The sequence below is a fragment of the Macrotis lagotis genome, chromosome X (genome assembly GCF_037893015.1).
Source record: "Macrotis lagotis isolate mMagLag1 chromosome X, bilby.v1.9.chrom.fasta, whole genome shotgun sequence".
Lineage (NCBI taxonomy): Eukaryota > Metazoa > Chordata > Mammalia > Peramelemorphia > Peramelidae > Macrotis > Macrotis lagotis.
This window is the reverse complement of record NC_133666.1, coordinates 628,751,097-629,039,356: the sequence shown is the minus strand read 5'-3', so window position 1 is coordinate 629,039,356 and position 288,260 is coordinate 628,751,097. Positions and strand designations below refer to the sequence as shown.

The 288,260-nt window shown below is 37.6% G+C and overlaps 4 protein-coding genes and 2 pseudogenes across 7 annotated transcripts; 5 read left to right on the top strand and 1 right to left on the bottom strand.

The window, feature by feature from the left end:
* The first annotated feature begins 28,260 nt into the window (after nt 1–28,260).
* LOC141500465 (adhesion G protein-coupled receptor E3-like) lies at nt 28,261–118,203 on the top strand. Its single transcript, XM_074203643.1, has 18 exons — nt 28,261–28,491; nt 37,274–37,324; nt 42,172–42,327; nt 48,164–48,319; nt 50,390–50,524; nt 63,620–63,775; nt 84,825–84,850; nt 85,460–85,616; nt 86,804–86,920; nt 93,531–93,721; nt 102,773–103,003; nt 106,833–107,030; nt 107,316–107,551; nt 113,500–113,566; nt 113,888–113,979; nt 115,516–115,684; nt 115,765–115,869; nt 116,778–118,203. The coding sequence occupies exons 1-18, from the start codon at nt 28,461–28,463 to the stop codon at nt 116,805–116,807; spliced, it is 2,304 nt and encodes a 767-aa protein (XP_074059744.1). The 5' UTR covers nt 28,261–28,460; the 3' UTR covers nt 116,808–118,203.
* LOC141500469 (mitochondrial fission process protein 1 pseudogene) lies at nt 62,083–62,977 on the top strand (annotated as a pseudogene).
* Nucleotides 91,692–92,460, top strand: LOC141500471 (HIG1 domain family member 1A, mitochondrial pseudogene; annotated as a pseudogene).
* A 34,110-nt stretch (nt 118,204–152,313) lies between the features above and the next one.
* Nucleotides 152,314–152,721, top strand: LOC141500470 (large ribosomal subunit protein eL27-like). Its single transcript, XM_074203651.1, has one exon. It carries the CDS (start codon nt 152,314–152,316, stop codon nt 152,635–152,637), a length of 324 nt encoding a protein of 107 aa, XP_074059752.1. The 3' UTR covers nt 152,638–152,721.
* Nucleotides 152,722–164,728: 12,007 nt separating this feature from the next.
* LOC141500466 (adhesion G protein-coupled receptor E3-like) lies at nt 164,729–244,366 on the top strand. 3 transcript variants are annotated; one of them, XM_074203644.1, is made up of 17 exons: nt 164,729–165,085; nt 181,038–181,088; nt 184,550–184,696; nt 190,144–190,299; nt 199,075–199,233; nt 212,782–212,822; nt 213,610–213,775; nt 215,012–215,128; nt 218,733–218,923; nt 230,042–230,212; nt 234,175–234,372; nt 234,686–234,921; nt 239,152–239,218; nt 239,522–239,613; nt 242,032–242,200; nt 242,281–242,391; nt 243,437–244,366. In XM_074203644.1, exons 1-17 carry the CDS (start codon nt 165,055–165,057, stop codon nt 243,464–243,466), a joined length of 2,133 nt encoding a protein of 710 aa, XP_074059745.1. In that variant the 5' UTR covers nt 164,729–165,054; the 3' UTR covers nt 243,467–244,366. The 3 variants fall into 3 exon arrangements, with proteins under 3 accessions (XP_074059745.1, XP_074059746.1, XP_074059747.1); XM_074203645.1 differs by lacking the exon at nt 181,038–181,088; XM_074203646.1 differs by lacking the exon at nt 199,075–199,233.
* An 8,247-nt stretch (nt 244,367–252,613) lies between these two features.
* Nucleotides 252,614–285,984, bottom strand: CLEC17A (C-type lectin domain containing 17A). Of its 2 annotated transcripts, XM_074203638.1 has the most exons (11): nt 285,842–285,984; nt 285,394–285,516; nt 284,382–284,414; nt 283,523–283,573; nt 283,397–283,441; nt 282,978–283,019; nt 281,504–281,761; nt 270,205–270,300; nt 269,133–269,284; nt 262,866–262,975; nt 252,614–254,649 (listed from the first exon to the last, which is right to left on the bottom strand). In XM_074203638.1, the coding sequence occupies exons 1-11, from the start codon at nt 285,888–285,890 to the stop codon at nt 254,517–254,519; spliced, it is 1,092 nt and encodes a 363-aa protein (XP_074059739.1). In that variant the 5' UTR covers nt 285,891–285,984; the 3' UTR covers nt 252,614–254,516. The 2 variants fall into 2 exon arrangements, with proteins under 2 accessions (XP_074059739.1, XP_074059740.1); XM_074203639.1 differs by lacking the exon at nt 262,866–262,975 and having other exon boundaries at nt 254,533–254,649.
* Between the last annotated feature and the right edge of the window lie 2,276 nt (nt 285,985–288,260).

Sequence of the window (288,260 nt, the reverse complement as noted above, 5' to 3'; positions counted from 1 at the left end):
ATGATGGAAAGTGGTGAGAAAAAGCAAGCAAATAAATTTTACAAGGACAAAATTGTAAAGAAAATCAACTTTGAAAAAATGATTAATATTTATAATTAAGAATCATGATCGATACAATATCCAGTCCTGTTTTTCCTGACAGAGAGAAGTGATGAACTCAAGGTTCAGAAAGAGACAGTTATTTTTCTTGGACTAGTTACTCTGGTAAATTCATTTTGCTTTACCGTAAGTTTTTGTTATAAGGATTTTTTAATCTCTTTTAGTTTATTTAATTGAGGAAGTAGAAAGTTGGTAGAATAAGTAATATTGTTTCTAAAACAAAGAAGTAATGGTGGATTTTTTAATTATAAAAGTGAGCAGAAGGATATTCAGGAAGACTCAGAGAAGCAGGATAATTTTAAAAGTAATATGTGGAATTTCTTACATATTTTTAAAAATAATCAATATAAAAATAGCAGGAAAAAACTCAATAAAATTGAACATTCAATATAAAAACCAACAGAAATCATATTATTATCTCAATAGAGACAATGGTGATATACAGCATTCATTCCTATTAAAAATATGAGAGTATAGGAATAAACTGAATTTTTCTTATAATTATAAGCAATATCTATTTAAAGCCATCCACAAATATTATATGTCATTGGATTAGGAGCATTTCTGATAAGATCAGAGGCGCCCATTATCACCACTATTATTCAATACAGTATTAGAAATGTTAGCTTTAGCAGTAGAAGTCAAAGAAACTGAGGGAATTAGAATATGCAATGAGAAAGCAAAACTTTCACTCTTTGCAGATGATATGAAGGTATACTTAGAGAACTCTAGAATATCATCTAAAAAATTAATTGAAACAATGAGCAACTTCAGCAAAGTAGCAAGAAATAAAATAAACACACACAAATCATCAACATTTCTATATATGAACAACAAAGTCTAAGGATGAAATAGAAAGAGAAATTTCATTTAAAGTAGCTGCAGACAGCATAAAGTACTTGGGAATCTACCTCCCAAGAAAATCTCAGAAACTATATGAACACAATTGCAAAACACTTTTCATACAAATAAAATCATATCTGAATAATTGGAAAAATGTCAATTGCTCATGGTTAGGCCAAGCTAATATAATAAAAATGACAATTCTACCCAAATTAAATTACAGAGCTAGAAAAATAATAACAAAACTGATCTAGAACAACAAAAGTTGAAGAATATTGAGGGAACTGATGAAAAAAATGTAAAGGAAAGTGACCCAGCTCTACCATATCTAAAACTATTCTATATAGCAGCAATCATCAAAACTACCTGGTTCTGGTTAAGAAATAAGTAATGGACCAGTGAATTAGGATAGGTAGAAAAGAAACAGTAGTAAATAATGATAACAATCTATTGTTTGACAAATCCAATGATACTAGTTAGCTTCTGGGATAAGAATTCACTATTCAACAACAGCTACTGGGGAAAAAATGAAAATAGCATAGCAAAAACTAAGCATAGACTCACATCTCACATATGCCAAAATAAGGTTAAAATGGATACAGGATTTAGAAATAAAAGAAGATACCATAGAACAATTAGCAGATCAAGAAATATTTCATATGTCTGATCTATGAAAAGGGGAGAAATTTATAACCAAACAAGAAATAGAGTACAATATAAATTTCAAAATCAATGATTTTGACTATATTAAATTTAAAAGATTTTGCAATAATATAGTCAAGATTAGAAGGAAAACAGAAAGCTCAGAAACAATTTTCTCACCTTTAAGTTCTGTTAAAGGTCTCATTCCTAAAATTCATCGAGAATTGAATCAAATTTATAAGGTCAAAAGTCATGATAAATGAGCAGTTTTCTTTTTTCCAATTGATATTGTATTCTATTTTTCCAGTTGCCTGTTATGAAAGTTTTTCAATATTCACCTACATGCATGTTCAAATTTTTAAGTTATATAATTTCTTTCCACCCTCTCTTCCCATCCCCCTTCCATAAGAGGTGAACAATCTGGTTAATATTGTACAAGCATTTATATGTTTAATATATTCACAGATTAGTCATTTTCTGAATGAGGAATTAGGATTAAGGGAAAAGAAATAAAATTATGAGATAGGAAAGAAAAACATAAGAGAAATTTTTAGAAACTGAACTTAGTGTTCATTCAGATTCTGTAGGGTTTTTTTGGTTTGGTTTGGTTTGGTTTTTCTTCTTCTGAATGTGGATAGTATTGTCGATAGAAGGTCTCCTATGGTTGTCCTAGCTCTCTGAACTGCTGAGAGGAGCTATATCTCTCAAGATTGATCAACTCACTATATTGTTGTTAATGTGTACAGTATTCTCTTGATTCTTCTCCCTTCATTCAGCATCAGTTCCTGTAATTTGACCCATGCTTCTCTAGAGTCTAACCATCCATGGTCTCTTATAGAACAATAGTACTCCATAACATTCATATACTATGTTCAGCCAGTCCCCAATTGATGGGAATTCCCTCAATTTCCAATTCTTTGGCACTAAAAAAAAGAGCTGCTATGAATATTTTAGAACATGTGGAACTTTTCATATTTTTGTGATTTCTTCTGGATACAGACCTAATATTGGTATTGCTGGGCCAAAGGATATGATCAATTTTATTGCTTTTGGGGCATAGTTCCATATTGTTCTGCAAAATGGTTGGATCAGTTCATAACTCCACAAACAATACATTAATTTCCCAATCCTCCATAATCTCTCCAACACTGAATGTTTTCCCTTTTTGTCATTTTAGCCAATTTGATAGGTGTGAGCTGGCACCTCAAAGTTCTTTTAATTGGCATTTCTCTGATCAGTAATGATTTGGAGCATATTTTCCATTAATTATATATAACTTAATATATTAAATATAAATAATATATAGTATATTATACTATATTATAATACATTTTATATAGAGAATATATATCATATATTAATTATATTATATACATATTAAAGCTATATATGTAATCAAAGGAAAATATGCTCCAAATAATTACCAATTAGATGAATGCAAATTTAAAAATTTTTTAAGTGCCAGCTCACACCTATCAGATTGGCTAAAATGACAAAAAGGGAAAACATTCAATGTTGGAGAGAGGTTGTGGGTGTGTTAGTGCTATGAACATATCCAATCATTTTGGAGAGCAATATGGATCTATAACCAAAGAAAAATAAAACTGATCATGCACTTTGACCCAGCAATACCAATACTATGCCTATATCCAGAAGAAATCATAAATACTGGGGAAAATCCCACATGTTAAAAAATATTTGTAGTAGTTCTTTTTGTAGTGTCAAAGAACTGGAAATTGAGTAAATGTTCATCAGTTAGGGAATGGTTGAACAAGTTATGGTATATGAATGTTATGGAGTACTATTGTTCTATAAGAAGCTATAAATGGTTGGACACTAGAGGAGCTTGGAAAGAATTCCATGAACTGATGTTGAGTGATGGGAGCAGAACCAAGAACCATTAACAACATTGAGGGTTGATAGATAACTATAATAACTATGATAGATGAAACTCCTCTCAGAAGTTCAGAGAATTAGGATTATCCTAGGAGACCTGTTATGGACAACATCTACATCCACACCAAGCCCCCCTCCCAAAAAACACAGAATCTAAATGAATGCTATGTTCACTTTCTCTTTAATGTTTTTCCTTTCTATTTCCTTTCTATCCCATGTTTTTTTCCTTTACCTCAGTACTAAGTCCTCATAGACAAAATAACAAATATGTAAACATGTTAAATGCAAATGCACATGTACTGCATTCACTTGAGTGTTTGCCACTTAAAGGAGGTAGCAAGGGAAAAGAGGGTGGAAGAAAATTGTGGAAAAATATGCAAGTGGATGAATGATGAATGATGAAATTTTTTCAAAATATTATTGGAGAAATAAAAATATAAAAAGAAATAATTACAAGTATCATATTTAGCATGATTATACATCGAGAGAGAGAGAGAGAGAGAGAGAGAGAGAGAGAGAGAGAGAGAGAGAGAGCCTGTATTAGATTGCTTCCTGTCAGGGGGAAGGGGGAGGTAAGGAAGGGAAGGAGAATAATGTAAAACTGAAAACTTTGCAAAAATTGATTATTGACTTCCAGCCAAGATGGCAAAGAGAAGACAGGCACTGTGCTAAGGTCTCTTGATCCTCCCTCACATATAACATGAAACAAATCTCTCAACAGAAATTCTATCAACAAAACCCAGAAAAAAGAAGCTAGGAGAACATCTATGAACAAAATCTGTCTTTAGGGATTGTTGGTGAGCCAGGGGCAGAAAGCAGAGAGCCAGCAGGGCAGGGTGGGAACCAGAATGACCTAAGATTAGCTGCAGAGGTTTTGACTGTGGAAGCCATGGTTCTCTTCTAATGCTATCTGTTTTTGCAACTGCTTTGTCTGAGATAAGGATTGCTACTCCTGCTTTTTTCACCTCAGTTGAAGCAAAATATATTTTGCTCTGGCCTTTTACCTCTATTCTATATTTATTTCTCTGCTTCAAATGAGTTTCTTGCAAGCAGCATATTGTAGGATTCTGGTTTTTAATCTACTCTGCTATTCATTTATCTTTTAAGGGAGAGTTCATCCCATTCACATTCAAAGTTATAATTACTAACTCTTTATTATCCCACATGCTATCTTCCTTCTGATTGTATCTTCCCACTTTTTTCACATTATCCATATTCCCCAGTATTTTTTTTCTGAATACCACCCCCCTTCAGTTTATTTGCCCTCCTACATCCACCACCCCTTTCTTTCCCCTTTCCCCTTTTCCCTTTTTCCTTCCCTTCCTTCTGTTAGTTCCCCCTTTTGCCCCCTCCCTGTCTCTGTCCCCCTTCCTTTTTCCCCTTTTAATACTTGAAAGGTTAAATGTTTCTTAAGTTAACTGAGTGTGTATGTAAATTTAACTTTAAGCCATGTCTGATGAGAAGAAGATTCTGGTGTTTTTCATGTCCTCCCTTCTTCCCCTCTATTACAATAGGTCTTTTGTACCTCTTTATGCAATGAGATTTACCCCCATTCAATCCCCTCCCTCCTCCCATCTCCTTCCTGTCCCCCTTTTTTTAAGGAGATAGTATTTTTAAATCATTCTACCTAAGTCACAGAAATTCATGAGTATCCATCACTTCTGGCTAAGTATATTCTCTCTAATAGAGTTACAATTCTTGAGAGTTATTAGAGTCTTTCTCCCAAATAGGGATATAGCCAGTTTCTTCCCATTCTATCCCAATGGATAGCAGTATCATGAATAAGTCTTGAGTGTCCATCACTTCTGGCTAAATATATTCTCTCTGATAGAGTTACAATTCTAAAGAGTTATGAGAATCTTTTTCCCATGCTGGGATAAAGCCAGTTTCATCTTATTGTATAGCAGATTTTTTTTCTCTTTACCCCCCCCCCTTTTTCTAACCTTTTCATATGTCTCTTGAACCCCCTCTTTGATGTCCAAATTTTCTATTTAGCTCTGGTCTTTTCATCAAGAATTGTTGGAAGTCTCCTATTTCATTAAATGACCATATTTTCCCCTGGAAGAGAAGGCTCAGTTTTGCCAGACAGTGGATTCTTGACTGCATTCCAAGCTCCCTTGATCTTCAGAATATCTCATTTCAGGACCTTCAATCCCTTAATGTTGATGCAGACAGGTCCTGTATAATCCTTCCTGTGGCTCCTTGGTATTTAAATTGTTTCTTTCTGGCTGCTTGCAGGATTTTCTTTTATCTGATATTTCTGGAATTTGACCACAACATTCCTAGGTGTTTTTATTTTAGGATCTCTTTCCAGAGGGAATTGATGTATTCTTTCAATAACTATTTTGCCCTCTGGTTCCATGATATCAGGGCAATTTTCCATCACTAAATCCTGTAGTATCAAGTCCAGACTTTTTTTCACTTTAATGTCTTTAGGAAGGCCTATAATTCTCAGGCTGTCCCTTCTCAATCTATTCTCAAGGTCAGTGGTTTTGCTGATGAGGTATTTTGTATTTTCTTTTCTTTTTTTTTTATTTTTGTTTTTGTTTAACAGACTTGCTATCTCATGAAGACATTAGTTTTGACAGACTCCATTCTTTTTTTAAGAGAAGAATTTTCTTCATTTACCTTTTGCAACTCCTCTTCCAATTGGTCAATTCCATTTTTGTTAGAGTTTTCCATTTGACCAATTAAGGTTTTGAGAGAATTGTTTTCTTGTTGCATAGTCCAATAATTCTTAAATTATCTCTCTTGGATCTATTTTCTAGGTCATTTGTTTTTCAATGATACATTTCACAGTTTCTTCTATATTTTTCATGCTTTTGATTTTGTTTGATTGATTATGTCTCATGGAGTCACTAACTCCTACCTGTACAATTTAAATTCTTAAGAACATATTTTCTTCAGTTTGTTATTTTTATCTTCTTTTTCATTTGGACAATTCTACTTTTGAGGGAGTTGTTTTCTTCAATAAAATTTATATATCTTTTAATCCATTTGTTGTGTTTCCTTTACCAAACTGTTGACTTTTTTCCTGATTATCTTGCTCATTCTCATTTCTTTTCCCAATTTTTCTTCTACTTTTCTTATTTGATTTTTTTAAACTTCTTTTTAAACTCTTCTAGGACTATTTTTTGAACTTGAAGCAATTTCAAATTTTTCTTTACAGTTTTCATAAAGGTGTCTTGATGTTGTGGTTCTCTTTTGAATTTGTGTCTTGTTTTTCTCTGTCATCATAATAATTTCCTGGTCATGTGCTTTACTTGTTTGTTTGTTTTCTGATCAGCATTTCCAGCTTTTTTCATTGCAGTTAAATTTGAAGTTTGCTTCTGAAGTTGAAGAGATACTGTCCCAACTTTCTTGTGTTGGGAGCCAGGTCCTCACTATTTGTCTGCTACTGCCCTGGTCATCCCATGAGGTCATCAAGAGACCCTTCTGCTGTGCTGGAAGTATGGGGGTATGACAGTTCACCTGGTATTACTGTGAGGTGGTGGTGCAGATTGACTGGTGCTACCTTTGTCCCTTAAGTATTTAGGAACCCACCTGGAATGGTACTGAGCATCAGAGGAGACCTGGTATTGGCCTCTATCATTTTTATGATGCTATACTAAAGCACATGACAAGGGAGGAAGGGGCTGATGCTGGCATCCACTTGTTCTTCTATGGCTGTGATGGGGATGGAATGAAAAATGAGGTTGACTGGTGCTACACCTACCACAGAGATCTGATTGTCAGGTGAATTGGTGTTGTGTTGAGGCAGGTGAGGTGTCAGGAGGTGTGGGAATGGTTCTGCACTAGGACTTCATGTGAGGGAAGTTAGTGGCTCACCAGTTCCTAAAAGGGGACTGTGTGACCTTGGTCACTGACCTGTTCTGGGGCTCAGGGCCTCCCATTGTCTATCTGAGGGAAGGCTTACTGCTGGTTCTGCTTTTCCAGAATTCATTTGAGAGAATTATTTTATAGTTGTCTGGAGGTAAATATGAGAGAGTTAGGTGATTTCCCACTTATTCTACCATCTTGACTCCAGGAAATTCTAAAATTTGTTTCAAAGATACAAATTTCTTACTGTATCTTTTGCTATATCTTCAAAAGTTTAGCATGTTGTTTTAACTTTGTTTTCTTTCATATAATCATTCAATGTATTTTTAATGTCATCCCTTCATATTCATTATTCAAAATGTAATTATTTAGTTTTCATCTATTGCTTACCCCTGTATTACTCTTTTTAATGAATTATTGCATGCAATATCATGAAAGGGGAAATACAGAGAACAGACCACTGAGTTAGGCTAAATTCTTGATTCTACTGGCTATATGAATATGAGGAAGTTGCAGAAGTGAAAAGAACCAAGAAAATAAATTTTACAAGGATAAAATTATAAAGAAAATCAACTTTAAATGAATAAAGATCAATATTTATAATGAAGAATCATAAGCAATACAAAGTCCAGTCATGATTTCCTGACAGAGAGGTCATGGACACAAGATTCAGAAAGAGACATACATGTATTATAATAATTTTTATAAGAATATTTGTATCTCTTTCGGATTGTTTAATTGAGGAAGTAGAGAGTTGGTGGATAGAATAAGCAATATTGATTTCAAAACAAACAAGGACCACTGAAATTTTTTAATGCATAGATGAGAGCAAAAGAATGTTCAAAAGGAATTACAGACAAGCAGGATAATTTCAAAAATAATTTGTGTAATTCAATATATATATATATATATATATATATATATATATATATATATGTTTAAAAGTAAGCAATATAAAATAAAGGTTCATTTTCCTTACACAATCCTCTTGCTAGATTCTTCTGGAATTGGTTCCCGCCCCCCAAATATGGCTATTACTACTTTGTACATTCTTTACTACTTTGGAGGATTCTAGGATTAACTCCATGGATGACTATCTTCTACAACATGAGTTTATGAGTTCCTCTCTTGATAATCAACCTGTAGACATGTCTTTTGCAAATAGCAAATTTTAGATTCAAAATGTTAAAAGCAAAAGTAAAACAGAGGACCTGCATTGGTTATGTTGTAATAAATTTAAGAAGGAAAGAAAAGGAATAATAAAAGGAAATGAAGAAGGAAGCAGTGAAATTTGTAATTTCTCATAATTAGAGAATATGAGAAAAAAGTATCCAAACAAAAAGGAATTGGTGAGAGGATGAATATCAGATGAACCTCACTCTTATCTGATATAAACAAGAGGATCCACTGAATTTTCATGTACACAAAGGTTTTGTAGAAAGATAGCAACTCAATATAAAAACAGAGATGTGGATAGGGGGTTTAGTGGAGTCATAATTCCTAACAAAACTAGATTCCATGGAACAGAAAGGAAAGAAAGGAAAATCTATAGGAATATATTTAGGAAATGCTTTAATAAATTGTTATATATGGAAATTATAGAATATTTAATCACAAAAAATTATAAAAGATAATAGTAGAGCTGGATAGTGTGAATTGATGGAACATAAAATAATCAGAAGCAAGTAAATAAATTATATAAAAACAAAATTGTAAAGAAAATAGACTTTGAATGAATTATAATCAGTATTTAGAACCAAGAATCATGATTAATACAATATCTAGCAATGTTTCTAGAGGACAGAAGACAAATTTATCCCACAAAGACAAATTTGCTGTCTCATTCTTTCATTCTTTATTCTTTTTTTGTTTTTTGGGTTTTGTTTTTTAGGTTTTTGCAAGGCAAATGGGGTTAAGTAGCTTGCCCAAGGCCACACAGCTAGGTAATTATTAAGTGTCTGAGACCAGACTTGAACCCAGGTACTCCTGACTCCAGGGCCGGTGCTTTATCCACTATACTACCTAGCCGCCCCCATTCTTTATTCTTTAACTGTTCTTCTGTGATAAGAAATATCCCTTCTTAAATTCCTGTGAAACATAAAGGGGAAACACTTATAGTAAATAACAAAGATAAGTGGGGATGCAAAGAAGTTTGTCAGCTCACCCAATCCAATTAGTAAGCAAGGTTCAAGGCAACTCATAGGTAGGCTCTGAATAAGAGCTGATTATGGTATCATATGTTTCTCCTTAAATCTAGCCTAAATCTAGCATGTTCCAGCAGATTTCCCTTCCTCCTGCCATGGTGTCTCAGTCCTACTCAAGATCCCCTAAAGGATCATAATTTAAAGTCATATTGCTTTATTTTTGTTATGTCCTTCAGTACTCACTTGTCCCACTTACTGTCATTGATTGATTGGTCCCCCCCCCCAAAAAAAAAAAGATGACTATTACTACTTTGTACTTTCTTTACTACTTTGCAGGATTCTAGGGTTAAATCCATGGATGACTGTCTTCTACAACATGAGCCTATGAAACCCTACCATTCTGTCTTGATAATCAATCTGTAGACATGTCTTTAGTAAATACACTTATTCAGGTGGAAAAGCAAGAACAGTCATAACAAATCATTCTCTCTTTCTCCAATACAGGGGGCATAGTTTACTAAAAATTTACGCTGAGTGCAGGAAGGGGAAAAGAGTAGGCAGAAACCTAAAGTGTAATGGTTGTGAGAAACACATATAGGACATGCCTGTAACTGAGTCAACATACATATCTGGGACCTGTAGACCCAATGTCTTTGCTCCAAGGTTTTTCATGAAGTTTATTCCGCTATTCATGAAGTTTACTACTTGATTCATCTAGGTTGACTACTTTCAGAGCATGATGTCTCTGGTGACTCTGCTGAATCAATCAGCTACTGGGCTGGGCTGAGTTGGGCAGATTATTCAATAGTTGTACTGTCTCCTCACCAGATTCTGAGGCTCCTGTAGTGGGCCAGGCAAGATATTGTGCCAAAAGGTAGTTACCGCTAGATTGGACCATGCAGGTCTCTGGAATCTTCTCAGTATGCATTTCCTGTCAATCCATCAGTTTTAGTCTCCAATGAATGACTACAGTCTCTTTCTACCTTCAGTCACTGATTTGGCTAAGGGTCACTGGGTTCTTTCCAGCTGGAGGTCTACAAAGCTCAATTAGAGCAATGACCCTTAACTTAGGATCAACTGAAGCTTCTTAGCTTTGACTCCCTTTGTCACTTTTCTTTTGAGTAGTTAATTACCTTCTGGCACAAGATGGGAGAATATTTGCCCCTTCTTTTTGATAAATACTTCCAGCTTCAAAAGTTCCTTTCTTCTCTCAAAAATATCATCTCCTATTAAAGTGATCTGTATTTTCTTTCTCCTCCTCTATGTCTTCAGAAATTTGTAGTAGATGAATATCAAGGAACATCTGTGTGAATGTAGTTTGCATTTGCAGGCATATTTATTGTCTTGTACGCCTCTTTATAGGCAGTTAAGGAATTCAAGACTTTTATTATTTCTAGGTCAGAGATTGTCTATTTTGTAGCTAAATGCTTTCCCCTTTTACATACAAAGTCCCTATCTTTAACTTCTAAAGACTTCAATTTTTGGTGTAATCCTTACAATGAATGCATTGTAATTTCTCCATGTATAAGAAGGAATTGGCATCCTCCATTCTACCCTGGATAGTCTATTTATGATACAATGTCCCATTGAAAGGGACCACAAAAATTATCTGAGAGTCAACCTTCTCATTTTATAGATAAGGAAACAGAGAGTGGGGAAGTATAGATAACTTTCACTAGTTCATACAGATGGTTTATACCAAAGGACAGATTTGAAGAGAAGTTATCTAAATTTAGAATCATTGATTTTTCACCCATATCCTCCTTCTTCCCTCTTGCTTGACCTCTTAATTTCCATAAGGTCATGGAAGATAGAAAAAGGGTAGACCTATGTAGATGAGTACCCCAGGATATAAATAAATTCACAAAAGAAGAAAAGCAAGCAAACAGAGCCAATGTGATGGGAAAAGAAATGCAAGAAAAGTAAAAAGTGAAAGGAGAGAGAAAAGTAAAAATGGGGAAGATATAATGGAGGGTGGTACAGACTTAGTAATCATAATTGTGAATGTGAATGGGATAAACTCTTCCATTAAATGGAAGCAGAAAGCAGAGTTGATTAAAAGTCAGAATCTTACAATATGTTATTTGCAAGAAACACATTTGAAGCAGAGAAATATATACACAGAATAATGATAAAAAGCTAGATAGATTATATTATGATGCAACAGAAGTAAAAAAAAAGCAAGGGTGGCAATCCTTATCTCAGACAAAGCAAAAGAAAAATAGAACTCATTACAAGGGCTAAGGAGGGAAACTATACCTTTCTAAAAGTTACCATAGACAATGAAGTAATATCAATACTAAATATAGATATATCTTAGAGGAGAAGCTAAATGAGTTACAGGAAGACATAGACAACAAAACTGTACTAGTGAGGGACCTCAACCTCACTTTATCAGAATTAGATAATCACAAAATAAACAAGAAGGAAGTTAAGGACATGAATATTTTTTTTAAATTTGATATGAGAATCCTCTGGAGAAAATTAAATGGGGATACAAAGGAAAATTTTTTTCTTATGCTATATGGCACCAACAAAAAAATTCACTGTGTATTAGGGGATAAAATTTTCTCAATAAATCCAGAAAGGCAGAAATATTAAATACATCCTTTTCAGATTATGATACTATAAAAAATTACTTATGATTCAGTAATATTCCAGTACATTCATGTACCATAAGTTTTTTAATTTTTTTATTTTATTTAAGGCAATGGAGTTAAGTGACTTGTCCAAAGTCACACAGCTTGGCAATTACTAATGTCTAAAGTCACATTTGAACTCAGGTCCCATGTACCATAATTTATTCAACCAGTGATATTTCCTTTGTTTCTATATCTTTACTACTTAGAAAAGAGTGGTTATTAAATATTTTTACAAATATGGGTCCTGTACCTCTACTTTTTTTTTCATTTTGGGGTATGAACTTTATGGTAAGGTATCATTCCATATTGCTTCCAGAATGGTTAGACCAATTCAAAGCTTCATCAATAGTGCATTTATTGTGCCAGTTTTCTTTCGGTCCCTTCAACATTTGTCACTTTCCTTTTTGTTTTGTTTTCCTTTGCCTTGTTTTGATCAATTATGACATTTTGAGGAATATGAAGTGCAGTTGCTCTAATTTGAAGTGCTTTAATTTATACCATTAGTGAGTTGGAACATCCTTTTCATGTTTGTGACAGTTTGAATTCCTTCCTTTGAAAACTGTTTTTTCCTATCCTTAGTTCATGTAATAACTGGGAAGAAACATAGTCTTATAAATTTGAATTGATTGCCTTAAAAAAGTGGGAAATAAGATCTTTCTCAGAGAAACTTACTTACCTGTTTCCTTTCTATTTTTAGTTACATTTGTTTCATTTGTGCAACATCTTTTAAATTCTATACAATTAAAGTTGTCTGTTGTATGTTCTGTGATTCTCTTTCTCCTTGTTCAGTTACATTTGGTTATTCTTCCTCTATCCATGCAGTTGTATTGTCAACAGTTCTGCTAGGCACTAACTCAGGAGCAAATCAGGAATGTGAGGAATAATCTGATTGCTTTCTGTAAAATTTAGTGATTTATCAAAATTCTAAGAAAATGAAATTTTACTACTTCCTATGAAGACATTATCTCATTATCTATATCAAAGAACTTTGACTTTTTCAGCCTCAGATACTGACTAGACAAAGACCCTGAACAGTCACTTAACCTCCCTTAGACTCAGTCTCCTACTCTGTAATATGAGGACAATAATAGAATCTACCTGTCAGGATCATTATGAGGAAAAAATGAAATAGTATCAGTAAAGTACTTTGCAAACCTTAAAGGGTTATACATACATTAGTTCTATTTTTGTTTTTATAAAGATTTTTTTTATTTTTTTTAAAGTTTTTTCAAGGCAATGGGGGTTAAGTGACTTGCCCAGGGTCACACAGCTAGGTAATTATTAAGTGTATGAGGCTGGATTTGAACTCAGGTCCTCCTGACTCCAGGGCCAGTACTCTTCACTGCACCACCTAGCTGCTCCTGTACATTAGTTTTTATTTATTATTATTGTTATTGTTCTGAAGAGATTTATAAAGTCATGAAGTATTTGTTGTTGCTTAGTCATTTCAACTGTGTCTAACTCTTAGTGATCCCATTTAGGGTTTTCTTGGCAAAGATACTGAATCAGTTTGCCATTTCCTTCTCCAACTTATTTTACAGATGAAGAAATTAAGCAAATAGGGTTAAGTGACTTGTCCAGGATCAGACAGCTAGTAAGTGGCTAAGATTGTATTTGAATTCAGTTCTACCTGACTCTAGATCCAGCACTCTATCCACTGCACCAGCTTGCTGCCCCAAGAAGTATTTATCAAGTGCTTATTCTGTGCCAAGCATCATACTAAGCACTGGAGGTACAAAGAAAAGGCAAAAATACTCTCTACCCTAAAGGAGCTTCCATTCTAAAGTGGAAACGCCACTTTTGAGAATGGTATTTCTATCAGGACAGATAAAAAGAGTATATTTTGACCAAGGGGCTATATTGTAAAACAATAAAGACATACACAGAAGAACTATACTTGGAGAAGATGAGGCGCTAGTGGATAAATAACACAAAGACCTATTATAACAGAAGGAAAATAGGTAAGGTATGAACACTGAGTAATTCCTACTCTCAAAAGATTTGACCAGAGAGGGATTAATGTACATTTGCAATTTGTTTTAAAATTTTATCTAACCCAACAAGGAAACAGGGGGAGGGGGAGGGGGAGGGAAAGAAAGGGGAAGAAGAGATTGACAAAAGGGAAGGCAAAAGTAAAAGTTAAAGTTAAAATTTAAAACAAAAGTTAAAAAGGAAAAGGAGCAAAACATTGGTGAGGGGGAATAAGAGAAAAAGGAAAGAAAAAAAGAACAAATGGGGATAGTATGGAGGGAAATACAAAATAAATCATCTTAACTGTAAATGTGAATGGAATGGCCTCTCCTACAAGATGGAAACAGATAGCAGAATGGATCAAAAACCAGAATTCTACAATATGTTGTTCAAAAGAAATACATCTGAAGCAGAGAGATATACACAGGGTAATGGTAAAGGCTAGAGCAAAATATATTACGCTGCAGTGGAAGTAAAAAATCAGAGTTGTTGTACAACAACTCAGACAAAGCAAAATCAAAAATAGATCTCATTAAAAGGAATAAGAAAGGAAACTACATATTCTTAAAAGGCAACATAGACAATGAAGTTATATGATTATTAAACACATATGCATGGCAGAATGTCCAAATTCTTAGAGAGAAGCTAAAAGAATTACAAGGAGATATAGACAATAAAACTATAAAAGTGGAAGATCCTAACCTCCCTCACTCATAAATAAATCTAATAACAAAATAAACAAGAAAGAAGTTAAGAAGCTGAATAAAATCTTAGAAAATTTAGATATGTTAGATCTCTGGAGAAAACTAAATGGAGAAGGAAAAAAATTTACTTTTTTCTCTACAGTATATGATACCTATATCAAAATTGAGCTTGTACTAGGGCATAAAAATCTTACTGTGAAATGCTGAAAGGCAGGAATAATAAATGCATATGTTTCTGATCATTATGCAAAAAATTACATGTAATAGAAGGCCATGGAAAGATAAACCAAAAATAAATTAGAAATAACCATTTCATCCAGGAAAATGACAACAATGATACATCATACCAAAATTTGTGGAATGCAGTAGTCAAAGTAGATTTTAGGGAAATTTTTGTATCTCTAAATTATTATATGAATAAAATAGAGAAAAATAGATCAATGCAAGGTAATCATAGTTAAGTGAGTTGCACAGGGTCACTTATCAATTGTCTAAGGTTGGATTTAATTTTCTTAGAAAGTTTCTTGAAGTATAATGTCCAGGTCCTTTTTTCTATCGGCTTTCAGATAGTCCAAGATTCTTAAATGATCTCTCTTGGATCCATTTTCCAGGTCAAATATTTTTCCAATGATACATTTACCATTTTCTTCTATTATTTTACATGCTTTTGATTTTGTTTGATTCTTTATATCTCATGGAGTCACTTTCTTCCATTTGTTCAATTTAAATTGTTAAAAACATTTTCTTCAGTAAGGTATTTTTACCTTCTTTTTTCATTTGGGCAAGTCTACTTTTTAGGAAGTGCTTTTCTTTAGTAAAATTTGTACACCTTTTTCACTTCTTGTGTTTTGTTTACCAAGTTGTTAACTTTTTTCATGATTCTCTTCCATCATTCTCATTTCTTTTTTTTTTTTTAATAAATCTTTCTGAGCTCTTTTAGGAGTTCTTTTTGAATTTGAAACTATTTCACATTTTTCTTTAGGTTTTGCATATAGGTGTCTTGACACTGTGATTCTTTTCTGAGTTTGTGTCTTGATCTCTGTCATCATAATAACTTTCTGTGGTCGAGTATTTTTTGTTTGATTGGTTTTGGTTATATTTCCGGCCTCTTTCATTATGTTTAAAGTTGAAATTTGCTTCTGGAGTAGAAGAGATAGTGTCCCAAGCTTCTTGTGATAGGAACTAGAGCCTGGCTCTCTGCTACTGCCCTGGTCTTCCCATGAGGCTGACAGGAGAGCCTCCTACTTTGCTGGAGGTGTGGGAATTTGACAGCTCACCTGAAGCTACTCTGAGGTGGGGTGGAGAATGGCTGGGGCTGCCTTGGTACCTCAAGTATCTGGGAACTCACCTGGTATTATACTGAGTACCGCCGGGGTCCTCATATTGACCTCTGCTTTTTGCCTGTTGCTGTGCTGAGGCAAATGGCATTGGGGGAAGGGAAGGGGCTGGTGCTGGCATCTATTTGTTCTCCTAGTGCTATGAAAAAAAGTGGGAGTGAAAAGGCGGGGGGGTGGCTGGTGCTGCACATTGCCACAGGGTTCTGATTGTCAGCTCAGCTGGTTTTATGCTGAGGGTTAATATGGCCGAAGGGGTGGGAATGGTTCTGTAATAGGACTTCATGGGAGGGGAATTAGTGACTCGTTAGCTGAGGGGCTGGGGAGCTTTGGTCACTGACCTGCTCTGGGGCTCAGGGTCTCCCACTGCTTTGCTGAGACACAGTCTACTGCTAGCCCCTTTTACCAGGGAGAGATGGACCTTTCCTGTTGACCTTATCCTTTCTTTTGGTTCTATTATTCCAGAATTCATTTGGGGACACTATTCTGTAGTTGTCTGGGAGTAAATATGAAAGAATCCAGGCAACTTCTTGCTTATTCCACAGTCTTGGCCTCAGGAAATCCTAAAATTTATTTTCTAAGATACAAATTTCTTAATGAGAATTGCTTTTTCTGTATCTCCAAAAGTTTAGCAAGTTGTCTTAACATTTTCCTTTCATATAGTTGTTCATTCTATTTCTGATGTATTCTCTTCTTATTTGTTATTCAAAATATCATTTTTGGTTTTTATCTGTCCCTACTCCTGTATTCCTGTTTTTAATGAATTCTTGCATATAATATCATAAAGGGGAAAAATAGAGAACTGACCTCTGAGTCAGGTGAATATGAGCAAACTGCACAAGTGAGAATCAAAAAATTAAATTTTATGAGGACAAAGTTGTAAAGAAAATCAACTTTGAATGAATTATGATCAATATTCATAATTAAGAGCCATTATAGCCATGAATTCCTGACAAAGAAGTCTTGGACTCAAGGTTCAGAAAGAGACATATAATTTTTTTGGACTAATCACCATGTAAATTCATTTTGCTTTACTATTAATATTTATTATAAGAATTTTTTATTGCTTTCAGGTTGTTTTATTTGAGGAAATAGAGATGAAATAAGTAATATTGATTCCAAAACAAACAAATACCATTGATATTTTTATGCACATAAAACAGGAGAAGGATGTTCAAAAGTAAACATAGACATATAGAATAATTTTTAAAATAGTATGTAGAATTTCTTGCATATTTTTAAAATGAGCAATTTGAAATAGTGGTTTGTGTTCCATACACAATCCTCTTGTTACAATCTTCTGTGTACATGGAAATGGAATTTTTGTGTGTATTTAGTTTACAGTTCAAGATCAGTGTCAAAAGTAAAATAATGTCTTCAGAAGATGCTAAGGGAGTAACATAAGAAAAACAGAGACCTGAATTGGTTATGCAGTAATAGTTTTAAGAGGTGAAAGAAAAAGGTAATAAAAGTAAAGAAAAGAGGAAAGACAGTGAAACTTGAAATTTCTCATTAGGAAATGTGAGAAAAAAGTATAGACATAAAGGAAGTGTTAGGAGGTTGAATATCAGATGAACCTCACTCTTGTAGACAAAAGAGGAACCACCATATTTACATGTATACAAAGGTTTTATAGAAAGATAGTAAATGTAGAAACAGTGATGTGGGGAGGGGTTTAAGTACAGATAAAATGCAAAAGAGGGAGTGATGTAGTCACAATAAGGTTATGCAGGGGAAGAGAAGGAAAGGGAAATCAGCAGGGTTCTCTCTATGAATCTGGGAGTGCCTTAATAAATTTCTCTTGAAAATGAAGGCTCACTCATTCCCCCTCACCTTCCCCCTTTCCACTCCATTGTAAAAGCTTTTTCTTGACTCTTTTATGTAAAATATCTTAGCCCATTCTGCCTCTCCTTTCCCTTCCTGCCAACACTTTCCAATCACCCATTGACTCCATCTTTATACTATATTATACCATTATATTCAATTCCCTCCTATGCCTTATATATGCTCCTTCTAACTGCTCTTATAAATTAAAAGGCTCATATGACTTACCAGTATCTTTTTTCCATGCAGGAATACAGGAGTTCAACATCATTAAGTTCCTCATAATTAGTCCTTCTTATTCACCACCTCATTCACCCATTCATCCTGAGTCCTGTACTTGGAGACCAAATTTTCTGTTCAACTCTGGTCATTTCAATAGGAACGTTTGAAAGTTCATCTTTTCCCCTGAAAGAGGATGTTCAGTTTTGATTCTTGGTTGTAAACCAAGATTTTTTGCCTTTGGGAATATCATATTTCAAATCCTACAAGCCCTTAATGTAGATGCTGATGAATCCTGTGTAATACTGACTATAGCACCACAATAGTTGAATTGTTTCTTTCTCGAAGCTTTTAGTATTTTCTCTTTGACTTGGGAGATTTGGAATTTGGCTATAATAATCCTGGGAGTTTTTCTTTGGGGATCTTTTTCAGGATATGATCAGTGAATTACCTCAATTTCTATTTTACCCTCTGCTTCTAGGATCTCAGGGCAATTTTGCTGCATTATTTCTTGAAAAAATGAAGTCTAGCCTCTTTTCCTGGTCATGACTTTCAGGTAGCCCAATAATTTTTAATTTCTCTCTCCTGAATCTGTTTTCAAAGTCAGTTGTTTTTCCCAAAGAGGTATTTCACATTTTCTTCTAATGTTTGGTACTTTTGGTATTGTTTTATTGTTTCTTGATTTCTTGCAAAGTCATCAGCTTCCTTTAGTTCCATTCTACATTTGAAGGAGTTATTTTCTTCAAGAACTTTTTTATCTCCTTTTCCAGTTGGCCAATTCTGCTTTTTAAAGCTTTCTTCTCCACATTTGCCTTTTGGATTGTTTTTTCCCTAATTGGCCTAAACTACTTTTTAACATGTTGTTTTCTTCATTATTTTTTTGTATTTCTTTCACCAAGCTGCTGACTTGGTTTTCATGATTTATCTGTAATGCTCTCATTTCTCTTCCCAATTTTTCTTTTACCTCCCCTAATTGTTTTCCAAAGTCTTTTTTGAGCTCTTCTATTGCCTGAGCCCATTTCCTATTTCTCTTGGAGGCTTTGGATACAGAAACTTTGACTTTGTCATCCTCTTAGTGTATATTTTGATTCTCCATGGGACCAAAGTAATTTTTCTATGGGCAGATTCTTCTTTTTCTGTTGTTCGATCATTTCCTCAGCCTATGACTGATTTATCACACTTCCAAGGCTTTGGGGGGTTTGGAGACAGCCCACAGGGACTTTAATTCCTCCAAGGTCTTATAAGAGGCTCCAACTGCTTTCTTGCCTGCTCTCTAGTATATGGATGATCACAGGCCCTCCCCTCTGCTCTGGAGATGTGAGGAGGGTCCCTGCTACACTTTGGTAGTATGGGGGGCCTAGATTGCAACCTGGATCTGAGTGTGGGCAAATAACAGTCCTGCCTCAGAGAGAACAGAGAGACCTCTTCAGTCTTACCCAACCCACTTACCCTCTGTGGACTGAGCACCCTGGAAGTGCTGGGTAGCTCCGCTGATTCCTGTTACAGGGTCTCACCACAGGGCTACTCTGAGGCTGGTACTCCTTGCTCATTCTGATGCTGCAGAGTTCCCTCACTGTCTCTTCAAACTGACCCCAGTGATCCCTAGGCCAAGAGGTCTGGAAACCACCCCCCTCTGTCACAGACCCAGGCACCCCCAGGGACTCAGACACCCTACAGGCTGTTATTGGAAGACTGGATCTGATTTGCTCCAACCCAGCTGCACAATGGCTCTTTCCACCCCACCCCCCACCCCCAGTCCCTGTGAAATAGAACTTTTCTGTGGAACTTCTAAGTTGTCTTAGACTGGGAAATTGTATCACTCTGTCTTTCTGTAGGGTCTGCCCCCCTCTAAATTCTGACTAGAGTCATAATTAGACAGCTTTTGAGGTTTTGGGGGAACAAGTTTCTGAGAATTCCTGCCTTTATGCCACCATCTTGGCTCTGCCCCTCATCTCCAGTTATATTTTTCTTGACAGAGAAGTAATGGACCCAAGGTTCAGAAAAAGACATACACTTTTTTTGGACCAGTCACTGTATAAATTAATTTAGCTTTATTATAATTATTTGTTATAAGAATTTTCTTTCTTTCAAGTTATTTAATTAAGGAAAGATGAGAATAAGTGGATGGTATAAGCAATATTTATTCCAAAACAAATACCCTTGAATATTTGTTCATTCATATAAGAGAGAAAAATATTCAGAAGGAATCAGATTAAAAAGGATAATTTTAAAAGTAATATGTGAAATTTCTCTGCTTATGAAAATGTAATTTTTTGTGTTTAAATTCAAAATGTCAAAAGTAAACATTTAAATACCTCATATTTATAAAAGGACCTTATTCAAATAATTTTAAAGATTTTTCACAAAAAATAATTTTTTGTATTATCATAGGGTTTTCTTCATCTATAAATATGATTGTGTGACTTTGGATGCTTAAGGTACTAATATAATTGTGTTCAAACTTTTGTAATCCAGTGTTGAATCTTGTATTCCTCCTGATATAAATCCACATAGATCATACTGAATATTTATATGGATATATTTCTGTTATCTTTTCTGGAGGAGAAGAGATACTGTACCAAGCTTCTAGTGACGGAAGCCAGGTCCTGGCTCTTTGTCTACTATCCTGGTTCTACCAGGAGGCTGGCAGGAGACTTTCCTACTATGCTTAAAGTGAGGAAATCTGACAACTCACCTTCTGAGGTGGGAGTAGGAGATGGCTGGTGCTGCCATGTACCAATCTCAAGTATGTGGGAGCTCACCTAGTATTGTACTGCAATACAGGGGACCTGGTATTGGCCTCTGCCTTTTCTCTGGTGTTATGATGAGGTATATGGCAAGGAAGAAGAGACTGGTACAGACATCTACTTGTTCTCCTAGTGCCATGATGAGGGAGTGAAAGTGGGGTGTCTGGTTGTCAGCTCAACTGGTGGTATGCTGAGGCAGGTGAAGTGGCAGGAGGGGTGGAAATAGTTCTACACTGGGACTTCATGGGATGGGAGTTAGTGGCTCATCAACTGATGCAAGGGGGTTGTGGGGCCTTGGTCACTTAGTTGCTCTAGGACTCAGAGCCTCCCACTGGCTTGCTGAGGCAAGGTCTATAGCTGACTTGTCAACTCTACCTGCCCCTTTTACCTGAGAGAGAAAATTCTTTCCTGCTGACCTTACCCTTTTTGTTGGTACTGAGAATTTAAGTGATTTTCTGCTTCTTGACTCCAGAAAATCCTAAAATTTGTTTACAAAGTTAAAATCTTATTTAAAAAGCTCTATCTTCAAAAGTTTAATATGTTGTTTTAATGTTGTTCTCTTTCATATAGCTGTTCATTCTCTTTTTGACATACTCTCTTCTTATTCATTATTCAAAATGTCATTATTTAGTTTCCAACTATCTCATCCCATTAATACTGTCATTGACTGATTGGTTCCCCCCACAGAGATGGCCGTTACTACTTTCTCCTTTCTTTACTACTTTGTAGGATTCTAGGGTGAACTCCGCAAATGGCTGTCTTCAACAACATTAGCTCATGAGCCCCTGCCTCTTGACAATCAATTAGTAGACATATCTTTAGCAATTGCATTTGTCCAAGTGGGAAAACAATAACAAATCGTTTTTCTTTTCTCCAAAACTAGAGGCAGAGTTTACTCAAAATATACTCTGGGTGCGGGAAAGGGAAAATCAGAGGAAGAAATCCAAAGTTCAATGGTAGTGAGAAACACATACAGGACATGCATGTAGCCAAGTTGATGTACATCTCTGGGATCTATAGACCCAATTTCTTTATTCTTCCATGGTTTGTCATCAAGTTTATTCTACTATTTAGTAAGTTTACTACTTGATTCATCTAGACTGGCTACTTTCAGGGCATGGTATCTCTGGTGATCAATCAGCTGCTGGGCTGGGCTGAACTGGGCAAATTATTCAATGGTTCTCCTATCTCCTTACCAGGTTCTGAGTCTACTGGAGTGGACTAGGCAAGACGTAGCTAGTTCTAGAGTGGGTCATCCAGGTCTCTGCCAGTCAGCTCTTCTCAGTGTACAGATCCTTTCTTGTCAGTCCATCAGTTTCAATTTCCATTGGGTGACTGCAGTCTCTTTTTACCTTCAGTCACTGACTGGACTAAGGGGCACTAGGTTCTTTCCAACTGGAGGGCTACAAGTTTAATTAGAGCAATGACCCTTAGCTTAATATCAACTAAAGCTTCTTGGATTTGACTCCCTTTGACACTTTTCTTTGGGGAGTTAATCATTTCCTAGCCCAAGATGGGGGAATATTTGCCTCTCCTTTTTGACAAATATTTCCTGCTTCAAAAGCGCCTCTCTTCTCTCAAAAATACCATTGTCCCTTAAAGTGGTCATACTTCTTTCTCCTCCTCTGGGTTTTCAGGAATCTGCAGTAGATGAATATCTAGAAATGTCTGTGTGAATGTAATTTGTGTTCACAGGCATAATTATTGCCTTGTAGCCCTCTTTATAGGCAATTAAGGAATTCAAGATTTGTACTATTTTTGGTTGGAGATTGTCTATTTTGTTTCTAAATGCTTTCCCCTTTACCATTCAAACTCCCTCTCTTTAATTTCTACAAATGTCAACTTTTGGTATAATCCTCACAGTGAAAGCATTGTAATTTTTCCATTCTACCCTGGATGATCCTTTTATGATCCAGTGCCCCATGGTCTTATCTGTCTTAGGATAATAGATCAAGAGTTGAAAGGTACCACAAACATTATCTGAAGGTCAGCCTTCTCATTTTATAGAAAGAAAACCATAACTGAGGAAATATGAATAACTTTCCCAAGTTCACACAGTTTGCACGAAAGGACAGACAGAGGTTATCTGAGTTTAGAATCTGTGGTTTCTCACTGATATCCTTCCTTCCCTTTCGTGACCTCTGAATCGCTATAAACTCGTGGGAGATTGAAAGAGAGCAGACCAAATATTGCAAGAATACCACAGGATCTATATAACAATCAAGAAACAAGAAAACAACCAGGCAGAGCCAAAGAGATGAAGAGAAGCTAGGAACTTCCCTAAGCTACCCTGAGCTTCCCTCAGAAAGAATGTTAAGAAAACCTCTAAACAGATTCTGGAGTGACAGAACCCACAAAAAAGACAGAGTAAAGCATTTCCAGCTTAAGAAAACTATGAAATTAAGAAAAGATCTATCTTACTCGAGTGGAGGGAAAGTGGGGCAAGCCAAGGGACAAGAGACCAGTGCAGGCAGGGTGCCAAGGAAGCCAGCTAAAGACTCTCAGCCACAGCAAAGATCAGCAACCTAGGTCCCTGGACCCTGGCTCAGCAGATCAATAGCACAGCAGGTCAGCTATGAAGGCTCCAATACTGGTAAAATCCACAAATTGAGAGCCTCAGAACCCCTGAAATACATGGCACCTTTATCAAAATTGACCTTGTACTGGGGCACAAAAATGTTACAATCAAATGCAGAAAGGCAGAAAGAATAAATGCATACTTTTCAGACCATGACGCAATAAAAATAATATGTAATAATGGGCTATGGAAACATAAACAAAAAATTATTTGGAAACTAAATAGGCTAATTTTAAAGAATAAGTAAATGAAATAACAAATCATAGAAATAATCAACCATTTCATCCAAGAAAATGACAACAATAAGACATCCTACCAAAATTTGTTGGATATATCCAAAACAGTTTTATTTTATCTAAATCCTTATATCAATAAACTAAAGAGAGAGGAGATCAATGAATCGGGCATACAACTTAAAAAGTAAGAAAAACGGGCGGCTAGGTGGCACAGTGGATACAGCAATGACCCTAGAGTCAGGAGTACCTGAGTTCAAATCCAGCCTCAGACACTTAATAATTACCTAGCTGTGTGGCCTTGGGTAAGCCACTTAACTCCATTGCCTTGCAAAAAAAAAACTAAAAAAAATAAAGTTAGAAAAACAAGTTAAAGATTCCCAGATAAATACCAAATTACACATTCTGAAAAATCAAAGGAGAGATTAATAAAATTGAAAGCAAGAAAATCACGAATCTAATAATAAAACTAAGAGTTAGTTTTATGAAAAAAGCAATAAAATAGATAAACATTTGGTTAACCTGCCTTTAAAAAAAGAAGAATATCAAATTACCAGTATCAAAAAATTAAAAGGGTGAAACTCACCACCAATGAGGAGGAAATTAAAAAAGATAATTCAGAGATATTTTTACCCATCTATTTGCCAATAAATTCGACAACCTGAGTGAAATGGATGAATATTTACAAAAATACAAACTATCTAGATTAACAAAAGAGGAAATAAAATACTAATATAATCCCATTTCAGAAAAAGAAACTGAAAAAAACTATCAATAAACTCTCTAAGAAAAAAATCTCTTGGTCTAGATGGATTTAAAAGTGAATTTTACCAAACATTTAAGGAACAACCCATTCGAATTCTACATAAACTATTTTTAAAAATAGGAGTAGAATGAGTCCTGCCAAATTCCTTTTATGAATTTAGATATCTTTTTTGTTGATACTTTAAACAAAGTCAAAACAAAGGAAATTATAAACTAATCTCCCTAATGAACAGTCATGCTAAAATCTTAAATAAAATTTTAGCAAAGAGATTACAACAAGTTATTATTGTGATAATATACCAGGATCAGATAGGATTTATACCAGGTAGGCAGGGATGGTTCAATATTAGGAAAACACTCAACATAATTGCAATATTAATAACAATCATCAGAATCATAGGATTAGCTCAATAAAAACTGAAAAGGCCTTTTACAAAATGCAACATCCATTCTTATTAAACACACTAGAAAACATAGAAATAAATGGAGTTTTCCTTAAAATGATAAGCAGTATCTACCTAAAACCATCAACAAATATCATATATAATGAGGATAATTTAGGAACATTTCCAATAATCTCAGGGGTGAAACAAGAATATTCACTGTAAACATTACTATTCAAATTACTATTAGAAATTTTAGCTATAGCAATAAGAAAAGAAATTGAAGAAATTAGAATTGGCGATGAAGAAGTAAACCTTTCACTCTTTTGCAGATGATATGACAGTTTATTTAGAGAACCCTGCAATATCAAATAAAAACTACTTAAACAATTTACAATTTCAAAAAGTAGCAGGATATAAAATAAACACACACACAAATCATCAGCATTTTTATATATGAACAAAGTCCAAGGACAAGAGATAGAAAGAGAAATTTAATTTAAAGTAACTGTATACAAATGAAGGACTTCAGAATCTACTTCCCAAGACAAACCCAGAAATTATATGAACACACTTACTAAGCACTTTTCTCACAAATTACGTCAGTTACAAACAATTAGAAAAATGCTAATTTTTCATGATTAGAACAAGTTAATATAATAAAAATGACAATCCTACCCAAATTAAATTATTTATTCAGTGGCATACCAATCAAATTAGTAAATAACTATTTTTAGAGAGCTAGGAAAAATGGTAACAAAATTCATCTGGAACAACAAAAGGTCAAGAATATCAAGAGAACTGACAAAAAACAGTTTAAAAAAAATAGCCTAGCTGTACCAGACATAAAATTATACTTTAAAGTGGTAGTCATTAAAACTGCCTGATACTGCTTAAGAAACAGAATAATGGACTAGTGGATTAGAATAGGCACAAAAGAAACAATTATAAATGACTATAGTAATCAATTGTTTGACAGTAGTTTCTGGGATAAGAAGTCACCATTTAGCAAAAACTGCTGGGAAAACCGGATAATAATGGCAAAAATTAGTCATAGACCCACATCACATGCCATATATCAAAATAAGGTAAAAATGGGTAGAGATTTAGACATAAAAGAAGATACCATAGACCAATAGAAAATCAAGAAATATGCTATCTGTCAGATCCATGGAAAGGGGAATATAAACAAACAAGAAATAGAGTACATTATAAATTGCAAAATGGATGGGTTTTGACTATATAAAATTAAAAAGTGTTTGCACTAATAACACCAATACAGTCAAGATTACAAGGGAAAAAATTTCCACAGCTAGGAATTCTCATTTCTAAAATAAAGAGAGAATTGAATCAAATTTATACGGTTACAGGTCATTCGCTAATTGATAAATGGTCAAAGTATATGAATATGCAGCTTTCAAATGAAGAAATTAAAACTATATATAATCATATGAAAAAATACTACAAATAATTATTGATTAGAAAGATGTAAATTAAAACAACTATGAGGTTCCATCTCACACCTATCAGATTAGCTAAGATGACAAAAAGGGAAACAATCAATTTTGGGAGGATTGAAACATGAATACATTTTTGGTAGAGTTGTGAACTAATCCAAACATTCGGGAACTATGTCCAAGGAGCAATAAAATTGATCATACTCTTCGACTCAGCAGTACTAATAATAAACATTTATTCAGAATAAATCAGAAAAAAATGGGAAAAGTCCCACATGTCCAAAAATATTCATAGCAGCTCTTTTTGTAGCATCAAAGAATTGGAAATTAAAGGGATCTCTATCAGTTGGGGAATGGCTGAACAACTTATGATATATGAATGCTGTGGGGTATTGTTGTTCTATAAGAAATCATGAATGGTCAGATTCTAGAGAAGCTGATGCTGAGTGAAGGAAGCAAAACCAAGAGAACATTGTGTATATTAACAACAATACTGATCAACCATGATGAATGAAGCTCCTCTCAGCAGTTCAGAGATTTAGCATAACTCTGTAAGACCCATTATGGATAACTCCATCCATATCCAGAGAGAAAAAATTAAAAAAAATAAAAAATACTACAAATTTTGAATGCTCACTTTTTAAAAATTTATTTTATGTTTTCCCTTTCTATTCCCTTAACCATACTTCATCACACACACAAAATGACTAATATGTAAACATGTTGAACACATGTATAATATTTTCTAGAGTGTTTGCAGCTGGGAGAGGGGGTAGAAAAGGGGGTGAAAGAAAATTGTGCAACATAAATATGCAAGTGTATGAATGTTGAAAAACTTTCATAATATGTAATTGGAGAAAATAAAATAAAATATCAATCAAAAAAATCCTTCCAGTGAAAACAAATTTTGCTTGTTTCAATAAATATCTCAGCAAAGTAAAGAAGACATTGAAAAGTACTTCTTTTGGGAGTGGCTAGGTGGCACAGTGGATAGAGCACCAGCCCTGGAGTCAGGAGGAGTACCTTAGTTCAAATCTAGCCTCAGACACTTAACAATTACCTAGCTGTATGGCCTTGGGCAAGCCACTTAACCTCATTTGCCTTGTAAAAAAACCTAAAAAAAAAGAAGTACTTCTTTGGCTTCTGTTTTTTAAGAACAGAAAGGCAGTTGTCAACCACAACCCTCAAGATAATTATTTTCAACTGTAAAAAAAAAAAAAAAGAGGAGATAAGTTTCCATTTGCCTTAACATTTCTGCCTTTAAGAAACGCTCAGGTCTAGAATTTTATAAAAGAAGATGCTTTGTTTGTTTTAGTTTGGTTTGGTTTTAGAGTAAATAAGTCCACAACTAGGAAAAAAAAAAAACAAGTGAACTGGAGAATAGTTTCTTACTTATTCACTCAAAGTGGAGTTTCATATCCTTGAATAGCAAACCTTAGCCCTTCTAGAGGGTTGAAAATTTAGTGCCAAATTACACCTAGATTGATGTGATGGTTCCTCTTAATAGTGAAATTTGTATTAATTTGAAAGATCAGCAGAAAAGTTTTTTTCTTTTTTAAAATTTTATTTAGTTTCATTTTCTATTCCATAATCACTCCTGCTTTCCACAGTTATTGAAAAGGCAAAAAATAATAATTTTATTATTAATATGTATGGACAAGTAAAACATATTTCAACATTATCTATTTTGGCAGACAATTTTTTTTAAAAACCCAGAAAAGGTCAATTACCAACTTACATATCTTGCTTTTTTGGATCAAAAATAGAGAGAGCTCTATCTTCCCTCTAGTATTATTTAAGGTATCCTCCCTAGTCAGGGGACACAGGACTACCGGGATTTCCTTGAAGGAACTAAAAAGAACTATTCATTTCCTCATTTTGAACTTCAAAAAGATATTGTTTCATTTATCAGCAATATGAAAGAAGTCACCTCCCAGGAAATATCAACCAAAATGTGAGATAATAACAGTGATGGCAAAACTACTTAGTTGAAAAGGGGAAGAGAGAAATTAATCCATCCAACTATATTTCTTGCTCAGTTTTTCTAAAGCAGTAGGCTCAGAAGGTATCAAATTCTGTGAAATTTAAAAGGCCTGAAATAAAGCACAGGACACAGGCTTTTCAAGTGGCTAGTCAACTGTATGTGACTACTTGAGCATCATGGGAAGCAGATGGGCATTATGTCTTCTAGGTAAGTAAAAGGGGGGAAATGACTATCACAATCAATATTTAACTTGGAGGAGAGGGAGTAACTAGTTTGAGAATTCTCTCTGTCTTTGCCAGTTCACATTGAGTCAAGTCCCTTATTTGTGGTTATTTCTCTGCTTAAGCTGTTTTGGCAAAATGAGAGGAAGGGTAAGGAGGAAAGATAAAAATTACATCAGTTTGTGTTGTATGTTTTAGTAGCACACAAATACAAACACACATGCATGTACAGATATTTGATAGAAGAGAGAGTTGAAGCTGTTAAATAAAATGTAGGTTTGGACTTTTTTAGAGATTACAGTATTCCATTAAAGAAATCTCTTCTTTTCCATCATATTAGATAGAAACTTGATTGTTATGGAACAGGAGTCTAGGGATTTCTGAAATACCAAATTTAAGTTAAATGGAAATCAAAAACTCCTACATTTTATAGCTGGAAAATTGGATTTAGAATAAATGAAACTGAATTCTTATTCTCCATTGCTAATTAATCCCTGTGCCACTTTAGTTGGCAGTATCTTCATTTATAAAATTAGGTGCATTCCTCCATGGTATCAAATGTCCTTCTCAATCTAAGTCCATTATCACATGAAGCAAATTTTAAAATCATAGGATTTTTTAGCTTTAAGTGATCACAAAGACAATCTACTCTAATTCCTTCATTTTATACAGGAGACTGAAGCTCAGAAAGGTAACTTAACCAAGGGACCACAGTGTAAGGGGCAGAGGCAAAATTCTAACTCAGGTTTTCTTTATCCTTGACCAATCCTTCAGTGGAATAGTATGACTGTTCTTTCACTTATATTCCCTGATTCATTGATCATGGTGGGAGGAGTTGAAGTGGTCTTTGCTCCACACTGCAATTTTCAGACTCTCCCTCATTTCATCATCATTTAACAATCTCTCCTCATTTAAGGTTCATAAAATCCAAATTTATCACTCAATCCATATTCTGGTAGCTGTTATTTATTGAGCCTTAGGGAATTCTTTCTCAATAAGCTAAATGACTGGTTCACAGAATTCTTATTCACCCCAATTCTCACTCTTTTTCTAAGGAATTTCAAAATATGTGTTGTTGTTCTCTCAAATATCCTAACTTTTGAATTCCTTAATCTATTCAGTTCCAATGACTTTACTCATCTGCTGCACTTCAGCTACACATAACAATGTAATTTACCATCACCCTGAAGTATTCCATTTCCAGTTTCAAGGACTCCAAACTTCCTTTTAACCAATCATACTATTTTAGTTTTCCCCTCCCACTTATGCCTTATTTCTCCTAATTCTACTCTTTAGTCTCACTATGACATCCATTCTATCCATCTCTCAATACTGTCCCTAGTCTTCATTCCTACTTTCTTTATACTCTGCTTCTTTCCCATTATCAATTTCTTGGTGAACCAGTTCAACTCTCCATTATTCTTGTTTCATTTTCTTTTTTGCAGATCATTCTTTGCCAAATCCAAACCCTGGATTTTTCTATCTGACTTCATGCCCATTTAAATAACAATGGTGGTAATAATAATATAAAAAACTAGCATTTATACAGCATTATAAAGTTTACAAAGAACTTTATGAAAATTATCTCATTACATTCTCACCACTCTGGAAGGTTGGTGCTACTATTTTCATCTCTATTTTATACATCAGAAAACTGAGGCTGAGTGATGCGAAGCGAGTAACCCACCTAATAATTGAACTGTATATGAACTTGTCTTCCTGACTTCAGACCCAGTGCTCTTTCCACTACACCATTTGACTGCTCCACATTGATGATTGATTGATTGATTGATTAATATGCTGCACATATTATTAAACTGAAATTGCAAAAATCATAAAATCAGCCAAACAGAATCCACTACACATTTGTGCTTGTTAATTTCAATTTAGGATTACTTCCTCACTTAGAAGTCAATTCTGCCACTTCCTTCTAAGTAGTCCCTTATTCCATCCACCACTGAAGTTACTCTAAACCTTCTCTCTTCAAACTGTCCATATCATGCTTTCCTTGAGGTTCTCAGTGGAGGACTTTTTCTCAAATTTCTTCTACTCAAAAACTGAGCACTTCACTGAGAGTTCCCCTTTCTTCATCTCTCATCTCTTGAATAGGTACAGAAAGGTTTATGGGTCAAATTGCTATTTCCCCAGTTTAGTCCAGCCTTCTTAGAACCAAACAGCCCTGTGATTTGAGCTTAGAGGTCCTTGATTCAAAATGACTTGCTACTTTCTAGCCATTTGACCTTAGGAAAGTTCTTTCCCCTCTCTGGCCTCAGTTTCTTCCTTTATAAAATGAGGGGAAACTGTGCCTAGAGAATCTCTTTATGACTTTGTCCATCTCTAAATCTCAGTCATGGTGGAACTCCATCTCTGAAGGTAAAGTGATAGAGAGAAAAGAACCCTTGATAAAATGAGAGGAAACTGGTCTCAGATTCTGGCTCTTCCATGAAGTTGCTGTGTCTCTCAGCAAGTCACCACCTCTCTGAGTTTCACTTTCTTCATGTGTAAGATGGGGAAAAAAATGTAAGTCCTGCCTACACTGCAATCTTATGTTAAGTAAAATGCTTTGTCAAAGACCCTAGAAACCAGAGAATTTAGACTGTGATTTACACAGGTCATTGACCTTCATTACATTGTGGCTTCTTGACTTTCCCCTCCTTTATCCCCAGAGTCCCACTCCACAAGATATGTATTGTGGGTAAGCCCTGATTCTCTAGGAAAAGAGAAAGTAAAGTGAGTGAAAGAAAAGTAGCTAGGTGGCAGATAGAATTGGGTTCAAGCACCTCCTCTCTCTCCCCATACCTGTGGCTCTTGGGTTCTTGTCTCAGTTTTCCTTGGTAGATGACAGCTAATCCAAGAATCCAAGTCAGAGGCTCCAGGTTCAAATCCCTCTCTAGGTCTCTGTTTTTCATTCTTGACACTTACTAGCTATGGGACTGGTCTAGTCACAGTCCTGATTGCTTCACACACAGGGCCAACTCCAAGTGCCCTGATTCATATCTGGTAACTGGATCTAGATGGCTCTGGAGGAGAAAGTAAGGTTGGTGATTTGGCACAGCTTCCCCCTCACTCAAATACAATTCACTTGTTTGTCATGGCCTCACCTCCCTGATTTCATGAATCAAGAATAAAGGTCAAACAAGATGGGATCTCTAATGATCCTTCCACCTCACACCTTCTATGAGATAAAAAGGTAGTTCAGTGGATAGAGTACTAGACCCATACTCAGGATAAGATCTGAGTTCAAAGCCAAACTAAAATGTTTACTAGCTATGTGACCCTGAATATGTCACTTAACCACTTTTTGGCTCCATTTCTCCATCTATAAAAAGGAGACAATAATGCCACCTACCTCCCAGTGTTGTTGTGAGGATTAAATTAAATAATATTTGTCAAGCAATTTGCAAACCTCAATGTCCTACAGAAATACTGACTATTGTTATCATTTTGATCTCTTTGTGTCTAAGGTAAGGAGCATTTGGTACATGTGACTGGAAGCTCAGGATGCTTTCTCTCTTATATTCATAGTCTGCTGGAGTTGGATGAGTCTTCCAAACCCTACTGTCTACATTTTACAAATGGGAAAAGTGCTTATATGCATTATTCATTTTAGCCTTCAATAGTCAGGTCAAGTAAATAGAATAAGTAGTCTTAGCCCCATTTTGCAGAGAAGGAAACTGACACCTGGAAAGAGTGAATTGATGCTGCTGGCATCAGTTAGAATATTTCTTCCTTCTTTTCTTCTTTCCTTCAATCCTTCCTTTCTTCTGAAGCCAAAAACAGGTAAATTATTTGCTGTTGGCATCAGCTGAAAAGTTTTCTTCCTTCTTTCCTTTCTTTTTCTTTCTCCTTTTTCTTCCTTTCCTTTCTTTCCTTCCCTTTCTTCCTTCTTTCCTTCTTTATTCTCTCTTTCTTTCTTTCTTTCTTTCCTTCTCTCTTGTCTCTATCTTGTCCAGGTTAGAAGTATAGAGACCACACACAGATTAATTTCAATACTGATTGGTACAAAAACTTCAATTACTTATTTTTTCTGACCGGGAGATTCACCCTCCCCACCCCAGACAAGCCTATGGTCTGTCAAATTTGCACCACTTATGTGAATACTAGACCAGCTTTAACTGTACTATATAAGGACTTCTGAATTTGAGCTGTGGTGACCTACCAGCATTAACCTCCATCAATAGCAGGTTTACAAGTACACAGATGAGTTGACTTCTGCAATCCCTTACCACCTCAGAACTTCTTCAATGCAGAAATGAGAATCAGGTTCCACAAATAGATAGGAATAGAGATGTATCTAGAGCACAGATTGCCCAGCTTCTATTTTATTGTCTCCATCACACCATGTTGCTTTCATTGTAAAAGATCTGAATTTATATAGTGTTTTAAGACCCTCACAAGAAAGATAAGAGAAAGAATGAGAGAAAGAGAGAAGAGGGGAAGGAGGGAGATGAAGAAATAAAGAGAAAAAGATAAAGAGAGAGAGAAGAGGAGAGTGATATAAGGAGAGTGAAAGAGCAAGAAAGTTTAGAGATAAAGTGAGAAAAAAGGAGATAATTATGTCGTCACTGGCTACTTTGGTTCAGTTCTGCCTATGAAAAATCATTATTCAGACTTGGGAAAGCTTGGGTGGAAATAAAAAAATTTATTTAAAAGGTTATAAGACATAGGAAGGGAGAGAGAGAGAGAGAGAGAGAGAGAGAGAGAGAGAGAGAGAGAGAGAGAGAAAGAGAGAGAGAGAAAAGAATAGCCAAGCAGTGTTGACTGGGTCATGGTCAGAGAAGATTGCCACCTCTTAACCAGAGGGCAAAAGGTGAACTTCCTCCCCCTATACTGGAATTAGGTAGAGGGTAAAGACTAAGGAGATCAGGATACAAATAATTCTCTATTTCAAGTCAATTTACATCCCAAGAGTCAATTTACATCTCCACCCAAATTCTTCCCTACATCAATGAGAGCTAAAGAAGAGATGGGGGGTGGGGGTGGAAAGAGAGATATAAAGAAGTTTTATCAATAAGTCTTCCAAAGGATGCCAGGAACCCATATGTGTACCTGGTCTTGGAGGTAGAGTTGAGGATGCGGGCAGAGTGAGTGATGAGACATTAGTGGGTCCAGGATATAGCTCCAACCCCAGATAGCCAGGCAGAGGGTTGGGGGAGGGAAGTAGCTGATTTTTTCCACCTACCCAGAGAAAAAAGTGTACTGAATAAGATGTGGGCTGGAGGGAGACTGAGTGCCAGGGATTGATTCCTATCCCATTTTCTGTTTGTAGAGTTTCCAACTCCTTTTCCAGATGGAGGCTAGAGGGCCATTCAAATTTAAAGTGAGGGTTGAGGGCTTAGAATCTGAGGTAAACTAGCTTCCATCCTTCCTTTCCCATCTCTTCCCTGTTCCTCCAAGGTCTTGCCTCTGCCTCCTCCCTTACTCTCCCCACCAAACAGAGAAAGAGAGAAGTCCAGGTTGGGGTCTCCACCAGATGTGCCAGAACTGCCAAGAATGAGGGGTGAGGATGGTGGACAACAGAAGGAGGGGTGAATGATTTCATTCATTTGGTGATCCCCAGGAACAAGACTGGACACAGGAAGTTCCAAGACTGACAGGATTACACTATAGGGGAAGTTTGCTTTGTGGTGGTAGTGTTTGGAGTCAAATCTAAAAGTCCACCCAGCTTCATCCCAGGCACTACTAGTAATATGGATAGTATACAAGGTCACTCTTACCAAGAAAGACCAGAACTGGAAGAGTCCATAGTGATCATTGAAGCCAATGTTCTCACCTTAGAAAGAATACTAAGACCTAGAAAGAGAACTAACTTGCCCAAGGTCACATAATTAGTATGTGGCCAGACTGACATTCAAACTTAGGTTCTTTGTCTTTAAAGCTAATGCTTGTCACACCATATTACCCTGCCCCAGGTCTCCCTCTGCCTTCCAGCTCTGTGGTAGTCCTTCTGGCTCTGAAATTCCAGCTCCAGAATTCCCTCTCTAGCCTGAAATCCATCAGAGGATCCAGTTGTAAGCATCTGCAGTGTGACTCAGCCCTTATATTCTGCCCAGGAAATGACTCAATGCCCTTTCACCATTCTGCTATTTCTCCATGATCCCCTCCCCCCAGGCCAATCCCTCAGACTGGTTCTTTCTCTCCTTCCCTATGAATGACAGTTGGGACTCTCCCCAGACCATAGATTCATCCTGATTTTTAGACCAGCCCTCCCTTGGACAATTCACAGAATCTCAGAGCCCTGAATCAGCCAGAGAATCCCAGATTCAACCAAGTCTAGATGAGAATCCTCTGTAGAGAATCCATAACTAGGAGTCATCTGATCCCTTGGTTAAAAATTGTCCCCAATGGTGGGGAGCCCACAATCCCTGGAAGAAGTTCATTCAACTTTTGGAAAGAATACTCTCCCTAGATCAGAGAATTTCAACTGTCTATCCACCACATTTTCATGCTCCTTCCTCCTCTTCTGCTTCCAGGCCAAGGATTTAGGTAGTAATGGGACTCAAGAATAAAATAACAGGAGACTCAGGAGCTAGAAAATTCCATTATCTGGTTTAAAAAAAACCCTATTTTACAGATGAGGAAACAGAAAATCATCGAACTTTGGTTAGATGGCTTGCCCAAGATTACAAGGGTATTGTTTAGTTGTGTACAACTCTTCATGACCCCATTTGAGGTCCCCATCTTTCATAGGAAAGATACTTGACTGCTTTGCCATTTCCTACTTCAGCTCTTTTTATAGATAAGGACACTGAGGCCCTTAGAGAGGAATTGACTTCCCCAAGGTTCCACAGGTAACTAGAGGGGGTAAAACACCAAGGAGGGATACTAAGAGTAGTATCTTTGAAAAGAAGTAGGAGGGAAGGTGGAGAAAGAAAAATGAGCAATCCAGCTTTGTCTCCCTCTTCCCATACAACCAATTCTTTCCTTACCCAATATTTTTCCTTCATCCAGATTCAGTTTCCTCTCTACCTGCAATTACATTAAGTCTACAGTGAGTATTTGTTTCAACAGTGGCCCTAGTGGGGAAGCAAGTGACCCAATGGATAGAGTGCAGGGCCTGGAATCAGGCAGACCTGAGTTTAAGTCCAGCCTCAGGCACTCCTTTTTTGCCTCAATTTCTACACCTGTAAAATGAGTAGAAGAAGGAAATGGCAAACCACTCCAGTATCTCTGCCAAGAAAATCCCAAATGGATTTGTAGAGAAATGAACATGACTCAACAACAATCCTTGGAGAAAAGTATAGTCATATGCCCTAGGTCATGGAAAACCAAAGAAAACTGTTAAAGCATCAGCTCTATAGTTTTTGTTGATTGCTCACTGAATAGCACAGTGCCTATCACACACAGTGAGCACTTAATAAAGGACTATTGAGGGGCAGCTAGGTGGCTCAGTGGATAGTGCACTAGCCCTGGAGTCAAGAGGACCTGAGTTTAAATCCAGCCTCAGACACTTAATAATTACCTAGCTGTGTGATCTTGAGCAAATCACTTAACCCCATTGCTTTGCAAAAACTAAAATAAATAAATAAAGGACTATTGAGATCAACATTTGGTGGAACAAAGTAAATTAGTCAACCCCAAGGACTCTGGCAACAAGGAAGTTGTGGTGCAGACTTGGGGTGGATACTTTTGCTCAGGTCAATCCATCTGGGACCCACCTGTGAACCTTTGGGCAAGAACATAAAAGTCATATTAAGGAGAGGGACAGAAGACTCCTGAGGTGTCTGGGAAGCCCCTTGCTGGGACTTACTTGCTTTTTCTTCAGGAATTATCTTTCTTTTTATTATATAGATTGTTTCTTTGACACTTTGGCTCTGAGTGATCTGTCTTCCCAGATGGGGAAGCATGATTTGTATACTACCCATTTCCCAGAAGGGACAACCGATGTCCAAAGCAGAGAAATGAACTATCCCAGGTCACCCAGCTAGTAAGTTTTGGAGATAGGACTCAAACTCGGTACTCTGTCTTTTTTTACTTAGTATACTATCTAGAATGCTTTCTCTCCCCTTCAGTTTCTCCTTATTTCAAACTCAGGTCTCCTGTCCAGGCATCTTTCCAATAGAATTTAGCAGCTGGTTTTTCACATTAGATTTTAAGTTCCTTGAGAGCGGGGATTGTCTTTTGTCTCTTTTTGTATCTGTAGAGTCTAGAACAATGTTGAGCACATAGTAGGTGCTTAATAAATGTGTATTAAATGGTTGATTAGACTTGTAAACCTTTAAGGAGACAGTGAGCTCTAAGGTAAAGAAATCTAGGAGACCTAGGTTTAAATTCTGGTTCAGCCACCTATTCTCTATGTGACCTAGAGCAAGTCATTTCCTTTCCCTCTGGTTTTCAGGTATCCAGACTATTAAAAGCAAAGTTTCAACTAGATGATCTCCAAGATCCTTCAAACTATAATCCCTACAATGACTCCCAAGCTCCCACAGGTCAGGAGATGACCAGTCATAAATCATGCTGGTTTAGACTATACAATTGATCTCGCCCAGCCCCTTCTTTCTACAGATGGGGAGAGTGAGTTCTTGAAGGAGGAAACAATCTTGTACAAGCCTAGGGAAGGCCAGGATCCTCACCATCCCTAGCCTTCAAAACCTGGGTCTTTAAACCTTTATTTCCTTGGAGTCACAGGACCTGGGTGAAAATCCTATATAACTAAGTAATTGCATGACCAAGTACATCATGAGATTTCCTGGGTTTCCTTATCTGTAACACAAAGAGATTAGATCAGATGGTCACTAAGGTCTCCTAATGCTCTCTCTCTATTTCAGGACTCTGTGTCTTCGTCCTTTTGGAAACTACTATGGCCCAAACCCCTAAAGGTGAGTGTATTTGGAGCCCACCCCATGCACAACTAGAGACTGAGGGAACCCCAAGCAGGAAAAAGAGAGGTTGAATCTGGGGATTTGGCATAGAGAGAAGTTGCCTCTATAACTCACCAGACCCCACTCCTCTTGATCTCTATCCCCACCTCCAATGCCTGCCTGCCTAAATTGTGACTGAAGAGACTTGAGAATGTTATTGGCTCATTGTATGGTCCTGAGCGAGTCAGAGGCTCAGTTTCCTGATCTGTGAAAGAGATGTGTCAATTACTGTGGAGTAGATCTCACAGAGTTGTAAGGAAAGCACTTGACAAACTTTAAGGTGTGGACAAATTGTTTTAAAAATTATTGTTAGTCGGGGCAGCTAGGTGGTGCAGTGGATAGAGCACTGGCCCTGGAGTCAGGAGTACCTGAGTTCAAATCCAGCCTCAGACACTTAATAATGACCTAGCTGTGTGGCCTTGGGCAAGCCACTTAACCCCACTGCCTTGCAAAAAAGCTAAAAAAAAAAATTAATTATTATTAGTCTTACTAATTACTTTGCACCCCAATTAAATAATGAGAAAAAAACAAGCTATTGTTGATCTCCTTCCCATTATCTACCAGGTTCACAGGTTAGCCAGTTACCTGCTTTCCTGAGTTATGGACTCCCCAGTCCCTCCACTCCCAACCAAGTATAGATAAGAAGCTAACATAACAAGGGCTATTTCAATAGGAGCATTAGCTGTCAGATTCCTCACCTGTAAAATGGGGGAGGGGTAAGAATCACTATGCTTCACATTCTACAGGAATGTTGTGACAAATAAATTTTATAAGTCTTAAAGCATTATAGAAACCAGTTGTGTCTATCAGTTTTCTCAATGTCCCCAAAATGCTACTCATATCAACATGACCCACTGCACCTATAATAGCGGCTTTGCTTCTGTGAGTGGGAAGAAATACTCCAATGACTCTCTCTGGAGATGTGTAATGGTAAAGAGGCCATACCCACAATGGTCTAAGAGTTGGGAAAAAGAAAGAGGGATCAGTTGAGTGAAAGAAGGTGAGGTGCAGGGAACCCCACCAAGTGGCTGCTTTTTGAAAAGAGGAAAAGTAAAGGAAGCAAGAGAGATAGGGAGGAGGAAAGAGAGAAAGAGAGGAAACAGCAGTAGAAGCTTGGCCTGGTGGTGATAGGGTTAGGATGCTGGTGGACCTCAGTGGCAGCTAGTAACCCATAAGAACCCAGGATCTCAGACCGCTGTCCCATTCACTTGCTCTGGTCATCTCAGTTTCTCCATTTAGCAAATGTGGAAAAAAAACTGATTAAAGAGATTTTGCTGATTAAAGAGATAAGTCCAACAGATCTATTATGACATCAGTTTGGATATTCCCTTCAATAAAGCAGCTCATAACCCTTCCAAGTATACCACCCCTAGAGGAATCTCTTGTGAGTTTTAACACAAACAAATTCATGGTTCTTCCCAAGTTGCTTAAGACCTTCCTCACTTGTCCTACAAAGGAGACTCATGGAGCATTCTGGTTGTTCACCAGTCATCGCAAATACTATGGGACCTTGAATAAAACATTTAATTTCTGCCCCTCTCTGTTTCAAAAACTGTAAAATGGATATAATAACAATATCTACTCCCAGGTTGTTGTGAGGATCAAGTGAGATAATATTTATGAAGCACTTTGTAAATCCTCCAAAGGCAGGTAGTAAGTAGCTGTTGAAGAAAGTCATATTATCCCTGGGAGGTCAAGGTGGGACAATGGAAATAGCTTTGACTCTAGAGTCAGATGAGGGAGAATCAAAGACCACCATTAATATACACTGACTGTGTGAACCTGGACCAGTCATTTACCATTATGAACTTGTCTTATTTAAAAGGAGGAGGGTTTTCCTTATTAGACAATAATTTTTTTTTATCTCTCACTTTTTCCCCATCTTTTTTCTTCATTCCATCTTCTTTCTTTTTTATCTTTCTTTTCCTTTTTTCTCCCTTCTTCATTCCCTTCTTTCATTTCTTCTTTAATATTTCTTACTCTTCATTTTTCCTTCTTTTTCTTTTTTCCTTTTCTTTTCTTTCTTCCTTTTTCTTCCTTTCTTCTTTTCTCAGACTCCCAATATCACCAGTCTGGAAGTCATTCAATTCTACTATTGATTTCTTAGCAAGGGAGTATTCTCCTATTCCATTTATAACATGGATTAGTTTTCCCATCCTTAGACATCCTGCTAGCCTCCCCCTCCTAGGACCTCACTTTATTGTACCAGACTTATTGTGGACATTTCAATGACTTTAACCCTACTAACCTCAAGGGACTAACCTCAGCTCCTGTCTCAGGTGGCAAGGATGCCAGGGCATGCTACCTGGCTAATCCTTTAAGTTGTCCACAATTTCATCTCTATAATATTACTAAAACTTCTAAGCCTCTAATGTGATCATTCCTAACCTTGTATTGTCTTCAAAAAACCCTCATGGCCACGACCTCTGACTCCTTGTGTCTGAGTAGATGCCCTGACCTCCTACTCTACTGAGAAGATCCAAACTGCCCTTCCCAGAGGTCCCTCACTTCTGAGCATCATGCGTCGAATCCCAGACACATCCTCTTCTATTCTTCTGTTTCTTGCCAAGGTCAGGCATATCATATCCCCCCTCATTTCTCCAGGAGTTGGTCCTGAAGACCATGACTTGACCCTCCCCCTCCCAATTGTCAGCCTTCTTCAGTCATTGGGTCCTTCTCTACTGCCTACAAACACCCAGATCTCACCAATCCTTAGAAATTCCTTTTTTGACCTCTTCAAATTACCATCCTAGATTTTTTCTCTTCTTTATTACCAGGGTCCCGAAAAAAAGTTATTTATACTTCTATTCTAGCAAGAATCTCCCAGATAGAAATCAGAGATAAGGCTTGATACTGTCCCTGAACTCATTCCCTTCCATTACCTTATGAATCTTTTCTTCACTCTTCTTTTTTTCCCCAATCAATAAGCATTTCTCTCCTCTTCCTTCCACCCACTTGAAAAGAAAAGAAAAAGAAAGTTCCTGTAACATATAGCACACTGTATTCAGAATAAATAAATTCCCAGGCTCAGGCCCCCTCAGGAAATGTCATCCAATTACTTTAACCAAAGCTTGACTCAGGATGGGAGGTTCAAATCCTTTGTGATTGCCTCACATCCAGGACCATCTCCAGTCAAGTTGATTCATATTTGGTCACTAGATCCAGATGGCTCTAGAGAAAGGAAGTAAGATTTGTCTTAGCACCCCCTCATTCAAATCCAATTCATGTGCTTATCATGGCATCACCTCCCTAATATTATGGTATTCTTCAAAAATGAAGGGCAAACATCATCATCATACATCATCCAGGAAAAGGAATTGAGGTCACAGGACTCTGACCTTCCTGACCATGCTGTCTCCTGGACCCAAGATTTAGGAGACAGAGGGAGAAGGGATATTTTGGAGGCACTAGACACTGATTTAATTCTCCCAGTGTCTCACTATTTGTAGTCTTAGAGAGAGGGATCTGAGGTACTGAGAGACCTTGGAGGCTCATTGAGCCAGGGTGGATCTGCAGGAAAATGAACCTGGATTGTCTGAACTCTGAGCCTGTCTCTTTCTCCACTCAAACACAATCCCTCTCTTATTCAGTAACCTTGACCTCTCCCTGCCCCCATAACATGGCCCATTTCATTTTTCCCCCATCCACATCTGCTCCATCCTGAGTAGGCCTCCCTCTTGGTTCAACTTTACAGGGACCAACAGAGGCACTCCAATCTGGGGGAGGAGGCTGTATCAGAATTAAGAGCAGGATTTCCACAGTACTTAAGACTGATAAAGGCCTCCCTTCTCTCTGATTTTATCTTCCCTATACATCCCGGAGCCTTTGGTTCCTGAGGACTCTATCTGGGAACCCTAGGTACAGGACTCTAGGGTCTGAGTCACGTGGATAAGTCACTTACCACGTCATAGCCTCAGGTTGCTCATTTCTAGAGCATCCATCCCTCTGCACAGGGATCAGTGAAGGGAAGGGAGAAGGAAACTAATTATTTATATAGGCATGATGCTAAGGATTTTATAAATATAATCTCATAACAATCCTTGGTATCCTGGTGGCACAGTGGGCAACTGGCTATCTGGGTGACCCTGCACAAGTCACCTCACCCTGTTTGCCTCAGTTTTATCATCTGTCAAATGATCTGGAGAAGGAAATGGCATATCATTCCAATATTTCTGCCAAGAAAACCCCAAATGGAGTCACAGACAATAGAACAAAGCTAAAACAACTGAACCAATGCTTAGAGGCAGGGGACAACAGGATGAGATGGATGAACAGCATTTTCCAACCATGGCTCATATCAGAATGATTCTTCTGTTCTATACAATTTGTATTCCCAAATTTTATAAATTAAAAAAATCATCCTCTTCCTATTCCTCCCAGGAGCTGACCCTGAAGCCCATGACCTTCCCCTGGCCAATCATCAGTCTCCTCTTAACTATTGGCTTCTCAGATCTTCCCCAGCTTAGCAATCCTTCTCTTGACCTCCTCGAGGTAACATTCTAGATCTTTTCTCCCTTTTACTGTCAGACTTCTAAAAAGAATTTTCTGTACTTCCATGCAAGGAAGAATCTCCCAGTTAGAAATCAGAAAGGAGGCTTGACACTGTCCTTGAACTCACTCCCTTCCATTACCTTACTGATCTTTTTTTTTCAATCAACAAGCTTTTCTTTCCCCTTCCCCTTAAAAAAACAAAAGCAAAAACAAAAGAAAGTCCCTGTAACAAACAGCATACAGATGAAACAAATTCCCACATTGACCATGAACAAACATGCATGTTTCATTTTTTTTCTCTTCTTATGTTGCAGATGTTAATGAATGTGCAGGGCCCAATGGTATCTCCTGTGGTCAGAATGCAGATTGTGTTAATACAGAGGGAAGTTACCACTGCACTTGCATCTCTGGATATACCCTTCCTTCTGGGGAGAAGACATTCCCAAATAAGACTATGAACAACTGTCAAGGTAAACCCCTCTCTGGCATTCTCTGACTAGGCAGGGCACCAATGCAGGGCTCTTTCTGCTGAGGCTAAGAGCAGACAAGTCCCTCCCTGGATGGGCCCCTCTGTCCACCATCCTTCACCTCCTCACTTGGTCCACCTCCAACCTTCCCCAGGCGATTCCCTGACTCTGCCTCCCTCTCTTCAGGACCCCTTGGCTCCCCACTACACAGGTAACTTCTACATGCTGGGAACTCTCTTTTCCCATTCCCCTTTCTGTCCATCCCAGCTCAAGCCTCCTCAGGAAACCTCATATGAAGGACTTTGGTCAGACCTTGACTCAGGGCTGGAAGATTCAAATCCCTTTCCAAGTTTCTACTCAAAAGAGGAACTGAGGTCCCCATGGCCTGCCTGACCATGCTGCCTCAAAGAACCCAAGATTTAGGAGACACAGAGAGGAGAGCTATTTTGGAGGGGATTAGACAGTGAGTTCTCTCTACCAATGGCCTACTATTTGTAGTCTTAGAGAGAAGATCTGAGGCACTGAGAGGCCTTGGAGACCCATTGAGCCAGGATAAGCCAAGGGGAAATTTGAACCTAGATCTTCTGAACTCTACGTGTGTGTCTTTCTCTTCGTTCTGCCACAACCCCTCTCTTATCCAATAGCCTTCACCTCTCCCTGACCACTATGACATGGCCCATTTCACTTTTTTCTTGTGTCCTTTCCTCCCATCCTTACCTGCTCCATCCTGGGTAGGACTGCCTTTTGGCTCAGTCTCACAGTGGGGGGTTCTAACCCTGGGGGAGGAGGCCTTATCAGAATTAAGAGATGGATTTCCACAGCACTTAAGGTTGACAAAATCCTCCCTTCTCTCTGATTTTACCTCCCATTTACACCATATGTATCTTGTCTGGACACAGTGGTTGCTTTTTGTCTCCCCATATGACTGTAAGCAAGTCTTCCCATGCAAAGACTAGCTTTTCTCTTTCTTTGTATCTCCAGTGTGCCTAGGCCAGAGCTTGACACAGAAAGAGCTCTATAAATACCTGTGGACTGAATGACTGAGGGAAATCCTATAGCTAATTTGGATCCTCTGATGAAGAGACTGAGGTTCCAGGAGGTCCAGAAGCCTGCCTCTATGGGCCCCTCCCTCCCTGTGTGCCAGGGCCCCACCCATGCCAAGCCTCCATTCTCCAGCAACTCCTGAGCAGACCAACCCTCTCCTTCTGGTTTCCATCTGCCATATTTCTCTCTACTAGAAATATAGATGGGAGATGAAATTAGTCCATGGCTTGGAGGAAATGTAGTGGAAGCTGACTCTGGAAAGGAGCTGTGAAGGTTTTATGCAGGACTTTACCTAAACAATAGCCCTGGGGGGAGATCCTAAAGAAACTAGAAAGTCAAGCTTGGATGGAAGCAGAGGCCTTAGCCGTCATTTAATCCAATGTCTTCCCTTCTATTATTGATACATGCTTTGGGGGATCAGCTTAAGGATCAGGTGGTATATTATGATCTGGCAGCAATCTCTGGGCCACATTTTGATGCAGCAGCCCAGCTGCTCATTGATCCCACTCCCCAGGGAGGTGGGGCTGAGAAGGTCCCTGGAGGGCCTTGTTCCTCCTGTTCCCAACAGTGCACCCCCTGCCCTCCCACTAATCTAGGAGCTAGCTTTCTTGAAAGACAGACCTTCATTGTCTCCCCTAGGTCTGGGAGTTTTGACCTTTCCTAGTTTGTTTGGATAATTAGGATCTGTCCAAGCCAAAGAGGATGGTTTCAGCCAATGGGGCAGAGATTGGGTCAATGGCCAGATACAAGATGGGACCTCGCTCCTTCCCAGATGGATGAGCCCATCTAAAACCAGCCAGAGCCAGGTTTCACCACATCAAGAGGGCATAACATCTAGATGCCTGGCAACACGAAAGAGAAAGAATTATTGTGCATCCAGAAATTTCCTACATGTTTGTAATGCAAATATAAATACAAAAAATGAGAGACTGACCCTTGGTATCAAGAAGCTATTTTTAAACAAGAGAGGGAAGAGTCATCTGGGGCTTTGAACCTCATATTCAATGATCACTAACTAGCTTTATGATTTTGTTCACTTAATATCCTCTGGGCTTCAACTTTCTCATTTTGGGTATAGGACGAAATGGTCTTAAGATTTATTACCAACTCTATGTCTTTAGTCATTTGTCTTCTGCCTGACTCTCCCTAACCCCATTTGGGGTTTTCTTGGCAGAGATACTGGAGTGATTTATAATTTCCTTTACTAGCTCATTTTACAGATGAAGGACTGAGGCAAACAGGGCAAAGTGACTTGTCCAGGGTCACATAGCTAATAAGTGTCTGGGGCAAGATTTGAACTCTTGAAGATGAGGTTTCCTGACTCCAGGCCTGGCACTCTGTCCACTGTGCCACCACTGCCCAGCTCTGGGGACCCATACTAAAAGGGAGGTCAACTTCCTGGGTTAATTTCACCCAAAGAGGGGAAAAGAGGAAATGAGTGTCTCCAAAATTGTTGTGTCAGAAATCCCAGGCCAAGGAGGGAAGGAGAGACCTAAGGGAAAACTCTAGAGGTTCCAAGGCTGGGATGGTTCTTTCCAGGACATTTCCATCCTCTTCAGGAGCTGGATCATAGCAAGAGATGCCAGAGTGTCTGGAAGCCCCATCCAGGCCTCTCTAATGCCCACAATAGGGTTATTTTTATCCCCTTTCCCTTCTTCTTTTAGATTTGGATGAATGTCAGCTCAATAGTTCACTCTGTGAACCTCATGGAGTCTATGCAAATACACCCAGAAGCTATATTTGTATGTGCAAACTGAGCTTTGCCAAAAGCAACAAGAACCCACTTATGACTTGCATGGGTAAGCCCCTGGGGAAGAACCCCAGGGACTCCCAGGTGAAAAAACTGAGGCATTCAGAGAGTCTATGCTTCCTAGGTGATCCTTCCATGGATCAGGACCAAGGCAAGAAGTACTTTATCTGGTAAGGGGGGGATACTGTCCCCATAAGTCAAAGCCAAGAGAGCTAGGACAGAGTCACCCAAGAGGAGTTTGTGCTGCTGTCCAGAGCCAATGGCAAGGAGTCAGCTACAAAGAACTAAACCAGGAGCCTCAGAGTTGGGAGAGGAAGTTTGGGCTCAAGCACTGTGGGCAATACCCACCAGACACCCTGGAGCCTCTGGTTCCTGAGTACTCTATCCAGGGACTCTAAGTACAGGATTCTAGGCTCTGAGTCATGTGGATAAGTCACTTACCATGTCATAGCCTCAGGTCACTCATCTCTAGAACATCCATCCCTCTGCACAGGGATCAGTGAAGGAAAGGAAGAAGGAAAAGAAGCATTTATATAGGCACGATGCTAAGGGCTTTATAAATATAATCTCATGGCACAGTGGACAAGAGGCTACCTGGGTGACTCTGGACAAGTCACTTCACCCTATTTGCCTCAGTTTTTTCATCTGTCAAATGAGCTGGAAAAGGAAATGGCATATCATTCCAATATTTCTGCCAAGAAAACCCCAAATGGAGTCACAAAAAATAGGACACAGCTAAAACAACTGAAAGAATGCTTAGGGGCAGGAAACAATGGAATGAGATGGAGGAGCAGGGTTTTCCAACCATGGCTCATATCAGAATGATTTTTCTGCTCTATACAATTTGTATTCCTAAATTCAATAAATTTTTAACAATCTACCTATTCCTTCTGGTCCCAATTGCCTGGCTTCACCCCTCTCCCCCATCCTGAGCTAAGCATAGAAGCTGAGTAGAGTGGAAGAGGTCATTTAGAATGGATCTTAGAAGTTGATCTTGAATTTAGGAAGACCTAAGATACTTGCTAGCTTGGTAAAATGAGGATAATAGCACCTACCTTTGAGGGTTATTTTGAGGATCAAATGAAATAATGTTTGTAGAGTGCTTAGTTCAGTCCCTCATGAGTAGTAGGTGTCATGGAAATGTTAGTCATTATTAGAAGGCACTTGAGCCCGAAGACATGTGAGATGGAGACTCTCATCAGGAGCCCAGGCCTAGCATAGCTTAGTTATCTGCCAGTGCAGAATATAGTAAATAAATGTGTGAATGTAGGTAGAGAGATATTTTCTCTCCTTCCCACCTGTTACATCGAAATATATGCTCATGACCCTTCAGATAAAAATGCCTGGTTTAGAATAGTCTCATAGCTCCAGTCTAGAAGGGAATAGAAGACATCTAATACAATCCATGCATTTGACAGAAAAGGAAGCTGAAGCCCACATTGCATCACTTTGTTTTCCTTGGCTGTATATATTTGTCACAAAGCAAAGATGTGGCCTGGGGGTGGGGAGCTGGGAATGGCATCCTTGGGAGGTGGCAGTGGTATTTTGTTTTTTGATATTTTTTAAGAAAGAGCATCAAAAAATTAAAAAACAAAGATACTGAATCCCAAAGAGCTTGTGCCTTAGTCAATTTTAGGTTAGGATGTAATTATTTTAACTGGGTCTTCCCTGATTGTAATCTTTTTAGTCTCTTTTCTTTCTTTATTTCTTCATCTTCATCTTCTTCATCATCATCTTCTTCTTCTTCTTCTTCTTCTTCTTCTTCTTCTTCTTCTTCTTCTCTCTCTCTCTCTCTCTCTCTCTCTCTCTCTCTCTCTCTCTCTCTCTCTCTCTCTCTCTCTCTCTCCTCCCTCCCTCCCTCCCTTTTTCTTCCTCAGTTTCAATCTCACTAGGTTGGAAATGCAACAGCTACTCATGGTTCTGATCCCACTATTGATTTATTGATTTATTGTTCCATTTCCAACTTGGGTTACTTTTCCCATCCCTAGGCAGCCTGGTAGCCCTCTCCTCCTATATTGGATCTAACCCTCCTGTAGCTCTGGCTCAAGGGATTCACCTCAGCCTCCCTTTCAGATGGCAGGGATTACAGGGCATCCCACCTGGTTAATCCTTTATTTGTCCATAATTTCATTTTTGTAATACTTATAAAGCTTTTCACCTTCTAAAACCTTGTCCTGCCTCCTTAAAATCATCATGGTCATGACTCCCTGCCCCCTTGAGTCTTAGCAAAACCCCCTGACCTCCTACTCTCTTGAGATTGCCCAGGCTGCCCTTCCAGAGCCCCTCACTTCCTTGGCATCCAGCCTTAACTATGAGACACAGCTTCTATTACTGCTTCTCTATTTCTGGGGAAGAGATATGCCTTTTCCTTTCCAAGGGCAATCATTTTACTTGTTTCCTCCATCTTAACCCCTCTCATCTGTCCAGGAGCTGACTCTAAAGATCAAGACCTTACCCTCCTCTCCTAATCATCAGCATTTCCTTAGCTGATGCCTACAAACACCCAACCTTAGCAATCCTTCTATTCCTTTTCTAAAAATTTTTCAATGGAATTTAGTGGCTCGCCCAAGGCCACACAGCTAGGCAATTATTAAGTGTCTGAGTCAGAATTTGAACTCAGGTCCTTCTGACTTCAGGACTGGTGCTCCATCCACTGCTTCACCAGCTTCCCCTGCAGTCCTTCTTTTGACCTCCACAAGTTACCATCCTAGATCTTTTCTCCCTTTGATTGCCAGTCCTCAAAATAGTTGTCTGTGCTTCCATGCCAAGAGGAATCTCCCAGACAGAATTCAGAGATGAGGCTTGACACTATCCCTGAACCCACCCCCTTCCATTATCTTAGTGATCTTTTCTTTCTTCCCTTTTCCTTTCTTTTTTTTAATCAATAAGCATTTCCTTCCTCTTCCTTCCCCCCCCCCACTTTGGAAAAAGAAAGCCCCTGGAACAAATAGAATACTGTAGTCAGATGAAACAAATTCCCATGTGCCTATGTGCAAACATGCAGGTTTCATTTCTTTTACTTTCTATTCTTTTCTTATGTTGCAGATGCTGATGAATGTTCAGGACCCAAGGCTATCTCTTGTGGTCTGAATGCACTCTGTGTTAATACACCTGGAAGTTACTACTGCAAATGCAGCCCTGGATATGCCCTTCCTTCTGGGGAGAAGACATTCACAAATGAGACTATGAATAAATGTCAAGGTAAACCCCTCTCTGGCATTCTCTGGCTAGCCTGGGTACCAGTTCAGACTCTTTCTGCTGAGGCTTACAGCAGAGCTTAGTCCCTCCCTGCATGCCCCCCCCCCAAGTGTCCTTCACCTCCTCTCAAGGGCCACCTTCCCCAGGCCCCTCCCTGATTCTGACTCTCTTCAGGGCACACTTGGTTCCTCACTATCCTACTCCTCACCTCTACATCCTAGGATCTCTCCCCTCTTCCCTCTTCTGTCCATCCCCAGCTCAGACCCCTCTCAGGAAACCTCATTCAAAATTCCTTGGCTCAGGGCTGGGAGGTTCAAATCCCTTTCCAAGTTATTCCCCAAAAGAGGGAAACTGAGGCCACCAGGAGTCTGACCTGCCCAATCATGTTGCCTTGTGGGACCCAATACTTAGGAGACAGAGGGAGAAGGGAGATTTTTGGAGAGGACTAGACAGTGATTTCTCTCTACCAATGTCCTACTATGTATAGGCTATGCCAAGCTTCCATTCTCCAGCAACTCCTGAGAAGACCAAGCCCCCTCCCGCTGATTTCCATCTCCCATATTTCTCTCTCCCAGTAATACAGACACTTAGAGATGGGACATTAAATTAGTTCATTTCTTGGAGAAAATATAGTGGAAGTTGACTCTTGAAAGGAGCTGTGCAGGTTTTATGCAGGACTTTGTCCTGACAACAGCCTTTGTAGAAAGTAGGAAGTTAAACTCAGGTGAAAGCTAGTTCAATTTCTGCTCTTGTATGGATCAGGAAACTGATGACTTTCGATTATTAGCTAAAGCTTTTGGAGATTAGCAAAAGACCAGGTGATTTACTAAGGTGTTACAGGAAACTCTGGGCCATATTTTGATACAGCATCCCAGAAAGATGCTCACAGGTCCCATTCCCCCAGGGAATTGGGATGCCCAGTCCCTCCTGCTCCTAGAAGTACACTCCCTGCTTCTCACACCAAGTGAGAGCTGGCTTCCCTGAAAGACAGCCCTTCAACCTCTCTTCTGTATCTGGGGGCTCTGACCCATCCTAGTTTGTATGGATAATTGGCAACTGCCTAAAACGAAGGGAATGGTCTCAAACAATGGAGCAAAAATTGAGGAAATGGCTAGATACAAGATGGGGTCTTATTTTTCCCCAGATGCATGAATCTGGCTAAGGCCACCCAGAATCAACCTTGACCACATCAAGAAGGTCAATAGGAAGAAAAATGTCCGGGGGACTCCTAAACTCTTCAACTTTCTCAATGAAAGAGAAGTCATTTATGAATTTTTTATTCTACTCCCAGAAATTCACTAAATGGCGGTGACATAAAAATCAATACAAGAAACGAGATACCATTCTCAAGACCAGCTTTTTTAAATTTGAGATGAAAGAAAAGTCTGGGGTCTTGAGCCCCACATTAAATGATCACTCTCCAGCTTTATGACTTTAGGTCTCCTTATATCTCTGCCCTCAGGTTCCACATTTGAATATCAGACAAAATGTCTGTAGGTTCATTACCAACTCTTTGTTATTAATCACATTATTTAGTCACATTTGTTTCTCTGTGATCCCATTTGAGGTTTTCATGGCAGAGATACTGGGGTAGTTTACCATTTTCTTCTCCAACCAATTTGGTAGATGAGGAAACTGAAGGAAACAGGGTGAAGTGACTTGACCAGAGACACGCAGTTAGTAAGTGTCTGAGGCCAGATTTGAACCCTGAAAGATGAGACTTCCTGATTCCAGACCTGGCACTCTATACACTGTGCCACCCCACTGCCCAGCTCTAGGGACATAAACAAAAAAGAAGGTTGGCATCCTGGGTTAATTTCACCTAAAGAAGGGAAAAGAATTAATGAGTGTCACTAAGATCATTGTGTCAGGAAACCCAAGCCAAGAAGGGAAAGAGACTTAAAGGAAAACTCTGGAGGCTGTAAGGGCTGGGATGGTTCTGTCCAAGCCAATTCCATCTTCTTCAGGAGCTGGATAGTGCCAAAAGAGGCCAGGGTGTCTGGGAGTCCCACCCAGATCTCTATTATGTCCACACTGGGGTTCTTCTTCATCCCTTTTCCCTTTCTCTTACAGTTGTGGATACATGTCTGCACAATAGCTCACTCTGTGCTCCCCATGGGGTCTGTAAAAATCAGATCACAGGCTATACATGCGAGTGCAAACCAGGCTTTAACCTCTTCAACATATATGGTGGCTATGACTGCAAAGGTAAGCCCCTGTGGGAGGAGCCCAAGGCCTCCCAAGGGATAAAATGAGGCACTCAGAGTGTCTATGAGAAGGCCCTTAAGTGAGCCATCTAAAAATCAGGGTCAAGGGAAGAAGTACCTTGTCTGGGAAAGGGATGCTTAGGAGTTAGGACAAAGTCACCCAAGGGAAGTTTGAGCTGCTGTCTCTAGCCGAGGGTAAGGAGTTAGTTACAAGAAAATAAACCAAAAGCCTCTGAGCTGGGAGATGAAGTTTGGGTCAAAGTACTGTAGGAAATACTAACCAGACACCCTAGAGACTGTGGGCATTGAGGCAGCAGCAGTGGCCTTAGGGACAGCACTCTCACATCAGATCCATTAGCACTCCCTGCTGTGGGATCCTGGGCAAGTCACTTACCATTCTGGAGTCTTGGGTTGCTCATTTATAGAAAATTCCTTCCTCTGCACAGGGATTGGGAGGCTGAGGGGAGGGGGGGGGTGAAAGGAGAAAGAAGAAAAGAGTATATATACATATATATATATATATATATATATACATATATATATATATATACACACACACACACACAATAGGCTAAAGGTCCTATCTAGTCTGATCTGGGAAAGATGACCTAGTTCAGGGGTGGCTCACCTTCCAGAAGTCTGAGCAAGTCTAGGTCAGATTCACTTCCCTTCATGGTTCATGAATATGTTGCAGGAGAAATTGACATCACCAATAAATAATGAGTGCTCTTGTGAAAGTGAAGAATCACAACTAGTCCTGGAACTGAAATAGCTCAGGATTTTTATTTCACAAGTCTGCAAAGTTCACAGATTAAAAATCTTTTTACCAAAGATACAACAAGCTACTTTGTTATTCACACCTTGACAGAGTGAATAGCCAAAGTCCAGTTGAGGTGGCTCGAGGAAAAGAGAGAAAGGAAAGCAGCCAGAAGATCTGGCTGAGTTGAACCTGGAGTGAGGTCCACCATGGAGCAAAAATCTTAAGCTTGAGGACAGACTGAAAAACAAAACTATAAGCCAGACTGCCTTAGGGTAAGGGAGAAAGAAACAAAGATCATAGTTCTCCAGCAGAGGGAAAATAAAACTCTAGCTTAGAGAAAGAAGGAGGCTAATCCTACAAAGGAGAAGAAAGGAGGAAGAACATCAGTTTTACTTTTCAGTTGATTTCCTTTTCTATTAGGCCAATTATATGCTTAAAGGTATTGTTTTCTTCAATCAATTTTTCATAATTCTGCATAATTCACATTTCTTTTCTCAATTTTTCTTTTTCTTCCCTTTTTTATTTTTAAAATCCTTTTTCTTCTCTTCTAAGAGGTCTTTTTGGATTTGAGGCTACTTAAAAACCCCTTTAAGGCTTCACATGTAGGTATTTTGTCATTACTTTACTCTTCTGAGATGGCACTTTTATCATTCTTATCAGAATAGTAACTTTCTATGGTTACTGTTCTCTTCATTTTTATGCTCATTTTGATCATTGATCTATGCTCCTTGGGCACATAGGATGCAGTCCCAAAGTTTTTGTGATGTGGGGCAAGGGTCTGGTCATTGACTTTCTGTTCCAGCATTTCTGGGACTCATGGTTTGTTCCCTGCATTAGGGTAGACCAACCCAGTACGACCTGCTGTACCAGCATTCCCAGATTCAAACATTTCTTTCCCATTTGGAGTTGGGACTCTCATTCCGGTCTACTCCACTATTGGTCAGCTGATCCAAGACTTGAACTGCACTATAGTAAGAGTCTCTCACTGACTTCCCAGCTCTCCCACCTACACTGGGCTATATACTCCACTTTCACTCATGTGAGACAGACTGTTTCTTAAATCCTCAATGATATTTTCAGTTGAGAACCTATTTCACTCTGGATTTTTGTGGGTTCTGTCACTTTAGAGTCTGTTTCAGGGCTTCATTTAAAGTTGTCTCTGGGAGCCAAGATGGCAGCGTGAAGGCAGCATTTCCCAGAAACTCCTCCCAAAAAAACTCCAAAAGTCATCGGATTATGACACTAGCCAAAATTTAGAGGGGCAGAACCCACAGAAATACTGGTTGATATAATTTCTCAGTCCAAGATAACTTAGAAGTTCTACGGGAAAGCTTCACCAGGACCAGGGGTTGGAAAAAGCCCAGCCATAATGCTGTGCAACCCAGGGATCACTGGGAACAGTTTGAAGGGGTGGTGAGAGAACTCTGCTGTACCAGAGTGAGTGTGGGGTGAGAAGCACAGTCCTCAGAACAGCCCTGTGGTGAGAACTTGCAGTAGGAATCGGGGAAGCCAGCCTGCATCTCCAGAGCACAGCCCAGAGATGGTAAGGGGCGGGGGGGGGGGGGTTCAGGGGAGACTGCAGAAATCTCTCTGCTCTCCCTGGGCTGTTTGCCCACACTCAGATCCAGGTTGCAATTTGGGCTTCCATATTAAGATAACCAAGCAGGGTTCCTCCTCACAGCTCCAGGGTAGAGGGGAGTGCCTGTGGTCATCTACATATCAGAGTACAGGCAAGAGAGCATAAGACCTTGGAAGAATAAAGGTCCTAGTGGGGTGTCCCAGAATACCCTTAAAGCCTGTGATAAATTAGTCTTAGGGTGAGGAAATGAACAAACAAAAGTAAAAGAAGAATCTGATTATAGAAAATTACTTTGGTCCCATGGAAGATTCCGAAGAGGACAAATTTGAAGCTTTTGCATTCAAAGCCTCTAAGAGAAATAGAAAATGGGCTCAGGCTATGGATGAACACAAAAAATACTTTGAAAAGCAATTAAGGGAAGTGGAAGGAAAATTGGGAGGACAAATGAGAGCAATGAAGATAAATCATGAAAACAAATCAGCAGCTTGGTGAAAGAAATACAAAAAAACTGAAGAAAATAACATGTTAAAAGCAGCTTAGGCCAAATGGGGAAAAAAGAAAAAACAAAAGGCAAAAGAGGAGAAGAATGCCTTAAAAAGCAGAATTGGCCAGCTGGAAAAGGAGATAAAAAAGCTCTCTGAAGAAACTAACTCCTTCAAATGCTGAATGGAACTAAAGGAAGCTGATGACTTTGCAAGAAATCAGTAAGAAATAAAACTCTTTCAAAAAAGCCAAAAATTAAAAGAAAATGTGTAATATCTCATTGGAAAAACAACCAACCTCGAAAACAGATTTAGGAGAAATAATTTCAAAATTATTTAGCTATCTGAAAGTTATGACCAAGAAAAGAGGCTGGACTTCATTTTTCAAGAAATAATATAACAAATTGCCCTGAGATCCTAGAAGCAGTGGGTAAAATAGAAATTAAGGGAATTCACCAATCACCTCCTGAAAGAGATCCCCCAAAAAACTTCCAGAAATATTATAGCCAAATTCCAAAACTCCTGAGTCAAAGAGAAAATACTAAAAGCTGCCAGAAACAAACAATTCAACTACCATGGCTCTATAGTCAGGATTACACAGGATCTGGCAGCATCTACATTAAGGGATTGGAATATGATATTCCAGAAGTCAAAAGATCTTGGTTTACAATGAAGAATCAACTACTCAGCAAAACTGAACGTCCTCTTTCAGGGGAAAAGATGGACTTTCAATGAAACAGGTGACTTTCAAACTTTCCTATTGAAACAACCAGAGATGAACAGAAAGTTTGATCTTCAAGCAAAGGACTCTGGTGAACTATAGAGCAGATGGAGGAGAAGGACTAACTATGAGGAACTTAATGATTTTGAACAGTCTGCATGGAAAGAAGATATTGATAAGTTATATGAACTGTCTCATTTATAAGAGCTGCTAGACAGACCATATATAGACAGGGCACAGGAAGAGTGGAATATAATGGTATAATATAGTAAAAAGATGGAGTCAATGGGTGATAAAGGAAAGTACTGGAAGAGAAAAGAGAGCAAGAAGGGGCTAAGATATTTCACGTAAGAGTCAAGAAAAAGCTTTTTTAATGGAGTGGAATGGGGGGAAGGCAAGGGGGAATGAGTGAATCTTCATTCTCATAAGAAATAGTTCAGAGAGGTAATAACATACACACTTAATAGGGTATAGAAATCTATCTTATCCTAGAGAAAAAATGAGAAGAAAGGAATGGGATAAGGGGGAATGGGAGGAGGGAAGGGGGAGTAGTTGATAGAAGAGAGGGAAGATTGTGGGAGAGGGTACTCAGATACAACACACTTTTGGACAATACAACACACTTTTGGACAGGGACAGGATGAAAGGAGTGAGACAATAGAATAAAAGAGAGTGGGGAGGAATAGAGTGGAGGGGAATACAGCTAGTAATAGTAACTTTGGGGAAAATATTGAAGCAACTTCTCTGGTGGACTTATGATAAAGAAGGCAACTCACCCCAGAGACAGAGTCATTGGAATCTGAACACACACTTAAGTACATTTTTTTCCTCTCTCACTATTCTTGAGGTTTCTCATATTCTTGGTGGGAGGGGGTTTTATGTTTACTCTTATAACAAGATTATTGTAATAATATAAAATAAATAAACCAAAAAATCTTTAAAATTTTTTTAAAATGAGGTTGTCTCTGTAAGCATCCCTCCCCTGAAGATTCATAGCTACACATTACCATCCTGGTGCCATCTATATTATCATTTCAAAGTTCTTACTGAGCTCTAATCTGTTCATCAAAATTTCTGAATGTCTTCTATTCCAAAGGAAAAAATCCATTTTTCTTCCTGTAGGATTATACTAAGTTTTGAAGGCTAAGTTTATTCTCGAACATAAGCATATAACTTACACCATTTAGAATACTTTGTTGCAAGACTTCGTCTTGTTTGTGGTAGAAACCATCATGTTTGTGTGATTCTGACCAGTCTCTTGGTGCTTAAACTTTTATCTGGCTGTTTGCAGAAGTTTTTCTTTGACACAGAATCATTGAATTTTGGCTAAAAAATTTCTGACAAGATATTTCATTCACGAGATCAATGGGTTCTTTCTTTTTTCACCTTGAACTCTGATTCTAATGGATACAGTTTTGCCATAATTTTTTAAAATATGGTGTCTAGGCTCTTTTGTTCATAAATTTTGCAGGAAATCTGACAATTCTTGAATTATTGCTCCTTTCTCTCTTCCAGGATAATTTTATTCTAATAGAAGATTCTATTCTATTCTCCTATTTTAGTATTTCAACATAAATCTATATGCATATATAAATTTTTAAGATGCATAATTTCCTTTCACCCTCCCTTACCAAACCCCCTTCCCTCAATGGCAATCAGGTGACTATCATACATACACATTTGTGTCAAACACATTTATAGGTTAATCATTTTCAGTATGAAGAATTAGGATTAAGGGAAAGAAATACATGAGAAAATTTTTTTAAAAGTGAATGTAGTCGTCATCACATTCTGTTTTGCTTTGTTTGGCCTTGTTTTGTTTTGTTTTGTTTTGCTTTTCTTCCTCTGGATGGGGATAGTATTGTCTATAACCAATCTAATAGGGTTGTCCTAGTTCTCTGAACTGCTGAGAGGAGCTGCATCCATCATGGTTGATCAACATACAATGTTGTTCTTAATATGTACAATGTTCTCTTGATTCTGCTACCTTTGCTCAGTATCAATTCCTATAATTCTTTCCATGCTTCTCTAGAATCTGACCATTCATGGTTTCTTATACAACAATAGTAATCTATAATATCCATATACCATAACTTGTGCAGTCATTCCCCAATTGATGAGCATCCCTTGAATTTCCAATTCTTTGTTACTAGAAAAAGAACAGCTATGAGTACTTTGAAACATGTGGGACTTTTCCCATTTTTTATGATTTCTTCTGGGATATAGGTCTAGTATTGGTATTGCTGGGTCAAAGGGTATGATCACTTTTATTGCTCTTTGGTTATAGTTCCATATTGCTCTCCAGAATAGTTGGATCAGTTCCCAACTCCCCCAAGAATGTATTAATGTTTCAATCCTCCCACCTCTCCAACATTGATCATTTCCCCTTTTTGTCATCTTAACCAACCTGATAGGAATGAAGTGGAGCCTCATAGTTATTTTAATTTGCATTTCTCTAATCAGGAATGATTTGGAACATTTTTTCATATGTTTATATATAGCTTTAATTTCTTCATTTGAAAATTGTCGATTCATGTCCTTTGGCCATTTATCAATTGGTGAATGACCTGTAACCTTATAAATGTCATGCAATTCCCTACAGGTTTTAGAAATGAGACCTTTATCAAAACCCCTAGCTGTGAAAATTGTTTCCCAGCTTTCTGCTTTCCTTCTAATTTTGACAGCATTGATTTTATTAGTACAAAACCTTTTTAATTTAATATAGTTTTTTATTTTATAATATACTCTATTTCTTGCTTGGTCATAAATTTCTCCCCTTTCCATATGCCTGACAGAATATTTCTTGATCTATTAATTTATCTATGATGTCACACTTTATGTCTAAAATCTCGTACCCATTTTGCCCTTATTTTAGGATAGGGTGTGAGATGCAGGTCTATGACTAGTCTTTGTCATACAATTTTCCAGTTTTTCCAAAAATTTTTATCAAATAGTGAGTTCTTCTACCAGAAACTAATATCTTTGGGTTTGTCAAACAGTAGGTTATTGTAAATCATTTATTACTGTTTCTTTTGAACTTATCCTAATCCACTGACCCATTAGTCTTTTTCTTAACCAGTACCAGGCAGCTTTGATGACTGCTACTTCACAGAATAGTTTTAGATCTAGTAGAGTTAGGTCACTTACCTTTACATTTTTTTAATCTGTTCCCATGATATTCTTGACCTTTTGTTGCCCCAGATGAATTTTGTTACTATTTATTCTAGTTTATTAAAATATTTATTTTTGTAACTTGATTGGTATGGCCCATTTGGGTAGAATTGTCATTTTTATTATATTGGCTTGACCTAGCCATAAGCAATTGACATTTTTCCAATTGTTTAAATGTGACTTTATTTGGATGAGAAGTGCTTTGTAATTGTATTAATACTGTTTCTGAATTTGCCTTAGGAGGTAGATTCCCAAGTATGTTATGCCTTTAAATTTCTCTTTCTGACTCTTGCTCTTGGGCTTTGTTATTCATATACAGAAATGCTGATGATTTATGTGGGTTTATTTCATATCCTGCTACTTTGCTAAATTTATTGTTTCAAATAGTTTTTTAGATAATTTTCTTGGATCTTCTAAGTATATCATCATATCATCTGTAAAGAGTGAAAGTTTTCCTTTCTCAATGCCAATTCTGATTACTTTAATTTCTTTTCCTTCTCTTATTGCTAAAGCTAACATTTCTAATAATATATTGAATAGTAATAGTGATAATGGGCATTCTTGTTGCACTCCTGGTCTTATTGGAAATGCACATTGTTTATCCCCATTATGTATAATATTTGTTGATAGTTTTAGATAGATACTGCTTATTATTTTAAGGAAAACTCCATTTATTCCTATGCTTTCTACTGTTTTGAATAGGAATGGATTTTGTCTTTTATCAAAGGCTTTTTCAGCATTGATTGAATTAATTAAATGATTTCTGTTGGTTTTGCTATTGATATATTCAATTATACCAAGTGTTTTCCTAATATTGCACTATCCCTGTCTACCTGGTATAAACCCTACGTGATTGTGGTGTGTGTAACAACTTGCTGTAGTCTCATTGATAAAATTTCATTTAAAATTTTTGCATCAATGTTCATTAGGGAGATTGGTCTATAACTTTCTTTGTGTGATTTGGTTCTTTCTGGTTTAGGTATCAGCACCATATTGGTGTCATAAAAGGAATTTGGCAGAACTCCTTCTTCTACTTTTTAAAGTAGTTTATGTAGAATAGGAATTAATTGTTTCTTAAATGTTTGGTAGAATTCATTTGTATATCTATCTGGACTTGGAGACTTTTTCTTAGGGAGTTTATTGATTGTTTCTTCAATTTCTTTTTTTTTTTGAAATGGGGTTATTTAAATATTTTGTTTCCTCATCTGTTAATCTGGGAGGTTGGTATTCTTATAAATATTCATCCATTTCACTCAGGTTATCTAATTTATTGACATAGAGTTCAGCAAAGTAACTCCAAATTATCTCTTTAATTACCTCCTCATTAGTGGTTAATTCACCCTTTTCATTTTTGATACTGATAATTTGGTTATTTTCGTTCTTTTTTTAATCAGATTGACCAAAAGTTTATCTATTTTATTGGATTTTTTCCATAAAACCAACTCCAAGTCTTATTTATTAGATCAATGGTTTGCTTGCTTTCAATTTTATTAATCTCTCCCTTGATTTTCAAAATTTCTAATTTGGTATTTAATTGGAGCTCTTTAATTTGTTCTTTTTCTAGCTTTTTTTAGTTGCATACCCAATTCATTGAACTCCTCTTTCTCTATTTTATTCATATAAGCATTAAGAAATATAAAATTTCCCCTCAAAACTGCCATGACTGCATCACTTAAATTTTGGTATGATGTCTCATTGCTATGATTTTTCTTAGATATAATAACTGATTAATTCTATGGTTTACTGTTTGATCCATGCATTTAAAATTAAGTTATTTAATTTCCAATTAATTTTTGGTTTATCTTTCCATGAAGCCTTATTACATCTGATTTTATTGCCTTACTATAAGAGAAGTATGCATTCATTATTTCTACCTTTCTACATTTTATTAGAAGGTTCTTATGCTGTAGTACATGGTCAGTTTTGGTATAGGTGCCATGTACTGCAGAGAAAAAAGGCATATTCTTTTCTGTCCCTATTAAGTTTTCTCTAGAGGTCTATCATATCTAAGTTTTCTAAGATTTTATGCACCGTCTTAATTTCCTAATTGTTTATTTTTTTGGTTAGATTTATCTAGTTCTGAGATGGAGAGAGAGAGAGAGAGAGAGAGAGAGAGAGAGAGAGAGAGAGAGAGAAAGGTTGAAGATCCCCATTATTAAAGTCTTACTGTCTATGTCTCCTTGTAATTCACTCAGTTTTTCCTCTACTAATTTGGATGCTACACCACCAGGTGTATACATGTTTAATAATGATATAGCTTTATTACCTATGGTGCCTTTTAAGATGTAGCTTCCTTCCTTATTCCTTTTAATGAGATCAATTTTAGCTTGTGTTTTATCTGAGATCAAGATCACTACCCCTGATTTTTTACTTCATCTGAAGCATAATATATTTTATTCCAGTCTTTTAACTTTACCCTGTATCTATCTCTCTGCTTCAAATGTCTTTCTGGTAAACAACATACTGAGGATTGCTCTCCACTTCCACTTTTGGAGAGTTCATCCCATTCATATTTACAGTTAAGATGACTAAATCTGTATTTCCCTCCATGCTATCTTTCTTTGTTTATATTTTTTCTCTTTCCTTTCCTTTCCTCTTGTTCCTCCTCAGCAAAATTTTGCTCCCCTTCCACTTTAACTTTTCTTTTAAAATTTAACTTAGTATATTTTCACTTATACTTGTGCTTTCTCTTTTTTTCCCTCCCCCCCCCACCTCCCTGTAGATTGGGATAGTTGTTAAACTCAAATGGGGAATGTAGCATATTCCCTCTCTGAGCCAAATCTATTGAATAGAATTTACTCATTATTCACAGCCTCCTTTCTTTCCCTATAAAATTATAGATCTTTGTGCCTCTCCATTTGGTGTTATTTATCAATCATGTACTATTAATCAGGTACCATCAATCAAAGTTTGATTAATTGATTACTTGATTGGTAAGCTCAAAGTACTATCAAAGTACAATCAGAGATTGATTGACTGATTGTTTCATAAGCAGCATTGTCTCAAAGTCACTAAGTACCCTTCCCTCTTCTGTCTCATTGGAAATACACTTCTCAAGAGTCATGATTTACATCTAGTTATCATAATTTTTGACTTTACCCCCTTTTTCAAGAACCCTCCAAGGACATACAATCCTCCAGAACCAAAGTATAATCCAAAGCCAAATCATTCCATGAGCCATTTGTACCCCTCACCCTAAGCATACTTTTTCCCACATCCCCCCCCTTTAGCTTCCCAACCAGGATACTTAAACCTTTGTTAACTAAAGTTGGATTAAGTGTAACCCTTCACTTTGGTTCTCACCCTCTGCTGCTAAAGTCACTTTTGAGTCTCAAAATTCTGTAAGTATTGAGACACTCTGAAGATCTCTCTTAAAAACTTTACAATTAATTGTAGATATGGGAGACACTGACTAAGGACCACCTAGCATATGATACCCTCATCAGGGAAAGTGCTAAACTTTGTGAACAAAGCAGAATTATAGTAGGTCAAAGAAAACAGACACAAGTTTAGAACAAATACTCCTGCTTTTCATTAGAACTTTTTGTCTCAAACATAATTATGTAATCTTGGTCCTCTTCAATGTAGAGACAAGAGCCAGCCATACCCATATCCTCTAAAACAAATCTCTTCAATTATATTCAATCCTTTAACTATCATAAAAGAAATTATATTCTTAAGAGTTATAAGTGTTATATCTTCCATTATATGGTTGTATACAATTTGATGATCTTGAGTGAAATTTGTTGTGTTTTGTTTTTGTTTTATCCTTCCCCTTTTCATTTACCTTTTTATGCATCTCTTGAGTCATGTATTTACTAATTGTGTGACCTTTGGCAAGTCTGGAAAACAGTAGGCACTGTATAAAATGTTTATGCCCTCTCTTCCTCCAACAAGCTGTCCCTCCTCCTCCTCCTGCTTACTTCTAAGCCCAATTAATTTTTCTTTTCTAGTATCTTCCAATATATTCACACAGATGGACAAAATCTATTGGTTGTCCATGTAACCACAGGAAATAATCTGAGCAAAAAACATGCTTCATCCATTTGAATTTTCCTGTATGGAAGGTCAGACCAGTCTTTTGAATGGCTGTGGATTGGGGAGAAACAGTGAAGAAGAAAGCCAAAGACAAAAATACCATGACAGCAAGGAGTTTCTAGTCAACTCGAAAGGATATGACATATATAAGAATACAGAGTAGACTTTCTTAGGACTCCTCCCTCTCCAAAAGACAAAAACTATGTATGAACAAATTTTTCCAGGAAGAGAGATTCCTTTGAACTGAGGCAAGAAAGGAGAGCAGGGAGGAAGCCATTAGAATAGATGCTCTTTGCAGACAGGGGGACTGCTCTAATTTTGACCTTAGCATCAGACACACATTAGGCATTCAATTAGTGTTTGTTGAATAAAACTTAACAAAAGAAAATCATGATAGAGAGAGATGAGGAAAAAATGTTCTCCAGGCAAGCACAGAGGCAGGGGATGAAAGAATGAAAACTCTTCTCCTGTTCCTCTGTTGTGGGGGAAGAGATGGGTCTTTTCCTTCCCAAGGGAAGGTCAGTCATTTTACTGATGTCCTCCATCTTATCCCTCCTCAACTCTCCAGGAGCTAGACCTGGAGACCATGACATGTCTCTCCACATTCCAAATCATCAGCCTCTTCTTCATAAATACTTCCTCAACACTAGTGTGTCTATGGCTGTGTCTGTGTAAGTGTGAGTGTGTGTGTGTGTGTGTGTGTGTGTGTGTGATTTGCAGACAGTCCCTGGCGGACCAGCTGGAGAGAACGTCCTTCAGGACTGGCTTCCAATGGCCAGCACCGTGGCCACAGTTCCCAGAACATGTCATGCCAGAGCCTGGCCAGGATGCCCAGTGCAACCTCTACTGCAACACATGGTTGTAATACCTGGGTTATGCCAATGAAGTGGGAGAGGCCTTCAGAGCAATTGTATCCACTTCCATGGTGTAACTGAGTTACAGGGTGGCCAGCTCCTATGTGGTAGCTGACACTGTGGACAAGGGCAAGAAGAGTGGAGTTGCTCCAAGCCCAGAGTCAGGCAGGACCACCAAGATGGCGGTGGCTGTAGTAGATACATTCATCTGGCAAGCACTGGATTCTGTGGCCATCCCAGGCTTTAACATCTACCGTCTGTGTGTTGCTTCTCTCTACATCCTCAGCAGAGCCATATGGTGGCTCCTGGCTGCCCACAAGTGGATGACCAAGGCCCTGGGGCTGATGGCCATACCTATCATCATTCACTCCATTGACAGGTCAGTGGATTTCTTGATGGACTCTAGTCTCTGGAAAATCTACCCTTCTTAGGAGAAATTCAGCTCTGCCTGATGCCCCCAGGCCTGTCTGGGGCCCAACTCTGCCTGCATGCTAACTGACATCCTATCCTCCTGGGGGATGCTGCCACCTGGACATCTCCAAAGTGGAGATCTGGGGACTGAAGTCATAGAATGTTTGAGCTCCACAGACACCAGAGATCATCCTAGCCAGTCCCTTCCTCCCATGGCTAGGGAAGAAGGAAGACCATGCCCCTGGGTTATACAGGGAAGTTAGTGGGAACACCAGTTCTTGGGGCTGCTGAGCTGGCATTTCTCTGGCTCCCTCCTCCCCCAAACTGACACTGTGGAAGAAGCATCAGCATCCCTCCACCCCCAATCCTGACATAGTGCCATTGTTGTCAGCCCCATTTGATGAATGAAGAAACTGAGGCTCAGAGAAAGAAAATGATTTGCCCCAAAATTGCTCAGGGAGAATTATAGGAGTGTGCAATGGCAGCCAGATCACTCTCTCTGGAAGCAGAGAGGGAGGAAAGGCCAGGATACTGTGACCTAATCATGAAGAGCCAGGAAGGCCTCTCTGCCCATGTTTCTGTCCTGGTGAAGGCCTCCCCAAGTGGAGCAGGACAAATGGTCCTGGCAGGTCTCTGCCTGGCTGTAGCTTCTCGAGGTGCTCAATAAACAAATCATGTCCAAAAAAAACCCCTCCTTAGATCTTCCTCATCCTTAGAAATCTCTCTCTTCCCCTCTTCAAGTGACCATCCTAAAACTTTTTTCCCTTTAACTATCAGAATTCTAAAAAACTTTATCTGTACTTCTATGCCAGCAAGAATGTCCCAGATAGAATTCAGAGATGAGGCTTGACACTATCCTTGAACCTACTGCCTTCCATTACTTTACTTATATTTTCTTTTCTTCCCTTTTCTTTTTTTAATCAACAATCATTTCTTACCTCTTCCTTCCAAATAGCCTTCAAAAATAAAAAAAAATGAAGCCTTTGAAACAAATAGCACACTGTAGCCAGATGAAATATATTACCACATTGGCCATGTGCAAACATGCATGTTTAATTTCTTTTTTTTTTAACATTGCAGATGTTAATGAATGTGCAGGGTCCAATGGTGTCTCCTGTGGCCAGAATGCAACCTGTGTTAATACAAAAGGAAGTTACTACTGCGAATGCATTTTTGGATATACCCTTCCTTCTGGGGAAAAGACATTCCCAAATGTTACTATGAACAAATGTCAAGGTAAACTCCTCTCTGTCTTTCTTTGACTAACCAAGGGAAACAATGCAGAGCTCTTTCTGTTGAGGCTGAAAGCAGAACAGTCCCTCCTTGCATGGGCCCCAACTGTATAATGACACCTTCTTCACTTGGGCCAACTCCACCCTTCCCCAGGCCCTTCCCCGATTCTGATTCTCTCTTTTCAGGATACTTCAGTTCTTCTCTATGGGCCACTTCTACATCCTAGAAACTCTCCCATTTTCTCTATTCTGTCCAACCCATCTAAAAGCCCCCCTTAGGAAACAAACCATTATTCAGAAAAAAACAAATGAGACCATAGTCTTTCCTGGGACTCAATATGTAGGAGACAGAGGAAGGAGAGATATTTTGGAGAGTACTAAAAAGGGAATTCTCTCTACCAATGCCCTAGTATTTTCAGTCTTAGAGAGAGGTCTGAGGTACTGAGGGAATGGGACCTTGGAAATTCATTGAGCCAGGATGGGTCTGAGGGGAAACTTGAACCAACATCTTCTGAACTCTGAACTAGTTGTTCAACTGCCACATTTACTCTTTTATCAAATAACTTTTAATTAAGTTACTTTAAAGTTTCTTAATGGTTTCTATAGGAGTACACAAATGGATTATCCAAATTTCTGGGACAAAACTCCTGTCATTCCAATTAAGTTACTACACCTTTTCTGTTTTTGTGTTTGTAGGTGTACAATATAGTTTAGGTACAATATAAAGTTAACTACATGTACCAAAGCCTATCCTAACCAGATTAGTTCCCTCTTCTATAATGTGGAGATGAAAATAGTTATGTTTCCTACTTCATAAGACTTTGAAATAAATATGCTTGGCAAACCATAAGCCATAGGAGTTGTGACTATCAGTTTTATTCTTTTGACCAGATTCTCAATGTCATCCTTAGTGTTCCCAGTATTTCACTTAAAACAGTGGGATTCATTGTATTTTTGTTAATGGATTTACTTCTTTGTGGAGGAATACTTCAATAGCCCTCTGGAAATTTGTGATGCCAAACATCTCTTCTGCATCACTTAGAGTGAGGGGGAAGTTTCAAAGAGCACAAGGAAGAGAGAAAGTTTATTACACACCCCTATTATCCAGGATTGTCTACAGTCATATAGTCAGGGGCTCTCAGGTGTTAAGAACAAAATTTCTATTCTGATTGAGATGTCTGTTGTCATACAGGAAGGTAGAGAAAGGTTTCTCCTCTGCGGGGTTCCATGTAGAGTCTCTTCCACATACACATACACACACACTTTTTTGGTACTTAAAAATTTTATTTATTTTGAGTTTTACAAATTTTCCCCCACTCTTACTTTCCTCCCCCCAAACCCCCATGGAAAGCAATATGTCAGGCTTTACTTTGTTTCCATATTGTACAATGATCTAAATTGAATGTGATAAGAGAGAAATCATATCCTTAAGGAAGAAACAAAAAGTCTAAGAGATAACAAGATCAGACAATAAGATATCTGGTTTTTTTCTAAAGTAAAGGGAATAGTCCTTGAACTTTGTTCAAACTCCACGTCTCTTAATCTGGATACAGATGGTTTTCTCCATTGCAAAAAGCCCAAAATTGTCCCTGATTGTTGCACTGATGGAACAAGCGAGTCCATCAAAGTTGTACATCACCTCCATGTTGCTGTTAGAGTGTACAGTGTTTTTCTGGTTCTGCTCATCTCATTCAGCATCAGTTCATGCAAATCCCTCCAGGCTTTCCTGAATTCCCATTCCCTCCTGGTTTCTGATAGAACAATAGTGTTCCATGACATACATATACCACAGTTTGTTAAGCCATTCCCCAGCTGAAGGATATTTATTTCATTTCCAATTCTTCGCCACCACAAACAGAGCTGCTATGGATATTTTTGTACAAGTTATGTTTTTCACCTTTTTCCTCATCTCTTCAGGGTATAGACCAAGTAGTGGTATTGCTGGATCAAAGGGTATTCTCATTTTTGTTGCCCTTTGGGAGTAGTTTGAAATTTCTCTCCAGAAAGGTTGGATGAGTTCACAGCTCCACCAACAGTGTAATAGTGTCCCAGATTTCCCACAACCCTTCCAACAATGATCATTATCCTTTCTGTTCATATTGGCCAGTCTGAGAGGTGTGAGGTGGTACCTCAGAGAAGCTTTAATTTACATTTCTCTAATAATTAATGATTTAGAGCAATTTTTCATGTGGCTTTGGATTCCTTTGATCTCTTCATCTGTAAATTGTCTTTGCATATCCTTTGGCCATTTGTCAACTGAGGAATAGCTTTTTGTTTTAAAATATGACTCAGGGGGGTGGCTAGGTGGCATAGTGGATAAAGCACCACCAGCCTTGGAGTCAGGAGTACCTAGGTTCAAATCTGGTCTCAGACAATTACCTAGCTGTGTGGCCTTGGGCAAGCCACATAACCCCATTTGCCTTGGGAAAAAACCTTAAAAAAAATAAAAATATGACTCAGTTCTTTGTATATTTTAGAAGTGAGTCTTTTGTCAGAATTATTAGTTGAAAAGATTGTTTCCCAATTTACTACATTTCTTTGGATCTTGGTTGCAGTGGTTTTATCTGTGCAAAAGCTTTTTAATTTAATGTAACCAAAATCATCTAGTTTGTTATTAGTGATGTTCTCCATCTCTTCTTTAGTCATAAACTGCTCCCCTTTCCACAGATCTGACAGGTAAACTAGTCCTTGACCTTCTAATTTGCTTACAGTATTATTTTTTATGTCTAAATCCTGTAACTATTTGGATCTTATCTTGGTAAAGGGTGTGAGATTTTGGTCTAAATTAAGTTTCTTCCAATTTTCCCAGCAGTTTTTATCAAAGAGAGAGTTTTTATCCCAATAGCTGGACTCTTTGGATTCATCAAACAACAGATTACTATAATCATTTACTCCTAATGTGCCTAGTCTATTCCACTGGTCCACCACTCTATTTCTTAGCCAATACCAAACAGTTTTGATGACTGATGCTTTATAATTTTAGAACAGGTAGAGCTAAACCCCCTTCTTTTGCACTTTTTTTTCATTAAATTTCTGGAAATTCTTGACTTTTTATTTCTCCATATGAATTTACTTACAACTTTTTCTAACTCATTAAAGTAATTTGGGGGGGGAATTTTGATTAGTAGGGCACTTAAACAGGAAGCTTAGTTTTGGTAGAAATGTCATTTTTATTATATTATCTCTACCTATCCATGAGCAGTTGACATTTGCCCAGTTATTTAAATCTGATTTAATTTGTGTGAGAAGTGTTTTATAATTGTTTTCAAAAAGTTTCTGAGTCTGCCTTGGCAAATAGACTCCCAGGTATTTTATATTGTCTGAGTTACTTTGAATGGGATTTCTCTTTCTAGCTCTTCCTGCTGTATCTTGCTAGACATATATAGAAAAGTTGAGGATTTATGAGGGTTTATTTTATAACCTGCAACTTTGCTAAAATTGCTAATTGTTTCCAATAGTTTTTTGGATGATTTCTTGGGATTTGCTAGGTAAACCATCATGTCATCTACAAAGAGTGAGAGTTTTGGCTCTTCCTTCCCAATTCTAATTCCTTCAATTTCTTTGTTTTCTCTTATTGCTGAAGCTAACATTTCTAGTATTGATATTGAATAGTAGTGGTGATAACGGGCATCCTTGTTTCACCCCTGATCTTATTGGGAATGCCTCTAGCCTCTCCCCATTGAATATAATTCTTGTTGATGGTTTCAAATAGATACTGCTAATTATTTTAAGGAACAGTCCATTTATTCCTACACTCTCTTGTGTTTTTAGTAGGAATGGGTGCTGTATTTTGTCAAAAGTTTTTTCAGCATCTATTGATATGATCATGTAATTTCTGATAGCCTTGTTGTTGATATAATTGAGTATACTAACAGTTTTCCTAAGAGTGAACCAATCCTGCATTCCTGGGATAAATACTACTTGATCATAATGTATTATCCCAGTGATGACTTGTAATCATTTTGCTAAGATTTTATTTAAGAATTTTGTGTCTATATTAATTAGGGAGCTAGGTCTATAATTTTCTTTCTCTGTTTTAACTCTTCCTGGTTTAGGTATCAGTACCATATTGGTTACATGGAAAGAGTTAGGCAGAGTTCCATCTTTCCCTATTTTTCCAAAGAGTTTATATAGAATTGGAACCAAATGTTCCTTAAATCTTTGGTAGAATTCATGTGTGAATCCATCAGGACCTGGAGATTTTTTCTTAGGGAGTTCAATGATGGCTTGTTGAATTTCTTTTTCTGAGATAGGGTTGTTTAGGTATTTAATCTTCTCTTCATTTAACCTGGGCAACTTATTTTGTAAATATTCATCCATTTCACGTAGATTATCAAATTTATTGGCATAGAGCTGGGCAAAATAATTTCAAATTATTACTTTAATTTCCTCCTCATTGGTGGTGAGCTCACCTTTTTCATTTATGATACTAGCAATTTGGTTTTCTTCTTTCTTTTTTTAAATCAAATTGACCAGAGGTTTATCAATTTTATTGGTTTTTTCATAAAACCAACTTTGGGTTTTATTTATTAATTCAATAGTTTTTTTGCTTCTGATTTTATTCATTTCTCCTTTAATTTTTAGAATTTCTAATTTGATATTTAATTGGGGATATTTAATTTGTTCTTTCTCTAAATTTTTTAGTTGCATATTTAGTTCATTGATTTTCTCTTTCTCTAATTTATTAATGTAAGCATTTAAAGATATAATATGTCCCCTGAGAGCCACTTTGAGTGAATCCCATGGGTTTTGATATGTTGTTTCATTATTGTCATTATCTAGGATAAAATGATTAATTTTTTCTATAATTTGTTTTTTGGTCCACTCATTCTTTAAAATGAGGTTATTCAGTTTCCAATTAGTTCGGGGTCTATATCTCCTTGGCCCAATATTGCATATGACTTTTATTGCATTGTGATCTGAGAAAGATGTAATCACTATTTCTGCCTTTCTGCAGTTGATCATTGGGTTTTTATGTCCTAGTACATGGTCAATTTTTGTATAAGTTCCATGTACTACAGAGAAAAAGGTATATTCCTTTCTATCCCCATTCAATTTCCTCCATAAGTCTACCATATCTAGTTTTTCTAACAATCTGTTTACCTCCTTAAATTCTTTCCTGTTTATTTTATGAATCTATTTATCTAGCTCTGAGAGCAGGAGGTTGAGGTCTACCACTAGTAGAGTTTTGCTGTCTATGTCTTCCTGTAGTTCTTTCAGCTTCTCCTCTAAAAGTTTGGATGCTATCCCATTGGGTGCATATTTATTTATTTATATATTCAATATTGAAATAACTTTACTGTCTATGGTACCTTTTAGGAGGATAAAGTTTCCTTCCTTATATCTCTTAGTACTATCTATTTTTGCAGCTGCTTTGTCTGAGATAAGGATTGCTACTCCTTTTTTCACTTCAGCTGAAGCAAAATATATTTTGCTCCAACTTTTTACCTTTACTCTGTATATATCTCTCTGCTTCAGATGAGTTTCTTGTAAGCAGCATATTGTAGGATTCTGGTTTTTAATCCACTCTGCTATTCGCTTACATTTTAAGGGAGAGTTCATCCCATTCACATTCAAAGTTATGATTACTAATTTTTTATTGCCCTCCATGCTATCTTCCCTCTGTTTGTATTTTCCCCCTTTCCCCCCCTTATCCATATTCCCCGGTACTTTGTTTCTGAATACCACCCCCTTCAGTGTGTTTGCCCTCCGATAACACCCCCTCCCCTTTCTTTCCCCTTTCCCTTTTTCCCTTCCCTTCCTTTTGTTAGTTCCCCTTTTCCCCCCTCCCCTCCTTTTCTCTATCCTTGCTTCCCTTTTCCCCTTTTAATACTTGAAAGGGTAAATGTTTTTTAAGTTAACTGAGTATGTGTCATACACACACACTCTTGAGTTGCAGATATTAATGAGTATGGAGCACCAATTCATGTTTATTATGGTGTGAAAGCTGAATGTCCCATAGTATCTGCATCCCTGGATATGAATTTCTTTTTTATATTTTATTTTTATATTATATTTTATTTCTTATTTATATTATATTTTATTTATTTATTTGTTCTCATATTATTACAATAACCTTGCTATAAAAGCAGACATAAACCCACCTCCCCCCAAAAAAAGATAGAGAAATCTCAAAAGATATGAAGTGAGGAAAAAAGTGTACTTCAGACTGTGTTCAGATCCCATTGGCTCTGTCTCTGAGATGAGTTGTCTTCTTTATTACTCCATCAGAAAAGTTGCTTCAGCATGTTTTCCCACAGTTGCTACTGTTAGATGTATTTTCCTCCATCCTAATTCCTCCCCATTCCCATTTATCCTATTGCCTCTCTCCTTTCACATTGTCTCTCCTCAGAAGTGTGTTGTGTCTGATTACCCATGCCCACAATCTTCCTTCTGTTCTGTCACCTAATCTCCTCCTCCCCTTTTCCTGTCCACCTTATCCCATCCCTTTCCTCTCATTTTTTCCTCTAGGATAAGAGATTCCTATATCATATTGATTGTGTACATTATTTTTTCTCTGAGCCATTTCTGATGAGAATAAGACTCGCTCATTGCCTCTCACCTTCCCCCCTTCCACTCCATTGCAAAATCTTTTTCTTCACTCTTTTATGTGAAATATTTTAGCCTGTTCTACCTCTTCTTTCCCTTTCTCCCATCCATTAACACTATCTTTATCCTATATTATACCATTATATTCAACTCCCTCCTTTGCCTTGTCTAAATATGCTCCTTCTAACTGCTTTTATAAATGAGAAGGTTCATGTGAGTTATCAGTATCATCTTTCCATTAAGGAATGCATGCAATTCAACATCATTAAATTCCTCATAATTAGTCCTTCCCATGTACCCTTTCTATGCTTTACCTAAATCCTGTACTTGGAGATCAAATTTTCTGTTCAGCTCTAGTCTTTCCAACAGGAAAGTTTGAAAGTCCCCTGTTACACTGAAAGTTCATCTTTTCCCCTGAAAGAGGATGTTCAGTTTTGCTGATTCTCAGTTGTAATCCAAGCTCTTTTGAATTCCAGACTATCATATTCCAAACCCTACAAGCCCTTAATGTAGATGCTGCCAGATCCTGGGTAATCCTTACTGCAGCACCACCATCATTGAATTGTTTCTTTCTGGCAGCTTGTATTATTTTCTCTTTAACTTGGGAGTTTTGAAATTTGGCTATAATATTTCAGGGAGGTTTTTTTTAAGATGTCTTTCAGGAACTGATTGGTAGATTCCCTCCTTTTCTATTTTATCCCCTTTTACTAGGAGTTCAGGACAATTTTACTGGATTATTTATTGAAAAATTAAGTCTAGGTTTTTTTTCCTGGTTATGATTTTCAGGTAGTCCAATAATTATCCCTTCTGGATCTGTTTTACAGGTCAATTGTTTTTCCAGTGAGACATTACACATTTTCTTCTTGTTTTTCATTTTTTGGATTTGCTTTATTTTTTTCTTGATTTCTTGCAAAATCATCAGATTCCTTTAATCTATTCTACATTTGAAGAGCTATTTTCTTCAGAGTTTTTAATCTCCTTTTCCAACTGGCCAATTCTGCTTTTTTAAGGCATTCTTTTCCTCATTTGCCTTTTGGGCTACTTTTTCTATTTGACTTAAACTGGTTTTTAACATGCTATTTTTTTCGATGTTTCTTGTACTACCTTCACCAAGTTGCTTACTTGGTTTCCATAATTAACCTGCATAGCTCTCATTTCTCTTCCTAATTTTTCCTCAACCTCCCTTATTTGCTTTTCAAATTCTTTTTTGAGTTCTTCCATAGCCTGAGCCCTTATTTTTCTGGAGTCCTTGGACACAGAAGCTTTGATTTTTGTCACCTTCTGAGTGTACATTTTGATCCTTCATGGGATCAAAATGATTTTATATGGCTAGATTCTTCTTTTTCTCTTGTTTGCTCATTTTCTCAGTCCATGACTGATTTACTTCATTTCCAAAGCTTTTGGGGGTTTGGGGGATATCCCCTTGAGACCCCAATTCATTCAAGGTCTTATGAGAGGCTCTTACTATTCTCCTGGACTGTACTCTAGTCTGTGTATGATCACATGCTCTCCCCTCTGCCCTGGAGCTGTGAGGGGAGTCCTTGTTCTGCTGTGGCAGTATGGGGACCCAGACCAGACCCTGGATCTGAATATGGGCATAGCAGCAGAGTCCTACCTCAGGGTTAGCAAAGAGACCTCTGCAGTCTCTCCCCATCCCCTTACCGTCTGTGGGCTGAGTGCTCTAGAAGTTGTTGCTATGTAGCTCCACAGATTTCCACTGGAGGTCTGCTCTGAGGCCAGCACTGTTCTGGGCTCCATGCTGCAGTGTTCCCTCACTAACCCTTAAAGCTGTGATCTCTGGACCAAGAGGTATGGAAACCACCCCTAGGACCTCGGTTGCCATGGTCCTAGGTGCCTTCAGGGACCCAGGGGGTCCATGGGCTGTCCCTGGAAGACTGGAGCTGATTTGGTACAGTGGTGTAGTTGCTGCACAGCTGCACTATAATTCTTTCCAACTCCTGGTCCCAATGAAACAGAACTTTCCCATGTGTCTTCTAAGTTGTCTTGAGCTGAGAAATTATATCACTCAGTCTTTCCGTGGGTTCTACCCCTCTAAATTTTGGCTAGTCATAATTCTACAGGTATTGGAATTTGGGGGGACAGGTTTCTGGGAATTCCTGCCCTTATGCCACCAATTTGGCTCTGCCCATGAATTTCTTTCTGGAGAGAAGAAGTTCCTAACTGCCAGTAGGAACACCTGTCTTGGTAAAACTTTCCATCCTGCTGTTTCCATCTTTGGAGATCATTAAGGGTCATTTCTGGTGGCCTCATCAGTGCAAAATTGCCTTCCATTATGCAAGGCACTTTACCCCATGCCTTTGCCTCTACCCCACTTCCCATTCTACTATAATTCAAGTTATATCAAGTTTGCATTATTCAGTTCAAATCAAATCAATCATTTATAATGCACCTTCTGCACATGGACTATTGGGCTTGGTATTGGGGAGATCCAAAGCTAAATAAAACAAAACCTCAATCTTTTTGTTGTCAAGTATAGAGAATTTGAGAGATACAAGATATTAGTGAGGGTAAACCAAAGTGCTGACGTCTAAGGGGATAGGCCAATATAAAAAAGAAGTGTTCAGGGAAGGTTTCTTTGAAGGGATGACATTTGAAATGACCTTTAAAGGAAGGGTAAAAATTCAACAAGCACATATTGTTGGAGTTCAGAGAGATTGCAGGTCAGGGAAACTGGAGTGTAAGGAAGTGAAGAATCCATTTCAATTTTATTAAAACAGTGAGTATGAGAAAGGAAGCAATGAGAGAAAAAATGTAGCTCTAGTTCTGAATCCATTCTCCAAACTAGCAGAATCAGTCCCCCAAATGGGTTATTTTCCTCCCCAAAAGCTTCTATGATACCAAGAGATGTGGGGTGTTTTTTCTAAATTATGATGCTGACAGAAAATTTCAAACCTTCTGAACTTTTCAAGACATGTCTGTCTATGTTACATTGGGGCAAGGAGGCATGGAGGCAAAGGATCTTGACTAGACAAAATAAAAGAACTGAATGAAAAATCCATTCCTTTTATAAGTAAAGTCCATGAAAATAGATCAAAGGATAATTCTCAACTTATGTACCCAGACTTTTTCTTTGCTTCCCTACTAACCTCTTTTATTGGTTCATCCCACTCTCAAAAACCAAAAGACTTACAGTTACAAATTCCACTATAGTTCTAATGGCCTAGGCTATAAAATCAGATAAACAGAAAACAAAAATAAGAAACTTAGGACAAATAAAAAATAAGCAAAAAACTCCAAGGGAAATAATAGTGAAAACCAATGAAAACTTCCTGCTTGATTTCTTTTAATTTTTAATGAATAAATCAAAAACAAAACAAAACAAACAAGATCATTTTCATAGAAAGAAAATAGAATGCAAAAATTTTTTTCTTTAAGAACTATGAATCTCTATTGTACACCTACTTGCCTTTTTTCTTGTTCTTTTCAGTTTTTAAATTTTTAAATATCTCTTCTCTTTTTCTTTCCTACCTTTCCACATCACCATCTATACCCACCTTTCCTCTAAATATCCCATTTAACCATTTAAGAATTAAACTAACACATAATAACTCTAAAGTTTGTCCTAATAAGAAACAAGCAGAATTAGACTAACGTATTAGTCTCCAACGTTTGCACTTAATAAAGAGCAAACAGAACTAGATAAACATATCAGAATCTGATAAAGATGCTCCTGTACTTGTTCATCAAGAGAGTGGCCCTCAACTCAAAATGTGCTTCATGTTGGTTCATTAGGGGTGGAGTTCTATCAATTTTTTCCATCAGATAAGGAGTGTCCCCTCCTGACTCAGGATTTTTGGGTCTTATCAGTTATGCTAAAGACTTCCCCAAAACATGAGAATCATTCCCTTTCAGGATGTTGGTGCAATCTTGTGGCTGTTGATAGAATGGGGAGATTTATATTTATTAAAAGCAAAAGAATTAATCTTTCTTTTTAAACAATATTGTCTTCTCTTAATTAAAAATGTGGGGGTATAGCCAAAATGGCAGCATGAGGGCAAGAATTCCCAGAAACTTGTCCCTAAAAAAACTACAAAAGCCATCAAATTATGACTGTAGCTAAAATTTAAAAGGGGCAGAACCCAGAGAAAAACTGAGCGATACAATTTCACAGTCCAAAACATCTTAGAAGATCCACAGAAAAGGTCTGTTTCACCTGGACCAGGGTTGGAAAGAGCCACAGCACAGCCAAGTCAGAGCAAACCAGCTGCAACCTTCCAGGAACAGCCTATGGGGCACCTGGGTCCCTAGGGGTGGCTGGATCTGTGACAGAGAGGGTGGTTTGCAGATCTTTTGACCCAGGCTTGAAGGAGTGATGAGAGAACTCTGCCATACCACAGTGAGCATGGATCCCCAGCCAGCACCAGCCTCAGAACAGCCCTGTGGTGGGAACCTGTAGTAGGAATCTGCAGAGCCACCCAGGATTTCCAGAGTGCTCAACCCACAGAAGATAAAGGGGTTGGAAAGACTGCAGAGGTCTCTCTCTGCTGTTCCTGTCTCTTCTGCTGTTTGCCCACACTCAGATCCAGGTCACAGCCTGGGTCCCCCACTACTATAGAGGAGCAAAGACTTTCCTCTCAACTCCAGGACAGAAGAGAGTGGTTGTGGTCATCAACAGACCAGGACACAGACAAGAGAGCAATCAGAGCCTCCTTAGAGGAATTAAGGTCCCTTTAGGTATCCCAAAACCCCCTAAAGCCTTGGAAGGGTAGTAAATTACTTTAGTCCCATGAAGGATCAAAATACACATTCAAAAGATGACAAAGGCAAAGCTTCTGCATCTAAAGCCTCCAAGAGAAATAGGAAATGGACTCAGGCTATGGATGAGCTCAGAAAAGACTTTGAAAAGCAAGTAAGGGAGGTAAAGGAAAAACAGGGAAGAGAAAAAAGAGCAATGTGGGCAATCATGAAAAACAAGTCAGCAGCTTGGTGAAAGAGGTACAAAAAACATTGAAGAAAATAACATGTTAAAAACCAGTTCAGGCCAATCGGAAAAAGCAACCCAAAAGGCAAATGAGGAGAAGACTGCCTTAAAAACCAGAATTGGCCAGCTAGAAGAGATAAAAACGGTTTCTAAAAAAAAATAATTCCTGGGGGTTCTAGGTGGCGCAGCGGATAAAGCACCAGTCCTGGAGTCAGGAGTACCTGGGTTCAAATCCAGTCTCAGACACTTAATAATTAGCTAGCTGTATGGCCTTGGGCAAGCCACTTAACCCCATCTGCCTTGCAAAAACCTAAAAAATTCCTTCAAATGTAGAATGGAACTAAAGGAAGATGATGACTTTGCAAAAAATCAAAAAACAATAAAACAATACCAAAAGAATGAAAAATTAGAAGAAAATGTTAAATATCTCACTGGAAAATGAGATCCAAAATCTGGAAAACAGATCCAGGAAAGATAATTTTAAAATTATTGGATTAATCTGTATTCAGAGAAAGAACTGTGGAGTTTGAACAAAGATCAAGGACTATTAGCTTTAATTTAGGGAAAAAAACTGCTATCTTATTGTCTGATCTTGCTATCTCTTATACTTTATGTTTCTTCCTTAAGGATATGATTTCTCTCTCATCATATTCAATTTGGATCAATGTATGTCATGGAAATAATGTAAAGACTGGCAAATTGCCTTCTGTGGCGGGGGGGAATAAAATTAGGGGAGAAATTGTAAAACTCAAAATAAATAAAATCTTTAAAAAAAAGTATTGGGCTACCTGAAAATCATAACCAGGAAAAGAGCCTGGACTATATCTTTCAAGAAATAATACAGCAAAAATGCCCTGAGATTCTAGAAGCAGAGGGTAAAATAGAAATTGAGGGGATCCACAAATCACCTCCTGAAAGAGAACCCAAAAGAAAAATTCTAAGGAATCTTATAGCCAAATTTCAAAACTCCCAAGTCAAAGAGAAAATACCACAAGCTTCCAGAAAGAAACAATTCAACTACTGTGGTGCTACAATCAACAGCATCTACAGTAATGGCTAGCAGGGCTTGGAATATGCTATTCCAGAAGGCAAAGGGGCTTAGTTTACAACCAAGAATCAACTACCCAGCAAAACAGAATTTCCTCCTTCAGGGGAAAAGATGGACTTTCAATGACACAGGGGACTGAGCTGAACAGAAAGTTTGATCCCCAACAGGACTCAGGTGAAGCATAGAGAAGGTAGATGGGAAGGACTAATTATGAGGAATTTAATGATGTTGAGCTGCATGTATTCCTGCATGGAAAGATGATACTGATAACTCATATGAAACTTCTCATTTATAAAAGCAATTAGAAGAAGCACATTTAGACAAGGCACAGGAGGGAGTTGAATATAATGGTATAATATAATATAAAGATGGTGTTGATGGATGATAAAAGAAAGTACAAGGAGAAATGGAAAGGAAAGGTAGAATGGGGTAAGATATTTCACATAAAAGAGTCAAGAAATAGTTTTTGCAATGGAGTGGAAGGGGGTAGGTGAGGGGCAATGAGTGAGTCTTCATTCTCATCATAAAAGACTCTGAGAAAAAAAAATAACATACACACTCAATAGGTTATAGAAATCTCTTATCCTAGAGGGAAAAAATGAGAGGAAAGGGATGGGATGGGGGCAAGGGAGGGGAGGGGAAAAATAGGTGGTAGAAAAGAGGGAAGATTGTGGGAGCTAGTAATCAGAAACAACACACTTCCAAGGAGGAACAATGTGAAAGGAGAGAGACAATAGAATAAATGGGAAGGGGAGGAACAGGATGGAGGGAAATACAGCTAACAATAGCAACTGTGAGAAAAGATATTGAAGCAACTTGTCTGATGGATTTATGATAAAGAAGGCAACTCATCCCAGAGACAGAGCTAATGGAATCTGAGCATAGACTGAAGTACCCTTCTTTTTCTCTCACTTCATTTCTCTTGAGATTTCTCTGTCTTTTGTGGGAGGGGCAGAAGAGTTTATGTTTACTTTCACAACAGGATGATTATAATATGAAAATAAAAAACCATAGAACACAAAAAAATGTGAAGGAAATGAGAACCCTATAACAACTTACATGGCATAAATAGCATAGTTGAGCAAAACAAAACTACCTAATGGTTATCATCAAAAATGCATATTTACTACAACTGGAATGCAAGGGACTGTTGTGGGTGGGAGTACTTTAAACTTTCATCACCTGGTGTCCTCAAGCACCAGAGCACTATTTTGGTTGATTGAAGAGTGTCACAGAAGTGGGAGTAGACCAGGGACTGGGGAGGATATTTTAGCACTTGTATTCTGGTAAATAAATGGAGATCTTGGAGATCTTGGAGATCTTGGAGAACTAGGAGAACTTGTCATCCTTGTCTCCCTTGTCTCCTGCCCCTTCAACATTTGCCTGGGTAGGGATAAGTCAGCTGGCAGGAACCTAACACTTCCTGAGCAGCTAGTCTAACTGGAACTTAACAGGAGTCCATCACCTTCTATAAGCAAGTAGGCAACATACTTGATTATAGATCTTTCTGGGGACAGGGTTGTCACTGCATGGTTTAGAGTTCTTAAGACTTACCAAACTGTTTTTCTTTACAACTGTTCTCATAGTATATACTATTCTCCTACTTTCTCTCTTTTTTCTGCATTAGTTCATATTTCCCAGGATTCTCTGAAGTTGCCCCTTTCATTGTTTATTTTGGCATAAAAATATTCCATCAGACAACTTGTTCAGTCATTTTCCAAATGATATATAACCTATTGGTTTTTAGTTCTCTGGGTTTTTTTTACTTTCAATATCCCCTTAAGATCAGGAAGTTGTTTAGTTTATGACTGTTCTCTCTATGATACTACTCTATGATATTACTGATTTTTTTTTACTTTCAATATCCCCTTAAGATCAGGAAATTGTTTAGTTTATGACTGTTCTCTCTATGATACTACCCTCCCTCATAACCAGACTCCCTTTCCTATGCCTATCTGTTTCTTCATTGAGTTTCATTCATACACACACTATGTTTGTGTGTATTCAAAACTCCTTTATTTGATTCACCTGTTTCCCACTCTTCTCAGCATTTCCTCCATATTGTATATTCTTCTCACAAACCAGTTTTGAGAATCAATAGTTTCACCTTCTTTTCCCCTTTCTACAAAAACGCATTCCTTCTATGTTCCTTTTGCTTCCCCCACTTAAAGTACTCAGAATCCAATGAAGCTACAGCTAGTAAGTTAATTAGTATATACTAAGAGCTAAGACATTTGAGACTCAGTGCTAATTGAAAGGGCAATTAGGTGGCACAGTAGACAGACCACTAGCTTTGGAATCAGGAGAACAAAAGTTTGAATCCAGCCTCAGACACTTGACACTATCTGTGTGACCCTGGGTAAGTCATTTAACCCAAATTGCCTTGCATCCAGAGCCATTTTCAATTGTCCTGATTCATATCGGACCACTGAACCCAGATGACTCCAGAAGAGAAAGTGAGACTTGTGACTTAGCATTGCACCCTCTCACTCAAATCCAATTCCTGTGCTTGTCACTCTGATGTCATGGTCTTCTTTGAGAATGAAGGACAAACATCTTCAGTAATTAAGTCATAGGAATTAAAAAATATGAGCAAAAAATAGGACAGGTCCTGCCCTCAGGGAGCTTAGAATATTGGAAGGGAAGGAAAAAGATACAGCAAATGAAAGATGTGCTAAAAAGAGATGAGAAAAAGGGGCAGCTAGGTGGCATAGTGGATAAAGCACCAGCCCTGGAGTCAGGAGTACCTGGGTTCAAATCCAGTCTCAGACACTTAATAATTACCTAGCCATGTGGCCTTGGGCAAGCCACTTAACCCTGTTTGCCTTGCTAAAAAAAGAGAGAGAGATGAGAAAAGAATGTACTTAGGTGGGGGTTGAGTAACTATCTTAGAAAAATGGGAGATGGCTGGATTATAAATCCTTCTTCCAAATGGAGAATCTAGGAAGAACTCATTAATAAGAGAAGAGACTCACAGGAATAGAATCAGGAGGAATTGTGACTAAATAAAGACATTGAAGGATGTCTGCTCTGGGACCCTTTCTCCCTCCCCCAAAATGGGAGTATTGGAAAAAAATTATCAGTGGGAGAACAGGCAACCAAAAGCAAAAAAAAAAAAAAAAAAGAGGTAGCTGAGGCAAAGTGGAATACTCCACAGAATATGGGAGGGTTGGTCTGAAATCCTTCTCCTAAATGGAGGTTCAGGAATACATCTTCAGATCCTCTCTTTTCTTATATACCTCCTTTAATATCCTTTGAAGACATTAAGGTTCTGTAATGACACTTGTTTCTTCTTTAACTATTAGGATATTAGTTTTCATCTTCCTATAGGATCTTCTAACAGCACAAATAAATTTTCCTTTCCAGGTTGTTCCTGAATCTTATATTTGAATTTCTTGTTTTAGATTATTAGACCAGTTTTCCATGATAATTTCCAGTTCTTGTTCTGATTGTGACTTTCAGGTAGAACAATAATTTGTAAATTATCTCTCCTGGATCTATTCTCCAGGTAATTCATTTGCCTAAGAGGTACTCTACATTTTCTTCTATTTTTTCAGCCTTTTGTTATTGCTTGATGAAATTCTGGTGTCTCATGGAGTCTTTCGTTTCCAATTGTCCAATTCTAGTTTTTAAGGTTTTATTTTCTTCAATTATCTTTTATGGTTTTTTGTAGTTGTTAATTTTACTTTAAGATGAATTTCTTTCCTTTTCCAATTACTAATTGACAATGGTCAATTTTACTATCAGAGAAGTAATTTTCCTTTTCCAATTGGTCAATTTTACTTATTGTTCTCATCAGTCAATTTTACATAATTCTCTTGCATGACTCATTTCTTTTCCTCAATATTTCTTCTTCCTCTCTTCCTTGACTTATAGAATCCTTTTTGTTCTCTTCTAAGAGGCCTTTTTGCATTTGAGGCAAATTCATCAAGGCTTTACATGTAGGCATTTGGTCACTGCTTTACTCTTCTGAGACAGTGTTTTTATCCTCTCTATCAGAATAGTAGCATTCTTTGGTTAAAGTTCTTTTTGGGTTTTTGCTCATTTCAATAATCAATCTCTGTTCCTAGGGCACATGGTATAGTTCCAAATTTTTTGTGATGTGGGGCAAGGGTCAGGTCCCTGACTTTCCACTCCGGTGTCTCAGGTGCTCACAATTTATTCCCTGCATTAGAGCAACCCAATCCAGTACTGCCTGCTGTACCAGTCTCCTGAGCTGGGATTGGGACCCTTACTTCTGGTCTATTATACTGCTGTCTGGTGATCCAGGACCTGAACTACACTGTAGCTAAGAAGATTCTGCTGTTTTCCCAGTTCTCCCACTTTACTGGGCTAGATCCCCCTCTTTCACTCATGTGAGACAGGTCTTTTCTGAAGTTCCTCCAAGATATTGTGAGAAATTGTTTCACTCTGCTTTTTGTGGGTTCTCTCACTTTAGGGTCTGTTTAGAGGCTTCATTTAAAGTTGTTTCTGACAAAGCTCCAGGAGCATCATATCTTCACATCGCCATTTTGTCCCCACCTTTATGATCATTTCAACTTCCTACTCAGTTCTGATCTTTTCAGCAGAATTCCTGAAAGTCTTCTATTCAAAAAAGACTCCATTTTTCTTCCTGTAGGATTGTAGTAAATTTTGAAGAAGTTATTCTTGAATGAAGGCATATAACTTTTACCATTTAGAATGCTTTATTTCAAGACCTCTTCTTGTTTGCGGTAAACACTATCATGTCTGGTGTTACTCTGTGATTCCTTGGTACTTAAACTCTTTTTTTTGGCTGCTAGCAGAATTTTTTTCTTAGTCATAGAAATTTGGATTTTGGCTATAAAATTTCTAGGACTCTTCCTGCAGATATTTCTTTAGATCAATGGGGTTTTTTCTTTTGATTCTAATGGATCCAGTTTTTATCATGATTTCTTGAAATATGGTGTCCAGGCTCTTTTTTTTTAATCCAATTTTGCAAGGATTCCGACAACTCTTAAATTATCTTTCCTTGACTCTTCCAGGACAATTTTTTCTGATAGAAGACTGACCCCTCTCCTTTTTCCTCTTTGTTTAATCTTTTGAATTTGTTCTAATATTTCTTGTTAACTCACAGAATCATTGATTTTTGTTTAGTCTATTCTAAAACTTAAGGTGTGCAACTTTCTGTCCTATGTTATTTATTGTTTTTCCAATTCTTTCCCTAGTGATTTTATTTCATGGTTGTAAATCTTATACCATTTCTCCCATGTTTGCTTATGGTCTTTATGGAAAATCTATTTTTTTCAGCCTTTTGTTTACACTTCTTACTTTTTCAGCCTTTGTTTACACTTTTTACACTTCTTATTCCATATGACTCCTCAGAACTTCAATTTATATTAGCAAAGTTTTGAGCAAAGTAACTTTAAGAAGCACAGTTTCAAATTAAACTGCTATGGAATAGAATTATATATGTAAACATATTTATTAAAATACTTTTATGTATGTATAAAAATATTTTCTATCATTTATTAGAAGTGATGTAAAATTTTTCCTCTTTAATAACTTCCTTCTTTTTTCCAGTTGCATTGATTTTTATAGCTGCAAAATTTTCTTATGTATGGGGATAGAAAGAAATTATTATACCCTCTCCCTTAGTTCAGAGAAGTTCCAGAGGCTGAAGTTAGAACTCAAAGAAATAATAACTTAGAAGCTCTCTGTCTGTTCCAGAAAGACATAGACAAATTAGGCTTTGAAAAGCAATCAAAACTTTGCAAAGGGATTTACCAAGGAGAAAACAAACCCAATCAACCCTATCACAGTGGGCCTTTTCCAAAATCACAACAGGTGACCCTATGTTTACAATCAAATTTCTCAGATCCATTAGTAGGTCATGCTAAAGATGAAATGAAATGAGATACTTTAGAACAAATAATGATGAACAAGCAATAAAAACTTGGAAAAACTACTCAACAAGGATTCAGCATTGTTGTAGTTGGTCACAGCTCCTCTTGCCACCATTCATTTTCCCCATGGATGTACATCTGCCAGAAGGTTATGGTGACTCACAGAGAAGTTAGGTAACTGTTGATGAAAGGTAATCCCTGAACTTCTGAGAAGTTACAAAAGTTCAAATTTTAATCTCCTGAAAGAATCAAGTCTCAGAGAAGATTTCATTGACTTTTAAGTAAATTTAGGCTTACCATTCATTAGATGTCTTCCCACAAATTCACTAGACTTCTATTCCAATCCCAATTCTGATATTTACTATGTCTATCAACTTGGACAAATTTTTTGAACATTTTGGGACCCAGTATTCTCATTCACTAAATCAAAAAGTTGAGCTAAATGATCTCTATGTTGCCAACCATTTCTAAGTCTTGGATCTTATGGTGCTACAGGTCATCTATCTTGCTCATATATGAGCAAGAAAGCTACCTATAGACCAAGGTAATGGTCATTAAATCTCTGTGGAAAGATCTTTAATGAAGGGCAACTTATTACTTTCAAGGTGTGGAACAATAACCCCTACTAATCTGGGTAAAAATGATGTTGTTTATTTTCATTATGTAGCTAGAAATTCACTATACATAACTAAGTTTTCTTAGGTCAATGAAATGATTTTTCAGATTTGACTCATTCAAAGAATTAAAATATGAACTGCTGATATAGTTTCTCAGAGGCCAGAGGTAGAAAAGTCCAGTGCACAGACAGTCAGAGATCATCATTCATCAGAATAGTTCCTCCAAAGAATGAGCTTGGTAATTTAGTTTTCTATTTTTAACCAAATTAATCAATAGTTTACCTTTTGTTTCCATAAAACCAGTTCAATGATATTTTGACTTCCAATTTTATTAACCTCTCCTTTGATTTTCAGAATTTCTATTTTAGTATTTAATTGGGGATTTAAATTTGAGGGGGAGGGGTTTAGTTGCATGCTCATTTCATTGATCTGTTCTTTCTTTCCTTTACATATATAAATATTTAGAGATGAAAATTTTTTCTAAGTATTACTTTGACTGCAATCCACAAATTTTGATATGTTAGCTCAATGTTATTTTCTTTAATGAAATTTTTGATTGTTCCTTATACTTGTTCTTTGACCTACTCACTCTTTATGATTAGATTATTTATGTTATAATTAATTTTTAATTTGTGCTTCAGGAGAGATGATGAAAAAGGGTAAAAACATTACTTGTACAAAAATATTTATAGCAGCCCTGTTTGTGGTGGCAAAGAATTGGAAATCAAGTAAATGTCCTTCAATTGGAGAATGGCTTAGCAAACTGTGGTGTATGTATGTCATGGAACACTATTGTTCTATTAGAAAGCAGGAGGGATGGGATTTCAGGGAAGCCTGGAGGAATTTGCATGAACTGATGCTGAGTGAGATGAGCAGAACCAGAAAAACACTATACACCCTAACAGCAACATGGGAGTGATGATCAACCTTAAAGGACTTGCTCATTCCATTAGAGCAACAATCGGGAACAATTTTGAGCTGTCTGCAAAGGAGAGTGCCATCTGTATCCAGATAAGGAGCTGTGGAGTTTGAACAAAGTTCAAGGGCTATTCCCTTTAATTTAGAAAAAAATAGTTATCTTATCATCTGATCTTGTTACCTCTTAGACTTCTTGTCTTTTTTTTTAAGGATATGATTTCTCTCTCATCACACCCAATTAGGATCAAGGTACAACACAGAAACAAAGTAAAGACTGACAGATTGCTTTCCGGGGGGGGGGGGGGGGGGGGGGGGGGGGGAAGTAAGATGGGGGGATTGTAAAGCTCAAATAATATCTTTAATAAAAATAAATTTTAAAAAATTTGTGCTTCAGGGATTCCATTTCAATAGATTTTCAAGCAAGGAATAAGCAATCATTTGTCAAGGAAGAAATACTAAGTCAGAAATGAATTCAGACTAGATGTCTTCTGAGGTCTCTTAAAGATAGTGAAAGACACTTTTTCTTTACCTAAGTTTTCTCAACTATAAAATGGGAGCCACAGTCTCTGAACTGTCTGCCTCAGAAAATAGTTTGGGATTAATTGAGAGACAGGATAAAAAATGTTTCCCACAGTATAAAAAAATCAAACAAGATATAATTGATAATTATTGTTCTAAGACAGAGTCCAGGTCATTTACTCAGACCACAACTCAACTCCACAACCACATGGAAGTGAGAGGAAAAACACAGACCATGAGCAAGGTTTTGCTTCTTATTTGTGAAGAAGTTAGAGGACACAAGTGGAGAGTTTTCTAGAATGAGTCAGTAAAGAAAAATTTCAAGTTAATCTGGGAGACAAAAAACACCATCTCACTTCCCAAATGGCCCTGATCTTTCTGGTTTTGTGACCCTAGATGTGAATAAGTACACTTCTGGGCTACACACCAACATCTCCAGGATCCAGAAGTACCTTACAAATAAAGGCAAAACAAACTAGTCTTAAATCAACCTGAGACAATCTTTGGGGGGGGGGGGATTAGTAGAAGGTCTACATTTAATCCATGTCTTCCTAATGATCCTGCCTTACTTATTACTTATTATCTCTCTTATACAGAGCCCAGGAACGATAGTGATGACAAGGTGAGTCATGACTGAATACAATGAAAATGAAGTCAAGCAAAGGTGAGATAGGAAGCAAGTAAAGGTAGTGAGGTAAGGGAGAGGAAGGATGGGGGTAAGATAAAGGACAGATAAGGAAAGGGTGTAAAATACAGAAATAAGCAAAAGATAAATTGTATGACAGAAAAGAAGGATGGAATTTTAGAAAGCTGAGATAGGCTCAAAGAGAGAGAGTGGGAATCAGGCAAAGATGGCTTGGGGTCAAAAACAGGTCAGTTTGGCATCCCAAAGTGAAGGGCCCCATGAGAGTCAGGTAAAATGTCATGCACATCCACTTCTAATAGTTGGTAATTATATAGTATTTAAAGATCTAAGTTCCTGTGCATTATCTCATTTTAGCTACGCAACATTCCTGTAAGGCATATGATATTGCACACACTTAACATATATGGAAAAGTTCCAGAGAAGCTACTTGACATACTCTAATGACAAAATTACTGAGTATCTTAGAATCTTCCTGATTCTCCCACTCCAGTATCCTTCCTCCTAGCCTAGTTCAAGTCTCAGAGCCATGCCTTAAACAGGTGTTCTAATCTTATGGAATTGTTCATTTTTTCTTATCACTTGAAGAATATTTCTTTCCAATTTGAATCATTTCTTAATCATTCGACTACTAAGAACAAGACAGAAATTGGAAATGAAGTGACAATACTATTAATGGACCTAGAAAAGGCTGCTCTCAAGTCTTCTGAGGAGATCCAGAAACTGCAGAAAAACTCTTTCCTGGGTGAGTTCATATAGCCACTAGATTTAATTTACTCAGTGAAACAGCAAACAATCCTATAGAAAAGTCAATTAATCAGAATACTATAGTGAATGTATAACATTCAGTGACTCACATGGTCAAATTAATGAATCTTGGCAAATGATTGGCATGTAATAGGTGTTTAATAAATATTCATTGATTGGATATTCGGACAGATTTTTAATATAGACCATGGATAAATGGGTTTAGAGCAAAGATAATTGACTTTCAGTATTGTAATCCTGTGAAAGTTTTCTCCAGTTCATACCAAATAACAAAATCACCTTTACTCCATTGCTGAACCTGTTCATGATGAATGCCTTGCCTCCTGGCAATTCTCCCTACTGTTTCCTCCTACTCTAGCTACCTCACCCAGATAGATCAGAAATCAGAAAGCACTTATAAGCAAACTGCATGGGATCAGGCTGTACTGTGTAGTTGACAGGCTTTCTCTTTTCTTGGGGGAGGGGCAAATAAATCCACCATTCCTTGATTTAATCTTCCCCAGGGGTTAAAATTCCTAGACATAGTTCTGCAGGGACCAGCCTAGCTAAATTTAGAAAAGTTAGAATCACCTCATCTAATCAAGTGAGAAATATTTTGACTATCCAGCTTTTGTAGAAAACACAATGATTGGGAACCCATTGCTTCCTGAAACATTCCATTTGCTTCTGGATAGCTCTTCTAGGAAGGTTTTCCTAATATCAAGCCATGCAAAAATCCCATCCATTCACTGCTCCTGGTTCCAAATAGTGTGAGCCTTCCTTCCTGAGAGATTTGTCTGTGTCATATCAAAAGAGCTTATTTTCTTGAACAATGGAAAAAAGATGGTAGGTGAACCCTTGAGTTAAATGCTGACACCTACAGTGTCACTATCCAAAGCACTATGAAGATATATATATCTGATGTGGATCCCTCAGACTCATACACACTACATTAAAATGATAAGGAAATTGTGCTATTCAGGCATTCCTGCCATTGGCCCCAATAACTGAATCCTTCCCCTAAGTGCCAGTCTAACAAAAGAAGACCAAATCAACTGTCATTCCACACAATGCCCTAGTGGTTAAATATGGCTCATTCAAAGAGATCAGTTAGGATGCTTCAAATAGCGGTAGCTTCTTAGCAGGCAAGGCTGGTGGGCTCACTTGTTCCATTGTTATTCCCAGCTTTTGAAAGAAGGGAAATCAGCAACTGCTCCCAGGAAAATGTGTTCACCAAACTGAAAGCTCAGAATAATTCAGCAAAAATTCTCTGCATGGATATCATCCATTCAAATACTCAAGGTATGATCATTTTATGGACCCTACACTCATCCATAACAAGCTAAAATGCAATAAAATCCTTCTATGTCAAAGAATCCCTAAGTATCTGACTTAGAAGAAGCTCTGGAGAAGATCTCAACCAACCTGTAACTGTTTAAACAAAAATCCCTTCTACCATGGCACTGGATGGCAAATAATCATCAGGTGTCTGCTTAGAGAGCTCAAATGACAGAAGTGACATCCCTGGTCCCCCATTATCCCTTTGGGATGGCATTAATTTTGGTCCTTCTTTACTTCAAAGACAAATTGGTCTTTGAGCAAATACCATTACAAATACCAACAACCTAATCTCTTTTTCAAAAAATATTTACTTAGATTGCTAAAAGTAAAATTGTTGTTCTATTGCTATCCTGATATATAATTTCATCGGTATGGGAAACTCCCAGTCTGTAGATTCCATCCACTAATGTAGATTGGTAACTCATCTGAACTGGGGTGCTGAAACGTTAGGTGACTTACTCATGATCACAGTAGAAGGAGCAGCTTCTGAGGAAGTTTTAGTAACTATTAATTTGTTGTTTAGTAATTTTAGTAGTGTATGACTTCTTGTGATCTCCTTTAGGGTTTTCTTGCAAAGTTTGGAGTGGTTTGCCATTTCCTTCTGCAGTTCATCTCACAGATAAGGAAACTAAAGCAAACAGTTAAGTGACTTATCCAGAGTCACAAAGATACTAAATATCTGAGGTCAGTTTTGGACTCAGATCTTCCTGATGCCAAATCTTATACTCTATCTACTGAACTGCCTAGCTGACCTTTGATAGTTATTAAATTCAGATTCAAGTCAACTAGCATTTATTGAGTGCCTACTATATGCAAATAAGTGACAGACAATATGGTATGGTAGCTCAAGATCTGATCTTGAAGTCAGAAAAACTTGGGTTTAAGTCAAAGTGATCTTTCTAAAGTACAAGTGTATGTCATACAAGCTATGTCACACCCTGCCCGCCTTAATAACTCCAGTGACTTCCTATTACTTATAGACCAAGTATAAATTTCTCTGGTACTCTAAGCCCTTTATAACCTATAACCTATCACCAACCTTTCTAATCTCCTTACACCTTACATTCCACCAATGATGTTGGCCTTTCTGTCCCTCACACAACATTTTCCATCTGTCTTCTGTGAGAAATTTCACTAGCTGTCTTCCAAGTTGAGAATGGTCTACCTTTTCATTCTACTTCCTGACTTTCTTGACTTTCTTCAAGCCTTTTCCAATTCCCCTTAATCCTACTTCCTTCCATCTGTTAATTATATCCACTTTATCTCATATTTAACTTATTTTTATATAGTTGCTTTCATATGGTTCATCCCTTTAGCCTAAGTTCTCTGAGAACAGACACTGCCTTTTTCCTTTCTTTGTAACCTCAACACTTAGAACAATGTCTGACATATTATAGATACTTAATAAATTTTTATTGACTGACCACCAGATTATTTGAGTCCTTTCTCTTCCACATACTGGGCAAATGATGTAATATTCCTCAATAGAAACTTTCTGCATTGACAAAATTCCAATTTTTGACACACTGTGCTTCATACTTAACCTCCAAAGACTTAAAGAAAACAGTGTCAGTCTTCAGGGGTTGACATCCTATTAGATCCCACTATTTTTTTTTGGTTTGTTTTTGTGAGACAATGGGTTTGTGACTTGTCCAAAGTCACACAGTTAGTATCAAGTACCTGAGGCTGGATTTGAACTCAGCTCCTTCTGATTCCAGATCCAGTGTTCTATCTATTGCACCACCTAACTGCCCTAGATTCTATCTTTATCCAGAAATAAACCCTTTACTCTTTATTCCAAAAGATCAAATTTGTCTAACCACTCCTACTAGTTCTACTACCCTCTCTACTATTAGATCACCCTGATCTAAGAAAAGCTGACAGTGCCACAGGTGAGCTCAGGAAACATGAAGGGCAACTCTTGCCTATGGGTCTCTTAACTTGACCTCTCAGACTGAGTCTTGAAGAATTAATGTATGTGACATGGCTGGAGATAGAATAAAAGAGAATGAGAAGAAGCAGTCAGACAAGAAGGAGAAAACCAACCATGTCATGATAATTCAGAGAAGAGATAGTGTCCAGGAGGAAAAGGTGATCAACCATATCAAATTCATCAGAGGGCAAAAAGGATGAGGAATGAGAAGAAGGGGCTAGATTGGCAATCAAAAGATTCTTGATCATTTTGGAGAGACAGCAACTTCATTTGAATAACAATGTTGAAAGCCAGATCACAAATTTGAAAATAAGTAAGGAAGTAAAGGACCTTCAGGACTCAACCACAAGTGCTAAAGAGCAAAGTCCCAAACTCAGCCCTCTCACTCCTACCCTCTCAATTCTATCCCCATGTCTCACTCCATAAACTCCCATTCTTTTACTGTGCCTGTTGAAAGGTCTGTTCTACAATGAACAGAAATTTTGTCTCCTCCTTCCTTTCATCTTTGGGCATTCATTGAGACTTGGTTCACTCTAGATGACTTGGTTTTCCTGGCCACCCATTCCAGAAAAGGTAACTTTCATTCCCATGCTCTGCCTCAATGATCATGATGGAAGATTCCTAATATTCTCTACTTCCCATGACCACCCTGAACTCTCCCTTTACCCTCACTCAGCAACCTCTCCTCTGAGTTTTATGCATTCCAAATTTTATCACTCAATCCAAATTCTATAGTTGTTATCTACTGACTCCCAAGATAGTTTCCCTTTCTTTCACATTGAGCTGATGCCTAGGTGACAGTCTCCCTTTCCACCTCCTGTCTTTTCTTCATTCTAGGAGGCTACAACATACATTTTGATATTCCTTAAAATAACCTAATATCTCAATTCTGCAATTCTGCAAGCTCTACTCCTCATAATTCACAACTCAACTCCCACAACCAACTCTATAGTTCACCTTTGCCACTCATAGAATTAGTTGGACCCTTGAACTTGCCACCATCTACCAAAATTTTGCCTCCAGGTTCACAGCCTCTTAATTCTTATAATGATCTCTTATCTTTCTATTTCTCCTTATGTCTCTCTCCCCCTAAACCTCCCCATATCTCCTTATGAGGACCTCCATTTCTTCTGTCTCTTGGTACTGCTCCAGGCTATCGCCTATAATTGCCTTCCTATTCTATCATTAATCATACTTTGACAAACCTCAACACTCAATCATTTTCACCACCTTCCTCCTTTGCTCTAATTCAAATACTATTGACCAGAAATGGAGGAAATCAAAATTTAGACTGGTATCACTAAAATTGTGATAGATAATTTCTTATGGACTTTTACTGCTTCAAGGCAGTCTTCTTTAATTGGTTCCCTAGTCATTTATTCCTATTGAAAATCTATACTTCCCTCAAGTTTCCCACTTCCTTTCCACTCCCTTATCTACTGAAAATCTTATCTCATAGTGCACTGAAAAAAAATCAAGGCCATACTTCTAGATTGTCCCTTCTCAATGAAACCCTTGAAACAGTGTCTCAACTTCCTAAGTTGCTTTGAATGAAACCTCTGTGACCTGACCTTGAACACTGTCATTCAAATAAAGTTGTTCTAACTCCAAAATGACCAGTGATCTCTTGAATGCCAAATCTAATGACCTCTACTTGATCCTCAATCTCCTTGACCTCTGCTGGATTTGATACAGCTGACCAGTATCACCAGTCTTCCTGAATACTATCTCTACTCTGAGTTATCATAACAATACTTTCTCCTATATCTCCTTCTTGTCTGAATGCTCCTTCAAAATCTCTTTTGTTCTGTCTTCAACCATGTCACAAACAATAACTTTCGAGGTTTTCAAAGTTCAAGGACCTGGACAATTGTCTATTTTTGTTCTATTTTATTTTCAGATTGTGATCTCATCAGTTACTAGGTATTCAAGTATCATTTGCCTGAGGAGATGATTCTTTGATCTGCTTGCATATTCCTAACCACTCTCTTTTCACATCACCAAGTGCCTGCTGAACATTTCAAACTAGATGTCCAAAGGCATCTCAAACTCAAAATGTCCAGAACAGAACCCATTATCTTTCTCTCTAAACCTTTGCTTATTAAGAACATACAAAAAAAGATCTTCCCTTAACTGTCAAAGGGAACTACCATCCTCCCAGTCTCAATCTCTATGTGTCATCCCTAATTCCTGTCTCTTGCTCATCTAGGATGTCCTTATCTGTTATATTCCTGTTAGACTAGCTGCTCAGGATTTGTTAGGTTCCTGTTGGCTACCTTATCCTTACCCAGGAGAATGTTGATGGGGTGGGAGACAAGGACCCAAGATCTCCTTAAAGTTCTTCCTAAAGGTCTCCATTTATTAAACCAAATACAAGTGCTAAGTTATCCTCCCCACTCCCTGATCCACTCCCACTCCGGTGGCACTCTTCAATCAACCAGTAAGTAAATAATGCTCTGGTACTAAAGGACACCAGGTGATGAAAATTTATAGTATTCCCACATACAACAGTCCCTTACATAGTCCCCTTTTTGTTTGTTTTTTTTAGAAGCAAAATTCCTTAATTCAATTGCAAAATGAATACATGAATCCACAGATTTATCCCAGAAGGGGGTCATGATTTGTGATATTTCCCTTACCATAAACGTGTGATGATAGATGAAACAAAGAATATATAACATAAGTAACTGTTTGACAATTATATCAATTTAAAATCAAAACAAATCAGATAGGCCGGCGAGGTGCGTGGTGAAGCAGAAACCGGCGCCTGCCTGAGCCACCACTGGGTGCTGTCTGCACCCTGCTCTGAAAGCTTTTCCAACCAGCTACCATGTCAATGGACAGTGATGTTTCCCTTTCCTCTTATGATGAGACTTCAGGATCAAAACTTGCCCGAAAAGCCAAAGAGGCACCATTTGTCCCAATTGGAATAGCAGGCTTTGCAGCTATTGTTGCATATGGATTATACAGACTGAAGAGCAGAGGGAATACTAAAATGTCTGTCCATCTGATTCACATGCATGTGGGAGCCCAAGGCTTTGTAGTAGGAGCAATGACTATTGGTATGCTGTACTCCATGTACCGGGAATACTGGGCAAAACCCAAACCTTAAGAAGAAAGATGTTGTCTTCGTGCTGATGATGTTTTATAGAGCTAGATACCTCACACTGAGGTTATGTTTAAAAAAATCATCTAGAGGTACACAGTTCTGAAAAGCAGCACATATCAGACATAATCATGATATTTAAGATTGGATTTTTCTCAAGGAAGCTTTAGTTTCCCAGGTGATTCAAGGTATGCTGATCGGTATCCAAAAGTTAATTAGGGGAACAGAGTTAATATAAAAGAACTGGTCATTGAAACTTACTTGGGTGAAAAACTATTGATATTTCTCAAATCTTAAACATTAATGACTAAAAAATTAGAGACCCAAGACTCAATTTTGGTTTAAGATGGGGCATATTTTGGGATATAATATGGGAATCTGCTTTAAAATACAGGAAGCATTTACCTCCTTTTCTTGTAGAAATGTGTAACTTAATTAAGTCTAAGTCTACTTGGCTTTGACTAGGGCCAAAAGAACATTTGTAAGAAAAACATGAAACAAAATAGTATGGCAAGTTTTCCTCTCTACCTTCATCATAGAAAACTTGTTTATATTTAAGATGAGCCTTGAACACTTGTTAACCAGGCTACTTAACATAGTAGTATTTATTATAAAGTTAGTTAAAGATGAGAGACTTACTACTGTTTTTTAAATGCCATCTGTTCTATATGTATTTTAAATGCTTGTTCAGCAATAAAGATAGAAATTAAAAAAAAACAAATCAGATAATACAAATATCTCTTTCCCAAAAGATATCAGTAGATTATATATGATTCAGTATTCCCAAATTCCTTGAAAAACAGTTTATCCCAATTATACTTTTCTTCTTAACACACACAAATTCTCAAGACTTGTTACAAAACTTAGGCATTTAAAATTCTTCATAACCTGGCCTCTTCCCACCTTACATTCTATTCCTTGGGCTCTCTGCAATACAGCCATACTGGACTCCTTGCTGTTCTTTATGCATGATACTCCATCTTTTATACTCTAGGCCTTTCACTACCCATGTCTGGAATGTCTCCCTTCTAAGCTTTAATTCCTAGAATCCCTGTCTTCCTTTCAAATTCAACCCAAACAACAGGTCCTCTGGGAGGACTTTTCTAGTTTATCACATACAAACCAGCACACCCAGTTACTAGTGTCAGCTTCCTAAAGTTATCTTGCCTCTACTCTGTATTTATCTAGTATATTTTAAGATAGAGATAGAGACAGAGATAGAGATAAAGATAGAGACAGAGACAGAGACAGAGACAGAGACAGAGACAGAGACAGAGACAGAGACAGAGACAGAGATAGAGCTGATAGAGATAGATAGATAGATATCTTATATAACTTAATATGAACGTATGTGCTCCCCCATTAAAATGCAAGTTCCATGAAGTCAGGGACTATTTGTTCCCTTTCTTTGTATCCCCCAAGTTCTTAGTGCAGTGGCTATCATTAAGCAAGTCTTTGATAAATACCACCTTCAAGAAACTAATTCACTGAAGCAAAGTGGGACTTTGTTCCTTTTTTCTTTTTCTTTTTAGATCCACATAGAGTTGCTTTTCTCTCCTATTCTTCCCTTGGAACCATTATAAATGCATCCTTTTATAAGGAGAGACATAGAAGGAAGAGTGATGAAATCTACCTGAACTCTAAAGTAGTTAGCACTGCTATAGAACCTTCACGATCTGAACTCCACTTTCCTTCTGTTATTCTGGAGTTCCAGCATATAAAGGTGGGTATGAAACACAAGTCATGTATAACATTTTCATGTGAGTGGATAGGGCAGTTAAAAAATTCAATAAAAGCTAAAAGACTCAATGAAATAATTGTTACAAAGTGCTTAGCATAGAATAGGTGCCTCATAAATGGTTTTCTTTCTCCTTCCCATGATTAGATAAATGTTTAGAGCAGAAAGAGCAAAAAAGATAGACATTCAGAAAATTAAAGATTCTACGTGTCAGAATTTTCTTTTTGAAATTTTCTTATTTATATATTCATTTTAACATTTTCTTTTTAAATATCATTTTCCCAATTCTTTCTCTCTTATTCCCTCCCTCACTCTCTGAGGTAAGCAAAATGATAGCAGTTATACATGTAAAATCATGCAAAATATATTTCTATATTAGCCATATTGCAAAATACAGAAAAAGTGGAAAAATTGTATGCCAATTCACATTCAGAATTATCAATCAGTTCTCTCACTGAAGGTGGATCACATTTTTTCATCATGAGTCCTTTACTTGGATCATTGTATTGATCAGAGTAGTTGTCATACAGCTGAGCACCATTGCAACATTGCCATTACTGTGAACTAGGATTTTCTGGTTCTTTTCATTTCTTTTTGCATCAATCTATCTGTCTTGACATGTCTTTCTCAAATTGTCCTGCTCATCATTTCTTATAACACTAAGGTACTCTATCACAATCATATTCCACAACTTGCTCAGCCAGTTTCTAATTAATGAACATGCTCTTGATTTCAAATTCTTCACCATAATAAAAAGAGCTGCTATAAATATTTTTGTACATGTATAGGTTCTTTTCCTTTTCCTTTGATCTCTTGAGTTATACACTTAGTTGTAGTATTGCTGGGTGAATGGGTATACATAATTTTATTAATTTGGGGGCATAGTTCCATAGTCCCAGAAAACATTTGACATTTGTAACAGGTGTGAAGTTGTTTTAATTTGTATTTCTCTAATCAATAGGGCACTTTTAATAAGACTAAAAATAACTGATTTCTTCTTCTGAAAATTACAAATATGACTATTTATCAATTGGGTAATGGCTCTTATTTTTATAAATTTAACACAATTCTTACTATATTAAAAAAAGAAAGCCTTTATAGAGAAACTTGCTTTAAAATTTTTTATTACTTCATTTTCTATGGTACCTTTTAGCAAAATGTCCTTTTCCTGATTATCACTTTTAATTAGATCTTTTGGTCTTCCTTCATCTGAAATCATAATTGCTTTTGATGATTTTTTTCACTTCAGATAAAGCATATTATATTCTTCTTCAGGACTTTATTTTAATTATATTAATGCCTTTCTGTTTCAAGTGTGTCTACTATAAACAAATATTGAATTCTGGTTTCTAGCCCATTCTATCTGCTTCCATTTTATGGGTGAGACTATCCCATTCATATTCATATTTGTGATTATAACTCTATATATCCCTGCATCATATTTTTATGTTATAGCATATCATTCTGTCCCTCCTCAAAAGTCTATTTTGCTTCTAATCACTGCTTCCCTTAATTTGCTCTCCCTTTAATCATTTCCCCTTTCTCCTTTTTTTCCCTTTTGAACCAATTCCAGTGACAGTGAGGTTTAAGCACTGCCTCATCCTTTCCCATTTTCTCTCTTCTATAAGAGTTCCCTTGTAAACCTCTGTTATGTAAGAAAAGTTTCCTCATTTTACCTCTCCTTTTCTTCTTCTTCTTCTTCTCCTTGTGCATGCCTGTTTCATCATTTCATTTATACCCAAGCATTACCTGTGTAAACTTCTTTTAACTATCCTAATAATGATAAAGTTCTTAGTGCTTACATGAATCATCTTCCCATATAGAAATATAAACAATTTAGCCATATTGAGACCCTTATTATACCACCTTCAAGTTTACCATTTTATGCTTCTCTTTTTTTCTTGTGTTTGACTGTCGAATCTTTTCTTCAGCTCTGATTTTTATTATCCATTTTTCTCTCTTAAAGGATTATACTCAATTGTGTTGAGTAGGTGAGTCTTGGTTGTAATCCTAGCTCCTTTGTCCTCTTGAATATCACATTCCAAACCCTTCAATCCTTTAGTGGAGAAGCTACTAAATCTTGTATTTCTTTCTAACTACTTGTAACCTGGAACTTGACCATAATATTCTTGAGAGTTTTCATTTTGGAATCTCTTGCAGGGGATATTTTGTGTATTCTTTCCCTTTTTAATTTTAACTTTGGGTCTGAGATATCAGGTCAGTTTTCCTTGATAATTTCTGGAAATATGATGTCTAGGGTTTTTTTTTTGGTCATGACTTTCTGGTAGTCAAAAAAATTTTGGACATTTTTTAATCTATTTTTCAGGTTACTTGTGTTCTGAAGAATATTTCACATGTTCATCTTTTTTTTCATGTTTTACTTGTTTTACTGTTTCTTCATGTCTCATTGAGTCATTAGCTTCCACTTTCCTGATTCCAATTTTTGAGGAATTATTTTCTTCAGTGAATTATTGTACCTTCTTCATTTTGCCTATTCTGCTTCCTAAGTAATTTAGTAAATTCCTTTAGTGAATTTTTGTGCCTCTTTTACCTTTGAGTTAGTGGTTTTTAAGGTGCTATTTTCTTCCATTTTTGCCTTTTTTATCAAACTGTTAATTCTCTTTTCATAATTTTCTTTTCTCTTGCTTATTTTTCCTCTTCAACTCTTATCTCTTTCTTTAACTCTTCCTGCAAGTATTATTGGGCTTATCTTCACTTAGCATTTTTCTTAGAGGCTTTGGTTGTAGCTATTTTTGCCTTATTGTCCTTTTCTGGGTTTGTGACTTGGTCTTCTCTATGACTATACTAAACTTTTTATGATCATTTTGTTTTTTGCTCATTTTCCAGACTATTCTTTCAATTTAAATTTTATGCTAACATTAAACTTTGTTCAGCTGTGGGGGGGGGGGCGGTATCTGTGTCAATCTTCTGCATTTTTTTTTTTTTTGGTGTATAGTATTCAGAACTAGTTCTGGGGACCTACAAATTTTCTGTGCTTCCAAAATGATGTGATATGGAGAGAGGTGTGATCTATGCTCTCCTGGTTACTTAAGAAGGGCCCCTTCTCCCATGGAGCTGCAAGCACATGCACGTTCTGGCCCTGAAACTGTGACCCAGGGTTCCTTCTCTGTTATGATTGAAAATAAGTGTACCTGACTGTTCTGCAACTGTGACCTGGAACTGAGTGTGGGCAATAAACTTGCCTATCAGTGTCAACTGAACCAAATGTCAGCAATGGATCTCTTTAATTTCTTTCTGACCAGTTGTCTGACCCTCCCTTGAGGGCACTGAGAGCTCCCAAAGAAACTATTGCTATAGCTATTATTGTGACCCCCACATATGTGTACTCCAAACAGGCTTCCACCTCAGTGTCACAGACCTGACTGTGAACCCCCTATGTTTTCTTGGGCTGGAAAAATGTCTCACCTTGACCTTTTATTGGCTCTGCCACTCCAAGATTTGATTTGAGTCATTTATTTTATAGTTGTTGGAGAAGAATGTTGAGTGTCCAAATGGGTTGCTGTTTCTAAATTGTTATCTTGATTCTGCCCTCAAGCATATCTCTCCGTGCTTTCACATGCCAGATTCTTGATCAAATCAGAGGAAAAGATGGAAATAAGACCTTATATATACCTTCAGTGTGCTTTTATTTAATATGTTATTTGATCATCACAACAACCCTGTGAGGTAGATGCTATTATTATTATCCTCATGTTAATACAGAGAGAGATTAAATGACTTGTCCATCACACACAGTTAGTAAGTGTCTAAAACTGTATTTGAAGTTATATCTTCCTGACTACAGGTGTAGGACTCTATTCACTGTGCCACCTAGCTGCCTAGTTCACAGTATGATTGATGTGATAGGATAAAGGCAGGATCATAGAACCATCCAGTTTCTCCTTCTCATGAGAACTAATCTGTTTAGCCTCCAATCTACATTAATTTAGATAACATCCTTATTATCAGAATTAGAACTAGGAAAGGACCACAGGCACTTATTCCTTAGGTTCAAATTTATAGGGCACTAATAACATTTCAGAAATATCTGAGCTTAAAACTTAGTTAAGAAAATTTAGTAAAAATAGAGTGGTGACAGATGATACACATTCTATTAAATTCTTCCTCTAACCTAGCCTGCTCATCATCTGAGAATAAATTTCAGGTCACATATCCAGGCACAAAAATTTCTAGTTATGAGTCTGTTGGTCTCCATTGTTCTTAGACAGAACAATAGATGGTTCTGACCATAATCTCTGCTTGCTACAATATTCCCTATGCTTTAGTACTAAACCTAGACTTACTACCTTCATCTTCAACATGTCCTCCAATTTCTCTACACCTCAGTTCTTTCCCAGGTCATAATTCCTGCTCTGGCTTCACTCTCCTTCCTTCCTCATATTATCTTCAGTTAACCAGTTCATCCCAACACAACTCTCTATTCTCTATTCCCTCTTCCTTTGTCCTATAGTCACTGGCATCTTTCCTATCCCAATCCTGTATTAGTTTTACCATCAACCTATTCTACTCTTTCTCAAATGTTGCTAAAATGCAATCCTTTTACTTTTTCCCTGATTGATTTTCTATCCTACTCCCTATAGTAGTTGTCAACCTTCTTTCTCTCTTTAAATATAGTTAAGAAGCTCCCCCTTCTCCCCTCTGCCCCTATTAGCCTCATGATTGCAAACTTTGACTCATGCTTTACTGAGAAAACAGACCATTTTCCATACTTCATCTCATATAACCTTGATATTTTGCCCCATTTCCTTCTCCTTGATCACAGACTCTAATGAAGAATTTGTCCTTCAACTTGCCATGGCTAGTCCTCTTATATGCTCCCTTTATCTTTTCTTCTCCAGCAGATTTCCCCAAACATGATTTCTCTAGCCCTAAGCTTTAACCTAGCTGTCTACTTGTTCCTGTACTATTGCTTAGAAACATATCTAAGTGACAATATATTTGGAGCACAGGATAGCAGTCAAGGTAAAGTGACATCATACAAATTCTAAGTGTCTGAGGACAAATTTGAACTCAGGTTCTTCTGATTCCAGGGTTAGTACTCTATCCACAGTACCAATAGACTGTTCTAGTCAAAATGGATTTTTAAGGGAAAAACTACCCTCACTAAATCCTACCATCTCAATATCTTCTCCCTTTCTCAACCAAATTCTTGTCAAAGAAATGTTACTTCTACTTCCTCATATCCAACTAACTTGTCAGCTCTTTTTAACCTAGCTTATCACCTCATTATTCAACTGAATTTCTCTCTCCAAAATTACCAAGGATCTCTTCATCATCAGTCTTCTTCCTCTACCCCTCTGTAGCATGACTTTGTTCACTAACTTTCTCCCCTTCTGGATCCTCTTTATTCTCTGGGTTTTCAAGTTACTTCTCTCTCTCTCTCTCTCTCTCTCTCTCTCTCTCTCACACACACACACACACACACACACACACACACACACACACACACAAAGAGATATAAACTCACAGGAGTTCAATTAGAGAAGCAGTGTGTTGTTTTGGTTCGAAAGCTGCCCTCAGATTCAGAAAAACCTAAATTTAAACCATTTCTCTCTGGCACATATTAATTGTGTAACAAAATGAAAATTTTCAGAGAATGTGCCCCCCAGGTATAGATATCTAGCCCTAGCTTCTCTCCTAGACTTCAGTCCCATATCATCAATGGCTGTTTCAACTAGGATATCCCTTAGGGATCTCAAATCTAGTGTGTCCAAAACTAAATGCCATTGTCTTTTTCAAACTTCCCTGTCTCTGTCAAATGTACCACCATTGCCTGTGTTAGGAACTTCAGTGACATCCTCCACACTCTCCTTTATCCCATATACAATCATGCAGTTGATGAATCCTATCCAGGCCCACCCTGTACCTGAACTCCTCTCTCCACTCAGCTTCAATACTAATTTAAATCCTAATTATCTTTCCCTGGACCATTAATATAAGCTCCAAATTCATCTCCCTGCTTCAAATCTCTCTCCACTCCAATTCATCCTACACAAAGGTATTAAGAAATTTCCTGGGGAGGCTAGGTGGCCCATGGATAGAGCACCAGCCCTGGAGTCAGGAGTACCTGAATTCAAATCCAGCCTCAAACACTTAATAATTACCTAGCTGTGTGGCCTTGAGTAAGCCACTTAACCTCATTGCCTTGCAAAAACCTAAAAAGAAAATTTCCTTAAGTGAAGGTTTGATGTCCCTTTCCTCCTCAACAAACACTAGCAGTTCCCTAATGTGTTTAACATAAAGTAGAAATTCTTCTTTTGGTCTTTTAAGGACAAAACTGGACCCAACACACTTTTCCTGGCTTGTTACACCACTCTTCTTCCCATGTATTACAACTAAGCCAAACTGGACTTCTTACTATTCCTCTAGCACAGCCCTCCATCTCTAATATCTGTGTCTTTGCTTTAACTATTCTCCATGCCTAGAATAAATTTCTTGCTTAATCCATCCATGGGCCCCTTCAGTTTCTTTCAAGGACTGGCTCAAAATTCTTTCTCATAATACCAGCTGCTAGTGCCTTCACACAAAACCACCTGTATCTGTTCTCTATTTGTCCATACTTCAATATATGCATATGGATAGAGATAGAGAGATAGAGATAGAGAGATAGAGAGATAGAGATAAAGAGATAGAGATAGAGATAGAGATAGATAGAGATACAGATACAGATAAAAATACAGATAGAGACAGAGACAGAGAGATAGAGATAGATGATATAGATATGGATATGGACATGAATATGGACATGGACATGGACATGGACATGGGTATGGGTATGGGTATGGGTATGGATATGGATATAGATTAAATATAGAGATAGAGATAGAGAGAGATAGAGACATAGACATAGACAGACAGACATAGACATAGACATAGACATAGATATATGTTACCCAACATAGATATATGTTACCCAACATATTTTTTTGAAACTTCATTTTTTCTTGGAGATTTTTTTGGTCTGTGTTTTCTTTCCCATTATGACTAATACATAAATATGTTTTGCATAACTGCACATGTCTAACCTATATCAAATTGTAGTCTTCTCAATGAGGGTAGAGGAAAGGGAGGAAAGGAAAGAATTTGGAACTCAAAAATTTTAAAAACAACCGTTAAAACCTTACATGTAATGTCAAAAATTAAAATATTTGGAAAAATATAAGAGTATCAAACTATATCACAGAGAATGAATATCACAGAGAGTTTATGTGGCCATTGTTCCACTAAAGTGATAGGAATGGATTTAAGTGGATAAAATACTGGATTCATAGTCAAGAAGAGCTCAAACATAGCCAGATGACCAAAGCCTAGTACTCATTTAGGATTTCCCCTGGAAAAGGAGCTCATTATACTGATGACATCATAATATTCCAAAATAAAATTCTGGTATTATATGCTAGAGTTAAGTTATTTGTATAAAGCACAGAATGAAATTAAAAATAACAAAGTACAGAGGTGGCTAAGTGGTGCAGTGGATAAAACACCAGCCCTCGAGTCAGGAGTACCTGGGTTCAAATCTGGTCTCAGACACTTAATAATTACTTAGCTATGTGGCCTTGGGCAAGCCACTTAGCCCCATTTGCATTGCAAAAACCTAAAAAATAAACAAAAATAAAATAAAATAACAAAGTATATCTTCTAACAGTATGCCCTACAGATGTAGAAGGAAAGATGAATTCTCTATTATCTCTAACACCAACTAATTTCTCCCAAAGGCCCATGCCTTCATTCATCTCTGAGCATCCTTTACTCATGCAGATCTCAAATGATTCATCATACACAAATAAGTAAATAAATGAATGAATGAATAGATAGATAGATAGATAGATAAATAAATAGATGAATAAATAAACAAATAAATAAATGTGTGAATGAATGAATAATAGTATTTATATAATTGCTTTAAGGTTTGTCAAGGACTTTGCAAGTATTATATCATTTTCTCATGTTGTTCAAAATAATTCATCTCTATGGAACAAGTAACTAATGATGAGTCTTTCCCAAAAGAATCAGTTTAGTCCTCCCACAACAGATACACTATCTCCCAAAGAGTCTATATTCCATATTAAAGGGAAAAACAAAAACTTAGGTTGGACTTGCTAGAGTTCATGTTCTTCCTTCTGCATATTTGTTACTCCTCCCCATGATGAGGTGTAAGAAAAAGACTCTGGTGGAAGATACAAGTAAAAAGAAAACAAAAATTGGAAATCAATCACAATTGAATATATAGTGCTAAGGGTAACTATCTCATTCACCCACATGTCAAGAAGTAAATGAGCTGAAATTAATATTTTTATTGTTACTAAAAGGCTACTTTACTTACTAAGTTTGTTCAAAGTTTATAGGATGTTTTCAAGAGTTTTTTTTGGAAACAGACATATGAAATAGCCATATGCCAATATCCACAGCAGATCTACAATCTCTCTGCTGCTGGTAATCCTTTCAACAATGGAGATAGCAAACTTTTCTTTCCTAATCTTGCTATATGATTCTCATTTATATCCTTCCTTAAATTTACTATACAGACTCCATCCAATAAATTACTAACCTTCTTCATTTCTCTTCAAATTGTGCACAGGCTACTCATCAGTTGTCCTTCACTCTTACTTTGTGAACAGTTCATCTTTTCTTCCATTAATTATATTGAGACTATACTCAAAGTTTTTCAATCTTGGTTGGACCTATCAGAACTCATTTTTATTGAATATTTATTACCCCTAGTCACTTCTATACTTCTACACCTAATAAGATCTGAAATAAGAACTCTAGTGGAAGAAACAGGCAGAGTAATCAAAAACTAGAAATCAAACAAAACTGGTAACACAGCTGAGAGCAAGCTATCTCACTCACCCAATCTGTGTATTCCACATGTCAAAGAGCAAAAGAGTTTAATTCAACGATAGAATGACAAAGATCACAATAACAAGGAGGAGAATGGAAAGGAGGAGGTGACCTTGCAAAAAGTTGGTTCAAAGCTGATACATTCAAATCAATTTCTTTTACTATGTCATACAGCATCTTGAAAATATTCATCAAATCAGAGCAAAAGAAGAAAATCATCTCACTCTGTTCTATAAAAAGAAGGTAGAAAAAAGCCCTCTCTGTGTCTACTGGGAAGCAGAGGGAAACGAGGGAGGTGTCTGGTCCACAGCAGGCTGCAAACTCATCAAGTACAACCAAACACACACAAGCTGCAACTGCACACACTTGTCCAGTTTTGCTGTCCTAATGGCTTCCTATTCACAGGTATGTATGTCATGCCCATTCACACTAAAGATCTATTAAAGGCAGAATCATGGACCCCTAATAGAAAAAGTCCATGAAGGGTGAGATCATATGTTCTTTTCCTCTGTTGCCAGATAACCTGGGATAAAACTGTTTCTAACAAGTCAAAAATGTCTATTTCTTAAGTGAAGGTTATGCAATGTTTTTCTGTCAACCTTAATCATTCTTATTATGTGACTCCAAATTGAATCTCTCAGTTTGCACAATAATACTTTCTTCTGTCTTCCTAGATTAAGGATAGCTGATTATCTTGATTGTCTAATGCAATTAGCATCCTATTCTAATTGCTGAGGATACAAGTACAAACATGAAAGACTTCCTCCTTTTAAGGAATTTATATTAATTCTCCCAAGAGAATGTAAATGTCCTTCCTCTACTTCCTATAAAACAAGTATTAAATTATTCCTCTGTCTGTTTTTCTCCAGGCTGAATCATCAACATTTCTATCACTTTTCCATACAGATTTTATTTTCCAAATATTCCATTCTTACAGGCCAGCTCATATTATTTACTTATGTTAGTGTTCTTCAAGGATCTAACCTTGACTATGAAGATCATAGAATCGATATTAGAGCGAGAAGGAAACTCAGGAACAATGTAGTCTAAACTCTTCATTTTACAAGTGAAGAAACTTAGACCTAAGCAGGTTTGGTGACATAACGAAACTCACACATGTAGTAAGTAACAGAGGCAGGATTTGAACCTGGATCTTCTGAGTCTAGATAAAGTACTCTTTCCATTACTGCACCAATGAAGATCATAACTTCTCTATATCTTGATGGATATCCTTTGCTTATTGCTATGACAGAAAAGATTCATTTCCTATCCACTAAACTTAGATTGCATTATCTTCCTGAATAACACTAGCACTTAGACATCAGAAAAACAAATGGACTCTTGTTTAGTCGCTTGTGAAAGCTTACCAACATAGTATGGATGTCTCCTGTTGCTATAGTTGTAGCTAATAAAAACTGTACTGTGGACCAGACACCTCCCTCGTTTCCCTCTGCTTCCCAGTAGACACAGAGAAAATTCAGTTGAACTGGAAGAGAGATTCAGTAGTTCAGAGGCAGGGGAAGGAAAAGGTCAGTCAACAAGCTTCCACAAACACTTACTGTGTGCTAACTACTGTGCCATGTGCAGGAAATACAAAGAACAGGGAAGAAAACCAGTCCTTGCTCTCAAGGATTTCACAGGGCAGGGTGACAAAAAGTGTTACTTTACCCAATAAAGTTTCACATGGGTACTTGTGCCCTGGGTCATCAAAGGACCATGAAGCAAAGTGAACAGAGTAGTCCTGTGGCAAAAAGCCCTCCCACCCCTGAAAGGAAACATACATCAGTGTTGGCACTGTAAGTCAAAGTAACATTTGCCCCACTCTAGTTATACTTCCACTAGCATGGACTTCAAGCATCTGGAATCATCTCACAGAATCACAGAAGCTCAGAGTCAAATGGGACCAACTGGTTTTAGTCTTGCCTACAAGAATAATAAAGAATCCCATTGACAACATTGTCAATAAATATTCAGCAAACTCTTCCTTAAAGAGCTCTGGTGCAATCTGGATACAGGTTATTCAATTGGTCAAATCTGGATGCATTAATTTAATCCCAGAGTCATTGTGAATACAAAACAAAGACAAAATAACCCCTACTTTCAGGGAGTTTAAACTGTAACAATATAAAAGGCCCAATACAGATCAAAAATACCATCCACATCCAGAGAAAGAACTATGGAATCTAAATGCAGATCAAAGTATACTATTTTTCACTTTTTAAAATCTTTTTTTGCTTTTTTTTCCTTTCTCGTGTTTTTCCCTTGTGTTCTGATTCTTCTTTTACAACATGACTAATTTGCAATTATGTTTAACATGATTGTGCATGTATGGTCTATATCAGATTACTTGCTATCTTGGGAGAGGTGGGAAAGAATGGAGGAAGGGAGAAAAATTTGAAACTAAGAATCTTACAAAAATGAATGTTGAAAGCTATCTTGACATGAAATTGGAAAAAATGATACCATTATCTAAAAATATTTAAAAATAAAAATAAATTTAAAACATACAAAATATGGGCACTTGTAGAAAGGAGAGACAGGTGGCTCTGAAAGATCTCATGTATGATGAATAACTTTTAATTGAGTCTTAAAGGAAATTTGATATTTCAAGAAGAAGGGAAGGAGGAGTGGGATGGAGACATGAAACAGAGGAGAAGGGACAGTCAGTGCAAAGGCATAAAGATGAGCATGTCAGTTTGACTGGACTCTAGAGTGATGTGTAATAAAGACAGAAAGAAAGTATGAAGTCAGGTGAGTGGCAAGGACATGAATTTATATGGATTTCTTGTGGGATTCAGATATCACTATAAACTATAAGCTTTAGGACAACAATTTAAGCAGCCATATTGGGGAGAGATTGACATGAGGGAAATCTGAGCTGGCCAGCACAGTTAGAAGGCCATTGTAATCATCCAGGCAGGAGATGGTGTGGGCTTGAAAAAGATCCAGGAGATGGAGAAAAAGAGATGGATATCAGAGGTGTTATTAAGGTCAAATGAACAGGTTTGACAATTGATTGGACACATGGGCTGAAGAAGAATGAGGAGTCAAAGATAACACAAGTGTTGCAAACTTAGGGGGCTGAAAGGTGCTTCTCTCAAAAATAATAGTGAAATTGAGAAGAGGAGTGAGTCTGAGGGGAAAATATAAGGGGTTCTGTTTTGGACATGTTGAGTTTGAGATACTTATAAAATGTCCCAAAGATGGGAGATGTTCCAAAGGCAATTACATATTCAGGATTGTACTTCAGGGGAGTCCAGAACTGAACATACAGATATAGGAGTCATCTATATAGATATGATAATCAAAGCCTTGTTTGTTGTATGTATGTATGTATGTATGTAAATATGTACACTCTGTAATGGTATAGAAACAAAAGAGCATAAAATCCAAGACAGAGACTTAGGGTCAACCACAATCAGAGACATGACATGGAAGATGATATAATAAAAAAAAAAAAGGAGAATGAGAAGCACCGGGCTAACACACAGGAAGGAAATTAAACCTCTATCACAAAAAACAGAGAGGAGATAGTCTATAGGAGAACATGGTCAGCTGTGTCAAATGCTGAAAGTTAAAAAGAAATCAACATTATTAAAAGGCCAATTGATTTAACATTTTACTCTTGAGATCAAAAGCCAGATGGCAGAGGATTTAGAAGAGAGGGATAGAAGAGGACATAAATAATAAATATATAAAGCTTTTTCAAGACATTTGGCTCAGAAAAGGAGGAAAAATTTAGGATGCTAGCAATGATAAGATCTGTTGTGGATATTTATAGGGAGGGAGAAAAGTTGGCCTGCTGCCTCCATCTGTGCAAAATAATGGAACCCAAACCATTTGTGGATGAAAATAGTGGTGATGATGAAGCCAGAGGTAGATGAGACTGAATTGGCAAGAGGTTTTCGTAGTCATTAGAAGTCTTCAAAGAGAGGCTAGATGACTACTTCTCAAACTTTGTTTTGAAATTCCTGTTTTAAAGATGAGAAAACACAAACTCAGAGAAATTAGTGACTCAGGGGTAACAAATAGTCACACTGCTGGTAAATGACTCAGTCACAATCCAAATTCAAGCATACAGACTGATGAACTTTCCCCTTCCCTTACACCAAAATCAAGTTGAGTCAATAACTTTTTATTAAGCACTTATTATGTGATGGGCATGATGACTTTCCAAGATCACAATCAAAGAACCAGAAAAGATGATTAGCATTTCTCCTTTGTGGGGATCTAGGAAGAAGATTTCACACTGACCGTGATCACTTATGTGGGACTGAGCCTCTCCTTGCTGTGTCTCTTTCTGGCTTCCCTCACCTTCCTCCTGTGCCCCACCATTCAGAACACCAGCACCTCCCTCCATCTGCAGCTCTCACTGTGCCTCTTCCTGGCACATCTCCTCTTCCTCATAGGAATTGAACAAACTGAGAATAAGGTATGAATAGCATCCTAAAATATTGGCCCCTGACTTCCCCATTCCAGACACACATGGCCAGGAAAGGTGAATAACTAATAGATTGGAATTCTTACTGTGACATTGAAATGTTCCATTAGCTCTTATGATCCTGGGCCTTGAGGGAGGATGTTATCCATGGGAACCAAGAATTTCCTTCTGACCAATCAGCATCTTTAGCTTCATATCAGTCACTTTGTATCACAGAGATTACACACTTCTCTCCAGGCCCAAAAGCTCTTCTGACATTGTTTCCTGCTCTTCCAGGTGCTCTGCTCCATCATTGCAGGTTTGTTGCATTATTTGTACCTGGCCGCTTTCACCTGGATGCTGCTGGAAGGCCTGCATCTCTTCCTAACTGCGCGGAACCTGATGGTTGTTAATTACTCCAGAGTAAACCAATCCCTGAAGAAGATCATGTATCCTCTGGGCTATGGACTTCCAGCTGTCATTGTGGCTATTTCTGCAGCATCAAGAGCAGACTTTTATGGATCTTCTTCCCAGTAAGTAGAGTTTATGCATGCCTGGGGGCTGCCATCCACTGAAGATGTTACATATACTATGTGAGAGGAAAGAGAGAATAGATTGTCCATTTCTTGTATCTAGTACAGTACCTTCAACAAGTAGATAATTTTTGGTTTTGTTCAGTCATTGTTTGACTCTTTGTGACCCCATCTGAGATTTTCTCAGCAAAGATGCTATAGTTGTTTGATATTTTCTTCTCCAGCTCATTTTACAGAAGAGGAAACTGAGACAAATGGGGTGAAGTGACTTACCTAGGATCACTCAGATAGTATCTGAGGGCAGATTTGAACTCAGGAAGAAGAGACTCCCTGTCACTCTATCCACTGTACTATCTATCTACTATTAATTGTAGAAACTGTAGACTATTTTTTTTGTTTTTGCAAGGCAATGGAGTTAAGTGACTTTCCCAAGGTAACTCAGCAAGGTAATTATTAAGTGTCTGAGACTGGATGTGAACTCAGGTCCTCTTCACTCTAGGGCCAGTGCTCCATCCATGGTACCACCTAGCTGCCCCAGAGCTGTAGATGAATACTTTTTGAATTAAAATAAATCAAATCAAGCTAGAAGCTTTCTAGTTAAACTTTAGTGTAGTTCATGTGATTGTCTTTGATCTATAGCTCTTTGAGTTTTAATATGAAAATCTGAGGAATGTTCCAGAGATAATGGGGTCATAAAACCACCTCATCACATGGGTTGCAGACCTACCAGCCTCCCATTCAGGAAAATGGGTTTGGGGATTTTTTTCATAGATTGTTGTCCTGGTGGAAGCCTTAGGATTTCCATGAAGGCTTTACCTTCAAAGAAAGCTTATTTGAATTATAAAGAGCCTAGTTTATCAACTGGAGTATCCTGTATTAACTTTTTATATCACATATATATATATATATATATATATATATATATATATATATATATATATATATTTTTGCATGTTGTCCTCCCCTCCTCATCATTATACAGTAAGCTTCTTGAGGGCAGGGACCATTGTTAACTAGGACTTAGCAATAGATCAGTCATTACAAATCTAACATCTCTATATGAATAAGCATAATATATATAAATAAATGTATGCATGTATAATGCATATTGGATACATAATAAAAATATTCACATATAGCTAGATATAACACATGTAGCATTCATCTCTCACACATGAGAGCCTAAAAAAAGTAGCCACAGGTTCAATGCATTCCTTGGGTCCATATCTGTTCAAAAAGATAACTACAAACTCCATCAATCTTTACTTTTTCTCTAGACAATCAGAGGACACAATTCGTTCAAAGCAAAGTTCATGAAATCACCTTGGAAGATTTGAAATAGAACTTTTGCCCTATAAATATGGGGCATACTATCATACAAATACACATATTATCAGTGAGCAGCATTCTTTGGCATAGGAATCAATAAATGTTTATTAAGCACTTACTTCATAACATGTATTTTGGTAAGTTCTGAGGTTATAAAAAAGAGGAAACCATTTATCAACTGGAGAATGACTTGTAGTCTTACAAATTTGATCAGTTCTCTATATATTTTAGAAATGAGTCCTTTATCAAAAACATTAACTGTGACAACTGTTTACTAATTTGCTGCATTCCTTTTAAACTTCACTGCATTTGGTTTTATTTGTGCAAAACATTTTAATTTGATGAGCTCAAATTATTCATTTTGCAATTTATAATGTTCTCTATCTCTTCTTTAGACATAAATTCCTCCTCTTTCCATAGATTGGACAGATAAACTATTCCTCATTCTCCTAATTGGCTTATAGTTTCACCTTTTATGTGTAAATCTGTAATCCATTTCAACCTTACTTTAGTGTAAGGCAGTTTTTGTCAAAGAGTGAATTCTTATCCCAGAAGCTGGAGTCTTTGGTTTTATCAAACAGAAGATTACAATAGTCATTTACTGCTGTTTATTTTGTTGCTAATTTAGTTCACTCATTCACCACTCTATTTCTTAACCAGTACCAAGAAATTTTGGTGATTGCTGCTTTAGAATATAATTTTACATCATATACAGCTGGGTCACTTTTCTTTTCAGTTTTTTTTATTAATTCCCTTCATTTTCTTGACCTTTTGTCCTCCATATGAATGTTGTGACTATATTTTCTAGTTTATAAAATAATTTTTGGTTAGTATAGCACTATGTAACTAATTTAGATAGAATCATCATTTTTATCATTTTAACTTGGTCTTCCTATGAGCAATTGACATTTTCCAATTAATTTAGATATGATTTTATTCATGTGAAAAATGTTTTGTAATTATTTTCATAGAGCTTCTGAGTTTGTCTTGGCAGATAGACTCCTAAGCATTTTATGTTGTCTAAAGTTGTTAATTATTTCAAGTAGTTTTTAGTTTATTTTCTAGGCTTCTCTAAATATACCATCATCCACAAAAGGTGAGAGTTTTGTTTCCTCATTGCCTATTCTAATTAATTAAGTTTCATTTTCTTCTCTTATTGCTAAAGTGAACATTTCTAATACAATAATAAATAATAGTGAGGATAACAGACATCCCTGTTACATCCCTGATCTTATTGGGAATGTTTCTAGCTTACTCCCATTACATATAATGCTTGTTGATGATTTTTGATAAGATGCTTAACATTTTGAGAAAAATTCTATTTATTCCTATACTCATTGTTTTTAATAGAAATGGGTGCTGTACTTTGTCAAAAGTTTTTTTTTAGCATCTACTGAAATTATGTGATTTCTGCTAGTTTTGTTACTGATGTGATCAATTATGCTGAAAATTTTCCTAATATTGATCCAACCCTGCATTCCTTGTTTTAATCCTACCTGCTCATAATTATTATGCTAGTATAACTTGCTGATTTCTTTATAATATTTTATTTAAAATTTTTGCATCAGTTCTCTGATGCAATACTTATTAGGGAAATTGGTCTATAATTTTCTTTCTCTATTACACATATTGGTGCAATAGAAGGAATTTGGCAGAACCCTTTCTTCCACCAATTTTTTCAAATTGTTTATTATATCAAATTGAAACTAATTATTCTTTAAATGTTTGTTATACTTCACTTGTGAATCATCTGACCCTGGAATTTTATTCTAAGGGAATTTATTGATGGCTTGTTTGATATCTGTTTCTGAAATGGGGTTATTTAAGTAATCTATTTTCTCTTCTGTTAATAAGGACAATTTAAATTTTGTAAATCATCTATTTCACTTAGATTGTCAGATTTTATTGACAATGTTGGGCAAAATAGTTCCAAATTATTATTTTAATTTCCTCCTTGTTGGAGTTGAATTCACCCTTTACATTTTTTGGTACTGGTAATTTGGTTTTTTCTTTCTTTTTTTAAATCAAATTAACCAACTACTTTTTCTATAAAACCAACTCTTAGTTTTAACTGTTAGCTCAATAGTTTTATTACTCTCAATTTTGATTTTTAGAATTTCTAATTTGAAATTTAATTGGGGATTTCTAATTTGTTCTTTTCCTAGCATTTTTAGTTGCATGCCCAATTCATAGATCTCCTCTTTCTCTATTGTATTCATGTAAGCATTTAGAGATATGATTTCCCCTAACAACTACTTTGCTTTTATCCTACAAGTTTTGATATGTTGTCTCATTATTGTCATTGTCTTGGAAGAAATTATTCTTTCTATGATTTTGTTGTCTGATCTACTCATGTTGTCTCATCTACTCAATATTGAATTTAATATTTCTGCTTTTTTGCATTTGAGAAATTTTTATGTCCTAGTACATGGTCAGTTTTTGAGTAGGTACCATGTATCACTGAGAAAATGGTATATTCCTTTCTATTCAGTGTTCTCCAGAGGCCTTTCATATCTAACTTTTCTAATATTCTGTTCACCTCCTTAAGTTCCTTCCTGTTTATTTTTGGGTTAGATTTATCTAATTTTGAGAGAGGGAGGTTGAGGTTCCCCATCAGTATAGTTTTGCTGTCTATGTCTTCCTGTAACTAATTTAGCTTCTCCTCTAAAAATTTGGATGCTATATCAGGGGGGTGCATATGTTTATTATTTATAATACTTCATGGTACCTTTTAGAAAGAAGTCTTCCTTGTCCCTTTAAATGAGATCTGTTTTTGCTTTTACTCTGAGATAAGTTTGCTATCCTTTCTTTTTCACTTCAGCTGAAGTACAATATATTCTGCTCCAGTCTTTTCCCTTTACTCAGTGTATATCTCTCCACATCAAATGTGTTTCTTATATAAGATTATGGTTTTTAATCTACTCTGTTTTCTGCTTTTGTTTTATAGGAGAATTCATTTTATTCATGTTCACAGTTATAATTACTAATTCTTTGTTATGTTTCATCCTCTCTCCTTCTTGCTATTATCTTCTTGACCCATCTCTTCAAGAACAATCAAGCCATATGTGCTTCAGTCTACCAGCAAGAGTGGCCAGACCCAATCCATTATGAAAACAGGCTGACAGTTCTTTAGTTATAACTACCACATCCAATTAACAAAAACCAGGAAGAGTGCCCTTGGTCTAAGATTAGATCTTTCCCTTTTTACTCTTGTGCCTGTGTAAGACTTCAAATGCTTCTGGTACAGACAGCTAATTTAGAGTTTGGACTTATTTATTTCTGAGATCCTCCTTGCTTCAGCTATGAAAGAATTTGATCCAGAACAAGAATAAAAAGTAGACCAGGGAGATATGGTCAGAATTGTCATCAATCTCATCCAAATTCCTGTCTTTATTATACACAGAAGAATCTAGCACAATGGATAGAGGAAAGCTAGGAAAATCTGAATTAAAGTCCAGCCTAAGAGACTGACTCCATGTTCCTATGAAAATCATTAAAATTAAAATTAAAATTCAAGATGTCCTAAACAATTCTCCAAGAGAAGTTCGATCTGCCCTATGAGAAGGAGTGTTCAGTTGAGACAACTGTATATCAGTGAAATTCTAGGTCCCAACCAGAGCCTTGATATGCACAACTTGATCACCATCTAGTTTTGCTACAATATTTTAAACAGCAAAATCTCTACAAATGTATAACTATGATTTAGCCAGTGTGGGAACCTCTGGAGTTCAGGGCAGTATTGTGCATGAAATATCAGACTTTGAATCAGGAAAACCTGAATTCAAAATTTGTCATTTATCAGTCCCATAACTATGAATAAGTTACTTCTCCTCTCCAGCCTCAGAAACTAAGACAACAAAAACAATAATTCATTATTTAACAATACCAGCTACATTATCTCATTTGATCCTCACAGTAAAAATATTTACCCTTTCTAAAACATTTTTAAGTTGGAAAGGTGATTTACATGGATTTTTTTCATTTGATCCCCACAATAACCCTTTGAGTTAACTGTTAATATTATGCCCATTATACAAATACCTAAATGAAAGGTGAGACTTGCCCAAGATCAACCAGTTAGTACATGTCCAAAGCAAAGTTTGAATTCAGGTTTTGCATACTCCAACTCTATATAAACTCAGTATAAATCAGAAGCAGATTATGATCTGCATTGTTAGAAGTTCCCATACCACAGTGCCCCACAAGAGCACCCACAGTGACAAAATCCTGGGATTAAATATGTGTTTATACTGGCATTAATGTAGTATTTTCAAGTTTGCAAAAGACTTTCCAACTCATTTGAGTTTCACAGTCTTCTGAGGTGTCAGTTCCTGATATTATTATCCTCATTTTGCAGATGAAGAAGTTGAGTCTCAAGGTAGTATTGGGGGTGGATGAGTATGGATATATGAAGAAGTATCTGCAGCACTGCATCTGGCCACAGTCAAATGAGTTTTGTGGACATCAGTAGGTCTGCCTGACCACCTAGCCCAGGATCCTTTCTCATCCCCCAAAGCTCTCTGCCCAAGTTGCCCTGGATTAAGAAAGAATTTTCATTCCTCAGTATTGGTGTGCTCAGCCCCCAGGGATTAATTATTGTTCTTCCTTCTTTGTCTTAGCTGCTGGCTCCAGTGGGAGAAGGGATTTATCTGGGCTTTCCTTGGACCAGTCTGTGTTATAGTCTCTGTGAGTGACCACATCACATTGTTCTAGTTACCAGACAGATGGATCGACAGAGAGTCTGAGCAAGGGGTCAGAAGCAGAGTCAATGATCCTGGTGATCAGGGTGGTGGTGGTAGTGTAGACATGAATTTTTCAATGTGGATGTGTGTGTGTTTGTGCAGATATGTGTACAGAGTGTTGAGTAATGCTAAATGCAAACTCAGAACAACCAGGTTGAAAAAAAGATGACAAGAGAGAGAGAGAGAGAGAGAGAGAGAGATGACCAAGATGGGCTTCAGTTCCAGTAAACCACTTGGGACAATTAATTCTGTATTGTTCCCATAGGTAAATTTCATTTTTTTTCTTCTGGTCCTTTGGATTTTGCAAAGTAAACTTTCCTCCCTCAACAATGAGGTGTCTACTCTTCAGGATATAAGGTAAGATAAAGCTCCTTCATCCATGGGCAGTCTCTGAAGGTCAAAGTCAAGTTCCCTGGTTGAGTCCAAAATCTTGTCTAAGTGTACTTCACAGGCTCATAGAATCACAGACTTAGATCTGGAAGGGATGTGATAGGCTTGGAATCCAAAGCCCCTCTTTTAGAAACAAGGAAATTGAAACTCAGAGAATAATTGACTTGCTCAAGGTCACACAGGTAGTAGATAATAGAAAGAGGATTCAAACTGAGTCATTCTGATTCCAAATCAACTTTGTGTAAAGATATTAACATAAAGATGATGATGGTCATCCCACATGGAGCAATAGAGTTAGATCTTCATAAAGGAGGGATTCAATTATATAACTGTTAGTAGGTTAAAGAAGCAAATAATTTCCTATTTATACAGCAAGGAAGTTAGAAAGTTTTATTCTCTTTGTCTTCTCCTTACCTGGGCCAAAGTTCTTTCAAATGTTGTCCTGGGTTTGGGGTAAAAAAACTCATTTGCATACATTCCATTTTTGTTATTTGTTTTCCAATTATATCCATCTATTTGTGACTCCATTTGGAATTTTCTTGGCAAAGATAATAAAGTGCTTTGCCTTTTCTTTCTTCTGCTCATTTTACAGATGAGGAAACTGAAGCAAACAAAAGTTAAGTGACTTACCCATGGTCACACAGCTAGTAAGTATCTGAGTCTGGATTTAGACTCAGGAAAATCAGCCTGATTTCAGGGCTGGCACTATCCACTGTGTGACCTCTGTACCTTGTAATACTTCATAAATCTATCAAAATTCAGCTCATATTTAATTTCATTCCCATTTAAACAAAGGAAAACTTTCCAAATATAACTTGTCATATTATTTATCCATTAAAGACTTTATTTTCACCCTAGTTTTACACAGCTAAAAAAATCTCACTTTTTAATTTAAAGTTCACTATAAAAATTCAAAAGATAAAAAATGTAGTATTGTGACTCAAATGCTGCTACCTACTTGGGTTTAAAAAGCAAAAGAAGTTGAGGCATGTTGCACTGTAGTATTTTTGCCACTTGAATCAAATCAGATGAAACATAGCCTGTATAGGTCAGAGGAATGAGAGAGGAGTAAGCCAGGATGAGGAGAAGTTTCAAAGGGATATAACTGTCCTAAATAGAGAAGAAAATAAAAATTTATTAAACAACTTCCTATTATTTCATTTGACCATCAGTCCTCTAAAGTAGCTATCATTATTATCCCCATTTTACCTAGATGAGGAAACTGAAGCAAACAGGGTTAAGTGATGGGTACAAGGTCACACAACTAGAAAGTAAAAGGTCAGATTTGTTATCAGGTCTTTCTGATTAAAAGCCCTGTATTCTATTGGCCACACCATGTAGCATCTGCAATTTCCTATTTTTACTAATTACTCTTGCTAAATGCTAAGCTCTATTGTTTCTAGGTTGTTAATGCACTGTTTGCCTCTGGTACCCTCAAATAGAACTCTAGATACAGATGTTCTCTGAGCACACATCACATTTTCTCCTTGTACTCCAATCTAGGTTGCTAACATTCAAAGCCCTGGCTCAGTTGAGCATCCTGGGCTGCACCTGGTTTCTGGGCATTCTACAGATTGGCCCAGCTGCTACTATTATGGCCTATCTCTTCACTATCATCAACAGCCTGCAGGGAGTCTTTATCTTCCTGGTGTACTGTCTCCTCAGTCATCAGGTGAGTTCTCTTTCCATTCTGCTTTTCCTCCCCATCATTGCCCATAGTGAATTGACTTAGAGTCTCCTTTGTCTTTCCAGGTTCAGGAACAATACAAGAAATGGTTCTTGAAAATCAAGCCAACAAAATCTGAATCATACATTCTCTCAAGCAAGGTTCTCTCTGGCTCCACACAGATCCAAACAGTAAGAAAATTCACTGCCCTTTTGGTAGCTGCTCATCATTACAACTTCTGCTACTTAATTCTCTGCCTCCTCTCTGTCTTTTCATAGTACAATCCAGGGTCAGGATCATTGAGCCATAGGTTGACTTGACCCTGGTATGTCCCATTAATTGTTCCCTTAATAGTTCCATTTTTCCTGAAAGAACTTATGCTCTGATAAGGCAGAATTTTCACCCTTCCTTGCCTCTACTATCCTGAATGAAGTTTTAAAAAAAACTAGCTTTGGGACAGGCATAACAATCCTAAAATCCTAGGTTATATTTCTTTAGCTAATAATATTAATTACAATATTATAATAATAGCATTTATATTCCTCTTAAGGTTTTCAAAGTGCTTTGCCTCTCCTTTGTAAGGTGGCACAGTGACAGGGTAGTGCCAGGACTGGAATCAGGAAGACTCATCTTTGTGAATTAAAATCTGGTCTCAGGTATTACCTGTGTCACCCTGGAGAAGTCATTTAACCCTGTTTGTCTCAGTTTTATCATCTGAGAAACAAATGGCAATATACTCCAGTATCTTTGCAAAAAAACCCAAAATAAAATCCCAAAGGGTCAGATGCAACTGAACAAGAACAGATCAGAAATCTGCTAGAGACAGAAAGTAAGTGCCTTACCCAGTTAGTGTCTAAGGCAGGTTCTGAACTCAGGTCTTTCTAACCAGTGCTTTATCACTGTACCATCTATCTCTGTTATTTAAGACTTTCTCCTTCCATAAAACCAGGACTAGACAAGGATTCCTGTTCCTCTTCCAGCTTTTCACCCATGCTTACAGCCTAACTATCTGAGGATTAGTCATTCTCTCAGTTTTAAGATCTTCACCCTAAATCCATGTGTACAACCCTTTATCCTGTTGTTTGTTTATCTATTGCAGGAGAACCAGGAGGAAAGCATCAACAATTAAATACTTCTCCCACCCTTTGGGCAAGGAAAAGCTACCCACTGATATAGAACTCCTAGACCACCACCATCCTGACCTGATGAAGAAGAATAAAGAGTATTCTAATCAATTTAGGGAAGAAACAATGGCCTTCTGTGCCCTTCTGCAAAGCAAAATTTCTGAGAAAATCTCACTAGAGTTAGAAGGGGCATAGGGAGGAGGCAGCCAAGGCTTGATAGCGAAGTATACCCCTACCTTCCTGACTCAATACTATGATCCTTCTGGATGATCTCCCATCTCTGATTTTTTAATGACCCTGTTCTTTCTTAATTCTTCTCCTTAAGGGGCAGCTAGGTGGCACCGTGAATAGAGCACCAGCCTTGGAGTCAGGAGTACCTGGGTTCAAATCTGACCTCAGACACTAATTACCTAGCCATGTGGCCTTGGGCAAGCCACTTAGCCCCATTGCCTTGAAAAATCTAAAAAAAAAAAAATTTCTTCTCCTTATCCAACTAATTCTTCTCCTTATCCAAGCATTGGATCTTCATGTCACAGGAACTAAAAGAGGGGCATTCTGGAAAATGTTTAACAACCATATTTAAATGGGGGAGAAGGATGAAAATATCTTCCAGGATCATTTTTAAATTTAATCTGTATTGTCAACATTTTCTCAAATCAAGGCAATGAACAAAATAATAAATCAATCTCTATTTGGAAGCATTTGCCAGCTTTCATAAATGATCACACTATAAAATGATAAAGGATATTTTATGTCCACCCTTGCATGGTGCCTATCACTGCTAAAGCAATTCACCCAACCTGTTTCTCCAACAAATTTCAGTCATCTAATCTCAATAGTCTCTAAGTAACCCTGGTTGCCACTTGCCAAATCTTTCATTTTTTTTCTGATTGACTCAATGTTGCACTCCCCCTTGGGGCAATTCCAAACCTTCTCTTCTCTCCTCAGCCTTTCTATGCCATCTATTTCATATACCATTACAGCTAAGAACTTTGATTCACATTTTGGATTTGTTTGGGACACTTTTTGGAGAAAATAAAGTACATTCATCAAGAGATACTTCATATCCCCTATTCTTTCAATGAACTAACAAGCAGCATTTATTCAATGTCTTGTATGGATGCTTAGAATCCAATTATATTTGTTTTTTTAGAACCATATCATATTTGAAGAAATTATAAAAGAAAACAGTTCCAATATCACATAAGATAGGAATTGAAAGAATCCACTGAAAACTTCCTGAAAATGATTCCAAAATGTAAACTCCCAAGATTACTATTATTGTCAAAATTGAGAGTTCCCAGGACAAAGAGAAAAGAAAGCAATCCAAAAGAAATAATTTAAATATTATGGCATCATAGTCAGGATTTCACAAGACTTGATAATGTCCCTAGAAGGAGAAGAGGGTTTTGAATATGATATTCCAAAAGGTAAGGGAATGCGTATTACAACCAAAAATACGCATTCCCTTACCTTTTGGAATGGGATATTTACTAAATGGGGTATTTACTAAAATAGAAGGCTTTCAAACATTTTTGATAAAAGGACCAAAGCTGAATAAAAAATGTGTCATTCAAATAAAAGACTTGAGAAATATAAAAAGGTATGCATGAGTGAGAAATCATGAAGAACTTAATTAAACTTAAACTGTTTATATTCCCAAATGGGAAGATGATACATGTAAGCCCTAAGAACATCAACATCATTAGAGCAATTTGAAAGAGTCTCCTCAAGACAGAGGGCATAAGTATGATTCTATTATGTTGAAATGATCTTAAAAGAAAATTGAAGGCAGAGAAAGAAAAATGTACTGGGAGAAGAGGAAAGGGAGAATAGGAAATTAAAGGCATCAAAAAAGCATACAAGGGGCAGCTAGGTGGTGCAGTGGATAAAACACCAGCCCTGGAGTCAGGAGTACCTGGGTTCAAATCCGTTCTCAAACACTTAAAATTACCTAGCTGTGTGGCCTTGGGCAAGCCACTTAACCCCATTTGCCTTGCAAAAACCTAAAAAAAAGGCATACAAGGAAGAGTTGTTTTCTTTTAATAATGGAGGGGAAATGGGGGAGTAGGCAATGCTTTGAACTTCATTTTCATCAGTAAATGTGGTCGATTTATTCAATTTGTAAAAATATGTATGTATACATAAACTTTTAGGTGTATATATAGCAACTAGATAGCTCACAGTGAATAAAATTCTAGTCCTGGAGTCAGGACTAGTTCCTGACTGAGTTCAAATGTAGTCTCAGACACTTAGTAACTTGTTTGGGCAAAAGTCATTTAACTTCTTGCCTTAATCCATTGAAGAAGGAAATGATAAACCAATAATAAACCAATATCTTTGCCAAGATGAGGAGAGTATTTGTCTATGAAGCCACAAAGAGTCAGATACAACTTAACAACTAAACAACATCATGTGTGTTATACTTAATTGGGTAGTGAAATCTATCTTATAAAATAGGAAGCAGGAGGATAAGGGGCTAAGAGAAAGGGAAGGGTAAGGAAAGGACCAGATTAAGGGAAGGAGCAGTCAAAAACAAAACAGACTTTTGTGAAAGGACTTTTGAGAGAAGAGTGGGAAGAGATAGAGTTAGACAGCCAGAGAGAGACACATGGAAATAGTTTAAGCCACTTTATTTCAGAACATAATTTCTGTTTTGGGGAGGTCTGAGAGGTCATGGACAATAGAGATGATATTTAGTCTGTCAACTTGTTGCTCACATGATCCAGAAAAAAAAGGACTATAACTTTTAATTAGATCTACTTTTTTGCTTTTGTTAGTTTGAGGTCATGATTTTTACTCCTGCCTTTTTTACTTCAGCAGAAGGGCTTACATGTAACTGTTACAAGTATATTTCTTGTAAAAAAAAGTATTGTTAGATTCTGATTTCTAATCTATTTTGCTAAGTGCTTCCATTTTATGAGCTAGTTCATCTCATTCATATTCACAATTATGATTGCTGTGTTTCCCTCCATTCTATTTTCTTGTTTTTCTCCCTGTCTTTCCAGGAATTGACACCCACTGACTCTGATCTCAATCATCATCCTCTTTCCATCTCCTATAATGCCAGTTTTGAAAACATGTCACAGGCTTACATCAAAATTCATCCCTATTCCCTGATCCCCCCTCCCTCTTTTCAATTGACATTTTCTTGGATTTGACAACCAGCTTGATCATGGTCCTTATAGTTAGAAAAAGCCTTCTAGAGGCTGCAACCTAGAAGAACCTACAATGCAAACACTAACCTGTAGTTTCAAAATGTCAGTGTCAGGGAAAGCAGGCTGCTAATGTATGGTTGTTATGGAATACAATTGTGCAGTGAGAAATTATGAAGGAGATAGGTTCAGAAAAACCTGGAAAGACATATGATCGGATGATCTGACGTGAACAGATTCAGAACAATGGTATACAGTAATAGCAATGTTATAACAGTGATCTAATGTGAAAGACTTAGCTATTCTGATCAATTCAATGATCTTCAATAATTCCAAAAGACTTATGATGAAAAAGTCTATGCATCTTCAGAGAGAGAGAGAGAGAGAGCTGATGAACTCTGAGTACAATTGGAAGCTTTTTTCTTTAAGTTTTGGGGGTATATTTTTCAGCATGGAGATATGTTATATATGATTTCACATGTATAATGGGTATGGTATTTTTTCTCTTCTAAATGGGTGAGGAATGGGCAGGAAGAAGGGAAAGAATTTTGTACTGAAATTTTTTTAATGAATTTTAAATAAAAAAATTTAAAAAAAACTAACTTGAGGACATCACATCCCTGACAACCCTCCCCACTAGAAACTATTTCTTTTCTCATTCCTCTCAACTCCAGTACTAAATATAAGATCCATTCAATTCACAGGGCCAAGGGAAGGGGCTGATATGATCACTACTCCCATTACTATTTCCAGACTATGCCACACACCCTTCAAAATTTCTCTTAAATATTTATTCAATAAATGCATGAAAGAATGACAGCTTCTTTTTTGCTAGTATAAAAAAGGAGGAAAATAAGGAAGTTAAGCCCAGTGAAGGCTACCATTCTGATTTTCTTGTGACAATTCATCTGTACTCATTTAGTTGATGTAGTCTGTGTTCTGATAGGCAACCAGGTGATTTGGCCAATTCAAAGAAACAGCAGATCAATTTATTAAATGAAGATAAATTGATTGAATACAAAAGAATTAGAGAATCACATAATTTTAAAGCAGCAAGGAACATTAGATGGCATCTAGTCCCACCTCCTATGTAATGCATGGTGCTTTTCCTGATCCTGATTGTAATAATATGTTCAGGAACAGAGTACACATGTCATACCTACTGAGCATGCCTGACCCAATCTTCTGTAATAGGAAGTATCTCCTATTAGACTCCTGTGGAAATGGAGTACTAATGGAGTACTAATCCTCACTGACAAAGGTAAGGGGGGAAGCAAAGAAGCTTTCACCCAGTCCAATCACTAAGCAGGTTTCAAGGCAGCTTATAGGTAATAGTAGGCTCAGGATAAAAGCAAATTATCATGTGATACTTCCCCCTTAGATCTAGTCAATGCTCACATGTTCCAGGAGTTATCCCTTTCTCCTGCCTTGGTATCTCAGTTTCACTCATATTCCCCTAAAGGGTCAGAACATATTGCTTTTATTTTTGTATGCTTTGGCACTCAGTTGTACCACTTACACTAAAATTGGTTTATTGGATCCACCCATAAAGATGTCTGTCACTACTTTTTAACTTTATTACTTTGCAGGATTCTACATTAGATGACTGTCCTCTGAAACATTACCTCATGAGTTGATGGCAGAAAAAGGACTATGAGTGAAGCCCAAGAGGGGAATATGTATTGGTCTCAAACCCAAAAGGACCCATTGAAAGAGCTCAAAAATTACTTTAAAAAATCAAGTAGGGGCACCTAGGTAGCACAGTGGATAGAGCACCAACCTTGGAGCCAGGAGAACCTGAGTTCAAATTCAGTCTCAGACGCTTAATAATTACCTAGCTGTGTGACCTTGACAAAGTCACTTAACCCCATTGCAAAAAACAAAAAAAAAATCAAGTAGAAAAATTGGGGAAAAGAAATACAAGAAAAATTCAACAATTTAAGAAAAGGAAACATGAAAGCTGACTGAAGAAAACAACTCCTTAAAAAAACTAATTAGGTGAATGGAAAAAGAAAAGAACTCCTTTAAAGATGCAATTACTCAAATGAAAAAGGAGATACAAAAACTAATTGATGAAAATAATTGCTTAAAAACTAGAAATGGGAGAATGGAAGCTAATGACTTTATGAGACAGCAAGAATTAGTCAAACAAAATTTTTAAAAATGGAAACAATAGGAGAAATGTAAAATGACTCATTAGAAAAACAACTGGAGAGATAATTTAAGAATTATTGGACTACCTCAAAGTCATGGACTACCTGAAAGACTTGGCAGTATCACATTAAAAAGTCAAAAGTTCTAGAATATAATATTCCAGAGAGCAAAGGAATTTGGACTACAACCAAGAATATACTACCTAGTAAAATTGAGATAAAATTTCAGGGGAAATGATGTCCATTTATTAAAATAGATAACTTTGAAATTTTTCTGATAAAAAGATCAGAGCTGAATAAAATATTCAATTTCAAAAAATAAAACTCAAGAGATATATAAAAATGTAAATGGGAAAAAGAAAAAGAATGTTATTCTATATGATTAAACTGGTATGTTCCTACATAAGATGGTACTTATAACTCTAGAGAATTGTATCTATATAAGAAGGCATATACTTAGAAGGTGTCAGTACACATTGGTTTTTCATGGGATGATATAAAAAAATTAAAACATTTTAAAAGAGGATTTTATTTGGAAAAAAGAAAGGGGGAGGCAGAAGAAGGCAAATTATATCACATGAAGAGACATGAAGGACCTATTATAGTAACAGGAGAGAAGGGACAGGGGAGAATTGTTTGAAGCTTATTCTCATTGAATTTGGCTTAAAGAGGGAATAACATATACACTCAGTTGGGTTTAGAAATTTATTTTGCCCTAGAGGGAATTAGGAGGGAAAGGGATGGGAGAAATGGGTAAGAAAGAAATGATAGAAGGGAGAGCAGAAGGAAGGGTAAAAGTTGGAGGAAGATGGCTAAAATAAAAGTAGAGGGGCTGATAGAAGGGAGGCCACATTGAGGGAGGTGGAAGTCAGAAGCAAAAACACTGGTGGCAAAAAAAAAGATCACAACACCATCACAGAAGATGGAAAAAGTATTATAAGTGAAGCCCAAGAGGGGATTCTGTACTGATCTCAAGTCTAAAAAGAACTCTGGAAGAGTTCAACAAGGTTTTTTTTTTAATCAAGTAGAAAAAAATGGAAAAGAAATGCAAGAAAAATTGAAAGTGAAAGGAGAAAGAAAACTATAAATAGAAGATAGAATGTAGGGTAATGCAGAGTTAGTTATCATAGGTGTGAATGGGATGAATTCTGTCATTAAATGGAAGCAGGTAGCAGAGTGGAAGAAAAATCAGAATCCTACAATATATTGTTTAGAAAAAGGACACTTGAAGCAGAGAAATACACACAGAGAAAAATAAAAGAATGGACAGAATATATTATGCTGCAGTGGAAGTAAAAAAAATAAATAAAAAGGCAGCAATCCCAAACTCAGACAAAGCAAAAGCAAAAATATATCTCACTAAAAGGGATGAAGAAGGAAACCACACCTTCCTAAAAGATACCAGAGACAATAAAGTAATATCAATGTTAAATATACATGCACCAAAAGGTATATTTTATTTTATTTAGAAAGATTTTATTTATTTTGAGTTTTACAATTTTTACCCTGATCGTGCTTCCCTCGCCCCACCCATCACAGAAGGAAGTCTGTTAGTCTTTACATTGTTTCCAAGTATACATTGAACTAAGTTGAATGTGATGCGAGAGAAATCATATCTTTAAGGAAGAAAAATAAAATATAAGAGAGAGCAAAATTATATAAAATAACAGAGTTATTTTATCTAAATTAAAGGTAAAAGTCTTTGGTCTTTCTTTAAACCCCACAATTCTTTCTCTGGATACAGATGGTATTCTACAATGCAGATAACCCAAAATTGTCCCAAACTGTTGCACTGATGGAATGAGCAAGTCCATCAAGGTTGCTGTTAAGGTATACAGTGTTTTTCTGGTTCTGCTCATCTCACTCAGCATCAGTTCATGCAAATCCTTACAGGGTTCCCTGAATTCCCATCCCTCCTGGTTTCTAATAGAACAATAGTGTTCCATGACATATATATACCACAGTTTGTTAAGCCATTCCCCATAAAGGAACATTTACTTAATTTCCAATTCTTTGCCACCACAAACAGGGATGCTATGAATATTTTAGTACGTGATGTTTTTACCCATTTTCATCATCTCTTCAGGGTATAAACCCAGTAGTGGTATTACTGGATGAAAGGGTATGCTCATTTTTGTTGCCCTTTGGGCATAGTTCCAAATTTCTCTCCAGAAAGGTTGAATGACTTCACAGTTCCAACGGCAATGTAATAGTGTCCCAGATTTCCTACAACCCTTCCAACAATGATCATTATCCTTTCTGGTCATATTGGCCAGCCTGAGAGGTGTGAGGCAGTACCTCAGAGAAGCTTTAATTTGCATTTCTCTAATAAGTAATGATTTAGAGCAATTTTTCATATGGCTATGGATTGCTTTGATCTCCTCATCTGTAAATTGCCTTTGCATATCCTTTGACCATTTGTCAACTGAGGAATGGCTTTTTTCAAAAAAATATGACTCAATTCTCTGTATATTTTAGAAATGAGTCCTTTCTCAGAAACATTAGTTGTAAAGATTGTTTCCCAGTTTACTACATTTCTTTTGATCTTGGTTACAGTGGTTTTATCTGTGCAAAAGCTTTTTAATTTAATGTAATTGAAATCATCTAGTTTGTTTTTAGTGGTGTTCTCCATCTCTTCCTTAGTCATAAACTGCTCCCTTTTCCATAGATCTGACAGGTAAAGTAGTCCTTGATCTTCTAATTTGCTTATAGTATTGTTTTTTTTGTCTAAATCCTGTATCCATTGGATCTTATCATGGAATAGGGTGTGAGGTGTTGGTCTAATCTAAGTTTCTTCCATACTAACTTCCAATTTTCCCAGCAGGTTTTATCAAAGAGAGTTTTTATCCCAATAGCTGAGCTCTTGGAGTTTATCAAACAGCAGATTACTATAATCGTTTCCTGCTATTGCACCTAGTCTATTCCACTGGACCACCACTCTATTTCTTAGCCAATACCAGACAGTTTTGATGACTGATGCTTTATAATATAATTTTGGATCGGGTAGGGCTAAGCCCCCTTCTTTTGTACTTTTTTCATTAAATTCCTGGAAATTCTTGACTTTTTATTTCTCCATATGAATTTACTTACAACTTTTTCTAACTCATTAAAGAAATTTTTTGGAATTTTGATTGGTAGGGCACTAAACAGGTAGTTTAGTTTTGGTAGAAATGTCATTTTTATTATATTAGCTCTACCTATCCATGAGCAGTTGATGTTTTCCCAGTTATTTAAATCTGATTTAATTTGTGTGAGAAGTGTTTTATAATTGTTATCAAAAAGTTTCTGAGTCTGCCTTGGCAAATAGACTCCCAGGTATTTTACATTGTCTGAGATTACTTTGAATGGGATTTCTCTTTCTAACTCTCCCTACTGTATCTTACTAGTCAAATATAAAAAAGTTGAGGATTTATGAGGGTTTATTTTATCCTGCAACTTTGCTAAAATTGCTAATTGTTTCCAGTAGTTCTTTGGATGATTTCTTGGGAATCTCTAGGTAGACTATCATGTCATCTGCAAAAATGAGAGCTTTGTCTCTTACTTCCCAATTCTAATTCCTTCAATTTCTTTGTCTTCTCTTATTGCTGAAGCTAACATTGCTAATATGATATTGAATAGTAGTGGTGATAATAGGCATCCTTGTTTCACCCCTGATCTTATTGGAAATGCCTCTAGCCTCTCCCTATTAAATATAATGCTTGTTGATGGTTTCAGATACATACTGCTAATTATTCAGAGGAACAATCCATTTCTTCCTACACTCTCTAGTGTTTTTAGTAGGAATGGGTGCTGTATTTTGTCAAAAGTTTTTTCAACACCTATTGATATAATTATATGATTTCTGATGGGTTTGATATTGATATAATTAATTATACTAACAGTTTCTCTAATATTGAACCAACCCTGCATTCCTGGGATAAATCCTACTTCTTTATGTTGTATTATCCTAGTGATAACTTATTGTAGTCATTTTGCTAAGATCTTATTTAAAATTTTTGCATCTATATTCATCAGGGAAATAGGTCTATAATTTTCTTTCTCTGTTTTAATTCTTCCTGGTTTAGGTATTGGCACCATATTGGTGTCATAGAAAGAGTTAGCCAGAGTTACATCTTCACCTATAGAATTGAAATCAGTTGTTCCTTAAATGTTTGATAGAAATCACTTGTGAATTCATCTGGCCTTGGAAATGTTTTCTTAGGGAGTTCAATAATAGCTTGTTGAATTTCTTTTTCTGAGACAGAATTATTTAGGTATTTAATTTCCTCTTCATTTAACCTGGGCAATGTATATTTTTGTAAATATTCAGCCATTTCACTTAGATTGTCAAATTTATTGGCATAGAGTTGGGCAAAATACTTCTGAATTATTATTTTAATTTCTTCCTCATTGGTGGTGAGTTCACCTTTTACTTTTATGATACTAGCAATTTGGCTTTCTTCTTTCTTTATTTAAACAAATTGACCAGAGGCTTATCAATTATCAATTTATCAACCAACTCATGGTTTTATTAATTAGTTTAATAATTTTCTTGCTTTCAATTTTATTAATTTCTCCTTCAATTTTTAGAATTTCTAATTTGGTATTTAATTGGGGGTGTTTTAATTTGTTCTTTCTCTAATTTTTATTTGAATATTTAGTTCATTGATTCCTTTTTCTCCAATTTACTCATGTAATCATTTAAAGATATAATATGGGGGGGGGGCAGAGCCAAGATGGTGACAAGAGAAGAGCCTCTCTTAGGTGCTCTCTCTCAAAACTTATAAAATAAGGACTCTAAATTTTCAAGAGACAGAACCCACAGAGGGATCCAGTGAGGCAGTTCACCAGCCCAAGGTAACCTGGAAAATAGCAGAAAGGCTCCTCTCCACAGGGTTGGAGGGGCCGCCCAACAGAGTGAAGGAATTTCAGTCTCCTGGAGGCAGCCCCAAGATCCCTGGGAGCCACAGCTCACAGCAGCTGGGGCAGGTTCCTGACCTACACCCCTGGGACCACTGGGCACAACTTGGAAGATCAGCAGGGGGACCTCTGCCAGAGCGAGAGCAGAAGACCAGCCCTCAGGGCATTCAGCAAACATTGTGGCCAAGGCAGCCCAGATCCAGGAAACGCAAGCAGACAGAGCCAGTAAGCAGGAGCCCCTAGGCAACTAAGCCCTGAGTGCTGAGCATACCAAGGGTAAGGGAGTTGAGAGAGACTTCCAAAGTCTGTCCTCTGTACCTGGAACAGGACTCTGGGGCTCTGATCACATTCAGATCCTGATCACAGTCTAGGACCCCCATAGAACAGCAGGGGGCCCCCCACCTCAGCCCTGTGGCAGAGGGGTGCACTTGTGGTCATTCACAGACCAGGAGAGAAGACAGAGTTTCACACACTGAGATCCTTGTTGGGGGTCCCAATAATACTCAAAATCTCAGGAAGCACCCTAAGACCAGGCATAGGCTGGGGAAATGAGTAAACAGAGAAAAAAGAGGAACACCATTGAGAAATACATTGTCTATGATCCCAAAAAGGATCAAAATACTCAGTCTGAAGATGAGGAAGTACAAGTTCCTGCATCTAAAGACTGCAAGAAAAATGGAAATTGGGCTCAAGCTATGACAGAGTTCAAAAAAGATTTTGAAAATCAAGTGAGTGAGATAGAAGAAAAATTAGGAAAAGAAATGAGAGAGATGCAGGAAAAACATGAAAAAGAAGCCAGCAGCTTGGTCAAGGAGATTCAAAAAAATGCTGAAGAAAATAGCATGTTAAAACCAGCATAGGTCAAATGGATAAAATAGTTCAAAAAGTTATTGAGGAGAAGAATGTTTTAAAAAGCAAAATTTGACAGATGGAAAAGGAAATAAGAAAGCTCTCTGAGGAAAACAAATCCTTCAGATCTAGAATGGAGCTGAAGGAAGTTGCTGATTTTACAAGAAGTCAAGACACAATACTTCAAAACCAAAAGAATGAAATATTAGAAGAAAACGTGAAACATCTCATTGAAAAAACAACTGATCTGGAAAACAGAGTCAGGAAAGGTAATTTAAAAATTATTGAAATACCTGAAAAGAGCCTTGACATAATTTTTAAAGAATTCCTACAGGAAAATTGCCCTGATATCCTAGAAGCAGAGGGCAAAATAGAAATTGAGAGAATTCACCAATCTCCCTTGGAAAGAGATCCAAAAAGAAACAAACCCCAAGAATATTGTAGCCAAATTCCAGAACTCCCAAGTCAAAGAGAAAATATTACAGGCAGCCAGAAGGACACAATTCAAATATCATGCAGCTGCAGTAAGGATCACACAGGACTTAGCAGCAACTACATTAAAGGCTCGTAGGGCTTGGAATATAATATTCTGGAAGACAAAAGAGCTAGTAATGCAACTGAGAATCAACTACTCACCAAAACTGAACGTCCTCTTCCAGGGATAAAGATGGACTTTCAATGAACCAGGGGAATTTCAAATGTTCCTGTTAAAAAGCTGAACAGAAAGTTTGATCTTCAAATACAGTACTCAGGTGAACCATAGAGAGTGAAGGAAAGGGGTAAAATATGAGGGACTTAATGATAATGAACTACAAGTATTCCTGCATAGAAAAATGATACTGATAATACTCATAAGAAACTTCTCATTTAATAGAGCAGATAGAAGGAGCTCTTATAGATGAAGCACAAAAGAGAGAGCTGAATTTGAAGATATAATATATTGTAAAAATGGAGTTCATAGCTAAAAGGGAAATGTAATGGGAGTAAGAGAAAGGAGAGGTGGAATAGGCTAAGATAATTCATATAATAAGTTTTTAATTGCAATTACCTATTGCAATGATATGGAAGGGGGGAAGGCAAGGGGGAATCAGGGAACCTTCGCTCTCATCAGAAGTCGCTCAGAGACAAAACAGTATATATCCTCAATGGGGTATAGACATCCAGAGTAAGGAGAGAAGGAGTACAGGGTGGAAGCGGGGAATGTGAGTGATGGAGGAGAGGGTGGACCATGGGGGAGAGAGGCAACATATAAGACTTTTTTTTTTACTTCTTCCAAGGGACTGGGATTGGATGGCCTATCCGGGACCAGAGGGCCAGGTGGTTGCTGGGCCTTAGGGGTGGTATGTGGGTTCAGGCCCCTTGGCCCCAGGACAGGTGATCAATCTGCTGCACCACTCAACTATCCTGCAGCACATTTAAGAAGGGGCACAGAGTGAAAGGAGAGAGAAAATATAGTGTATAGTAGTGGGGAAATACAAATGGAGGGAGTTGCAATCAGCAACGGAAACAGTGGAAAAATACGGAAGTAGATTTTGTGATGGACTTATCCTAAAGGATGTGATCCACCCATGACAGAGCTGGTGTTGTTGGAACACATACTGGAGCACATTCATTATTATTATTATTATTATTATCATTATTATTATTAGGGGGAGTTGCAGGGCAGATGGGGTTGGGAGGTATACTCAGGGCCACACAGCTGGGTGATAGTTAGGTGCTGAGGCTGGATTTTAACACGGGTGCTCTTGACTCCAGGGCTGGTGCTCTGTCCACTGGGCCACCCGGCCACTATTATTATTATTATCATTATTATCATTTATCATTATCATTATCATTTTATTTTACATGGGGGTTTGTTTTTTGGGTTTTGCAGGGCAATGGGGTTGGGGTGGCTTGCCCAGGGTCATACAGCTGGGTGATTGTTGGGTGACTGGGGCCGAATTTGGGCTCAGGTGGTCCTGACTCCAGGGCCAGTGCTCCATCCACTGTACCACCTAGCTACCCCTATTATTATTATTATAATTATTTTAATTTTTTTCCTCTTTCCTTTATTTTATTGATCATGATGGTCCATATTTGGGGGGGTATTATGTTTACTCTTTTTTTTTTTGCAAGGCAAGTGGGGTTAAGTGGCTTGCCCAATGCCACACAGCTAGGTAATTATTAAGTGTCTAAGATCAGATTTGAACCCAGGTACTCCTGACTCCAGAGCCAGTGCTTTATCCACTGCAGCACCTAGCTGCCCCTATGTATACTCTTAAACAAGAACATTTTAATAATGTATTTTAAAAAACCATCATTTGTACAAAAATAAAATAAATACAGAAAAAATAAAAAATAAAGATATAATATAGCCCCTGACAGCAGGAGTGAATCCCACAGGTTCTGGCATGTTGTTTCATTACTGTCATTATCTAGGATAAAATAATTAATTCTTTCTATAATTTGTTGTTTGATCAATTCATTTTTTAAAATGGAGTTATTTAGTTTTCAATTAGTTTTGGGTCCATATCTCCCTGGCCCAATATTACATATGATTTTTATTGCATTATGATCTGAGAAAGATGTTTTCACTATTTTTGCCTTTCTGCAATTGATGATTAGGTCTTTATACCCTAGTACATGTCAATTGTTGTGTAAGTGCCATGAACTGCAGAAAAGAAGTATATTCTTTTCTATCCTCATTCAATTTCCTCCATAAGTCTATCATATCTAGATTTTCTAACAATCTATTTACCTCCTTAAATTCCTTCTTGTTTATTTTATGATTAGATTTCTCTAAATCTGAGAGTGGGAGGTGGAGCTCTCCCACTAATAGAGTTTTCCTGTCTATGTCTTCCTGTACCTCATTAAATTTTGCCTCTAAGAGTTTGGATGCTATACCATTGGGTGCATACATATTTAGTATTGAAATTACTTTTTTTGTCTATGGTACATTGTAGGAGGACACACCTTCCTTCCTTATCTCTTTTAACACTATTTATTTTTGCAGTTGCTTTGTCCGAGATAAGGATTGCTACCCCTTCTTTTTTTCCCTTCAGCTGAAGCAAAGTATATTTTGCTCCAAGCTTATACCTTTACTCTATATGTATCTCTCTGCTTCAGATGAGCTTCTTGTAAGCAGCATATTGCAGGATTCTTGTTTTTAATCCATTCTGCTATTCACTTATGTTTTAAGGGAAAGTTCATCCCATTCACATTCAAAGATATAATTATTAACTCTTTATTGACCTCCATGTTATCTTCCCTCTGTATTTTCCCCCTTTTTTCCCTTTATCCATATTCCCCAGTGTTTTTTCTTAATACCACCACCTTCAGTGTGTTTACCCTCCTATATTCAACCCCCTCCACTTTTTCCCCTTTCCCTTTGCCCCTTCTTCCTTCCCTTGCTTGTGTTGTTTGCCCCTTTCCTCGCCTTCCCCTTTTCCCCTTTTAACATTTTGAAGGTAACATGAGTTTCTTAACTTGACTGTGTATATATTAACTTTGTGCCCATCTGATAAGACTAAGATTCAGGTGGTTCTTACCTCCTACCATCTTCCCCTCTATTGCAATAAGTCCTTTGTACCTCTTAATGTAATGAGATTTGCCTCATTCAGTCTCCTTCCTCTTTACTGTCCTCCTTTTTAAGGAGGTATTGTTTTTAAATCGTTCTATCTGAGTCACAGACATGTCATGAGTGTCCATCACTTCTGGCTATTCTTTCTGCTAGAATTACAATTATTGAAAGTTATTAGAGTCTTTCTCCCAGGTAAGGATATATCCAGTTTCATCATACTGGATAGCAGTTTCTTGAATAAGTCATGCTTATCCATCTCTTCTGGCTAATTAAATTCTCTCTAATAGAGTTACAATTTTCAAGAGTTGTTAAAGTCTTTCTGCGAGGTAGGGATATTGCCAGTTTCATCTTATTTAATAACGGGTTTTTTTTTTCCTCCCGTCCCTTTCTTTTTTTTTTTACCTTTTCATGTGTCTCTTGAGTCTCCTATTTGAAATCCAAATTTTCCATTAAGTACTGATCTTTCCATGAGGAAAAGTTGGAAGTATCCTATTTTATTAAATGTCCATCTTTTGCCCTGGAAGTGAAGGCTCAGTTTTGCCAGATAATGGATTCTTGACTGCATTCCAAGTTCCCTTGCTTTTCAGAATATTTCATTCCAGGCCCTTTGATCTCTTAATGTTGATACTGCCATTTCCTGTATAATCCTTACTGTGATTCCTTAGTATTTAAATTGTTTCTTTCTGGTTGCTTACAGGATTTTCTCTTTTATCTGATAGTTCTGGAATTTGACTACAATATTCCTCAGTGTTTTCATTTGGGGATCCCTTTCAGGAGGGGATTGATGTATTTTTTCAATAACTATTTTGCCCTCTTGTCCCTTGACATCAGGGAAGTTTTCCATCACTAAATCCTGTAATACTGAGTCCAGGCTTTTTTTTCCCTCTTCAATGTTTTCAAGAAGATCAAAAATTTTTAGGTTATCTTTCCTTCATCTGTTCTCAAGGTCAGTGGTTTTCTTCTTTCAAAGGTGTTAACCTTCTCTAGGGTTTCTTTTCCCAAATTTTCCAAATGATTTTTAAACTCCTTTCTGATTTCTTCAAGGAAATCTTTCTGTGCTGGAGACCAAAACATATTCTCTTCAGGGGTTCTACATCTCTCTGAATTAAGGTCTTCTCCTTCTAGGAATTTTTCTATAGCCCCCCCTTTTCTCTAGTGTTTCATCATTTTCCTAAGATCTTGTGTTGGGAAGGGGTTCGTTCACAGAGGTTTAGTATTGAGATCCTTAGAGGCTTTACTCACTGAGTGTAATATCTCCAGCTAGCCAGTAGGGAGTGTTGGAAGCTTTTCTCACTGAATGTAATCTCTCCTCCCAGCCAGTAGGGGTGCTAGATACTGGAACCTAACCTGCACCCTTCCTGTAAGTCCCAGACTGTCAGTCCCACAGCCACCCCTCCACTCACTGCTTGTTTCTCAGAGTGAAGTGGTTCCCAGAGCAAAAGCCCCAGGGCTGAGCTGAGATTAGTCTCGCCCCTTCCCCACTGGCATTCACCACACCACCACCCCCTCCAAAGACAGGCCTCGAGCTAGGTGTTCTCCTGGCTTCTCTTTCTGGGTTTCATCAATAGGACTTCCATTAAGAGGTTTGGTTCATATTGTTTATGATGGAAAATCAGGAAACCTTAACACGCAGCTTCTCTCTGCCACCTTGACTGGAAGTTGTGTCCATCCTTCACTCTTTTTTTAGGTTTTTTTACAAGGCAGTGGGGTTCAGTGGCTTGTCCAGGACCACACAGCTAGGTGTCTGAGGCCAGATTTGAACTCAGGTACTCCTGACTCCAGGGCGGTGTTCTCTATCCACTGAACCACCTAGCCACCCCTGGTCTTTCACTCTTGAAGAAGACCATGACACCAGGGGAGATGATGCCATAACAAGCACATGAATTGGATTTGAGTGAGGGAGTGCTGTGCTAAATCACCAGCCTCACTTTCTCTTCCAGAGCCATATGGGTCCAGTGGCCAGAAAGAATCACAAAGACAGGAGATGGCCCTGGATGTGAAACAATCAGGATTAAATGATTTGCCCAAGGTCACACAGCTAGATTCTACTCCCATCCTCCTGATTCCAAGGCCGGTGCTCTACAGGAGTTGGAGAGACCGTTCAAAACCCTAATTCCCACAGTTATCAAATGCATTATTCATTTTAAACTTCTACAGCCAAGTGAAGTAGAACAGATAGTCTTAGTCCTATTTTGTAAAAATTAATACCCAGAAAGAATAAATGATTTGCTGATGGCATCAACTGGAAGGGTTTCCTTCCTTCCTTCCTTCCTTCCTTCCTTCCTTCCTTCCTTCCTTCCTTCCTTCCTTCTTTTCTCCTTTCTTTCTGTCTTGTTTTTATCTTGCCCAGGATAGAAATACAGTAACCATACAGCCCAATTCCAATACTATTGACATAAATGATTTAATTTGTTCCTTTTTCTGACTGGGGATCTACCATATTTTTGTGAACATCTGATCAGTTTTAACCCTAATATAGCACTAATATAGCACACTTCTTCTGAACTTGAACTCTAATGACCTAACAGTCTTAACTTCCTTCAGTAGCAGGATTAAAGTTACCATGAAGACATTATTTCTGCAATCCCCTACAAACTCAGAACTTCTGTGATGCTGGGATGGGAATCAGGTCCCAGAGGCAGTGGAAGTAGCATAAGGTTAGAAACTAAGAAGAGGAGAGGAGAGGAGAGGGAGAGGAGAGGGGAGAGGGGAGAGGGGAGGGGGAGAGGAGGGGAGAGAAGAGGAGGGCAGAGGAGAGGGGAGGGGAGGGGAAGGGAGGGGAGGGGAGGGGAAGGGAGGGGAGGGCAGGGGAGGAGAAAGATGAGACCCTAACTGGTCTTCCAAATGATGCCAGGAAGAAAAGTATACCAGATGGGCTGGGTGGGGAGACTGGGAGGCACGAATCAGCTCCTGTTCTAATTTCTGTTTCTGGAATTTTCCATTCCTTTTCCAGCTAGACATTGGAGGGGCATTCATATCTGAAGTGGGGACTGAGGTCATAAAATATGGAGCATACTGCTTCTATCCTTTCCTTTCCCATATTTCTCCAAAATGGTCCCTGCCAGGGCAACTAGGTGGTGCAGTGGATAAAGCACCGGCCCTGGAGTCAGGAGTACCTGGATTCAAATCCAGTCTCAGACACTTAATAATTACTTAGCTGTGTGGTCTTGGGCAAGCCACTTAACCCCATTTGCCTTGCAAACCCCCCGCCAAAAAAGAAAACCCCAAATAGGGGTTTCACAAGTGAAATAACTAAGCAACAAAAATAGATACAAATCAAAATGGTCCCTACCACCATCCTCCTCTCTCAAGGTCTTACCTCTTCCTTTATCCTCACTACCAAACAAAGAAAAAACTAGACCCAGGTTGGGGTCTCTACCAGAAAACCCAAAATGTCAAGATTGGGGGGGGGGGGGTCTTGGACAACAGAAGGAGGCTAAGGAGATTTCAAACATTTGTCCATCCCCAGGGACAGCTTAGAGAAAAAGATTCCAAGACTGGTCAGGACTGTACTGTATGGAGGTATGTTTGTGGTGATAGTATTTGGGGTCAAAGCACCGGCCCTGGAGTCAGGAGTACCTGGGTTCAAAGCCAGTCTCAGACACTTAATAATTACCTAGCTGTGTGGCCTTGGGCAAGCCACTTAACCCCATTTGCCTTGCAAAAACCTAAAAAAAACCTAAGACCCAAGTGCCCAGCTTTATTCCAAGCCCTACTCCTCACACTTAGACATATGGCTAGGAAACAGGCTCAGCCTTACCAAAAAAGCCTGGTAGTCAAAGAATAACTTTAGAGTTGGAAGACCCAATAGTGATCATTGAAGCCAATGTTCTCATCTCACAAAGGAGAAAAATGAGGCCAGAAGGGAACTATCTTGCCCAAGGTCACAGAGCTAATAAGTAACAGGGCTGACATTTAAACTCAGGTTCTCCACCTTCAAAGTCAGTGCTTGTCACACCATGTCACCCTGCCCCAGGCCTCCCTCAGTCTCCCAGCTCTGCTGAAACCCTCCTGGTTCTGAAGCCCTAGCTCCAGAATTTCCCTTTAAGCCTGAATCCCATTAGGAGTTCCAATTGAGAGAGTTCTAGGGTAACTCAGCCCTTCCATCTATCCAGGAAATAACTAAGGGCCTGCCCTCCACTCTGTCATTTCTCCATGACCTACTACCCATAGGCCAGTCCCTCAGGCTGTCTCTTTCTCTCCCTCTCCCTGCCTGAAAGTTGAGGCACTCTGGAGAACATAGATTCATCCTGGTCTTCATAGCAATCTAATTCACAGAATCTCATAGTCCTGAAACCTCAGAAGACCCCTGATTCATCAAAATCTTGATGAGAATCCCCTGTATTGAATCCACGATTTGGCTCTTTACTAAAAACTGTCCCCAATGGTGTCCCACAATGCCTCGAGGAAGTTTATTCAGCTTTTGGATGGGATATTCTCCCTAGAGCAAAAGATTTCATCTTTCTATACACCCTATCCCTGTGCTCCAGCTTTCTCTAAAGCTTCTAGCCCAAGGGTTTAGGTATTAATGGAACTCAGGATCAAAATAACAGAAGACTCAAGAGTCTATCACCTGATCCAAAAATCCAGATTTAAATGGAAGCCCACTAACTTTTGTTAGATGATTTTTCCAAGGGTACAAATGTTGCTTTGTTCAGTTGTCTCTGACTTTTCATGTCTTCATTTCAGATTTTCCGGGCAGACACTGGAGTGCCATTTCCTTCTTTACCTCATTTGGCAGATGAGGAAACTGAGTAACTAAGAGGGGAAGAGACTTTCCCAAGGTCCCACAGGTAAATGGCAGGGATGAGACAGATAGGAAGAGTCAAAAGGGCAACATCCTTGAGAAGAAAAAGTAGGAGGGAAGGTAAAGAAAGAAGAGTAGGCACTCCAGATACATCTTCTCTCCCTGCAACCAATTCTTTCCTTCCCCAATGTTTTCTCCTTAGCCCAGATTCAGGGTTTCTTCTCTGCCTGCAACTTCATTTAGTCTTCAATGGGTTTTAGTTTCAACAACTACCTTGATGGTATGCTTTAGTCAGTGGTCCATTGGAGAAGTAGGTGGACCAGTGGAAAAAGTACAGGACCTAGAATCAGGAAGACATGAGTTCAAATTCAGTCTCACACAAATTTGGCTTGGTTTCTTCACCTGTCAAATGAGCTGGAGAAGGAAATGGTAAATCATGCCAGTATTTCTGACAAGAAAATATCAAATTGGGATGCAGAGTCAGACAGGATATTGTAGGATTCTGGTTTTTAATCCACTCTGTTATTTGCTTGCATTTTAAGGGAGAGTTCATCCCATTTGCATGCAAAGTTATAATTACTAATTCTTTATTACCCTCCATGCTATCTTCTCTCTGTTGATATTTTTCCCCTTTTTTCACTTTATCCATATTCCCCAGTTTTTTGTTTCTGAATTCCACCACCTTCAGTGTATTTGCTCTCCTATATCAACCACCCTCCCCTTTCTTCCCCTTTCCCTTTTCCCTTTCTTCCTTCCCTTCCTTCTGTTAGTTCCCCCCTTTTTCTCCCCCTCTGTGTCCTCCCTTCCCCTTTTACCCTTTTAATACTTTAAAGGTAGGATTAGTTTCTTAACTTAACTGAGTGTGTATGTGTAAGTTAACTTTAAGCCAAGACTGATGAGAGGAAGATTCAGGTGGTTCTTACCTCCTCCCTTCTTCCCCTCTATTACAATAGGTCATTTGTACCTCTTAATGTAATGAGATTTACCCCATTCAATCTCCTTCATCCTCCTGTCTCCTTACTGTTCCCCTTTTTAAGGAGGTGTTGTTTTTAAATCATTCTGAGTCACAGAAAAGTCATGAGCATCCATAACCTCTGACTAAGTATATTCTCTCTAATAGAGTTACAATTCTCAAGAGTTATGAGTATCTTTCTCCCAGGTGAGGATATAGCCAGTTTCATCTTATTGGATAGCAATATTTTTTTCTTTACCCCCTTATTTTTTTTATCTTTTCATGTGTCTCTTGAGCCTCCTCTTTGATTTCCAAATTTCCTATTTAGCTCTGGTCTTTTCATCAGGAAGTCTGAATGTCTGAAAGTCTCCCATTTTGTTAAATGTCCATCTTTTCCCTGGAAGAGAAGATGCAGCTTTTCTGGGTAGTGGATTCCTGGCTGCATTCCAAATTCCCTTGCTCTTCAGAATATTTCATTCCAGGACCTTCAGTCCATTAATGTTGATGCATCCAGGTCCTGTGTAATCCTTAATATGGCTACTCGGAATTCAAAATTGTTTCTTTCTAGCTGCTTGCAGGATTTTCTCTTTTATCTGATAGTTCCTGAATTTGGCCCCAAGATTCTTTGGTGTTTTCATTTTAGGATCTCTTTCTGGAGGGGATTGATGTATTCTTTCAATAACTATTTTGCCCTCTGGTTCCATGATATCATGGAAGTTTTCCATCACCAAATCCTGCAATATTAAGTTCAGGCTTTTTTTTCCTCTTCAATGTTTTCAGGAAAACCTATAATTTTCAAGTTGTCCCTTCTCAATCTATTCCTGAGGTCAATCATTTGCTGATAAGGTATTTTACATTTTCTTCTAATTTCTTGATTTTTTGGTTTTTGTTTAATAGACTCTTGCTGTCTCATGAAGTCATTAGTTTCCACAGACTCTGTTCTTCTTTTTAAGAGAAGAAATTTCTTCATCTACCTTTTGCAACTCCTTTTCGAATTGGTCAATTCTATTTTTGAAAGAGTTGTCCATTTGACCATTTGAGGTTATTGAGGTGTTGAGAAAATTATTTTCTTTTTGCATTTGTCCAATGGTATTTTCCAAGGATTTTTTTTCTTGTTGCAAGGTGTTAATTTTCTCTCACAAATTTTACAATTGATGTTTTTTATTAAAGATTTTATTTGAGTTTTACAATTTTTCTCCCAATCTTACATACCTCCCCACACCCCCACCCCACGGAAAGCAATCTGTCAGTCTTTATTTTTTTCCATGTTGTACATTGATCCAAATTGAGTGTGATGAGAGAGAAATCACATCCTTAAGGAAGAAACAAAAACTCTAAGAGATAACAAGATCAGACAATAAGATATCTGGTTTTTTTCCTAAAGGAAAGGGAATAGTCCTTGAACTTTATTCAAACTCCACGGCACTTTATCTGGATAAAGATGGTATTCTCCATTGCAGACAGCCCAAAATTGTGCCTGGTTGTTGCACTGACAGAATGAGCAAGTCCATCAAGGTTGAACATCAACCCATGTTGCTGTTAGGTTGTACAGTGTTTTTCTGGTTCTGCTCATCTCACTCAGCATCAGTTCATGCAAATCCTTACAGGGTTCCCTGAATTCCCATCCCTCCTGGTTTCTAATAGAATAGTGTCCCATGACATACATATAACACAATTTGCTAAGCCATTCCCCAATTGAAGGACATTTACTTGATTTCCAATTCAAAGTCATCACAAACAGGGCTGCTATGAATATTTTTGTACAAGTGATGTTTTTACCCTATTTCATCATCTCTTCAGGGTATAGACCCAGGAGTGGCATTGCTGGATCAAAGGGTATGCTCATTTTTGTTGCCCTTTGGCCGTAGTTCCAAATTTCTCTCCAGAAAGGTTGGAGAACTTCACAGCTCCATTGACAATGTAATAATGTTCCAGATTTCCCACAAACCTTGCAACAATGATCATTATCCTTTCTAAACATATTGACCAGTCTGAAAGATGTGAGGTGGTACCTCAGAGGAGCTTTAATTTGCATTTCTCCAATAATTAATGATTTAGAGCAACTTTTCATATGGCTATGGATTGCTTTGATTTCCTCATCTGTAAATTGCCTTTGCATATCCTTTGACCATTTGTCAGTTGGGGAATGGCTTTTAGTTTTAAAAATATGACTCAGTTCTCTGTATATTTCAGAAATGAGTCCTTTGTCAGAATCATTAGTTGTAAAGATTGTTTCCCAGTTTACTACATTTCTTTTGATCTTGGTTACAGTGGTTTTATCTGTGCAAAAGTTTTTGAATTTAATGTAATCGAAAGCATCTACTTGGTTTTTGGTGATATTCTCCAACTCTTCCTTAATCATAAACTGCCCCCCTTTCCATAGATCTGACAGGTAAACTAGTCCTTGATCTTCTAATTTGCTTATAGTATTGTTTTTCATTCAAAATCCTATAACCATTTGGATCATAACTTGGTAAAGGGTGTGAGGTATTGGACTAATCTAAGTTTCTTCCATACTAACTTCCAATTTTCCCAGCAGGTTTTATCAAAGAGAGTTTTTACCCCAATAGCTAGACTCTTTGGGTTTATCAAACAGCAGATTACTATTATCATTTCCTGCTGTTGCTCCTAGTCTAATACACTGGTCCACCACTGTATTTCTTAGCCGATACCAAACAGTTTTGATGACTGATGCTTTATAATATAATTTTAAATCATATAGGGCTAAGCCCTTCTTTTGCACTTTATTTCCCATTAAATTCCTGGAAATTCTTGACTTTTTATTTCTCCATATGAATTTACTTACAACTTTTTCTAACTCATTAAAGTAATTTTTTTGGAATTTTGATTGGTAGGGCACTAAACAGGTAGTTTAGTTTGGGTAGACTTGTCATTTTTATTATATTAGTTCTACCTATCCATGAGCAGTTGTTATTTAAATCTAATTTAATTTGTGTGAGAAGTGTTTTATAATTGTTTTCAAAAAGTTTCTGAGTCTATCTTGGCAAATAGACTCCCAAGCATTTTATATTGTCTGAGGTTACTTTGAAAGTGATTTCTCTTTCTATCTCTTCCTGCTGTATCTTGCTAGACATATATAGAGAATTTAAGGATTTATGAGGGTTTATTTTATAACCTGCAACTTTGCTAAAATTTTTAATTGTTTCCAGTAGTTTTTTTGGGTGATTTCTTGGGATTCTCTAGGCAGACTTTCATGTCATCTGCAAAGAGTGAGAGTTTTGTCTCTTCCTTCCCTATTCTAATTCCTTCAATTTCTTTTTCTTCTCTAATTGCTGATGCTAACATTTCTAATACAATATTGAATAGTAGTGGTGTTAATGGGCACCCTTGTTTCACCCCTGATCATATTGGGAATGCCTCTAGCCTCTCCCTATTAAATATAATGCTTGTTGATGGTTTCAGATACATACTGCTAATTATTCTAGGGAACAATCCATTTATTCCTACACTCTCTAGTGTTTTTAGTAGGAATGGGTGCTGTATTTTGTCAAAAGCTTTTTCAGCATCTATTGATATGATCATATGATTTCTGATAGGTTTGTTGTTGATATAATTGAGTATACCAACAGTTTTCCTAATATTGAACCAACCCAGCATTCCTAGGATAAATTCTACTTGATCATAATGTATTATCCCAGTGATAACTTGTAATTGTTTTACTAAGATTTTATTTAAGATTTTTGCATCTATATTCATTAGGGAGATAGGTCTATAATTTTCTTTCTCTATTTTAACTCTTCCTGGTTTAGGTACCAGCACAATATTGGTTTCACAGAAAGAGTTAGGCAGAGTTCCATCTTTCCCTATTTTTCCCAAGAGTTTATATAGAATTGGAACCAGTTGTTCCTTAAATATTTGGTAGAATTCACTTGTGAATCCATCAGGCCCTGGAGATTTTTTCTTAAGGAGTTCAATGATGGCTTGTTAAGTTTCTTTTTCTGAGATAGGGTTGTTTAGGTATTTAATCTCCATATTTTTGTAAATATTCATCCATTTCACTTAGATTATCAAATTTATTGGCATAGAGTTGGGCAGAATAATTTTGAATTATTACTTTAATTTCCTCCTCATTTGTGGTGAGTTTACCTTTTTCATTTATGATACTAGCAATTTGGTTTTCTTCTTCCTTTTTTTAATCAAATTGACCAGAGGTTTATCAATTTTATTGGTTTTTTCATAAAACCAACTTTTGGATTTATTTATTAATTCAAATTTTTTGCTTTCAATTTTGTTCATTTCTCCTTTAATTTTTAGAATTTCTAATTTGATATTTAATTGGAGATTTTTAATTTGTTCTTTCTCTAATGGTTTTAGTTGCATGTTTAGTTCATTGATTTTCTCTTTCTCTAATTTATTCATTAAGCATTTAAAGATATAATATATCCCCTAAGGCCCACTTTGAGTGAATCCCATAGGTTCTGGTATGTTGTTTCATTATTGTCATTATCTAGGATAAATTGATTAATTCTTTTTATAATTTGTTTTTTGGCCCACTCATTCTTTAAAAGGAGGTTATTCAGCTTCCATTTGGTTCTGGGTCTATATATCCTTGGCCCAATATTCCATATGACTTTTATTGCTTTGTGATCTGAGAAAGATGTATTTACTATTTCTGCCTTTCTACAGGTGATCATTAGGTTTTTATGTTCTAATACATGGTCAGTTTTTGTATAAGTTCCATGTACTGCAGAGATAAAGGTATATTCCTTTCTATCCCCATTCAATTTCCTCCATAAGTCTACTATATCTAATTTTTCTAACAATCTATTTACCTCCTTCACTTCTTTCTTGTTTATTTTATGATTCGATTTATCTAGTTCTGAGAGCAGGAGGTTGAGGTCTCCTACTAGTATAGTTTTGCTCTCTAGGTCTTCCTGTAGTTCTTTCAGCTTCTCCTCTAAGAATTTGAATGCTATCCCATTGGGTGCATATATATTCAGTATTGAAATAGCTTTATTGTCTATGGTACCATTTAGGAGGATAAAGTTTCCTTCCTTAACTCTTTTAATGCTATCTATTTTTGCAGCTTCTTTGTCTGAGATAAAGATTGCTTCCCCTGCTTTTTTCACTTCAGCTGAAGCAAAATATATTTTGCTCCAACCTTTTACCTTTACTCTATATGTATCTCTCTGATTCAAATAAGTTTCTTGTAAGCAGTATATCGTAGGATTCTGATTTTTAATCTACTCTCCTATTTGCTTATCTTTTAAGAGAGAGTTCATCCCATTCACATTCAAAGTTATGATTACTAATTCTTTATTGCCCTCCATGCTATCTTCCCACTGTTTGTATTTTTCCCCTTCCCCCCTTTATCCATATTCCCCAGTATTTTGTTTCTGAATACCACCCCCTTCAGTGTTTGTCCTCCTATATTACCCCCCTTCTTTCCCCTTTCCCTTTTTCCCTTTTCCCTTCCCTTTCTTTTGTTAGTTCCTCTTTTTTTACCCCTCCCCTCCCTTTCTCTGTCCCCCCCTCTCCTTTGCCCTTTTTGATACTTGAAAGGCTAGGTGTTTTTTAAGTTAACTGAGTATGTGCATGTTGACTTTAAGCCAAGTCTGATGAGGAGATTCAGTTGTTTCTCATCTCCTCCTTTCTTCCCCTCTATTACCATAGGTATTTTGTACCTCTTAGTGTAATGAGGTTTACCCCATTCAATCCCCTCCATCCTCCCATCTCCTTTCTGTCCCCCTTTTTAAGGACATAGAGTTTTTAAAATCATTCTATCTAAGTCATAGAAAATTCTGAGTATCCATCACTTTTAGCTAAGTACATTCAATATAATAGAGTTAAAATTCTTGAGAGTTATTAGAGTCTTTCTCCCAAGTGGGGTTATATCCAGTTACATCCCATTGGATAGCAGTCTCATGGATAGATCATGAATGTCCATCACTTCTGGCTAGGTATATTCTCTCTGTCAGGGTTACAATTCTCAAGATTTATGAGAATATTTTCCCCATGCTGGGATATAGCCAGTTTCAACTTACTGGATGGCAGGGTTTTTTTTTACCTCCCCCCCCCTTTTTTTTACCTTTTCATGAGTCTCTTGAACTTCCTGTTTAATGTCCAAATTTTCTATTTAGCTCTGGTCCTTTCAACAGGAATTTTTGGAATTCTTCCATTTCATTAAATGTCCATCTTTTTTCCCCTGGAAGAAAAGGCTCAGCTTTGCAGGATAGTGGATTCTTGGCTGCATTCCAAGCTCCCTTGCTCTTTGAAATATTTCATTCCAGGTCCTTCAATCCCGTAATGTTGATGCAGCCAGGTCCTGAGTAATCCTTACTGTGGCTCCTTAATATTTAAATTGTTTCTTTCTGGCTGCTTACAGGGTTTTCTCTTTTATCTGATAGTTCTGGAATTTGGCCACAACATTTCTTGGTGTTTTCATTTTAGGATCTGGAAGGGATCAATGTATTTTTTCAATGACTACTTTGCCCTCTAGTTCCATGATATCAGGGCAATTTTCCATCATTAGATCCTGTAATATTAAGTACAGGCTTTTTTTTTCTCTTCAGTGATTTCAGGAAGTCTAATAGTTCTCAGGTTGCCCCTCCTCAAACTATTCTCAAGGTCAGTGGCTTGTTGATGAGGTATTTTACATTTTCTTCTATTTTTTTCTATTTTTTGATTTTGTTTAACTGGCTCTTGCTGTCTCATGAAGTTATTAGTTTTGCAGACTCCATTCTTTTTTTAGGGAGGAGTTTTCCTCATAACCTTTTGCAACTTCTTTTTCAATTGGTCAATTCTACTTTTGAAAGAGCTTTCCATTTGACCACTTGAGGTTTTGAGAGAATTATTTTCCTTTTGCATTTGCCCAATTGAGGATCTGAGAGAATTATTCTCATTTTGTATTTGTCCAATTGAGGATCTGAGAGATTTATCCTCATTTTGTAGTTGACCAATTTTATTTTCTAAGGATTTGTTTTCTTGTTGCAAGTTATTAATTGTCTCTCCCAAATTTTCCAGTTGATTTTTAAACTCCTTCCTTATTTCTTCAAGGAAGTCTTTCTGTGCTGGAGACCAGATCATACTCTCCTCAGAGGGTCTAGGTCTCTCTGAGTTAAGGTCTTTTCCTTCCAAGAATTTTTCTGTGGATCCACCTTTCTACTGACCCTTCTTCATTTTGCTAAGACCTTGAGATGGGGAGGGACTGGTTCACAGGGGTTTGGTGTTGGGATCCCTAGATGCTTTACTCACTGAGTGCAATTTCTCTGGATGGCCAGTAGGAGGTGCTGGTTGCTTTCTCTGGAGTGTCTGTGACCTTGACTGAGGCTTTCTCCCTTAGCTTGAAGGAAGGGGTTGAAGCTATTGAATCCTTTTGTCTTCAATCAATGGTGGGCTTTACCCTGGGGTGAGGTCATCCCTCTCCCTATTGTCAGCTGGGCTGGTTCTTCTGTTCACACACCTGTCCCTGAGGCAGAAGTAGTCTGCAATTGTTTGTTATGGGAAGAGGCCTCAACCACAATGGAGGCGTGGACTCAGAGTTCCTCAGACCAGAGGAGCCCAGGGATGGTGTCCGCAGCTCTCCTGCACCGGAACTCTCCCCCCAGCCCTGTTGGCAAGCTCTAGAGGGTGAGGGCCAACACCAGTGCCTCTGCTCCCTAGTTGACTCAAGCCCCCGTGGTCTAAACCCACCACTGATCTAGCAAGTCCGTCTCTGGGGCCCTCAGACTCCCCAGTTACAATTCAGCCACTAATCTGTCTGATTGGGGCTGATCCACCCTCTGCGCCCAGACTCACCCACCCGTACTCACCCAAGGATGCTGCAGAAGACATATCCTGAGATAGATGTTCTTTCTCCTGGCTTTTCTTTCTGGGTTTTGTGGGTTGGATTTCTGTTAAGAGATTTGTTTCATATGATAGATGGGGAAATATCAGGAGATTTTAGAACTGTGCCTGTCTTCTCTCTGCCATCTTGGCCAGAATTCTCCAATTGATTTTTAAACTCCTTCCTGATTTCTTCAAGGAAGTCTTTCAGTGCTGGAGACTAGATCATATTCTCCTCCGAGGTTCTATGTCTCTCTGAGTTAGGGTCTTTTCCTTTTAGGAATTTTTCTATGGACCCTCCTTTTCAATGGCCTTTCTTCATTTTCCTAAGACCTTGTGGTTGGGGAGGGGCTGGTTCACAGAGATTTGGTATTGAGATCCCTAGAGATTTTACTCACTGGGTTTAATAACTCCAAGTGGGTTGGCCAATAGGCTGTGTTGATTGCTTTCTCTGGAGTGTCTATGACCTTGATTTGAGGCCCTTGCCCTTGGCCTGGAGGAGGTGGTTGAAGCTTCTGAATACTTTTATCTTTGAACAATGGTGGGCTTTGCCCTAGGGCAAGGTAATTGCTCTCCCTATTCACAGCTGAGGGAGTTCTGCTGCTCACACCTGAATCTGGGGTGGAGGTGGGCTGTAATTGAGTTTGTTTTGGGAAGAGACTTCAGCTGAAATGAAGGTATGGACTCTGAGTTCCTCCAGACCAGAGGAGCCCAGGGATCAATGTATATTACACTCCTGCACTGAAACTCACCCTCCAGCCCTGATGGCAAGCTCCAGACCACCAGTGCCACAGTCAATGCCTCTGCTCCCTAATTGGCCCATGTCCCCTCAGCTGATCAGGCCAGTCCCACTCTCAGGTTCTCAGGCTCTAGACCCACTGCTGATCAGGCTGGTCCCATTCTCAGAATCTCAGGCTTTCACCCTGTCCTGTGCTCCTGGCAGAGTCCACCCCTCTGCACCCAGGCTCACCCACAATCCCAGAAAACAAACTTTGAAGTAGATGTTCTCCTAGCTTCTCTTTCTTGGTTTTGTAGATCAGGTTTCTGTTAAGAGGTTTATTTCATATTATATATGAGGGAAGACCAGGAGACTTTAGCACTGTGTCTATCTTCTCTCTGTCATCTTGGCCAGAAATCCAAAAGGTATATTCTAAAGGAGAAGCTAAATGAATTTCAGGAGGACATAGACAACAAAACTATACTAGTTGGGGACTTCAACCTCCCTCTTTCAGAATTAAATGCAAAACGAACAAGAAGGAAGTTAAGAAGGTGAGAATTTTTTAAACGTTTGATATGGGGGGTGGCTAGGTGGTGCTGGGGGCAGCTAGGTGGCATAGTGGATAAAGCACCGGCCTTGGAGTCAGGAGTAACTGGGTTCAAATCTGGTCTCAGACACTTAATAATTACCTAGCTGTGTGGCCTTGGGCAAGCCACTTAACCCCGTTTGCCTTGCAAAAATCCTAAAAAAAAAAAATTGATATGACAGACCTCTGGAGAAAATTGAATGGGAATATGAAGGAAACTTTTTTTTCACAGTGCATGACACTTACTCAAAAATTGACCATGTATAAGGGAATAAATAAATGGAGAAAGGCAGAAATATTCAATGCATCTTTTTCAAATCATGATACAATAAAAATTATATATAACTCAATAATATTCCAGTTCAATCATGTACTATAATTTATTCAGCCATTGCACAATTGATATGATATATCTTTAGTTTCCAGTTTTTTACTATTTCAAAAAGAGTGGTTATAAATATTTTTTCACATATGTGTCCTGTACCTCTTTTTTTTTAATTCTTTGGGATAGAAGCCTCATAGTAATATCAATGATTGAAAGGGTAAATACTGCTTAGTCTTTTTTGAGGTATAGCTCCAAATTGTATTCCAGAATGGTTAGATCAGTTGCTCATCAACAGGGAATTTTTTTTCAGCCCCTTCAGCATTTGTCACTTTCTTTTTTATTTTGTTTTGTTTTGCTTTGTTTTGTTTTTGATTAACTATGACATTCTGAGGGACATGAATTGGAACCTCTGAGTAGCTTTAATTTACACCTCTCCAACCATTAGTGAGTTGGAACATTTTTTCATGTTTATGACAGCCTGAATTCCTTCCTTTGAAACCTTTTTTCCTATCCTTTGATCATGTAGTTACTGGGAAGAGACACTGAATCTTACAATTTTTTTTTTGTAAGGCAAACGGGGTTAAGTGGCTTGCCTAAGGCCACACAGCTAGGTAATTATTAAGTGTCAGAGACCGGACTTGAACCCAGGTACTGACTCTAGGGCCGGTGCTTTATCCACTACACCACCTAGCTGCCCCTGAATCTTATAAATTTGAATCCACTGTTTACGTAAGTTGGAAATAAGATCTTTCTCAAAGAAACTTGCTACAAAGATTTGTTGTTGCTACTTACCTGCTTCATTTCTATTTTAGTTACATTTGTTTTCTTAGTGCAAAACTTTTTAAATTCTATATAATTAAAATTGTATATTGCATCTTCTTTGGTTCTCTTTCTCCTCGTTCAGTTACATTCAATTATTCTGCATCTATCCATGCACTTGCACTGTTAGCAGCTCTGCTAAGAAGCAGTCAAGGATGTGAGGTATAACCTGATTGCCTTTCTGTAAAATTTCATTATTGACTAAAATGCTAAGAAAACAAGATTTTACTACTGCCTATAAAGTCATCATCTTCATCATCTTTATCAAAGTACTTTGATTTTTTTCAACCACAGACACTGACTGGCTTTATGATACTGGGCAACTCATTTAACCTCCCTTAGATTCAGTCTGTAATATGAAGATAATAATAGCACCCACATGCCAAGATCATTATGAGGATAAAATGAAATAATGTTTGTAAAGCATTTTGCAAAACATAAAGAGTTATATAAACACTGGTTTTATATTGTTATTGCTACTGTTCCAAAGATATTCATATTCTTAAAGTTGTTTTTTAATCATTTTAGTTGTGTCTGACTCTTTGTGATCCCATTGGGGTTTTCTTAGCAAAGTTACTATACCAGTTTTCCATTTCCTTCTCCAACTTATCTTGTATATAAAGAACTGAAGCAAAGAAGATTAAGATCACACAGTTGGTAAGTGTCTTAGACTGGATTTGAACTCAGGTCTTCATGACTCCAGCATTCTATCTCCTGCACCAGCTAGCTGCCCCAAAAGGCATTTATTAAGTGCTTACTCTGTGCCAAGCACCATACCAAGCACTGGGGGGTAAAAAGAGACTAAAAATACTCTCTACCCTCAGGGATCTTCCATTCTAAAGTGGAGGACACCATGTAAACAGCTACTCACAATCTATAAAGTGTAAATGATAGGTAATATCTAGTATGAAGACCAAAAGAGAATTCTAGCCAATACTTCTTGGAGAAGGTGGAATTTTAGCTGAGACTTAAAGAAAGCCAAAGAGTAGAGATGAAGAGGAAGAACAATTGAGGCACAGGGGACAGCCAATGAAAATACAGAGTTGGGAGATGAAATTTCTTGCATGAGAAAACACAAAGAGACCAATGTCATTGGATAATAGAGTACAATTGAGAAGAATAAGGTATAAGAAAACTAGAAATGTAAGAAGGAGTCAAGTAATAAATGGTTTTTAAAATCAAATAGAAGACTTCATATGTGATCTTAGAAGTAATAGGGAGCCACTAGAATTTATTGAATTGGAGAAGGCAATGACATGATCAGACCTGCCTTTTGAGATAATAAATCTGATAGTTGAGTGAATAAACTTCAATGCAGAGAGACATGAGGCAAGGGAAACAACCAGCAGGTTACCACAGTAGTCCAAGTATGAGGTGACAAGTGCCCTCACAATGGTGGTGACAGTGCCAAAGAAGAGAAAAGAGCATATAAGAAAGACTTTGCAAAAATAGAATCAACATGACTTGGTTGCATAATAGATAAAGGGAATTGATATTAGACATAAGGGCAATGTATTTAATTTTTAAAAAGCTTAGAAGAAAATGATGAGGAATGGAGAATGGCATCTAGTTTGGGAACCTGGATAACTGGGAAAATGATAATACCTAGCCTCTTTGCTGTTCCTCACTCAAGACATTCCATCTCCCAATTCTGTAAGGAAATTAGGAAGATAGGAACTCTTGAGGGCATTCAGTTTATACATCTTGGGATTAAGATGTTTAAGGGACATTTTTTAGATGTCCCATAGACAATTCAACCCAACAATTAACAATTAATAACCAACTTTCAACCTCCTTTGTATTTCACTATCAATTAGTCAATCAATACATATTTATTACTTGCATGAATTTCTATATTCTAGAAAGTGTTAGGATCTCAGTTGGAATGAATTTCACTGCCCTCTTATATAGGGACACATTACCATTTTGTAGATATTTAGGAAATTGATGCATTCAAATCATGCTTTATTTTTGTAACTATAAACAAAAGGGACTTCATTTTTCCCATACTTTCTTCAATAGCAAATGAAGACTTTTTTTGCTAACATCAATGCATACTATAATATTATATATTTAAAAGTGGTAGACTTTTTGGTGCCAAATTAATGAGATGTAGATTCTCAAAGCTTTGTTAGAATTGATAGGGTTTTATTTAATCATGCAAACATAACAAATTACAATAGTAGGAGAGAACTAATTATTAACTAAACTTTTAATATTCTCTAGACAATCCTAGAGAATATAAATTTCAAAGTTATTACTGAGATTTATAAATTTATGGCTATATTATCATCCTAAATTTCATTTCTGGGTTAGGAACATAGACACCAACCAGCCAGACACAATTTTTAAAATTGTGATTTGGTTCCCAGGCTAACCCATAAGAACCTATTTAATATACAATGTAGCTGAAATGCTATGCATTTGCAAGGAATTAATAATACTATTAAAATAACAATATTCAAAAATTATGAAATCAGGAAAAGATGTATAAGGAAGGCTTAGAATTATTTGGTTGGTTACTCTACTCTTGTCCTTTGTTCTCAAAGAAGATCAAATGACATCTTTGTTCTGGAGTCCGGGAAGTATGTCTGATTGTGACTGATCAGACCAATATGAACTCAAATGCTCTACCATAGGTCAGGCACAGTTAATTCATATGAACTTTTGGATGGAATCAGGTCTTTTGATTCATGCTTAAGTTAGATTTAAGGGGGGCAGCGTTGCATGAAATTATCAGTCTCACAATTTCTTTCAGAGTCAATACAATCCATTGACAAGACAAAGTCAAAACAACTGGTGATGGTTCAGGATTCAGTGGATGACTTTGGTGTCTTCATTGTCTAACCAAGATTTAAGCACTCTACAAAGTCTACTTCAGCTGCCTTCATGGCCCTCAGAAAATTTGTTCTATTTTTTTTAGGGTTTTTTTTTGGCAAGGAAATGAGGTTAAGTGACTTGCCTAAGGCCACACAGCTGGGTAATTAAGTGTCTGACACCAGATTTGAGCTCAGGTCCTGCTGATTCCAGGGCCGGTACTCTATTCACAGTACCACCTAGCTGCCCCTAGCGTAATTTGTTCTTAGCTGCTCAGTCTGACTTAGAATTATTTACACATGGAAAAGATAGGGTAGAGAAAAAGAATAATAAAATGTATATATAAGAGAGATAGTCTACTTCCTATATTTTAGCCCCTTGTAATATATCTAGGTAACCTCCAAGATAACTCTCTGGGGAACAAGACAGGTAACTAAGCAAAACCAGAAAGTCCTTATCCAAATCTTCCTGTCTCTGACCTAGTGCATCCATAGAAGGGGCAATTTATCCATTTATTTTCTGATCTTGCTCTCTACTGCCCCCTCCACTGGAGACGTGAGAAAATAACCAGTGAGGAGTTAAGAGCATGTATAACATAATTTCAGATCTGATGTGCATATAATGGAAAGTATCCATAACACTTAGAATATAACATAAACATTTATGGTTCTAAAGGAAATCCTACCATTAAAATCAACTACATGAAGCATGTTTTTGTCATTTCTTTTTTTTTTTCCGGTTTTTTTGCAAGGCAATGGGGTTAAGTGGCTTGATGAAGCATGTTTTTGAGACAAGTTCCCAGTTCTCTAAGCATACACAAAAAGGCAATACTTCCTGAATATGCCAAGTAGAGCCAATTTTCTTTCTTCTGACCCCCTAGGGTCTGCTGATGTGATAGACAATGTGAAATTTTCAGAGGTGGCATTGCTTTTTTCCCCTTCCAAATCTTGACTGTTTTTATAATTTTTTCAACAATGGGATTAAAAAAATGAAAGAAAGAGGTAAAAATATTGAAAACAAGTGAGAAGGTAACTTTAAAAAAACAGATTTTTGTCCAGGATATGAGTAACTAGATTGTAAATAAAATTTTGAGATTCACTGGGAAATATTTCACATATTCAAAACAAAAATAAAGTGTGGCAGAATTTCAATTCTATGTACTCATGGTTGTGATTAATCCAATTGGGAGAAGATTTATATGTAACTAGAATTTTAAAATATCTGGTTCATTAGACTAAAATTATGTTTTCAACATCTGGCCATCCCTTATCCTAAATCCAGGCTAAAGGTTGTCTTCAGTGAAGATTAGAACTTCTGGTATAAAGGCTATTGAGCATTTTTCAAGTCTATTTTCCATCTTTGGTATCCACCTTTTTCACCCAACTTTCACCTATGAATCTAAGAAGTTGTAGCATGCACAATGCTACATCCAGGTAAACCATTTTAGCATATAGGCAAAATGTGCCCCAAGTCAGGGGGAGAAGGCAAAAGACTCTTAGACCTCCGTATATAACTATGGAGGCTATCACAAAAGGTAAGGCAGCAGAATTAGAATAGGGCAAGAAAGGAGATCACCTCTTCTTGTCAACTAATACTGTTCAGGACCACATTTAGGGTTCCTTCAGTATCCAGATATACTTGAATGGTTTGCCATTTCCTTCTCCAGCTCATTTTACAGATGAGGAAACTGAGGCAAACAGGCATTCCCAAGATCATACAGTTAGGAAGTGTTTGAAGCCAGATTTGAACTCATAAAGATGAGTCTTCCTAACTCTAGGCCTATTACTCTTTACACTTCACTTCCTAGCTGCCCAATGACCACTTTTGTTGTTCTTTTTATTGTCTGGCTTAGTTGATTATTCATGTCTGACTCTTTGTGACCCCATTTGGGGTTTTCTTGACCAAGAAACCAGAGTAGTTTGCCATTTCCTTCTCCAGTAGTCAAAATACATCCAAAAAAATACAAAATATTTTTTTTAGTGGAGTAGGAAGGATACTCACAACCAGGAAAGTCTAAAGATCAATCTTTTCCCATTGAATATATATGGCAAGGACATCAACCAACCCAGTGTGAAAGGTCCCCAGAAGTGTGCTCCCTTCCTTTTGGCTCAAGGAGCATCTCTCTTCGAGTTGAAGTGGACAAGTTCATGAAACCCGGGAAGGTGGTGCTGGTCCTGGCCAGACAGTACTCAGGGCACAAAGCTGTCATTGTGAAGAACATTGATGGGACTTCTGACAGGCCCTACAGCCATGCCTTGGTGGCAGGTATTGACTACTATCCTCACAAAGTGACAGCAGCAATGGACAAAAAGAAGATTGCCAAGAGATCAAAAATCAAATCATTTGTGAAGGTTTATAACTGCAACCATCTCATACTCACCAGATATTCTGTGGATATCCCATTGGACAAAACAGTTGTCAACAAAGATGTGTTCCATGACCCTGCACTGAAATGGAAGGCCAGGAGGTAGGCTAAGGTCAAGTTTGAGGAAAGGTACAAGACAGGCAAATGCAAGTGGTTCTTCCAGAAGCTACAGTTTTAGAACTACTATGTTGGTCAAAAAATAAAATGTTTATTAAAAATTTTTAAAAAGAATATATATGGCAAGAATGCAGCCAAATAAGCATTGGGACAAGCAAGGCATTTAAGGCAAAGATGGGAAAAGACTGTGGGCAAGATTTCTTGAAGTTACTTATAAAGTAAGAACCAACATGATACAAGAGGGTCAAGAAGTCCCTGGGGTCAAGTCTTCCCTATGACATATATTAACTATTTAACCCTAGACAAATCAATCCATTAATTATTTGCCTTCTGTGTATCAGACACTCCAAAATACATTGGATTAAAAAAAAGGCAAAAGTCAGTCTTCACTCTCAAGGGGTTCAGAGGCTAATGGGAAAGACAAAGCGCAAGCTACTGTATAACAGCAAATTATGCAGGATAAATTAGAGACAATCAAGTAGGAAAGACACTAGAATTAAGAAGGATCAGATAGATGGTAGGATTTTAGCTGGAGCCTGAAAGAAGTCAGGGCAGCTAGGAGGCAAGATGAGGAAAGAGAATGCCAGGTAAAGAGAATTTTCATAGAAAATTCCTGGATTTGAGAGAAGGAAAGTCTTATTCCAGAAACAGTAAGGAGGATGGATTCAAAGAGCACCAATAATTAAGTGTAAGAAACTTGGAAGGTTGGGGATGGGGCAGGACATGAAACGCTCCAAAGGTTAAACAGGAGTTTTATGTTTTATTCTGGAAGCAACTGGGAGCTACTGAAATTTATTAAATAAGAGGTGGAGTGACATGATCAGATGCAGATTTTAGGACTATATAGGACCCAAGCTATATAGGCTACTGATGAGTTACAGATCTCCATTGGAAGATGGAATTTCCACAATGGGAAACATCAATTTAAAAAGTACATATTGGGGCGGCTAGGTGGCACAGTGTATAAAGCACCAGCCCTGGCGTCAGGAGTACCTGGGTTCAAATCCGGTCTCAGACACTTAATAATTACCTAGCTGTGTGGCCTTGGACAAGCCACTTAACCCCATTTGCCTTGCAAAAAATAAAAGTAAAATTTAAAAAATAAAAATAAAAAAGTACATATGGAATATGAAATTGAAATATTCAGTGATGGATTTCTGGAGTGAAATATAAGATTAGACTTGAGTGGGGAGTGCAGGGATGGAACCAAGACAGTAAAGAAAAAGCTAAGGCTCACCTGAATTCTTCCTCCAAACCCTTCCAAATATCTATAAATAATAATTATAAATAAATTCTAAAGAGGCACGAAAAAAGATGAAGTGAAACAATTTTCCAGCCCAAGGAAATTTAAATGGTCATCAGAAAAGGTCTTTTGCAACATGGTGAGAGAGGTGTGCCATTCAGCACACACTGAATTATTGATAGCAATAGCAGTTTGCAGACCTCTCTACCCACAGATGCCAAAGACAACTTAGAAGGTCAGCAGGATGAGAGTGAAGCATAATCCATAGCAGCCTGTGTCAACACAGACCAGCCCCAGCAAACCAGGAGCAAGCCTTGAAAGTCAATGGCAGTAGCTCTTTCCAGAGCTCTCAGTCTACAGATGATAAGGGGTTTGAACAACTGGTCAGAAGGAGATTACATGGGTCTCTTTGCTAACAATGAGGCAAGACTCTGTTGCTTTGCCCAAGCTGCATACAAGGAAGCAGTCCCAGGGTGAGAAAGAGCACTGATATACAAGCGCTTGCGACCACAGTGGAGTCAGGACAGAAAAAAGTGTTTGTGGTTACTCACAGACCATAGCACAAGCCAGGAAAGAAGCAAACACACCTCTGCTTAGATCATAGCACCTTGGAAGAACTAAAACCCTGTAGGTTCCTAGAAATATCTCTAAAAATAGTTGCACAAAACTCCAGAAGCTTGGGACAGTGCACCCTCCACCATGAAAAAAGAGTGATCCTTTAATAAAGATTTAAAATCAAGTCATAGACTAGGAAAATGAACAAACAGAAAAAAATCTAACCATAGAAAGTAAGTTACTATGGTGACTAGGAAGATTAAAACTCACACTCAGAAGACAAAAAAGCAAAGTTCCTACTTCAAAAACCTCCAAGGAAAAATATGAATTTGTCTTTGGTCATGGACAAGCTCAAAAAATTTTTTGAAAATCAAATAAGAGAGGGAGAAGAAAAATTGGGGAAAGAAGTGAGAGTGATAGAAGAAAATCATAAAAAACAAGTCAATGGTTTGGAAACACAAAAAAATTCCTGAAGAAAATAACACCTTAAAAATGAACCAGATCAAATGGTAAAAGAGGTCCAAAAAGTCAATGAGAAGAATGACTTAAAAAAGTATAATTGGCCAAATGGAAAAAGAAATACAAAAACTCACTGAAGAAAATATTCCTTAAAAATTAGAATTGAGCAAATAGAAACTAATGAGAAATCAAGAAACAATAAATATCTTACTAGGAAAAACAACTGACCTGAAAAACAGATCCAGGAAAGAGAATTTTAAAATGAAAACCAGATTTAAAAAAAGAACCCAAACATCTTACAAGAAAATTTCCCTGATATCCTTTTTTAAAAGAGGGTAAAATAGAAATGGAAAGGTTGCATCAATCACCAAAATGATACCAAAATGAAAACAACCAGGAATCTGAAAGTCAAATTCCAAACTTTCCATGTCAAGTAGAAAATACTGCCATGGTAGCAAATAATCTGATATACAGTCTGTGCATGTACAATCATGTTTAACATATTTTCATAACAGGCATATTGGGAAAGAATAATAGAACTGGGAGGGGAGAGACCATTAGAGAGAAAGAAACAACATAAAGGAAGATTTTAAAAGGGAATAGAGTATGCTTTGCTCTGAATCCAGACTCCATAGTTTTCCCTATGGATGTGAATGACATTTTCTTTAGCAAATCTCAGGATTGTCCTTGATCACTAAACTGTTGAGAGAACTGTGCCCATCTTAGTTTATCATCTCACAATGTTGTTTTTATGTGTACAATGTTTTCCTAGTTCTATGCACTTCACTCAACATTAGTTCATGCAAGTCTTTCCAAGTTTTTCTAAAATCTGGCAACTCTTTATTTTTTACAGAACAAAAGTTATAGTCATATACCATAACTTGTTCAGTTCTTGTTCAGCCTTCCTCAATTGATGAGCATCCCCTCAATTTCCAATTCTTTGCCTCTACAAGAAGAGCTGCTATAAATATTTTTATATAAGTGGGACTTTTCCCCATTTAATGATTTTTTTTGATATATAGATCTTGTAGTAGTATTGCTAAATCAAAGACTGAAGTTTTCAGGCTGTTTGGTTATATTTCAAATTGCTCACCAGAATGGTCGAATCACTTCACCAATCTATCAGCAGTGCATTACTGTCCCATTTTTCTCACATCCCCTCCAAAATCAAGCATTTACCTGTTTTGTCATTTTAGCCAATCTGATAGGTGTGAGATTTTACCTCAGAGTTGTTTTAATTTGTATTTCTCTAGTCAATAATGATTTGGAACTTTTTATATGACTATAGTTAGCTTTAATCTCTCCATCTGAAAACGACCTGTTCTCACCCTTGGACCATTTATCAATTGGGGAATGACTTGCATTCTTGTAAATTTGATTCAGTTCTCTATATATTTTAGAAATGAATCCTTTCACTAACTGTGAATTGTTTCTCAGCTTTCTGAATTCCTTCTAATTTGGTTGCATTAGTTTTAAAACTTTTTATTTCCCTCCATCCTATCTTCCCCCATTTGTGTTTTCCTTTCTCCTTTCCACTTCTCCCTCCTCAGAAATGCTTTGCTTCTGATTGCTGCTTGCCTCATTCTACCCTTTCTCCTCCTTCTTTCCTCTAGGGTAGGATAAATTTCTAAACCCAGTTAGGAATATATATTATTTCCTCTTTGAGCCAAATCTGTTGAGAGGATTATCTAAAGTCCATATTTTTCAAGCATATAAACTAAGTCAAATTCATAAAAGTAAGAATCATTCCCCACTTGACAAATGATCAAAAATATGAATTATTTTCTGGTGAAGAAATCAAGGCTATCCATAGCCACAGGAAAAAAAGTACTCTTAACACACTATTGATTAGAGAAATGCAAATTAAAACAATTCTGAAGTACTATCACTTACCCATTAGATATACCTATTAGGTTAGTTGGACAGAAAAGGAAAGTGATAAATGTTGGAGAGGATGGAGAAAATGAGTCATTAATGTATGACTGATAGAGTTGTGAACTGATTCAACTATTCTGAAAAACAATTTGGAACTGTGCCCAAAGGGCATATAAAACCAAAAACACTGACTAGCAATACTTCTACTAAGTCTGTGTCCTAAAACTGATTTTTAAAAAAGTACCTAGGTAATCAAAAATATTTATAGCAACTCTTTTAGTGGTAAAGAATTGGAAATTGAGGTGATACCCATGACTTGGGAATGATGAACAAACAATTGTATTGATTATTATGGAATACTATTCTTTTATAAGAAATTATGAGCAGGATACTCTAAGAAAAACCTTGAAAGACTTAAATGAGCCAATGCGAAGTGAAGTGTATTGTATAAAATGTAATCGCAATATTGTAAGATAATCAACTGTGAATGACTTAACTATTCCCAGCAATACAATGATCCAAGACAACTCTGAACTACTTATGATGAAAAATGCTACTCATAACCAGAGAAAGAACTAATGGTTTCTAAATACAAATTGAAGCATATTTTTGGCTTCCCTTATTTTTCTTGAGGGATTTTTTGAATCTATATTTTCTTTCATAATTTGATTATTATGAAAATGTCTTGCATAACTACATATATATCTCCTATATAAAATTTGTTACTTTCTCAATGGGGGACGGGGAGGGAGGAAGGGAGAGGATTTGAAGCTCGAAGTTTTAAAAATGAATGCCAAAATTTGTTTTTAAATATAACTAAGATAAATTAAAATGCAAAATAAACTCAAATAAAAAATACAAAAGGCAAAACTTTGTCTAATAGATTATTTGCAAGGGAAGAGACTTGATTGAACTTGGATAGTTGGAGAGGTAGTAAATGCAATCTTAGGTTGCATAAAGAGAAGTACAATGTCCAAAAGAAGGAGGAGCTCCTATGGATATATATCTGCATATACATTTATATATGTACTGCAGATCATATGTAAGATGGCCAGTATCAAATGATGCAAAGAGGTTTGGTGAGCAAGACTGAGAGGAAATTTTTCCATTTGGTTTTTCAATTTTCAATTCAATTGAATGAAGATTTTCAATTTAATTGATTTCAATTAAAAGGTAATTGGTAACTTGGAAAGTAGAGTTTCAGTTGAATGATGATGTTAGATGGTAGGTTGGAGATGGTTTAGAAGAAAGTAAGAGAAAGTAAGAGTAATTGTATATATATAATAATTTCAAGGAGTTTCGCTGAGATGTACAGGAGAAATATGACACAATAGCTGAGGTAAATGATAAGATCAAATGACGTCTTCTTTAAGAATTGGGTAGGGGGCGGCTAGGTGGCACAGTGGATAGAGCACCAGCCCTGGAGTCAGGAGTACCTGGGTTCAAATCCAGCCTCAGACACTTAATAATTATCTAGCTGTGTGGTCTTGGGCAAGCCACTTAACCCCATTGCCTTGCAAAAACCTAAAAAAAAAAAAAAAAGAATTGGGTAGAGTGTGGTTGATCTTGCCAAGGAATAGGCCAACTTCTTTATAAGAGACTAACCTGAAGGAAGGGATAGAGTACAATGATGTCTGAGAGAAGAGTGTATGATGAGGGGAAAGAGATAAGAAGAACTTCCTCATGAATAGCCTCTTTTTGGGGAATGGGGTATGAAATATAAAGTAAATTCCCCTGATGAGAAGATGGGAGAGGCAGTGCTATGGGAGGCTTAAGGAAAAGAAGATAATTCTTAGAACAGTCACTGTTGTGAATGGAATAGAGAAGTGATAATTGAAGAATAGAATTTCCTTGATCCAATGAGAACTCAACTGAGATTATAAATACAAATTTATCATGGATCTAGTCATTAGGATTTTGTGACTATCTCTTACTCTATTCAGTAGCAAATGAATAGAAATAAAAAAAGTGGATGATGAGAGGAATTCAGGGCTAGGGTTTAGCAAGGTATGATTGGTAAAAGGAGAATGAGCAAGGGGATTTGAAAATGTAAGCTAATGAGGAGTTCATCTATTTCACCAAGAGATCAGAATTTATAAATGTGGAGGGTATGATTATAGTGGTGGTGATGGTCTGGGAAAGTTCTGAAGGGCAGAAATTAGAGGTCATGGTGATAATGAAGAGTAAACTTAACAGTAAAGAGTAAGAAGAGATGAATAAATATTATGGTCGGATAATGGAACTTTGGAATCCTTGAATGTGGAAATGGAACATGTATGAATCCATCTTTGTGTCTAGATGAGGGGGAATGGAAGGGTAGTTCATGAAAGCTGGATAGATTATGGAATATTTAAGGGAAGATCAGTAGGTATATTTGGATAGGTATTGGGTTGGAAAGGAGTATAACAGACCAGGTACTAAACTCATTGGGAAAGGAAAGAGAATATCCTCAAGGGTTGGTAACTAACAGCTACTTGGGATCCAGACTGGATGATATATTGAATTGTATGAACCTCAAAAGAGAAGAGGCAGCTGAATATTGGTGATAGAATCTGAAACTGACCTTGGGGAGCAAGGAGTATTTTGACTACCCACTGAGATCAGTGAACTGGGAGTATGAGAGAAAGTATGGCTACTTGAAAGAGTGATCAGGGAAGCAGTGGCATTTGGAGGAAGCAAGGACTTAGTAAGTACCAGAATATAGAATGAGTAATAGAGGAAAAGGTTGAATATAAATATAATATATAAAATATAACATGATACTATAAGTAAAAATATAATAATGTAAATAATATACTATAAAAGGAAATTTGTTATTTGTAGAACAAGGATTTCAGAGAGCCAATGAAAGAGGTGTGCAGATCTAGAAGAAGACAAGATGGGGTAGAATTGAGGGAAGGAGGGAGCAGAACTTAGGTTGGGAAGAAATTTTGTTCTTCAGTAGCTGGGTCTTGAGCATAACTGACCTGGGGAGATTTAAGAGAGGTGGGAGAACATTAGAAGTTTTTCCTTGAAGGCTCTTAATCTAATCACTTTCTTTGTCAGCCCCATCTGAAGCAATGGAGTTTGAGAACTGGTTCATTTGATAACCAATGTGTTATCATTTTCAATTACAAAGTGTCACAACTCATACCTTTCTCCTTCTAGAAGAAGGGTGAAAATGAAGAGTTTGTATGTGTTTATTTGTACAGCACATTATGGCCTGATGAAGGCTTCTTAGTCATAAATTATAACAAAAGTCACAGTGTGCAGTTTAACCCACTTTTTACTATCCTTATGGCAGCCACAAAATGAGAAGTATGTTATTCAAATCAACTTAATTGCATTGTCATCTGATATTGGGAAAGTCACATAGGAAGAGGAAATGGCAGGAGACTTGGAGTCAGAAAGATTCTAGTTTCAAATAATGACATCACTTACTAGCTACATGAGTTTGGACAAGTGATTTACTTCTAGTGCTTGAACCTCAGTTTTCTCATCCATAAAGTGGAGCTAACAGTACTTGGCCTACTTACTTCACAGGGTCACCCTGAGATCTAAATGGGATCATATGTGTGAAGGTAGGCACTCCATAACCTCCATACACCTCCAACACTCCATAATAACAGCTTATATTTCCCTACCACTTTAAGGTGTAAAAACCTCTTTTCCTATAACCCTAAATGTCTTTTGTAATTATCCTATTTCAAAAGCATTATGGTTTCATGTGCAAGACTGTAACTAGGATGGGAGACTAGAGACTGACCCAGAAGACCAAACTGAAAAAGTATTAATAAGATCAGCATTTTGTGTTCTTTAGCATTATTGAACCATAGCAAGAATAAATCAAGGAGATGACATGGGTAGCTAGGTGGCATAATGGCTAGAGTACCTGGCCTGGAATCAGGAAAACTCATCTTCAGTCTAAAACTGACCTCAGACTAGTATTTTACTGAATTTTACTGCCAACCATTCAAACTCTCCTGCAGAGAGTGCATCTCCAATGGGCTTGCCACATTGTTTGAATGCCAAACATACACTCACCTAAAAGGCTATTTTACTGAAAATTCACACAAGGCCAGTGCTCATACAGAAGTCTATTGTGACTCTGGGCAAGTACTTAACTGCGTTCACCTCAGTTTTCTCACCTGTGAAATGAACTAGAGAAGGAAATGGCAAACCACTCCAGTATCTCTACCAAGAAAGCCCTAGGGGTTGCTAGGTGGCACAGTGGATAGAGCACTGGACCTGGATTCAGGAGTACCTGAGTTCAAATCTGGCCTCAGACACTTAATAATTACCTAACTGTGGCCTTCAGCAAGCCACTTAACCCCATTTGCCTTGCAAAAACCTAAAAAAAGAAAAAGCCCTAAATTGGGTCACAAAAAAAAACAGCAAAAGTATTATATGACAAGATGGGGTATCTCCTTCCCTACCCTTTCTTCACCCTGTTCCCTTACCTTTTGTAGCAGCCTCCACACCAGTAGTGGCCTACTCAGGTCTAAGGCTCTTTTGCCTTTCCACTATAGGGCAATGTTCCTTCCCCAATTTAGGGTACACTTTGCCATTTAACCCAGAAATGACTTATGGTCCTTGTCCTGATACAAAGCTTCCTGGTTCCAGCTCTTTACAACAGATTACAGCCCTGCTGTGCCTCAGTCATTGAGTCTCAAGAGTTGATGAGGCCAAATCAGTTCCTGATGTGGAGGCTAACACTGGGCTGATAAGCTGATTCTTTCAGGTGGGTTTCGTAATTCCTATTAGCAGATACACAGCTTTACACTGGTTGGTTGGTTATTGTTCTTCATTCTCAAAGAAAACCAAGATAGCATCACTATGTTGGAGTCAAGGGACAGCGTGTCCAACTGTGATTGATCAGAGTAGTATGAGTTCAGAAGATTCAACCACAGGTCAATCACCAATGGTCTATGAACATTTGAAGTACAGATATCTCTAAATTTGCACATTTTGTGTTTCTTTTGGGTTCCTGCAATTCTGCTTTACTCATAAAACACAGAGCCTTCTTTGATGTGGGTACATCATGCTGGGCAGTCCTGTACCAAAGTCTCCCACATTTCACAATTTCAAAGTTCTTCATAAATACCTTGCAAATGTCCTTGTATTACTTCTTCTGACCTCTATGTGAACACTTACTTTGTGTGAGTTTTCAGTAAAACAGTCTTTTAGGTAAATGTAAAACCAACAGCAAGAAATCTATGTAATGGGGATAAGTTAAAAACATTCTGAATAAGCTCAGAGATGAAACAGGGATGCCACTGTTATTCAATATTATATTAGAAACTCTCATTCTTTGCAGATAATATTATGGTATACCTAGAGAACCCTAGAAAATCAGCAATTGCTTGAAACAATTAACAACTTTAGCAAAGCAGCAGACTATAAAATAAATTTTCATAAATCATCAACATTTCTATATATTACCAACAAAGACCAACGGCAAGAGATAGAAAGAGAAATTCTCTTTAAAGTAACTAAATAATTGAGTCAAATTTATAAAAATATAAGTCATTCTCCAAATCAGATCTAAACAATTAGAAAAAATCAATTATTCTTGAGTTGATCAAGCTTACATAATAAAAATGACAATTCTACCTAAATTAATTTACTCATTCAGTGCTGTGCCAAGCAAAGTACCAAAAAATTATTTTACATAGCTAGTAACAAAATTCATCTAGAGGAACAAAAGGTCAAGAACACTAAAAGAATAAATGGGAAAAAATGCAAAGGAAGGTGGCCTAACCATACTTGATCTAAAATTAAATTATAAAGCAGAAGTTATCAAAACTGTCTGGTTTGGTTAAGAAATATAGTAAGTGATTTACTGTTGATATACCCAAAAGACTCCAGCTTCTGGGAGAAGAACTCATTCATTGACAAAAACTGAAAAATAGTATGGCAGAATATATGCATATCTCACACCTTATACCAAGATCAAAATAAGTACAGGATTTAGACAGTGATACCATAAACCAAGAAATATAAATAATGGTTTACCTGTCATATCTATGGAGAGGGAAAGAGTTAATGAAGCAGAAAACATTATAAAATGCAAAATGAATAATTTTGATTACATTAAGTTTAAAAGGTTTTGCATAAATAAAGCCAATACCACTAAAATTAGAAGGAACACAGAAAGTTGAAAACAATTTTCACAGCTAGTATTTCTGAAAAAGAACTCATACCTAAACTATAGGGAGAACTGAGTAAAAGTTATAAGAATATAAGTAAGTCATTCTCCAATTGCAAAGGATATGAAAAGGAAATTTTCAGATAAAATTAAAGATATAGTCATAAGAAAAATATGGTCTAAATCATAATTGATTAGAAAAAATGAAAATTAATACAACTCTGAGTTACAATCTCACACCTATCAGATTGGCTAAAATGACAAAAAGGAAAATGATCAATGTTGGAAGCGATGTGAGAAAAGTGGGACACTGATCCAACCTTCCTGGAAAGCAATTTGGAACTATGTCCAAAGGGCAATAATACTGTACATATCCTTTGATCAATACACTACTAGATCTTTATCTCAAAAAGTTTTTTACGTAGGGGAAAGGCCCATAAGTACAAAAATATTTATGACAGCTCTTTTGTGGTGGCAAAGATTTGAAAATTGAGAGGATGCTCATCAATTGGGGAATGGCTGAACAAATTATGATATATGAATGTGATGGAATATTATTATTCTGTAAGAAATCATGAGTGGATGGACTTCAGAAAAGCCTAGAAAGACCTGCATGAACTAATGCTGAGTGAAGTAAGCAGAACCAGGAGAGCATTGTACACATTAACAATATTGTGAGATGATCAATTCTGATGCACTCTGCATCTCCTGGCTGTTGAGTGATCAAGGTCAATCCTAAAAGATATGTAATGAAAAACACCATCCACATCCAGAGGAAAAAACTATAGAGTCTGAGTGCAGAGCATAACATATTCAGTTCACTTTTTAAAACATCACTTATGCTGGTTTTTTCTTTCTCACAGTTTTCCCCCTTTAGTTCTAATTCCTCTTTCAACAACATGGCTAATATGGAAATGTTAAATATTTGTACAGTACAACTTATATCAGGTTACTCTACCATGAAGAGGGAGGAGGAAAGGGAGGATGGTGGAAAAATTGAACCATAAATACCATAAGTGTACAAAAAGAAAATTGCAGAAAATTATCTTTGCGTGTAATTGGCATAAATAAAATCAAAAAAAAAAAGAAGAAAAGATAAGCACTTCCTTGACTCTGAGTCATATATTGTCTTAGAGAACAGGAAGGTCATTGGCAACCACAACCCCCCAAAAAATTTATTCAATTTCACAAAAAGGGGGGAAAAAAGTCAGCATGTTTCTTAACACTTCTGTTTTTAAGAAATGCTCAGGTCTGGAATTTTATAAAAGAGAATTTGGTTGTTTTTGGTTTGTTTTAAGAGTAAGATAGCCTGCAATTAAAAGAAAAATTTGGATTTTTATTCCCTTAAGGTGGAGTTTTATCCCCTCCAATGCAAATCTCAATGTTTCTGGAGTATTGAGAATTTAGGGTCAAATTACACCAAGATTGTTGTGATGGTTCCTCTTATCAATGAATCTTGTATCAATTTAAAAGATCAGCAGAAAAGAATTTTTCGTTTTTAAACTTAATTTTATTCTCAGTTGCATATTCCTTCCCTCTACCTCCCTCAACCATTCAGAAGGCAAGAAAAATAAAATACCTTATTAATATGCAGACAAGCAAAATAAATTTCTAATTAACCATTTTAGCAGATAAATTTTTTAAAGCTCAGAAAAGGCCTACCACTAACAAGAACCTTATATGTCTTGCCAACTTGGCTTAAAATAGAGAGGGATCAATCTTTGCTCCAAAGTTATTTAGGGTTTCACTGTATCCCAGTCAGGACAGTGCCACCATAGAGGAGACACAGAGAACTACCAGGAGTTCCTGCCAAGAAGTTAGAAAGAACTATCATTTCCTCATTTTCAATCCCCAAAAGATTTTCAGCACTGCTTATTGCTTTATTTATCAGCAATAGGAAATAAGTCACTACCCAGGAAAACTTGCCAAATGAATAGAGTTAAGATGCTATCAGAAAATATCAACCAAATTGTTTAAGTACATCAGTGATTACAAAATTGCTTATTAAATAAGGGGAAGAAAGAAATCCAGCTACATACTTCCTAAACCAACTGGTTCAGAAGGCGTCAAATTCTGTGAGATTTAAAGGGCCTGAAGGATCCAGATTTTTCAGGTTCTAATTGGCTGTGTATAATTGCTTCAACATCATGGGAAGCAGATGGGCCTTATTTCTTCCAGGTAAGTAAAAAGGGGAGAGCAACTATCACAATCCATATTTAACTTGTAGGTGAGGGAGTAACTAAATTGAGAATGCTCTCTGTCTTTGCCGGCTCACCTTGTGTCAGGTTCCTTACTTGTGGTTATTTCTCTACTTTAGCCATTTTGCCAAGATGAAAAGAGGGATAAAGAGGAAAGATAAAAATTAAATCAGTTTGTGTAGTATGTTTTAGTAGCACACATATATGTACAAATGTTTGATAGAAGATGAAGTTGAAATGGGATGATGATCAACCCTGATGGATTTGCTCCATCAGTACCATAATCAGGGACAATTTTAGGGGATCTATAAAGGAGAATACCATCTGTATCCAGGGAAGGAATTGTGGAGTATAAATGCAGACCATTGTCATGTGTATTGTGTAATTTTGCTATCTCTAATGCTATCTTTCTTCTTTTTTGTATCTGTTTCTCCTCTCAACACATTCAATTTGGATCTATGGATCATGGAAGCAAATGTAAAGACTATATCAGAGTGCCTTCTGTTGGGGAGGGGAGGGAAGGGAGGAAGGGAGAAAAAAATTGTAAAATTCAAAACCTTGCAAAAATGATTAGTGTATGTAATTGGAAAACAAAATATAATAATTAAAAGAAGAAAAAGAGGAGGTTGAAGCTGTTGAATAAAATGTGAGTTTGGAATTTTCTAGAGATTACAATATTCCATGAAAAAGATTTCTACTTTTCCATTTTATTGGATAGAAATTTGATTTATAGGGGACTGGATTCTAAGGATTTCTGAAATATCAAACTTAAGTTAAATGAAAATCAAAAACTCATAAATTTAATAGCTGGAAAGCTGGATTTAGAAAAAGAGAAACTGGATTTGGATTCTACTTTTGCTAATTAATTCCTCATTTATAAAATTAGGTGCATGGATCCAGTGATATCAACTGTCCTATTTAACTCTAAGTTCAATTATCTTGTGGGGAAAATAAATTCTAAATCATGGGATTTTTGAGCTTCAAGTAATCTCAGAGATAATTCCCTCATTTTACAGAGGAGAAGACTGAAGCACAGAGAGTTAACATGACCAAGGGATCAGAGAAAGAGGCAGAGTCAGAATTGGGACTCAGGTTTCCTTCTTCCTTGGTCACCCTTTCAATGAAGCAGTGTTGGCTACATTTTCACTCATATTCCCTGACTCACTGATCGTGGTGGGGGGAGTTGAAATGGTCTTTTGTTCCCCACTGCAGTTTTCAGACTCTTCCCATTCATTCATCATTCAGCAATCCCTCCTTTGACATTCATAAAATTAATTTTTTCCACTTTTCATAGTCTGGTAACTATTATCTACTGACCCTTAATACATTCTTCATTCTCAATAAGTTAAATAACTGGCTCCCAGAATTCCTTCTCATCCCAATTCTCACCCCTATTCTAAGGGACTTGAAAATATGTGTTTATTGCTGTCTCAACTATCTTAATTTCTGATTTCCTTAATCTATTCGTTTCCCAAGACTTTACTCCTCTACTCCACTTCATCTTCACATAATGATGGTCATACCCTTGGTACTATTACCATCATTGTTATTTAAATTACAATGAAGTCAGATAGTGGGAAAATTCCAGGGTTGGGATTTGGCAAGGTATGATCTGCAATAAGAAAAAGCAGCAAGAATAGTGTAGAGTTGAACTGTTCGATGGTAATAGTAATAATAACAATAACTAACATTCATATAACACTTTAAAGTTTTCAAAGAACTTTACATATATTATCTCACATTATTCTCACAACCTGGGAGGTTAGTGCTATTATTGTCATCTCTATTTTACATATAAGGAAACTGAGGCTGAGAGAGATAAGTGACTTGCCCAGGACCACAAAGCCAGTAAATAGACTAGCTTTGAATTCAAGTCTTACTGCCCCCATGCCCTGTGCTCTTTCCACTACACCATTTGACTGCCTGACATTTTAAACTGAAATGGCAGAAATCACAAATTCATCCACATAGGGTCCTCTACACATTTTTGCTTGTTAATCTCATCTGGATTAATCCAAGTTACTTTCTTGCTGTAAGAAGGCAATCCTGTCACAGCTTCCTAAGTATTCCCCTATCCCATTCACCACAGAAGTTACCTTCTTTCTTCAAGTCTTCCATACCATACTTTCCTTACCTCTTTTCATATTTTAACTCAAAAAATTAGGCCACTCACTGAGAGTTCCCCTTTCTCTCTTCAATATCTCATATTTCCTGAACAGGTATAAAGAGATTTATGGGTCAAATTGTGATTTACCTCAGTTTGGTCCAAGCTCCCTAGTCCAAACAGCTCTGTAATTGGAAGTACAAAGCAAAAGAATTATTAGAATTGTGCTTAGAGGTTCTAGATTCAAATCCTGACTTGGGACTTGCTACCCATATGACCTTAGGAAAGTTCTTTCCACTCCCTGACCTCAGTTTCTTCCTCTATAAAATGAGGGAAGACTGTATCTAGAGGACCTCTTTATGATCCCTTCCAGCTCTAAATCCTAGCCATAGTCAGATTCCATCCATGAAGATAATGTGACAGAGGGAAGAGAGCCATTAACAAAGTAAGGAAACTGGTCTCAAATTCTGGCTCTTCCATGTAAGCACAGTGACTCCTTGAAAGTTGCCACCTCAGGGGTGGCTAGGTGGTGCAGTGGATAAAGCATGGGCCCTGGAGTCAGAAGTACCTGGGTTCAAATCTAGTCTCAGACACTTAATAATTACCTAGCTATGTGGCCTTGGGCAAGTTACTTAACCCCATTTGCCTTGCAAAAACCTAAAAAAAAAGAGTTACCACCTCTCTGAGTTTCATTTTCTTCATGTGTAAAATGGGAACAAAATTGCCTATCCTGCCTACTCCATGACCTTGTGTTAAGGAAAAGTTTTTGTCAAAGACTCTAGAAACCAGAGATGGTTCTGGCATCCCCAGGTCTTTGGCCTTCACCATGTTGTGGTTTCTTGACTTTCCCCTTCCCTCTATTTCTTGAGCCCTACCCCATGAGAACTGTGATGTAGGTCAGGTTGGCGCCCTTGAAACAATAGTGAGTAAAAAAAAAAAAAAAATAGTAGTTTGAGTGCAGATAGAAATTAATCCAAACACAGAGATCTCCTCTTCCTCCCCAGAGTCCTACCCCCCCATACCTATGGTTCTTGGATTCTTTTCTCAATTTTGTATAATACATGAGAGCCAATCCTAGAATTCAAATGAGAGGCTCCAGGTTCAAATCCCTCTCTGGGTCTCAATTTTTCATTCTTGACAATTAGATTGGTTGGTTACCTTGGACAAGTCACTTAATCCTGATTGCCTCACATTCAAGGTCATCTCCAGTCTTCCTAATTCTTAACTGGTCACTGGACCCTGATAGCTCCAGAGAAGAAAATGAGGCTTGTGACTCTGCTTAGCACCCCTCACTCAAATTCAATACATGGGCTTGTCATGACATCATTTACCTGGTATTATGTTCTTCTTTGAGAATGAAAGACAAACAACAACATGTGATCTCTAATGACCCTTCCACTTCACACATTCTATGAGGTAAATAGGTAGTTCAGTGGATAGAGTGCTAGCCCAGACTCTATATAAGACTTGAATTCAAATCCAGAAGAAGATGCTTTTCAGTTGTGTGACCCTGGGTAAGTCACTTAATCATTCTTTGTCTTTTATTTCTCCATCTGTAAAATGGGGGTATTAATACCATCTATCTCCCAGGGTTGTTGTTGTGAGGATCAAATGAAATAATATTTCTCAAGCAATTTGCAAACTTCAAAGTCTTAGAAAAATGCTAACTATGGTTATCATTATGATCTCTCTGAGTCCAAGGCCAGGAGGGAGATAGATGATTGATTCATAGGACTAGAAACCTGAGGATTCTTTCTCCCTTAGATTCATAGTCTACTGATGATGATGATGATGATGATAATGATGATGATGATGATGATGATGATGATGATGATGGTCCTTCACTCTTTTTTTAATGTTATCAAGATTTTATTTATTTTGAGATTTACAATTTTCCCCCAATCTTGCCTCCCTCCACCCACCCCCACAGAAGGCAGTTTGTTAGCATTTACATCATTCCCATAGTATGCATTGAGCTAAATTGAATGTGATGAGAGAGAAATCATCCTTAAGGAAGAAAAATATAGTATGAGATATAGCAGAATTACATAATAAAACAACATTTTTTTAATTAAAGGTAATAGTCTTTAGCCTTTGTTCAAACTCCACAATTCTTTCTCTGGATACAGATGGTATTCTCCATCACAGGTATCCCAAAATTGTCCCTGATTGTAGCCCTGTTGGTATAAGCAAGTCCATTAAAGTTGATCATCACCCCCATGTTGCTGTTAGGTTGTACAATGTTCTTCTGGTTCTGCTCATCTTGATCAGCAACAGTTCATGCAAATCCTTCCAGACTTCCCTGAATTCCCATACCTCTTGGTTTCTAACAGAACAATAGTGTTCCATCATATACAAACCAAAGTTTGTTAAGCCATTACCCAATTAATAGACATTCCCTCAGTTTCCATTTCTTTGCCACTACAAACAGAGTTGATATGGACATTTTTGTTCAGGTGATGTTTTAAGCCTTTTTCATAATCTCTTCAGGATATAGACCCAGTAGTGGTATTGCTGGATCAAAGAGTATACACATTTTTATTGACTTTTGGACATAATTCCAAATTGCTCTCCAGAAAGGTTGGATGCGTTCACAGCTCCACCAACAATGTATTAATGTCCCAGATTTCCCACATCCCTTCCAACATTGATCATTGTCCTTTCTGGTCATACTGGCCAGTCTGAGAGGTGTGAGGGGGTACTTCAGAGATGTTTTAATTTGCATTTCTCTAAGGATTAGTGTAGAGCAATTTTTCATATGACTATGGATTACTTTGATTTCCTCATCTGTAAATTGCCTTTGCATATCCTTTGACCATTTGTCAATTGGGGAACAGCTTCTCTTTTTTTTAAAAATTCGACTTGGGGCAGCTAGGTGGCACAGTGGATAGAGCACTGGCCTTGGAGTCAGGAGTGCCTGAGTTCAAATCAAGCCTCAGACACTTAATAATTACCTAGCCACGTGGCCTTGGGCAAGCCACTTAACCCCATTGCCTTGAAAAAAAATCTAAAACAAAAACAAAAAACAAAAATTTGACTCAGTTCTCTGTATATTTTAGAGATGAGTCCTTTGTCAGAAGTATTAATCATAAAAATTGTTTCCCAATTTACTACATTTCTTTTGATATTGGTTACAGTGGTTTTTGTCTGTGCAAAAGCTTTTTAATTTAATGTAATCAAAATTATCTAGTTTATTTTTAATGTTGTTCTCCATCTCTTCCTTTGTCATGAATTATTTCCCATTCCATAGATCTGACAGGTAAACTATTGCTTGTTCTCCTAGTTTGCTTTTAATATTTTTTTTGCCTAGATCCTGTATCCATTTTGATCTTATCTTGGTTTAGGGCGTGAGATGTTGGTCTAATCCAAGTTTCTTCCATACTACTAATTTTCCCAACAGTTTTTATCAAAGAGAGAATTTTTATCCCAATAACTGGACTCTTTGGGTTTATCAAGCAGCAGATTACTATAATCATTTCCTGCTATTGCACCTTGTCTATTCCACTGATCTGCCCTCTATTTCTTAGCCAATACCAGACAGTTTTGATGACTGATGCTTTATAATATAATTTCAGGTCTGGTAAAGTTAAGCCACCTTCTTTTGCACTTTTTTCATTAAATCCCTGGAGATTCTTGACTTTTTATTTCTCCATATGAATGTACTTACAATTTTTTCTAACTCTTAAAGTAATTTTTTTGGAATTTTTATTGATAGGGCACTAAACAAGTAGTTTAATTTTGGTAGAATTGTCATTTTTATAATATTTGCTTGGCCGATCCATGAGCAGTTATTTTCCCAGTTATTTAAGTCTCGTGTTATTTGTGTGAGAAGTGTTTTGTAATAGTTTTCAAAAAGTTTCTGAGTCTGCCCTTGACAGGTACACTCCCAGGTATTTTATATTGTCTGAAGTTACTTTGAATGGAATTTCTCCTTCTAGCTCTTTCTGTTGTATCTTGCAAGTCATATATAAAAATGTTGAGGATTTATCCTGCTACTTCACTAAAGTTGCTAATTATTTCTAATCGGTTTTTTAGATAATTTTGGGGGGATTCTCTAGGTATACCATCATGTCATCTACAAATAGTGAGAGTTTTGTCTCTTCCTTCCCAATTCCAATTCCTTCAATCTTTTTTCTTCTCTAATTGCTGAAACTAACATTTCAAATATGATATTGAATAGTAGTGGTAATAATGGGCATCCTTGTTTCACCCCTGATCATATTGGGATGCCTCTAGCCTATCCCCATTGCATATAATACTTGTTGATGGTTTCATATAGATACTGTTTATTATATTAAGGAACAAACCATTTATTCCTACACTCTCTAGTGTTTATTCCTATGTTCTCTAGTGTTTTTAGTAGGAATGGGTGCTGTATTTTATCAAAAGCTTTTACAGCATCTATTGATATAAACATATAATTTCTGATAGGTTTACTGTTGATATAATTAATTATACTGACAGTTTTCCCTACATTCCTGGGACAAATCCTACTCGGTCATAATGTATTATCCTAGTGATAACTTATTGTAGTTGTTTTGCTAAGATCTTATTTAAGATTTTTGCATCTGAATTCATCAGGGAGATAGGTCTATAATTTTCTTTCTCTGTTTTAACTCTTCCTGGTTTAGGTATCAGCACCATATTAGTGTCCTAGAAAGAGTCAACCAGAGTTCCATCTTAACCTATTTTTCTTTACATCTTTTCCAGGCAATGGGGTTGAGTGGCTTGCCCAAGGCTACATGGCTAGTTAATTATTAAGTGTCTGAGACCGGATTTGAACTCAGTACTCCTGACTCCAAGGCCAGGGCTCTATCCACTGCACTACCTAGCTGCCCCTTAACCTATTTTTCCAAAGAGTTTATATAGATTTGGAACCAGTTGTTCCTTAAATGTTTGATAGAATTCACTTGTGAATCCATCTGGCCCTGGAGATTTTTTCTTACGGAGTTCAGTAATGACTTGTTGAATTTCTTTTTTCTGAGAAAGGGTAATTTAGGTATTTAATTTCCTCTTCATTTAACCTGGGCAACTTATATTTTTGTAAATATTCAACCACTTCACTTAGATTGTCAAATTTATTGGTATAGAGTTGGGCAAAATAATTCTGAATTATTACTTTAATTTCCCCCTCATTGGTGGTGAATTCACCTTTTACATTTATGATACTAGCAATTTGGTTTTCTTCTTTCTTTTTTTTAAACAAATTGACCAAAGGTTTATCAATTTTATGGGGGGGGGGGTTCATAAAACCAATTCTTGGTTTTATTTATTAGTTCAACAGTTTTCTTGCTTTTGATTTAATTAATTTCTCCATTAATTTTTAGAATTTCTAATTTGGTATTCAGTTTGGGGGGTTTTAATTTGTTCTTTCTCTAATTTTTTTAGTTGCATATTCAGTTCATTGATTTACTCTTTCTCTAATTTATTCATGTAAGCATTTAAAGATATAATATAGCCCCTTGACAGCCACCTTGAGTGAATCCCATAGGTTTTGGTATGTTGTTTCATTATTGTCATTATCTAGGATAAAATAATTAATTCTTTCTATAATTTGTTGTTTGATCCACTCATTTTTTAAAATGAGGTCATTTAGGTTCCAATTAGTTTTTAATCTGTATCTCCCTAGCCAAATATTGCATGTGATTTTTATTGCATTATGATCTGAGAAAGATGTATTCACTATTTCTGCCTTTCTGCAAATGATCATTAGGTTTTTATACCCTAGTACATGGTCAGTTTTTGTAGTGCCATGAACTGCAGAAAAAAAAAGTATATTCCTTTCTATTCCCATTCGATTTCCTCCATAAGTCTATCATATCTAGATTTCTAACAATCTATTTACCTCCTTAACTTTCTTCTTGTTTGTTTTATGATTAGATTTATCTAAATCTGAGAGCGGGAGGTTGAGGTCTCCCACTCTCCCACTAGTAGAGTTTTGCTGTCTGTGTCTTCCTGGACCTCTTTCAACTTCTCCTCTAAGAATCTGGATGCTATAGCATTGAGTGCATACATATTTATTATTGAAATTACTTTTTTGTCTATGGTACCTTTTAGGAAGATACAGCTTGCTTCCTCATCTCTTTTAATGCTATCTATTTTTGCAGTTCCTTTGTCTGAGAAAAGGATTGCTAGCCCTGCTTTTTTTCCTTCAACTGGAGCAAAATATATATATATATATAATCTGCTTCAGATGAGTTTCTTGTAAGCAGCATATTGCAAGATTCTGGTTTTAATCTACTCTGCTATTCACTTACATTTTAAGAGAAAGTTCATCCCATCTACATTCAAAATTATAAATACTCTTTATTGCCCTCCATGTTATCTTCCCTCTGTTTGTATTTTAGCCTTTTTTTCTCTTTATCCATATTCCCCAGTGTTTTGTTTCTTAATCCCACCAGCTTCAGTGTGTTTGCCCTCCTATATCCAACACCTATCCCTTTTTTTCCCCTTTCCCTTTGCCCCTTCTTCCTTCCCTTGCTTCTATTGATTGCCCTTTTCCTCCCCCTCCCCATGTCCCCTTTTAACACTTTAAAGGTAAGATGAGTTTCTTAACTTGACTGAGTGTGTGTAGAGGTTAACTTTATGCCAATCTGATAAGAGTAAGATTCAGGTGGTTCTTACCTCCTCCCTTCTTCCCCTCTATTGCAATCAGTCATTTGAACCTCTTAATGTAATGAGATTTACCCCCATTCAGTCTCCTTCATCCTCCTGTCTCTTTACTGTCCTCCTTTTTGAGGAAGTATTGGTTTTAAATCATTCTATCTGAGTCACAGAAAGGTCATGAATGTCCATCACTTCTGGCTATTCTTTCTGCTAGAATTACAATCATTGAGAGTTATTAGGTCTTTCTCCCAGGTAAGAATATATCCAGTTTCATCTTACTGGATAACAGTTTCTTGAATAAGTAATTCATATCCATGTCTTCTGGCTAATTAAATTCTCTCTAATAGAGTTACAATTCTCAAGAGTTGTTAAAGTCTTCCTTCCTGGTAGGGATATTGCCAGTTTCATTTTATTTGATAACAGTTTTTTCCCCTTCCCTCCCTTTTTTCAATTTTACCTTTTTAATATGTCTCTTGAGTCTCCTATTTGAAGTCCAAATTTTCTATTAAGCTCTGGTCTTTTCATCAGGAAAAGTTGGAAGTCTCCTATTTTATTAAATGTCCATCTTTTGCCCTGGAAGAAAAGGCTCAGTTTTGCCAGATAATGGATTCTTGGCTGCAATCAAAGCTCCCTTGCTTTGCATAATATTGCATTCCAGGCTTTTGATCCCTTAATGCTGATGCTGCCAAATCCTGTGTAATTACTGTGACTCCTTAGCATTTAAATTGTTTCTTTCTGGCTGTTTGTAGGATTTTCTCTTCTATCTGATAGTTCTGGAATTTGACTACAATATTCCTTGGTGTTTTCATTTGGGGATCCCTTTCCAGAGGGGATTGACATATTTTTTCAATAACTACTTTGCCCTCTTGTCCCTTGACATCAGAGCAGTTTCCCATCACTAAATCCTGTAATATTGAGTCCAGGCTTTTTTTCCTCTTCAATGTTTTCAAGAAGACCAATAATTTTTAGGTTATCGTTCCTTGATTTATTCTCAAGGTCAGTGGTTTTCTTCTTGCAAGGTGTTAATCTTCTCTAGGGTTTCCTTTACCAAATATTCCAAATTATTTTTAAACTCCTTCCTGATTTCTTCAAGGAAATCTTTCTGTGCTGGAGACCAAATCATATTCTCTTCAAGGGTTCTACATCTCTCTGAATTAAGGTCTTTTCCTTCTAGGAATTTTTCTATAGACCCCCCCCCTTTCTCTAGTGTTTCATCATTTTCCTAAGATCTTGTGTTGGGAAGGGGTTCGTTCACAGAGGTTTAGTATTGAGATCCCTAGAGGCTTTACTCACTGAGTGTAATATCTCCAGCTAGCCAGTAGGAGTGTTGGAAGCTTTTCTCACTGAATGTAATCTCTCCTCCCAGCCAGTAAGGGTGCTAGAGGCTGGAACCTAACCTGCACCCTTCCTGTAAGTCCCAGACTGTCAGTCCCACAGCTATGCCTCCACTCACTGCTTGTTTCTCAGAGTGAAGTGGTTCCCAGAGCAAAAGCCCCGGGGCTGAGCTGAGATTAGTCTGGCCCCTCCCCCACTGGCTGTTGGAGCTCTGCACCCACCACACCACCACCCCCTCCAAAGACAGGCCTCCATCTAGGTGTTCTCCTGGCTTCTCTTTCTGGGTTTCATCAATAGGACTTCCATTAAGAGGTTTGGTTCATATTGTTTATGATGGAAAATCAGGAGACCTTAACATAGGGCCTGGCTTCTCTCTACCATCTTGGCCACAAATAAGTGTTGGTCCTTCACTCTTTTTGTGTTTTAGGTTTTTGCAAGGCAAATGGGGTTAAGTTGGCTTGCCCAAGACCACACAACTAAGTAATTATTGAGTGTCTGAGGCCGAATTTGAACTCAGGTCCTCCTGACTCCAGGGCCGGTACTCTATTCACTGCACCACCTATCTGCCCCTGGTCCTTCACTCTTGAAGAAGACCATGACATCAGGGGAGATGATGCCATGACAAGCACATAAATTAGATTAGAGTGAGGGGGTGCTGTGCTAAATCACCAGCCTCACTTTCTCCTCCAGAGCCATATGGGTCCAGTGGCCAGAAAAGAATCACAAAGATGGGAGATGGCCTTGTATGTGAAGCAGTCCGGACTAAATGACTTGCCCAAGGTCACACAGCTAGATTCTACTCCCATCCTCCTGATTCCAAGGCCAATGCTCTACAGGAGTTGGAAAGATCATTCAAAACCCTAATTCCCACAGTTATGAAAATTAATACCCAGAGAGGATAAATGATTTGCTGATGTGATGCATCAACTAGAAGTTTCCTTCCTTCCTTCCTTCCTTCCTTCCTTCCTTCCTTCCTTCCTTCCTTTTTTCCTTTCTTTCTCTCTTGTTTTTATCTTGCCCAGGCTAGAAATACAGTAGCCATACAGCCCAATTCCAATACTATTGATATAAATGATTTAATTTGTTCCTTTTTCTGACCTGGGGGTTCAACCCCCCTGGGGGATCTACCTGGGGATCTACCAGATTTATGTGTACATCTGATCAGTTTTAACCCTAATATAGCACACTTCTTCTGAACTTGAACTCTAATAACCTAACAGTCTTAACCTCCCTCAGTAGCAGGATTAAAGTTACCATGAAGAGATGATTTTTGCAATCCCCTACAAAGTCAGAACTTCTGTGATGCTAAGATGAGAATCAGGTCCCAGAGGCAGTTGGAGTAGCATGAGGTTAAAAACCAAGAAGAGGAGAGGAGAGGGAGAGAAGAGGGAGAGGAGAGGGAGAGGAGAGGGAAAGGAGGGCATGGGTGGGGGAGGGGAGGGGAAGAGGGGAGATGATGAGGAGAAAGAAGAGACCTTAACTGGTCTTCCAGATAATGTCAGGAGGATAAGTATACTAGGTGGGTTGGGTAGGGAGACTGAGAGACAGGAATCAGCTCCTGTCCTAATTTCTGTTTGTGGAATTTTCAATTTCTTTTCCAACTGGACACTAGAGGGGCATTCAGATCTGAAGTGGGGGATTGAGGTCATAAAATCTGGAGCATACTGCTTCCATCCTTACTTTCCCATATTTCTCCAAAATGGTCCCTGCCACCATCCTCCCTCTTCTCCCAAGATCTTGCCTCTTCCTTTAACCTCCCTACCAAACAAAGAAAAAATCAGACCCAGGTCGGGGTCTCTACCAGAAGAGCCATAATGCCAAGATTGAGGGATTGGGGACTTTGGACAACAGAAGGAGGCTGAGGAGATTTCAAAAACTTGTCCATCCCCAGGGACAGCTTAGAGAAAAAGACTCCAAGACTGGTCAGGACTGTACTGTAGGGAAATATGTTTGTTGTTATAGTGTTTGGGATCAAATCTAAGGCCCAGGTGCCCAGCTTTATTCCAAGGCCTGCTCCTCACCCTTAGACATATGGCTAGGAGACAGGCTCAGCCTTACCAAAAAAGCCTAATAGTCATAGAATAACTTTAGAGCTGGAAGATCCCATAGTGATCATTGAAGCCAATGTTCCCATCTCACAAAGGAGAAAAATGAGGCCAGAGGGGAACTATCTTGCCCAAGATCACAGAGCTAATAAGTAACAGGGCTGACATTTAAACTCAGGTTCTCCACCTTCAAAGCCAGTGCTTGTCACACCATGTCACCCTGCCCCAGGTCTCCCTCTGTCTCCCAGCTCTGCTGCAGCCCTCCTGGTTATGAAGCCCTAGCTCCAGGATTTCCCTTTAAGCCTGAAGCCCATCAGGGGTTCCAATTGAGAGCATTCTAGGGTGACTCAGTGATTCCATTCTATCCAGGAAATAACTAAGGGCCTGCCCTCCACTCTGTCATTTCTCCATGACCTCCTACCCATAGGCCAGTCCCTCAGGCTGTCTCTTTCTCTCCCTCCCCCTGCCTAACAGTTGGAGTGCTCCAGAGACCATAGATTCAACTCAATCTTCATAACAACCCAATTCACAGAATCTCAGAGTCCTGAAACACCCAGAAGACCCCTGATTCAACAAAATCTGGATGAGAATCCCCTGTATGGAATCCACAATTTGGCACTTTGCTTAAAACTATCCCCAGTGGTGGGGAGCCCACAATACCTTGAGGAAGTTTATTCAACTTTTGGATGGGATATTCTCCCTAGAACAAAGGATTTCATCTTTCTATCCACCCTATCCCTGTGCTCCAACCTTCTCTAAAGGGTTTAGGTATTAATGGAATTCAAGAACAAAATAACAGAAGTCTCAAGAGTCTATCACCTGATCCAAAAAGCCAGATTTGGAATGAGGAAATGGAAGCCCAGCTAACTTTTGTTAGATGACTTTTCCAAGGTTACAAAGGTTGCTTTGTTCAGTTGTGTCTGACTTTTCATGTCCTCATTTCAGATTTTCTGGGCAGAGACTCTGGAGTGGTTTGCCATTTTCTTCTCTACCTCATTTGGCAGATGAGGAAACTGAGAAACAAAGAGGGGAAGAGACTTTCCCAAGGTCCCACAGGTAAATGGCAGTGATGAGACAGATAGGTGGAGTCAAAAGGGCAACATCCTTGAAAAGAAACAGTAGAAGGGAAGGTAAAGAAAGAAGAGTAGGCACTCCAGATACATCTACCTCTCCCCCTACAACCAATTTTTTCCTTCCCCAATATTTTTTCCTTAGCCCAGATTCAGGGTTTCTTCTCTGCCTGCAACTTCATTTAGTCTTCAGTGGGTTTTTGTTTCAACAACTACCCTGAGGGTGTGTTTTAGTCAGTGGTCCATTGGGGAAGTAGGTGGACCAGTGGAAAAAGTACAGGACCAGAATCAGGAAGACCTGAGTTCAAATTTGGTCTCAAACAAATTTGGCTCAGTTTCTTCACCTGTCAAGTGAACTGGAGAAGGAAATGGCAAACCATGACAGTATTTCTGCCAAGAAAATCTCAAATGGGGATGCGGAGTCAGACAGGATTCAACAACAGCAACAACTAGTGGAGGAAAGCATAGTCATATGCCTCAGGTCATGGAGAACCAGAGAGCACTATTGGAACATCATCATCTTAAGGATAGAATGACATGACTTTTGTTTCTTTTTTCCCATTGCTGGCCACAGAATGAGCACTTAATAAAGGATTGATGAGATCATCTTAGCTCACCAGTTTTTGTGGGTCAGCATTAGGTTGAACGAGGTGGGTTAGTCAAACCCCAGGACTGTGACGTAGTAGACCAGACTTGGTACATTAGTTCAGGTCAATCCATCTCGGATCCACCTGTGGACCATTTGGCAAGAAGAGCTTAAAGGTCATTTTTAGGATAGTGATAGAAGACTCCTGGGGTGACTGGGAAAGTCCTTGGTGGACTCATTTTTTTTTTTTTTGGAAACTGTCTTTCTTGGAGGAATTTGAATATCTTTTTATTAAAGAGATTGACCCTTGGGCTCTGAGTGATCCATCTTCCCAGTTGGGGAACCATGATTTGAATGCTACTCTTTGCCCAGAAAGGGCAACTGAGGCCCAGAGTGAAGAAATGAGCTGCCCTAGGGTCACCAAGTTAATAAGCTTTGGTGATAGGATTCTAACCAGGTATCCTGACTCCCTTCCAGTGTCTCTCTTTTCCTAGTATACCTGTTGAGAATGCTTTCTCTCCCCTTCAGTTTTTTCTTATTTCAAACTCAGGTCTCTTAACTTCCTGTTCAGGTATCTCTCCAATGGAATTCAGCTAATGCTTTTTAACATTGGATTGTAAGCACCTTTTGTCTTTTGTCTTTTGTCTCTTTTTGTGTCCATAGTATCTAGTACAATGTTTGCACATAGCAGGTGCTTAATAAAGGTATTTTTAATTGATTGATTAGACTCATAAACCCCCTTGGAAGTCTCTGTGCTGGAAGAGAGAGTCCTAGGAAACCTGGCTTTGAATCCTGGCTCAGTCACCTATTGTCTGTGTGACCTTGAGCAAGTCACTTCCCTTCTCACTGGGCCTCAGTTGTCCAAACTATTAAAAGCAAAATTTTGACTAGATTATCTCCAAAGTCCCTTCCAACTCTAAATCCTACAATGATTACCAAGCTCCCTCAGGCCAGGGACTGACTAGATCATAGAGTCATGTTAATAGGAACCTCCCAATTGATCTAGCCCATGTTTTCTTTTTACATGCAAGGAAAGTGAATTTTTAAACTTCTTTTTTAGTTTTTTTTTTTATTTTTCCCCGGTTACATGTAAAAACAAGTTTTAACATTCATTTTTAAAACTTTGAGTTCTAAATTCTTTCCCTTCTTCCCACCCCTCTCCCTCTCATTGAGAAAGCAAGTTATTTGATATAGGTTAAAAATGTGTAGTCATGCAAAACATTTCCATAATAATCATATTGTGAAAATAAACAGATCCCCTCCCCCCCCAAAAGAAAAGAAACCTCAAGAAAAATAAAGTAAAAAAAAATATGCTTCACTCTATATTCAGTCACCATCAGCTCTGTCTTTGGGGATAGATAGTATTCTTTATCATAAGTCCTTCAGAGTAGTCTTAAATCATAACATTGCTAAGAAAAAGGAAGTCATTCACAGTCAGTTACCCTTCAATACTGCTGTTACATTAAATATTGTATATTGTCCTTTGCATCTGCTCATGTAAGTCTTCCCAGGTATGACTGAGAGCATCTTGTTCATCATTTCTTATAGCAGAATAGCATTTCATCATGTTCAGTTGATGGACATCCCCTCAATTTCCAATTCCTTACCACAGAAAAGAGTTGTTGTACATATCCTTATACATGTGTCTTTTCATCTCTTCTGGAATATAGAATTGGTAGTGGCATTGCTAGATCAAAGGGTAGGCACAATGTACTGTGCCTCTTTCTCACCCCAGGGGAGCAGGCCTTTCCCATCTATTTTCCAAATTGTCTTGAGTTAGAAAATTGTTTCACTCAGTCTTTGTGTGGATTCTGCCACTTTGAATTTCTTTAGAGTCATTTATTAAAGGTATTTGGAGTGATTTGGGGAAAGCTGGGAGAGGCACACTTCTTTTCTTTACTCCATCATCTTGGTTCCATCTCCCTGAAAGCGATTTCTTGAAAGAGGAAGCAATCTAATCTAGACTGGGGAAGGCCAAGACCTTCATCATCCCTAGCCTGCAGGACCTGGACCTTTATTTCTTTCTTTCTTTGGAATTTCAAGACCTGGGTAAGAATCCTACACTATCAAGTAATTATGTGACCTAGGCAGAACACATCAGGGCCTGGGTTTCCTTATCTATAAAATGAAGGGATTGGATCAGATGATCACTAAAGTTCCCTATTCCCCCCCTCTCTCTATTTCAGGACTCTGTGTCTTGGTCCTTTTGAAAACTGCTACAGCCCAGACCTTCTTAGGTGAGTGTGCTTGGAGCCCATCCATCCCCAGCTGGAGACTGAAGGAAGGCCAAGTCAGGGAAAGGCCTGATCTGAGGAACAGGCATAGAGAGGAGCTGCCTCTGCAACTCAACAGACCCCACTCAGATCTTTTGATCTATATCCCCTCTCCAATGCTTGCCACCTGACTTGAGATTGAATCCCCTCTCTATTACTGGCAAGCTGCATGGTCCTGAGCAACCAAGGCCCCAGTTTCCAGATCTATATAATGGAGGTAATGATACTTGTGCCATGGCATGGACCTCACAGTGTTGTATGGTATTTTAAGGTGTAGTGTATATGTATTATCTTTATTAAAATTATTAATAGCCTCACTAATTCCTCTGCACCCCAATTAAATGATGAGGAAAAAACAAGCTATTTTTTGTTCTCCTTTATCCACCAGGGTCACAGGTTAGCCAGTTAGCTAAGTACATAAGCCATGAACTGCCCAAGTCCACCACCCCCAACCAGATGCATACAAGAAGCTAACAGGATAAAACATGAGCTATTCCCATTGGAATAACACCTGACAGTTTTCTCCTTTGTAAAATGGGGATAATAATCACTATGTTTCATACCTTACAGTGAATGTTTTGACAAATATACTTTATAAGCTTTAAAGATTATAGAAATCAGAGTTATGACTGTCAGTTTTATTCCTCTGATTAGATTCTCAATATCATCCTTGGTATCCCCAGCATGCCACTTGTATCAACAAGACCCAATGTGCCTAGGATAATGGACTTGCTTCTGTGAGTTGAGAAAAAATACTTCTGTGACCCTCTGGAGATCTGTGATAGTAACAAGGTTATCCCTTAGTTCTAGAGTTGGGAACAGCAAAGAGGGAGCAGCTGAGTGAGGGGAAATGAGGTGCAAGTAACCACAACAAGGGGTTGCTTTTTGAAGAGAGGGAAAGTGGAAGAGGCAGGAGACCAGAGTGAAGAAAAGAGAGAAAGAGAAGAAGCAGCAGAAGGGTGACCTGATGGTTATGGGGTCAGGATGCTGATGGACCTCAGTGACAGCCAGGAACCTATGAAAGTCTAGGATCTCATACTGCTATTCTATTAACTTGCTGTGGTTACCTCAGTTCTATCATTGCCTCAGTTTCCCCATTCAGCAAGGTGATTGAAGAGATAATTCTAATAGATTTCTGATGTCACCAGTTTGGATATTCCCATCAATAAAACAGCTCACAACCCTTTGGTGCTTCCCCACCCCCCCGAGGACTTTCTTGTACAAATTCTATTCTTGAATTTGACCTACACAAACTTGTGGTTCTCCTCAAGGTGCTTGAGGCCTTCCTCATTTTCTCCTGAAAAGGAGGAGACTCATGGAGCACTCTTACTGTTTACCTGCCATCTTTTCACCCTTACTAGCTGTGTGACCTTGGACAAGTCACCTCATCTCTGCTTGCCTCTGTTTCCTCAACTATAAAATAAAGAACATAATAGCATCTACCTTGAAGTGTTGTTATAAGGATCAAATGAAATAATATTTCTTACAAGTATCTGGTACCTAATAGGTTCTATATAAATGCTTAATCCCCCCACCTCCATCCACCATCATACAGCACTCTATTTGTTTTTATCTGATATTCAGGAATGAGGAGGAGTGTGCTTCAGGCAGGAGGGACAGTCTGGATAAATGCATATAGGTCAGAGATGATAAAAAGAGAAAGAGAAGCAGGATTTCCCAACTATGACTCATGGCAAAATGCTTTGCCTACTCTATAAAACATTATTTTTTTAAAATGTTTAAGATACAGTCATTTGAAATCATAGAGCTGCTTAGAGAACTGAGAGGTTAAATGATTTGTCAGGGGTAGGACTTGAGACTGGGCCTTTTGGATCCAAGGTCAACTCTCTGTCCAACACAAAATCCTTGCCTCTCTAAGAGAATTAGTGAAATTTTTAAAAATCCAAAGAAAATGAGGTCCAAAGAACTTGTGCTTGAGGTATCGGTGAACACAATGGATAAAACACTGGACCCAGATTCAGAAAGACCTGAGTACAAATCCAACCCCAGATGTTGTATGACCATGGGCAACTCATTTAACATCTGGTAATCTCAGTTTTATGAACTGTAAAATAGAGATAATAACACACCTGATTCCAGGTTGTTATGAGGATCAAATAAAATAATATTTGTAAAGTTCTTTACAAACCCAAAAGCACTCTGTAAATGCTCTAGTTATAATTATAATTTTTACCTATAGGCAAGTTATAAGTAGCTGCTGAAGAAAGTCACGTTATCACCTGGAAAAGAGCATTGACTCAAGAGTCAGAGGAGAGAGAATAAAATTCCATCTTTTGATACTTTAATGCCTGTGTGATCCTGAAACAGTCCTGGAACACATCCCCACTATGGATTTCCCTTTATTTATTCTTTATTTGGGATGGTCCTCCAGTTCAAAACATGAGATCTTATACCCTGGATCAAATTTTTGTTACCTAATTTTACCTGGATCAATGTCCCCACAAGACAATAATACTTTTACTCTGTGTGTATCTAGCTCTCTCTGATTTTCTTTTTCTCTTCATCTCTCTGTCTCTCTTACTCCATCTCTGTCTCTGTCTCTCTCCATCTCTATCTCTGTCTTTCTGTCTCTCTTTCTTTCTCTTGATTGACTTTAACTTTCCTGTAGCTCAGAACTCCAGTGCTCAAGGAATATACCTCATTCTCCCTCTCAAGAAGCAGGGATAACAGAGCATCCTACCTGGTTAATCCTTTTGATCGGCGACAAGTTCATGTCTGTAATATTTCTGAAGATTCTAACCTTCTAAAGTGGTTGTTCAAAACTTTACCCTGTCTCCTTAAAACCCTGATGGCCATGACTCTCTGACCACTTGGGTCTTAGCAGAGGAGTTGGTCTCCTAGTTTATTGAGAAGATCTAGGCTACCCTTCCAGAAATCCTTCACCTCCTGGACATCATGTATAAAGTCTCAGACTCCTCCTCTTCTATTCTTCTGTTGTTCTTGCCAAGGCTAGTCCTTTTACTTCAACCTTTATCTTATCCTCTCTCATATCTTCAGGAGCTAACCCTAGAGACCACAACCTGACCCTCCCCCTCCCAATCATCAGCTTCTCCTTAGCCATTGGCTCCTCAGATCTTACCCATCTTTAACAATTCCTCTCTTAAGCTCAAGTTACTATCCTAGCTCTTTTCTCCCTTTTACTGTCCTAAAAAGAGTTGTCTGTACTTACCAACAGGAATCTGCCAAATAGAATTGAAAGATGAGGCTTGATACTATCCCTGTACCCGTGCTCTCTATTACCTTTCTGATCTTTTCTTTTTCTTTTTTGGAGAACGAGAAAAAGGGAAAGAAAAATAAGAGCCCTATAATAAATAGCAAACTGCAGTAACATGAAACAAATTCTCACACTGGCCATGTGTAAATATGTAGATTTCATTTTTTTCTTTTCTTTTCTTTTGTTGCAGATATTAGTTTATGTCTAAAAGATATTGGTGGCTTTACGATTCCAGATTGTGTTCCAGAGGGAAATGACCACTGCACCTGTTTCCATGAGATAACAAATACTACTAGGGAGACAACAATCTCAGATAGCACTATGTTGGACGATAATGGTAAATCACTCTGACATTCTTTCTCTAGCCTGGGAACTAATGCAGATCTCTTTCTGCTGAGGTTGAGAGCACAACAGTTTATCCCTGCATGGGCATCCCTCTGTTCAGTGTCCTTTGCCTTCTCACACCTATAACCTTTCCCAGGCCCCTCCCTGGCTCTGGATCTCTCTCTCTTCAGGACTTATTGTCTCTCTCCTTTTCCCTATTCCGTCCATCCCAGCTCAGACCCCCTCAGGAAACTTCATCCAAATGCTTTGGCCACATCTTGGTTCAGGGCTGGGAGGTTCAAATCCCTTCCCAAACTATTACTCAGAAGACGAAACTGAGGCCTCAGGAGTCTGATTTACTGGGTCATGCTACCTTCTGGGACCCAATATTTAGGAGACAAAGGGTGGAGGGATATCTGGAAGGGTATAAATGGTGACTTTTCTCTACCAATGTCCTGCTATGTGTAGTGTTCAAGAGGTCTGAGGCACTGAGAGACTGGGGGCCTTGGAGACTCATTGAGCCAGGGATCGTTCTGGGGGGAAAACTTGAACCCGGATCTTCTAAATTCCGATTCTGTCTCTATTTACTCAGCCACATTCTCTCTTTTATCCAAGAACTTTTCCCTTGCCCCCCACCCCATAACATCAGCCATTTCATTTCTTTCCCTTATGTCCTTTCTTTCTCCCAACCTCGTCTGCTCCTTCCTAGGTAGAACTCCCTCTTGGCTCAGTCTCACAAGAACCAGCAGAGGTGGAAGTGATCCAAAAATCCTTGTGGACTAAATGACTGAGGGAGATATTGTAGCTATTTTGGATTCTCTGTTGAAGAGATTGAGATTCAAGAAGGTCCAGAAGCCTGTCTCTGTAGGCCACTCCCTCCTGGGTGCCAGTTCTCTACTCATGCCAAGCCTCCATTCTCCACCAACTTTCAAGGAGATCAGCCCCCTCCCTCTGGTTTCCATCTGCCATATTTCTCATTCCCAACAATGTAGATCTTTAGGAATGGGAGATGAAATTATTCTTAGAGGAATATGTAGTAGAAGTTGACTCTGGAAAGGAATTGTGAAGATTTTATGTAGAACTTTGCCTCAAAAATAACCTTTGGAGGAGGAGACACCAAAGAAATTAAATATCTAAGGTCAGGTTTTCTGGACCTCAGTTTCCCCATTTGGCCACTACATATCCTTACCTCTCTAAGAGCACTTCTGCCCAAATAACTTGGGCAGGAAGTGGTTAGTAGGCATAATGGATAGAGATTGGACCTAGAGTTAGAAAGACTTGGGTTCAAATATAACCTCAATTGCTGTGTGACCCTGAGCATGTCACTTAACTTCTTCCTCCTTCGATTTCTTAAACCAGGGCTGTCCAAATTACAATCTGCAGTCACATGTGGCCTGCAGCGTGATTTTATGCAGCCCACGTGGGTTTTAGTTTTCACGAGTGAAAAATAAAATAATAATTTGCATGGAATGCATAGTAGATTATTTTAATTCCATCACTAATAAATAATCTCGTTGATGTTAATTTTCTTTGGTGTTTTTAAGCAAGTATTATGGATGGAACATATCACACAGAATTTTCAATCGATCTCTGGGATGCGTTCCGTCTATAAGATGCAGACTAGTCAGTATGCACCTACCTTTATACTTTACTGTTGCTTTGTGGTTTTTTTGTTTGCTTTCGTACTTTGAGTCTTCACCTGTCATATTAATGATGTGCTTTCCCCCACTTTCTAAGAAGTTAAAAGTACCATGACTTTTCATAGTGCTTGCTAAACCTAAGGTAAAACTACAAATTAACTATTTTATTAGTGTACTGTATTTTTTATTCTAGGTGCAGACCTCAAATAAACATTCTATTTTAATGCGGTCCTAAGATTACCTAAGGTTGAACAGCCCTGTCTTAAACTATAAAATGGGGACAAAAACTGTACCTAACTCCCAAGTTGTGAGGATCATGTCAGATATTATTTGTAAATTCTTTATAAACCCTAAAGTATTCTGCAAATGCTCTAACTATAATTATCTATAGAAAGGTTATAGGTAGCTGCCAAAGAAAGTCACATAATCTCTGGGAGACCAGGGAGGACAAAGGAAAGAGCACAGGTTCTGGATTTAGAGAAATTAAAATCAATCCCACCTTTAACACTTACTGGCTGTGGGATCCTGGACCAGTCACTTCCCACTATGCTTTATTTAGGATGGTGCCTCCAACTCTAAAGATTTACATCTCATATCCTGGATTAAATTCCTGTTGCCTGATTTTAACTCAGATTTCCCTGTTGGTCATTAATCCTTTTATTGTCTCCAACTCAGCCTCTCACTCAAGTGGCAAGGATTACAGGGCATCCAACCTAACCCTTTTATTTGTCCATAAATTCATCTCTAAACAAAAATTGCAACAGAACAGTGTTCCTTCTGGGACACTAGGGAAGATTTGAAGAAAGATCCCCAGGACCAAGGTTCTGGTGGCTGAGTGAAGCACAAACATCCCCAGGTTAACTCTCTGAAGATGTGAGCCCTAGGGGCAGCCAAGGTGGGAAGTAATCACCCTCTCACTCACATGAATTTTTACCTGTCTAGTGTCTGAGTAGGGTAAGAGAGAGAGAGAGAACCTTTGCTGATAAAGGACATCAGGCCTAGATGGGCAGGCAAGACACAATCCAGGGCAGGAGGGAAACAGCACAGCCCTGGCATGTGCAGAGGCAGTTGCACCAGATGCTTACAAGAGAACTGAGTTCCTGGTCTTGGTCCCAGGCCAGAGGGGAGAACTGAAGAGTATAGCCACTGGATGGCCCTCGGGAAATAAGATCAATTCCAGTACAGTGGGCTGAGAGATCCCAGCTGTGACTTGAAGGGGGAAAGGAGTGAAGATGTTGGGCTCAGGACAAAGCTCCTGAGGTCGGAGACACTCCACCACATAGACCACAGGACTAGAACTGAATATAAGAAAAAGCTACTAAAAATAAATTTTTGAATAGCCCAAGGAGAAAGAACTCAACTATAGACAGGTACTTTGGGAATAGAGAAGACCAGGGCTCACTTTCAGAAGATGCTGAAAAAAAAAATCTTTCCTACCTGGTCAAAAAGAATTCATTGATGAACTCAAAAAAAAAAAAGTTTAAAAAACAAAGAAGAGACATTGAAGAAAAATTTAAAAAGAAAATAAATACAATTCAAGAGAACAAGAAAATTATGAAAAGAAAGTAAACCAACTGGAAAAGGACATCCAGAATCTCAAGGAAGAAAATGACTCTGAAACTTAGAACAAGGGGAACTCACAGAAGTTATAAGAGATTAAGAAATACTAAAACAAAACATAAAGAATGAAAAATAGAAGAGAAGGTGAAATATATGACAAAAAAACCAACAGATTTGGAAAATAAATCAAGAAGAAAAAACATAAGAATAATGAGACTACTTGAAAGCTATGATAAAAAAACAAAGTTTATACAATAATATAAAAAATAATTAAAGAAAAATGTTCTGAAGTGTTAGAATAAGAGGGAAAAGTAGAAATAAAGAAAGATTCACTGATTATCACCTGATAGGGATCCTAGGAGGAAAATTTACAGGAATATCAAAGCCAAATTCCAAAATTCCTGGGTTAAGGAGAAAATATTAAGAGCAACAAGAAAAAAATTTCAAATATGACAATCACAATTAGATTTACACAAGATCTAGCAGCAGATCTGCAGGCTTGGAATACAACATATCGAAGACCAAAAGAACTGGAATTGCAGTCAAAAAATATCATACCCAGCAGAGTTAAGCATAATCTGAATAAAAAAAACTGAACTTCAATGAATTGCCAGACTTTCAGGATTTTGTTGTAAAAAGACCTACACTTAATAGAAAAATTTAAATATAAGAACAAAGAAAAATATAAGATAAATATCAAAGATTAATTATAAGGGACTCAATAAAGACAAATTGTTGCTATCTATATGTGGAAATGTAAATTATGTGTCCAACATTCTAATTAGTAATTAGGTAGTTAGAAGAAAAGATGGAGGTAGAGCTGATTAGGATGGGATTCTTATAAGTAAAATAGTCTAGGAAAAGATTTTTTTTAAAGTTACCATCTGGGGCAGCTATGTAGTGCAGTGGATAGAGCACTGACCCTGGAGTCAGGAGGACCTGAGTTCAAATCCAGCCTCAGACACTTAATAAATACCTAGCTGTGTGATCTTGGGCAAAACACTTAACCCAATTGCCTTGAAAACAAAAAAACAAAAAAAGTTATCATCTTATACAAATGAGGTGTAGGAATAAGAATTGATTCAGAGTAATTAGATGGGGAAACTTGTTCTGGAAACCTACTCCCATCAGGAATGGATTATGGAGGGAATTTCACAGATACATATATAAGGCTATAAAAGTCTTCTAAATTCAAAAAGAAATAAGAGGAGGAGATAAAAAGAGTCATGAGTTAGAAGGTTAGGGAACAGGATAAGAGGTTATATAGAAAGATATGTAAATTAATGAGAAAGGGAGATAGAAAGACATGTAAGGAGGGATTCTTTGAAGGGCAATTCCAGTTGGTTAAGGAATAGGAGGGCAAGGTAGCATGTAGAAGTAGAGTAGAGGATATGAGATACATACAGACCAAATATGTATTTGGATGTGTGTGTATGCATATACATAAATATCTATATAGATATATGTATATGTTATGTGAGTATGTATTTAAGTATGTTATATAGATAGATAAATATACATGTCTATCTATATAGATAGATATGTAGATATAGATACAGCTCTATCTATATAGAGAGATATGTAGATATAGATAGATAGATAGATAGATAGATAGATAGATAGATAGATAGATAGATAGATGATAGATAGATACAGCTCTGTACTTAATTGTAGCTATCCTGGGGAAGATAGGAAAAAAAATTAGTAAACAGTACAAAAGAAAGAACAGAAGAAAAGCTATAAGGAAGTAAAGATGGACAATTTTGAACACAATGTTTAATATTTATTATATAGACTTTATTGAAATCAAAATTTATTTTTATACTATGAATTCTTTCATGTGCATATGACTGATTTTTTCTTATTTTGTAAAATTAAAAAATAGACTAAAAAAAGAATTCAGGTCCATAGTCACAACATAAGATTTTTTTAAAAAAAGAAAGAAAAGGGGAAAAAAGAGTTGTCCCTACTTCTATGCCAACCAGAAACTCACTGATAAAATTCAGAGATGAGTCTTGATGCTGTCCTTGAACCCATCTTCTTCCATTATCTTACTGATCTTTTCTTTTCTTCCCTTTTCTTTTCTTTTTTTAAATCAACAAACAATTCTTTCATCTTCCTCTTCCAAAACTTGGAAAAGAAAAAGAAAAAAGGAAGCCCCTATAACAAATACCACACTGGAGTCAGATAAAGCAAATTTCCACATTGTCCATCTGCAACTATGCTTCATTTATTTTTCTTTTCTTTTCTTATCTTGCAGATATTATTGAATGTGAACTACTTTTGGGTGTCTCTTGTGATAAGTTTGCAGATTGTTTTAAAACAACGGGAAGTTACCATTGCAACTGTATTCCTGCGATTATACTTTCTTCTGAGAAGGAAGTATTCCCAACTAGTCATATTATCAATTGCAAAGGTAAACACCTCTCTGGCATTTTTGGTTAGCCTGGGATTCATTAAAGAACCCTTTCTGCTGAGGCTGATAGCAGAGCAGTCCTTCCCTGCATAATCATCTCTATCCAGTGTATTAACTTTAATTTCCTTAAACTAGAAATGAAATAACAAAGTTAGTTTAATAAATGAAGTTTAATTCTCTAGGATCTCACCAAAGACATGGGTGGATGGCATTCTTGCGAACACCAAGAATACAAAATTGGGGTGGGGGAGGCAATTCATATAGAATGAACACAGAATCATAAAACTTTTGGTGGATAACCAACCATTTGTATGTCATTGATTACTTTGATGATTATCTAACCCATCCATAATATCTGTTTCTGTGTCAAAATTGACAAGATCCAATTTGCCCCAGGATTGCTGTCTCCTCTTTACCAAAGTGTCAAAAAAAGATAAGAATTCATATTTTGTCTAGATAACTAGAGTGGTTTTCTTGTCTTCTTAGGATGGCCTTTCATCTGGTTGTTATTCAAACTTGGAAATCAACTTTGAGATGCAAATTAGGAAAGGTCTGCATTTCACAGACAGAGCTTTTCCCTCAAATTTATCTCAAAGAACAGAGTCTGTGGGGATGGCAGGGGGGTGGGGGGCAGAGAGGTAGCAGAGGTAAACCTCCTGAAATTTATAATCCTCCATTAGAGGCTGATAGAACAACTTTTGACCAGAACTATAGAGATCAAGAAATGTTAATAAACTTTTAAAGGATATTAGATTAGGCACCTCATCTAAGTGCTTTGGCCAGACATTGGCTCAGGACTGGGAGGTACAAATCTCTTTCTTTTTTAAAAATTTTATTTATTTAAGACACTGGGGTTAAGACTGACTTGCCCAAGGTCACACAACTAGATAATTATTAAGTGTCTGAGGTTACATTTGAACTCAAATCCTCCTGACTCCAGGGCTGGTGCTCTATTCACTGCATCACCTAGCTGCCCCCATCCAAATGTCTTTCAAAACTGCTACCCAGAGGGCAGCTATAGGTGACCCAGTGGATAGTGCAGCAGCCCTGGAGTCAGGAAGAACTGAGTTCATATGTGGCCTAAGGCACTTAATAATTACCTAGCTGTATGACCTTGGGCAAGTCACTTAACCCCATTGTCTTACCAAAAAAAAAAAAAAACTGTTACCCAGAAGAAGGAATTGAGGCCACAACAGTCTGACCTGCCTGACCATTCTGCCCCCTGGGACCCAATATTTAGGAGACAGAGGGAGGAGCAATATTTTGGAGAGGACTAAACCAGTGATTTCTCTCTATTAATGCCCTGCTATTTGTAGTCTTAGAGAGAAGGTCTGAGTTACTGAGGGGATGGGACCTTGGAGACTCATTGAGCTAGGATGAGTCTGAGAGGGAACTTGAATCCAGATCTTCTGAACTTTGAGTGGGTCTCTCTACTGGCACATTCCTTCTCATCCAATAATCTTTACTTTCCTCCTGCCTGCTATGACAAGGGCCATTCATTTTTTTTTCTTCTGTCCTTTCTTTCTCCCCCCATCCCCATCTACTCCATCCTGAGTAGGACTCCCTCTTGGCTCAGCCTCACAGGGACCATCAGTGGGGCTCCTGGCCAACAGGGAGAAGGCCTTATCAAAATTAAGCGCTGGATTTCATAGCTCCTAGGATGACAAACTACTCCCTTCTCTCTGATTTTACCTCCCTTTTGTACCACATGTATCTTGTCTGGACACAGTGGTATACATTTTGTCTCCCCATGAAACAGTGAGCATGTCTTCCAATGTAGAGACTGAGCTGTTGCACTTCTTTGTACCTGCAATGTGCCTAGCCCAGAGCCTGCCATAGGAAGTGCTCCATAAATGCTTGTGGACTGAATGACTGAGGGAGATACTATAGCTATTTGTGATCCTACAATGAAGAAAGTGAGGATGCTGGAGAAGTCTGCCTCTGTGGTCCCTCCCTCCCTGTGTGCCAGGGCCCCACTCATGCCAAACCTCTATTCTCCACCAGCTGTGAGACCAGGCCCACTCCCTCTAGTTTCCATATGCCATATTTCTCTTTCCCAACTACATAGATTTTTAGGAATGGGAGATAAAATGAGTCCATTTCTTGGAGGAAATTTAGTGGAAGCTGATTCTGGAAAGGAGCTGTGAACTCCAAGGTCAGGCTCTCTGGGTCTCAGTTTCCCCATTTGGCCACCACAATATCCTTGTCTTGCTAGGAGCACTAGTGAAATGCTTAAAATCAAAAGAAAGTGAAGCACAAAGAGCTTGTGCTTGAGATAGCTAATGGGCACAGTGAATGGAATCAGAAAGTTCTGGGTTCAAACATAGCTTCAAATGTAGTATTGACCTTGGGCATGCACCTTAACTTCTACTTCACCTTGTTTCAAATAGGGATAAGATAATATTTGTGAAGCACGTTATGTACCCTAAAGTACTATATAAATGCTAGCTATAATTTTTATCCATAGGTGGATAGTAAGTAGCCACTGAAGAAAATCATGTTATCTCTTGGAGACCAGGGTGCAGGACAATGGAATGGGCATTGGCTCCAGAGTCAGAGGAAAAAAGATCAAATCCCATTTTTTATATTTACTGGTTGTATGACAATGGATCAGTCACTTCTCACCAAATAAAGGACTTTCCTCCATTTGGGATGGTCCCTCTGCTCTAATCATATGATCTCATATCCCGAATCAAATTTCTGTTTTCTGATTTTAACAGGATTTTCCCCTGCTAGACAATAATCCTTTTATTTATTTATTTTATTTGTCTGTCTGGCTGTCTCTTTCCACTCCCAACCCCACCCCAATCTGACCAGGCTGGAAGTGCACTCCTGGTCTCAATGCCACTGATTTATTGGCAAGAAAGTTCTATCCTATTCCATTTCCAACCTGGATCAATTTTCCCATCCTTAAGCAGTCTATTAGTTTCTCCCTCCTAGGAACTCACTTTATTGATGCCAGACTTAGAGTGAACACTCCATTAACTACTCCTATAGCTCAGAACTTGTGACTCAAGGAGTTCACCTCAGTCTTTCTCTCAGATGGCAGGATTACAGAGCATCCTCCCTGGATAATCCTTTTATTTTATACAGTTTCATCTCTGTAATAATTTTGAAGCTTCTCACCTTCTAATGTGGTCATTCACAACCTTGCCCTGTCTTCTTAAAATCCTAATGACCATGACTCCCTGATCCCTGGGATCTAAGAAAAGGACCCAGCCTCCTATCCTACTGAGAATATCCAGGCTGCCCTTTCCAGAGTTCCTTCACCTCCTTGACATCATCTGTCGGTTTCTAGACCCATCCTCTTCTCCTGTTCCTCTGTTCCTTGCCAAGGCCATTCCCTTTGTTGCTGGGGTATTTGGGGAGGGGAAATTCAAGATGGACAGTTGTGGTTCTTTAGGTGATGATATCACTGAATTTTCTGACTCAGGGAGGTAAGAAAGACCCAGACTTTAATTTAAAGACTGAACAGTTTACAAGTTACTATAAAAAGTTCAAAAATTAGGTTCTTTAGAGAAGCAGTGAGATAGTGAGTTTCAGTATTGCTATGACCTAAAAGGAATCAAAAACTCCTAACTGAAAAATGAATTTCTCTTAAAGAAAGTAATTTTCAAAATAGACTAAAGGTGATACTTCTGACATACTTAGTGGACTTAAAATCCTTTTTTAAAAAAACAAAACAAAACATGAGATAGTTATAATAAAGAATCACATCTTGATATCACAAAAATATTTACCATATGCTTAAATACCTTCTTGATGCAGAGAAAAGATGAAGAGAATTGTGAATGTAACAGAAAGAAATTAGGTAGAGATATAAATTGACTACCACCTATTCTCAAGATGTAAATTGACTACCATGGTAAGGATATAGAGAACTACGAATGTAGCAGAAACAAAATTTGTAATCTTAAAGGCTGCTCAAATTGGGTGGAGATGCCTATTCTTGATCTACTTTTGATTCATTGTTTAATGTAAAATTTGTATCCTGATCTCCTTAGGCTTTACTTTCTACCTAATTCAGGTCCAGCAGGAGAAAGGGAATTCACTTTTTGCCCTCTGGATGAGAGTCAAGACATAAAAACCTGGGTTGGGCTCCAGCTCAAGGCACAGCCTTCTCTACCAACCTGTGGCCTAGTCAGTGCTGCTTGGCTGTTTCTCTCTCTCTCTCTCTCTCTCTCTTTCTCTCTCTCTCTCTCTCTCTCTCTCTCTCTCTCTCTCTCTCTCTCTCTCTGTCTTTATGTCTGTCTATGTCTCTGTCTCTCTGTCTCTGTCTCTCTCTCCCCCTCTCTATGTCTCTCAGTCTCTTCCCTCCTCCTCCTCCTCCTCCTCCTCCTCCTCCTCCTCCTCCTCCTCCTCCTTTGCTTCTTCCTCTTTGTCATTCTTAAGTGCTATGAATTCCAGCTCTCAATTATGATAAGACCTCTTCCCTCTGGACTGGAGCCCCCACAATGGTCTTTATGAGGATGAGACAAGAGGGAGCCCTACTCAGGATGGAACAGAACTGGATGGGGAAGAAAGAAAGGACACAAGAAAGAAAATGAAATGAGTCATGCCATTGGGAGCAGGTGGAGGTAAAGGCTATTTGATAAGAGAGGGAATGTAACAGAGTGGAGGGAGAGACAAGGCTCGTAGTTCAGAAGATTCAGGTTCAAGTTTCCCCCCAGACCCATTCTGGTTCAATGAGTCTCCAAGGTCTCTTAGCACTTCAGACACCTCTCTCTAGGACTATAGATGGCAGGATATTGGTAAAAAAGAATTGTATAGTACCCTCCAAAATATTCCTCCCCCCTCCATCTCCTAAATATCGGTTCCCAAGAGACAGACTAGGAAGTATTCCATAAACTCTTGTAAGATTGACTGACTAAGGGAGATACTGGAGCTAATTTGGATTCTCTGCTGAAGAGACTAAGGTTCCAGGTGGACCAGAAGACTGCCTCTACTGGCCCCTCTCCATGTGCCAGGTTCCCATCCATGCATCCTTACTTCTCAAAGCCTACTCTCTCCTGAAGCTGCTGACCAGTCCCCTTCCATCTGGTTTCCAGCTGCCTTGTTTCTCTTTCCTAGTAATATAGATGTTTGGAAGTAGGAGATGAAATTAGCTGTGCCAGTCAACTTCTTTACATAACAGACTTTCTGTAGCTCTTCTAGATCCTCTGATGAAGAAACTGAGACTCCAGGAGGTTCAATGCCTGCCTCAAAAGTTGCTCTCCAGAGTTATGGCAGGGTTAGAACCAGGAACCTCTGAGCTGGAAGGAGTTTCTTTGATCAGCACTTGGAACAGACCCTGAAACTTTCTGGTAGAGAGTTTGGTGTGAGGACCAGTTACCTTCAGAATAGGAGCCCTGAACCTTGAGCAAGTCCCTTTCCCTCTCTGAACCTCAGGGTGTTCATCTATACAACTTGCAACCCACCTCCCAAGGTGTGATAAAGAAAGGCTTTGAGGGGCAACTAGATGGCAAAGTGGAGAGAGCACCTGCCCTGGAGTCAGGAAGTTCAAATCCAGCCTCAGACACTTAATAATTACCTAGCTGTGTGGCCTTGGGCAAGTCACTTAACCCCACCCAGATTGCCTTACCAAAAAAATAAATAAATAAATAAGAAAGCCTTTGAAAACTTTAAGGTTTCACAGAAATGGGTGCTGTGGTTATTGGATAATTCCAGTCTGAATTCCCTTTGCCACAGGGAGTTCACCCAGAGGGTCTTACTCCATGATTCTTCTATGACTCAGAGTAAGCACTTGGACCTGTTCTCTGGGCTTCCTTCATTTTCTTCAGATCCTGGATCATTTTTTTTTCTACAAGCATTTCCCTGATGACAGTTTTCCTCCTGTTCTTTAGAACTCCTCATTGGTCATAGAATACAGGGTCTCGCACTACTATGGGTCTCTCTAGTGCCCCCCTTGTAGACTTCAATTATGTTCTATGTCTCACCATCACACTTCAATAACAATAGAAAATTAGTATTGAAAATATACATCTTTATTTTCCAGAAATCATTAGAAGAGATTGGCAATTTCTTGTCCTCCAGCTCCTATCCTCCTCTGTTTAATTTTGAGCCAAATTAACTGTCTCTATATATACTGACTATCCTAATTATAAATAATGATGAACATAGTCTAGATTTTCCCTCCAATAACAGGGCATAATCTGGGCAAGAGTCATTCTTCATCTACTTGGTCTTTCCTCTGTGAAAGGTCAGGCCAAAGTCTTTGAAGTGATTATAAATTGGAGAGAAACATAGAATAATAGAAGCACAGACTTTTCCTTTAAGAAGCTTACAGTTGACTAGAAAAGTTATGACACAAATAAGTAGACTGTGATGAGGACACCATGGCCCCACTCCACACAAAGATCAAAAACTAAGCATGGGCAAATTTGAACAGAATCAGAATTCCTTTGAATTGGAGCAAGAGGGAAAGGATCAGGGAAGAATCCAGGACAATGCAAACTCTTTGGGGACAGGAGGAATGCTATAGGTTTGTCTGTATCTTCAAGTAGACGATCAGTGTTTGTTGAATTGACCTGAATAAAAGAGGATCCTAAGAGGCAAGGGGGAGGCTAGGAGATTCAGCAGGGCTTCCCTGCTCTGAAAAACATTTACACTTTTAAGATGCAGTCATTTAGAAGGACTTAAGCTGCTTAGAGTATTAAGAGGTGAAGTGATTTTCCCAGGATCACCCAGGCAACATGTGTTAGAAGCAGGACTCAAACCCAGGTCTTCTGACCCCAAGTCAGCTCTCTGTCCACCAGAAGATCCTTACTTCTCAAAGAGCACCAATGAAACATTTAAAATCCAAAGAAGGTGAACCCCAAAGACCTTGTGATTTGAGGTAGCTTGTTGTTTGCAATGGTGAGAGAATTGGACCCAAAATTCAACCACAGGTTCATATGGCCCTGGCCAAGTCACTTAGCTTCTGCCTCCCTCAGATTCATAAACTGGAGATAATAACAAGCCCTAACTTACAGGTTGTTGTGAGGATAGAATGAGTTAATAATTGTGAAGCACTTTATATACCCTAAAGTACTATATAAATGCTCTAGCTTTAATTATAATTATTATCCATAAACAGATGGTAAGTAACTGCTGAAAAAAGTCATGCTATCATTGGAAATCCAGGGGGGAAAATGGAAAGAGCCTTGACTCTGGAGAAAGAGGAAGGAGAATAAAATCTCACCATTAATACTTGCTGGCTGTGTGATCCTGGACCAGTTACTTCTCCTTACAGGTTTTCCTTTCTTTAGGAAGGCCTCTTCCTTCATTGTGATCTTACATCTGGTTCAAATTCATGTTGCCTGATTTTTTTTTTTTTAGGGTTTTGCAAGGCAAATGGGGTTAAGTGGCTTACCCAAGGCCACACAGCTAGGTAATTATATTAAGTGTCTGAGACCAGATTTGAACTCAGGTACTCCTGACTCCAGGGTTGGTGCTCTATCCACTGAGCCACCTAGCCACCAGACACATTGCCTGATTTTTAAATGAACTTTTCCTGCCAGATAGTAATCCTTTTATTGTTTCTCTCTCTCTGTCTCTCTGTCTCTCTCTTTCTGTTTGTTTCTCTGTCTCTCTCCCTTTCTCACCAGGCTGTAAGAGCACCACTCCCAGTCCCAATTTCACTACTGCTTTATGGGGATGGAAGAATTTTTACCCCTCCATTTTCAACCTGGCTCAGTTTCCCATCCTAGACAGCCTACTAGCCCACCCTTCCAAGGAACTCACTTTACTGACACCAGACTTACCATAGACACTCTACTGACTTTAACCCTCTTGTAGCTCAGAACTCCAGAGCAAAGAAATCCACTTCAGCCTCCCATTCAAGTGGCAGGGATTACAGGGCATCCTACCTGGTTCATCCTTTAATTTGTCCACAAGTTCATCTCTGTAACACTTCTAAAACTTCTATCTACCCTACTGATTCTCACAACCTTGCCCTGTCTTCTTAAAATGCTCATGGCCAGGGCTTCTAGGTGGTGCACTGGATAGAGCACTGACCCTAGAGTCAGGAGTATCTGAGTTCAAATCCGGCCTCAGACACTTAGCTGTGTGGCCTTGGGCAAGCCACTTAACCCCATTGCCTTGCAAAAAAACTAAAAAAAAATGCTTGTGGCCATGACTCCCTTGAGTCTTAGTAGAGGACCTGGCCTCCTATTCTACTAAGAAGATCTAAGCTGCCCTTCCAAAGGTCTCAATCATGCTTCAGTTTCCAGAACCATTCTTTCCTCCTGTTTCTCTGTTTCTGGAGAAGAGATGATTCTTTTCATTGCCATGGCCAGCTCCTTTACTTGTGCCTGCCAATTTATCCCCTCATGTCTCCAAGAACTGGCCTGGAGACCATAATCTGACCCTTCCCCTTCAAATCAACAGTCTCTCCTTAACCACTGGTCCTCAGATCTTTCCATCCTTAGCAAAGCATCTCTTTACCTCCTCAAGTTACCATCCTTGATCTTTTCTTCCTTTTTACTATCAGAATCCTAAAAAGATTTTTCTAGATGCAAGCATTAATGTCTCAGAAAGAATTCAAAGATGAGGATTAAACTGTCTCTGAACCTATCCCCTTCCATTACTTTATGGATCTCTTTTTTCCCCCTCCCTTTTCCTTTTTTCAATCAACAGGCATTTCTTTCAACTTCATCCCACACTCCTTGGAAAAGAATAGAAAAAAGAAAACCCCTTAACAAATAGCATTCTGGAGTCAGATGAAACAAATTCTCACATTGGTCATGTGCAAATAAGTAGGTTTCATTTCTTTTTTGCTTTTCTTTTCTAATGTAGCCAATGATAATGAATGTGCAGGATCCAATGGTGTCTCTTGTGGTCCGAATGCAGCCTGTGTTAATACATATGGAAGTTACCACTGCAGATGCATCTCTGGATATACCCTTCCTTCTGGGGAGGAGACATTTCCAAATGAGACAATGAACGACTGTCAAGGTAAACCTCTCTCTGGCATTCTCTAGCTAGCTTGGACACCAAAGCAGAGCTCATTCTGCTGAGACTTGAGAGCAGAGGGTCCCTGAAAGGGCCCCTTCTGGCCAGAGGTCTTCATTTGGGCTGACCTCAACTTTCCCCAGGCTCCTCCCTGACTCCAGCTCCCTTTCTTCAAAGTCCTTGGCCTCCTCACTATACAAGTTACCTCTACATCCTGGGAACTCTTCCCTTTTTCCTATTCTGCCCACCCCCCTCAGTTCAGGACCCCTCAGGAAACCTCATCCATGTGTTTTGGTCAGACTTTGGTTTAGGACAGGAGGTTCAAATCCCTTTCCAAACTATTATCCAGAAGAAGAAATTGAAGCCACAGAAGTCTAACCCGCCTGGCCATGCTGCTCCATGGGGAGAAAGAGGGTGGAAGGATATTTTGGAGGAGACTAGATAATGAGTTTTCTCTAGCCAATGTCCTGCTATTTGTCATACTAGAGAGAGAGGTGTCTGAGGTACTGAGAGGTCTTGGAGACACATAGAGTCAGTATGAGTTTGAGGGGAAACTTGAACCTGGATCTTCTGAACTCTTAACCTGTCTCTCTCTCTCTCTCTCTCTCTCTCTCTCTCTCTCTCTCTCTCTCTCTCTCTCTCTCTCTCCACTGTTACATTCCCTCTCCTATCCAGTAGCCTTTGCCTCCCCCTTCCCCCATGACATTTTTTTTCTTGTATTTTTTCTTTCTCCCCCATCCTCATCTGGTCTACCTTGGATAGTACTCCCTCTTAGTTCAGCCTCAAAGGGACCAACAAAATGCTCTAACCTGGGGGAGGAGGAGTTTTTTTTTTTAAGGTTTTTTCAAGGCAAACGGGGTTAAGTGGCTTGCCCAAGGCCACACAGCTAGGTAATTATTAAGTGTCTGAGGCCACATTTGAACTCAGGTACTCCTGACTTCAGGGCCGGTGCTCTATCCACTGTACCACCTAGGCACCCCAAGGAGTCTTTTTTTAATGAATATTTTATTTGTTTTCCAATTATACACAAGAGTAATTTTTTGTAAGGTTTTGAAATTTACAATTCCCCCCCACTCTCCCTTTCCCTCCCCCATCCCCCCACAGAAGGCAGTCTGATAAACTTTACATTGTTTCCATGCTATACATTGATCAAAATTGAATGTGTTGAGAGAGAAATCATATCCTTGAGGAGAAAATAAAATATTAGAGATAGCAAAATTATGTAGCACATAAGACACTTTAAAAAAAATCGAAGATAATAGACTTTCGTCTTTGTTTAAACTCCACAGTTCGTTTTCTGGATACAGAAGGTATTCTCAGTCACAGGTACTCTAAAATTATCCTTGATTATTACATTGATGGAATGAGCAGGTCCATCAAGGTTGATCATCACCTCCATGTTGCTGTTAGGTGTCCAATGTTCTTCTGGTTCTGCTCAACTTGCTCAACATCAGTTCATGCAAGTCTTTCCAGGCTTCTCTGAAATTCCACCCCTGGGAAAAAGTCATATCAAAATTAAGAGCTACATTTCCACAGTCCTTTTTGTTGACAAGGCTGACATAATACAAGAAACGACACAGAAAGTGCTCCATAAATGCTTGTAGACTTACTGACTTGGGGAGACACTAGAGCTATTTTGGATCTTCTGATGAAGAAACTGAGGTTCCAGGAAGTCTAAATTCTGCCTCCAAGGCTGCTCTCCAGAGCCATAGCAGGATTAGAACAGGAACCACTGAGCTGGAAGGAGTTTGGAAGGAAGCATTTTATGTAACTCAATATGGTCAGCACTTGCTACAGGCCCTGAAGTTTTCTGGTGGGAAATGTGGTGGAAGAGCACCTTCAGAATAGGAGTCCTGGATATGATGCTCTGGCACTACCTACTATGGGACCTTGGGCAAGTCACTTTCCCTCTCTGAGCCTCAGGGTGCTCATTTATATAACTCCCAGTCCACCTCCCAAGGGGTGGTAAAGAAAGGCTTTGTTAACCTTAAAGCACCTAAAGTGGTAAAGAAATGGGGGCTGTATCCTTCCTATCTGAATTCCCTTTGCTGGGAGTTCACCCAGTAGGTCTTCCTTCTTGATTATTCTATGACTCAGACCAAGCACTTGGACCTGTTCTCCTGACTTCTTCACTTTCTCCTTTTTTCTGTCATGCATTTCCCTGATGAGAGTTTTCCTACTGTTCTTTGGAGTTCCTCATTGGTCATAGGATACAAGGGGCTCACACCACCATGGCTCTCTCTAGTACCCTCTGTGTGGACCCAATTATGTCCTATGTCTCACATTTACACTGTAACTCCAATAGAAAATTGGTATTAAAAAAATATAGACCTTTATTTTCCAGGGGTCATTAGAGGAGACTGGCAATTTCTTATCCTCCAGCCTCCATTCTCCTCTGCCTAATTTTGAGCCAAATTCATTTTCCATATGTACTATGTCCCTAATATACATAATGATGGGCATACTCTATAGATTTACCCTCCAATTGCAGGTCATAATTTGGGCAAGAGGCATTCTTCATCCACTTTGTCTTTTCTGGTATAGATGGTCAGGCCAAATTCTTTGGAGTAGTTATGGATTGGGTAGATACAAAGAAGAATAAAAGCACAGACCTTTCTCTTCAGAAACTTACAGTTGTTTAGAAAGGCTATAACACAAATAACTAGACTTTGATGGGCACACCATGGCCCCATCCCCACATAAAGACTAAAAATTACATGGGCAAATTGGAAGGAAGAGAGATTCCCTTGAATTGGGACAAAAAAAGGAGGGATCAGGAAGGATTCCAGTACAATGCAAGCTCTTTGGGGGACAGGAGGACTGCTGTAGGTTTATCTTTTGTTCCCAGACCACAGTAGGCAGTCAATTAATGTTTGCTGAACTGAACAGAAGAGGATCCTAAGAGGCAAGCAGGAGGAGTCAGTGGGCTCCCTCCAGACAGGAGGTACAGCAGGGCTTCCCTATTCTACGAAACATTTGCTCTTATACATTTTTAAGATACAGCCACTCAGGGATCCTCTGCTTAGAGTACTAAAAGGTAAAGGGATTTTCCCAAGATGTCTCAGCAAACATATGTTAGAGTCAGGACTTGAACCTAGATCTTCTAGCTCCAAAGCCAACTCACTGTTCACTGCAACATCCTTGCTTCTCTGAGAGCACTGGTGAAACATTTCAAATCCAAAGAAAATGAAGCCCAAACACCTTGTGATTTGAAGTTAGTGAGTGTGATGGATAGAGTGTTGGACCCAGAGTCAGAGAAATCTAAGTTCAAATTCAACCTCAAATGCTTTGTGACCCTGGGCATGTCTCTTAACCACTACCTCCCTCAGTTTAAAATGGGCATAACAACATCACTTAACTCCCAGGTTGTTGCGAGGATTAAGTGAGATAATAGTTGTGAAGCACACTTTATAAACCCAAAAGCACTATATAAATGTTCTAACTATAATTATAATTATTATGCATAGATAGGTCATAAGTAGCTGCTGAAGAAAGTCAGGTCAGGCCAGAGGGAATAATGGATAGGGTATTGACTCTGGAGTCTGGGAGAATCAAATCCCACCTTTAATACTTACTGGCTGTATGATCCCAGACCAAGCCTTTTCCCACTACGATCTTCCCTTTCTTTTTCTGTAAGAAGTGGAGGTTAGAATGGTGCCTCCAGTTCTAAATATGTGATATCCTGGCTCAAATTCCTGTAGTCTGACTTTAACTTCCTACTAGACAATGACCTTTTGACTCGCTCTCTCTCAATCCCTCTACTTATTAATTGTCAGGGGAGTTTTTGCTTGTTCCATTTCCAACCTGGGTTGGTTTTCCCAATCCTAGGCAGCCTGGTAGCCTCACCCTTCAAAGAACTCACTCTATTGGTGACCAACTTACTGTGGACCCTCCCATTGACTTTTACCCTCCTGTAGTTCAAGGGATCCACTTGGGCCTCCCTCTCTGGTGGCAGGGATTAAGGACATCCTACCTGGCTAATCCTTTTGTTTGTCTACAGTTTCATTTCTATATTTCTTCTAAAACTTCTAATCTTCTAATTCAAAACTTTACTGTTCTGGGCCATGACCCCATGAGAAGAGGACCTGAACTCTACCCTACTGAGAAGGTCAAGGTTGCAGGATATCTCAACTTCCAGACACATCTTCTCTTCCTGTTCCTCTGTTGTCTTTTCCAAGGTCAGTCCCTTTACTTCTGGCCTCCATCTTATTCTCTCTTATCTCTCCAGGAGCTGACCCTAGAGACCATGACCTGACCCTCCCCATCCCAATCATCAGCCTCTCCTTAACCACTGGCTCCTCTGACCTTCCCCATCCTTAGTAATCCCTCTCTTGACCTCTTCAAGTTACCATCCTACTGTCAGCATCCTAAAAAGAATAATCTGTCCTTAGACTATCCCAGGAAGAATCTCCCAGACAGAATTCAGAGATCAGACTTGGTGCAGTCCCTGAACCCACCACCTTCTGTTATCTTATGGATCTTTTTCTTCTCTTTTCTTTTCAATCAACAAGCATTTCTTTCCTCTTTTCCCCACAAGACTTGGACTTTGAAGACTGAGAAAATAAATCTTAGCCCCGCCCCCCTGGAAACCACAAATTTCTCTTAGGCCCCTGTAGAAACCCCAAATGACTCTTTGCTTCCATGGAAACCATAACACCCTTCTTTCCTATAGCACTCACCCTATAAAAAGCATGCTACTCTGGTGCTAGAGTCTATTCAGACCCAGCCCACCATTGTCCTTATACCATGAGCTTTCTGACCTTATAGAATAGTTTAGATAAACTATCCCACAATCATTCTGGGTATCATAGAATTCCCTAGGGAGGAGAAGTAGCCCATCTTTGGGGATTGGTACTGCTAATCTGGAGAATTAACCCAGTACTTGAGCTATATTTATCTTAGATTGTATCCCTTCTTACACTCTATGTCTTAATAAAATTGGACTACTTTCAGTCTCTGAAATGGATCCTTCAATTCCCTTCTCTTTTGCAATTGCTCAACCAGTTTCTCTGACCCATAATGTCTCCCCACTCCAACAACCCTTTCTTGTTGAATTTTTACCCTTCCTTTAAAGGCCGGTTCAATTGTCACCCTTTTGAAGACACCATCCCTGATCATAGTGACATCCCACCCACCTAGTCATTTAGTTTCAGTTTAAGCAGAGAAAGAAGCATCTCAGTTTCATTTCTTTGTTTTGAGATGGTTCCCCACCTAGTTAGGATTTTGGAAATCCTATCTCCTGGGAGTCCTGGCAAGGAGGAAGGGGGAGTGATGGGGAAGGAGTCTTACCTTTCAGATTAGCCCTTCTATCAAAATGGCCTGGGTGTAGCAATCATCCTTAAATATCTGGGCATGGTGGGTCTCAGCAAGGATTACAAGCGTTCATTCTGGCAAAAATCAAGGAATTAACCAGAACTCACTGATTCCCTGGTTGCATTCCTTCAGGGGCCCCTTGCCTTGTTTCTCCTAGGTATCAGCACCAAATGTAAGGTTGGAAAGTTGGAATAAGGAGGACAATAAAATGTAAAGGGGGTTATTAAAGAAAGGCATAATGGCCTAAGTCTGAACAGATTCCAGCACTGGATAGTTTTGGGAGCATTCTTTTTATGGGGTGAGTGCTATAGAAAAGCAGGGTGTTGTGATTTCCATGGGAGCTAAGAGTCCTTTGAGGTTTCCATGAAGGTCAACATTTGTTTTCTCAGTAAAGTTTCATTTCTTCTGGAAACATTACTCAGCTGGGCTCTATTGGGCAAGAGTGAAACCCAAGCCTGAATTCAACATATTCCTCACAAGACTCCAAAAGAGTATTTCACCCAGTGAGTGCCAATTGATATCCAATTATCAGCCAGGCTTAATTACTTTCTAAAAACAGATATTTACTAAAGTGGACACAACACGAAGAGTTGCTACAAAATATTTCTCCTCCAAACACATTCTCCCACAAATGCAGGCAGGCACAGTCCAAGAAACAGTCTGCTCAAGCTCAAAGGACACATATGGAAAGGGATATTTCATTATTGCTGGTTGCTGATTTCTTCCAATCATAGAACCCTTATGAAATTCACCTTTAGAATAGTTTAGAAGCTGCCTTTCCTCAGCATGACAACTTTGTCCCTAATTCTCAATGCAGACACTGCCATCAGCTGTTCTGGGAATGCTGCTAGGTAAGAGGCTGATGAGAATTCCCAAAACTATTCTATCCTATTTGCCTTTTTAAAGAATACAATAAATTCAACATGTTTCTTTCAAGAGTGTCTTCTCCATGTTTCCTTCTGAACTTCTGTTCTCTGTTCAGTTTTTTAAATGTTTCTTTCCTACTTCTTTTCACATTGTCCTTCATACCCATCTCTCCTCCAGATTTCCTCAGTTGAACCTAATATTTGTTTTTGGTTTTTTTTTTTATATTTTTCAAGGCAATGGGGTTAAGTGGCTTGCCCAAGACCACACAGCTAGGTAATTATTAAGTGTCTGAGACCGGATTTGAACCCAGGTACTCCTGACTCCAAGGCCAGTGTTCTATTCACTGCGCCACCTAACTGCCCCTTGTTGAACCTAATAAAGAATTAAAATAACATATAATAATCTCCAGAGTTTTTCCAAATAAAAAACAAACCTAATTAGATAACGTATTAGCCATCAGAGTTTGGTCTTAAGAAAGAGTAAACAGAATTAGATTAATATACAAGTTTATTATTTGGAGTCATAAATCTGAAGGCTGGATATGATAAAGCAGTTCCTGCCCTAGTCACTCAAGGGAGTGACCTTCAATTCAGGATGTGCTTCATATTAGTTCATTAGGTCAGGAGAGGCCCTATCAGGAATTCCATTAGGTAAGAAGTAAGCCCTCCTGACTCAAGATTATTGTCCCTTATCACTTATGCTAGAGACCTCCATAAAGCATGAGAATCTTCCCCCTTCAGGATGTTGTCACCATCCTGTGGTTGTTGATACCATGGGGAGATATACACTTGTTACAAGCAAACTAAATTTGTATGTTTATAGACATTGGCACCTCTCAATTAAAAATAGGGAGGAAAACTCTTTAATAAATAAGCATAGTTGAGTAAAACTAATATACTCAATGGTCATGATCAAAAGTTCATGTGTCCCACAATTGGATCCATCAGCTTCTGTCAGGAAGGGGGTAACATGCTTTATGATAGATCTTTCTGGGGTCATGGTGGTCATTAGGTCATAGGATCAGAGTTCCTAAGTCTTTCCAAACTATTTTTCTTTACAACTTGTCATTGTAAAGTCTGTTCTCCTACTTCTACTCTTTCTTCTACATCAGTTCATATTTCCCAGGATTCTTTGAAGTTGTCCCTTTCTATTTCTCTGGAGTTTCTTTTTGGGTTTTTTTTTTTTACTTGAAATTTCCCCATAGGATCAGGAAGTTTATTTAGCTTAGGATTGTTCTCTCTCTATTACTGTCATTCATCATAATTAAACTCCCTTCCTATGCCTCAATCTCTCTATTGTTTTATTCATTTCTACACAAACTGTGTATTTGTGTGTGTGTGTATTTGTTTTCAAAAATCCTACTCTCCTCAGTATTTCCTCCATATTGCATATTCTTCTCAGAACCCAGTTTTAAGGAAGAATTACTTCTACCCCTTCTTCAAAATGAAAAATCTAGAAAGAATTTATTAGTAAGAGAAGGGGCCCACAGGAACAGAATCAGGATGAATTGTGGCTAAAACTAGAGTGTTAAAGATGACTGACCTTCCCAAAAAATGGAAGAATTGAAAAGAACTCAATGGTGAAAGAACAGACAACCAGGAGCAGATACAAGAGGTAGCTGAGGCAAAGTGGAATAGTCCACAGAATCAGGGATAGTTGATCTGGAGTCCTTTGCCTAAATGGAGGCTCAGGTATGCATCTTCACATCCTCTCTTTTTCTTATATAGTTCCCTCAATATCCTCTGAAGACCTTAAAGTTCTGTAAGAACACTTGTTTCTTCTCTACCTGGTAGCTTTTTCAACATCATATAGCAACTTCCAACTCCTCAAATAAATTCTCCTTTCCAGGTTTTTCCCAAATCAAATATTTGCATTTTAAAGTTTCAACTCAGCTCAGATTCTTTCATCAGAACTTCCTGAAAGTCTTCTATTCCAAGAAAAATTCATTTTTCTCTCTATAGGATATACTTAATTTTGAAGGCTGTTATTCTTAAATGTATGCATATATCTTTTACCATTGAGAATACTTTATTCCAAGACTTCTTTTTTATGGTAGAAACCACCAAGTCTTGTATGATTTTGACTGTGATTCCTTGGTACTTAAATTTTTTTCTTGCTGTTTGCAGAATCTTTTTCTTTGACAGATACTTTTGGATTTAGGCTATAAAATTCCTGGAATTTTTCATTCATAGGTTTCTTTCAGGAGATCATTATTTTCTTTCTATTTTCACTTTGAACTCTAATTCTAATAGATCTAGACAGTTGCATCATAATTTCTCAAACTACGGGATCCAGGCTTTTTTTTTTAATCCATTTCTGTAGAGTCTGACAATTCTTGAATAATCCCTCCTTGATTCTCTTCTGGGACAATTATTATTGATAGAAGAACCCTTCTATTTTTCTCCTATTTTTTTTTCAATCTTTTGACTTTGTTCTAGTCTTTCTTGTTGCCTCATAGAATCCTTGATTTCTACATAGTCTATTCTAATATTTGACTAAAGTTTCCACTCTCTGTTTTAGGATATTTATTGTCCTTCCAATTCTTCCCTAGAGAGTTTATGATTTTTACATTTTGTTAAATTTCTTCCAGGTATTTTTATATTCCTTATGGAAAATCCATTTTTTTTTTCAGTTTCTGCTTACAGTGGTTAGCCCATACCAATGCTCTTGTTCTAGTCTGGACTTCAGAAAATCTCTAAATCTTTAAGAATTCATTATAGGGGTGGCTAAGTGGCGCAGTGGATAGAGCACTGGCCCTGGAGTCAGGAGTACCTGAGTTCAAATCCAGTCTCAGACACTTAATTTTTACTAGCTGCATGATCTTGGGCAAGTCACTTAACCCTATTGCTTCACAAATGAAAAAAAAAGTGATATGAAGTTTTTCCCTATTTAATAATTTCCTTCTTTTTTCCAGTTGTGTTCTAAGCCCAAAGTGATTAAAAATGGCTTTTATTAAGATGTCTTAACAAAAGGACCACTTCTTTCCAGGGGAGAGGGGCACCTAATCCCAGAAATGCTAGCTCTTATATGCACTTTCAAAGGCTTGTTCCTCCCCATTCCTGCCAATCAGTGCCTGGGATCACAATCTAATTGATACACCCCCTTACTTTTTCCTTGCCCTGTTCATTACACTAATGAGCACGGGGAGGAAGCAGTAACCTCCTTGAGCCTGTGCAAAGAAGGACAGAACCCAGAACTAGGTGGGGCAGACCTGATCTAATCTCAGTTTTTGATCAGTTTGAGTCTAAGGTTTTTGTTAGGCACTAATACACAGGCAGACCTGTCTTTGTAATGTAAACTAACAAACTACCTTAATATTCTTGTGGGTCAAACACCCGAATATTCCTCATAAGTTGTATTGATTTTTGGTACTGCAAAAGCTTCTCATCTATGGGAATGGAAAGATATTATATCCTCCCCACTGTTTAGAGAATTACACAGGCTGAGGCTGGAACTAAAAGAAAAAAGAATTTAGAATCTCCCTGTCTATCTATCCTGGCTGAGCATCTTTGCAAGTTATATGTGCAAATACAAAGCAGGCTTTGCCAAAAGCAGTAAAAGCCTAACAAAACTTTGCATAGGGATGTACAGAGGAGAAAATGTACCCTTCAGCCCTATGACAGTGAGCCCTTTCCAAAACTAGAATGAGTGAGCCAGTGTTCAGAACCAAGCATACCATGGCATCATCTTCCTGATGTCATGGTCTTCTTAGAGAACAGAGGACAAACAACAGCAAACTCAGCATGAATCAAGTCTCAGAGATGATTTCTAAACTTTTAAGTAAGTTTAGACGATGCATGAAGAATTTCATGTTTTTCAGAATGGCATAATGCTATGCTTTCCATTCAGATCAATAGAAGCTTTCACTCTTACCACACCTTGGGAGGTAGCAATTTGCCTTTCCTTAGAGGTCTTCATGTAAAAATGGAATGACCACTTACTGGTGGTCAGTTGTTAGGTATGTTGAATATGTAGTTTTGTTCAGATATGGGCAGGCAACCTACAGGTTTGCAGGATCACAAATTTAATGCTGAAGAACTTAGAGGTCACATAGTCCAACACTTTAATTTAGCAGATAAGGAAACTGAGCTTCTTTTCCCATCGGTGAATTCTTCCCAGAACTTCAATTTTGGGAAAAGGGTCTGGACCAACCATCCCTCACTCTCAATATTATGCCAGATGCTCATTTCTGGGTAGCTCCTGTTTTTAAATTCACGTTTTCTTTGTTGTCTTTCCCTCACTAAAGTATAAGCTTCATGAGGATAGGGACTGCCTTTCTTTTTTGTTTGCATTTATATTTCCTAGGTTTAGCACAGTGTCTAGAATTTGATAAACTGTTTAATAAATGCTTGTTGATTGACTGACCGATTGTAAATTAGCTCTGCTCCTAGGGCTTTTTTTTTTTTAGGTTTTTTCCAAGGCAAATGTGCCCAGGGCCACACAGCTAGGTAATTATTAAGTGTCTGAGACCGGATTTGAACTCAGGTACTCCTGACTCCAGGGCCAGTGTTTTATCCACTGCACCACCTAGCCACCCTGCTCCTAGGGTTTTAAGAGAGGAAAGAAAATGGAGAATAAAAGAAATATTCCAGTGTAGGGAAAAAGGTAAAGGTAGAACTTGTTCCTTCTCAAAATTAGGTTGTTTAAGAGTACACAATGTAGTAGGCCATTAATACTGTATTGAAGTTTAAGCATTTTGGTGTTTAAGACTGCAATGAAGCCAAGAGAAAAACTGGAAAAGAAGAAAAGTTTCTATATCTCATATGCACACCAAATTTGCCCTATTTCTATTTATATGGACTTTGTACAAAGAAAGAACTCCAGTCCTTTATTTTATTCTTCCCATCCATGAGGCCAGGAGTAGAAAGGTTAGATGTTCCAGTCTGTCATTCCATACCAATCCTTCTAAGAGACTAGAAGCAAGGACGTTTCAGAAAGGCTGGTAATTTCTAGTATGGCTACAGTCTGAAGGAATGGTACATAATTAAAGATGAGTGGTGGTCATACAGAGACTCAGATAATGAGGACAATACCGCACTGTCATGGGAACCAGAGCAGAGTACCCATCATGACCCTTCATGGACAGACCAGGGTATAGATAGTGTCAAATACTGACATTGCCCTTAGTTTTTTCCCTTTCCTTAAAGGATCTTGTAAATTTGTAAATTTGCAATCCCTCTCTTAATTCTATTCCTCATGCCCCACCACAAAGTGAAGGTGGAAAGTGGGAAGTTTATGGGGAAATTTAAAGTAATTGCCAATTATTAAATTTTTTCAATAAATTATTTGACCATTAATAGGAGGAATTGGCAAGAAAAGATAATGTAGATAATTTTGATTATATGAAATTGAAGTCTATTAGCACAAATAAAAGCAATATAACTAGAATAAGTTGGGATTCTCTTATTTGGGAAAAAATCTTTTAATCAAGATGAGGAAAATGAACAACAGGAACCTTAAATTATTAGTTCAGTCACAAATATAGAAAATAAGAGAACATATATAGGTTTTCTGTATTCAAAATCAGATCAATTGTCTGTATTGGCTTTCAAATAAGATTTTCTACTTGATAGAGGGAGCAACTGGCATGAGTGGCATTGAGCTATTTGATCTCAAACCTCTCAGAGGCACTACACTGTACTACTGTGTTCAATTGTGCAGATTATGATTTAGGAAAGACATAAACATGGGAAATCAACATGGAGAACTGAATTTGAAGTCACTAGACTTATATTCCAATCTCAATACTACCTGTATCAACTTGAACATCCAACTTAGAATCCAGTTCCCTCATTCACTAAATCAAAAAATTGGGCTAAATGATCTCTATGTTTTCATTCAACTCTTAAGTTTTTGATCTTATGATCATTTAATCCTGCCCATATCTCAGCAAGAAATACTTGTATAACATACCCAATAAATGACCACCAGGAAATGGATATTCAATCTTCAATGAAGGGCAATCTATTACCTCCCAAGGTATGGGAGAAGCAATAACCCTTAGCAATCTGGTTAGAAACCATGTTATTATGCAGCTTGAAATTTACTAGGTATGCCTAAATCAATGGAATAATTTTTCAGACTTGGCTTATCTAGGAGATTAAAATATGAACTGCTGATGTAATTACTCAGAGGCATAAAAATCAAGTACACACAGTTAGTTGTCATCATTCATCAGGACTGCTCCTCCAAAGAAGGAGTTTGGTAATTTGTTTTTTTTAATGTCTGCCTTTTTTGGTTGTTTTTATTTTCATAAAAGAAGCTCTTAGTTTTATTTATTAGATCAATAGTATTTTTACTTTCAATTTTATTAATCTCCTCTTTGATTTTCAGGATTTTTACTTTAGTTTATTTGGGGATTTTAATTTGTTGGGTTTTTTAGTTGCAAGCCCAATTCATCAATCTGCTTTTTCTCTCCTTTACTGATGTAAATGTTTAGAGATGTAAATTTTTTCTAAGTATTGCTTTGTTGCAATCCACAAACTTTGACATTTTGTCTCCATGTTGACATTATCTTTAATAAAATTAAATTCATTGAAATTATTCTTTTATTTGTTATTTGTCCCACTCATTCTTTATGATTAAATTATTTATTTTCTGATTAATTTTTAATCTGCCTTTCATGAGTTGCATTTTGATAGAGATTTTCAAGCAGAGGTTAGACAACCATGTCTCAAGAAAGTCATAGAAGAGATACTAATTCATAAATAGACTCAGACTAGATGTCTTCTGAGTTCTCTTAAAAATAGGAGAATCTCTGTGATTCGAAAAGAAGAAAATGAGTGATAGTTGAAGTCATTTTCTCTCTTTAACCCAGTTTTCTCAGCTTTAAAATGAGAGCAATTATCTGTGAATTGTCTGCTTTATAAAATGTTGTGGGATTAACTGAATGAAAGGATATAAAAATCATTCCATAGTATAAAATGTCAAACAAGATATATTTGGTAATTGTGTTCTAGGGCAAAGCTCAGACCATGTACCTAGACCACACATCATCCTTACATCTCCATGAGCATTGCTGGGAGAGGTCTTGCTTCTTGCTCAGGGAGAAGTCAGAGGACAAGGGGAGACTTTCCAGAAATCACTAGTTAAAGGAAAATTTCAAGCTGATTTGGGAGATAAAAACATCATCTCACTCCTTAAATGGCCATGATCTTTCTGACTTTGTGACCCCATGAGTGAATGAATACACTTCTGGGCTGCACACCAATACCCCCATTACAAAACTGCAGAAGCCAGAAGCTCCTTACTAATAAAGACAAAATAGCATGATCTTAAGTCAACCTGAGACAATATTGGGGTGGGGGGGATTAGCAGAAGGTCTGCATTTAATCCATCCTAATGGTCCTGTCTTACTCATATCTCTTATAGAAGCCTCTACAAAGCCCAGGAACCATGAAGGCAACAACAAGGTGAGTTGTGGCTAAATATGAGGGAAATGGTCTCAAGTAGAGGTGAGAGAGGAAGTAAGTAAAGGTAGTTGAGTTCAGAGAGAGGAGAGAGGGGTTCAGATAAAAGAAAGGTGAGGGAAGAGTATAAATATATAGGATTAAGCAAAAAATAAATGGGATGAGAGAGAAGAGATAGAATTCTAGAAAGATGAGATGGGCTTAAAGGGAGTGGGAATCAGTCAAAGACAGCATGGGGTCAGAAACAGAAGAGTGGGGATCCCAAAGTGAAGAAGCCCATGAGAGTCCAGTAAAATGTCACAGAACTAATAGCTGACAATTATATAGTATTTAAAATTCCTAAGTTCTTATGCATACATTATCTCATTCCAGCTACACAACAACCCTGTAAGGCCTATACTATCATATTTATTATATAAGGAAACACATTTATTATATAAGGAAAAAGCCCCAGAGATGCTGCTTGACATCCTCTAGTCCCAAAATCATTGAATATCATAGAATCTCTTTTAAATTTTTTTTACTTATTTAAGACAATGGGTTTAAGTGACTTGCCTGAGGTCACACAGCTAGGCAATTATTAAATGTCTGGGGTCAAATTAGAACTCAGGTCCTCTTGACTACAGGGTCGATGCTCTATCCACTGTGCCACCTAGCTGCCCTGATTATCATAGAATCTTTCTGATTCTCCCATTCTAGTACCCTTCCTCCTAATTTAGTCTAAGTTACTGTGCTTTTAGACAGATATTCTAATCTTATGAGATTATTCATTTTTTCTTATCATCTGAAGAGTCTTTCTTACCACTTTGGATCATTTCTCACTACCAATGACTTTTGGACTACTAAAAGTAAGAAAGAAATTGGAAATGAAGCAACAATACTGTTACAGGGCCTAGAACAGGCTGTTTTCCAGTCTCCTGAGGAGATCCAGAAGCTGCAGAACAAATCTGTCCTAGGTAAGCTTATTTGCCAGAAGTCATTATAATAAAATGTGGTTGTGTCTTCAGAATCCCAAACATTCACTAGATTCAATCCACTCAGTATAACAGCAAATAATCCTATAGAAAAAAATCATTTAATCAGGTTACTATAATGAATGTGTAGTATTCAGTGATTCACATGGTTAGAATGGCTAGCATGTAGTGTTTAGTAAATCTTTGTTGATTCATTGGTTGGGCAGGCCTTTAATACAGACCACAGATGAGTGTTTTTTGAGCAAGGGTAATTGACTTTCAGGACTGTAATTCCCTCCAGGGGCAGTTTTCTCTAGCTCATAACCATATAACAAAAACTCCATTCCATTGCCCAATCTCTCTGTGATGAGTTCCTTCCTTCATGACAGTACCTCTTCCTATTGGTACCTCCCCCTCCTCCATCTACCTCAACCAATGCTGAAGGTGAAGATCAGAAATTAGGTAGTGTTCCTAGACAAACTGCAGGGATCAGACTGGAATGTAGGTGATGGGGAGAGGCTAATTAATCCACCTTTCCTTGACTTAATTTTCCCCAGGAGTTAGAATTCCTAGTCACAGTTCTGTTGGGACCAGCCAAATTAGATTTAGAAAAATTAGTATTACCTTGGCTGATCAAGCGATACATATTTTTATGTAAAATTTTTGTATCAAATACATATTTGATCATACAGCTTTTGTAGTAGAAGATCCTACTTCCTGAGACATCTCATTAAGTTTCTAGATAATTCTTCAAGGAAAGTTTTCCTGATATCAATCCAATGTCAAATATCCACCCATTCATTGTTCCTGGTTCCATAAAAATGAGTCTATTCCTCCTTCCAACTAAGAGTTTTGTTAGTGTCAAATCAAAGTAAGGAACTTTATTGAAAAATGAGAAAATGGTGCTAGGTGAACCCTTAAGTTAAATGTTACATAACTATACTGCCACTATCCAAATCACAATGAAGATGCATAGCTGATGTGGATCCCTCAGACTCATACAGTAGACATTAAAATGACAAGGAAGCTGCCTTTCAGACATTTCTACCATTGCCCAGATAACTGAACTCTTCTCCTAAGTGCTAGTGGTACCAAAATTAACTATCATTTCACATAATGCCCTGGGGATTATATGTGACTTATTCAAGGAAATGAGCTAGGATGCTTCAAATGGTGGTGGCTTCTTGGCTAAGAAGTAGGCAAGGCAGGTGGACTCACTTGTTTCATTGTTGTTCCCAGCTATTGAAACACGAGTAATCAGCAACTGCTCCCAAGAAAATGGCATCACTAAACTGAAAGCTCAGAATAACTCAGTGGAAATTCCCTGCATGGATATCATCCACTCAAATGCCCAAGGTACACTAACTTTATGAACTCTGCACTCATCTATAACAGGCTGGAATGCAATATATTCCTTCTATGTCAAAGAATCCCCAGGTATTTGACTTAGAAAGGGCTTTGGAGACTCAACCAACTTGTATCTGTCTAAACAAATATCCTTTCTGCCATAGACCTCAATGGCAAATAATCATCAGATGTTGCTTGGAGAGCTATAGTGAGAGAAGCTACATCCCTAGCCACCCTTTACCACTTTGGGATAGCATTAATTGTGAGCAAGTTCTTCCTTCCATCATGGACAATTTAGTCTCTGGGAAAATACTATTACAAATATCATCAACCCAATCTTTTTTTTAATGTATTTTATTAGATTGCTAAAAACCAAATTATTATTCTGTTGCTGTCCTGATCTATAATTTCATCAGTGTTGGAAACTTGCAGTGTGTAGATTCCATTCACTAATGTAGATTGATAATTCATCTGGAACTGCTAAAAGATCAGATGACTTGCTTACAGTCTCTGTAGAAGGAATGACTTTGGAGAAAGCTTTAGTTACTGCTATTTAGTCATTTAGTTTTTGTGTCTGACTCTTCATGATCCTTTTTGGGATTTTCTTGCAAAGACTGAGTGGCTTGCCATTTCCTTCTCCAACTTATTTCATAGATAAGGAAGTTGAAGCAAACATTCAGAGTCAACTAGATATTAAGGATCTGAAGCTAGATTTGAACTCAGATCTTCCTGATGCTAGATCTTATACTGTATCTATTGTGATACCTATATTTGACAACTGTTAAATTCAGATTCAATTCAAATCAACTAGCATTCATTAAGTGCCAGCTCAAAGAAGTTTAAAAGTAAGTGAGGAAGTAGAGGCACTTTCAGTGTCTTCAAGACTCTCAACTACAAGTGCTGAAGAAAGCCCTAAGCCCAACCTTCTCATTCCTACCCTCTCAACTCTATCCAGTGTCTCACTCCATAAATTCCCACTCTTCTATGGTGCCTTCTGAATGGTCTGTCCCACAATTAACAGAATTACTTTCATATTAAACCTCTTCTTTCTCCCCTTCTCATTCCTTTCATCTTTGTACATTCACTGAGGCTAGATGACTTGGCTTTTCTGGCCACTCTTTCCAGTAATGGTTGCTTTTACACATATGCTCTGACTCATTGGTCATGATTGGAGACTCCAATATCCTCTATTTCCCATTATGGACTCTCCCTTTGCCACCATCATTCAGCAATTTCTCCTCTGAGTTTCATGTAATACAAATTTTATCACTCAATAAATATTTTCCCTTTTTTCTTCATTGAGTTTGGTGCATAGTTGATAGTCTACCTTTCCACTCAATGTTATTTCTTCATTTTAGGAAACAGCAACATATATTTTGATGTTCCTTAAAATATTCTAACTACTCAATTCTGCAATCTCACAACTCCTCACTTTTCACAATTCAGCTCTCACAACCCATCTCAGTTACTCACAGGATTAGTTAGAGCCTTGATGTTGCCATCACCCATAAAAATTTTGCTTCAATGTTCACAGCCTCTGGATTCTTATCATAATCTTTAATCTTTTTATCATTCCTTATGTCTCTCTCCCCCCTAAACCTCCCCATATACATTCATGACCTCTAATCCCTCCATCCCATAATACTATTCCAGGCTGTCATCCCTAGTCTAACTATATCCTCTCCTTTTCCAATCTTGGCTCCCTTAGTGAATCAATTCAACTCTATTCTATTCTCTACTCTTGAATCAGTTGCTTCCCTATAATATCATTAATCATGCTTTGATAAGTCTCAGCACACAATTATTTCCACCACTTACTACCTTTGCTCTAATTCAAATACTGCTGTCTAGAACTGAAGGAAATCATAAATTCTTGTGGACTAATTTCACTATAAAATTGTAATCTTCACTACATCAAGGCAGTCTTCTTTAATTGGTTCCCTAGTCACATTCCTATTCAAAACTTATTCTTCCCTCAAGCTTTTCAAATTCCTTCTATTCCTTTCTCTGTTTAGGATCTTTCTCATACTTTCCTGAAAAAATCAAGGTCATACTTCTAATTTCCCCCTTCTCAATGAAACCCTTGGGAAAAAAGTATGAAGAATCAGTGCCTCCACTTCTTCAGTTGCTTTGAATGAGATCTGACTTCCAACTTATTCAGCTAAAGTTGTTTTCTCTCCAAAATGACCGATAACCTCTTAATTGTCAAATCTAATGACCTCTATTTGATCCTCATTCTTCTTGACCTCTGCTGGATTCGACACAATTGATCACCTGCTCTTCCTGGATACTGTTTCTTCTCTGAGTTATCATAACACTACTTTTTCCTGATTCTCATTCTTGTCTGACTGCGCTTTCAGAGTCTCTTTTGTTCTGTCTTCAGCTACAACACATTCATTAATTGTTCAAGGTTATGTTTTGGACCCCTTTCTCTTTCTGTTCCATTTTATTCTCACTTTGTGATCTCAGCATTTACTAGACATTCAAGTATCATCTGCCTCAATAGATAACTCCCAGATTTAGTTGTATATTCTAAGTCTCTCTCTCTTCGTATCACCAAATGTCTGTTGGACACTTCAAATTGTATATCCTAGAGGAATTTCAAATTCAATATGTCCAAAACAGAACTCATTGTCTTTCTCTCTAAACCTTTGCTTATTAAAAGCATCCAAAAAAAAAAAAAAAACAATCCTCCCTTGACTGTCAAGGGAACCATCATCCTCCCAGTCTCAACTCTGTGTCAAGCTCATCTGGCATGTCCAATCATTTCCCATTCATGTCATTTCTACTCTCACCACCTTTTCTCTCACATATGCTATTCCTTCCACTCAATAGACCATTACCCACATATCAGCCCTGATCACCTCTTGCCTGAACTCTTCCAATAGCTTTCTAATTGTTCGCCTCAAGTTTCTCTCTGCTCCAATACAACCTGTACTCAAATGACAAATTTTCCTACTTAAAGATCTGACCATATCATCCCCTACTCATTAAATTCCATGACTTTCTACCACCTTCAAGATCAAATATAAATCCCTTTGTTTGTCATTTAAAACTCTTCATGACCTGACCTTTTCCCACCTTTCCATTATCCTTACATTATCTTTACAGTACTCTTCTTCAGGCTCTCTGCAATCCAGTCATACTGAGCTCTTTGCTACTCAATCCTTTGTATTCCACACCTTTCACTAGTTTTCTCCCTCTTAACCTCTAACTTTTAGAATCTGTGGCTCTCTTTCAGATTCAGTCTAACCATGTTCTCCAGGTGAACCTTCCTGGTTAAAACACAACATACACACATGCACACACAGAGAGCTGTTAGTATCAATTTCCTTACAGTTATCTTGCCTACTCTGCATTTATCTTGTTTGTTTTGATTTCTACATACATATGTGTGTGTGCTCCCCCATTTAAATGTAAGCTGTTTGTGAGGATGTATTTGCTTCCTTTCTTCATATCCCTGGCTTAATGCAGTGGTTATCACATTAAGCAAGTGTTTCATAAATGCATGGTGATTGAGAGATTGAGACTCCAAGACACTGACTTTCTGAGGGTACCTGGGATTGGATTTGCCCTTTTGTCTTCAAGGATTTTGCTTCTTTTTTTTTTTTAGGTCTGACTACAGTTGCTTTTCTCTCCTATTCTTCCCTTGATACTATTTTAAATGCATCCTTTTATAAGGAGAGACATGGGAAGAAGACTGATGGAATCCACCTGAACTCCAAAGTAGTCAGCACTGCTATAGGATCTTGGCATTCTGAATCTTCCCCTCTTTCTGTTGTTCTGGAGTTTCAGCATATACAGGTGGGTATGAACCACAGGTAATAGGCAACATGTTCATGAAAGTGGGCAGAGTGACTAAATGATTCAATGAAATAATAATTGTAAAGTGCTTGGCATAGAGTAAATGTTTCATAAATAGTGACCTTTCTCCTTCCCCTTATCAGAACAATGTAAAGAGCAAATGGAACAAAGGATGGACATTCAGAAAGTTAGGGTTTTTACTTCCCAGAATACTTACCTTTTCTTTTTTTAAAAATTTGTAAAGCATTTATTTATTTTAACTTTCTTTTTAAATTTTATTTTCCAAATTCTTTCTCTTATCCCTTTCCTCACTCACTGAGAAAGCAAGAAATATGATAACAGTTATACATATAAAATCATGCAAAATATATTTCTATAATAGCCATATTGCAAAACAAAGTAGAGTGAAAAAATGACACTTCAATTTGCATTTAAGTGTTAACAGTTCTCTCTCTAGAGGTGGATATATTTTTTCATTGTGAATCCTTTAGATTTATCTTGAAACATTTTATTGATTAGAATAGCCAAGTCTTTCACAGTTGAGCATCATTACAACATTGCTGGACCTATGAATAAGGATCTACTGGTTCTTCTCACTTCACTTTGCATCAGTTCATATAACTCTTGCCATAGTTTTTCAAATTACCCCACTCATCATTTCTTGTAGCATTATAGTACTCTTATCACAATCATATACCAAAACTTGCTTACTTAGTTCCTAATTAGTATGCCCTTGACTTCAAATTCTTTATGACCACATAAAAAGATGCTATAAATATCTTTATGCATATTATATAAGTCCTTTTCCTTTTCAATAAAAGTAATTCTGGGTGAATAAGTGCAGTTTTATAACCCTTTGAGTATAATTACAAATTGGTCTCCAGAGTGGTTGGATCAGTTCATTTCTATACCAGCAATTCATTAGTATATTCATTTCCCCTCATAACTGCCAACATTTGTCATTTCTGACAGGTATGAGATAGTGCCTCAAAGTTTTTTGTAATTTTGCATTTCTCTAATCAGTAGTGCATTTTTAATATGACTATAAATAGCTTTGATTTCTTCTTCTGAAAATGGTCAGTTCATATCATTTGACTATTTGTCAACTGGGTAATGGTTCTTATTTTTATAAAATTTACTCAATTCTCAATGTATTTGAGAAATGAAGCCTTTATTGAGAAACTTGTAAAAAATTATTATTTACTTCATTGTCTGTGGTATCTTTTAGCAAAATGTAGATTCCCTTATTATCACTTTTTAAAATCAGGTTTATTTTTTGTTTTGCTTTGTCTGAGATCATAATTTCTACCCTTGTCTTTTTTTACTTCAGCTGAAGCATATTAGATTTTACCCCAACTCTTTATTTTAACTGTGTGCATCTTTCTGTATCAAATGTGTCCTTGTAAATAACATATTGTTGGATTCTTGTTTCTAATCTATTCTGCTATCTGCTTCCATTTTAATGGGTGAACCCATCCCCATTCACAAACACAGTTATGAACAGTTAACTATGTATTTGCCTCCATCCCGTTTTCTTCTATGTATTATTTTCTCTCTCTTTTCATTCTGTCCCTCCACAAAAGTCTATTTTACTTTGCTTCTAACTAATACTTCCCTTAATTCTCTTTCCCTTTGATCCCTTTTTTCTTTTCCTTTTCTTTTATCCCCTTTTATCCCATTCTCCCATTACCTACTATTTCCCTATTGGGTAAGATAGATTTTTATACACAACCAAATGTGTCTGTGTGTTTGTGTGTGTGTGTGTGTATTCTTCCCTCTTTGAATTAATTCCATTGAGTGTGAGATTTCAGCATGGTCTGCCACTCTCTCCCATCTTCCCATGCATTATAAAAGTTCCTCTTTACATACTTCTTTTATGTGGGAAAATTTTCCATATTCTGCCTCTCTCTTCCTCCCAGGGCATTCCTCTTTTTTCACCCTTTCATTTTTTTTTTTGAGATCATTTCAACATAATCAACTCACACCCATGCTTTCTATGTAAACTCCTTTTAATTATCCTAATAATGAACCCTAAAGTTCTTAGGATTTACATGAATCTTCTTCCAATATAGGAATGTAAATAGTTTAACCCTATTGAGATCCTCATAATTCCTCTTTCAGGTTTTCTCTTGTATCTTATGTTTGACTATCAGATTTTCTATTCAGCTCTGATCTTTTCATTAGGAATGTTTGAAAGTCTTCTATTCCATTAAATATCCTTTTATCTTTCCCAAAGAATTATAATCCATTTTCTGGGTAGGTAATTCTTTGTTGTAATCATAATTCCTTTGCCCTCCAGAACATTACATTCCAAACCCTTAAGTCCTCCAATGTAGAAGCTACTAAATCTTATGTTATCCTGGCTGTGGTTCTAAAAAGTGTTTTTCTGGTTGTTTGTAAGATTTTTTTCTTTGACCTGGGAGTTTGACTATAATATTGTTGGGAGTTTTCATTTTGGAATATCTTTCAGAAGGTACTTAGTAGATTCTTTCCATTTCTATTTTACCTTTGGAGCAGGGATATCAGGGCAGCTTCTCTTTTTTTTTTTTTTTTTTTTTAGGTTTTTGCAAGGCAAATGGGGTTAAGTGACTTGCCCAAGGCCACACAGCTAGGTAATTAAGTGTCTGAGACTGGATTTGAATCCAGGTACTCCTGACTCTGCCAGTGCTTCACCCACTATGTCACCTAGCTGCCCCAATAATTTCTTGAAATATGATGACTTGATTCCTTTTTAGTCATGGCTTTCTAATAGTCCAAAAATTCTTGAATTTTCCTTTTTTAATCTATTTTTTAGATCACCAGTGTTTCTGATGAAATATTTCATATTTTCTTTTCTTTTTTATTCTTTTGACTTTGTTTTAATGTTTCTAAATGTTTCGTGGAGTCAGGCAAATTCTAATTTTTAAGGAATTGTTTCCTTCAATGAGTTTTTGTAACTCTTTTTTCCATTTAGCCAATTCTACTTTTTAAAGGAGTATTTATTTGAGAGAATTTATTTTAATATTCATCATTTCACCTATTCTGCTTAAGGAATTTAATTAATTTTTTCCTATGTTTCCTTTTTCATTTGGCCTATTCTGCTTTCTAAGGAATTTAATAAATTCCTTCAGTGAATTTTTGTGCCTCTTTTACCATTAGGTTAATTCTGTTTTTAAGGTGTTATTTTCTTCAGTATTTTTGTGCTTCCTTTATTAAGTTGCTAATTTACTTTTCAAAATTTTCTTAACTCACTTTCATTGATATTTCCTTTGCACTCTTATCTCTTTCTTAATTCTTCCTGCAATTCTTGTTGGATTTCTGTCCAATTAGCATTTTTCTTAGAGACTTTTGTTATAGCTGTTTTTGCCTTATTGTCTTTTTCTGAGTTTGTGATTTAGTCTTCCCAACCACTGTAGTAGCTTTTTATAAACAAGTTCCTTTTTTGTTGTTTTCTCATTTTCCAGACTATTCTCTCACTTTAAAATTTATGTTAAAATTGGGCTCAGCTAATCTAGTGATGGGCAGAAACTGTCAAGCTTCAGGTTTTTTTTATGCTACTGTTTTTGGGAGCTAGCTCTGGGGATGAACAAATTTTCAATGCTTCCAAAGTGGTGTGATATGCAGAGAAGTATAGTCAATGCTCCCCTGTTGTGTGCTCTGACTTTTAATAGGAAGGGCCACTGCTTCCCAGCAACTACAAGTACTAGTACTCGCTCCTCTTGGCCCTGAAATTTTACCAGGACTCCTACTCCCTTATGATTGACCACAAGAGTTCCTCTCTGCTCTAGAACTGTGACCTAAATCTGAGCGTGAGCAATAGACTTGTCGATCAGTGCCAGCTGAACCTAATGCCAGAAATGGATCCCCTGTAAATTATTTCTGGCCAGTTATCTGACCCCTCCCTTACTGTCTCACAGCTCTGAGAACTCTCAAAGAAGCTGCTGCTATAGCTACTGTTGAGGCCACCACATGCGTGTGCTCCAAACAGGTATCCATCCTAGCATCACAGACCTGTCCTTTGGATTGCCTATGTATTCCTAGGCTAGAAAAATGTCTCACCCTTAACATTTTTTGACTCTACCTCTCCAAAATCTTATTTCCGTCCTTTGTTTTATAGTTTGGAGGGGAATGTTGAAGAATACAGCTGGGTTACTATCCCTAATTCACTATCTTGGCTGTACCCTCAAGAATGCCTTTCCATTCTCCCACATGCCAGAATTCTTGATTAATTCAGGAGAAAGGAAAAGAATAAGCCCTTTTATATACTTTCAGTGTGCCAGGCACTGTATTAAGTGCTTTTATTTAATATTTTATTTGATCCTCACTGCAATCCTGCCAGATCGATGTTATTATTATCCTCATGTTAATAATTGAGGAAATTGAAACAGAGAGATTAAGTGACTTGCCAGAGTCATATACAGCTATTAAGTGTCTGAAGCTGGATTTGAACTTAGGTCTTCCTGACTCCAAGCCCAGGACTCTATCCACAGTGCTACCCAGCTGCTTATTTACAGTAATAACTAATCTGAAAGAACAGGTGCAAGATCATAGAAATATTCAGTTTCTCCTTTTTATAAAAAATAACATGTTTAGCCTCCATTCTACATCTGCTGTAAAACTTAGATTTAGATTATACCCTTATCATCAGAATTAGAACTAGGAAAGGGTCACAGACACTTTATCCTGGGTCCAAATTTATAGGGTACTTATAGCATTTCAAAAACAACTGAGCTTAAAGTCTAGTTAGTTAAGAAAAAATAGTAAAAAATAAAATGCTACCAGATGGCACACATTCTGTTAAATTCTTCCCCCCCAATCCAGCCTGTTCACCATCTGAGGATAAATTCAGGCCACATATCCAGGCACCAAAAATTCCTAGTTATGGGTCTGCTGGTCTCCATCTTTCTTAGACATAATGATAGGTGATTCTGATCATAATCTCCTATCATTACATCATTCCCTATGCTTTAGTATCAAACCTAATTTTACTATCTTCACCTTTAATATGACTTTCAATCTCTCTTACCACTCAGTACTTTCCCAGGCTAGGACTTCTGCTCTGGCTTCACTTTCCTCCGTTCCTCATGTATTTTCACTTATCCAGTTCACCTTAACACAACTTTCTATTCTATAGTCCCTCTTTCTTTGTCTTATAGTCACTTATATCTTTCCAACTCCCAAGCCTGAATTACTCTCATGATCAACCTCCTCCACTTCTCAAATGCTGCTAAAATGTAATTCTTTTCTTCTTTCCTGACTGATTTTCTCTCCTACTTCCTATATGAGTTGTCAACTTTCTTTTCTCACTTTAAATCTGGTTAACTTTCTTCCCCACACCCCTATTAACCTCATGATTGCAGATTTTGACTCATGCTTTACTGAAAAAAATAAGCCATTTACCCTAATTCATCTCATATATCCATGATATCTTAACCCAGTTCCTTCTCTTTGACCACAACCTCTCATGAAGAAGTAGCCCTTCAACTTAACAAGGCTAGTCATTTTATATGCACCCTTGATCCCATCTTTTTCAGCAGATTATCCTACCATCATCCCCCATCTCTAAGCTTAAATCTGTCTTTCTATGGATTCTTTCACTGTTGCTTAGAAAAATATTAAGTCACACCATATTTGGGGCAGGGGGGAGGCAATTGGAGTTGTGACTCTCCCAAGACCACAAAACTAGTAGTGTCTGAGGATAGATTTGAACTCAGGTCCTTCTAACTTCAGAACTGGTGCTCTATCCACTGTGCCACTAAGCTGATTCATTGATATCATATTTTTAAAGAGGAAAAAAATCTTCACTAGATCCTACCATATCCTAGTCCTATTACTCAATATCTCCTCCCTTTATCAATCAAACATCAGTCAAAAAATTGTTACCTCTACTTCCTCACCTCCAACTCACTTTCAACCGTTTTAAACCTAGCTTATCACCTCATTATTCAACTGAAATTGTTCTCTCCAAAATTACCAAGCATCTCTTCATCACCAGTTTTCTTCCTTAACCCCTCTATAGCATTTGACCCTGTTCACTACCACTCTCTACTCCTGATTTTCTCTCCTTTCTGGGTTTTCATGACACTGCACTCTCTTTAAGTTCTCTAAGTTCTGCTCCCATCTTTTTGTCTGATCCTTTTCAATCTCCTTTGCTGGTTTGTCAACTATATCATGCCCCCTAACTGTGGATCTGCTCCAAAGTTCTATCCTGGGTTCTTTTTTCTCTATTTTCCTTTCTTTTTTCTTTCTCTGTCTCTCTTTGCCTGTATCTCCGTATTTCTCTATTTCTCTGTCTCTCTGCCTCTGTCTCTCTGTCATACACATACATACACACACACACACATACACACACACACACACACACACACACACACACACAGATATCAACTCACAGGAGCTTAATTAGAGAAGCAGAGTGTTGTACTGGATAGAAAGCTGCCCACAGATTCAGAAAAACCTAAATTTAAAACCTGTCTCTGACACATACTGGCTGTGAAACAAAATGAAAATTATTTATAAGTTTCAGAGAATGTGCCTCCAAGTCTAAATATTTAGCCCTAATCTCTCTCCCAGATTTCAGTCCTATATTACCAATGGCTATTTCAACAAGGATGTTCCATAGGGATCTCAAATCAAATGTATCCAAAACTGAAATCCATTCCCTCTTTCTAACTTCCTTGTTTCTGTCAAAGGCACCACCATTATTTTTGTTAGGCATCCTTGTAACATCCTCCTTACTCTCCTTTATCCCATGTAAATCCATTCAGTTGATGAATACTGTCAAGTCTTCTTCCAAGCATACCTTGAATCTGAGCCCTTCTCTCTACTTAGCTTCAATCCTGATTTATATCCTAATTAGCTCTTACCTGGACCATTAGCATAGCCTCCTAATTGATCTGTCTGCCTCAAATCTCTCTCCACTGTAATTTATCCTCCACAGAGCTATTAAGGAAATTTTCCTAATGTGAAGGTTTCATAATGTCCCTCCTTCCTCAATAAACACTAGACTTCCCTACTATTCTTCTTCTTCTTCTTCTTCTCTTCTTCTTCTTCTTCTTCTTCTTCTTCTTCTTCTACTACTACTACTACTACTACTGCTGCTGCTGCTGCTGCTGCTACTACTACTACTGCTATTATTATTACTGCTACTACTAGTACTAGTACTACTGCTACTACTACTACTATTCCCTACTATTCCCTATTAATCTAACATAAAATATAAATTCTTCCTTACTGTTCCTCAAACACAACCCTCCATCTCTAACCTCTTCTTTGCATTAACTCTTCTTCATGCCTAGGATAAATTCCTTGCTTAATTCCATCCATGGGCCCCTTCAGCTTCTCTCTAGGACTAGCTCAAGTGCCTTCCTGATAAAGTCTTTCTCATAATCCCAACTGCTAGTGCCTTCACACAAAATCTAGCTGTGTGAGACCTTGGACAAGTCATTTAACCCTGATTGTCTCATATCCAGGGTATTCTCCAGTCATCCTTATTCATATCTTGCTACTGGACCCAGATGGCTCTGGAGTAGAAAATGAGACCTTTAACTTAGCAATTAAGAGCTCAATTCATGTCCTTGTCATGGCATCACCTCCCCATGACACAGTCTTCTTTGAGAACAAAGGACAAATATCATCATCATATGTTCATATATACATATATGTCTTCACCAACTAGACTATAAACACCTTAATGATTTCTTTCTTTTTTGGCAAGGCAATGGGGTTAAGTGACTTGCCCAAGGTCACACAGCTAGGTAATTATTAAGTGTCTAAGGTCGGATTTAAACTCAGATACTCCTGACTCCAGGGCCAGTGCTCTATCCACTGTGCCACTTACCTGCCCCAGACTCAACTATTTCACTATGATATTTGTACTCCTAGAATCTAGTGCATCACTAGAACACAGTAGGTGCTTAATAACTGTTGATTGAATGATTGATTAGGACAAGTGAATGATCATAGTGACGATGCAACCAACTTTCACAATCATTGAAAAAAAGAGTATCATAATCTATTTGCCAAGACAAACCCTAGAACTAAATAAACACACTGGCAATACACTTTTCATACAAATAAAATTATATCTAAACAACTGGAAAAATATTCATTGCTCATGGGTAGCCTGAATTAATATAAAAAATGAATATTCTACCTAAATTAATTACTTGTTTAGTGCCATTTCAAACTATCAAAGAATTGCATTTTAAAGCTAGGAAAAAATAATAATCAAATTTATCTGGAAAAACAAAAGGTCAAGAATATTAAATTAAAAAAATGCAAAGGAAAGTGATTTAGCTGTAGTCAATCTCAATCTGTATTACAAATGGTAATCATCAAAACAATCTGGCACTGTTTATGAAGTAAGGTGGTGGATCAATGAAAAAGATTATGTATACAAAATATAGTTATAAATAACCATCGTAATAAAGGATAAATCCAGAGATCAGAACTTTTGGGACAAGAACTCACTACTTAACAAAAAATGCTGGGAAAACTGGAAAGCACCTTGGCAGAAAATAAGAATAAACCAACATCTCATACCATATTAGAAAATAAAGTCAAAATTGGTGCATGAGTTGACTTAAGAGGTGAAATCAAAAGAAAATTAGGGTAGCATAACATAGGTTACCTGTCATATCTATTGATAAGGTAATAATTTATAATCAAACAAGACATAGAAAGCATTACAAAATGGATAATTTTATTATATTAAATTTTAAAGGGTTTGCATAAATAAAATCAAAGCAACCAAGATTAAAAGGAAAATAGAAAACTGGGGGAGGGGGGAGAGGATTTTACAGAAAGTTTTTCTACTATAGGCCTCATTTCTCAAATATATAGAGAATGGAATCAAATTTATAACAATACAAGTCATTCCCCAGTCGATAAATAAACAGTCAAAAGATATGATTTTCAGCTGAAAAAAATCAAAGCTATCTATGTTGATATAGAAATGTAAATTGTAACAACTATGAGATACAACCACATACCTATCAGATTGGCTAATATTAAAAAAAAGAAAAATGAGAAATGTTGGGGGGGAATGTGGAAAAACTGGTACACTAACACATTGTTGGTGGAGTTGTGAATTGATTCATCCATTCTGGAGATAAAGTTGGAACCATGTCCAAAGGGCTATAAATTTCTGCATGCCCTTTGACCCAGAAATAGTACTAGGAATCTGTATCTCAAAGAATTTTGCAAATGCAAATGCAACAATGCAAATGCAAAAATGTTTATTAGCAACTCTTTTTGTAGAGTCAAGAAACTAGAAATTAAGGGGATATCCATCAAATAAGGAACAAGTAAACAAGTTGTGGTATAAGATTGCAATGGAATACTATTATGTTATAAGAAACAATGAGCAGGATACATTCAGAAAAATCTGGAAAGACATGAACTGATGCAAAGTGAGTAGAATCAGGAGAATATTATGCACAGTAACCAGAAGATTGTATGATAATCACTTGTGAATGATTTAATTATTCTCAGAAATACAATAATCTAAAACAATCCCAAAAGTATGATGAAAAATGCTATCTATATCCAAAGAAAGAGCTGGTGAAGTTTGAATGCAGATCAAAGCATATTTTTTCAACTTTGTTTTTCTTGAGGAATTTTTTGATCTGTGTTTTCTTTCACAATATGACTGATATGGAAATATGTTTTGTACCACTGCACATTGAAAATCTATATCAAATCACTTGCCTTCTAAATGATAGTAGAAGAAAGAAAGGTAGGGAGAGAATTTGGAACTCAAATTATTTTTTTAAATGTTAAAAAAAAGTTTATTTGCAATTTCAAAAATAAAAATATTTGAAAAACTAAAAGTGTATCATAGTATATCATAGAGAGTTTAATGTGGTCATTGTTCTATCAAAGTGATAGGAATGGATTTAAGTGAATAGAATACTGGGTTTAGAATTAAGATGGGCTCAAACATTGCCAAATTATCAATACATCTCTTTGTGTCAGAGAAAGCTCCCTACATCATATATGTCATAGATGAATTTCCTCTGGGAAAGAAGTTCCCTATATTCTGATGAAATCATAATATCCCATAATATGATTACATGCCTGAGTTAAGTTACTTGTGTAAAACATAGAATAAAATTAGATACAAGAATAACAAAGTACCTCTTCTAAAAGTATTGTTCTTGAAGTCTGACAGATACTATCCAGATATAGAAGGAAAGAAAAGATGAATTCTCTGTTGTCTCTAAAAATCATTGTAAATGGGTCAGACTGTTATCTGTGCTAATATCAACCTAATTCTTCCAAAGATCCATGTTTTTATCCTCTCTGCACATCCTTTACTCTTGAAGATCTCAAGTGATCCAAAAGCCTTAATAAATAATAATAATAATTAGCATTTTTATAATTGCTTTAAATTTTGCAAGGCACTCTACAAATATTATATCATTTTATCAACCTTTCTAAGCATATGTTAGCCAAAACAATTCATCCTCTATGGGCCAAGTGTTCCTTCCACAACAAACACACAATCTCCCAGAAGCCTATACTCAAAATTGAAGATTTAAAAAAAAAAAAAAAGCTTATTTGGACCTGCCAGAACTCAAACTTATCCTTTTGTATATGTTACTCCATACCATGATGAGGTATGAGAAAAAGACTCTGATGAAAGAAACAAGAAAAAGGAAACCAAAAATTGGAAATCAATCAAAACTGATTATACATATAGAGCTCATATTCAAAGTTTATTAAACTTGGTTGGACCTATGAGAACTATTGCTCCTCTTTCTGCAAATTTATTACCCATAGCCACCTCTACTAATATATGAGAGAAGAATTCTAGTGGAATAAAATGCATAATAACAATAAATTAGAAATCAGACAAAATTGTGCTACATGGCTAAGGGTAAGCTATCCCATTCACCCAGTTCCCATTTATCTGATGTCAAATAGCAAAAGAGTTCAAATCAATGCTAATGATGATGTTGATTATGATGATGATGATGATAAGAAGGAGGAAAAGGAGATGAGCAAGTAGGAAAGGGATATGCACAAAGTTGGTTCCAGGCTGATACATTCAAATCAGTTTCTTTGTCATATGGCAACTTGGAAATATTTATCAAATCAGAACCAATGAAATGAAATAATCTCACTCTGTTCTAGAAAAAGAAGGCAGAAGAAACTTCTTTCTGTGTCTACTGGGAGGCACTGGAAGAGGAGGGAGGTGTCTGGTCCACAACAGGCTGCAACCCCATCGAATCCAATGAAACACACACACGATGTATCTGCACCCACTTGTCTAGTTTTGCTGTCCTGATGGCTCCCAAATCACAGGTGTGTATGTCATGCCTATTCAAAACAAAGCCTTCCAATAAATCTGACTAGAGGCAGAATCATAGACTCCTAGTAGGAAAAGTCCATGGAAGTTGAGATCATGTTTTTTTTTCCCTCTGTTGTCAGGTAACCCTGGGATAAAACTGTTTCTAACAAGTGAAAAATGTCCTTGTTTCTTAAGTGAAGGTGATGCCATGTTTTTCCTAATAATCTATGCCAACCTTAATCATTCCTACTTTGTGAGTAGCCAAACTGAATCTCTCAGGCTGCACAGTAATACTTTTCTCCTGTCTTCCTATATTAAGGATAACTGACTGCTATCCTCTGTATATCTTGATTCAGTCTAAAACAAGAAGTATTTATTAAGTTCCAACCTCTATTTTAATTCCTAAGGATACAAGAATAAACATGAAAGACTCCCTACGTTTAAGAAACTTATAATCATTCTATTGGGAGAATGTAAATGTCCTTCCTCTACTTCATTTAAAAGTTATTAACGTACTCTACTTTTCTTGGGCAAATCAGGTTAAATCATCAAAATTTCTTTCACCTTTCCACATAGACCTTATTTTCCAAACATTCCACCCATTCAGACGAGCTTACAATTGTGTTCTTTCAAGGATCCAACTTCAACTATGGAAATTATAGAATCTTAGAGCAAGAAGGAACCTCAAGTAAGGTCCAACCTCCTCATTTTACAGGTTAGGAAACTGAGACCTGAGGAGGTTCAATGACTTAACCAAATTCATATATGTAGTATCAGAGGCAGGACTTGAAACCATCTTCTGACTTTAGAGAGAGTGCTCTTTCCATCATACAGCACCAATGAAGATCATAACTTCTCTTTACCTTAACAGATAGCCTTTACTATTTGCTATGACAGAAAAGATTCATTAGCTAGCCACTAGATTTGAATTGTACTAACTTCCATAAAGAAGACTACAGCACTTAGATAACAAAAAAATGATATCTTATTTAGTCATCCGTGAAGCTTTCCCAACATAGTCAGGACTTCCAGATGTTTCCTATTGCTGTAATTTTATGTAGTAAAAACTGTGCTTGGAGCAAATTCAGTTCAGAGAGGGGAAGAAGGGTCAGTCAACAAGCTTTGATGAACAGTTAATATGTGCTAACTACTGTGTTAAATCCTGGGAATACAAAGAATGGGGAAAAAAACAAGGATTACATAAGCAGGTAACAAAAGGGTGGTGGCTCCCCAATAAAGTTTCACAAGGGTACTTGTACCCTGACACACCAAAGAACCATGAAGCAAAGTGAACAGAGAAGCTTTGTGGCAGAAATGTCCTCCACCCTAGGAAGGAAACACACACATCAATGTTGCCCCCACTAGAACAAAGTCCCATTCGCCCCACTCTAGTTATAGTTCTGCTAGCATTGCAAGGATCTGGGATAATTTGACAGAATCACAAAAGCTCAATGTCAAATGGGACCATCTGTTTGTAGTCTTAACTATATTTAAGAAAGAATCCCACCAACAACATTGCCAATTAAATACTCATCAAACTCTTGCTTAAAGGACTCTAGTACAATCTGGATACAGGTTATTCAATCAATCAAATCTAGATGCATTGAATAAATCCCAGGCTCTGTGCTAGCTATTGTGGATACAAAAGAGAAATAAAATAACCTTTGCCCTCAGGAAGTTTACGTTGTAACAGGGAAGACAACCTATATAAAAGTCACATATGGATGGAAAATGCCATCCACATCCAGAGAAAGAACTATAGAGTTTGAATAAAAATTGAAGCATACCATTTCCACTTTTTTAAATTCCTTTTTTATTTTTTCTTTCTCATGGTTCTTCCCTTTTATTCTGATATATTCTTAACATGATTGTACATGTACAAGCTGTATCAGCTTACGTGTTGTCTTCAGGAAGAGAGAAAGAAGGGAGGGAAAAAGAAAAAATTGGAATTCAAAATGTTACAAAACTGAATATAGAAAACTATCTTTACATCTAATGGGAAAAATAAAAATACTATTAACTTATAAAAGCATAGAAGGAAGGAAGGAAGGAAGGAAGGAAGGAAGGAAGGAAGGAAGGAAGGAAGGAAAGAAGGAAGGAAGGAAGGAAGGAAAGAAGGAAGGAAGGAAGGAAGGAAGGAAGGAAGGAAGGAAGAAAGAAAGAAAAAGAAAGAAAGAAAGAAAGAAAGAAAGAAAGAAAGAAAGAAAGAAAGAAAGAAAGAAAGAAAGAAAGAAAGAAAGAAAGAAAGAAAGAAAAAGGAAGGAAGGAGGGAAGAAGGGAGGGAAGGACACATACAAACCATGGGTAGTAGGAGAAGGGAGAGGCACTGACACTGTGTCAAGATATCTCTTATACACAAAGTTGCCCTTGAATTGATCTTAAAGGCAATCAGGGATTTTAAGAGGAAGAAGGGAAGAAGTGGGATGGAGGCATGAAGTGCGGGAGGAGGGAAGGCCAGTTCAAATACACCAAAATGAACAAATCCAAGAAGAAGAGTTGGGTTGGACTGTGGGGTGATGTATGGTAAGGCTAGAAAGAAAGTATGGAGTCACGTTATAGAAGACCTTTGAATGACAAGAACAGGCATTTATATTGACTTCTTGTAGTAAGCAGATGTCACTGTCAAATATATGCTTTAGAAAAACCACTTAAGCAGTCGTGTGAGGGAGAGATTGAAATGGGGGGTGGGATGTTGAGTCAGGCAGTCCAGTTAGAAGATAATTGCAATTATCCAAGCATAAAATGTTGAGGGTTTGAATTAAGGGCTAGGAGGTAGAGAAAGAGGATGGATATTAGAGATATCATTAAGGTCAAATGGACAGGTTTGACAACTGATTAAATACATGGGTTGAAGGAGAATGAGGAGTCAAGATTGACACCAGTATTGCCACCCAAGAGAGCTGGAAGATGGTTCTCTCAAAGATAAGAGTGAAATTCAGAAGAGGGGTGAGTTTGAGAGGAAAATATAATGGGTTCTGTTTTGAACATCTTGAGTTTGAGATACCTATAGAATGTCCAACTCAATATTACCATGAGGCAATTTGGGCATGCAGTATTGTACCTCAGGAGAGACTGTGTGCTTATGAGGTCATTATGCAATAATGTAAAGACAAAAGAGAACAGGAAGGCAGAGCCTTGGGGTCAACCACGATCAGAGACATGATATGAATGATGATATAGCAGAAGAGAATGAGAAGCAGTGGGCCAACACATAGGAAGGAAGCTAAACCCTGTGTCACAAAAACCCAGAAAGGAGAGATTCTGTAGGAAAGGATGGTCAGAAGTATCAAATGCTGTAGGAAGGTTAAGAAGAATCCACATTTTGCAAAAGTCAAAGATTTAGCAATTAAGAAATCACTTTGAGAAGGCAATCTCATTTGGTTCATGAGATAAAAAGCCAGATTGCAGAATGTTTAGATCAGAATAGGAGAGAAAGTAAAGAATAAAGAAAGAAAGCTTTTTTCTTATTCAGCAATGATGAGATCTGTTGAGGACATTTATAAGGAGAGAGAAAAGTTGGGCTGTTGCCTCAATCTAGGCAATGGACTGGAACCAGAACCAGTTGGGGATAAGAAAAGTAATGATGGGGTCAGGGGTAGATGAGACTGAATTGACAAGATAATGAGACTTGGTTATTGGGAGCAAAGGGGAGAGAAGGCTCTCTTAGTCATTACAGGTCTTCAAACAAGAGCTAGATGACTACTTCTTAGACATGTTGCTTTGAAAATTCCTATTTTAAAGATGAGAAAACTCAAGCTCAGAGAAGTTACTGATTTGCCAATAGTCACACAGATTGTATGACTAAGCCACAATCCAAATTAATGTATACAGATTGATGAACTTTCCTCTTCGCTTGCACCAAAATCAAGTTGTCAACAAATTTTTATTAAGCATTTATTATCTGAAGGTCATGATGGCTTTCCAAGCTCAAAATCAAAGAAAATATGATTGGCATTTCTCGTTTGTGGGAACCTAGGAAGAAGATTTCACACTGACTGTGATCACTTATGTGGGACTAAGCCTCTCCCTGCTGTGTCTCTTTCTGGCTGCCCTCACCTTCCTACTGTGCCCCACCATTCAGAACACCAGCACCTCTCTCCACCTGCAGCTCTCGCTGAGCCTCTTCCTGGCCAATCTCCTTTTCCTCACAGGAATTAAACAAACCAAGAATCAGGTATTAATGGAATCCCAAAGTACTGTCCCATTCCAGACACATATGCCAGGAAAGGGAAGCAGCTAATAGATGTTGGATTCTTGTAACCTGTGACACTGAAATGTCCTGTTCTCTCTTATTTTTTAATGATCCTGGGTCCTGAGGGAGGGCAGTATCTATGGGAACCAGTATTTGCTTCTGACCAACCAGTGCCTTTAGTTTCCTATCAAGCAACTGGTATAACTTCACATCAGATACTTTGTAACACAGAGATTACACAAGAACTTCTCTCCAGGCCCAAAAGCTCTTCTGACATTGTTTCCTGCTCTGCCAGGTGCTCTGCTCCATCATTGCAGGCTTGTTGCATTATTTGTACCTGGCCGCTTTCACCTGGATGCTGCTGGAAGGCCTGCATCTCTTCCTAACTGCGCGGAACCTGATGGTTGTCAATTACTCCAGAGTAAACCAATCCCTGAAGAAGATCATGTATCCTCTGGGCTATGGACTTCCAGCTGTGATTGTGGCTATTTCTGCAGCATCAAGAGCAGACCTTTATGGATCTCCTTCCCAGTAAGTAGAGTTTATGCATGCCTGGGGGCTACCATTCATTGAAGATGCTACATACACTATGTGGGAAGAAAGAGAGAATAAATTGTTTTGCATTCCCTGTATCTAGTACAGTGCCTTCAACATGTAGTCTATTTTGGTTCAGTCATTATTTGACTCTTTGTGTCTCCATTTGGGATTTTCTTGGCAAAGATGATGAAACGGTGGCATTTCCTTCACTGACTCATTTTACATATGAGGAAACTAGCACTCAGGAAGATGAGTCTTCCTGACTGTAGACCTAGCATTCTATTCACTGTGCCACCCAGATGCCCATGTAGGCTATTAACAAACATTTATTGAATCAAAACAAATCAAATAGAATTGAATTGGGATATCCAACTAGAAGCTTTCTATCTAAACTTTTAATATAGTTATTGGGATTGTCTTTGACCCAGAGATCTATGAACTTTAATATTAAAATTTAAGAAATACTTTAGAGATAATTGGGGCATAAAACCATCTATTATATGATTTGCAGACCTCCTACCCACCTTCCATTCAAGAAAATGGAGGTGGGGATGCTTTTAATAGGCTTTTGTCATGGTGGAAGCTTTAGGATTACCATGGAGAATATTGTGACCTATCATCAAAGAAAGCTTATTTGAAGAATTAAGTGCCTAATTTATCAACGGTAATAAAAATCATTCTGGAAATGACAGAGAAAGTCTGATCTAGAGGCATAGTCTTTTTGTCCATAGACCTGACCCCAGCAATTTAAGCAGCTTAAAAGTCTCCTTAGAGTCATAATGGTAGAGACTGTATTATATATTAAGTAGAGTAAGTATTGTGAAGAGAGCATGGGCAAGATACTGATAAGGGTCATAAGTGCTCAAAGGGTAATGAGTCAGGTGGTTTATGATTCATAGGCAAGCAAGCAGGATGCTCCTCAGTCCTACAGTCCAAAGGGAAGCCTGGGTAGTGGGACATGTTCACTGTATAATAGTCCATATTTTGGGGTCTCTGACTTGCCAACTTATTATTTTTGCTGGAAAATTCTCAGGGACTAATTGGAAGGGGAGTCTAAGGAAGAATTAATCATCAGGTGATCTATCATGTATGCATACTCATCAACAACAAAGACATTTTGATTAGGAAAGTTTTGTTAACCTAAAACACATGAATTAGATGAAACTTGATAAACCTATTTTGATCAAGAGGGCTTTACATTCCTTGCCTAAATGTCACAGACCAAACCAATATAGGTGAGGTAGAAACTTCCTGGTGCCCAGGCAAGTCACTTTGTGATAAACATCGAGTTACTTCTGTTAACTAGAGCATAGAGATAGGTCAGTTATCACAAATCTAGGCTCTTTATATGTATGAATATAATGTATATGAAAATATATAATGCATATTAGATAAATAACAAAAATATATACATACAGTTAGATATAACATCTGTGACATCTCTCACACTAGAGATGCTCAAAAAAGTAGTTACAGATTCAAAGTATTCCTTGGGTCCTTATCTGTTCAAAAAGATAGCTCACAAACTCTATCAATCTTTAGTTTTTCTCTAGACAATAAGAGAACATAATTAGTTCAAAGCAAACAAAGTTCATGAAATCACATTGGAAGATATGAAATAGAATTTTTGCCCTATAAATATGGTTCATACCATCATACAAATACACATCACCATGTGAGGACTTCCTTGGCAGAGAAATTAATCAATAAATATTTATTAAACACTTCATAACATATACTGTGGTAAGCACTAAGGTTACCTTCAAGGAGCTTACTGTCCAATGGAGGATGGGGGAGGGGAGGACAACATTCAAACAAATATATATAAGTTTTATATATATATATATATATATATATATATAATATATATATAATAGGAAATTATTAACAGTAGAATGGTAGGAGAATTAAGAGGGATTCAGAAAGATTTCCTGTAGAAGATGACATTTTTTCACCAGGATAAAACATATATTGAGGAGTGGGAAGAACTCACACTTCCAGTGCTACAAGATCTTCGCTTCCTTGGCCCTTCTCTGAGTCTGGTCCCTCTGCTGGCCATAAACTGTGCCTGCTCTTTAATGGTTTAGTATTGCCTACCTGGGCTACCTGAGCATTATTAGACCTGTTGGTCTCAAGCTACATGATCTCCCTGGCCTGTGGGTCTGCTTATCTCAATGTCTCCCTATAAGATACTGTTCCTTGCTATTATCTTTGTGATGCATCTCTTCAGGACCAGCCAAGGCATCTGTGCTCCAATCTGCTACAGAATAAAGGCCAAATCTTCTCCCTTATGAAAACAGGCTGACAATTCTTTAATTATAACCACCACATCCAAATGACAAAAACCAGAGGAAGACTGCCTTTCATCTAAGATTAGGTCTTTCCTTTTTTACTCTTATGCCTGCATAAGACATCAAAGCCTTCTGTTACTGATAACTAATTTAGATTTGAGCTTATTTATTCCTGAGATCCTCCTTGCCTCATCTATAAAAGATTTTGATCTAGAACTACTAAAAAAAAAGGGAAACAGTATTCTCATCAACCTTATCCAAATTCCTGACTTTATTATACACAGAAGAATCTGGCACAGTGAATAGAGAGCTATCCATGAAGCCAGAAAAACCTGAATTTAAGTCCTGCCACATACAAATCCCTAGGCAAGTCATCAAACTTCAAAGGTGTCCTAAGCAACTCTTAAAGAGCATCACTTCTTAAGAAGTTCAATCTGCTCCATGAGGAGTGCTCTCAGTTGCAAGTACCCTATTCCAATGAAATCCTAGGTCCCAAGCAGACTTTTATGCATATCTATGATCACCATCCAGTTTTGCTGCAATATTTTAACCAGTATAATCAATTTACCTACAGATTTTAACTATGATTTAACTAGTGTGGGAACCCCTGAGGTCCAGGGGCAGCATTGACTAATGCATGGAATATAAGGTTTTGAATTAAGAAGACCTGAAATGCAAATCTTTCACTTATCAGCTCCATAACTAAGAACAGTTACTTCTCCTCTGTGGCCTCAGACAACTCCCTATGACAACTACAATTAATTAATTAATTAATTAATTAATTAAAGCCTGCAAAGCACTTTGCTTAGATTATTTCATTTGATCCTCACAATAAAAATATGTAGTCCTATTATGGACAGTGCCATCCACATCCAACAAAAAAAAAAACACAGAATCTGAACGACTTCTATGTTCATTTTTAAAAAATTTCTCGGGGTGGCTAGGTGGTGCAGTGGATAGAGCACCACCCCAGGAGTCAGGAGTACCTGAGTTCAAATCTGGCCTCAGATACTTAATAATTACCTAGCTGTGTGGCCTTGGGCAAGCCACTTAACCCCATTTGCCTTGCAAAAACCTAAAAACAAATTTCTCTTAGATTTTCCTTCCAATTCCAGGAGTTTTTTTCCTTTTCTCTTAGTCCTAATTCCTCATACAAAAAATTATTAATATGTAAACATGTTAGTCACATGGGAGGGGTGGAAGAATATTTTATAACATAAATATGCAAGTGGAAGAATGTTAAAAAGTATTGCTAACATGTAATTGGAATAATGAAATATCAATCATATATATACATATATATATATATATATATATGAAACACATTTCTAGAAAGTCTTAAAGTTAGAAAGGTTCTTTAAATGGATTTTTTTCCCATTTGATCCCCACAATAACCCTTTGAGGTGGCTGTTAATGTTATCCCCATGCTGCAGATGCCTAAATGAAAGGTGAGAGTAAGTGATTTGCCCAGGATCATCCAGCTAGTTCAGGTCCAAAGCAGGGTTTGAATTTAGGTTTTGCTAACTCCAATGCTATATAAACTCAGTATAAATTAGAAGCAGATTGTGTCCTGTGATGTTAGAAGTAGTTTCCCTACCACAGTGAGCACCACAGTGGCAACATCCTAGGAACAAATATGTGTTTACATTATCAGCATTGAAGTAGCATTTTCAAGTTTGTAAAAGATTTTCCATCTTATCTGGGCTTCACAACTCTGTGAGGTATTTATCCCTGATATTATTATCCCATTTACAGATGAAGAAATTGAGGTAGTATTGGGGGGTATATGACTATGGTTACATAAAGGAATATCTGCAGTACTGCATCAGATCACAGACAATCAAAAATCTTAAGAAAGATTTTTCTCTCCCACATTGTTAATGATGTGCTCAGCCCCCAGGGCTTACTGCTTGTTCTTCCTTCTTTGTCTTAGCTGCTGGCTTCATCTGGAGAAGGGATTTGTCTGGGCTTTTCTTGGACCAGTCTGTGCTATATTCTCTGTAAGTGACCACATCACAACATCATTCTAGCCACCAGACAGAGGGATCAACAAAAAGTCAAAGGGCCTGAGTAAGGGGTCCTGAGCAAAAATCAATGGTCCTGGGTGGTCAGGATAGTGGTGGTGGTGGTGGTGGTGGTGGTGGTGGTGGTGTAGATATGTATGTTTTCATGTGGATGTGTGGTTATGTGCACACATGTATACAGTGCAGCAAATAATGCTAAATCCATACACAGAACATCCAAATTAGAAAAGAACTAAGATGGCAATCTGCTTCTAGATGAATTTTGTACTGTTTCCATAGGTAAACTTCATAGTTATTCTTCTGGTCCTTTGGATTTTGCAAAGCAAACTTTCTTCCCTCAACAGTGAGGTGTCCACTCTCCGGGACACAAGGTAAGATAAAGCAAAAGATCCTTCATCTCTGGGTAGTCTCTGACAGTCAAAGTCAAGTTCCCTAGTTTGGTCCAAGGTAATGTCTAAGTGTACTTTATAGGATCACAGAATCACCAACTTAGACCTGGAAGAGATGTTATAGGCCTTGGAATTCAAATCCCCTCTTTTAGAAATGAGGAAATTGAGACCCAAAGAAAATAAGTGATTTACCCAAGGCTATACAGGTAGTAAATTATTAGAAAGAGGATTCAGAGTCACTCTGATTCCAAATCAGCATTGCATATAGAAGTCAAAATAAAGATGATGGTGTTCATTCCACGTGGAGCACTGGAATTAAACTTTCATTTAAAATTTCATTTCATTTCATTAAAATTTCATTTCATTCCATCACTGAAGGTAAGTTTAAGAAGAAAATAATTTGCCTGCCTATATGGCAAGGGAGTTATAGGAAGTTTTATTCCTTTCAGCCTCTCACCTGAGTCTAAGTTCTTTCAGGTTCTGTCTAGGGTTTGGAGGAAAAAAATACTCATTTGCATATATTCCAATTTTCTTATTTGTTTTCCAATTATATCCAACTTTTTGTGACCCCATTTGGGGTTTACTTGGGAATGATAATGAATAGTTAGCCATTTCCTTCTTCATTGCCTTTTACAGATGAGGAAACTGAGATAAATAGGGTTAAGTGACAGGGTCACATAGCTAGTAAGTGTCTGAGGCTGAATTTGAACTCAGGAAGATGAGTCTTCCTGACTTCAGACCTGGTACCATCCACTGTGCCACCTACCTGCCTTATAATATTTCATAAATCTATCAAAATTTCAGCTTATATTATATCTCATTCCAGTCTAAATGCTAAGAAAATTTCCAAATATAGGTGACATTATTTACCCATTAAATTCTTTATTTCTACCCTAATTTTATATGATATAAAAAGAGGAAAACTCGCCTTTTAATTTAATGTCCACTTCCTTCAAAAATTCAAAAGATAAGAGAATGAGGTATTGAAGTGCTCAAATGGTGCTCCCTACTTGAATTTTAAAAAAAATTAAAAAGTCCTGGCATGTAGCACTCTAACATTTTTGCCACTTAAGTCAAGTCAGATGAAACACAGCCTGGACAGATAAGAAGAGTAGGAGAAGAGTAGGCCAGGCTGGGGAGAAGCTTCAAAGGGATATGACTGCCATAAGCAGAGAAGGAAACAAGAATTTATCAAGCACTTACTTATTTCATTTGACCATCATACCAACCCATTTTACATTTGAGGAATCCAAGGCAGATGACTGGCCCAAGATCAAATTTGTTATCAAGTATTTCTGACTTCAGGCCCAGTACTCTATTGATTATACCATGTACCATCTGGCAGTTTCCTATTTTTACTAATTATTCTTGCTATCTAAGTATTAAGCTCTATTGTTTTTAGGCTGTTGTTGCACTATGTTTACCTCTGGTACCTTCAAATAGAATTCTTGTCTTCATGTCTTCATCATGGCTCTTCAACCAAAATCCTTCAACCAGTATCTTTTGTGTACCTGAGCAACAGGTACACAAAGATTTTCCACTAAAAAAGAATGTGATCATCTTGAGAAACCCTAATAATGTAGCAAGTGAATGACAAATAAATTCATAGATGTTTATTAAGGAGAAGGCAAGTTTTTGACTTGATGAAGATTTACAAGACAGCATTCCGCATTGCTCTGAGTCAGTCCCTACCCAGGGCAGAACACTGTCCCAAGCAAACATTTAGCAGACTCACTTTTGTAAGAAAGACACTGAATTATTGTTCCAACTCTTCATGACCCCATTTGGAGTTTTCTTGCCAAAGATACTAGAGTGATTTTTTTTTATTTCCTCTTCCAGTTCATTTTTACTGTTAAGGAAACTGAGGCAAACAAGTTAAGAGACTTGCTCAGGGTCACAGAGCAATAGGAAGTGTCTGAGGCTGGATCTGAAGTCATAAAACTCTGTACTCTGTACCCAGAAGTCAGAGAAGGAAGACTAAAACTCAATCTCCATCTGAGGACTTAGTCCCTAGAATTTATATCTATGGAACTAGATATCTGTTGTTGTTTGTCCTTCATTATCAAAGAAAACCATAACACAAGGGAGGTGATGCCATGACATGAAAGTGAATGGGATTTTAGTGGGGGGGGGGGGGGGATCTGTGCAAAGTCACCAGTCTCACTCTCTCCTCTGGAGCCATCTGGGTCCAGTGGCCAGATGATCAGGATGACTGGAGATGGCTTTGGATGTAGGTCTTTCTCAGGTCTCAGTTGGACTGAGGCAATGCCCATTCAATGATTAAGGCTGGTATGGAACTTATCATAAGACTCAGGCAGAATCTCGGATTGCTGCCAAGGGGACCAAGAGACAGATGCTCTCTGAGCATATAACACATTCTCACCTTGCACTCCAATTTAGATTATTGACATTCAAAGCCCTGGCTCAGTTGGGCATCCTGGGCTGCACCTGGTGTCTGGGCATTCTGCAGATTGGCCCAGCTGCTAGGATCATGGCCTATCTCTTCACCATCATCAACAGCCTGCAGGGAGTCTTCATCTTCCTGGTGTACTGTCTCCTCAGTCATCAGGTAAGTTCTCTTTCCATTCTCCTTTTCCTCCCTATCATTGCACATTCTGAACTGACCCAGAGACTCCTTTGTCTTTTCAGGTTCAGGAACAGTACAAAATATGGTTCACAACAATTAGACAAACAAAATCTGAATCTGAATCACTCACGCTCTCAAGCAAGGTTGTCTCTGGATACATGCAGACCCAAACAGTAAGAAAATCTACTGCCCTTTGGGCCTCTACTCATCATTGAGCTTCTACTACTTAATCCCTTGCCTTCTCTCTGTCTTCTCATAGCACAGATCAAGGTCAGGATCACTGAGTCATAGGGTAGCTTGACTCCAATATGGGTCTTTGGATGGTCCCTTAATTGTTCTGTATTTTTTGTTTTAGGTTTTTGGCAAGGCAATGGGGTTAAGTGGCTTGCCCAAGGCCACACAGCTAGGTAATTAGTAAGTGTCTGAGACTGGATTTGAACTCAGGGACTCCTGACTCCAGGGCCGGTGCTCTATCCACTGTGCCACCCAGCCACCCCTGTTCTGTATTTTCTAAAGGGCCTTATGCTCTGGTAAGGCATCATTTTCTCTCTACCTTGACTCTGCTATCCTGAATGAAGATTTAAAAAAAAAAACTAAAACCAGCTTTGAGGCAGGCACCACAATCCTGAAATCCTAGGTTATATCTCTGCCTAATGATAGTTATAATAATAATAATAATAATAATAATAATAATAATAATAGCATTTATATCCCACTTAAGGTTATCATAATACTTTGCCTCTCCATTGTAGGGTGGCACAGTGGTCAGAGTACAAGGCCTGGAGTTAAAATCTAACCTCAGATACTATCTGTGTGATCCTGGACAAGTAGTTTAACCCTGTTTGCCTCAGTTTCCTCAGTTGAGAAACAAATGGAAAACCACTCCAGTATCTTTGCCAAGAAAACTCTAAATGGGGTCACAAATAGTCGTATGCAACAGAACAAGAACAGATTAGAAATTTGTTACAGAGATTAAGTTCCTAGCACAGTTAGTGTCTAGGGCCAGATCTTTCGGTCCAGTGCTCTATTATTGTACCATCTATCTGTTATTTTAGACATTCTCCTCCTAAAAAACCAGGGTTAGACAAGGATTCTTGTCCCACTTTCAGCTGCAGGTCATTTCACTAATGCTTATAGTTTGATTGACCCTCAGCTCTAAAGTCTTCACTCTGAATCCATGTGAATGAACATCCCTCCATCCCTGTTTATCTCTTTCAGGAGAACCAGGAAGAAAACATCAACAATTAAAAACTTCCCAGTTCCTATGGGCAGGGAAACTCCTTGATATAGAACTCCTGAACTGCCATCAACCTGAACTCATAAAGAAGAATAAAGAGTACTCTAAACATTTTAGGCAAGACAGAATGCCCTTGTGTACCCTTCTTCAAAGTGAAGGTTCTGGAAAGACTTCACCAGTGGGAGAAGGAAAAGAGGGAGAAGGCAACCAAAGCTTGGTAGTGAAGTTAAAAGGCCCAATCTCATACCTTACCTGACTTAGCACTGTGATCCTTCTGAATGATCTCTCATCTCCAACTTTCTATTGACCCTATTCTCTCCTACTTGTCCAACTACATAGTCTCAGTTTGATACATTGGATCTTCATGCCAAAGAAACAAAGTGGGAAATGTAAAGAGGGAAGTGTTATTAAATCTTTAACAAGATTTAAATGGGGGAGTGAAAATGTCTGCTGGAAACATTCTGAAGTTTAATCTGCATTGTTGACATTTTTTCCAAATTTAGACAATCAACAAAATAACAAATCAATCCTTTTGGAAGCATTTGCCAACTTTCACATGTGCTTACACTATAAAATGATGTAAGATATTTTATGCCCACCTTTGCATAGTAGCTACCACTTCTGGAGGAATTCACATAAATAGGCCAACCCAAGCTGGTTCCCCTACAAATTTCAGTCATCTATGTAGCCTGGGTTGCTACTTGCTGGATCTTTTATTTCCTCACTGATTGACTCAATGATTTGCTCCCCGTTAGGGTTATTATTCCCAACCTCCTCTCCTCTCCTCGACCCTTCTGTGTTATCTATTTCATATTCCATTGCGGTAGAGAACTTTGCTTCATGTTTTGGGGGCAGAGGGGTGTTTTGGTTTTTACTGAAAAAATAAAGTACATTCATTAGTGAATCAATAAGCATTTGTTCAATGCCTATTATATGTGCTACTTTTTTTAGCTTTTTAGAACCATATTGCATTTGAAGAAATTATAAAAGAAAACAGTTCCAATATCTTGGAAGATAGGAATTTTAAATGATTCCAAAATGGAAACTCACAGGAATATTAAAATCAAATTCAAGAGCTTACAGGTCAAAGAGAAAAGCAAGCAATTCAAATATATATCATTTAAATACCATGGAACCAGGATCACACAAGATTTAACTAACAACTTCCACATTAAAGGAGCAGTGGGTTTCAAATATGATATTTCAAAGGATAAGAGAGCTAGTATGCCAACCAAGAATAACCTACCCAGCAAAACTGGGAATAATCCTTCAAAGGAAAATTGCATATTTAATGAAATAGAAGACTTTCGGGCATTCTTGATGAAAGGAGCAAGTCTGTAAAGAAAATTTGTCATTCAAAGATAAGACTCAAGGGAGATATAAAAAAAGTAAACATGAAAAAGAAATGAATCATAAAGGATTTAGAAAAGTTAAATTATTTACATTCCCATATGGGAAGGTGATGCTTCTAACTCCTAAGTACTTTATCATTATTTGGGTATTTAGAAGTCTATGTAGAAAAGGTCACGGGGGGGGGGGGGTGGCTAGGTGGTACAGGGAATAGAGCACCAGCCCTGGAGTCAGGAGTACCTGAGTTCAAATACAACCTCAGATGTTTAATAATTACCTAGCTGTGTGGCCTTGGGCAAGCCACTTAATCCCATTGCCTTGCAAAAACCTACAAAAAAAAAGGTCATGGATATGAGTTAATTATGTTGGAATGATATCCAAAAAAAAATTAGAAAGAGGAAGGCATTGGAAAAGAGGGAAGAGAAGGAAAGAATGGTGGAAAGTATCTCACATAAAAAGGCACAGAGGAAGAACTTTTATAGTGTAGAGGAAAAGGAAGTAGTGATGAGCAATTGGTTCAAAAAGGGAAGAATATATATATATACATATATATATATTCAGTTGAGCATAGAAATTTGTCTTATTCAACAGAAAAGTGGGAGGGGGAAGGAAAAAAGAAAAGGGGGGGTAGAGATAAAGAGAAAGGTACATTAAGAGGAAGTAGTCAGAAGCAAAAGTCTTTTGAAGAGAGATGGTTCAAAAAAAAGAGTGGACAACAAATAAAATGCACAATTAGTCATTAAAACTGAATGACGGGGCAGCTAGGTGGCACAATGGATAGAGCACCAGCGCTGGAGTCAGGAGGACCCGAGTTCAAATTCGACCTCAGATACTTAATAATTACCTAGCTGTGTGGCCTCGGGCAAATCACTTAACCCCATTGCCTTGCAAAAACCAAAAAAAAGAAAAAATTGAATGGGAATGGAATAAACTCTCCCATAAAAGGGAAGTAAATACCAGAATGAATTAGAAACCAGAATCCAACCATATGCCAATTACAAAAAAAAAGCATCTGAGACAAACATATAAAAAAAAATAATGAGTTAAAGTAGAATCCATTATGCTTCAGCTAAGGTAAAAAAAACAAAGGTGGCAATCATTATTTCAAGCAAAGTAAAACTAGACCTAATTAAAAAATCAAGGCAATTATGTTTTGCTAAAAAATAGATTCTATAGAACATGAATATCAATATCAAACAGATATATATATATAATATATATATATATTATATATATATATATATATATATATATCAAATGACAGAGCATTCAAATTCTTTTTTTAAGAATTATTTCAGGGCGGCTAGGTGGCACAGTGGATAAAGCACCGGCCCTGGAGTCAGGAGTACCTGGGTTCAAATCTGGTCTCAGACATTTAATAATTACCTAGCTGTGTGGCCTTGGGCAAGCCACTTAACCCCATTTGCCTTGCAAAAACCTTAAAAAAAATTATTTCATCTTTAATTGGATCTTACTTAAAATGAATAGTGTGAAGTAAAATGAGCAAAGTCTTTATAATCTCTCCAGAGTAGAGATTTTGTCATAGAGAACAAATGAACTTTAGGATGCAAGAAAAATTTTTATATTTTTTATATATAAATATGTATTTATGTATGCACATATGTATGGTATATATGGATACATATATATACTACAAGGTAATTATTGGAGAGAAAACACTAGCATCTGGAGAGGTTAGAAAAATAGAATGCAGAAACTGGGCTCAATTTTAAAGGAAACAAAAGATTCTAAAGAAGTAGAACAGGGGCGGCTAGGTGGCACAGTGGATAGAGCACCAGCCCTGGAGTCAGGAGTACCTGGGTTCAAATCTGACCTCAGACACTTAATAATTACTTAGCTGCATGGCCTTGGGCAAGCCACTTAGCCCCATTTGCCTTGCAAAAACCTAAAAAAAAAATTTAAAAAAAGAAGTAGGAGAACTGAGCTGTCAAATGGAAAGGGAATGGGGGCAAGATCTGCCAATAAGAGTCCACTCTTCCTATGACACTAAGAAATAGAGGTGAGTGGAGAGTATGTTCCAGGCCTAGAGAATATTTCAGAGTGCAAAGACATGACGTTAGGAAATGGAGTATAGTGTAAGAAGCATCAAGGAAATCAATTTACCTATTTTTATTATAGAAAAAGACTCTTTCCCAGAGTTCTCTAAGGTTCAAGACAGATTTTATCAAAACTCTATACATATGACTTTTTTCAGCAGTCAGTGAGTTACCTCCTCTTGTTCTGTTAAATTAAAAGTCCCACTGTCTCTGTTTTTTGGCAGAGAATGAGCACCAGTAAGGGTGCAATAGTTTGGAAGTTCCTCATGCCCTCCATATATTTGAAGAATTATAATTGAAATTTCAGGTTATATTTTTGTTTCAATAATATCATAGTTAAATTCATAGATGACAAATCCATAATAGCTTATGAAAGTGAAGTTAGGGACATTCAAGGCACTTCTCTAACTTTCTGAATTTAGCATGATGAATTGCAAATGTCAGACCCTGTCAAAGAGAGAACACAATCCCAGATAGACATTGTTCAAATCACTTCAGCATTTCTTGTATAAGTAAACACTAACAGTTGGTTAAGGCTTAGTATGACAGGGCAAGGATTCATACCCAAGGATGGCGGTTACTATAAATTTCAGGTAAGTTGAGACCCATTGCTGGGTTTAAAGAGCATCTAAGGAGGATGGGTCAGTCAATCCTTTTTTTTAATTGACCTTTTAATTTGTTATGTTTAATGGAGATCAACATGGTTTAAATACAGATACACAAGGAATCACTGAGAGAAATAAAGGAGCAACACAGAAAATATGATAAGGTGTCTGGGGCAGCAGCCAGAACAATCATAATAGGGGAAACCCACCAACATTCTTACAAACACTTCCAAATTTGGCTTTTCCAAAACTGATGCTTCCAAAGGATATAAAAGAGGTACAAACAGTACCAGTACTAGAGGACTAGGTACATTACTCTTTAAGTAGAGGTAATCAGCCTACCATAGCTTTGACCAGGGTTTCCTTGTAACTGATACATCAACACAAGTTTTTCCTCATTCCATGCATTAGGGCAGTTTAGGATTATGTAGTCCCAGGAGTTTTCTGTAGAACAGTGGTGTCCCATTCAGGAGAACCTCAATTGGTTTACCATCTCAGCTGTCACAAGCAGTGAAATACCAATCACTAGGGAAATGGAAGCTTTTAGCCTGGAAATTTAAAGATTTAAAAGATTCCAACTATGGTAGAGATAGAAGGAAAAGGATGGAAGGGACGTGGTACCAGGCCCAATAATGGTGTGTCCATGGCAAAGAAAGATAATTTTTTCAGTCAGACTTAACCAGAACTAGAATAGGTCTGTAAAAATCAAAGTTTTTCCCAGGTTACATGAAGACAAAAGCTGGATCCACCACATCAATAAGAGGAATGCAAAGAACAGAAGCACAGTTCTACATTCAGTTTGATTCAAAGACCAGGTTTATAAAAATAAATCAATCAATATTTATTAAGCAAATACTATGTGCAGAGAACTGTGCTAAGCATTGGGGATGCAAAAGGAGGCAAAAGACAGTCCTGGTCTCAAGAAGTTTAAAATTTAAATGTAATAATTATAATAATAAATAATAAAAATAATAGCTAACATTTATGTGGTGCTTGCTATTTGTCAGACACTGTGCTAAGTCTTCATAATTATATCCTTTTCAGGGGGCAGCTAGGTGCACCGGCCCTGGAGTCAGGAGGACCTGAGTTCAAATTCAACCTCAGACGCTTGATAATAACCTAGCTGTGTGACCTTGGGCAAGTCACTTAACCCCATTGCCTTGCAAAAAACAAACCCAAAAAACCCTCTTTGACCCTCACAACAATCCTGGCAACTATCATTTTACAGATGAAGAAGCTGAGACCAACAGAGGATAAAGGAGTTGCCCAAAGTCAAACAACTAGTAAATGTCAGAGACCAAATTTGAACTCAGTTCTTCCTGACTAGCCCAGTACTGTGCCACCTACAATCTAATAGGGTACAAACCAGTGGTAAAATACAAAAATGCAGAAATGAAACAAGAAAATGTGCTCATTTTCTTCCTTGCTACCTGATCTGGATGTTCATTCTAGTTGAGCAGTTGAGATGGAGCAGCAGAGTCCCAGGGACCAGTTCTACTGAGAAATACAGGCTAATCCTAAATGACCCTCCTTATCAGTTAGATTGAGCACTGTCATATCTTTAAGGACAAAAGGAGCATAGATCTTTAGAAAACTGAAGTCTGGATTAAGGAGATTCCCCCTAGCATCTTTGAATGCACCAATTAATACATTCAACTTTAAACATCGAGTTGGATCACATCCCTTTTGGGTCAATGGCAGCACTTCTGGTCTCATTTGTCATTCTAGCTCTTTCTGTGCGTTTGCCTTTCTTCCTCCCCCTGGGATCAGGAGCCTCATCTGGCTATCCTTTATAACTGGGATTGCTGCCAAGAGAGCCAAGATGGAAAGAAACATTGAACCTTGCCAGGAATATGATAGATGTTCACCTCATGTTCTTTTTCCAGTTGTTGATATCTAAAGGCATTCATGCCATAGCGTTTTGTCTTAGTCTGGATTCTGTGCCTGGGGACAATAGTCTAGAAAAAGTTTTGCATTAGCAAGCTGAATCTTTCTTATAATAAGCTGTATCTATTCTAGATACGCCTTCTTCTCCTGTCAGGTACCTCTTCCTCTTCTGGAATATGTCATACCTGAAAAGAAGTTTGGAGGACCAACAATTGTAGAATGGTGGTTATTTCCACATGTTCAATTATTGCCTCTCTTCAGATGACTCTCAAATATCCATCTCTACTCCTAACCTCTTTGTTTGTACTCCATGCTGGCACCATGGTTGTCTATGGGACTTTCATGTCCCATTGGCACCTCAAACTCACCATGTTCAAAATCAAGCCCAATATCTTTCCCCTTCAATTTGATCCTCCATCTGACTTCACTGTTCCTAATTTTGGCACCATTTGTCACCCAAGTCTCTCACATTTGAAACCCTGAGGCTATGAACTCCTCTCTTTCCCCTCACCTCCCAAATGGAATAGGTTACTAAATATCATCATTTTCATCTCTACAGTCTCTCTCATATCCATCTTCCACTCTCTATTTCCTTGGTGAGTAACCTAGTCTAAGTACCTTGTTTGTACTTAATTTTTACATTTTATCTCTATTATTAGACTGATAGCTCCTTGAGAAAAGTCACTAGGGGGACAGGGAAAGGCTTTCTTTGTATTACAATGTATTACAATGCTTTGTAATGCCTGGCAAAAGTAGGTATTTCATAAATAATAATTGATTAACAGTAACTACTCTGCTCTTAACGGCTGGCACAATGGTGGGTTCTTCTCTACCTTTGAGCCTAACAAAGTCAATGATCATGAAGGCAGCCCAAGTCTCCACAACAATACAGAATTAAGTAAGTAGAACCTGCACATGACTGTATATACAATATACATGATGAGAACCACAATATAAATTGAAACTCTGATAGGTAATCAGACTGACTAATTGCATTTGAAAAGTGGGGGGCTAGATGGTCAGAAGAGCTCCTTATCAATTTGAAAACACAATTCATGTGTTTTCACTTCTTCATTGTCTTCACATCTGAAAAGCACCTCCTAAAGGAGAGTATGAGCATGTTCTTTTGGCACCTTACTAAAAGGTCACAGGGAATTACTGGCTAGGTTTCAAAGATGTAGGCTGCCTCCAAGATCACTGACTGCTTTAGACTCAAGAGTATACGTCTTTAAGATGTCTATAGAACATTCTGTTTGCTACAGGATTCCTTTTGCTATTATAGTTCTTCCCTGTTCAGAAGATAGAACAGTATTCAATCCATATAGTTCTGGCCAAATCTTGCAGAGAGAAGCCTGTATCTGCCTACGATCCCTCCATCACAGCACTAGGAATGTTGTCTTGGGTAGAAACATGTGAGAGTTTTTTATACATACCCACAAGGCCTGAGAGAAGAGATCCAGAAAATGGACTTTTAAGTCCAAGAAAGGGCAGCAGTCATCACCTTAATAAATTTCCAAGTACAGGGAAGAAGCAGGCACATGCTTATCTTTATCACCAATGTGAGTGATTAATTAACAATGTCCATGAACCCTACCCTCCTGTGAAAAGGCTTTTGAGTTCCTAGGCTATTTGAGAGAAGAATCTAGCCTTCTACCCAAGGGAGATTTCCAGGGAAGCAAGAAACTTTAAGGTTGTTTCAGGGAATGACATCAAATTTGAGATTTCCCAGAACTGAGAGTTTGAACCTAAGATCCTTTAGAGAGAAAAAGACTATCACTCACATAATTACTAAGCAACATTCTTTTTTTAGGAAAAGAAAAGAATCACCCTCCTAGACTTTATAACTGAAGCTGTCAGGAAGCATTTAAATATGTGTTTAGCATTATACTAAACAATGAAGAATTAAAGCTGTGTCAAAGGCGCAAGTCATCTTTTTTGGATCTTGGCTCTTGTCGAATTTTGTTGGATGTGTTGGAACTTGCTGTTATAGTGAGTTATTTGGATGATGCAGCTTCATGAGGAAGGGAGTTCCTCGTTTAGACATCTGTTTGGACATCTGTTTAATGATTCCTACAAGTCTGTTGAATATTTTTCAATTTTCCGTGAAATAAAATAAACACATATTGAATTAGGTGTGCGGTTGATACCTTGAGGGTCTGTATGAAAGCTAAAGAGACTCCATTAGTCATATTTAGGAAAGCCTATACCTAAGCTATATTTAAAGATTTCTCCAAAGCAAGCTCCAGGGTAAAGGCATAACAAGCCTCAATGGAGAAATTGGTCCATTTTGAAGTAGTTCATAAGATCAGATCCAGTCTTTTAGTAAAGGGGCTGGAGGTCCCTGGGCTACAAATTACATAATGACCCATTCTTGACCTTGGTGAACTGGTAATAAAACATACCTCCCTCCTTTTGGTGGAAAAGAAGAGGATTGCTGAGATGGCCACTAGGAAATCTGAGGAACAACTACAGCATTGGTACAAACCAGATTTGAGTGATAAGAACAATTCTATGGTGGCCACAGTCTCAACTCAAAAAAAAAGTTGTAGGGATCATTAGCAGCTGTAGAGAATTTTTCAGATGCCCACAAACAACTGACATCTACCAATGGATAATATGTAGCAGTCACCACAAACAGCAGAAGCCTATTTTCCTATCCAAAAGCAGTAGGAAATGGAGGAAATAGTAGCCCTGACTGGACCTGTGTTGTATCAGCTATTACACCTTTCCCTTCCTCAGTTTCTAGGACCACATCATCTTCTTCCTTATCAGTCATCACTGCCATACTTGTCAAGGCCCCTGCATAAAATATAGCCAATCAGGTCTGGCACATAATCATCTGTAAACTATAGGCTAACAAGGTTACTATCAATTATGGACAAAAATTCTAGACTGTCTTATTAAAGAAATGGCCATATCTTTGTCTCCTAAATAAAATATAAATTCCTGAAGACATAAATTCTTTATACTTTAGTCATCATACATAGAGAATTATATAAAGTAGGCACTTAATAAGTGGTTATTGATTGATCAGTTGCCAAGGATAAGTTTCTTGATTCTTAAATAGAATAAAGTGCTAAGGACAGCCACATAGCCCATCACTTAAGTATACATGAAGTCATATTGGATGAAAAAAGCTAATGCAAATTTATCTCTATGAATGAGTTACAGGCTTAAAAATGAATACACAAAATAATTACAATCAGAAAACCATATAAAGCCAAAAGAGTTCAATTTTCATTTTTATTTCCCCTTTTTATTTTGACAAATTGCATGTATATATGTATATATATGTATATATATGCATATATACATACATATATATATATACAAATGAAGTATATGTATGTTGTTGTTCAGTCACATCCAACTGTTTGTGACCCTGTGGACCATGGCATGCCAGACCCTTCTATCCTCTACTGTCTCTGGACATTTGTCCAAGTTCATGTTCATTGTTTCCATGTCACTATCCATCTCATCCTCTGCCATCCTCTTTTCCTTTTGCCTTTACTCTTTCTCAAAATTAGGGTCTTTTTCAATGAAGTTCTCCTTATAAAACCAAAGTATTTAAACTTCAGCTTCAGAATTTGACCTTCCAATTAATAACTTGAATTAATTTCTTTAAGTTTTGATTGATCTGATCTTTTTGTCATCCAATGGACTCTCAAAAGTCTTCTCCAACACCACAATTCAAAAACATCATTTCTGTGGTCATCAAATTTCCTCATAATTCAAGATAATCCATGGGTTTTCCAGTAGCAATGTATAACTGTGAGTTAAATTATAAGGAAAGCTGATCAAAGATCTTTGCAAAGTGATATCTCTGCTTTTGATCATCCAGATTTGCCATAGCTTTCCTTTTAAGGAGCAAGCATCTTTTAATTTCATGGCTTGTACTCACCATGTACAGTGATTTATGAGCCCAAGAATATAAAATCTGCCATTGCTTCTATTTCTTCTCCCTCTAGGAAGAGATGGGAACAGGGGCCATTATCTTAGATTTCTTTTCTGATGTTAAGTTTCAAGTCAGTGAAGTATATATGTATATATACATATACTTATATGTTATACCATGTATTTATGGGTATTTGTATATATGAATACTTAGAGAGAAAATAGATATAACTATAGATATAACCATGAGACAGCATGGGATAATGAAAAGAATATGAGATTCAGAATCAGAAGACCTCAATTGGAATTTCAGTTCTACTACTTAAATGGAAAATAACCCCAACCTTTGATAACCTTAACTCTAAAGGCCAGGTTTCCTCATGTGCAAAATATATAGAATCAGAGGTCAGATCTTTCAGGTTTAAATATATGATCCCAATCAGTTTAGATTTTAAAGTCAGAGAGGACTATTGGCTATAATCCTGTGCCTGATGAAAATTAACTGTGTGCAACTGGAACATGGATATGAAGGAGATGATCAGACCCATGGATGAGGTCAATAATGGACTTCCCACTCTGCCATTTTGTCTGGGTAAACCCAATGCAAGATATTCCAGAATCTATCAAAGGTGGTAACAGATGCCTTCCTTCACCCATCCCTCCAAGACTGGTTCATTTCTGCTCAGCCCTCCAGAGAGAAGTCATACCAACTCAGTGACTTGGTCCAGTTTTATGTTTTCCCTCATTCAAGAGATCCTGAGAGATCTAGAGCCTTCCTTGAAACTCAGCTCATATTGATTGAAGTGGAGACTCAGAGTTCAGACACCAAAGTAAATTCCTTGATCTCTCTGGAAGCAACTCTAAATCCCTAGCCCAAACTCCTAAGAGTTCTTGCAGTCAGTGATCTTCTTCAGCTGCATGATGACTGATGGAGCCATCAAAACTGTGGAGACTAAATGGCAAAGCCCAAAGTGATCCTTTACCCCCTACTTTGGTCCTACCCACCTCTTAAAAGGTTCAGCTCATTGATCATTATCACTTTAAGGGATTTTCAGAGCCAAATCCTGGTCCTTGGAATTGAAATGACATCCATCCTTCTGGATACTCCTGAGTCAAGTGTTGTGGGGGAAAATGCAGTCACTCACAGCCCTAGACAGACAAAGATTTGGAACAGAGGCATTTTCTGAAAGGGCAAGTTTCTACCCCAAAAGTGAACACTCATCAGAAGAGGAGGCTCTGGGTTCAGTTCCCAGTTTCACTTGAGGGAATCAACAAGCAAATTTTCCCTCACAAATCCAATATGTGGTCAAGACACAAGATACATCATTCCATCGACCATCTGACCGCATGATGACACAATCTTCATTATTCGAATTATTGGGCTCCCCTAGATCCCAGAAGCTAGAGAAAGAGAAAGAGAAATTGAAACAATAGAGGTTTTCATGTTTAATGACCCTTCTATCCATTGATAAGTCACAATGTTCACCTTCCTAAACTTAAGAACTATCCCAGGTCTTCCTCTGTAAACTACATTGTCCTCTCACAAGCTATTTATTCTCTCCCACCTGAGAAGTACATTGGTGGAATGATAGATAAAATCCTAGACCTAGAGTCAGGAAGACTTTAGTTCAAATCCAGACTTAGACACTTGATATGCAACCCTGGACAAATCACTTAACCTTTATCTTTCTTCAGTCTCTTCTTTTGGAAAATGAAAATAATAAAACCCCCACCTCCCCAGTTTATTGTACGGATGATCCAAATGAGATATTTGTAAAGCATTTGGAAATCTTAATATTTTCAGATTTTGGATTAGAGATTTAGATCTCTAAAAATAAGAGATTTAGATATTTGAAAGAAATCTGTACCAACCCACAACTGAGCAGGAACCTCCTTTTATAACACTCACAACAAGTAGTAGCTATGCAACTTGATGATATCCATTGTTGTAATCTAGGGACTTCACTGCTTACCAAGGATTCTATGACAATTTATCTTATCTTAACTCATTCCACTTTGGAGCAATCTACTTGTTAGGAAGTTCTCCCTTAGTTCAAGTGGAAATCTCCCTCTCTCTAAAATGAATCTGCCTCTCATTCTTCCTTCTCCTCTTCATGCTCCATCACCTTCACCTCTCCTCCTCCCCCAATTCTCTGAAAACTCACTTATTCTAGGAAGGATATTTTTCTTTACAGGTAATCACTGTCTGAACTCCCTTGAGGATTGCTGAGTGGGACCAGGTTTTGGTTGTCCCATTGATTTTGAGAGGATTACCTCCATCCCATTAACCTTATATACTAAGTATCTACTTGATCCCAAGACCATGACGTCAGGGAAGTGTTGCCAAGACAAGTGAGTGAATTGGATTTGTGAAATAATAATTTCTCATAACTATATTGTGATAGAAGATTAATTCCCTTCAGAAAATACTAGGTTTCTTATCAGATCACCTTGCTCCTATTTAAAAATTAAGACTCTAAAGTTCTCCCCTGTGTTAATCACAAATCTAGGAGAACTATGTTCAGGATGTCAGGAGAACATAATCCGAGAAGAGCCAAGAAACAAAGATGAGAATCTTTATGGAGCAGCTTGGCTAGTAAAATTGTGCAACTTCTTTACTTGGGCCACTAAGGAGATTAATTATGTTCCCTATTCCTATGATATAAAGTCCAGTTTCTTTCACAGTTCCATGTGGTCATTATATCAAAATGTCTTTCAGCTATAGGTTTTGGGTAAGATCTTAGAGAATAAAACCTTGAAAAGTCTAACCTATATTTTCTGTCATTTTATTTTAACTCTGTGTTTTTAAATTTCTTATACTTTTAGGGTTCATAATTTTTTTTTGTCATGACTCAGATCCAGACATATGATTTGAAAGGAAATAGACTTTTCTTCCTGGCAACACCACAAGAAGGGATCTCTAGAAAACTAGAATAGATGTTGAGCCTGACACAGTGATCTTGTCTGATGGTGAGGTTTTTTTTAGTTTGAACAGTTGTTCCCTTTGAAGATAAAGTTTCTCTGGTTTGGGGAATTTTCACAGGTTGGTGAGAATTCCCTTGGTTTTAAGCAGCCAGGTACGTGCTGAGGACTTATCCCTAGATCTAAGTGTGGCATTTCTTTGGTGAAGTTGCCTAGTAGTTAGATCTCTAGTACTTCTGGTACTTTTTTTCCTCTCCTCATTATAATCCACTTTCTTCTCTTCCTATTTTTTCCTCATCCTTATCCCAATAGCATTCCTTCTTCTCTTTGTTCTCCAATTTCTTTTCACTTGTTTTATCTCCTTCTTATATCCCCAGTAGTAATCCCTCCATTAACTCTTCTCTTTGTCCCTCAATTTTTTTGTCCTTCCTCTTCATTTTCATCTCCTTCTCCTTTATCTAATAGTTCCTCAGTTTCTTCTTGTTGTGTTCCTTTTTCATCTTTTACTTCTCATCCATATCCCTCCATCTTCTCTTCCTACTCTCCTTTTTTATTCAATTGTCCCATCTTCCTATTCTTCCATTCAATCTCCTTCTCTTACTCCAAAAGATACTATTTCTAATGAGGTTTACCCTATCTCCAAATAAGATCCCAAAGCCAGACCCTATTGAAATATTTTAATGTAATTAATAGACCATACCATCGGACCATTCCAATTACAGATGGAGAAAAACAGGCTACATCTGATATTAATTTATACTGCCCTGTAGTATAAATTCAAGCCATGGAACAAAGGAGAACTACAGGCTTTAAAAAAATATATTTCTTGACCACCATCAAGATCCAATGGGTTTTAGTGATCAATTTAAGGTTACTCTGCAATCCTATCACCTGGGATCCCAGATATTTACCTCTTAACCATAGCTTTAGTTGGAAAGGGAGAAGCTAAGAATTGGTTCAGAAAGGCTGAAGTAAAACAACTATTTAGGAATTCCAGGAGACGATTGGGTTGCTGAAACAGATCAGCAAAGACATTATATGAATGTAAGTTCTCTAGGGAATGCTTTAATAGAGACTATCCCACTTACTTTTCCCTGAACAGTGGGTTATTCAAAAATCAAGAATATTATTCAAAGACAAGATGAAACAGTATTTCAATTTTTTGATTGCTTAGCAGAGATTTTTGATGCAAATTCTGATTTAAAGCATGATAAGGAAGGAGGGCAGCCTCAGTTTCTCTCTTACTTTCTTAACAATCTTCAACTTTCTCTGTCACAGAATATCAAAATTACTCAGACAGAATGGCAAACTAAGCATCCCCAGTTCATCGCTAATCTAGTTGCTCATGTTGCACAGACTTTAGCAGCTCAGCTAGAGGAGGACCTCTAGGAGAAAATGAAGTTGAAGGCAAAGAAAGATAAGCTTAAGTAGTTAACAGCTCCTATTCAAAATTCACCTAACATCTGTAGCCAGTCTACAAATCAAGTATCAAGAATTTGTCATTATTGCAAGGAGTCAGGTCATTGGAAGAAATAGTGCAAAATTTTGGAGAGAAACAAAAAACAGGAATTAAAACACCCATTCCCACAGCCTTAGGGATGCTCTGAGGTAGATTTGCAGGATCCAGTCCCTATTTGTCCTCTCTTTCCATCTCCCAACTTGGAGAAGTGTCAGTGGTAATACAGGACCACCCCATCTCTGCTCTGGTGGACATTGGAGCTACCCTATCAGTTCTGGATCCTGGAAAAATCCCCTTCCCTCTTCCATGGAGTTCAGAAGGCATGTTAATGGGGGGGGGGGGAGAGATCCCAACAAGTCTTTCCAAGCTTTAAAAACTTCTCTTTCTATTACTCTTGGACAGAATCATTTTCAACATACTTTACTTCAAGTTTCCTAAAGTCATTTGTCACCTTCTTGGTTGTGATATTTTGTCCTTATCTGCTCTTCTCAATTAAACCCCACTGCAAAAATAAAAACAAAAGAAGAAAAATCATTGATGCCTCCACCTCAGTGCCTGTGGCAGTCCTGTCTCTGCTTCTTCAGTCAGTGGCCCTTTCCAAGGTCCTGCCCCAGTTATGGGCCACAGATCATATAAACAATGGGACCCATTAAAGGTTCAGTTGATCCCGCTCTTCCTCTCCCATGCATTGCTCAGTATCCATTTTTCCCATTGCTGTTGACAGTGCTAGGCCTTTGATCCAATGTTATATATCAAAAAGATTAATTATTGCATGCACTTCCCCATGCAGTACAATGCTTTTCCCAGAGGAAGGTTGGCAATAAGGACTAGAGTCTTGTACATAATCCATGTGCTGTTAATGCCATTATCCTAACTAGCTCTCCTTGGTACCCAATCCCCACACTGTTATCTCTCATTTCTCCTTCTGTTTCTCTGTTCACTATGACTGATCTATGCAGAGCCTATTTTTCCCATTCTTGTTCATCCAGCAGTCCAATACCTTTTTGCTTTTACATGGGAAGGATAACAATTTACATGAATAGTCTTGTTTTTCCTATTTATAAACTGGTCCATTCAATTCTTTAAACCTTGCTCTAAAAGTCTGGCGGGGCAGCTAGGTGGTGCGGTGGATAGAGCACCAGCCCTAGAATCAGTTCATATCTGATCTCAGACACTTAATAATTACCTAGCTGTATGACCTTGGGCAAGTCACTTACCCCACTGCCTTGCAAAAAAAAATCTGGCTGTGCAACTCTCCCTCTCTCCCTCTTTTTATCTCTATCTCCTTATCTCACTCACATTAGAAATTTTCTCTCCTATATCCCACAACTCTGCCTCTGTCTAAATCTAAAAAAGATACCACAGGCTAGCTGCTATTCTGAACTGAAAATTTAGGTTTGTTTTTTTTAAATGGAGGAAATATTTAAGTTTGGGTATTTTAAGGGTTATAAATTATGGATTATTTTATGTAAAATGTTCTGTTGATTCAAAAGATATATTGTAGACATTTTGTATGGATGCAAATTATATATGAAACAAATACATTTTTAATACAAAATTTAGTTCTGAAGGGAAAAGGAACAGGACTACATAAATTAAAAAATATCTTAAAGCTATAAGATCACCTTTTAATTAGATAAACATATATGGTCTGATTTTCTATACATTACTATATGTGTGTAGTATTAACTTGAGAGGGTTTTAAGTTTTAAAATACATAATTGTGGTCATGTAATATTGTGATATACTGAAATGTTCTAATATTAAGAAATATTGGTTAATTTAAAGATTTAATTTAGGATTATTGCTAATGATGTTAAGATAAAGAGGAATAGTGAGTGAACTATGTCATTAAGTGTCTCCCCTCTATCTTAAGCAAACTTATTGCTACTTTTTAATAAAACTCAGAAAAAGTTTTAAAAAGATTTTTTAAGTGATTTCTAAAAGACCTACCAAATTTTCAAATCTGTAAGTTAATTTTTTGCAATAATGTGATGATATTGCTTATAACTCACAGAAAAGGTCCTATGTTTCAGGGTTACTATTTGTGAAACGAGCTATTGGGTTAATATTAAAAATATTTGAAGTTACCATAATAATTGTAAGTAGAAAAGTTTTTGCTATTTTGATTGCATAAGTAAGCTATATTAGTATTTTGAAATTATCATATATATATGATATTAAGTTCCTGAAGTATCTCATTTTCTTTTTAAGGTTGATATAAGTATAGCTGGGTAAAAGTGAATAGACTTATGAAACAAAAATGTTCTAATACCTGGTGAATAAGATAATGACATCTTTAGTCATTTTCCACCAAATAGTAGAAATGGAAGTCCCCTGGTCAAATGAGGAATATTTAAAAGAACTTCCTTTCTTGTCCTCTGAAGGATTATAAAGTTTCAATAGTCCCTTTTTCTTTAAGTCTGAAGGAGGCACTATGCTACCTATTTGACCCAAAAAGTGGGGATTAGTATAAGATTTAGTATGATTTTTAGTATAATTTTATAACAGTAGTTTTGTATTTTAAAATATGGTAGTAGTAATTCTATAATAACAAAATATTAATACTGAAAATATTTTCAAGCTTTTTTATATAAGTTGGGGTTACTATACTTAAAAATTGTTTTTTATTTTTACTCATTTTATTTAGTCTTCACTTCTGCAATGATATCAAGATATTACTATTGTGTATGTTTATTACATCTGAAATTCAGAACATCTGTTTTACATATATGCAAATTGTTCATGAATCAGCTAAAGATGTTTGAAAGAATTCTAGAAACAATGGTGTGTTTGGTCATGTTTAATTTGAACATGAATTAGTGAACATATCAATAGAGAAAATTGTTTTTATAAAACGTGCTTTCACATACAGTTTGGGCATTTTCTGATCCTTTAGACTATAAAGTTTAGAGCTAATTTTTTGTTTGATTATAGGAAATTGCTATTTAAGACATCATAGGACTGAAAATCGGTCTTCCATCTTGCATCTGATATACAGGTATCAAAGAAATGCTGATAGGTCATAGTCTATAGAAGCTGGGAGATTGGACATTGCAAGTGACAGGCTCATTGTGATAAGATTTGAAAGGGCAACTGTTCAACAAAATCTGAGGTTGGACACATTCTGACTCAGTTTCCCAAATGTGACATTTGGAAAATGTCTCACCTGGCAGATTTAACATCTGGTTTAAGATTTTTGGCTACCTAACTGACTTCTGTCTGGAATTGGACAGCCAAACAAATAAAAGAATTTTCCTTTTCTGATGTCCCTGGTGCTTATGGTAAATTGCTATAATCAGATCAAGTGATTATATTAAAATCAGGTATAGAAATTTAAGTCATTTGGTCTAAATTTATGCCATGTTCTATCTGACTAGGTTAATATATAGTTTTGGCATCTGATGTCAGTCATGTTTCTGTAATCTATTTTAAAATAGTTTAAAGAAGACAATACATTATTCAGATGAGGATTTTCAATTCACTTTAAATATTAATAAAAAACTAAAACTGTTGTATTTGTAAAATCATTTGGATACTCACTATTCTAAAGAGATTACCAAATGAATATTTTCAAGTTCAAAATTAATTCAGTAGATCTTTGTTTATTTTATTAAGGGGAAAGAGAATCCTCCAAATGGGGTTATAAATGATTTAAAAGGAATAAGATAATGTCAAAAACAAAACTAGGTTGATTTCTAATAGTAAATGAATGTAAATTGTCAAAACCTAAGAATTTCAGAATTATTTCCTAGTATTAAAGATGATACTTACAAGTAAACTGAATGTACTTGGAGAAGCTTGATCATTAATAGACTCTGGAGATTCAAAAAGACATCAGATGTCTCCAGAAGAAAGAAGAAATGTATGTAATTGTTTATTCTTATTTTTCTTTTGTGTTTGTTTCTTTAAGTTATTTAATCAAAAAGGACTGCCCCCCCTTTTCTTTTGATCTCTGGAACTTTCCCCTTGATTCTGTAAATGTTTCGGTCCATTCTTTTTGTCCCCCCCCTTTTAAGATTGAACTCATGTTTGTTGCCTGCCCATTCTTCTAGCTACCCTAGGTCAACACTGCTTTAGTTGATCCGTAGTTGACATAATAGCATCAACTATGATCAAAATGGGGGATTTGTGGGGTGGCTAGGTGGCACAGTGGGGGTGGCTAGGTGGCACAGTGGATAAAGCACTGCCCTGGAGTCAGGAGTACCTGGGTTCAAATCTGGTCTCAGACACTTAATAATTACCTATCCATGTGGCCTTGGGCAAGCCACTTAACCCCATTTGCCTTGCAAAAACCTAAAAAAAAAAATGGGGGATTTGTGAAAATATAATTTCTTATAACTATATTGTGATAGAAGATTAATTTCCTTTAGAGAATACTAGACTTCTTGCTGCCTAGTTAAAAATTAAGATTCCAAAGGTCTCCCCCATGTTAATCACAAATCTAGGAGAACCGTGTTTAGAATGCAAAGAGACATCCTCCCAGGAAGAGACAGGAGACAAAAATGATAATTTTTGTGGAGTCATTTTGGATGGCAATACTGTGCAGCTTCTGTGTTTAGGCCACTAAAGAGATTAATTATTTTTCCCATTTCTCAAATGTTAAAAAATTCAGTTTTTTTCCCAGTTCTGGGTAGTCATTACCTCAGAATGACTTTCACCTAAAGGTTTGGGGTAAGATTTTAGAGAATAAAACTTTAAAATGTCTAAACTATATTTTCTGTTGTTTTATTTTTGTTTGTTTAATCTATGTTTTTAAAGTTCTTAAAATTTAAGGGTTCACATATTTAAATGAAAAGAGTGCTGTGCAAGGTCCTCAGCCTCACCTTCTCCTTTGGAGCCATCTGGGTCCAGTGGAACAACAAACAACTTTGTTCTCAGTTTTGCATCATGTCACCTAAGGTAAGGCTTTCTCTTCTTCCTGTGTTCAGAGTTTGCCACAGTCTAACTCCTTACTATATCGGCTCTCTTACACTCCTTTATTCATTCTACACCCTAAGTCAAATGGGAGGCATAGCCATCACCTGAGCTGGTCCTGTCTTGGTGCACCTGATGTATCCTCTAACCCTGAAATGCACTCCAGATTCAACATATTGATGGATAGTCAACTTTGCAAAAACAAATTCTTTTTGAATACATTTGGCATTCACATCTGTGTATGTATTGTTCCCCAAACTCTTCTGCCCACACAATCTGACTCCACTGCAAAAGTGGAAAACTTGGAGACAGAACTTGCCTTAAAATAAGCGAAGACCCATCCAGCCATTGCCACTGCCCTTCCAGTTTTCTGTCAGTCAGCCCCAGCCAGTAAGTCCGGAATGAGCTACGGATCTTAGTCACAAAGTTCTGGAAGTAGAAATCCGGATGAGCCAAGAACTGGATTTCCTGCATTGGTCAGTCTCCCCTCCTGCTGCTCTAGTTACCTCCATCCATTAGTTCTGTCTTAGTTTTCAAAAGGAGCTTCACAAGCCATTTTTAGATTCCCAGTAACTGCCAGGGACTCCTGCCTCTGCCCTATCCACTCCCTTTCATCTCTCTGCCTATATGATGGATCATACACACACACCCCCGGGTATAACTATATTGGATCCAACAATTTGTACAGTTTTGTGAGTATTTCTTACATGTCTCTTGATAGTAATAAAAATGAATATGAGGAAATCACTGAATCTCAGTGAAGTATCTTCCACCCTGGTAAATTCCTTCCCCTAGGCACAAGACAAGCCCTTTCAGCTCCGGAGTCAGAAGGACATGAATTCAAATTTGACCTCAGACATTTGACACTTACTAGCTGTGTGATCTTAAACAAGTTACTTAATCCTGATTTCCTCACATCCAGAGGCATCTCCAGTTATTCTGATCAATACCTGGCCACTGGATACAGATAGTTCCAGGTGAAAGTGGAATTTAGTACAGCCCCATCTTACTGAAATCCAGTTCACCTGCTTGTCATGGCATCACCTTCCAAATGTATTGGTCTTCTTAGAGAATGAAGAACAAACATCATTATCATCATCATTCCCATCCCATTGTTCAAAGTTATCATAACCATTTGAAGTGTACCTACTCCCATTCCATTGTTAGGGTTATCAAATTACTTAAAATTCACTCTACCTTACAGATTGTCTACCTTACAGATACTACTTGAAGATACTAAGTTTACACTTCAGGATTTGTGCAGTCTACGTTTTATCCACTCCTTAATCCCTCCCTGGTCTTGCACTAATACCTCCCTTACCCCTTTCCCAGCACATACCCTATATAAACTCTTACCCTTACCCTGGCTGTATGCTGCTATTATCAGCCCAGTTGCAAAAACTGTTCTAGTTTTAACTGCCTTTTAGTTTCCTTACTTTCTTAAAATACTCTAGTGATTTCCCTAAGAAATTTAGCACAGTTGCAATAACCTTGAAACTGTCCCTAATTTATCTTCTTTATACTGCTCTCCCTCTTTATGCTGCTTATCCACTGATGGCTGCTGATGATCAGTCCAGCTGCAATACATTTGTAACTGTCCATCCTCTCTTTCTTTACTTTGCTAAATTCCCTGACTGCTACTTATGCCCTCAAGGTGATCAGTCCAGATGCAATAACCTTGGGGTGACTAGGTGGAGCAATGAATAGAGCGCCAGCCCTGGAGTCAGGAGTACCTGAGTTCAAATCCAACCTCAGATACTTAATAATTACCTAGCTTATAATTACCTTGGGCAAGCCACTTAACCCCATTTCCTTGCAAAAAAAAAAAAAAAGACGTAAAAATAAACCAAACAGATGCAATAACCTTATAACTGCCCTTTACTTTCTCTCTCTCTCTCTCTCTCTCTCTCTCTCTCTTTTAATTTTTACTAAGATTTCCTTAAGAAACCTAACCTGTATTATATTGAATTTGTTCCTAAATATTTCTGGATTGAGTCAGCCTTTTAAGTAAATTCATTCACATCTTTGAACCCTAGACTAACCCACTCCAACATTTCTCCCTCATCAAATATGCTTCATTATAATCAAAGATACTTAGATTGCTTTAGTAGAATCCTAGATAGTGAGAGTGAAAGGATTCTCAAAGACTGTGCTTTGTTGGAGTCCGTGACATCTTTTCTTTAAAAAAAAAATGATAACTATATTTCATAATGAGAGAAGTGATTATTTTTCCTTCATATTAATAATCAATTATTGAATAATCAAATATTGAATTTTTCAGAAGCCTGTAGGCTGTTCAGTTTCTTATGGACATTGTTGATAATGAGACTGAATTAATTTTCTCCTCAATCTTGTTCAAACTCCATTCAGGTAGGGAAGTACATTGTGCTCTACACAAGTTTGAATGAGGGTGAATTCTTTGATTAGATAGCCCAAGGCTGGGAAATTTAGAAAAAAGGGACATAATCAATGTTATATTCCCTCTTTAGAATAGGACCCTCTTTCATTAATTACTCAATCAGAATTGATTGCCACCTCAGGAACACCCACTCTTCCAAAGGAATGTAAACCGTGAGCCCTCTACCATGAATATCTTTGGGATGTGACTGACCAATTTTAATAATACTATGCTGGTATCATTAATAAAATGATTAATTATCCAGAAATTAGGTCTCTGAAATTTTTTAAACATCACAGTGATTAATTTACTTCACAATACTATGAATTCTATTTTATGCATTTAAAAGCATTATAAAGAGGAGTTTAGCATTTACTATGCTAAACTAGACTAAACAAAACTAGACTAAACAAAAAAGTTTAAGAATTCCTGATCTAAGCCAATTCCACTCATTTAAAAGGAAGACATGAAGCCCAAAAATCTTAAGTTATTGACTTAAGGTCACAAAGCTTTTTAGCAGCATCCTTTTGCTATTTCCATTCTTCATCAGTCTACCTCTCAAATATCTTTTTAAAAGGATGCCTTTAAATAAGCTATTAAAGAAAGCAATTAAAATTTCATACCTGTCTTACTCACCATTAATTATTGGTCATTTATCCCTATCCTTAATCTGACTGAAAAGCCTTGGTTAGAATTTTCCATTGTAATTCATCCCAATTCCCTGAACAAAGAATGAAGACTTTTTCTAAGGTCCTGGGACTTCAAGACAAATTTCCATCAAAAGCCTACTACCAACGAGTTTCTTCCTTTTGTTCCTTTAATTAATCTTAGAGAGCATCTTAAAGATAATAATTCCTGTTTCCATAGGTTTATGAAGTACTTTCTTCAAAACTGTCCTCTAAAATAAATGATATCAGAATAAAAGAACCAGGATAGAAATCCTGGGTTATTTGACTCCAAACCAAAAGGTTTTTTCATTACTTTTTTCCTTTAGCTATGTTTCAGGAAATATTACCTCATTTTATGTCCATAATTCTAGGAGATTTATCATTATAATGTTTTTACATATGAGGAACAGGCAAAACCATAGTTGATTATGAGGTTCAAATAAGTTTTTTGTTGTTCAGTCATTTTTCAGTCCTATCCAGTTTTTGATGATCCATCCCATTTGGGGTTTTCTTGACAAAGTTAATGGAGTGGCTTGCCATTTCCTTCTCCAGCACATGTTACAGACGGAGAAACTGAGGGAAACAGGGTTACATGATTTGCCCAGAGTCACACAGCTAGTCAATGTCTCATGACAGATTTGAACTCAGGAAGATAAATCTTTCTGATTCCAAGTCTAGTGCCCTATCCATTGTACCACCTAGCTGCCCTCAAATGAGCTAATTTATGCAATATGTTATGTAGAATTTAAAGTGCTCAATATATTTGGGTTTTACTGTTGTCTCTAACCCAAGCCCAGTTCAGTTGGAAAATCTCATGACAATCTGACATGATAATACCTGCTAAACAAATTCTGGGGATGACATCAAACATGAGTCAAAGTCATGAGCAACATAAAAAAATCTAAAAGAAAATACTGAAGTTGGGGTCAGAGGACTTGGGTGTAAATCCAAGTTCTGTAGCTTACTATTTATATGATATTAGAAGCATCATTTCATTTCTCAGCTCTTAATTTATGCACATCAAAAGATGACAGAATTGGTCTCAATAATTTCTAAAGTCCCTTCCTGCTGAAAATCTACATTGTAATCCTAAAAAAGAGGAGCCTCTCCCTTTTATACCTGAGATCCAATCTCCTTTAATGGAGATGGTGGTGATACACCATTAGTATTTCTTAATAACCAAGAGTAGTTTATGATTGACTGATTGATGTTTGTACTTGCTTCTCTAAGAAGACCATGACAAGCAAGTGAATTGAATTTAAATGAGAGGTTGCTATGCAAAGTCACCAGCATCACTTTCTCCTAATGAGCCATCTGGGTCCAGATGTCAGATATGGATCAGATCAACTGAGATGTCACTGGATACAGTGGGAGAACTTGATCTTTTAAAGCTAGGTCTTTCCTAGACAACAATTTGACTGAGACAATACCTATCCAAAGATTTAAGGTTAGTTAAGAGATGAAGAAAAAGGACTGAGAATGACCATTCAAAAAAAAAAAAAAAAAGGAAGCTGGGAGAGTAAGACCCTCAGGGTTTCTCAGTGATTAATGTAGGTAAGAAAGAAAAAAGTATCTTTTGCATAGCCCAAAAGAAGAAAAACATCATCTGGGAGGATAAGACCCTCAGGATTTCTCAGTGATTAGCCAATGACTGAGACAATGCAAATGGAGAGAAGGGCAGAAACAAAAACAATCCAAAGTAAAATGTAGGAAACTATTTTAAAAAAAAGAAAAAAGAATGGCACCAAAGAAGAGATTTAAGAAGATCCTAGTCCTATTTCATTGCAGTGGGCGGGGGGGAACATGCACACGGATGGGACATTGCATATACTTTCAGGCTTTTCAATGTGCTATGTGAGAAATGATTATTAATAACTAATATCTTGAGGAAATTCAGAGGTTCTCCTGTTCTCTAAATTCCTCATTTTTAAATGGTTCCTTTCCTCGAAGATATCACTGATAATGGACTCTCTGGATCTTGGTTGAACCCCACCCAACCTTGAAATTTAATCTAGGTGTTCTACTCAAGTTTGGATGGAAATAGAGCTTTTTGGCTAGATAGCCCTTGCTTAAGAATAGTGTGGCATAGAGATATTTTCTTTGTCCAGAAGTGACATGATGATAGATTGACATCAGTGCCCAAGGGATTTACATGGTGAGCCCACCTCCATGATAGTCTTTGGTTAGAAAGAGATGTCAAGCTTTTATTGATAACCTGCTTGCCTTATTAATAAATGATTAAATTACCCAGAAACCATGTCTCTTGAACCTTTTAAACATTTCAGTTGTTCAACTTTGCTGAATTATTTTTTTCTATTTTTCCTTCTTAAACAAAATTCTTTGATATGAAGTATGGTTCTCTAGGTTGGGGGAGAGATACAAGGGAAAATCTGAATGCAGTAAAAGCAAAGGATATCAATAAAAGTCTTTAAAAAAAAATTCCCAATCCAGTAATACCTTCCATTTGTCCTGGAATCATTAGGTCAGTTGTGAGCAAAGCCAGTTCTCTGTATCACTGAGTTTACTCAGGAAAAGTCCCCCAAAATGGGCTCCCCTCCAAAGAAAGGTGAATTATCAGGTATAAGCATTAAGGAAGGATAATAGGTGCAGGAGAATTTTCTGTGATTAGCAGAAGCTAAGTGAAGGTAAGAAGCCACTGATCTCCAAGCAGAGAAGGAAACTAAAGGAAAGAGCAACCTAGACATAAAACATCATGACAGGTTGAGCAGTAAAGAAGGGCATAGGGGAGAGAGGCTATTTGGGAATACATGCTCCCCAAGAGCAGGAAGCCTCTCAAAGGAAGTCAAGCCATCAGGGTATAAGCAATAAGGAAAGATAATAGAAGCAAAAAAAGTTTGGGGGATCAAACTCCCCCAGAGTGGGCTGCCCTCCACAGGAAGCTGAGTACCCAACTGATGAGCAAGTGAGCTTTTAAAGGAGGAGACCTAGGGAAACGTAGGTCAGGGAAAAGTAACTCATGTTGATGACAAGAAAGCACTCATAGAGCACCTAGGAAGTTAATTAGGAATATGTAGATAAGGAGTGATAGATCAAAGACAGGGATTCATTGTTTTGTGTGGAAAGAGGTTTGTCTTGTGCCTGGGGGCAGGGATTTATAATCATTATCTAAGAGGAACTTTCCTAAAATTTCACTGACTTCAACTAATAGCTTGAACTGTGGGATGAGGTGGAGAGGAGAAAGAGAGAAGGTAGTCAGTGTCGATGTAAAGGATATGGTCAGTACTGAGGGAACAGATTAATGCAGAACATATTGCTCTTAACATTTCCCTTACTTCAATTAGGCTCATTTCTCAGGTGAGCAACCTAAAACACAGATTAATTTACCCAGAATCACCCAATTAGTAAGGGTCATAACAAAGACACAAATACATTTCTTGTGACTCCCAATCCAAAATTTATTCCTATACAACAGTATATAAAACCCTGGCAGACCTAAGACCGAGTCCCTACCTAAGATACCTCCTACTTCCCACTTCTTCCAATTCCTAGAATGGCTCACCTGTTCCTCAGTGTTGCTGATGATGAGTAGATGAGAGTAATTCTCTAAGCAAAATAAACTGGCAGCATCCCAGCTCTTGGTCATTGTAGAGAAAAAATAGCAGCTTCCGCCAAAAGGAAGCCAGTCCTTTGGACAGGGCTTTCTGGTGCAGTCTGGAGGACAAAATGATACCACCTGTAGTCCATTCTTGAACCCCAGCCAAGGTGGTACCAGTAACAGCACCAAAGAATTGTTAGGAAGGATTTTAAAAATTAAATTGTCCAGTTGTCTTATTTTACAGAAGAGGAAACAGAGGCCCAGAAAGGAACCTTGTCCAAAATCACACAGTTAGTAAGGTCAAACCCAGAACTTCTGACCCCTAATCAAATGTTCTTTCCTCTATGGCACAATGCTTCTCATGCTCCTGTTGTAGGGGGATTCACTAGTTTCCGGTGAAGAACTCACGACTCTGACACCAGAGTGCAGTTGTAAAAGAAAACACAGATTTATTTAAAAAGTCACTATAATACAAAAGAAAGTGAGAGATAGTTGAATTCCTTAAAGGACATGTGGTTTGGGGCACAGCAATTTAGCCAGGCAGGCCAGCAGTGGATTTAACTCTCTCATTAGGAGGTTAGAGACCACAGGATTAAAAGAGAGTTTAAATTACTTAAATTAGAGACCATAAGATTAAGAGTTAAAGTCCTTTAAATGCCATTTGTCAGCTGATTAACTTGAACATTAGAAGTCAAAGAGGTAAGGGCTGTATGAGAGAGCAAGAAACACACCAGTTCCTCCTAAAACCCCACCTCAGGATTCATGGGAGGGGTGGTGTTTTGAGAGTGGTCCAGGTCTTGTCTTAGAGAGATGCTGTAAGGAGGTGTGGCTATAGAATGAACCCCTACTTGGACATATTATTGGGCCTGTGTAATCTAGCATTTTATTTGATGCACTGGTGAGCTCATGGCCAGGATCAAAGTAAGGGGTAAGTGTCGAAAGATTACAATCCCAATTATAATATTCCTCTATATCCATAATTCCCTGCGTCACTCCCACCTTTTCCCTTTTCCCAGTCTCAGCAGTCTTTTCTCACCAATTAAATCTTGAAGCTCAGTTATGGTTCTGTTGGTGTCATCTCGGATTTGATCAATGTACTTCTTTAGTCCAGTCAGATCCCTTGATGAAGTCACTGAAAATATGGACACATGCATGTATAAGTTATGAATGTTCAGAATTAAGACTATTTCAAATATAGCTATTATTATTAGTGATTCAGAGCGTGTATAGTTAAAAGAAATGTAATAGAGACTACTATGGTGGAAGGTGCACTGTCCCCAGTCAGAGGATAAAGATTCAAATCCCATCTCTGATACATATCTACATGACCTTGGGCAAGTCATTTACTTTTCCTGGTGCTCATTTTCTTCATCTGTAAAATGAGAGTTGAGTTTGCATGACTTCTGAGGTATATGACCCTATCTAATCTCAGTTTTGCCACTAACCATGCAATCTTAAACAGATCTCTTCATTTGTCCAAGTTCATTTTCTGTTAAACATAGAGGGTGTATTAGATTAATCTCTAAAGTCCTTTGCATCACAGAAAGTCAGTTTCCTAGTTAAAAGATATTAATCAAAAAAGTTGCTTCTATACGGACCTAATTCATTTCTTCTCACTTTATTAAAAAATAATTTTAACTAAAGTTCTTATGTGGAGAATCAAAGCTTCAAAAATTTATAATGTCAGATTTAACTTTTTCTTATCCAGGACCCTGATAGTTTTTTGAAAATGTTCATTGCACAACACAGGGTAATGATCAACTATGAGGAACTTGCTCATTTCAACAGTACAATAATCAAAGACAATTCTAAAAGGCGGGTGATGGAAAATTCCATCCACATCCAGAGAGGGAACTGTGGAGTTTAAATGCAAACTAAAGCTTCAATTTTTTAAGTTGTCATATGTATTAGGTTGTTTTATTTCTCGATATTTTTTCCTTACATTAAATTTGATTCCTCTTTCACAATAAGTTTAATGGGAATCTATGTTTAGCATAATTAAACATGTAGAGCTTATATTTGATTGCCTTTTGGTTTTGTTTGGTCTTTTTTTTTTTTTGCAAGGCAGTAGGGTTACTTGCCAAGGTCACACAACTAGGTAATTTTTAAGTATCTGAAATCTGGATTTGAGCTCATGTCCTACTGACTCCAGGACTAGTGCTCTATCCACTGTGCCACCTTGCTGCCACTTAGCTGCCTCCTAGATTGCCTTCTGTCAGAGGAGTAAAAAAGGGAGGGAGGGAGGAAAATGTAAAATTTAAAACCTTGCAAAACTACCTTTGCATGATGTTGGAAAAACAAATAAAAAATATATTTAAATTGAAAAAAGAAAATGTTCACTACATCATCATCATTATTATTAAATAGTACTGAATTTTTTTAAAAAACTATTTAAGAACATGATCACTGGGGATGAGGAGGAGAGGTAAGTGACTTTCCCCTCCTTCATCCTCATTTTGTAAACTGACTAAAGATCCTTGACAAGTTAAATCAAGAGAAGTAAAAGATTACACTGACTTTGGGCTTTGGTTTTTGCTATATTAATATGAATCAGTAGGAACACTAAAATAAGGTGACAGATATTTTGATGCTTTAACTTAAGTTTAGTTCTCTGGACAAAGAAAAAGATTGTTTTGCCTTAAAACCAAAGTATTGGTTTTTAAAACCACCAAATATTTAGCTTCTAATAGATTATAGTATTAAATAATCTTTGTGGTATTTTGAAAAAACACCTCTAAAATATCTGAACAAAATAAAGGGGAAATATTTTGGTATTCAAAATTTATTCATGTGTAGCTGACCATGAGTTCCTGCAGCAAATTAATTTATTTCACCCACTGTGCTTCTACGTTGCTTCCATCTACAGGAGTTACATACATGAGAAATGAAAAATTATTTTATTCAAAAAGCTATTGGTACAGTGGATTGAACAATGGTCCTGGAGTTAGACCAAAGTTTGAATTTTTCCACAGACACTTAACTAACTCTGTGATCCTGGGCAAGTTAAAAAAAAAAAAAAAAAAAAAAAAACAGCGATGGCAATCCTGACCCTACACAAAGCAAAAACAAAAACAAAAATAGATCTAATTAAAAGGCATAAGAAAGAAATTACATCTTCCTAAAAGGTACCATAGACAATGAAGCAATATCAATAATAAACATATATGCCCCAACTGGTATGGCTTCCAAATTTTTAGAGAAGTTAAATGAGTTACAGGAAGACATAAATCGCAAAACTATACTAGTGGAGGACCTCAACTTCCCTTTCTCAAAATTAGATAAACCTAACCACTAAATATACAAGAAGGAAGTTAAGGAGATGAAGAGAATTTTAGAAAAGTTAGATATGGTACCTTTGTAGAAAAGTGAATGGGAATAGAAAAGAATATGCCTTCTTCTCTATGTTACATGGCATCTACACAAAAGTTGATCATTTATTGGGTCATAAAAACCTCACAATCAAATGCAGAAAGCCAGAAATATCAAATACATCCTTTTCAGATCCTGATGCATTAAAAATCACTTGTAATAAAGGACCAAGGAAAGATAGACTAAAAATTAATTGCAACTAAATAGCCTAATTTTATAAACTGGCAGTTATCAGATAAAGAAATAAAAGTTATCTCTTGTCATATGAAAAAAAATGCCCTAAATAATTTTTGATGAGAGAAATGCAAATTTAAAAAATTCCGAGGTACCACCTCATACTTATCAGATTGGCTAAAATGACAAAAAAGGAAAATGATCAATGTTGGAGAATTTGTGGGAAAATTGGGACACCAATGCACTATTGATGGAGGGGTGAATTGATCCAACCATTCTGGAGAGCAATTTGGAACTAAGCCCAAAGGGTAATAAAACTGTGCATAACCGTTGGTCCAGGAATACCACTACTAGTATCCCAAAGAGACCACAAAAAAGGGAAAATATCCACATGTACAAAAATACTTATAGCATGTCTTTTTGCAGTGGCAAAGAATTGGAAAATGAGGGGATGCCCATCAATTGGAGAAGGCTAAACAAGTTATGGTATATGAATGTGATGGAGTACCATTATTTTATATGCGTAGGTGGACTTCAGAAAAGTCTAGAAAGACGTTATGAGGGGCAGCTAGGTGGCGTAGTGGATAAAGCACCGGCCCTGGAGTCAGGAGTACCTGGGTTCAAATCCGGTCTCAGACACTTAATAATTACCTAGCTGTGTGGCCTTAGGCAAGCCACTTAGCCCTGTTTGCCTTGCAAAAACCTTAAAAAAAAAAAAAGACTTTATGAACTGATACTGAATGAATTGAAGGAGAACATTGTACACATTATGATCAACTATGATAGACTTAACTCTTCTCAGGCATTCAGTGACTAAGGATAATTCTAAAAAATTTATGTTGGAAAATGCCATCCACATCTACATATTATTTCACTTTTTAATGACTTTTTCATGGTTTTTTCCTCTTTAATTCTGATTCTTCTTTTACAATATAACTAATATAGAAATATATTAAACATGTGTGTGTATATATATATATACATATATATATATAAACATGTAAAATCTGAATTAGTTTACTCAAGATCAAGAGGGGAAAGGAAGAGAGGGAGATGGAAAAATGTGGAACTCAAAAGCTTACAAAAAGATGATAAACTATCTTTGCATGTAATTGAAAAAGTAAAATAACTTTCCAAAAAAGAATCAAATGAAGCCGTGTGTCTGTGTAGAGTTTAGCAATCCTTAAAGCACTACATAAATGGGAGCTATTATTAATCCCAGGGCTCACTCTCCCCATTTCCTTGTAGCCTTCCCTCCTCACTACATGGCTCTTATCTTCTGCTGTCATTCCCTCTCTTATTTGACTAATATAAGGTAACACCCAGCTCCCCACCTTCTTCCCTGGGTCATTGTGGCCATATCACTCATTGTGATTTCTCTTCTGTTCTGATTGAATGAGGAGGAATCCAGTTGAGAGGAACTACAGGGATTAAGCTATACTCTTCAAGAGGATCACCTCTCTGAGGGCAGACTAGGATTTCTTCTTGACCCTGCCTTGCCTGAGTCAGTGCTAGAAACTAAATAATAACCTCCAAACATTGACTCCCCAAGTTTCAACTATCATCTCTATAGAATTCTTTTCAAAAATCATTGCCATCAGTTCCTTCCTCTCATCTGAATCCCAAACATATCTTCTTCAGGTCATCTTCCCCTGGTTGTCCCACCCACTGAAATCTCAAAATCAGATTGCTTCAAACTAAGGGCATAATCTTTCCCTCTAGGAAAAGGTAGAGTGCTGGACCTGGTGTCAGAAAGACCCAAGTTTAAATCCAATCTCACATTCTTACAAGCTGTCACATACATACTGAGCAAGTCATCTGACCTTTGTCTGACCTAAGTTTCCTCATTTGAAAAATGGAGTTAAATAGTACCACCAGTGAGTGACATGGACTAGGGTCCATGACTGAGAAGACATGAACACTAACAAATAAGATTTTCAGGGTATGAGTTTAACAGAGGTAGCACACACAAACAAAACCCCCTTCAGTGAGGCAGATGTACTGATTGCCTCTTCCAGAATTGTTGTGGGAATCAAATGAAATGATATTTGTAAAGTGCTTGACACAGTACCTACCTAATACACAGTAGACACTTAGCAAATGCTTTTTTCTTCCTTTCCTTCCTCTCCTAACCTTGTTCTTCCCTCAGTATTCAAGAATACTAAGGGGAATGGGGATCATCCACCAAATCTCCCATTTTTTAAGTATGAATTTTAGCTTTTGTTTTTCTCTCTTCCTTGTCCAATCAGGTACTGGTCCTGTGAATTCTCTTCTCAGGAGAGAATTTTTTTTTATCTTCTCCTCCCCTCAAAGTCACAACCCTAGTTACTAACCTTCACAACTACCCAACTACCCAAGAACCTTTATAATGCAAATTTATAATCCAATCTCACTTCCTTTCAATTCTTCCTATCTTCAATCTCTTCCACCTCTAAAATAGTCTATGTAATGCCCCTGGAATAATCTTCCTAATGCTTAAAGTAGGTCAAGTGACTCCCCTCCCTAAAATCCTTCAATGGCTCCCTAACCTTTGCAAGTAAAGGCCAGACTGCTCTGGGATTTTCACAGTCTGGTACCAGGCTGCCTTTTAGTCTTATTTTGAAGATCAAATGAGACAATTTGTTTTATCCATTGCATCATCTAGCTACCCATAGAATATTAGGCATTTAATAAATGCTTATTTCTTTCCTTCCTTTTTTCATATTATTCCAACCGTTACACATACTGTACACCAACCATATTGGACTATTCTCTGTCCCCCAAACATATCCTACACTCTCCCACTTCCATGCCTTTGTTAATAGTTCCTTTCTTCCCATTCTACTGTTTAACTTGCAATTTTGCTTTCAAGATCAACTTAAATACCACCTCCTCCAAGGAGCCTCCTTGATGCTGCTGAATGGAAATGAAGCCCGCTACAAAACATACCTACTTTGTTTTGCCCCTCTTGATGGCACTTATCATGTAATAGTGTATAGTGTAACTGTCTCTGTTTGTATCTTATCCCTTTGTTAGATTGAAAATTCCATGAGGTTAAGTACTTTGTCTTATTTAACCTTATCTTTTTGTGCCAACACTGGGTTCTGCACATGCTCTGTCCTTAAACATGTTTGAGCATCTGCTATACATGAGGATCCAGAAAATAATTTCAATAAGGCCAAGGAAGAAAAAAAGATATTCTCTGACCTCAAGTCATTGTCAGATTGAAGAGAAAATAGTTCATCTGCAATTTAAACATTTATTAATTATATGGCATGTATCAAACAATCATCACATATTAGATAGCCTAGAAAATTCTCTCCCTTCTCACCTCTACCTTCTGACTCCTCTGGCTTCCTTAGAGACTCTCAAAGCTCCCTTCTCTCCTCCCCTCCCTACCACCTCAAGCCTTTCTTCTCTGAGGTCATCTTCTATCTACTGTATTTATCATATATGTACATAGTTGATTTGTACATATATGATAATATATATATGTACATAGTTGATTTGTGTTATCTCTTTCATTAGGATGTAGGCACCTTGAGAACAGAGACAGTGGGTTCTTTTTTTTCTTTCTTTTTATTCCAAGTGTCTAAAAGTAACATCTAGTACTTGAAAAGTACTTAATGATAATGAAAAATTACTTTAACTGAACTGTGGCATTTTTATAGGTAATTTGAGTTAAATAACTTGCTAAAGGTCACACAGCTAGTGAGTGTCTGAAGTCAGATTTTAACTCAGGATCTCCTGATTCCAGGACCAGTACTCTATCCGCTGCACCACCTTTTATTTGTTTCTTTTTAACTGGGCTTTAAAAGACAAACTGGACTAGACTAGACATGACTAGAAAAAAGGAAAAAGTTATACTCTGAAAAATGATTTTAGCAAAGGCACAGAGGTGAATATGAGTATAAATTTTTTAAGGATCCAATAAGTAAATGAATCTGGTTAGAACAGAATGTTATAATAGGGAAGAATGAGAAGTTAAAATTAAGGAAGGGAGACACAAATTGTGGAAGTCCTTAAATGTCACACTAAGGAACCTGACCTCTGTTCCATAGGCCAAGGAGAGCAATGGAAGGATGTAGCCAGAAGATGTCACTGCTAATGTCATCCCTCAGTTGTTTACTTCCAATTTATCTGTATATGTATTATCTTTCCATAATTCTTTTCAGCTTATCTCCCATATTAGCTTCTCAGTTCTTTGAAAGCAGAGACTGTCTTTTCCCTTTCTTTGTATCCCAGGGCTTAGCTTTGACACATAATAGGTATTTAATAAAAACTTAGAGATTGACTAATCTGTTCAGGAGGGACTGGAAGAGGACAGATGGGAAACAGGGAGATATTAAGGTCAAGGTGATTTCCTTCCCACCACTAACAAATCATCCAGCCAAGAACCAAGGGATAGAAGAAAAGGCCAAAGTTAAATTTCTTAAACAATCTGGAGTCCTAGATGATATAGGTTGGAGGCAATTAGGAGGGAAATATCCTATTTCTATTAAGGTACCTTCATCCTTCTAGTCACTCAGGTTCAAAACCTCAGGGTTACCTTAACTCTTTCCATTCCTCCAGTGACCAAATTTCCTTAATTCCATTTCCTCAACATTTTTCTCAGCCTGTCCTCTTCTCTCCAGTTACACAGCCATCATCCTAGATTATTACCTCTTACCTGGATTATTGCAATAGTCAACACTTTGGTTTCCCTGTCTCAAGTCTTTCAAAAGTAATAGACCTAGAGCATAAGTTTTTGACCATCTCATTCTCCTGCCCAATAAACTCTACCAGCTCCTTAGGGACAAATAAAGATTCTTCTGCTTGGCATCTAAAACCCTGTGTAACCTAGCTCCAACCAAATTTTCCAGTCTTGGAATACATACATCTCTTCATACACTATAATTCAGCTTTTTTTTGATTCATGCATAGCTCAGATTTAAGTGAGGCTGAATTGCACATTGGCCTCTCTCTTCCAAAGTCATCATAGTTCAGTGATAAGACAGAATCAAGACAGCTGGCGATGGCTCTAGATGCAGTGGATGACCTTGGTATCTTCAATGTCTAAGCAAGCTCTAAGTACTCCACAGCATCTGCTTCAGCTGCTTTCATGGCCATTGGAAAGCATTGTTTTCAACCAACTATTCTGTCAGTGGAAGATTTCATATGTTTGGTAGACAAACTCCCCCCCCCCATGAGTTTGAGATCCATCAGTTACCCTCAATCTGTTTTAGCCCACCTGTTGAAATAGTTTACCAGGGAGTAGTCACTGTGCATGCCACAGTTAGGTGGCCTTCTTACAGATTCTCAAAGCTCCCTTCTCTTCTCCCCTCCACTACTACCTCAAGCCTTTCTTCTCTGAGATCATCTTCTAAGATGAGTTAGGTAGCTGAGGCAGACATTAAAGGTGGTACACCAGAGGTATTATTCTTCTTTGAACACCCATTCCATGCTGAAGTTCCAACTAAAGAAGAAGTTTTGAATGCTTTAGACTCCTTTCATGTAGCAAAGAACCTCTATTACAGCTGAGATTTACAAGGTAGGGGGTCTACTGCTCATCCAAAAGTTGATTGAAATTTTCCATGTTATATTGCATGTAGACATTATTACCCAGGAATTCAAGGATACCTCCATTATCCATCTCTATAAAAGAAAAGGGAATAGATTGTCCTGGGATAACCATAGGGGTATTTCTCTTTTAATCATTACTTGTCAGATTCTTGCCAGAGTCCTTCTCAATAAGCTGATTCTTCATTTTCACCTACCTGAGAGCCAGTGTGGCTTCAGAAAGGGTCAAGGAGCAGTCGATATGGTGTGTGCTGCCCAACAACTCCAGAAGAAATGCCAGGAACAGAACAAAAGTCTGTATACAACATTTGTAGATCTGACCAAGGACTTTGATACCATTAGTTGTGAGGGTTTATGGAAAATTATGTCCAAATTTGGTTGCCCAGAAAAGTTCATCATTATCGTACATCAATTCCATGATGACATGCTTGCCCAGGTACTGGATAGTAAACAACGCTCCCAAGATTTCCCGATTACCAGTGGAGTGAAATAAGAATGTGACCTTGCTCCCATGCTGTTTAGCATGATGTTCACAGCCATGTTATCAAATGCCTTCACTGAGGATAAACTGAGCATCAAGGTCTACCACACTGATGGTAAATTCTTCAACTTGAAAACGCTACAAGCCAAGACCAAAATGGAGAGAATGTTGGTGCGTGATCTTCTGTTTGCAGATGATTGTTCACTCAATGCAGCCTCTGAAGCTGAGATGCAACAAAGTATGGATTGATTCTCTGCTGCTTGTGCTAATTTTGGTCTAACAATTAACTCCAGCAAAACCCAGGTGCTCCATCAGTCAGCACCATACCATTCATATGCGGAACCATCGATTATAGCAAATGGAGAAGTTTTGAGTACTGTGGACAAGTTCACTAATCTTGGCAGTGTCCTTTCCAGGGAAGTACGCATTGACAATGAGGTTGACACCTGCATTGCCAGAACTAGTTAAGTATTTGGGAGACTCCGAAAGAAAGTGTGGGAGAGAAGAGGTATGAGACTGACTACCAAAATGAAGGTCTCCAGAGCCATTGCAATAACCTCATTAGTGTATGCCTTTGAAACTTGGACAGTCTATCAATGCCATATCAGGAAACTGAATCACTTCCATTTAAATTGTCTTAGGAAGATTCTGAAGATTACTTGGCTGGAGAAAATACCAGACACCGAGGTCCTTTCTAGAATTAAACTGCCAAGCTTTCCAACATTAGTAGAGCGTGTTGTTAGAATGCCAGCTGTATGATTGCCAAAAAGCCTATTTTATGAAGAACTCACATAGGGCAAGCATTCACAAAGGGATCAGAAGAAGTGATACTGAGACACCCTGAAGGTCCCTCTTAAGAACTTTAGAATTGATTGAGCAGCATGGGAAACACTGGCACAGGACTGCCCAGCATGGTGTGCCCTCATTAGACAGAGTGAGGCAGAATTGAAGCAGCTCAAATGAAAAGACATACATAAATTTAAAGTAAATACCCAGGTGTTCACATGGACTATTTGTGCCCAAATTGTAGTAGACCAATCTGAGCTCATATTGGTTTGATCAGTCACAGTCAGACACACCATAATTTGTCCTAAACCTAGTGATGTCATTTTGGTCTTCCTTGATAAAGAAGGACAAGAACCAACCAATAATTAAGCCCAAATTGACCTTCTCTCTGTTCAGCCAATAGGGTACTTTATATCCCATCTCTATAACTTTGCATAGACTGCCCCCATGCCTGAACTCCCTCCTCACATCTACTTCTTAGAATCCCTTGTTTTATTCAAAGCTTAGTTCAAACATCACCTCCTTCAGGAAGGTTTTTTCTGATTCTTCCCCACTAGTAGTACTGACTTTCACCCTCCTGACCATCACTACCACTCACAAAACAAACCAAAATACCTCCTGATATCTACTTTGTATATATTTACTTTACATATAGTTGTACATATAACCTAATATCAACTTTTTATATCGACATGTATACATGCTGACTCCCTCTACAGAATGTAAGCTTCTTGAGGGCAGGGACTGTTTCCTTAATGTCTTTGTAAGCCAGTGCTTAGTGTGGTGCCTATATATACATATATAGCAGATACTTAAGACATTCCTGATTTATTGTCTGTTCAACTCCTCATCATCTGCTGAAAGGTAGCTATCTTCAATTTTTCTACTATCATTTGGTCTGGAAAAGAAAGCTACATGAATTCTCACTCATCACAGGATTTGAAATAAAGATACCTGTGTCATTCACCAGAGTACCAAAGGAGACCATCCATGATATACAAAGCTTAAGTATCCCTACTCTAGCTTGTCAATGTTTTTCCTAAAATAAACTGAACACAGCATTCCTGATAGGATCAGGTCCAGATAGGATCGGATAATCAGAATATTATAGAACTATCTCCTTTTCCTTATTCTGGATCTCTCACCTCTTTTAAAGCAGCATAGGATAGCATTGGCATTTCTAGCTACCAAGTCACCTTTGATGAATCATATTAAACTTGTTTTCTACAGAAACCCCCACATCTTTTTTCAGAAAAAAACTATTATGTAACTATAGCTCCCCCCATCTCTATTTATGAAGCTAATTTCTTGAATTAAATATAGAATTTTATATTTATCCCTAATAAAAAATCTCAGAATTTTTTCATTCAATTTGGCCTATTGTTCTAACCTACTTGATAATTTTGAATCTCAGCTCTGGCATTCAATAGTTTAGCTATCTCTTCCTAGTTTTGTTTCACCTGCAAATCAGTAAGCATGTCAACCATGCATTCATCCAAGTCACTTATAAAAATGTTGAAATGAACAAGGCCTGTAATTCTGAGATGAAAATATCCTAAAATCCTGTGATTTGAAACCAGAAGAGACCTTAGAGATCATCATATACAATGCCTTGATTTAAATCTCAGGAAACTGAGGCTCAGGAGTCACATAAGCCAAAGAAATATAAGTAATAAGTAGAAAATTCAAGATTCAAACCTAGATCTTATGAATCCATATCTAATCCTCCTTGCCTAAACCACATTTTGATTCTGAACCTCAGTTCCATTTCTGTAAAATTGGGATAATGGCATTTGCAATCCCACAAAGCTGTTGTGAGGAAAAAAAATTTTATAAGCCCAAACCATTCTAAAAATGAGTTGTTACTATTATTAATATTCTCTACCTTCTTGATGTTTACATCCTTCCCTGTTTCTCTGGAATGAGACAAATTCCCTTGGATTACATTTAGTCAGTTCCCCATGTTGACATCACAAATTATACTCACACTTCATCAAGGTCACAGCAAGGCTTGTCACTCCCAGGAGCAATGCTATCCCCACCAGCATACAAAGGCACACTGCCATTTTCTCCTTCCTAGTGAGATGGATGATCTTTCTTTTCTGGCTGGACTCAGGCATCTGGATAGACTGGAACCCTTGGTTGAGCTGAGAAACCTGGGTGAATGGAAGCCCTTGACTGGGTTGGGGCATCTGACTGGACTGTGGTACATGGCTGGGTTGAAACCCCTGGGGGTTGGGAGCATCTGTGAAAAGAAAAAATATACCTAGCTGTGTGGCCTTGGGCAAGCCACTTAACCCTATTGCCTAGCAAGAACCTAAAAAAAAAAAATACCAAAGCTTGAAGCCAAGGACTGAAATGATTCCTCAAGCCTTTATTGAAGAGGGAAGGAAGGAATGAAAGTATCACATTTATTGCAGAGATGGTAAACACATCTAACACAGGAATTCTTGACCTGAGGTTCATGGACCCCTAACAGCACTATGGATGGATTTCAGGGGATTTTTGTACTTAGATAAGAACAAATACATCTTTATGTTCACTAATTAACTGAAATTTCCTTCAATTATTCTTTGAAAAAATCATGCATTATGTGAGAAGGGATCTCTGAGTTTCACTAGATGTGAAGAAGATCCAGGACTCAAAAAAAAATGTAAAGAACTCTTATTTACAAATGAGAAAACTATGACCCAGAGAGTTTAAAAGGGTCTCCTTTAGTCATTTTATATATATATATATATATATATATATATATATATATATATATATCTCAGAACTCAAATGAGTTTAAAAAGAATACCTGACAGAAGCAAGAAAATGGTACACAAAATGATTATACCACAATGAAAATATCCCAAGGCAGCTCAATATAGATTAAATGCAACCATTTTGGTTCTAGAGAACAGATGACGTGACATACATGCCTTCTCTCAGGAGAGAAGTATACTATAGTTACAAGATTTAGGCTACATTGTCAGAATCAGTAGCTTTGTTAGTTTTTTTATGCTTAACTATTGTTACAAAGGAAAATCCAGTGGGAATTGGTCAGAATAAATGAGAATCATTTTAATATGGAAAGAAACGAGAGTTTGGCAGTAGGGGTCCTGAGCTGATGACTTAATATGTTCCAGTTATATCTTTCTCAAACAGAGGGAGCTCAAGTGTATCTTTTTCTGGTTAACAAGGGCATGGATAGGAACTCTTCCTTCCTTGGTTCTGCATCTTGTCTCTGAGGTTCTATAGCTGTCAGTTTTCACTAATTCATTAGGTTATTTCTTCATTCAATAAACATTTAAGCCCCCCCATCCTGTATTCCAGATAATATTTCATGAATAGGAATATTGATCTTGGGCTCCAGGACCCCTGAACCTTCTAACTGTTGGGGAGACTTGGGGGCTCCATCTGTCAAATCTTCTGACTATGAACCATAATTGAGAGGCCAACAGGAAATCAGGACTCACCCATCAGGGGTGGTTGACAGGCAGGGGAGTTCAGGTGCAAGTCTGTGAAAGAGAAAAAAAGGTTACCAAGGTGATTATGTCACCCAAGTAAGCAAACCCACCCTAAACCCCTCCTGTTCCCCTCCCATCTTTGATCATAAATTTAGAACTAGAAAGTTCAATCTCCTCATTTTACAGCTGAGTAAATTGAGGTCCAGAGAGGTTAAATTACTTGCCCAATATCACATATTATCTGAAAAAATATTTCCAGGTCTTCCTGATTCCAAAGTCAAAACTATAATGATCAGAGCATACTGCTTCTTGGTCATAATGGGCAGAACATAGGGAAGAGAAGACTCTAGAGTGAAGTCAGGGAAGAGCCTAGAAGTTAGGGGGAAGTAGAACAGTGAAAGCCCTATACTCTGCAAAGAGTTCCTTACCCATCTGGAGGGGTGTGGGGCAGAGCACAACAGCAGGGTCCAAGCCTAGAAAGAGGAAAAGAAAGTAACATGTGGCAAAGCCTTAAACAGAAGAGGGGTTGGGGAAAGAGTGTACCAAGGTCTCACCTGCTACTCTTGGGCATTTAATGGGAAGTTCTGGCTTCACTGTTTTCTTCCCTGAGCAAGAGAGATAAAGAATGACAGAGTCTCTGAGTTGAAAGGGTACTCAGACCTATCTAGTCTAATCCACACAGAAACCATAACCTTTACAAGACACTGGTCTTGACCTCTAGTGATGGGGAACTGACCACTTCCTGAGGTTGCCTGTTCTGTTTTTAAATCACTTTCTTTTGTTTTGTTTTGTTTTTTGGGTTTTTGCAAGGCAAATGTAGTTAAGTGGCTTGCCCAAGGCCACACAACTAGGTGATTATTAAGTGTCTGAGACCAGATTTGAACCCAGGTACTCCTGACTCCAGGGCCGGTACTTTATCCACTGCGCCACCTAGCCACCCCTAAATCACTTTCAATGGCAGAAAGTTTTTGTTGATGTGAAACCTTCCTCTTCTCTGCAACTTCTAAACATTGCTCCTGGTTCTGTCCTCTAGGGCTAAGCAGAATCCTAATCCCTCCTCCACATGAGAGCCTTCAGGTCTCCTCTACATTTTCTCTTCTCCAAATTAAAAAATCTTCCATTTTAAGGTCTTCAAGAGACTGAATGACAACTTTTACCTATTGTGCTTTGGTGGCAGTTATTTTTTGAGTGTGGGTTGATTTGAATGATCACAGGAGTACCTTCTAACTCTGAAATCCTGTGATTCTCTGATTCTGAGATGATCATATAGCCAGATCTCTAGTTCTCTCTTGGGGACTGAAAAACCAAGGCCAGTCCCTTCCTATTTGCCACCTGTCACTCAGTCTTTGGACCCAAAGGTTTCTGAATCTCACTCCATCCTGGCCCCACAAAAAACATCCCAAATCAGCTCACCTGCTCGAGGAGGTCTTGGGGGAGCTATGGAACCTAGGGGAGAGAATAGAAAAGTTATTGGTTTATAACTTAAAAGACATCCAGATCAAGCAGTAACTAAAGTCCTCAGCTTGTAATCAAGAAGACTTGAATTTGAATGTTGCCTCAGACATTTGCTAGCTATATGATCCTGGTCTCAGTTATCTCATCTTTAAAATGAGGGGTTGGGTTTGATGGCCCCTATATCTATCTCTCTAACTCTTTGAACTACCTCTCTATTATTTTAATTCTTTTCCATTCCCTAGGCTCACTAGGGTAGAATTCTCTATTCTCTAAACTAGCAATAGCAAATATTATTGGATGGAAAGGTACAGAAGAAGGGGGTATGGTGGGGAGGAGGAGGGTGGTCATATGTGATCTAACCAGACTAAAATGTAATTGGAAAATATTTAGCAAAATAAATAAAAATTTAATAACATATAGATAACATTATATTTTAAAATTACATCAATATATGTTCCACAGAAATTCTGATGTACAGATTAGTGACCCCCATTTCTATTTGAGTTTGACATCACTGCTGTAAGCCAGCCTCTCTCTGCAAGTCTCCTGCAGCCCCAAGATCAAGAATACAGAGCCAGATCTCCAGGGGATGTGATCAGTGGCACAGAGCGGGGGAAGAGATGGGGAGCAGCAGAGTTAAGGCCGAGAAAGAGGTCCAGACCACAGAGATTTCCTCTCCCACCCTCTGGTTAGTCCACAGATGGCCACATAATGAAAGAGAAAACAATCTGGACCTGGAATCAGATCTTAGCTCATATTGGTCTTTACTTTGGTCTTGAGGCAAGTTTCTTTCCCACTCTGGACATGTTTTCCCATCTATAAAATAAAGGAGTCAGAATAATTGGTTTCTAAGGTCCTTTCCAAGACTAAATTATCTGATTTACTGACATTTGAGGCGGGGTGGGGGAGTCCCAAGATGGAATGTGGATGGAGAGAGTCTTTTTGTCTAGTAGAACTCCAAAATTCCTACCTCTCAGCCATCCCAATCTTCCACCTGGACCTGAAAACTTCCTGGTCCCTGGCTTAGGAGGAAGGTCTTCCTTGGGTGGGGCCATGTTCTCATAATCATCATCATCTGGATCCTCAGTTACTCCTTCCAGAAAAAAAGAAAAAAAATATATATATATACATACATACATATAGTTTCCATTCATGCATATTGCCACCTGGACAGTCAGGGCAGATGTAGGAAATGAGCTGAGACACAGTGCCCCAAACTCTCACATCACCCTTTGTTCACTCTAAATGTGCCTCTCTAATACACCTCCCCAGATCCTCCCTTTGTTCCATGATCCAATTTCATCCTCCAGATGGAGGCATCATGCAGCCCAAGCTATAAGCATGCCTATCACAAAGTGACACCTACCACAAACACCATGTCCTCTAACCTCCAGATGAAACCTTCCTGAAAACCATACCTGCTGGTCCCCTGGACAGGAAATTCCTGTACGTGCTAGGGAAAGACATCACTGCCTACAGACAGGGAGGAGAGGAGCCAGGACACCTCTGCTACTCAATCCTTCAGTCATCCAGACTAGGGCCTCACCCTCCCCAACTTCTGGCTCCCTCCCATATAACCACATGCTAAGACCCACCTTGTCTCAGTTCCCTCTTTGTCACTGGGGGCAAGAACATGCAAATTTAGCCCCTGGCTAGTCATCCTTAGGGTAGGTCTGCTGTGATGTAGCATCTCAGGGGAAAACTGGAGAACCCAGGGTTGAACATTTGTGGTCATAGGACCCAGCTCTGCTTTTGCTTCCAGCAAGGCCCTACAACTTTCTGTGATTCACTGTCTTCCCCTGACATAGATCAATTAGTTAACATTTATTAAGCACCTACTATGTGCCAGAACTCTATTGAATGCTAGAGGTATAAAGAAAGGAAAAAAAAATCCTTGCTCTCAAGAGACTCATAATCTAATAGCAACAACAACTACATATAAATGATATATACAGGACAAATTGGGAAGACACTAAGATAGATGACTGGAAAACTTCCTACAGAAAGGAGGACTTCAGGGCAGCTAGGTGGCACAGTGGATAGAGCACGGGCCCTGGAGTCAGAAGTCCCTGAGTTCAAATCCAGCCTCAGACACTTAATAATTACCTAGCTATGTGGCCTTAGGCAGGCCACTTAACCCCGTTTGCCTGGCAAAAAGAAAGAAAGAAAGAAAGAAAGAAAGAAAGAAAGAAAGAAAGAAAGAAAGAAAGAAAGAAAGAAAGAAAGAAAGAAAGAAAGAAAGGAGGACTTCTAAAGAGACTTGCAGGAAGCCAGGAGGCGATGAGGAAAAGCATTTTAGGTGTGGGGGATACCCAATGAAAATGTCCAGGCATGAGATGGAAAGTCATATGCAAGGAACAACAAAGTAACTACAGGTCACTGCTTGCGAAGTATTTGAGGAAGAAAGTAAGGTGTGAGAAGACTGGAAAGAGAGGACAAGGCAAGGTTAAAAAAGGACTTTAAAAGTTAAAGAGAGGGGCAGCTAGGTGGCGCAGTGGATAAAGCACCAGCCCTGGAGTCAGGAGTACCTGAGTTCAAGTCTGGTCTCAGATACTTAATTACCTAGCCATGTGGCCTTGGGCAAGCCACTTAACCCTTGAAAAAATCTAAAAAAAAAAATTAAAGAGGATTTTACATTTTATCCTGGAGGTTTTAAGGAACCACAAGAGTTCATTGGATGGCAGGAGAAGGTGAGTGATATGGTCAGACCTGCACTTTAGGAAGATCAGTTTCACAGCTGAGAGGAAGGAGGAGAGGGGAGACCATCCATCAGCTACTGCAATAATCTAAGTGTGAGTGGATGAGAGCCTGCACCAAGGTAGATGCAGAGGCAGAAGAGAGAAGGAATAATTTGTTACATGTTAAGAAAGTAGAAACAATGAGTCTTGACCAGAGATTAGATATGAAAGGTGAGGAAGAAAGGAGAGTCAAGGAAGACACCTAAGTTGGGACATGGGTGACTGGAAGGACAGTAGCAAGGAAGTTAAGAAAAGGAAAGCGTTGGGGGGAAGAGACAATAAGTTCAGTTTTAGGTATGTTGTATTTAAGATATCTGAAGGACATGTAGTTCAAGATGTCTAATAGTGAAAGATCCAACACTTCTTAGAGGTAAAGAGCAAGGTAGAGTTAGACAAGTAGATCAAAGAATCATCTGACTAGAGATGATAACTGGAGCCAAGAGAGTTAAGATCAAGTGACATAGTGAAGAGATGAGGGTTCAGGATAGTGTCCTGACCCACAATTAGTGGGCCCAGAAAAGGAAACAGAGAAGAGTAGTCAGACCGATAGAAGGAGAACAAGAGACTAAACAATGTCAAGAAAAGAGAATATCGGGGCGGCTAGGTGGTGCAATAGATAAGGCACCGACCCTGGAGTCAGGAGTACCTGGGTTCAAATCCGGTCTCTAACACTTAATAATTGCCTAGCTGTGTGGCCTTGGGCAAGCCACTTAACCCCATTTGCCTTGCAAAAAAAATTCCTAAAAAAAAAAAAAACACAATGACATCGTGGCCATATTTGTGGGCAGTAGGAAAGCCAATAAACTGGGAGAAACTAAAGATAAGTAGGAGAATAGGGATGATTGGGTGGGGGGGAGGGGAGGGAAAGAGTGTCAATCTGAAGAAGACAGAATGGAATGAGTTCATTAGGAATTAGCCTTAACCAGGCTGTGTGAAACAGCAGTGAGGGAAGAAGGAGTAGAGGAAGACATATACCTGTAAAATTTCAGGATAAGTTTCCTACTAGTTCCAGGTCTTACAGTCATAGATTCTCAGAGTTAGAAAGAACATCAAGAGCCTTCTAAACCAACCTGTACCTGAACAAAAATCCCCTCAAAAA

What these genes read in the sequence shown, in the direction of transcription:
- LOC141500465 (XM_074203643.1), top strand. Translation starts at nt 28,461, where the DNA reads ATGGGAAGCAGATGGGCATTATGTCTTCTAG. An exon ending in GACTATGAATAAATGTCAAG is followed by an intron (nt 48,320 to 50,389) that starts GTAAACCCCTCT and finishes TTTCTCTTACAG; the next exon opens with TTGTGGATACATGTCTGCAC. An exon ending in TAATGGCTTCCTATTCACAG is followed by an intron (nt 103,004 to 106,832) that starts GTATGTATGTCA and finishes GTGGGGATCTAG; the next exon opens with GAAGAAGATTTCACACTGAC.
- LOC141500466 (XM_074203644.1), top strand. Translation starts at nt 165,055, where the DNA reads ATGGGAAGCAGATGGGCCTTATTTCTTCCAG. An exon ending in TGGAGTTTCAGCATATACAG is followed by an intron (nt 218,924 to 230,041) that starts GTGGGTATGAAC and finishes ACTCTGTTCTAG; the next exon opens with AAAAAGAAGGCAGAAGAAAC. An exon ending in TCCACTCTCCGGGACACAAG is followed by an intron (nt 239,614 to 242,031) that starts GTAAGATAAAGC and finishes ACTCCAATTTAG; the next exon opens with ATTATTGACATTCAAAGCCC.
- LOC141500470 (XM_074203651.1), top strand. Translation starts at nt 152,314, where the DNA reads ATGAAACCCGGGAAGGTGGTGCTGGTCCTGGCCAGACAGTACTCAGGG.
- CLEC17A (XM_074203638.1), bottom strand. Translation starts at nt 285,890, where the DNA reads ATGTCTTTCCCTAGCACGTACAGGAATTTCCTGTCCAGGGGACCAGCA. An exon ending in AAGATTGGGATGGCTGAGAG is followed by an intron (nt 284,415 to 285,393) that starts GTAGGAATTTTG and finishes TCTCTCCCCTAG; the next exon opens with GTTCCATAGCTCCCCCAAGA. An exon ending in CCCCACACCCCTCCAGATGG is followed by an intron (nt 283,020 to 283,396) that starts GTAAGGAACTCT and finishes TCTCTTTCACAG; the next exon opens with ACTTGCACCTGAACTCCCCT.